Source organism: Magallana gigas, chromosome 2, assembly GCF_963853765.1.
Source record: "Magallana gigas chromosome 2, xbMagGiga1.1, whole genome shotgun sequence".
NCBI lineage: Eukaryota > Metazoa > Mollusca > Bivalvia > Ostreida > Ostreidae > Magallana > Magallana gigas.
Genome location: NC_088854.1, coordinates 44,209,234 through 44,496,059, shown reverse-complemented (window position 1 = coordinate 44,496,059; position 286,826 = coordinate 44,209,234). Strand labels below are relative to the sequence as shown.

Here is a 286,826-nt window from a genome sequence, read left to right as displayed (position 1 = left end):
ATGTTCTGATCGACAGTGACACTTTTATTAAAAACTGATGGATCCTGAATTTGTAGAATTGGTATTCAGTCAGTAGAAACACAGTGATGCATTCAATCGATGGTTTTTAATACAATGTGTGTTTAACATTGTGGTAACACTTAATGTATTTTCACAGTACCATTATGACAGTAATTTAACGATATGTTGTCTGTGGTTTGTGAGAAGATGAAGCTGATTTAGTTTGATTTCACCAGTACAGGACCCGATCCTTTACCTGGTATGTCATCAGTACAGTAAATCACGCTTATAACGAAGTGCCAGGGACGGACGATTTTACTTCGTTGTAAACGTAAAACAGTGAATAAAACAAAAGGGAATGAAAATCACTTCAATATAGGCGTCAATTCATTACAAGTGTGTTCGCTGTAAAGTCTTTTACTGTAATGTGTTTTTATACTAATAGTATAAATTTAGACCAAGGACTTCTGTTTTCGTTGTTTCTGAAGTTGTTCTAACACTATTTACGGAGCTTTACGTTGTAAGGCATTGATGTACTCAGTCGATGTACTTGACGTTGGTAAAACACTAGAGTACTAATCAAAATATGTCGATAATAAAGTAAAATATAATTTTCTGTTCGAGTACTCTCTGAACTTTGTTGATTTTTCCTTATTGGCTGCTAGCTTCTACGGGCTTAGTGGCTGCTTTTAGTGGCTGCTACATGTAGCTTCAGCCTGGTTATCAGTAAACCTAGTAAGACACTTATGTGTTATGTTTGTATAGTACCTGATACTGTAACACTAGTAATAACTAATGGGATTCTAATTGCACGTCATATGTACTAGCCACTACTAGGCAACGTGGTAACCTAAAAACTTCTGTATACTTACAAGTACGCACACTTACCGGTATGAGACATTGGTGTTTTTGTGTTTTTATTTTTTCTGATATTATAATGCATGATTACAGTGGAAAAACGTATTGACGTTAACTTATTTATTAACAATCTGCAGTGCTAATTTTGTAGTACCTGACATAGTGATAACACTAGTACACTAGTACTGAACATTGACGTAAACCTAGTAACACATCGGTTTACCCTGTTTACGGTTGTTGAGAATATGAAATCAAAGCGGGTGTCTGGTCACGTAAATATTCACAGGGGCCTCATTGTAACCCTCTGTCTGATTATGGAGTTTGATATCGGGCAATGTGACGCAATATTCTGTGTTAATGTCCCCAGCTTACACATGGACGCCGCGAACAAAATCTGGAATTTCCTACAAGTCAACGACAGACTGATAAAGGTTAGTATGTCGGCACGTCGTGGATATAAAAGGAAATGTACACTCATAATCCGTTATCTTAACCTAACTGTCCGAAAAACGCGCCCTGATACACTTAATATGTTGATATGTGGGGCTTCTTTTTTAGCATTTTTATTTTAGAATGAAAGTATGTTAAAACTTTCTGCCAACTAAAACACTGAATTCAACATTATGCTGGTATCATCAACACTAGTTAATGTGTTTTTGATCTCAATCCTTATTGCAGAAGTTTGAATTCTTTTATAGGTTAAAGTAATAGCTTATGGGGGAAAAAGGTGTAGGTTTCCTTGTACCTTTGGAAGAAAAATTCTAAAAATTCCGTTAAGCGAAATGAATGAATTTAGATTTAAAAATCAATCTACAAATTATTAGGGGAAAAAAGCAAAGAATATTCTTCAAATAAACCCATATAGAGGTTATGTGTGAGGGGAAAACAACTCCAGGTTACATGAACATTTGTTCGTATTTTTTTTTTATTTAGAAAAGTTAATTTGAAATTAGTTCATATTTGCCTTTGACACATCTCCATATCTAGTCATGTCTTGCAGTTGACCTAATACCAGTATTATGTTCCTGTTGTACATGTAATAGGATACATTTAAAGAAGGAATTTTTATACTCTATTGTAAAAATTATGAGAAATCTAGGAGAAAAATGTTCACATGTTTGACTTTACAGAGTGACGTTATAGTGGGTCTCGGGACTCATGACACTCGAGTCGCCATGGAAACAGCTATGCTGTGGTTTGAAGGATGGGCCGACGTCATCGTTTTCACGGGGCGATCAGGTAACCTTACGAAAGGTGAGTTACATACTTTAATGATTACCATGTCTGGGATTGTTTTTACTCATATAATTATTGTATAACAATTGCTTTTTTATTTCTACCAGGCCGATGGAACAGATCGGAGGCTGAAGTTTTTCGTGACATCGCAATATCGATGGGTGTGCCATCTTGTAAAATTTACATTGAAACCGAAAGTAGAAACACGGGTGAAAACATTCGCTTTACATACGACCTGCTGAAGAAAAGAAAAAGAGTCCCACATCGAATAATTCTGGTTCAAAAGCCCCACATGGGTAAGCGAACCGTGGCGACATTCTGGAAGCAGTGGCCTCAATCGAACACTCCCATCGTGTCTCTGGTTGTTAGAACTTTAAGGATAACTCTCGAACGTTACCCTAATAATGACGTAGGTGATTTGGGTGACGTAATATCTGTAATGATGGGATATCTACAGCGCCTACCTCTGTATTATAAACTCGGTTTCCAAACACATGTTCACATACCTTCTGATATTTGGGATTCATTTTTGTTTCTGCAAAAAACTGGATTGTACAAGTCTCATTTTATTTCATAACCAGGCATATAGTTTGAAGTATCTTCATATCATAAATGGTTTTCAATTCGGAAGATTTTTTCACACGTTCAGCTTTGCATCTTATACTTAATACAAACATATTTAACATATTCATGACATAGTCAGAGTAACATTTTTACTAAAATTCTTATACACTTATATTCAATTCTACAGTGAAAATAATGCAACAGTAAGTTAACGGTTCTACAATATTTAATACTATATAAATAGTGCCTGTTTGGGAGGGTAACAGTTGAAATTGACACCCCGAGAAAACCATTGTCAACCGACGCTTCGCGTCGGTTGACAATGGTTTTCTCGGGGTGTCATTTTCAACTGTTATCCTCCAAAACAGGCACTATTTATTTTGTTATACTGAATGTCTTTTTTAAAAATTTTAAGAAATTTTTACTGCTTTTATATAGGAATAACGTGAATTCTACAGCGAACCGTACGCGCATAATTTTCGCGCATGTAACATTTTTTAATGTTACCCGTTGCCAAGTGCGTTGCTAACGCTGAGGGTAATAGTAAATATTATTAACTGCGTCTTAACCAATCAGATTTCAGTATTTAACATGAAAGTATAACAAATGAACATAGTACACAATTGCCAATGAACAATTTCTCGTTACACGAGATTTTGCCTTCATGTAGTCGTTACTAGTATACTCGACATTTTAGATTTAAATTTTTATATTGATAGACAATATAAAAACTATATAAACACTTTAATAAATGTAAATATAATTATTTCAATCATAATTTATTCTTTGTATATATCGTGGGAAAAAGTGATCAAATTGTCCGTCCAGCCTACTGTACAAATTCATTTGTCATCTCTATATTTTGGGAACATATTATCACTCCCCTGGGTCCAGTTGATCTTGAAAGTCACTTATACTCTTGGGTAAAGGGTATGCAGTGACTCTGAGCACGTTTTCAGTTGTTGTTTTTTTTTGGATCAAAGAATAAGGTAAAAAAATATCTATATGTGTAATTTTCCCTTCCTTTGGTCTATTTCGGCGAGTAACTCCTTCCTTAGCGTGATAATAGCAAAACTCACTATTTTTTTTTTACCATATGTAAGTTACACCAACTCTAGTTTATTTGCGAATGTTCCATAAAATTGACGGTTCTTGTTAGGTGCCATCTCAAAATACAGGTATATACATTTATTATAGGATAGGAAATTGTCATTTCCTCAATTTGCTCTAGGTTTTAATAAATACGACAATAGCGATTTTCCTCAAATTGTAATATGTGATTAGTTATATCATTTTCTACCTTACATGTAAAAAATATTAAATTGTACCGTCAGATTTTTAGTGGGTGCCATCTCAAAATATTAATATACGCCAAATTCTGCTAAATATATTTGATTTTGGAGTATTATAAATGTTAGAACCATTTTAACAGGAGCTTGAACTTTGGGTAGTTGGTGTCAAACAGCAATGTGAAGTAGGCCTGTCTTTTACATTGAAGGCCACTCAGCCATTGCTCAACAAGATTTGTCTGGCTTTTGAGCTAAGACTACGCAATCGATGTTTATTTCGCTTGAAACCAGCGTCATTTTAACTTGTTTTTACGCAAGAAATAGGTAGTTATGTTCTACTGGAAGTCCAAGGTCTTGGTTCTAATTAGTATAATGGATTCATTCAAAACTTAAGAAAAATATCCCCGATGATTGCATTATTCTGTGTAAGGAATGTTCAAAGAAAGTTCGCGCACAAGATTGTAAGTTTGAAGGAATCATCGACTCGATTTGGGATTTAAATGTCTATAACCTCGAAAGGCTATGTACAGGTTTCAACAAAAATATATTATGTTGAGAGTCGAAGTACATGGCTATTCCGGTTATTAAAAAAACTCACAAGCTTTCAAAAAATGGCAATGAGAGATAAACCGATAACTAGTTATATTGGAAATGTTAAAGCAAGCATATTTTAATTAAGTTATATTGTGTATATTCTAAAAAAACTAGTAATAAGAAAAGAAAATAGCCTTCGTGTAGCATATCTAGAAATCAATAACGACAAATTAAAATATACCGGTATATTATAATTCAACATTATGTTATAGTAACAAACATTTAAAACAAAAAAGTTTCATTTAAAGAAAAAAAAAGACCACCAGTTGGATTTTAACCCAAAACACTGCATGTTTGTATTCACTAATCCAGGACGAAACCACTGAGCCATGCGAGACTTGTCAGTATGCTCTATAAAGTAGTGTTTGAAACAACAATGTCATATCAATGGACTATCTTTACACGTTTTAAATTTGTGGAGAGAAGACCCAGAGACAACAAAGCCATTTAAAAACAGTTGTAAATAAGTAGTATTTTGCATGAATTGCATCGTGTTGCTATATATATTTAGACCCATATTATGATAAAACAAAACCTTTTGCATTACAAATATTTTTCCACTCATTCCACATCCAACAGAAACCAAATAACGGTTATAATTCGAAAAATGTTCAAAATTTTCACTCTCCTTGTGCGCCCAGATTCCTGCCGAATGTACATCTTAAGCGCCCATTTCTTTGTAATATTTGACTAAAAATTGTGTTTTAAAAATTTTTGGAATGGTAAAAATTACAAAAGCCCCAACAAGATTCGAACTTGATCATGACTTACAGGTTCGTAGTTAACGCTCCAACCCATTGCGCTACGTCGGTAGACAGCAAGTTTGGGAAAATTTTGAGAAAAAAAAATATAAAATTATACTTGTTTTTTTTTTTTGGTTTATTCACATAGAAAGTACGTTGCAATATGGAGGTGTCTCATACCACCATAAACGTGACCACTGAAGTGTTCATTGGTCCGCTAGATACGTAGCATCGTTTTTGAAAGGGGCAGATATACAAAAATCTTGACCAAATAATGGAAAGATACCAAATCACTTTACAGAAAAAAGTTCTTATCGAGGAGGAGGAGGATGAGCCTCCTATTTCCCATACATGTGTGTTAGTATAAAGGTATATAAACTTTTCCAGGCCTAACTTCTGTTCGCCTTGTCCAAGAATTTTGGGGTGGCACGCTTAAGAAATGTAATGATAATCTAAAATGTCAACGATCTATTTGGTATATTGTAACTCTAATGTACAGGAAAATTAACTAAAGCAGGCACGTAGCATAGATTTTGAAAGGGGAGCAAACCCATAAAAAAAACCTTGTCAAGCAAAAAAAAAAACAAAGAAAAAACACCAACTTCTCAAAAATCATGAAAATCCTTAACCGGGGAGGGGGGTGGGTAGAGCATGCTGTACCTATAAGTTTACACGACAATTTCACTGCTAATTTCCTTCCTTTCAATTCAATTTTTCACATGCTCCTAAAAAAGTTGAGCGGGGCAACTCCATCTTAATTTCCTTTTTTATATGCAATTTAAAAAAAAAAGTTGTAGAAATGATTAAAACTTCTTTTAAAAGTCACACAAAATATATATTAGATCGGGATCGCGATGACAACAATTACACGAGGGAGTGAAAAAATTCCACAAAACAGCCAAAAACATCGCATGGTAAAACCGCAAGTGGACGTTGGTCACAGGTAATTAGATATATTGTAGATTGTAACTTTATTTATTTTATCAAAATCTACAGAACAATTAAAAATGTATTTTTTCATTTTTACCATGATTTTAAACCACTACGTTTTTAAGGCCATTCGTCACCAGTAAACAATAACCTGTGTTTACATACAAACAGTAATATCGCGCGATCGCGATTCCAAAATTAGGAATTGTGTCATTGGCCGATTGAAATTGAAACTGACACCCAATTTATCGAACATGTAAATTATAGTTTTATCCATAGATTCAGTTATTATGTCATTATGTTTTTGTACATGATTAAGGTTTTGTATTTTTTAAATCTACAATTTTATGCCATCAACTTACATCGATCTCGATAAAGGGTGTTTCCAGTCAGGCAGATCAAGTGTACACACATGTAGGGCCTACATAAAAACAATTTATTTGGTCTATAATTCTTTTGATAATCATATAAAAACCCATTTTCAGGAAAAAAAAATATGAACCCTTGAATATATTATGTCAAATTTTTACACAAAAACTGTTCTATCTCGAAATCAAATGGGGGCATGATGAGCCCAAGGTATAAGTTTATAACCCTTTTTCTTTCTCCAAGTGCAAAAATCATTGTATGACTGTAAGACCAGAAAATGTTTTGTGGCACGCCTCTATTCACAAGGTGTACACTAGCTAAGACTTTTAATTAGTAGCTTGATTGGAGTTTGATGTAACTTCAAGAGAATATGATTGGAAAATGTTAGTTAATTATAAATTTTTGAAGTTTATATTCCATCAGTTTTTGGAGTTTTAGAAATTATAATTATATGTAAAATTTTAAATAAAGGAACGTTTACACACTGAAGTAAATTATGGCAGCAAGTTGATTGAAAGTCCATTACAAATTACATAATGATACAATTTTCCATTCCGAAATCTGGAATCGAAGGGGCTAAAAGAAGAATATTTAGTGTAATTCTTTGTTTTGCTGATATGATTACAAAAGTCAATTTGATTCTATGTTGTATGGGTAAATTAACTGCTACATTTGCTGGTTATATACAGTCTTACAGATATATATTCATAGATGGTGACTGAATATATTGACATATTTTTTACTGGTCAGTGTAATAATTTTTTAAATCAAATCATACAGTATGAGCAATATTTTGATCATTTGAAAGTTATTAGATTTCTACATATATTAAATCCACTTCACTCTTATTCCCTTCAGAAACGAGCATTTTGAGTTCATTATTGTATGCTAGTCACCAAAGAAAATTTGATTCATAAATGCCACAAAACATGGTTATCTTCAAGTACACATTATCTTTCCTGAAATTCTGTAAAATAGAATTAGGGCATCATTATTACTACCGGGTAAATGTGTCTAATCTATTAAAAACTTCCTGGTACCCTCTTCTCCATTGAAGAAAACCTCCACATGTTTGTTTTCAAATGGTAAAATCCTGATATCTATCGACATATAGCGTAATTTTTTTTCAAGAAATTTTGATTATTAAAAAATAGAACAAAGATATCTGAATTTTATTTCTTTTTGCAAAGAATGAATATTAAAAAGATTTTTGGTTTTAATCGTTAATTCTAATACGGTATATTTTTATTTTATAAAATGGTATTTTTTTAATGCAGTCCATCGCATTACGATGTAGTGATGACATCATAATTTGAAACTTTATTTAAAAAATGACAGTGAAATGCACATGCAGGATGTATGGTCTACCTGTAAATTCTGTGATGAGTAATATACTACACAAAGGTTTAATTCAACCAGGTGACACAAATGACATACAGGTAGGCTGAGGTAGCTATAAAACATTTGTTTGCAAGGAGGAGAAGTTATATCCATTCATAAAACTTTTGTACATTCAGTGATGACACATTTGTGTTTGACTCTAAAAATGATTAAGAATTAGCTCCTTTATTCTTGCACACTAATTTAAATGTGCAATGTTAAAAAAACAGAGCACATTACTTACTTGCCAGTGCTTGTCTTTTATATACCGGTAGGGTCATTTTCACTTTAAGAGATCAAATATTTGTTCGATTTTTGGCCAACTACCGGTAAATGCAAGTTTGCAGCTTAAATCTTAATTTTATATTGCTTTAAAATATTTGTGTAAGTTAAAATATCACTAGAATTCATAATACATTTAGAATATGCACATGCATCATGATTTAAATGTACCATTACCTGAGTAAACCTTAAAAGTTGGAGGTTTGTCATTTTTCATCATATTTATGTAACTGTTTCAAAGTGTGCACATCTTTTAAGTAATATTTTCTTTTCATTTTCCTAATTATATACTATATTTTTAATATTTAAAGCTAAGAAATAAAGAGATTTTTGTCTGATAAACCAGGTAGTTAATGACTGTTGTAAGAGTTATCTCTCTTTCCCATATAGATTGCTCTTGCAACATGGTTTTTACATATTAATGTTCTTGCATTGTTCATGAAATGATCAAAGCACATTGATAATATGAATGCAGGAAAAAAAATGGCAAATTTAACTGCAGTAGTTACTTTATAAGTCACTATGCAAACTGCATGTATTCCTAGGGCAGTATTCTTGGAAAAAAACAGGGAAACCAAGTTATTGGTCCATCAAATTCTGTCTTTACAATATAAGGCAGGCAGCCATTGGGTCAGTGAGAGTCAGTCGGCACAAAGAGATGTGTGATGCATGTTAGATAATTTCACTGCAAAATAGCCCCAGGAGAATATTTTGGTATAGAGTTTCAATACTACCACTCTTATGTTGTCAACTTCTTCCTGAATTTCCATCCTTGATTATTGATCTCCCAGCTTTCTGCATTCACCCAGTTGGGTAGAGAGATAATTAGTATGCGCAATGTTCTTTGATGTTGCGGATTCTTTTGATTAGAAAAACATATTCATAGTTATAAATATTGTTGATTTATTATCCTTTGTTTATTCTTTTTGTAAAGCAGCATTTGCAATTTATTGATTTAGAAAGGGTTATATAGTTCCTATAATGAGCAAGAGGATTTTAAAAAAATACAATTATTTATGTCCTGGTACATCTGAAAATATTAGACAGGATTTGTTCTGAGGCTTGCAATATTAACCAGTATCTACAATTTATATAATTTTAGTATTGATTATTTGTGACAATCATTTTCATCAACATTATATGCAGAGCATTACACTTTATTGTGCCCATCAGTTCACGCTCTTTCAATCCAGTTTTCCACTGCAGGGCAATAGAGCTTGACCTTGGTAGTGACAAAAGTTAAGGAAGGTCCCATTCGTCTGAAGTTGCTGTTTGCTGTTCCTTTCAATAATAGATTGGATAAATTTCTGAAGAGCTGGCAGCAAAGCTATAGATAGATCTTTGATGTGAAACGAGGAAAATCAATCAAAATGTGGTTTATTCCTATCAGTCCTGTATTTATCCTTGTCTTCTTGTCAAAAAGAAGCTTTGGAAATGCTTTGAAAAAAAAACCTAATTATTTTGTGTGCATGAAGTGGTCGGTCATGTGACCAGGATAGCTGGAGGGGAGGAATACCCCCATTGTCAGTAGGCTATAATTAATACTGGTCTTATCCTTGTCTGGGTCCTATTGCCATGGTAATACTGCCAGACTGCGACTATCTGGGTGTGTTATTACTTGGTACGAATCTCTTCAGGGGGATATGATCTGATGATGTATGGCAGTTAATTTTCTCTGATTTTTTTCAAGCCTCAGATGGTCTGTACAATGTAGGAACATTACATGAGGGCAGTACAGATCACAAATATTGAGAGAGAGAGAGAGAGAGAGAGAGAGAGAGAGAGAGAGAGAGAGAGAGAGAGAGAGAGATATGGATGGATGGATGGAAATTGGATTCTAGGGTACAATGTATATTGGACTGACCATTGGGGTACAACCAGATGAACCGATTATAAACAAGATAGAATTATTAATTGGTTTTAAGATACACTCTACTGTGATGGCAGTTGAGTGCTATGTGTCAATGTAATATTAAACTATTATATGGTGTCCTTGAACACAAGTTATCTAGTTATTAAAGTAAATGTCCTTGGACATTTCAACATAATTGCTGCTATTCTTAATAAAAAAACTGTTAGTGACAATATGTGCAAAGACAAGTTGCTGAAAAGCAAGGTCAGTCCCCTTGAATATTATTATTCCTACATCCCAAGAACCAAACTCCTATTTTTCTACCAGTACACCCCCATGTCTGGCCTCAGCCAATGTAAAACTGGGTTACTATCATAGTATATTTGCTGGTGTTTCAGCAGAAGATATCACGATCTCTGCCAGGTATTGCTCATTCATAATGTCTTTATGATGGTTGGGTTCTTTTCTCACTCTATCTGTGAACTCCAGTGGTGCCCACTGCGTGTGCTTAACAAGTTTGGCCAATTACCTGCACACACAGATACTTGATTAGTCTCAGTAGTAGGTGTTTCACAATAAGTACCTGGTAGGTGTGTAAGAGTACCTGTGATTACCTGTACTATCACTGTGTAATACTGCCATGTGCTTAGCCAGGTAGCGCATTATTTACCTGAGAAAAATGTACATAACATATTAAATTGGTATTTGTATCTTAGATTGTTGGTCAAATGTCTGATTACATGCATACAATGGATTTTTGTAGAGGATGCTATAGACTCTGTGATGATCAGAGGACACTGTGACATGGACATAGAAGCAAGGAACTGACCATCAGAAAACCCTAATTCCTCCAACCAGCTAACAGTGTACAGGTATTTTCATCGCAAAGAAACTAGTTGTCAAATGATAGTTTAATGAAGAATCACTTCTTAAAAATTTCAATCAGTGAAAGTATTGCATTTTGATTATAATGAACTTCCCTGTTCTGTTGCACAACCTTATTATGTTGAGTGACTGGCCAAAAAAAAAATGAATGAACGCTTGTAATTTTATGTCTTTGTCCTGAATGTGCCTTAGACCTACCAGAAGGAAATGTTTTAAATGATTTTAGTGTACTAAATGTACGTATATAAAAATGGTACCTATATAATATCTGTTACTCTCTAAAAAGCTGGATGGTGTAAACAATTTTGATTTTTTAAAAACCCCAGAATAATTCTTCCCCCCCCCCCCCCCCCCCCCATTGATTTATATGTGATTCAAGAGCAGCTCTTCTTTTCTACCCCAAAATTTCCCTACGTCAAATGAACACCTTGTATAATTGTTTTAAGTGACTGCAAAGGAGAATTAAATGATCTTGAACCTTTGGTTTTATTAGCATTAGGGCACCATTAAAAGTACTGCAGGTTGCAATTCTCCACCGATATCTTGGTAGAAATATCGTTATGGATTTCATGGCATTATCAATAATAGTTGATGCACTTAATGCTTTTACTGTCTTTCGGCTTCATTTGCATAGAGTTAATCTCCTGTTTGCTTTAGATGGCAGTCTTATGTTTTACAATCAATACGACTGTAGAAAGGCTGTCTCAAAGCATTTCCAATAGTTTTGACCATAACAGGAGAAAGGGTAGAAAAAAGCAATCCTGGAAATATTTCATCATATAAAAACATCAATACAGTCTCTATATGTGCTGGAGAATTCAGCCAACTCAATTATCTTGGGATTTCTTTGCAGTCTCCGGAATATGTTTAGCCAAGGGTATCCATTCTACCTCTTGGTTCAGATCAATATGGCACCGAACTAATTTGTATCAATGAACACGATTGGATGACTATAATGTTTGAATTCAGATATTGATTGTCAGTAGCAGGATGGATCTGAAACTTCCACAGTAGGCTTTCTGGCCCTATATAGTATGATGGAATGGAGTGTGGCTTTTTTTTAAGCAGTCAATGAAGCAATCTGTTAATTTTACTTGTATTGTGTAAGGGTTAAAGAAATAGTTCAGACAACCAGAAACTGTACATTGAAACTCTATTAATTCCGAGAATAGTTTGGAAAATAGAGAATTATTTCAATGAATGAGGATAGATGTTTGACATTTTGATTGAGTCGGAAGTTATCGAAGGAATATTGGATTCACGGATTGCAGACCATCCACCTAGGATTCAGCTGATGGGAATATGTTATGTGCTTTAGTTGCGGATTTGTAATATTGCTTAACTTTGGTATTTGGATGTAGCTTTTACTGAGGTTAACTGAACCGAAGAAGTTTATATAAAATCAAGAATTCAGGTATATTGTCCCGTACCAGAAGATAAAACACTCATCAAATATGGCTGTCCGGTATTTTATGTGTAAGTATATGCATGGATTCTAGTTCTTTCCATTTTTTTTCACAAATATCCCTTTATTTATGGAAAAATTTTAAGATACCAGTTATGTACATATGTATTTGAATCATGAATATTTGTGGCAAATTTCTAGATAAACTAGAAATGGACTACAATATTTGTTCAAATTGATTTAAGATACCAAATCATCTCAGATCATTTAGTATCTTTCACAAAAAGTTGTTTTTTTTAAATATCTTTCGTTTAGATCTGATTTATTAAACATTCTATAAGTATATAGAGTCAACAGATGTGAAGTGGGCATGAAAAATATTCTGTAAAGAATTGCCCTAAATTGTGTACTAAACTAATATAGAAGATCTTAATTGATTCAGATCCCGGTCGGTTGTATTTGTGTTGTTTGTGATACCCTATCTTCTAACTGTAAGGCTGGAGGGAATATGGTCATGGGTTTATGTTTGTGTGGGTGGGAGTAACGGTTTGTCATTTCAGAAAGGGATTTTCCTTGTTTGAGATGTTGGAGGAGGCTGTTTTATAAACATAAGCATAAACAAAAAATTGTCTACCTGATATTTAATTAGTAGTACAGGTAACTCATATTATGAAACATCATTGATTTCTATTTACATCATCAAAGGAACGATGTGGTCTTATAGGTTATGCATAATGCATTTGTGATTAATTCTGTTCTTCTAATTAACTACAGTAGATGTTCATTGTCTTCAGTGCTCACTTAAAACCACAGTTTGACTTGGTATTGACTCAAGTGAATGAAAAGTAAGGATGATGGGTGGGTTTTCAATGCAGTACATACTTGCTTGTAAGTATTAAGAATAAGTACATGTACCTAATACAAATGTACTTGGAAGCAAGAATAAGTACATGTACCCATACCTCATATTGGCATGCAGTACTGCACATAGTGATCTCTGGTGTTTTCAGACATGAGAATGAAATTGTCAGTTGTTGGATTTTGAGGCTTTTTTTTTTCCTTTGGCTTTCAAGTTTTAAATAAAAAATCTCAATCAATGCTTCATTTTGACTTGAGTTCATATAGTAGTTTCATACAACACCATAGTCATCATTCTTTAATTAATGAAGTAGTTTCATTTCATTATGTAAAATTATTTTTTAAAAAAGGAGAGAAAAATAACGCATGTTGAACAAAGGGATTTACTGTACACTGAGTATTATAAAATGACTAGTGTAACTCTTCTGTATTTACTGCCTTTGGTTTTCTATTCTGCAACTACCTTTTGCATTGACGAAATTAGGTGAATGTAAAAGTGAGCAATATACCATAATCAAAGCTACTGAATATTCGTTCATACTTTCAGCTGTGAAAAACATACAAAATTGTTGATTGCACTTAAATTCAGGAGGGGGGGGGGGGTTCTGATGTCATGTGTAAACTTATGGTGGAAGGTATACAAAATACACAGCTACTGTCTTGAAATATAAATGATAATTGGGTAAGGTTAAAAAAAATTTGATAAAGATGGATGATTTTTGAGAAATGAGAACAATGAGAAATAAATGAAAAAATAATGTCATACATTATAACATCTATCATATCATTTTAACACTAGATTAGGTGAGCAATGAGACCTCTTTGTTTATAGCCCAAAAAGTTTGGTAAGAAAAAAGCATTTGAAAGACCAAAAACTATTACTTCAAGTGCAGAGAGTCTTTTTATGGTGATGCCGTGAACCCCTATCCCTTTGTACATGTTACTGCTATACATATATTCTGCCCTTAAAGACTGATGAAATGGTAGTAAGGTGGAGGTCCTAAATGCTGTTGGTACATGCACCAATAAGGCATCAAATGTTTTGAACAATCTTCATCATTCTGTGTTATTTCATTGATTTGATGCTTGTATGCATACAAACTCTATTTAAGAAAGAAGTCAAATTACAATATAATTAAGTTTGCTGATTGTATCGCCAAACTGGCTTTTGACACAAGCAATTATGATTTCCTTGATTTTGTATTCTGTGGGAAAAAATTGCGATAACGTTTGAAGGATTGGTGAAGTCTTAGTGAGACATTGCCGATTTTCTTTACATATGTTAATGTAATGCTGCCAATTCTAATTTGGTTTGCTGAAATGAGCTTTCTGGTCTATAATCTTTAGGACAATGGAGGGCCTCTATTACTCTCAGACGGGCTACTTACCAATTTCCCAATGGAATCACGTTTTGTTTTCTCTACAGCTTCACCTCTGAAACCTGCCTTATGATTTGTATGAAAGTTATTTAAATGTGAATTTAACTTTCAAAAACAGGTACTTAGACCCTGTGTTGCGTGTCATTAACCACTTTTGTGTTATAACATGTCTTGGAGATTGGCCGACATTGCTCTGCAATTTGCCCATTCAGATGCTGTATTTGAGGAAAACCATGGCTGTATTGATCCCCATTCAAGTGGAATAAATGATAAAATACAAGCCTGTTGCTGAAGATTTCTTCATTACAAATTCAGCATCCATCTTACTCTGCTGTGCTAAACTGAATTATTCTTCCTCTCCATAGGATTGATTTTTTTTGGCGGACACGCGATGTAGATGCTCGTCAGTAGTCTGATGCGAACACTAAAGGAACGTGTCTGAAAGATTGTGGCAATATAGTGAAATGTAACACATTAAAATTGCATGAGTCGATTGTAGGGGCATGCTTGAAATAAGCACCTTGTTCGGTTCTTGATGGTATCATTATCATGAATTCTCTATTGATAATCGGCTAAACAATTCACCTATTCTCCCGATTGTCATGCAATCAATACTCCATTTTGACCCAACATCTCACCCAAATGTTGATTGTCAGTGATAGAAAATTGTCACATAGAGCCTGATTGGTTCCCTGAACAATTATTTTGTCGATATTCGAAACAATCTTTGTCATAGAATTTTCACCTGACATCACCTTTCCTTGTAATGGGACTAGGTTGGGTGGCTTGGAGCGTGAACCATCCTTTTTTTGCACCTGAGTGTTAAGCTGCTCTGACGAGAGGGTGACAGGGGTAACAGGATACCAGAAAAGAAGCTGTCAATAGGAGATCTGTCTCTGATTGATGAGGGAATCATCTACTCTGTTACAGTCATGATTCCTTCTCTGTATGCATTATAGCCATTAGTTCTGGATGGTTACTTTTTTATCTTCTTTTTTTTGTTTCAAGAGTTTTTTTAAGAGTTTTTTTTAAAAGGGGGGGGGGGGTGTTGAAGTCTTTTCTAAAAGTTCAATGCAATAATTTTTAGAGGGTGATTGTATATTTCATAATCAACTCCTTTTTACAAATCTTTCATTTGCTGGATTATGGAATTATTAGCTTCTTTACAAATCCTTTGTTGATGGATGAAAAAAATTTTAATCAAGAATGTTGAAAAATCTGTACCGGTATACAATGTACTGTACATTATTTTCAATGCATGCAAAGCTATCTCCGATAAGATTGAAGTTACATTATATTTTCATTGTGTCAGCTACATAATAGTAGGACATTAATATCGGAACAGATAACAGAAGTTCCATTAATGTCCAGACAAGGGATGGAAATGGAGCTCATTTGAAAACTATTGATTTATTTAGCATTAATTAAATTTACTATCGGCACAGGATAAGTGATTTATAGTCACATTTGCCGGGACGTTGGATTTAAAAAAAGAGATTCTTTATTATGGAAAACCGATTTCATCTGTTGTTTTCTCAGACCAGCCTTGCTTTAGATGGTCTGGTCTGATATTCAGTGCTATTCTGATCAGGATTTTTAAACAGCTGTGTCAAAGAATGAATAATTTATGCTACTACTTTGTTGCTGTGATAGTTTCATCCATTGTTGCACGAAAGTCATCGCTATAATGGTTATCTTCACACTGTGTCAATCATCAGAGTTTTATATTCGAATGAGAATCACATCAAATGTTAAACACAAAATAAACTAAAAATTCAAGCTCTATTGAAAATAGTGAAGGAAAAAAAACCCAACATGAATGGCTTTGTAACAAAATCCAAAAATTCAAACAATGCCATATGTGAAACAGAATCTGATGGTTGTACTGTAAAATACACTTGATTAATCTTCCTTTTCATAGATTTATGCAAGGTTGAAAGTCTGAGTGTATCCACCATTTTCTTTATTAAAGTTTCATAAATCGGTCTAGTTTTAGAATTTGTAAAATCAAATATTTGGACTGAAAAAAAAAAGAGACAATGACTTTTAATTTTTTATTGATTGGTGTGTATCATTTTAGCTCTACTGAACCAGTATGCTTTTTCATCTACTTTGCAAAAAACAACTAAAACTAATGCCATATAGCTGAATGCACATTGAGAAATCAAAGAGAATTTTTGGTTTTGATCAACCAACATTCTATACATTACGATTGTATGTCTCCTTGACGTCAGTTCATTGATTGCATCATTAGAGCTTATTATTTGTGGCAATGCTTTCTGCTGATGTCTTGCTTTGGTGCACTGTCGACGGAGGTTAATATATCTCATCGAAAAACTAGAAGGCTTATTGATTTTGCTAAAGTTTACTCTATAACAATATTGTTGTCTCCCAAACCTAGTTGATTAGTTTAGAATTGACTGTAAAAACAAAATTGGCCTGCCATTGAGTAAATGCTGAATTTGAATATCAGATAATTACAAGGTCTATCCAATGCAATTATGGAAGAAAATTAAAATTTTGTCTGGGACGATAATTTCATTTTTCTCATACATTTCAATACCCAATCTGCAACTTTGTACAATAAAAGCTGAACCCAATATTTGCTAAAACTTTATTGATTAGTGGACATTTCTCCGTTAATAGGACTTCATAACATATTTTTGTCCTACTTTCTGAAAATGAGACATGGATAGATTGCACCCCTAATGGCTTTTTTAGCTCACCGAGACGAAGTCAAGGAGAGCTTATGCTATACCCTCGGCGTCGGCGTCGGCGGTGGCGTCGGCGTCGGCGTCGGCGTCCGGACCTGGTTAAAGTTTTTGTTGCAGGTCCTGTATCTAAGCTATTACTTGTCCTATCTTCACCAAACTTGCATGGATGATGCATCTGGACCTACTTATGGACTTGAAAGACTTGGATGCTGAATCTGGGTCCTAAATTTCAGATGCTGGAGGAGGTTAAGGTTGTTGGACCAGGTTAAAGTTTTTGTTGCAGGTGCCCTTTGATAGCAGTATCTTAGTTACTGCTGGTCTGTACTTCACCAAACTTGCATGGATGGTGTGCCTTATGATACTGATGCACCAGACAGGCTTGAGTGCTGAATCTGAGCTATAGGTTTCGGATGCTGGAGGAGGTTAAGGTTTTTGGAGCAGGTTAAAGTTTTTGTTGCGGGTGCCCATTGATAGCAATATCTAAGTTACTACTGGTCCTAACTTCACCAAACTTGTATGGATGATGCGTCTTATGATACTGATGCACCTGACAAGCTTGAATGCTGAATCTGAGCAATAGGTTTCGGATGCTGGAAGAGGTTAAGTTTTTTAGAGCTGGTTAAAGTTTTTGTTGCAGGTGCCCTCTGATGATGATATCTTAGTTACTACTGGTCCTAACTTCACCAAACTTGTATGGATGGTGCGTCTTATGATACTGATGCACCTGACAAGCTTGAATGCTGAATCTGAGCAATAGGTTTCGGATGCTGGAAGAGGTTAAGGTTTTTAGAGCTGGTTAAGTTTTTGTTGCAGGTGCCCTCTGATGATTATATCTTAGTTACTACTGGTCCTAACTTAACCAAACTTGTATGGATGTTGCGTTTTATGATACTGATGCACCTGACAAGCTTGAATGCTGAATCTGAGCAATAGGTTTCGGATGCTGGAGGAGGTTAAGGTTGTTGGACCAGGTTAGATAAAGTTTTTGAAACAGGTGCCCTCTGATGATGATATCTTAGTTATTACTTGTCCTTACTTCACCAGACTTCCATGGATGGTGTGTCTTATGATACTGATGCACCTGACAGGCTTGAATGCATAGTCTGGTTTCGGATGCTGGATAAAGTTAAGTTTTTAGGAACAGGTCACATGTTTAATAGACGATAGTACTATTTCAAACTTGCATAGTTGATTTAACTGTAATATGAATGAATCGCAGAGGTAGCTTCAGATGCAGAGCTTGATCTCCATTATCAAGGATGCTAAAAAATAAATCTTAGTTATTACTGGTCCTAACTTCACCAAACTTGAATGGATGGTGTGTCTTATGATACAGATGCACCTGACAGGCATGGATGCTGAATCTGAGCCATAGGTTGCAGATGCTGGAGGAAGTTAAGGTTTTAATTGCTAGTGCCCTCTGATGATGATATCTTAGTTATTACTGGTCCAAACTTCACCAAAATTGCATGGATGATGTGTCTTATGATACAAATGCACCTGATGGGCTTGAATGCTGAATCTGAGCCATAGGTTTCGGATGCTGGATGAGGTTTTGTTTTTTGGAACAGGTCACCTGTTTTATAGATGATAGCTTGCATAGTTGATTTAACTTTATTATAAATTAAATGCAGAGGTTGCTTTAGAAGCAGAGCCTGATCTCCATTATCAAGGATGCTAAAGAAATCTCCTACCTCACTCAAACCAGCTCGATAGATAGATGTGTTTGTTGATAAATGATATAACATGATTCCTATGATAAAGTATTGTATGATATGAAACAATATTGTTTGAAATGATACAATATGATATCATATGTTATATTATAAAAAAGTTACACGATACGATATGATATTGTATCAATTTTTTTGATATTTTATGATATGATTATGTATCATGATATTGTTATGTATAGTATTGTATATTATGATACAATATTGTATAATATTATATTGTATTTTTAGTTTATTATTTTATCACATGATACAATTACATAAGATATTGCAAAATATTATATTGTATCCTATGATACAATATTGTATATTCTATAATACTGTATCATACAATATTGTATAATATGATATTGGTTTCAGTAATATAGAATTTTATCACATGAAATTGTATTATATGATATTGTAATATTATATAATATTGTATCATACGATATTGTATGATATGATATTGGTTTATATGATATATTATCATATCACATGAAATTGTATTATATGATATTGTAATATATTTTATTGTGTCATATGATGCAATATGTATAATATAATAATGTATTTTATAATATTTTACCATATCACATAATATTGTATCATTTGATAAGATACAATGTTGGAATCAAATTATATTGTATTATATGATATAATATCATATAATGTATCAAATATGTTTCAGTGTCATTCAATACAATATCATTCTATATTATACAATATAATATCATGTTTCAGTGTTATGATGTATTATGTAATATGATATTGTAATATGATACTATATTGTATTATATTTTATGATATTGTATTATGTGATCAAATACAATAAGGTATAACACAATACAATGTCATATCATACGTTACAATATCAAATCTCATTATTGTTTATTACGGTATTTTATTTATTATATGATATATATTATATAAGAAATATGACATGATGCAATATTTAATTTTATATCATTGTATTGATTAACATATTAACATATGATTATCATAAAAAAATTTATCAGATGATATACGATATTTTGTCAAAACAGAATCCATGAATATCCAAGATCATAAAGTATGATTTTCATATAAATTGATAAAGGTGGTCTTATGAAGGTGATGTCTCATAAGGTTGATGCTCCGTCTCGGTGAGCTTAGTAATCTATGATTACCTATGTTTTTTTATACAAAAGATATGACAGATGTTATGGGGATACTTGCTCTCACATCATTATGACTTGGTGTCAGATGAAAGTTTAAGTTGAAGGGATTCTGTCAGATTTGGGACTTTGTGCTTTTTTATAATGAAACTGGGTGCAGATGTCATTCATGTACAATTCGAAATTTCTGTTTGTGATATTCATTTTAAAGGAGTATATTTTTAAAGCTAAAACTACAGTTTATCGATCTAGTTGAGCAAATTAATATTTAGGTAAAATAACTGATATTTAGGTAAAGTTGTACATGCATAATTCAAGTTCATAAATGTGTTTATTGGAGCCGAACTTTTGTTCCTAAAGGCAGAGGGAGAGAGCAATTAACTATAAAGTAGTATAATGTAGAACTTAATTGGGTCTAGATATAAGATCAATATCAAATAGGTTGATATATGTTGAATTTTTGTCCGTTTTTGACTGCCTTGTGAAGCACTTTAATGCTTTGATGATGCCATGTTGTCTGTATCCGTTTTAGCTTGCTGACATTGCATAATGTGAAACTGAGAAAGAGTTGGCTACAGTTCATATATTATTCTCTTATTTCAAATGAAACCAGCTGTATTTTTTTAGACAAAGGAAAGAAGTATGCAAATGTGCAATTTATCTAAAATTTAATTCAGTATTTTTTTTCCTTTCAGTCTTATTGATTACGAGATTTAATGAATTATGAGAAATGTTTTTCATTTATGTATTTAGATTACTGCTTGTTGTCAGATTATTGATTTTCCAGCATTTTGAAAGGTTTTCATTTTTACTGATCTAATAAGAATTGCAGATATTAATTGTCTTTTAACAGACACTACTTGTGTAGTACAAACTTGGTTGGTTGTAATTAACGGTAATGAGTTCAAACCTGAGAATATTGAGTATCGTCCATCATAAACAGTTAAAATGAAGCTATTGAAAAACTGCTTTACAACTACCGGTATTTGAATTCGGACAAATTGAGCAGAGTGAATAAGATAACCCCTAGAAAATGGATGTTTCCGATATCTTCATGAATTGAATGTTGGTCTCCATATTGAACAATCGCTGTCCCCAAAGAATTGTAAAGTTATGCTGTATCAGAAATTGTGTTAAAAGCATTGTACTTTAATCCAGTGCAATGGATGTTAGCTGTGTACGTGAGTTACAGAATTGAATTGTAAGGGTGTAATTGTATAGTACTGGTTGACAGTGTTTACTGAAATGTTCTCTTGATCCATGATTTGGCAGATCTAGCACCTGTTTTGATATTCACCCAATACACCAATAATAAAGAATTTCCACACATGTTCTATCTACTTGTAGATACAATACCATTATGAATCCCAAAAAGTTAAAACTTGTCTTAGAAATACCCAAAACTGGTTCTTTTTGATAAAGAAATTTCCAGAGAAATGTGTAAAATTACTGCTATCTGGGTGTTTTTACTACTTATATTTTTTTAATGGACTTTCAAGATTTGATAGATTTAATATTTTTTTTTAATTTATATTGTAGTTGGGCTAAATTGCCAAAATGACCCTGGAACGAAATCTACAGCCTGAGTACTCGGCAGTTATAATGAGTACAGCACCCCACAGATCATCCAACCTCGACGTACCCCAGCATCAGCCGCACCGCGATGAACCCATCAACAGCCGAAACAGTCCGAGCACGCTCAATGTCCTCACCACCAGCTCTGATTTTGAGTTCTCCAATAGGTAGGCGTCTGCTTGGACTATTGATATTTATTGTACTATTTACAAAACTGGAAAATGAGCGGTCGATTTCCTCCGATTTTATATTGTGTCTGTTCCCATGAGATCTTACCTCTCCCCCGCAATGAATGGTACATTACGCAATGAATGGTACATTACGCTGTAAAGTGCTGCATGACTTTCTTGCGTTGCTTGAACAACAAAATCCAAACTGTGATATATTTTGAATTAGTATTTTTTTTTTATCTGTGCTGATTTCACAATGCAACATATCCAAAATGTTCTTAGTAAGACTATTAAAGTTAGCTATGAGTGAAGATTGTGGAATAATTGAAGTTTATGTATTGAAGTATCATCCCAATGATTCATTTATTAAATTTGTTAGAAAGGATTTTCTACTTTACCCAGTGACATTTTTATAAGATTAGCTATCAAGAACTGTCCTCAATAATGAATTATTACAAGAAATATTCTACCTTGTAAATTGGGTGAGGGAGTTGTGCAGCATTGTTGGGGATGGCCTTAATATTTCATATGATGCTTGAGTAACAGATAATCATAATGGCATAACTTGAGGATTCTGTTGTTAAATAAATGATGTGCTTTCTCACCTTATGTGAGGGCCTGACACCGATACAAGATGCGGATTATGTAAGATCTCACCTAAGAAGTTTGGATGTAACAGCAATGATCTTGATGTGTCATTGATTCTGTGTGTGTTTTACAACCTGTCTATGATAAAGTTTACAGATCAAGACACAGCTGTAACTAATATGCATGTATTGATTTCATTTTCTGATTTATAGCATACCCTTACCCCCACTCTTTGAGTTTAAAATAGTGTCTTGTATTTGGTGTGATCAATTCAAACATTTATGATATTTTTTGTCTGAAATATCAACCCCAAAAAAGTTTAATACTCTGATGACATGTTGCATGACATCATGAAAATAAGTACCACATGAAAAACCATATATAAAAACAAAAAATAGTTGGAAAGAATCCTGCAATTTTTTTTATTGGGGGGAGGGGATTTGGATGCAGGCAAGGAATACAATTTCATCCCCTCACAAATCCTTCTTTTACCCATGGGTCAATTACAGAACATAATGTTTAGTGATGACACCTTTTGTGATACAAAATTTTATGACATCCTCTTTTATATGTTTAAAAAGTTCCAGTTTTATGTAGTGCATGAATTGAAGACAGATTGTGTTTTGTTTGCCGATCAATTGCTTCTTTTATGACTTTAATTGCAGTTTCTTTGTTCTGTTTTAAATCAAATAAGTGTTTAAATGAGTACCGTAACTAAAAACCCGAAGCATTGATAACTCATTATTTCTCATACAAAGGTAAAAACTCTGAAGTTTATTGATCATTTATTGACATCATTGATTTTTACAAAGTAAAAGGTATAGAATACAAATTAACAGTCTATAGACCTATCTATGATCTAGGTTGATATGAAAGTTTGAAGTGTTTACAAAACAGGGCCCAGATAACCTACAATAACACCCTGCTGCTGCTACCTGCTGTGTGTGGTGTTTGTGGGAGATAGCCAAGATAAACCCTGTCTGACTTCTCCCCTCAGTCTGTATGCTGTAACCGGTGGTGGCAGGGGATGGTCAGTACCAGGAGGAGGAAGTGGTTATCTCCGATAATCAAATCAGTGTCAGTGACCAGAAGTCGTCAGGCCTCTAATGTTTTGTGGAGGTGGCCTATGATTGACCAGTAATTTGTGGGTAGAACAAGATACTTCCCCTAATCTTGTTAAGCTTTTGCTGAGTTGTGTTATCGAGAGAGTTGTTTATTAGCTTTATATTGACAGACTGTGCATCTTGCAGAGTCGGTGGTTTTGTTTTTGTACAGAACTCAGCATTAAAGGGACTTGTATATTGCTAAATAGTAACTTTGTTCTTTTATAACATTTTTTTAAAGGGGGAGGGTGGTTGGTTAGTATCACAGTCTGGTACTAGTTATGTAAAGATAACTATTGGTAATTCAAGAAATCGTGCTTACTTCTTGATAGTTCAGCTGCCATATTACAGTATCAAAGTTTAGTGTTAGTGGACTGTGGTATGGGGGGTGTCAAAGATATTTAGAATTATTGATAATTGTATGATTTCCTGACGTTGACAATGAAAATAAAAGTATTGATTTGTACATGTCAAAGGTTCAAAGCAATGTATTGATGACTGTTGTTGTTTGTCTTTAGCACTAACCTACAGTATTGATGCCAGGTAATTATGTGTATTGGCCTCTGACTTCTGCTGACTGAGTTATCCCTAATGACATCATTGTATCGACCCAGGTGTTTGTCACTCTATGTATAGGTATTGGACAGTCATCAGGTGCAAATGCCAGGAGTCAATTCCACTGAAAATCAATTCATCAGCTAAAAACAAAAAAAATGATAAATAATTTAAATGAGTTCCATTACAAGGATTGGTAAAGCAAGCTGTGTTATGGATGTTCAGTTGATGACAATCACCTATTTTTTTGGTTGGTTAATAGATATATTTTACCATGTATAGAATAACAGGAAATGAGTTTGAGATAAGGTCTACTAGTTCTTTTACAATTTGAGAAATCAGGAAATAGATTTAGACATACATTTATCAACTTTAAATCTCCTGGCCTCCATTCATTCCTTTTAATTGGCATTTTAAAGAAAATTTCATTTTACTATTTTTATTGATTTCTTTTGTTTTTCATCATTTGGCGTGTACAATAATGAACATGCAAAGATTCAGAGATGAAAAGTTATAAATAATGGCACTGGCCGCACGGAAGCATGAAGTCATCAAAGACTTGCCGTAATTAATCAGATAATGCAGTGACAGTTTAAGACGATGGATAATAATCAGGTCGCTGGTGGCATCACTTAGTGTCACTGTGACTCACGGCCCTAATTCAGCAGAACATTTCACAATACCTGCCGATGTGTATTGGCCTCAGTGACTCAGTTGTTGTGATTGCTGAGGGAGAGAGTTTGACCTTGGTAGTAAATATGAACTCTGGTGCTTAGGGCAGGAGGCACCTGAAGGTGTCCCAAAGAAATGGGGAATCATGGAGATAACTTGATTTAGTTTGTTCGCTTGGACATGGAAAACAAATCCTGACTCATTTCTGTGAGCTTTTGTCAGAAATGAATCTTAAAATTTACATATAATTAAATAAACATAATGAATGAACAGAATAGTTTATGGGGAGATGGGAGTTTGGGTGGGTTTTATTTCATTGAAAAATCCATTATAAAATACTTGGAAGTGATATAAGTAAGACGGTTAAAACAATAAAGTAGAATACAACTTGATTTATTACAGTACTTATATAACTCGATTTATTACAATATGCTATGAAGCACAGTATAACCTTATCTATTACAGTATGCTACAAAATACAGAATCACCCTATTTATTAGTGTGCTATTAAGTACAGTATAACTTGATTTATTTCAGTATGCTCCAGTTGGACCATGACCTTGACCAGCTGAGTTTGACAGAGAAGTCAGATGACTCCTCCTCCTCTAACTCCCCCACAGAGCCCCACTCTGCACCTGTCACCCCCGCCCACCGCCAGGAGAGACCACCCATCACTGTAGGATACCGCCGTGCCACGCAGGGGGGATTCCTGGAAGGACTTCTGGGATGTCTGAGGCCAGTGTGGACCATTATAGGGAAGGCCACCACAGCAGAGCTCAAGCAACAAGGTGAAACTTTAACTAGTACTCTTATACTGATACCTATAATAGCCAAGCAATATTTGGTACATAATGGGGAAGGAAAATCTTAACTTGTATGAGAGTTATGGATATGGAAGTTTATAACAGTTTTCTTTACTTTTTGAAAAATGAATAATATTTTGTCTTTAATGAAAAATACCCGAAATCAAAAGTGCTAACTTGGTCTTGTTTGTCGCAAGATTATAGTCATTTTAGAATATAAGATATACAGAAATGTAACTGGGGGAAAATACATTTTCAGAATAAGATAATCCTTTTAAAAAATTAAAATTACGAAAACTAGAGAATGAACTGTCTGGTAAGGATAACAGAAAGACTAAAGCTTAGGAAAACAGTTATAATACAGGTGAATGTAGGCCACAGTTCATCAGTCTTCTTCCCTTAAAAAATAATAAGGAAATAAATATACCAAAGGAAGGACATTCAGAGTTCAACTAATCAACCTGATGACCTGTTTGCTTGTATATTGCTGTGCTCAGCAGATTGTGGAGAATTTCAATGAAGGTCTAGTTTCCTTGTATGGGAGTTACATAGACACAATGAAATACACTTGACCCACTAGTGTGGTTCCTCAATATTCAATGTGTTTTATGTATTGTGATAGTGTACTATTACATTATTAGTATAACAGCCAAATTTACAATTTATGGTCTGCAACAGATCTACTTTTATCTATTTTCTCTATCTTTTTTGGAAATACCAGTTGTACTGGAGAGCTGGATTGACGTCTTTGCCATTTTTTAGCTGGCCCAAAGGAGGATTAGATATTCATATATGCATGCAAATGTGGCCCAGTTTATCTATCTGTGACAATAGAAACACTAATGGTCACCCTTGGGTATAACCTATTGCGTATATGAAGCAGCCCTACACTCTGACCTCAGTGTGCTCTCCAGTTATAACTACCGCCTAATGATTCTATACCCGAGTATTGAATACATCAGTAATATACTAGTATCCTTGTCTCGGGTTGTGTATGGCCTGAGGGCTACACTGTCTTTGTTCTCATTTCTTCCCAGTATTATATATGTTTATGTGTTGATATTTTCAAGGTGCTTGAAGCTTAGAACCTATTGTGATATTATATTGAACGATTGCAAGATTCAGATTAAACTCAAACAATGAGTGGGCCGATCATTCAATTCAGATTGTTCAGTTTATAAACAGAGCTAGCATTTACTCTTTCCTGGTAAACGCGGATCAATTTGATATAAAAAGCTTCGATTGCCTGTGTAAGGCAGGGATATGTAAATACACCTAAATAGGTAGATGGGCTGTAGATTGTAGCAGCTGGCTGGATATTGACGTCACGGCTGATGTTAGGTTAATCCTCCCAATTCTTTGCCATCATGTTCCCTCAGTAGCCAGGACATAGTTTATTCATGGGGAGAAAGTTACTGAAAGCTATTTGTTGCTACCTGTGTGGAGACAAGCTCAGAGGTACTTACAATGTCGGATTTTTAAATTTTCTCATTATTTTTCTGTTTGACGACATTTCACTTTTTGCCTACGTGGGAGTGATAGGATGATGGCTGCCATATGTTGGGCTAAAGACTCCTGAATTATCTACTTGTATTGAAAAAAATCCTTACCAATCGGTAACTAGGAAGTTTAAATGAATATTGTAATTTTGGTCTCTTAATATCATTGGGTTTTTTTTACACTTTAAAATTAAAGGAAAGCTGAACAAGGTTTATTGGTTTTTGTTATTTGATCACATCAGTATATACAATCATAACAAGTTGTTTTGATTACCGGTATTTTGAATCACCTTGATATTTATTATTTTTTGCAATTTCATGTTTATCACAATTTGTTATGCTTTTAAACCTAATGTCATGAGACTCCTAATTAGGTCACATGGCGATATATCGCAGCTGCTGTAGGCTACACAAAGGGCATAGAGGCATAGCTTATCAGGGAGCTATAAATGAGATCAATATATTGAGTCCTTCTTTATTTGAATTTGATGAAGGGCTATAATTTGCAGTGATAGCTTTAGCAGACCAGGTGTGCATTACAAGTCAACGACCTTAAAATCAGGCAGACCTATTGAAAATATCTCTTTATAAACAATAAAAATGCATAAGGTCTTCCTCTTTCTTGCAGCCAGAGGAAAAGAAAAAAAATACCAGTACCCATAAATAATACATGTATTGGTATGACAGCAATTAAAGTGCATAGATAATTGACTGTTTGAATCAAATTTAATGTAATGTTTCAGATGACTGGGAGATCCCCTTTGAAAATATCACAGACTTGCAATGGTTGGGCAGCGGGGCCCAGGGGGCTGTTTTCCTCGGCAAACTGAATGGGGAGGAAGTGGCCGTCAAAAAGGTCAGGGATGTCAACGAAACGGATATCAAGAACCTGAGGCGACTCAACCATCCAAATGTCATCACGTTCAAGTAAGTGAAATCTTGTTCAGTTGAAAGGGAAGGGGATAAGTGGTATTGACTGTGTAATGTGGTGGGAGGAATGCTCTGTCTCTGAAAGTTCTCATGTAGTCCCTGTAGACTTATCTGATGCCACTGTCAAAGGTTACGTAACCTGCAAGATCAGCAATTCTGCTTTCCTTACAAATCTGCATTAGAATGTAAAAAAGTATATTAAAATCTTGGAACCTATTAACTTTAACATGCCATTGTCTGATCGTGTATATTGATTATGCATATTCTTTGGTGTTTTTAATGCTGCTTTTAGCTGCATCATTCATTGCTTGTCAGTCTAATATGGAAAGTATAAAAATTTGGTAATCCAACCATGGACCTAAAGGGCCTATACATTTTTCATGCACGGAATATGCCAATGAATTCAGTGTCTGCAAATTTTAGAGTCTGAAAATTATCTTTAAGCTCTCCACATAATTATAGACTGGTAATACATACTCATTTTGGAATAAATTGGAGTTGATGTAATGCAGCATTCAACAATTTACTGAAACGGGGAGGTAGACCTACATGTTACGTTATGCTGAAGTCTTTGGGGAGTTTAAAAGAAAAATGCATTTAAAGTCTAATGAAAATGCTTCAATGTCGGTGTTTTTTGATATGGAATTTTTTTGTCTCGTAGGGGTGTGTGTACGCAAGCTCCGTGTTATTGCATCATCATGGAGTACTGTCCCTACGGTCAGTTGTATGAAGTCTTGAGGGACGGGAAGGAGATCCCACCTGCTCTGATCCTGGACTGGGCCAAGCAGATAGCCAGTGGCATGCACTACCTTCACAGTCACAAGATCATTCACAGGGACCTCAAGTCACCTAAGTAAGGCGGCCATTCATATTCAAATGCAGCTACACAAGTTCAGACAACATATTATTCTGTCATAGATATGCATATAAAAAAAAAATCAATAAAAGTGAAAAACAATTACCAGTACAGATGTGCATGAAGATTAAAACTTTTGTCAAGCAAAATTTGTTTTATTTTTCCTAGTGTTCTTGTTGCCAAAAATGATGTTGTGAAAATATCCGACTTTGGCACAAGTCGAACCTGGAATGAAAAGTCTACAAAAATGTCCTTTGCGGGAACTGTAGCATGGATGGCACCAGAGGTGATCAGAAACGAGCCATGTTCTGAGAAAGTGGATATATGGTAATACATTTCTTCAGGAGTCCTTGCTCCATCACATAATTTGATTCATCCCTTGTAGAAAGTTAATCGAGTAGAAATTTCATTAGCTGTCTCTTCACTTCATTAACATTGGTTTTAAGGAAATTGTCTTACATATTTCTGTTTCATGATCAATTTAGGTCCTTTGGGGTGGTTGTGTGGGAACTTTTGTCGTCAGAAATTCCGTACAAGGATGTGGATTCCTCTGCTATTATCTGGGGAGTAGGAAGCAACAGCTTACATCTTCCTGTTCCCTCTACATGTCCAGAAGGATTCAAATTGCTGATGAGACAATGCTGGTAATGGAATTATCTGTATTTTTTCTTCCATAGTTTTCTGCTGTGGGAATATGGAGATGATTTGGTACTGGGGTTAGAATTGTAAAAAAAAAAAAAAAAATGTTATGAATAAAACTTTGAGTTTCCAGTAACTGGTTCAGAAAAATTAGTTAGTGCTCAATTCTTGCAATTTACAGTTTGCAATTTTTATCTTACAGGGAAGCTAAAACCAGGAACAGACCCTCCTTCAAGCAAGTGCTAATGCACTTAGAAATAGCTACACCTGAGCTTCTTAAATACTCGTACCAAGACTTTATTACTGCACAGGTAGATGTGATTCTTATTTTACCTAAATGAATAAAGTCAATCTTAGAAATTTTAATTGAGATATGGACTATAAATGCAAAGGTTGTGAATTTTATCTTACTTAAATTTACAGGCTATATGGAAGGATGAAATCAAGGAACAGTTACAACTGATTAGATGTGAGGGAACACATATGCCTCATCTTGAGGAGGAACTCATTAAACGTAGAAGAGAGGAGCTCAGGTGGGCATAAACTTCTGATGAAATTAATTAATTATACCAATGTCATCAGCTCTGAACTATATTGTGGCCTTAGTGTTCTATCATTAAGTTCTTATTATGATGACCATGTACATGCAATTTAAAATTTTTGTAGACATGCTCAAGATGTACGCGAGCACTACGAGAGGAAGCTCGAGCGAGCCAACAACCTGTACATGGAGCTCACTGCATGTATGCTACAGTTGGAGAAGAGGGAAAGAGAATTGTTAAAGTGAGTGGGAGGGAATTGTAGAATATTCCTACTCCAGATGCTTCCTTCTTGCATTCAAAACTGGTTTCAACCTGTTTTGATTTAAGACTTAATGCCTAACCTGTAATTAAAATGTGTTAAAATTAATTTTTAAGACACTCTTTGAGATGCAAACATAAAATTTTTAGGATTTAACAGGATATTAGAAAAGTCAATGTTATATGTACCAAAAAAAAAATCAGTTCCTGGATTTTGGTAATTAAACAGAAAAAAATCTGAATTTTACTGGATAAAACCAGGAATGTTGTATAACGAATTGCGTTGCAAATTCTAGATCAGGGATGCTGTCAATTTTCATACAAATTGTGATTAATTGTGACTCATTTTTATGTTTGAGGTTTTTAATTTGTTCCCAAATGAAAAATGCGTCTTGAAAAAGTAAAATAATTAACTGCATAATTTGTGGGTATCCGCTTTTTTATGAATCATGAGAAGAGTTTTCAATTTCTGATTTTTGGTGATAATATTCCTCATTTATGTATTCATTAACATTGTGTTGTATTACATATATTTACACATATATTAAGTCATATTTTCTAGGAATTAATACAATATATGTAATGATGTCTTTCTCTTTACAGGCGTGAACAGCAACTGGCCATGTATTCCAAGACAAGGAAGAGCATAGTTAGACCTGTGATAAGAGCACAGGAGCGGATTGATCGACTCAGCAAGAAGAGAGCGTACAAGTCCGGCTCAGAACTCACAAGGTGGGGCAGCTGCATAGAATCTGTGGAATGTTCTAGAATCTGTTACACAAGAACAATAACTCATTCTTGTTCTGACATCAATATCAATATTTTTGTCATTCGTATGAGAAAAGCACTCGGTGAGAAGAGATGATTTTTTTAGTATCTTCACTGATATGCATAAATGACAATGTTATACTCTTTGATCTTTTCAGCCCAGATAATCCTGAGGGAATAATGGACAGCAGCATGACTACAAGTTCAGAACAGGTTTTACCATCTCCCACAAAACTACGCATGCGTAAAAGCCGTCATCGTCGAAGCAACAGTAAAGGCAGCCTCGGTAGCATCTTTTCAAGTCCGGCAAAGGCAGTGGTGGAAGCAGAGGAGGATTTGAGCGAGTACCATCTCAGACACTGTGATGAAATGGATGTCACTCCACGCGTTTTCAAATTCATGGGGCCTGGAACAGCCCTCAGGGAGTACAAGTCGACAGAGGATTTACATCTACCCATGAGTGATAGTGACCACACTCACCGGCCGTCTGAACTCAAACAAGTGGACGAAGTTGCCGAGAAAAGTGTAAATGATGTTTGTTTTGGGTGTGACGGAGTTTGTAGTGATCACACATGTAGCAGTAAGCGGTCCAGTCGAATAAGTGCTGACATTGAGAGCAACGCAGGAGATTCCCCTTGCTCACCCTGCCCAATGAGTCCATCTCAAACAATGTGCGATATAGAGGAAAACTGTGTAAATGAAAACCAATCAAAAGAGCAGACAGATCTTGCAGTGGAAAATGAGACAAGTTTTTCACGGGATAAGGACTCCAATGAAAACATTAGCAACTTCCCAGTCAGGAGTGGACTAACGCATATAGGTGGAGATTCCCTGTGCACTAGTGACTTACACAATGAAGAAGATAACACTGTCATATATAATTGTGTTAAACGAACTTCTAGTGATTCAGAAATTCGAAGGTCGCCAAAATTAATGCAGCACAGACTTTCCAGTATTGACTCTTTAGATTCTGCTCCTGCTGTGGGAAGGGAGAGAAGAAGAGCTAGGGCACACAAGGTAAAAACTTGCAAAAAAAATCTTTTTAAAAAATCAAAATGAAATTAACCTAAAGAATTTCTTACCTCTTTCCATAACACAAAGATCGATGTGCATGACATAAACTTGATACTGTATTATGTTTTCAGTTTTCTTTTGTGTACTTCTTTCACCTCTTTACTTCATTATGATTATATTTGATATATAACAGAATTCGGAGGATTCTTGGTCTGAAGAGGAGGGGGAAGTGAGTGAATATGAGCATGCGAATAGGAAGCGAAGGTCGTATTGTTCCACGCTGAGCTCCGAGGGCTGTCTGTCGGAGGATGAGAACAACACCAGCGATCATTCCACGTCCTTCAATGGTGACGGACTGCTCTCTACAAACAGCTCGGAGAACCTGCAGATGGAGCTAGCTAATTGTGCTGTGACTTCTGACGGGCTGTCGGACAAAGAGCTGACTGTTAGGAAGATGGCACAGCAAGTATCCAACTCACCAGAGAGGGTCTTCAAGGTAATTATTAACACCAATTCAGATGCTCATCTGAGCTGTGTTAGCAGCAAATAGAAAAACAAACTAATCCTAAAAAAAAAAGACCTGTAAAACTCAATCATGTCTTTGAAATTTATTACGGAGCAATTTCAGGTTCTCTAATTTTCAACTCTTTACCATCTACAGCTTTATAAAAAGGTGGCTGTAGATTCAACTTTTGCAAATTTTGAAATCTCATAATATTTTTTTACAGACATCGGATAGCAGTTCAGACTCGGACGAGTGCTCAGACATTACAGTATCAACCACGGTACACCGCGCACAGCCCTACGAATCCCACGCCTGGTGACAGTGTACGGAAGATTAACTGTCAAATTACAATGGCATATATCTTAGACTGTGTATAAACATAGATTCCATGTTGAAATGGACCCAGTGACAAGGAAATTTTTTTATTTCGTTGCTATTTATAAGGTTGTTGATAATTGAAATATCAGTTATAGTCCTGTTGTTGATATCACTGTGCATCATACTCAGTACATTGTCTGCATATCATTACACATCTGTGCTTCATAATCACTGTGTTAAAGGTAGCTATATCACTTTAAAAAGTTCATTCTGTGCATTGATGTGTCATATGGTGACATAATGCTTTGGAATCCAAAATATATAATATATACTGCAGTGTTGCCATGCAATGCAGAGCCCTGTTTTAAATATTTGTTTGAATTATAGGGATTAGTATTTTGGCCTGATTTTAAATTACAGGTGTCCCAATGTTAAATTTTCTTTTTTCAATTAAAACATGATAATTTACATATTCTACAGTTCAAAGTACTTAATGTATTTCTGCAAGTCTGATAGAAATGAAGAAATCCAATATTTTGTATGAATGGACCATTGTCTCTTGTTATTGCGTGTATTCCCCCAAAGACCCCTAGTCTGAAACTAGTCCTATAAGATTCTTAAATTAATTGATATAGAGCATAGATTTTCCTATCAATTTTTATCTGAATGTCTTTATTAGTAATTTTTAAAAATTACCTAAATGAGTCAGAATTTTAAAAATTGTTAAAACTTAAAAAGTTCTTACGTATGAAGAGAGCCATTTTAACAAGACCATTTTCTGTCTTGTAGAAAGATACGAGTTTGAATTTATCACAAACTAAAACACACAAGTTCATGACTCATTTTCACGGAACAGTATTTTGAATTGTTATTTTGGGTACAATTATTTTAATGTGTAATATTATAGTTTTTGTTACCCCAACCAGCAAGTTCTAGCATGGCTGTTACCCCCCAGGGACCTGTTCTTTTCATTCATATTTTGCAGTGCTTCCAATTTACTGGATTTATTTTGCCTTCCATTCAATGTATCCAGAAACAAGTATAACCAACCAAGTCATATTTTGATGATGATTTCCATTTTACATTATGATGTTTGGGAAACACGATTCTACCATAGTTTACTTTTTTCGGATTTTGTTGTACATATCATATTCAGGATTGCAGCCTGGTTTACCTCTTGGTACAATTTTTTTTTGTATAGAATTTTTTAATTTACCTTTGTTTGCCAAGTGCTCATTTTTATTTGACTTTTTTTTATTCTGTTGAAACATTCCAATATTTTATTGAAATATTGTTGACTGTTGTATGTTTTTATCTTATTGTTGATACAATTTTTCAGAACTTCTACATACATATGACAAGCAAGTTTTGTTTTCAGAATGTGCTTCTTTGAGTTTTGCACAAGTAAAATTTGGCCACATTTAGACGAGCAATAATTGTGCTGGAGAGCAGATGTAAACTATGTGGTATATTAATTGATTTTATTGATAGCAAATGTGTATATAGAATGCATTTTAACAAGGCCAATACTGCTTTATGTCATCTCTTATCTGTTTATTGCAGATGATCATGATTCAATGGTGTTTTTTAAACACTGTCCTCTGACTATAAAAAAAAAGTCTTTATTGTGTTGGAATTGTAAATAAAAAGTCTGTGACAAATATGTTGTGTTTTGCCTTTTTGATACATCAGAATTATAAAAGCCATTACTCCATCAATGATACAAAATTTCCACAGAAATACTGTATACATGTAGTATGTATCAAAGCAGAAAGTATTTCCGTGTTATGATAAACATTCCCAGTTGGAATCCTAAGAAGAGTCATTTTCTCTGTGACAGAAACTATTATTTAAGATTTAAAACGGGGGAGAAACAAAGTCTGAACATGGAAATCAATCTTTTTTAAAATACATGTGCGTCCACAAAAAAACACCCCCAATTTTCACGAGGACAAGACAGATGCACATTGTAATTAATCAGAAATCCCCAGTCTGTCTTGCCTCTCTTCTCTCCCAATTTCATTTGGCCTAGAAACTCATGAGAAATTGTGTAAGAGAAGCAAGACAGACTGTTTTTGTTTTTGAGGTTTTTTTTTTTAACAAAAGAACTGCACAGAAGCCAAGGCACTGCACATACGTACATGTACATCATTTTTACATGCACATAATAATAACGAAATACATGTTAAGTTGCTTAGGTTCTCTTAATTTACTGTAAAACAATAATGAAGTACATGTATACAACTGTGTGATAAGTTTTAATTAACATGAAAGTATGATAAATATATTAAATTACTGTCCATGTGAAATCTTTGCTCATGGATATACTTTCAGCCATATACCATATTACACTGGCATTATTGCACATAAATGTCTAACCAATCAGGAAAACTACATCCTACATTGAAAGTGAGCATATAGCTGAAGGTTGGAATGTACAACATGTGACAGATCTTAAACTAAAGCAGATCAGTTAGGCAAGAACTTTCAGGGCAACGTGTCTCAGAAAAAACTCAACATCCAAGAGATCCCCAAGATGAAGTCAAATGTATACACATGTATGCTTTTCAATGACACTTTCTCCAGCTTCAATGTTCTGACTGATTTAAAAAAAAAACCGACACATTGTGTTGCTATAACCCTAATGATTGCTTGACAGTTCTATGAGCTATCTCCATAAACTTCTCTCTGTTATCTCTCCATGTTTTTGCTGCATCTACATTTGCTGCACTTTCGTCATTGGGTTCTGTAATTATAGTTTTAAAATGGAGAGATATATACATATTCAATACTTTTGTACAGTAAATGAATTGATGAAACATTGGTTAAAACTGGAATACAATTCAAGCCATATACAGTTCATGCTTGTCTGTAGTTTATTTGATGCTCCGACAGTGGGAGCCAATTACCTCCCCTTAACAAGAACTCTTCACCATTATGAGTAAAAACAAGGAGAAGCCAAAATTGAACCAATATCAAAATCAAAAGATTACAAAACTAGACACAACTTGAATTCTTACTACTAGTATTTATAAGTTTTTTAGCTGGAGAAATTCTAACTTAAGAGAAAACAATTAATCCATAAGCACAACTTGAAACAAATCAATTCAGTTGCACTGTTAACATGTATTATGCATGTATGATTATAATTACCTGCCAGCATACTGACAACAGAAAGCAGGATTTTTTCTACACTTTGCACTGGGCTCCAGCGTTCAGCACTAGTTTCATATCCCATAGGATCATCCCCGGGGGCATGTAGGATAGAGATGCACACTCTTCCATCCGGGTATACTACAAAACAGGGTTTAAAACTAAGGCTTCATAGATATATAACTGCAACATTCTAGTCTACATGTATTTACTCCACTTTACATGCACCCTTGTACATCACATTATATTCTACATGCATAGATTACATGGAATAAATAGAGCATGGTAAATGTTGCTGCATGAAAAACTCATTTTAATAGTGACATTTACTCAACAGTGTGTATATCAAGAAATTAAGAAAAAATAGTGGAAGTGTGTGGTTACAATATCTTTAAAAATTAACTTTAATTTCTTAATTAATACTTAGACTATCAAGGTACAGCATTTGTCTGACATGAACTATACATGTTACCTTTTGAAGAGCAAATCAAACAATCAAATGACATTCCGACAATTTGATAAAAAACTTTGTGTGATTTAAAAATTATACCTACTGTTTGGGTGAAACAAATCACAGGTAAATTTCATTTTAGGTGGACTCAATGGGTAATCTGGAGGAAAAGTTAAACGAGAAGGAAAGACTCCTCCTTCAAAACATGTTCCTTCTGGGCCCCTAGAAAATATCATTTATTACATCAAGGGTTTTTTTTTCTTAAACTAAAAGAATATAGATAGTTTTTATGTTTTAATCATTATAATAGTATGGTAGATTACTTTATTTCAAGAATAAATGTATATAAGAAGTATCTCTTCTTTACTTGATTGATAAAACTTAAAGACTCTTGTGGTCATGCACAGGTCTAGAGGGGGAAAGAGAGGGGGGTGGGGGTGTCTGCTCCCCCATTAGAAAATTCAAGCTTATTTAAGGGGGAGGTAAATATACATAAGGTAGTACAATAATCAATTTATTAACATTTACTGTATTTACTTTTCAATAAAAACTACAAATATACCAGAAATATTGATTGCTATATTGTTTGACCAATTCTTGATCTGATCACGATTCACGAGTGGCATATTTTCACTAAAAATTAAATAAAATGCATATATATATACATACATAATATATGCTTCCCATTCAAAAAAGTTTTCTTCATCCAGTGGTCCAGCTATAATTCCTTCTGGTGGATTTAAAGTTAATTCTATAGAAAAAAAACCCCATAAAATATTGTGTAAGTGTCAAAATCATACATTCTACATTATCCACCGGGGCTACTTACACTGGCGTCGGAAGCAAATTGAAAGTGGGGGGGGGGGGCTAGAAAAATCCTCAGAAATATTTCCCAAAACCATGAAAATCTTAATGGTTTTCACAGACATTCTTAAATGAAACAAAATAAAATATACCATGAACATTTGTATCATTTGTTGCTATTGTTCTTAAATGCATACAATAATTTGTAACATACACATACACGAACATGGCCTGAGCATTTTAATTAGTCAACAATTAATCCACCATGAACGGAACCGTTAAATAATTAGTTTTTATTGCAATCTCATTTGGAGAACTAAATGATGAGTATCTGAAGAAGTCGATATCGCGTTTTTTAAAACATTTTTTTTTAAATTATCTATAAAACAAAGTTGCTTAAATAAAACCAAGTCCAAGTCTTTTAAATATTTGTTTGATTCATATATATGGAAAGTACTACGAGATGTAACATTGAACAGTCAATTTGCTTTGAATATATTTCTATATTCTCCTGGAGAAAACGTACCCGTTAAATTGGGTACGTTTTCTCCTGGGTACGTTTTCTCTTGGGTACGTTTTCTCCTGATACCCCTAGCCCCCCCCCCCGGTTCCGACGCCTATGACTTATACCATACATCATTTATATACATGATTTACTTAACAGTTATAGAATCTGACATAAACATAAAAGATAAAAAAAAAAACACATAATGCCCGGGCCCATTAATAATGATATATTCTCTTTTACCTGTTTACTGGTCTACTTTGGGTTAACTGGTTAAGGTAGATAAAACTTGTAAAACAAGTCCTATCAAAGGAAACTAAGACTGATAAGGAAGAAAACATTCGTTAAACAACTTACGTTTATATTCTGCCATCAGCCTTTTTAGGGCTGACCCGGCCATTTCAAAAATGAAAGATAAAAATTATATTATGGTCCTGGTAGTGACAAACTCATTTGCTCTCTAATCAAAGAAGTTACGAATAATCAATTGATCACGTGACTTATTTGAGTGATCTTATTGGACACAAGAAGCGGTTGGTTTGAAAAAAATATCAGAATGTCTTCAGACGGTCCCTTAAAGGTTTGTGTGTGTACACATATTGAGTGAAAATGTTAATACCATTTTGAAATGAGATCAAGATGTCTCTTGACATATTTTGAGAAAATTGTTTTGAATGACCGATGCAGTCGGCGGTTTTTCTCAGATTTGCCATCGAAACTTGTATGTAATCTAACTTATACTAACTGAAAAACATAATAGATAAGGATACATAAGGCAATTTGTTATATATAATTGTTCCTGTTATTTCCATAGTTTTTTAAGCATATCTGTGTGATTGGGTTTTTTTACTTGTTTTGAATAAATATTGCAAAAATCTTAGTGTAGAATCGTTTTAAAAATATCGGGCTCGAAGTACAGCTTTACACATAAATGGAGGGAATGATGATTAGAAAGTAGTGATTATTGTCAGAATATAATAGAACTTGGTTAAACCTGAGTCAGCCACAGAGAAAATAGATTCAAAATGAATTAGCTCCCATCAGTAATTACCCGATTTGTGTTTTCAGACCCTGTTTAATAACATAAGTAAAAAGAATTCGGAAAAGACAACAAAGGATAAAGCCATGTCGGGGGATAATACAGACATCATGCATCTGCCTGCTGCAGCTGAAGGTGGTAAAGGTGAAAAGAAAAGACTGTCAATTGAAAGGATTTACCAGAAGAAGTCACAATTGGAACATATTCTTCTCCGTCCAGATACATACATTGGTTCTGTGGAATCAGTCACTCAGGTACAATAGTTGTCAGGTCCAGTACAATCTTCAGATTTAGCTATATAGCTTGAAGAAGCTAAATAGCTTTATTAAGCTATTCAGAGTAGCTTCATTTAGCTATTTTGTCATACATTTTTCTTAAATGTGTAATTTTTTCAGAATGTATAAAAAATCGCACTTTAATGCAGTGATAATTTTCAACTTTGAACTATTCTGTAAACAATGCATGTAAAGATTACTCATAAGTTTGCGTCTTCTTAAGAGACTTTGCAATTAAAAGTTTTGGGGCAACTGATTCATGACCACACAGATACTTCTTGAATGAAATATAAAGGAGGTCAGTTATGGTGAACAAGATAATTGATTGGTAATATTAATTTATCACAATGAGAAGAAATCATAGTTATCCACGCCTCATTGCACACAAAGTGGTGAACAGTTACCCAAACAATGGAAATATATTTTTTTGCTTAAAAGTGTTTAAAAGCTGCAGTGTTAAAGCTATCTTTAATTTGGGTCAAGTTTATAATGGTCAATGGTGCAAATATGTCAGAGTAGCAAGTTAATTGCGATTTTTTGTCCATTTCTTACAATAAATATTTTCTTCAAAAGCTGCATATAAATAGCTTTATTAAGCTATTTTGAATAGCTTTTCAAGCTATATAGCTAAATCAAGAGATTGTACTGGACCTGGTTGTATTAAAGAACTGTAATTTCTTCTTATATCTTCACATGAATTTCAAATTTGGCAATTTTATTCATTTTAAAAATGTAAATATGTGATTATATTATCATTAACTTGAACTGGTACATCAAATTGCAAAAATAAAAGGGAGAAAAAAGAATATCAATAAATGTATTAAGGTAGCAGGGGACAGCTTTTTTTTCAATACAAATCACTGTAGCCAGCGATGTGTCATTGGAACTCTATAACTAGAATTTCCCCAGTTCCTATTCAGCACAAATACCTTTAGTTCACTCCTTATAAGGCCAATCACCAATTTCAGAGGAAAAGTACTAGTTGGAATGTGTATAAATTTCTACAAAGTGGTTTTATTGAGATTTCAACCCTTTCATGTTTCGCCCCTTTTTACATGATTTTTTAACTTTTTAGACCTCCCCCAGCTAATTCCCTGCAAAGGGTTGCTATTCCATACTGTGTGCATGTTGCATCATCACGTGTCTGAAACTTACCTGTGTATAGTTTAGTATGTCCCATCCACCTACTTTTTGTGTCAATTTACCTCCTGTCTGTAACTTTAGTCTTGCAATTTTACTGTGTAAAGTCAACACAACAGTCATAGCCATAGGTTTCGCATTTTACTTCTGATTCTCATGTACTTAACAGTAGGGACCTACATGTTGCATACCAATTTCAACAAGAAACAGCCCCCAACTAATGATAACCATTAACAATCATTTCATGATTTTAGCAACACTCAAAAGCTTTCAAGTACAGCAACTCTCAATTTTACAAAAATATTGACGGGTACTTTATCCAAAACTGTTTCGTGCTACTTAAAGGAAATTATTTTATTGAATTCATTTCTACTCTTTGAAATTAACTTTATGATATCCTTTTAGGCTATGTGGGTGTATGACTCAGACTTGGAACAAATGGTTCAACGAGACATCACTTTTGTGCCTGGATTGTACAAAATTTTTGATGAGATTATTGGTAAGAATTTTAGCATAATGTCAACTTCTATGAAATTAAGATAAATGCCCCTTTTTGGGGTATGGTTAAGAATATCAATTTGAAATGCACCATAAAACCTTTTGCAGTATGAGAAAAATTAATCAAGTAAGGTTACTTGTGTTTGTAGTCAATGCAGCTGACAACAAACAGAGGGATCCTGGTATGACCACAATGAAGATTGACATTGATCCGTAAGTTGTGCCGATCTATAACTGAATTACAGATCATTAAAACTATGGTGTTTTTTTTTAGCTATTTATCATTGTTTCATTGTAAGTGATCATTCACTCAATTTTGCTTCATTCAAAATTTGAAAACATTTATTTATTTATTTATTTATTTTTTTGCATAATATGATTGTATTATTTCTAGAGAGAACAACAAAATCAAAGTTTGGAACAATGGAAGGGGGATTCCTGTTATTGAACATAAAACGGAGAAGATGTATGTCCCAACAATGATATTTGGACACCTCCTGACATCTAGCAACTATGATGACAGCCAGAAGAAAGTTACAGGTACAGAGCTTATTTCATATATACAGGATTATTTTTTTTACAGTTTAGTAGTGTTTTATTTGTTCATCAAAATTGATGCTGTCCAACAATAATTTTTTGTGAATTATGTATTTGAACAGGTGGTAGAAATGGGTATGGAGCAAAGTTGTGCAACATTTTCAGTACAAAGTTCATCGTGGAAACATCTTGTAAGGAGTACCACAAAGCCTTCAAACAGGTAAGATTCTCTCTCATAGATTAAAAAAATGCCTCATTTGAGGGTGTTAAAGATGATTTATTAAAATTATTTTTTCAATTGGATTTTTGATAGACATGGATCGACAACATGGGGAAAACTAAAGAACCCACCATCACAGATGCCAAAAATGAGGACTTCACATCCATCACTTTCTTCCCTGACTTACAGAAGTTCAAAATGGAAAGTCTGACCAAGGACATGGTTGATCTGTTCACTCGCAGGGCGTATGACATTGCAGCTTCATCTAGAGGCGTCAAAGTTTTCCTGAATGGGAAAAGACTTCCAGTAATATATTAATATGAATGAAATAACACATTTACTAAATTCTTTAATTCAAAAAGTAGATATATGTCTAGATCTTGAAGATTGTTTATGATTTGTATATATATTGAGTAGGGCTGGGACAATACTGTACTTAGCCGATTCGGTACATATCACGATACATGAGATGCGATACGATACATATCACGATACATTGCAACTAAATGAAAACATGAATAAGGGTTAAAAATTTATTAAATCTGTCGATGTACTACCGCATGTCCAAAGTTATTTTGATATATTTAAAATGAGCGTTGCACAATTTACAAATTACTTTAGTCTCATATACACTACTTTTTCATAAACAAGTAATCCAAAAGTTGTCCACACTCCAGATTTAGCTTCCTAACAGTTTTGACAATTTTGCGAGGTTTTCCGCCATCTTTATACTTTTATATTAGGCGCGCGGACTAAAAATAGCCGATATATGAAGCTCGGATATTTTTGGAAAATAAAAAAAAGTTCGCTTAGGTATCGTTGTATTAATGGTAAATGTATCGATCCAAATATCATCAAAATAAATACCGTGATGCATCAGTGGATCGTCCCATCCCTAATATTGAATGGTTTTTACTTGACAGGTGAAAAATTTCAAAGATTACATCAACTTGTATGTGAAAGACAAAACAGATGATAATGGACAACCATTGCCTGTGATTCATGAGGCGGCCAATGAGCGCTGGGAGGTGGCGGTAACCTTGAGTGAAAAAGGCTTCCAGCAAGTCAGCTTTGTCAACAGCATTGCTACCACCAAGGTAAATTGACGCAGTATCACAGAGAAAACCCCCAAAATTTGATTTCTTAACATTATGAATATTCATGTATTTAGACATTGTTACTTATTTATCAAATTTTTGACAGGGGGGAAGGCACGTAGACAATGTTACAGATCAGGTTGTGACTAAGCTAATCGAAGTTGTGAAGAAAAAGAACAAAGGTGGAATTGCAATCAAACCTTTCCAAGTGAGTTTTGGAAGTAAAAGTGAATTTATGTTGAAAAATTGACTTTTAAAAGATGTACCTATATGCTTGCACACCACACATCCATGTTTTCTATTATAGGTAAAGAACCACCTCTGGATATTTGTCAATTGCCTGATAGAAAATCCAACATTTGACTCTCAGACCAAAGAGTCAATGACATTGCAAGCCAAACAGTTTGGATCAAAGTGCACTCTCTCTGAAAAATTCATTAATCAGGTAATTCTGCAAGTTGATCAACCAAAACTATTTACAGTAAAATGTTTTAGGTATGGGTTTTTTTTCATTGTGAGTATTTGTTATTGACTCTATAAAATTTCCTTCATTATTAAAGGTCAGTAAATGTGGAATTGTGGACAACATTTTGAGCTGGATGAAGTTCAAAGCACAAACTCAGTTGAACAAGAAGCTGACTTCAAGTAAAACTTCGAAGATGAAAGGAATTCCGAAATTGGACGATGCCAATGATGCAGGAACGAGGAATTCCCGCGACTGTACCCTGATCCTCACCGAAGGAGATTCAGCCAAGTCCCTGGCTGTCGCTGGTTTGGGTGTTGTAGGAAGGGACAAATACGGAGTGTTCCCCCTGAAGGGAAAAGTTCTCAATGTACGAGAAGCTACGCACAAACAGGTGGGTGTTAAATTCATTTATCATAAATACTTAATCATCATGAAATAACAATGTGTACTTACATGCAAATGTAGATTGCTGATGACATGTTTAGTTTAGTTCAGTTTAGAAATGAAATTCTTCTAATTTAGATCATGGACAATGCTGAAATCAACAACATCATCAAAATCATGGGTCTGCAGTTCAAGGAGAAGTACAACGACCCAGACACCCTGAAGAACCTGAGATACGGCAAACTGATGATCATGACAGATCAGGACCAGGACGGCTCTCACATCAAGGGCCTTCTCATCAACTTCATGCACCACTTCTGGCCCAACCTCCTGAAGTACAATGTCATTGAGGAGTTCATCACACCCATTGTCAAGGTATAGGATACATGTACTGTCACTGTAATGTGTATGTAATAGAAAGATGAAAGTGAATGCTGTCCTTTGAGGTTGAAAAATACTTGAAGTATAAAATATATTGCAGGTCACAAAAGGAAAAACAGAGCTATCTTTCTACAGCTTACCAGAGTTTGAGGAATGGAAGAGAGAAACAGAAAACTGGCACACCTACCGAGTAAAGTACTACAAAGGTCTTTATCAATTTTCACCCAAAATTACATGTATTACTTATTTCCATGTGTGTTATGAATAAAAATAAAAATATAATAAAAAGTGTAAAAGTACGTATATGAAATAATCAAATAATTTGTATTTATAACAGTATGTTTCTTTACAGTCAGTCTGTATTTCTCATTTTCTTCATCTCTAGGTTTGGGTACCAGCACATCAAAAGAGGCCAAGGAATACTTCAGTGATATGGAGCGTCACAAAATCCCATTCAAGTACACAGGAGCAGAGGATGACGCTGCCATCAATCTGGTCAGTTCTGCAGATTTTTTATTCCAAGGTGCACAAATGTACACAGTGAATTAGAATTGAACATACATGTATTTTTCAGAACTAGCTTTTTATCTTATGCTGTATTTTATGTAGGCTTTCAGTAAAAAGAAGATTGAAGAAAGAAAAGAATGGCTCACAAGTTGGATGGAAGACAGAAAAAGGAGATCTGAAATGGGATTGCCTGAGGTACAGTCTAACAAAGCATGTAGAAAAATATTCTTACTTAATTAAAGACTTTTTTTTTTATTATGCAACTACATGTAATTTGATTACTGTCCAACTCTCATGAGGGGTCCTATGGGTTTTCAGAACTTCTTGTATGGAAAAGGCACCAAGGCCATTACGTACAATGACTTTATCAATCGGGAGTTGATCCTATACTCCAACATGGACAACACTCGCTCCATTCCCTCCATGGTGGACGGACTTAAACCCGGTCAGCGAAAAGTCCTGTTCACCTGCCTGAAAAGGAATCTCACCAAGGAGCTAAAGGTGGCTCAGCTCGCCGGTTCTGTGGCCGAAATGTCAGCTTATCACCACGGTGAGGTAAGTATAGAAAATACGATGGTTTATACTTGTATTTTGTTTGTCAAGTTCTTTTTTGACAATCTGGAGCTGTGATTGATTCATGTTGGATAGGTGTGCTGATTTAAATTCATAAATATAATTTAAGAAATACATGTTCAACATTTATCTATTAGATATACAAACTAAAATTCAAGCACATATTATACAATGTTGAAAATCTATGCAATTGATTTCTTTTCTGAAGTTTCATTCTTTTAAAAAGCTTTACTCAACAGGGCTCTACATTAACTTTTTTTCCTACTTGTCCATTTGGACAAGTGACCAAGACATTTACTTGTCCGAACTTTAACTTCACTTGTCCGAAAAATTTTCAATATTACAGATCAAATAATGTCAACTTGAAAACTACAGTTCTGTATTACTTAAATAAAGTCATTTATTGATTATTAGGGCCCCGCAAGGATTTGCGGGTGCCCTATAGTAATCACTCTGTCCGTCCGTCCTTCTGTCCGTCCGTCTGTCACTCTTCCGTCCACAAATTTCGTGTTTTTTTCTAATAACTTTTTTTATGGTTGCCCAATCAAGTTCAAATTTGGTATGGTAGTTCAGTAGGCAGAAATACATATTTTGATGCTAAGTTTGGTTCTCTATGTCTTCTGGTTTGGAGCTGGGGTGGTGGGGTAGATTCCTAACTATGCATAAGAATGAATGAGCAAAGAGTGATAACTGCTGAGAATGAATGGGCAAAGAGAGATAACTGCTGAGAATGTTACCATTGTATACATTGAAGGCTGTGCAATATTTGTCCTTTGGGATTAATTAACCTTCCACACTATTTTATTTTTTGATTATTTATTTTATTTTTTTCTGCCTTAATGCTGTTAATTTTAACAGGTAATCAGATAATAACCCCATTCTGTCATTTCTGAAGAAAAAAATCTTAATTGTAAATTCAGAAGAAAAGGATGAGAGAGCAGAACAATTAATCCCCTGGGATTAATTATCTTGCCTGCTGCAGAAAATTTAGAGGCTTATCTCTATCTGTCATATGGAGATTAATGAACACCTTTGTCTGCACTGATGTTTGTTTTGAAGCAAATAAAACTCTCATTCCATGAGCTGCACCCTAATATTTTTACCCCTCAGTTTAAAGGATGGTATTTGATAAAGAATATATTTCATTCTAGTCCAAATACTTATATTCTGTAAAATAAAAAAAATATATGAATTACAATAAAGAACTATATATGATAAGAGTTAAATTTGGCCCCCATAATTCGCCATTTTTTAAAGTGTTTCGGTACAATAAAATGTTAACTAATTTTTTTAGAAGAGTTGATGTAAAGTATATTTTTCATCTATTTATTTGATTTATTTGCACTCACTGGCAGTATATGACGTCAGAAGTGCGCCATTTCTATAATTCAATCAAAATGAGCCAAAAATTGACATTTTTCTTATCTATTTACGAATGGGAAAAATAGAGCGCATGCTTGAACAAGGAAAATTTTTTTGTCACATATTCGTCTTGGCTAGAAACATCTCTGATTAAAATATTTTATTTGTTCAAGAATGCGCTCTTTGTTTTCGGAAGGAAAAGTTGCTTGAAAACAAGCTGTTTTACGCTAAAAATGCAAAAATGGCGGGAAAAGGTTGTCTTTACAATGTCAAATTTCTAAATTGTGGGCACTTGAACCAAAATGAATATTATGTAAGCACATCACATACATATCTGTACTAAGAAAACAAAGAATGATAGTAAAATGATGATGTTCATTTTAGGGGGCCATTTTATGCCCTTATCATATATAGTCCTTTAAAAAAATTTTTTTTATTAGATATCAGTTTTTTTATTCTTTTTTTTTTTCTTTTTAATGGATGTTTTGGTGTTGTTGTTTTTGGTTGCTATGTTTATATTAAAGGAAACTTAAGAATAGTACCTGAAAATGTTCCTTCTGTAAGCCCTCATTAAATTCAATAAATGGATGAGAGCAGGATAATTAATCCCCTGAGATTAATTATCTTGCCTGTTTCAGAAAATCTAAGGTCTGTCTTTATCTGTTATATGTATTACCGTACACTTGTGTATGCAAGTGGTTTGTTTGAAGTTGAGGCAAAGTCTAGGTATCATTGCATTGGTATCAATTCTTTGTTTTTCTAACAAATTTTATTTCATCCCATGTTAACCTCCTTTATCCCATGGATATGACTCATTGGATATTTTTAGCTCACCGAGACGAAGTCAAGGAGAGCTTATGCTATACCCTCGGCGTCGGCGTCGGCGTCCGGACCTGGTTAAAGTTTTTGTTGCAGGTCCTGTATCTAAGCTATTATTTGTCCTATCTTCACCAAACTTGCATGGATGATGCATCTGGACCTACTTATGGACTTGAAAGACTTGGATGCTGAGTCTGGGTCCTAAATTTCAGATGCTGAAGGAGGTTAAGGTTGTTGGACCAGGTTAAAGTTTTTGTTGCAGGTGCCCTTTGATAGCAATATCTTAGTTACTGCTGGTCCGTACTTCACCAAACTTGCATGGATGGTTTGCCTTATGATACTGATGCACCAGACAGGCTTGAGTGCTGAATCTGAGCTATAGGTTTCGGATGCTGGAGGAGGTTAAGGTTTTTAGAGCTGGTTAAAGTTTTTGTTGCAGGTGCCCTCTGATGATTATATCTTAGTTACTACTGGTCCTAACTTCACCAAACTTGTATGGATGGTGCGTCTTATGATACTGATGCACCTGACAAGCTTGAATGCTGAATCTGAGCAATAGGTTTCGGATGCTGGAGGAGGTTAAGGTTTTAAGAGCTGGTTAAATAAAGTTTTTGAAACAGGTGCCCTCTGATGATGATATCTTAGTTATTACTTGTCCTTACTTCACCAGACTTCCATGGATGGTGTGTCTTATGATACTGATGCACCTGACAGGCTTGAATGCTGAGTCTGGTTTCGGATGCTGGATAAAGTTAAGTTTTTAGGAACAGGTCACATGTTTAATAGATGATAGTACTATTTCAAACTTGCATAGTTGATTTAACTGTAATATGAATGAATCGCAGAGGTAGCTTCAGATGCAGAGCTTGATCTCCATTATCAAGGATGCTAAAAAATAAATCTTAGTTATTACAGGTCCTAACTTCACCAAACTTTAATGGATGGTGTCTTATGATACAGATGCACCTGACAGGCATGGATGCTGAATCTGAGCCATAGGTTGCGGATGCTGGAGGAAGTTAAGGTTTTAATTGCTAGTGCCCTCTGATGATGATATCTTAGTTATTACTGGTCCAAACTTCACCAAACTTGCATGGATGATGCGTCTTATGATACCAATGCACCTGATGGGCTTGAATGATGAATCTGAGCCATAGGTTTCGGATGCTGGATGAGGTTTAGTTTTTTGGAACAGGTCACATGTTTTATAGATGATAGCTTGCATAGTTGATTTAACTTTATTATAAATTAAATGCAGAGGTTGCTTCAGATGCAGAGCCTGATCTCCATTATCAAGGATGCTAAAGAAATCTCCTACCTCACTCAAACCAGCTCGATAGATAGATGTGTTTGTTGATAAATGATATAACATGATTCCTATGATATAGTATTGTATGATATGAAACAATATTGTTTGATATGATACAATATGATATCTTATGTTATATTATAAAAAGTTATACGATAAGATATGATATTGTATCAATTTTTTTTTATATTTTATATGATATTGTTTCATGATATTGTTATGTATAGTATTGTATATTATGATACAATATTGTAATATTGTATTTTTAATTTATTATTTTATCACATGATACAATTACATAAGATATTGCAAAATATTATATTGTATCCTATGATACAATATTGTATATTCTATAATATTGTATCATACAATATTGTATAATATGATATTGGTTTCAGTAATATAGAATTATATCACATGAATTGTATAATATGATATTGTAATATTATATAATATTGTATCATACGATATTGTATGATATGATATTGGTTTATATGATATATTATAATATCACATGAAATTGTATTATATGATATTATAATACATATTATTGTGTCATATGATACAATATGTATAATATAATAATGTATTTTATAATATTTTACTTTATCACATAATATTGTATCATTTGATAAGATACAATGTTGGAATCAAATTATATTGTATTATATGATATAATATCATATAATGTATCAAATATGTTTCAGTGTCATTTAATACAATATCATACTATATTATACAATATAATATCATGTTTCAATGTTATGTTGTATTATGTAATATGATATTGTAATATAATACTATATTGATTTATATTTTATGATATTGTATTATGTGATCAAATACAATAAGGTATAACACAATACAATGTCATATCATACGTTACAATATCATATCTCATTATTGTTTATTACGGTATTTCATTGTATTATATGATATATATTATAAATATGACATGATGCAATATTTCATTTTATATCATTGTATTGATTAACATATGAACATATGATTATCATAAAAAAATTTATCAGATGATATACGATATTTTGTCAAAACAGAATCCATGAATATCCAAGATCATAAAGTATGATTTTCATATAAAATGATAAAGGTGGTCTTATAAAGGTGATGTCTCATAAGGGTGATGCTCCGTCTTGGTGAGCTTAGTAATCTATGATTACCTATGTTTTGGATATCCCACAGTTGTGACTTTACAACGGGATTTGCGTAGGCATAATGAAGTAAAATAATGTGGAGTTTAATAAACAGTGTAAACATTGATTGTGGTGTATAAAACATGGGATAAATAGAATCTCATATGATTTGTAGTATAATATGATTTTTATCCAACTTGTGTGTTTTATCCCCTCACTAAGGCTCAAGAAAAAAACACTTTAATTGTTGGATGAAAATCATATCCAACTACAAATCACGAGATCCTATATATTGCAGTTCTTTACATCTTATGCTGGGCATTTATTTCTCATCATTGTTAATATAAAGAGGATGGAATTCAAAGTTTTTTTCACTTCTCTATATTAATTGTCATAGCGGGGCCCTTCCTGACTGGTCAGTTTTCTAGTTCTTGCTATAATTAAGAACCTGACTTATCAAATGGAAACTTCAAATGTCTTTCATAAATTTATTTGTTCCACATAACATTAAACATGATTTGTCAGCTGTAGCTTTGTCATGGCAAATTACAAGACATTTTAAATTTAGCATCAGGTTTAAAAATACATGTAACTGTTATATTAATTTCTCAGCTGTTTTTTAAACTAAACATGGAAAGCCATCATAGTCTATCAATAATGAATGAAACCTAAAATAAATTACATTTCTTTCCATAATCCTTTATCTTTACTACCATTTCTTCCTTTCTTTTTCTTAACATGTGTGTTTGGTACTTTGTAAGAACTAAGATCCCCACCTTTACAGTTCAATGTTGAAAGTTGTTTAAAATTATTGAACTTCAATCCCGATCAAGAGTAACTCAACTGCATTGCAACTTGATGTCGGGATCGAAATTCAAAATAACTAATCGATAAACTTATAACGAGACTACGGATAAACTTATCACACAATTTTCTTTCCTTTTTTAAATGTTGGAGACTTCTTTACATAAAAATGCACTTGTCCAGTCGGACAAGTGGTCAGCAATATTCACTTGTCCGTATATTGTTTTAACTGGTACCGGGCAAGCGGACAAGCGTTAATGTCGAGCCCTGCTCAAAGTATACAAGCTGTAACACACTGATCCTTGTATTCTGTTTATAGGCATCTTTGATGAACACAATCATCAACTTGGCTCAAAACTTTGTTGGCTCCAACAACCTGAACATCCTGCAGCCCATTGGTCAGTTTGGTACCAGGTTACACGGGGGGAAAGACGCCGCCAGCCCTCGTTACATCTTTACAGCTCTCAGGTCGGTTAGGATACTTGTGCATTACTGTCATAATAAATTCTCAGTGTAATATTATGGTGAAAATGGTAACATAGAGTAGCTTGGCATATAGAATATGAATTAAGACAGAAGCAAGAATTGCAATTCATCATTTTCTTTACAGCCCTTTAGCACGTATGCTATTCAACGTAAACGATGATCCTTTGCTGAAGAGCAATTTTGATGACAACTTGAAGATTGAGCCTGAGTGGTACTGTCCCATCATTCCTATGGTGCTGGTAAATGGAGCGGAAGGAATCGGAACAGGATGGAGCACCAAGCTCCCGAACTACGACGTCAGGGAGATCATTGCCAACATCAAGAGAATGCTGGATGGGGAAGACCCTCTTCCAATGGTAATGCTCTAAAAAAAAAAAATATTGCTTCATTGACATGGTAATTCATTTGGAAAAATTAATTTACAGAGAGATGATTATCATAAAAGATTTATATATTTTATTTTTAGGTCACCTGAGTCACTCAGGTGACCTATTGCAATTGGTCTTCGTGCGTCGTGCGTTAACAATTTTACATTTTTAACTTCTTCTTGGAAACTACCAAGCCAATCGTTACCATTTTTGGTGTGAAGCATCTCTATGGTAAGAAGAATCTAAATTGTGAAATTTATGGCTCTACCACCCCTGGGGTGCCACGGGTGGGGCCAAATATGCAAAAAAAGCCAAATTTTCAAAAATCTTCTTCATGTGAGGAAAAAACTGAATGCATGGTTATGATGTCCATGAAGCCCTCTACCAAAATTGTGAAATTTATGGCCCCTGGGTCAGGGGTTCTGGCTCTAGGGTGGGGCCAATATGGCCATATAGTAAAAATGTATTAAAATCTTAGAAAATCTTCTTCTCTACTCCCATATATATTTGTTAAAAACTAAATGCATGGTTATGATGTCCATGAAGCCCTCTACCTTAATTGTGAAATTCATGACCCCTGGGTCAGGGGTTCAGGCTCTAGGGTGGGGCCAATATGGCCAAATAGTAAAAATGTATTAAATCTTAGAAAATCTTCTTCTCTACTATCATATATATTTGTTAAAAACTAAATGCATGATAATGATGTCCATGAAGCCCTCAACCTAAATTGTGAAATTCATGACCCCTTTGTTAGGTGTTCATGCTCTAGGGTGGGGCCAATATGGCCATATAGTAAAAATGTATTAAATCTTAGAAAATCTTCTTCTCTACTCCCATATGTATTTGTTAAAAACTAAATGCATGTTTATGATGTCCATGAAGCCCTCTACCTTAATTGTGAAATTCACGACCCCTCGGTCAGGGGTTCAGGCTCTAGGGTGGGGCCGATATGGCCAAATAGTAAAAATGTATTAAATCTTAGAAAATCTTCTTCTCTACTCCTATATATATTTGTTAAAAACTAAATGCATGATTATGATGTCCATGAGGCTCTCTACTAAAATTGTGAAATTCATGACCCCTTTGTTAGGTGTTCATGCTCTAGGGTGGGGCCAATATGGCCAAATAGTAAAAATGTATTAAATCTAAGAAAATCTTCTTCTCTACTCCCACACATGTGGGCAAAAAACTGAATACATGGTTATGATATCCACAATCTCCTTTACCTAAATTGTGAAATTCATGGCCCCTGGGTCAGGGGTTCAGGACATGAGGGGGGGGGGGGGGCAATATGGCAATAAAGTGTTAATGCATATAATGTTTAAAAATCTTCTTCTCTATTCTCACACATCTGTATAAAAAAAACCGACTAATAATTATGTTTACCAGGAAGTCCTCTACTGAAATTTAAATTTTCATGTCCCCTGGGGTATGGGTTTTGACTCTAGGGCAGGGCCAAAATGGATGTATAGATGTTAATGCATATAACGTTAAAAAATTATCTTCTTTACTCCCACACACCTGAAAGGAAAACTAAATTCATTATTTTGTAGACCAGATCTTTAAGTTTTTCACCAAAATTATAGGTTTCACAGTTCTTTTTTAATTAAATGTGGTTGTCATTACAAATTTATAATTTTTCTACTCCAGTATGAAACCTAATTAATTAGATGCATATATGAGACTCCATGACAAGTTTGTGTATTGGATATATGCTACTCAGGTGACCGTTAAGGCCAATTGGCCTCTTGTTTTATCCCCATTAGATTGATGATTCAACATTATTTTTAGGTCACCTGAGTCACTCAGGTGACCTATTGCAATTGGTCTTCGTCCGTCGTCGTGCGTTGTGCGTCGTGCGTCGTGCGTTAACAATTTTACATTTTTAACTTCTTCTTGAAAACTACCAGGCCAATCGTTACCATTTTTGGTGTGAAGCATCTCTATGGTAAGAAGAATCTAAATTGTGAAATTTATGGCTCTACCACCCCTGGGGTGCCATGGGCGGGGCCAAATATGCAAAAAAAGCCAAATTTTCAAAAATCTTCTTCTCTACTTCCACACATGTGAGGAAAAAACTGAATGCATTGTTATGATGTCCATGAGGCCCTCTACCAAAATTGTGAAATTTATGGCCCCTGGGTCAGGGGTTCTGGCTCTAGGGTGGGGCCAATATGGCCATATAGTAAAAATGTATTAAATCTTAGAAAATCTTCTTCTCTACTATCATATATATTTGTTAAAAACTAAATGCATGATTATGATGTCTATGAAGCCCTCTACCTAAATTGTGAAATTCATAGCCCCTGGGTCAGGGGTTCAGGCTCTAGGGTGGGGCCGATATGGCCAAATAGTAAAAATGTATTAAATCTTAGAAAATCTTCTTCTCTACTCCCATATATATTTGTTAAAAACTAAATGCATGGTTATGATGTCCATGAAGCCCTCTACCTTAATTGTGAAATTCATGACCCCTCAGTCAGGGGTTCAGGCTCTAGGGTGGGGCCGATATGGCCATATAGTAAAAATGTATTATATCTTAGAAAATCTTCTTCTCTACTCCCATTTATATTTGTTAAAAACTAAATGCATGATTATGATGTCCATGAGGCTCTCTACTAAAATTGTGAAATACATGACCCGTTGGTCAGGTGTTCATGCTCTAGGGTGGGGCCAATATGGCCATATAGTAAAAATGATTTAAATCTTTAAAAATCTTCTTCTCTACTCCTACACATGTGGGCAAAAAACTGAATACATGGTTATGATATCCACAATCTCCTTTACCTAAATTGTGAAATTCATGGCCCCTGGGTCAGGGGTTCAGGACATGAGGGGGGGGGGGGCAATATGGCAATAAAGTGTTAATGCATATAATGTTTAAAAATCTTCTTCTCTATTCTCACACATCTGTATAAAAAAAACCGACTAATAATTATGTTTACCAGGAAGTCCTCTACTGAAATTTTCATGTCCCCTGGGGTATGGGTTTTGACTCTAGGGCAGGGCCAAAATGGATGTATAGATGTTAATGCATATAACGTTAAAAAATTATCTTCTTTACTCCCACACACCTAAAAGGAAAACTGAATTCATTATTTTGTAGACCAGATCTTTTAGTTTTTCACCAAAATTATAGGTTTCACAGTTCTTTTTGAATTAAATGTGGTTGTCATTACAAATTTATAATTTTTCTACTCCAGTAAGAAACCTAATTAATTAGATGCATATATGAGACTCCATGACAAGTTTGTGTATTGGATATATGCTACTCAGGTGACCGTTAAGGCCAATTGGCCTCTTGTTTGATAATGTATGTGTTTTTATTGTTAGGTGCCTAGCTACAAGAACTTCAAGGGCACGATAGAGGAGCTGAGTGAGAGCCGGTTCATTGCGAGTGGAGAGGTGGCCATTATTGACGACCAGACCGTTGAGATCACGGAGCTGCCCATCAGGACCTGGACCCAGAACTACAAAGAGGATGTGCTGGAGATCATGTTACACGGGACAGAGAAAACGCCCTCAATGATTACGTATGTACTCTCTGCACACAGTCAAATACCACTCAGAAGTTAGTACATGTACTATTTTTGAAGATTCTCATGATTTCTTGAATGAAAGAAGAATTCTTATGTATTTTTTTGTTTGAAATTTTGAAGGGATTTCAAAGAGTATCACACAGATTCTACAGTGAAGTTTGTTGTAAAGATGACGCCAGAGAAGCTGGCAGCTGCAGAGGAACAGGGACTTCACAAAGTCTTCAAACTGCAGTCCAACATTTCCACAAACACAATGGTAAGGCTTACAAACACTGTAAATTAATTCTGAGTAACTTTAAGTAAGGGATGGTTACTCTAAGAAATATGAATATGTGAACGAGATGATTCGTTTTTTAGGTGTTGTTTGACCACAATGGTTGTATCAGGCGATATGAAGACATCACAGATGTCCTGAGAGAGTACTTTGATGTCCGTTTGAGTCTCTACCAGAAACGCAAGGACTACATGGAGGGGCTGTTGACAGCGGAGGCCAATCGTCTGGAGAACATTGCCAGGTTTATCATGGAGAAAATAGATGGCCTTATTACAATTGGTTAGTATTTCTTGACTCTAAGAAGTTAATACAGTGAAATCAATCGTGTGTAAGTGAGTGATTAAACTACAAAAATTTGCATTCCACAGAGAACAAGCCAAAGAAAGAACTGATTCAGATGTTGGTCAGAAGAGGCTATGACTCGGATCCATTAAAGAGATGGAAAGAATTACAGGCCAAGGACAAAGTAAAAATTTTGATTTGATACTAGTTAAGTAACGAGCTTATACGTGTATGCACTCAATTTTAAATGACCTCATCAAAACTGTATTGTATACAATATTTTTTGTTTAGTTTGTTAGAAATAAAAAAAAAATATCAAAGGTTTTTGAATGCAGTGATCTTGATCTTAAAATGAACATTTCATATTTGATAAGGAGGATGCTGATGACAATGAAGAGGAAGATGATGATGAGAGCACCGCCTCTGGTTCATCGGGTGGCCCCGACTTCAACTACATCCTCAACAACCCACTGTGGTGCCTTACCAAGGAAAAGAAAGATGCCCTTCTGAAACAGAGGGATGAGAAGGTGAGTGAATCAGGGCTTCTAAGTGGGGGGATTTGTTTTAATTTTAGCCAAGTTGTACCCTGTAAGAAAGAAAAATGCTTCCAATGTACAGGTGACACTCGATGGCTCGAACTTCGATCTCTCGAAGTTCTTGATCTCTCTAAGTGAACTCACGGTCCCAATTTTTTTCTCTATATAACTAAGCAAATTTACGCTTGATCTCTCGAACTCCGATCTCTCGAAGTTCTTGATCTCTCGAAGTAACACCTGGGTCCCGTTACACATATTTCATTGTTTTTCACTCTTGATGACTCGAAGTGGTTGCTGTGTACACACGCGGCCGATCAAGCGTATAATTATAGCTACGCGTGGACCTTACCTGGATGGTTGAGTGAACTCATGGGGGCTAGCGTGGTAGTGTTAATTGGTTGATTACGTAAGTGACACTACCCCTTGCTTTCTTCAAAGGGTGGATAGGTAATTTGTAAGTGATCTATTAACTTTAACAACTTGTGAAAGTTACGGTAAATGCTCTTTATTTAAAATATTCTAACGTAATGATTAAGAGAACATAAGATGCTTAAAAGATTTTTAACATGAAAAAATACACTTAATAACCACACAAGTAGGTTCTATATTGTTTAAATTGAAGTAATGTACATATGTAGCAGAAAATACGATTGAAATCATGTCAAACTATCCTTCCATGTTATAAATATAAATTTCCGGCTACTATAATTTTAGAACCAAAATGACCGGAACAAAAATTTCCGGATTTTTTTAAACTTTCGATCTCTCGAACTCTTGATCTCTCGAAGTTTAATCATGGTCCCCTGAAGTTCGAGTTATCGAGATTCACCTGTATGTAATTACAATTTAATTCAAATAAAATTTGCCTTCAGTAGGTATAGATACATGGGAATGTTCTACTGAGTGAATGCTCTATGTCAAAATGATTTAAGATTTTGTACGAAGTTTTATGAATCTTTTTCTCTGTGTGTACAGAAATCTGAACTAGAAGCTCTGAAGAAAAAGAGTAAAGAAGACCTGTGGATGGATGATTTGGAGGAATTTATGCAAAATCTGGAAGTATGTTTATTTTTATTTTTAGTTGTTAGAAATTATTTCCCTTGCAATTAATATTGTAAAGGCAAAGCAGTGATGAGTGTTTCAATTCATTCTTATGTTATAGTATTTTGATAAATTTGTTTTCAAAAACTGAACCTAACTTGTTAAATTATTGCTTATACTAGCAGAAACAAAGTCTTTTTAGAAAAAAGAAGGAAAAAAACTCTGTGCATATTCATGTTTAATAACCATAACTGATGAACTCTAGGTGCCTGAGTGTTTTGAAACTGCATGTACAGAAAGAAAAATTTTGTGATTTGTTATTTGATAAACATTGATAATAGGAATTGGAGCAGAAGGAGAGAGAGGATGAGAAGCAGTCATTGAGCAAACCTGTCAAGATCAAGGGGAAAGGAGTGAAGGCCCGTAAAGTAGTAGAGGAGATGAACAAACCATCGCCCATGGGTCGACGAGTGGTGCCAAGAATCGACACTGCCATGAAAAACAAAGCAGACGCAGCAGCAAACAAGATTCAGAAAGCCAAAGTATGAACCAGATATGAAGGAATCGCTTTGCAAATAAAATTTACATTTTACTTCATTTTATATTTGGACATTCAATGATTTTGTATTATTTGAAGTTGAAAAAAGAGGCAAAGAACCTTATGGATTGCTTTGACAAAGAAGAGGAGGAGGAGGAGGATGTTATGGAGCACACAAGTCTAGCGGAACGTCTGGAAAAAAAGACAGGCATCAAGTCTCCAACGTCTAAAGTAAATGGACAGCCCAAGACAGAAGCAGTTGCTGAGAAACCTGCTAAAAAGAAACAGGGTCAGTGTTAATGAAATGTAACGTATACTGTCTCAGATAATCATATATACAATGTACAGATACATAGGAAAGATGTTGAAATATTTCTGCTTTCTTATATACAGTACGCAAGCCAAGAGACACCTCTGCAAGTCCCAAGAAGAAAGGAAAGAAAGGCAAAAAGAAGAATCCTTGGTCAGATTCGGAGGAGGAATCGGAAGGTGGCATGTCAGACTCTGACATGGATGGCAGCTTCATGGAGAATCTGAAGCCCAAAATTGACAGGCCAAAACGGGAAACAAGTGAGTAAATAAGTTATGATGGGTATCTAGAACTGAAGGGGTATCAAAAACCATCAAAAGAAAAGTTGTTTGCATCAAGTATTGATGGCTTGAATGATTCCTGGATTTTGTTCTATGATAATTTCGTTAATTATGAATACAGGTAACTCTTGATGGCTTGAAGTTCTTGATAGCTCAAAGTGAGTCTTCAGTCCTATTTTTTTCCCTATATAATTAACAGATTTAGTCTTGATTTCTTTAAAGCTTTGATCCTTTGAAGTCAAAAGCAGTCCCAGAAATTCATAATCTTATGTTTTTTACCCTCGATACTTTGAAGAGGGTCTGTATATGCAAGCGTTACCTAATTCACACCTATACTTGGGCATTTGATTGGTTCCAGGCGTTACACGGGTGACCCGTGTAATGTGATGTTTCTTCAGGTGACACTTGCCTTGAAAGGTGATAATTGATCAGTGATATTTAATCTATAATTACCGGTAACACTGACCGTCTTACGATAATTTGGAGACACAGTGAAAATGAGAAATTAATTACTGCTGAGACGATAATTTTGAGCCAAAGTCAAAGCGACTCCAGAATTATGCATATCAGCATTATTGTCATTTTAATGATCTTTGCTAAACAGCAGGTGAAGGACCAGTACACATTGACACAGTAGTGTGGTTTCATTAATATTCAAGGGTATCAAATTTCGTGGATATAGTGAAAATAACAGTTTCAAGGATACGTAAATTCGTGGTTAATGACCCTATCAATACAAATTATTAGCATAAATTGCACTTCAATGAACATTTAATTTCATGGATAAACTTAACAATGAAATCCACGAAAATTAGTATTCAACGAATTTTGATGAAACCACAGTACTGAGCAATCTAGTCATAATATAATGCATGAAATAATTATATCCCCACTACAAAGGAAAAGGGAGTATACTGTTTTACCCTTGTGTCTGTCTGTCTGTCCATAACAAAAATTTCTGTCACATTTTTCTCAGCAACTATATATTGCAGATGCTTGAAATTTTAACACACTATTTGTTAAAGCATGCCTTATCCTGGGATGTATTTTTGTTTTAGTCGGATGTCAACTTCCTGTTAAATCGACTTTGTTTATTTTTAGCCTAAATCATCAAACAAATTTTTGTCAAAGATTTTTCAGCAACTATTTATTGCAGATGCTTGAAATTTTACAATGCTATTTATTTAGGTATGCCATATCACAGGATCTATTTTTTTAACTTTATACTGGATTCCAATTTTTAATTGTCGAATGACGACTTTGCCTGTTTGCAAATTCACATGTATTTTTGTACTAGTCGGATGTCAACTTCCTGTTAAATCGACTTTGTTTATTTTTAGCCTAAATTATCAAACAAACTTTTGTCAAAGATTTTTCAGCAACTATTTATTGCAGATGCTTGAAATTTTACAATGCTATTTATTTAGGTATGCCATATCGTGGGATCTATTTTTTTAAAATTTATATTGGATTCCAATTGTTAATTGTTAAATGACGACTTTGCCTGTTTTGCAAATTCACATCAGAGCGGGGGTATTACTAGTGAGCATTGGCTCACAGACAACTTGTTATCTTGACATTATTCAATCTTTGTTTCTACATTTATTTATTTTTTAAAAAATCCAGTTCTGCTTAAAAAATGTTGTCTGAGCACATATGTAAGCACTAATTAAATGGCTTTAGTTAATCATCATCCAGTAAGACTAAAATTAAAACCTGTTGGGCAACCAAGGAAATTCCATACTCTTAAAACATAAAACTCTTGATCCCTTGAAGTTTTACCTCGGTCCCATGAATTTCAAGCTATCAAGAGTCACCTGTTTAAAAATTTTGTTCTGATTTTGTCGTTTAATCAATATAACTGAGGTCAGTACACATTTCTAATTATTAAAGTATTTTATAGAAATTATTTATACAACTTGTAACTCTGTAACCAATACAATGTATCTTCGGAGAATGAAATAGCATGGGACACAGTGTACCTATAGTTGCAAATTGATATTAAGTTTATCATTCTGGGCTGCATTTTACTAAGAACTTACGACAAAGTCGTCAATATTTACTGTCACGTAAAATGATCTCTAGAGAACAAAATTGACACAAAACCATTTGTTTACAAATATTTCAATTCCCATTATTATATTTTCCAGCCATAAAAATAATTCATTGATTCATTGGTGACTTATTAGCATTCATTAATTTGGTCGTAAGTTCTTTTGTAAAACGCAGCCCTGTCTTTTTCCATCTTCAGTAGTAAAACTGAAATATAAGTCTATTCCAACCACTCATCTCTTAATTGTCACTTTTATTAAATTTTTTTCTTCAGAAACTAAGCAAACCAAGTACAGTTTTGATTCTGATGAGGGTTCCATCAAGTCGGACAGTGATGAAGAGTTTGTGGCTGTCAACAACGAGGTCCATGAACCCAGAGTAGTGTCTTCTGAGGATGACATGCCTGTATCTAAAAAGTGAGTCAAACTGTATGGTTTAGGCCTCATAAAATTAAAAATTATGAAGGTTTTTAGTGGTTAAGGTCAAGATGTAGTAAATGATTCCAGAGTACTTGGTGCTAGAACCATTATGACATCATAACTGATGTGAAGAATCTTTTTCCTGTACTTTACGGCTGTAAAGGAATAATGTAGAAAATAAAACATTTTCTTCACTTTCTATTACAAATCATGGGAAATGTAATCGTGATACCTATATTCAGTTAAACATTATTTAATAGAGGAGGTCAAGAGCTTGTTTAATGCCGTTTTTGGAGAGACTAGGCATTCTAGATATGTTTCATTAGTCAAAAATGGACAAAACTCGAAGATTTGTTACTATTATCCTTAATATTTCATTGAAAATGACAGTTTAAAACATGATTTTTCATTGTGTTTACCAAATAATTTTAGCCCTGGTACACCCTATCAAACAAAGCTATTGTTATGAAGCATCATTAGGAGAATTTATATCTTAAATGTACATGTATTGACTATTGAAATTATTGCTTGCCAGAGGAGGATGATCTAGTTTCGCTTGTCATGCAAAAAAAGGTCTCCCGATGATATAACGAATTACAGATATGATGAAGTCATTCCATTGGTCCCTAGGACCTTGCTATAACCAAGTTTTACTGTAATATTTTGTGTGAAAAATCTTATATCCGTTTAACGAATTCGTAATAATAACTATAGTCAATTCAGTATATACATGTTTTCTCTCATCAGACTATAATTTTTGCTAATTGAGGCTTTAAATAAAAAAACATTACTTTGATACCTTTCATAATCGAATTTTAAATGAAAATGAATACATTCAAACTATTATGTTAAATGGTAGTACAAACTTTTTTAAACTGTAAAGGAATTCGTTATAAAGGTGTTAAATTTCGTTATTCACCTTTACGTCACTCAAAATCAGGCCTGGGGGCCATAAAACTTAGACAAACTCGCTTTTGATCTCAGTCTCACTTTTACAAAAGGAATGTATAGTGGAAAAGTGAGACTGAGCTCGTCTAAGTTTTATGGCCCCGGGGCCAGTTCGCTAGTCCGTAAACTTGTTATATCCGAATTCGTTATAACCATAATATTTTGCAGATGTTGTAAGAATTTTACCGAGGACTACAAAAACCTTCGCTATATCCGAAAATTCGCTATATCTGTGTTCGTACTAAACATGTTTTACTGTACTACTGTATACAGGGAAATATTTGGCCACGTTTTATTTTCGCCCCTTTCACCCTCATTTTCAGCGGGCAAATTAAAGACTTAGTGAATTCCAAGTTCTTAAATTATCTTTCTTTAAACAAACCTATATCTGGGCCAATTCAAGATGGGGCAAAAGCCTTTGCAAGTTAAGAAGGGCAAAAATAACACGGAGCAAAAATAATCCTGTATACAGTATTGTAGGACATCTTTGTGTAGCGTGATGTGACTGTATGCTGTACTGTAGTAATTGCCTTTGAAAACTGCCACAAATCAGTCTTGCACTAGATTTTTGTGTTTTAAAAAATGGCATGTAAAAAACTTGCTTTACAAGACTATGATCATATCATAAAAACTTTGATACAATAAAGTTATAATCCTGTTTAGTTTTGGGGAGATTTTTTATGCAAAAAGCATATTTTTATAAGGCTTCATTTTGCATATTTCTTTGGTCACAAAATTTCATTTGCAGTCAGTTTCATGTTTATGTTCCATTTACGGTATAAATGTCTCCATAGGTCCAAGGCTGTGGTGGAAGATGACGACTCGCCCATTAAAAAGACAAAGAAGACAAAAACAAAAAAGTAGGTGCTTTTGAAAAACATGTTGTTCCTGTTAACGAGTTGCATAAGACCACATGTTTCTGTTATTAAGATGAGTCATTCCTGTACATCTAATTATCACTGTCGTTATGACTTTAGCTGATATTGTCTAGGTGATTTACACATTATGATATGGTTTGCTACAGGCCTGCTATGGAGTTTTTGGATTCCTCAGATGAGGAGGATGGTAGCTCTCCAAAGTCGGATGCCCTCACATGGAAGTCTGCTTCCACAAAAGGTCAGGCGATGCAGCTCTAGATAATTAGCATTTAAATTTCTGTCTTTTTTTTTGCAAAAAAAAAAAGCGTTTGTTTTCAACTGTTTAAGGAACTGGTATTTACCGTAAACCAAGTATATATTAATGTAAGACATATACTTGCAATATTTATAATACCTGCAATATTTATAGGTAACCTCTTTTCACAGACATTTAAAGTCAAATACAGTTTGAAAGAAATAAAATAAGTACTTATTTAGTGGAAAATTTATGGTTGTTGATCAGCTTCCAATCAGCCATACAGGAATAAAACAATTCATACTTAATTTACAGTTCATCACACATATGCATGCTAGAATTTTTCATTCATTATGGTGTGGTAAGAAATTGGTCTCTGTCTAATGAAGTCAACGCTCAACATCTTGATTTTGATGTGTTGAGGGAAAAACTTGCAGATATCTGCGAATCTGAGATAAATGTACAAAGGGTTAAATACATAAAGAGGCAGTGAAAGGGACATTAAACTTACGGTACTTTTATATAAGAGTGACATTTAAGATATTCATGTTTGAGATACAAAAGTTAATTAAGCATTCATTCCTCTTAATATATTAATAAAGGAAACTTAAGTAGTGAAATCATTTAATTCATTCATTTTATAGAGCCAGCCCCAACAGTTATAAGTGATGATGATGATGACGACAAAGTCAACAAGGATATCTTAAAGTCAATATCTGAGCCCAAGGCAGCAGCCAAAAAACCGGCGGCAAAAAAGAAGACAGCAGCTAAAAAAGGTTAGGGGTTTTTTGGGGTTTTATTTTTAGCAATATTATCTCATTTGTTTGATAATTACCCTTATAAAATGGTTGTGGCCATTGCAGAAATGAAACATAATCCACTAACTTGTGACTACTGTAGATTCCTAATTTAACGCGAGGAATTAATATCCGCGTAAAATTGCGAGAAGCCCATCTCGCAGATTTTAAAACCTTGCTTTTATTTTTCAAAGACGTGAACTAAATGTAACTATGATAAAAATTCTGCGTTCGCGATGTTATATTCTCGGTAATTTATGCAAAACGGTTCAATCGCGAAATTTAATACTCGCGTAAAATAAGGAATCTACAGTATGTTTAAAGGAAAAAATCCTGCTAAAGTCACAACCAATACACATAGTTTTTCTTAAACATGTAGGAGTAAATACTTGGTTCATAAAATTATGTCTTGCTAAGGTTGTGTTTGGAAGTTTTTCACCTCAGTGGCAATCTGCATCATGTGTGTTGGCCTGATCATGGATTTTAAACAATGAGATTTTGATTTCTGACTGCCCTCCTGTTCTGCTTTAGCGGACCCCAAACAACCATCCATAGCTCAGGCCTTTAAGCCTAACACTGAGAATAATAAACCCAAGCAGCGCAAGCTGTTAACCACCAAGAAGCCGGTGCTGACCATATCTGACGACGAGGAAGGGGACGACGATGATGTCCTGATATCAGGTCTGACAGAGATCTGTTTATAGCATGCTGGGGTTATAGGTTCCTACAGCTGTGTCCAGAGACTGGGTCCACTGTGTGGGGCACTGATCCCCCCATATCACTCGCTCCCACACAGAAACCGCTGGATAGCCACTAACCCCTAACAAATGATGGATGTTTATGTTGATACTAAATTATTTGTCTAAGGATGATGTGACTGGGCTTTTCTTATTTTTCTTCTGTTTTTCAAATGTCGTTAAACTAAAGTCATTGTCTATTTTGCTGATTACAACTTAGGATGTTGTCGGTATTAACTGGTATTACAGGAACATGAATAATAATTTGAAGGCCTGTTTTCACAAAATATGAAGCCTAGTACACAATGAGGCAAATTGTGCTTGTTCAGTACATTTGTGTTGTTAAGGAGGCTCAGTGGTCAACAAATGAACAATCAGACCTGAGACCTACCTAAGATTTTAGCTATGATTTGTATAATTTTAAATTATTATTTCGTAAACATGGAAAAGAAACAATCCATATATTTCATCATTTAAATTTGCGCATTTTCCTTTATTTTTATAAAGAGCTCTTCTTCTAAAGAAGGTCAATGCAGTCAAAAAATGGCCAAGATTATTGAGCCTTCTTAAATAATGGAGAAAAAATTGATCCATAATTTTAAAAAAAAAATTATTATAGACTGTGGAACCATTTGAATTCGTGGGTGCCAATTTTCGTGGATTGTGACTTTCTTGCTCTTTTGCAGGGATGTAATTTCGTGGATGCAGTGGTTACTGTTTCAGAAAAATTGTTTACGTTGAGGATTTAAATTTGTGGGGGAGGGCTACCCACGAGTACCACGAAAATTGAACCACCACAAATTCTAATGATTCCACAGCACTGTTAAATGTATTACCGGGTAATGCAAGTATAAGTTGTTAAAAATTCTTACCTTTTACAGAGAAACCACCAAAAGAGACCAAGCCCAAGAAGGCAGCTAAACCGAAGAAAAAGTCAACAGATGATTCTGAGGACGATAAGCCGAAAAAAGCCACCAAGAAAAGGCCTGCAAAGAACTTCTCAGACAGCGACTTTTCAGAGGACGATTTCCTTCCTAAGAAAGCAGCTGGAGTGAAAAAGGTAGGAGAAAACAGAACATTTTCTGATTTTTCCGCCCCTGTCAGGGATGAACGTAACAATTCACCTCAATTATTTGGGTTTTCCCCCATCAGAGTTGTCTTTCTACATGTGAATATTTGATGTAAAATATTGACTATTATTTAACAGAAGAAAAAGTCGGAAAGCGATGATGAATTTGAAATGGAGGAGGATGTTGATGTACCAGTAGCTCCCCGAGCCAGAGCTGGAGGGAGAGCCAAGGGTGCAATAAAGTACAATTTCGGGGAATCATCAGAAGAAAGTGACTTTTAGAGAAAACAGGAAAAATGCATTGTCATCAGGAACTTTTTAACCTTCATGGAACAAATTTTTAGTTTCATCATATTGTTTTATTTTATTATCGTAAGCCTTAAAACTTTGTCGTTGTTAGTGAGATAGATTGAGTGAATTTATTTCGGGATATATTGAACATGTATTTGTAATTGGTTTTACTGTACATTAAATTATTTAAATGAAGGAAAAGTGAAGTTGAGTGAGCCAGCAATATAAAAAAGATTTTTGTATATTCATTAAAATTTATTTAACATTCTTCTCATCAGCTGTCATCATCCTATAAATGTACATGTATGTTGTGTCAACTTTTTAATTGCTCTGAATCTAAAATCTTCTGGTCTATCTTTCTGTCAGTTTTTACTGAATACACTGAAGTTTGAGAGTTGTTTAGATCTCAAATTAACTACTGGTTAAAAACCACAACAACTCTCTTCAAGCTTTCATCTTTTATTTGACTAGATGTTAACATAGAGTATAAAACAGCAGGATATTGAACAGTCATAAATATTTTAGCTTTAACATCAAACCATAGAATGCTATGGAACAGCTTACATGTAGCTTATAAATCAAGCTTTGCAGTATAATGTACAATATACATATAACCTCAAAATTAGCTCATATTAAGATAATTTTTGGGCTTTCCAAATGCATAAAGATTTGAGCATTCATTAAACACCTGTAGAGAATTTCAAAAAATCCAAGCTATCTTTTTTCTAGGGCCTACATTTAATTACTTGAATCGATTTACCAGTATCTGGCCATATACAAGTGAATGTATATCTCATGCATACAGAGTGTTGGAGATATTTAATTTGGAGTACCCCGTATATTGGTAGTCATCACATCCAAGGAAACTTTTGCTGTTCAAATTAACTTGTCTATTCAACAATACACAGTATCGTACTGAGTTCTCACACATGAACTGGTACAAAATGTACACTTACAAAAACTAGATCTTCAAAAATATTTTGTTTGATTAGAATAAACATGTGCAAGTATACATAAACTTGTCCAAGATTAGGTACAAAAATATAAAATAAATTTTGTTCTTATTTCATAAAAAGTATGCATCAGTATAATTTAAAAAGACAAAATCTAACACAAATGCCATGGTTACACAGTTTTGCACAACCTCAATAAATATAGTATACATGTATATATATATAAGGTGCAAAAGAGCACCCAACAGTAGGGATAAATTACAAACTCGACAAAAAGGACTTACTTTGAGACATTTTTCTTAAAACTCTTTTGTGTATGTTTAATGGTATCGGTATATTACATTGTAATTGCTATATTCTTAGGATGAGGTATATTTATTGGTCATCATTATATTTTCGATGTTTTACAGTGTACATGTACAGAAGATGTTCATAATTATCAGTCCATCCAATTCATCCATATCTCTCAAAATCAGAGAGTTCATACATATCAGTAAATAGATTTTTCCCTTGGTTTTAATAAATATATGGAAAAAATTTAACCTCATTCCTAAGATTTCGAGTACCAATTAAGGAGAAGAATCCTTCTTGTACATTAGATTTTTTCCACACAAAAAAAAATTCTGGACCAAATCTAAAGAAGTTGTGCCAGACAAAAAGGTTTTTCCTTAATACATGTAAAAATATAATGATAAAGCTATCTATTATCTAGAAGGCACTATGGTAATTATCAACTATTAAAGCTATTTTATTAAATAATAGAGAGATCAAAAATAAAATGTCTTCATTTTTATACAAGATTTTATCCCCCTAGCTGATTCAGCCTTTACTAATTTTTACACTGATAAAATTCTCAGTGCAGAGTATGTTGCTTTGAATGAAGACTTGAAGTGATATTGAAAAGAAGTCTCATAGTGATTAGGGCTCACATACAGGACTCCACCAGCCAAAGGAGAACCAGAAAACACTCCAGCGGCCGGTGATTATACTTTGGTCATGTCGGTAGTGTGGAGCAGTCGAAGCCAAAGCGTTCCCGGTTTTTGGACCGATGCCTCTTTATCCTTGCCGAACAGCTCGTATCTGAAGACGTGGTGGCCATCAAACTTAGATCTCTCTGACATCTTGATTGTACACATTGCCATAAAGCGATCCCTCATCATGTTCAAATTCCAGATCTGGAGAAAACAAAACAAAAGTCTACAGTTATAGGCAAGTGGTTGCAAACAAGATACAAATGAATTTCTCTTTATCTGATAAACAGATACGTACACTTGATAATAGGGAAACTCAAGCTCATGTTATACATGTACCAAATTTTCATTTTATTTTATTAAATAAATATACCAGTACATGTACAAAGCACACTAATTGGATAAATGAAATTATGTTCTGATCTACTTGAATCGGTATGAAAATCCTGACAAGAAACATATGAATTATCAAAGTACATGTAAACAACTAATATGTTTCAAATTTACTGTGTACTGGTACTTGAAAAACAATACCAGACTGACCTCAACAGTGATGTCCTCATCGGGCTTCCTGTGGTAGACCGTAATGCGCTCATTGAACTCGGGGTTGATATTGTTCCTTATTACTGGGGTTGTGACTTTTTTCTTCTCACAGAAGACAACGCAATAGGGATCGGAAACTAGAGAAATGAGAAGGTCATCTTAAATTTTTTTAATTCATACTGCTTTCAAAATATATCCTTTTCAGCCATAGCATTTTGGATGGTGATGCAGGTACATATAAATATACATCAGTGTATTGACTTAACACTTACACCCATCTTTATCCTGGACTTCTAAACCCTCGGCTTTGAGAATCATTATTTGTGTTGCTGCCACTTTTGGTTTCTTTGATCCAATTCCCAAAAACCCAGAACTAGGTGGTGGAGGTTCATCCAAATAAAGCTCTCTGAAGAAATCAATAATGTATATCAAACAACTGTAAAATTATTTGGTTTAAGTTTTATCTAAACATTTATGAGAGCCACATTTTGAATACTGTATACACTATACAGGGAAATATTCACTCCCGTTTTATTTTCGGCCCTTTCGCCTTCATTGTCAGCGGGTGAATTGAAGACTGGGCGAATTCCAACGTTTCAAAGAATCTCTCTTTAAACACAACTTTGTTTGGGCGAACTCAAGACTAGACAAAACCGTTTGCAGGTGAGGAAAGGCAAAAAAAAAACATGGTATGAAAATAACCCTGTTTACAGTAATAACATTCTTAGAAATCCCCGTTTTGTTAAATTCTTTCAATGAAGCTTACTTTAGATCAGGATTTTTGTCAGCATACACTCTTAACAGGAATCTTCCTGGACAGCTGGGTTCAAATGTAGAGGGTATTATGCAGTATCTTCCTTGTTTTAAGGTTAGGCGGGAGAACTGGTTTCTGGCATTGCTGTAGGTTCCTGAATGGACCTTCTCTAATTTATCGTGCATACGATACTTCCTGTTGATATCAGCCTGTCATATAATATAGTATAATAAACAATCACTTTTTTGGACACTGAAGAATAAGGAATAATGTTTAGAGTAAAGTAGTATGTGTACTTGCCTTCATAATGAAGAAGCCTATAGTATCATTTTCTTTTCCGAGTTCACGATCTATTCGTTTGTCCCATTGTTCCAATGATACCATCAATTCATCTTCTTCCAATTCAACATCAAAAACATACTGGAAAATAAATTTTTAATTTCTCATTTTTTTCACACTTGAAAGCTACTGTGTACATGTGCATGTAGGAATTTTATTGTATACATGTATTTCTAGCATCATGGCACATGTTGATAGAATAATCTCAAAGTTTGACAAAAAGATGAAATTCCACGGTACCAAAGAAAATGTGTTACATTGTACATTTGATATAACATGAATTAACAGTACCGGGTACTCTTTTATGAGTAAATTGACAATGTACCGGTAAACTAAATACTGTAAACATCTTTAATTCCACATGTCTGAAATTTACACAGTTTAATGCATTGATATTTCCAAAATGTTTTTAATTTCACAAAGAATAGATTTTCCTATAATAAAATACTCATGATTTTAAAGAAACAGTTCATGATAGCAAACAGTTTTTTTAGTAAGAGAGTATAGTAAATAATAGTCTATAACTCGATCTTTTAACTGCTAAGAGGAAAACAAATCTGATATTTCTGCACAATATTCACAAAGGTTTAATGATCACGGAAAAATGTCAATTGCAAGTGAAATTAAAAACACTACGAGATATTTCAAGTCTACAGTACTGTTAGTGTCCATATTTACTTACCTGCGGGTTTTTGAGAAATGTGTTATAATTGGGGCATCCTCCACACTTATCCTTCTTCCACTCTCCAAATGCCTTGCCTTCCTTCCAGGATTTGTGGAAAGTAATTAAGGATGTGTTCACAATGTGGCAAATGTCCATTGATGTATAGTAGGTCAGGAAGTCATCAAAGGTCATCCTACATCAAAATATTTAACGATATACATGTGTATAAGTAAATATCTGACAGATTAATGTAATAGTTCTGGATGACATGTAAATGAAGCTAAGCCCTGTTGAGTCTCCATTTCACTAAGAATAGCTGAATACCTACCAAAAGTCTCCATCTTCATCAAATGTAAGACCCATGTCTTTCTTCTCACTGGAACTGATTTTCTCCCATTCAGGTGATCTATGAATATAAAAACGGCTTTAAATATAAAGCTTGAAATAATGGCTCTATGTTTTGATGTAAATTACAATTTTCAACACAAATGATGTAGTTTAAAAATGTGTTCCTTTGATATTTGGCAATTAGAATTTAATTTCTCTTTGGCATTGGTGCCCATGATGCACAAAGGGAGATAATCCAGCATTGAGTTAAGTACCCATCACTCCAAGCTCCTTTCCACTCAGTCCCGCCCCACGGATTACGACAGCGGATCATCAGGATTTTCTCCTTATTGAAGTGCGACATAAGGCCCTTCCCCAGCCTGACCTTCTTCACTGCATTAACACTGTAGGCGTGGCCTTTGACCAACCCACAAGATAACTGAGCCTCCATATCATTGGCACTGGTCACCTACAGGATATAGGTTACAGGATAATGTTATTTTGACATGCTTAATAGCATAAGCCATACTGTACAAATTCTGGTACGTGTACATATGTACTAACCCTTTACAATAACTGCTGGTTTGCTCTTTTGCAGAGCATGTTGATATAGTTTGGCAAAGATTTAGCTATTTGATCATTAAATAACATCAGTTAAACAATTGCCGATATGTCATATTTCACCATATTATTTCTATTTGCCAATAAAAGTACAGTGCATCTCTAATCATGAAAGGGAATAATACTGGTATTTACTTTAGACAGATTAAACATCAGATGTCAGAAAAAAAATTCAATGTCTAATAGCAATGAAGGAGAAGTCTCCACCATTTTCAAAGGACAACAATTTTTAGAGATTTACCGGTATTGCAGCACTGATGAGGGAGTGATGCTCCTTGCACTTGCGGAGAATCTTGAACAACTTGAGCTTGTCCTCCTCTGTCTTTGTGTAGTCCCTCAGCTCAAGTGCCTCCCCTACTCCCCCCGTCATGTCCACCATAGCATCCTTGGCTTGTCCCCCTTTCAATGACTCATAATCTCCAAAAATTCTGCAACAGATCAACAAGACAATATACAGCATGTCATCTTATGTACAGATACATTAAATATTAATATTTATTGCTTTTAGATCGTCAAATTATGTCCATTGATATTTTTCAACTGCAAGATTCTAAATGATATGTATGTTGTGTGACTTTAGAGCTAGTAGAGGTACTAAGTACTATGTAATTAAGTAGTCATCCTTGTTAAAGGTAGCTTATTGTTTGTATATTTGAAAGCGTACCCAAATATTTATCTTACTACATACTTGATATATGAACATGTACCAGGAAGTTTATTTTCCTCATTTGGACATTTGACTTTACAAATAGAAAATGACCAATCTCAAATTTAAAAGTGGCATATTAACATAGACCTACTTTGCATATGCTTTCTCTAGAAGGGCAGACCAGAACTCGTTTTTGCTGCGTGACTGAACGTAAACTAGTTCTCCATGTCTGGTCGGGAGACGGTCGTCAATGACAACATCAATCCATTCCCCCATCTGCCAGAATCGGAAGTGGAATATCCCAGCATACTTGTTATCCTTGCTCCACTCTTGTTCTTCATAGTCAGGCACAATCTTAAATCATTATTTTTACCATAAAACAAATGAAATAACCACATTACCAAAAAAATCCACATGAGCAATGATGTCAATTATCCTCTCATTATTTTTTGATACTGTAAATTCCTTATATTACGCGAGTACTTATTTCCACGATTCTGCTGTTTTGTATCAAATCGCGAGAATATAAAATCCAAAACAAGGAATGTTTATCCAAATTTAATTCTTATTGTTCCCAACTCTCAGAAAATAACGGCAATATTTGAAAATTGGCGAGGTCTTCTCGCAATTTTACGCGGATATAAATTCCTTGCATTTAATTAGGAATTTACAGTACCTCCAGATGTATATGTGAATTTTCATTCCGGAAGACTATTATTTCATAGCAACATGTCTTCACTTCATGCTTCATTCTCTGCGTACCTTTTTCAACAACGACTTATCCTCGGCAATACAAGCGCAGGCGGCCACAAACCAACAGTTTCCCAGGGATCCTTGGGCAAAGTCATCAGCGCTCGCACCCTCATCGAAAAACTTTGGATCACTGGCTATTTCCTATTTAAAGAAATATTGAACATAGCAGGATTTTTAAAAAAATGTATGTACTGACACAAGAATGATGTTAGGTTGATATTTTAAGCTTTGTGTTACTGTAATTTTATCCACAAACAAAGAGCAAAAAATCCCAACAAAGTAAATCAATTCTGTTTTTGGATTTTGCATGGATTCAAAATTTTGTTTAAAAAAAGACAAAAAGATAACTATTGCACAATAAGGGAATAAAAAAAGAGAATATAAAAAGATAACTAATGCATAATAAGGGAATTACTTGTGTGTTTAAATCATCTTTCATTGCAATTTTTTCCCTATGAAATTAAAATCAAAGCGCAAGGGGAGACATTCCAAAAAATTGCATCCCATGCATTCTAATCACTTTACCACATATTCTGGTATTCAAACTTCTATGCATATAGTTAATTAAAGGTTGTAGTGTTCACTGAAATACATATAATCAAATAAACAGGGATACATAAAATAGTTCTATTTAGATAAAAGAATGCATTGTCATAATTTTTGGGAGATAAAAAGTTGAAAATTTTTCCTTTTTCCTTCTATTTATGAGTCGTTATTAAACCTACTCTATTGTTTTGTTTCATAACTATAAAAGAATGGGAAGTATTATATCTTTTGAAAACCATCACCGTACAAGAACAATACATGTAACTGTAAAATGTTAACACTTGGATGATTAACATTTAAAGACAGAATCAACTACCGGTAATTCAAGTAGCATAGTCTGATATAGAATTACAATTTATCAACTGAAATATCTGGAATTTCCATTTAACCAACAGCTTGAAAAAAATAAAGTATGTTAGACAACATGTTTTTATACAGATCACTTGGTTATTAATTGCAGTAGCAAGTAAAACTGAACAAAGTGACAACAATTTTTTAATCATCATAAATATGAAATAAAAATACCGTAATTGATCTTCAAATATTTTTAATTATTTATTTCATTTTTATTAAGAGAAAGAAATTAATTGAAAGTCATATTCACATTAAAAGGATTTAGAAATAAGACAAAAATCTGTATTGGAAGAGCTATTTTCCACAATTTCATGTATCCTTAAAAAGCATGTATTTCAAATCCCACAAAAATTGACGCCTATGATTCTTAATGAAACAACAGTAACTTAAGGGCTATTTAAGGCAGATATTTGCTTCTTGTTTTGGTGCTGCCCGGCCCTAAGCTCTAATGATTTCTAATAGGATAGAGAATATTTCTAGAGACCTACCCCTGGTCTTTTCCAGACAATGTCTCGGGGTGCATATCCAGTGTAGGACAGAGAACTGGCCACTGTTGGAAAAACTGGATCCTCAAAAAGTTTCCCGGCACTGATGCATTCCTTCTTCAGGTGGCTGTACTTCTGGTTCTTGTATGGAGTGGCCGACTCGAAGAGCCCCGATATCACACTGAAGGGAGGGGAAAAAATGCGTTAGCGAATACCATGTATTACCGTAGAAAAAAGTGCCTCTTTCAAGGTTTTATAATAATTACCGTGGAGAAAAGTGCCCTTTTTACCATTATTTAACATGCCCTTTTTAAATCCTAGATTTAACACTACCATAGAAGCAGAAATAACCACTGGGGAGTTGTTTATTTTATTGATTTCTATCAATGAAACTTTTATATGGTTCAATGTTTAGTATAGATATCAAAGTTTTGAAACAACATTTAAATTCCACAAACCCTTTTTAAATTACAAATTAAATCAATAAAATTTTATAACATGATTGAAAAATAACTGCCTCTAAAATATAAATATTTCTTTTCTGATTAACATCCCATTCCTAAAATGTCTATGCTGAAAAGAAGATTTTAAGACTGTGTGTTCATCTTTATTATCATATATACTGCCTAACCAGCTCTGTCAGTATCCTAACTCCAGCTGTCACTTTTGTGAAGCTCTGTGATTTATGTAAATAAATGCAATTGTGATTTTCTCCTGCTGGAAACTTTAAAATTTGAAATCAAACTTCAACAATTAATTATGGCCAAATACAAGAATGCATGCAGAGGTAGATTTTGTAATAAAAACTTTTAAAAATTCACTGCTCAACAACCTCAGATTTATTTCAAGAAAATAAATTCCAGTGAAACATTCAATTGACTACAATTCTGAGAATCCAACTCCTCATACCATTACCTGGGTATCAGATTCTTAGGCCTCTGTGGAAAGATGTCATTCACACTTGAAAGATGTTAAAACCAAGAAACAGTGCTACGTTAGAAGATTGGTTGATACATATTCATATTGCAATTTGCAACTTAACTATTGGTACTGTACCAGTTATCGACTAAACTAAGAGTTCAGGTTTATAGCATAGTATATAGATTTTTTCATATTGCAATTTGCAGCTTAACTATTGGTACTGTACCAGTTATCGGCTAAACTGAGAGTTCGGGTTTATAGCATAGTATATAGATTTTTTAATTCAGTCATCTGTTTTGAATAAAGAAAAGTAAGTTTGCTTGAAAACTTTCTTGAATATGAATTATCAATAACCATGTGCTTAAACAATCATTGTTTACCGCTGATTTACATCTTTGCCATTTCAGCAGTGGGGGAAGTGACGTCCTTTTGTGATACATTCTTATATACCTTCTTTGATTTGACACATAACATCAATGCATATAACATGTAGAAACAAAAGGAATTCATAAACTCCGAGACATTCATAGCGCAGTTGAACGCCTGATTGCACAATATTATGTGTTGAATAGTCTATGATTTTGTGCATTACTGTATGATAACAAACGAATAATTTTATGAGTTTTGTTTATGTATCATAACCCCTACTACTTTTAGTCTGACACAAAAAGAGGCATAATTCAAATTACATTATGCAGAGTATCAAATCAAAATGCACAGGGATTTTACCATGTGATTATTGCAAAGCCGATAACTGGTACAGTAAATCGTAAAACATGGCAAATTCGAGGCTTGCTAAAAAGCACAAAAACAAGATGTTTTGAGTTCTTAATAATGATATAATATATCAGATGGATAAACAAGGAAATCACCATTTAAAGTATGTCAAGTTTTATCCAAAATATCAAGAAATAAGGAAATATGAAAAGAAAACTTAAAAGAACTCGGTCCACAATATGCCTCATTTGGCCTAGTAAATATGAAAAAATTACACAAAGATTTAGAAAACATTTCTAAGGGAATATTTTCCATCTATATCAGAGTCCAGATCAAAATATGCACTCTAAGTTTCCTTTCACTGGACGTTTGCAAATGAATACTAATTGCCCAAACCCTACCCGGTTCACCATTTTCTGGGAAAATCTTGAAGGTTACTCAATTCAGTCATAAAATTCACCAAGAGCACGATCATTACGGCTCAATTTTATTACAGAAAATCAATCATTTGCTGAATAATGCATTTACACAGCACTGTGCATCGTGATCATTTTCATGCAAATAAGCTGACTTGACAATTTTTTAACACCATATTTAACGACGTTATACAAGAAAACTATGAGAGATATAAAAAAAAGAAAAACATTTCCAGGAAGCACATATTCTAGAGAGTATATAATGGTAAAATTTTCAATATTTGAAACTAGGCCATTTTTCATGGTTTGTGGGTCGAGTTCTTTTAGCTGATAACTGGTACAGTGCTAGTATATAGATATTATTCTTTGTTTCAAATCTTATAAAATTCAACTGCTTGGCATAATGGCATAGATATCGGGTGCGTCTTTTAACCCCAAGGAACCCCAAGGAAACCCCAAGGAACCCCAAGGAAACCCCAAGGAACCTCAAGGATACCCCAAGGAACCCCAATAACAAAAATTAATGAATTTTAATACTGTAAATTCCTTATATTACGCGAGTACTTAATTCCGCGATCTCGCTGGTTTGTATCAAATCGCGAGAATATAAAATCGCGAATGCGGAACTTTTTCCTTATTTCTTATCGTTCTCAGCTCTCAAAAAATAATGGCGAGATTTTAAAATTCGCGAAGGGTGTTTCTCACGATTTTACGCGGATATTAATTCCTCGTGTTTAATTAGGAATCTATAGTACCCAAGGGGTCTTATTGGACTTCAAGGGTCACCTCTTAGTACCCCAAGGGTACCCCAAGGAACCCCAAGGAACCCCGTAAGAACCCCATGGAACCCAAATGATAAAGTTATTAACAGTGATACCCCAGGGGTCTCATTCGAATCAAAGGCTCACCCCAAGGTACCCCAGTGATAGAAATTAATAACTATTTATACCCAAGGGGTCTCATTTGAATCCAAGGGTCACCTCGTAGTACCCCAAGGAACCCCAAGTATACTCATTAGAACCCCAAGTAACCCCAATAATAGAAATTAGTAGCTAGTGATACCCCAGGAGTCTCATATTACCCCTATACCCCAACAAATGAATTTGAAGGGGGTATATTGGTTTCACCCTGTCCGTCCGTCTGTCCGTCTCTCTGTAGATGCAACTTTGTCCCCCCTATAGAATTTTTTACTACTGCATGGAACAGTCTGAAAATTTGTACATATGTTGATCACCATCTGAAGATGTGCACCTGTAATTTTTTTAGGATCAGACAAGATTTAATGATTTTATGGCAGTTTTCATTTTCCTCATTCTATATATTGTTCACTGATGTTACGTTGAAAAGTAAGGGAGGTAATCCTTACAGACTTTATTAATTAATTTATAGCATTAAAATACCCTAAAATATATTTATATAAATACATTCAAATGGAGGTTTTTTGTCTTTATGCGTTAACTAAATTTATCTTTTATAAGTATTCTATCAACTGACAATGCAGAATTTTTGTTTTTCAATGATGAATTCTTAGGAGCTGGCTGAATTCATTTGTCCCAAGGGGGCCATTATCTGAGCCATGGTTTAGATGGAGCATGTGTGTATGGAAAATTGATAATCTGTAAAATGGGCAGTGGCTTTGGGGCTAATTTAAAAGGAAATAAATAATAACATTATTAAAATAAAGAAGTGAACTATTTTTAGAAGTTGTTTAAATTTATTAGTCATGCAAGTAAATTGATGAAGTGACCCTATAGGGAATTTAATATAAATTATAGATTTAAAATTACTGATATGATTGTAGTGTTTCCGCAATTTTAAAATTGTTTGTAATATTAAATTTTCTTTCTTACATATTTTTACATAGTATGGTAATTATGGTAATGTTTTGGGAGTTTATTAAATTTAACAAGCCTGTCAAAGAAAATCATATATAAAGTCCTATGGGATCAATTTTCTGATATGGAGTTCCACTGTACCATAGCAGAAAGTGAGGAAAATTTGAAACAACTAACTGCATCTGTTAAGACTCTTATTAGAAAGATATTCAAAGTTTTATCAACAGAAGAGCATTGCTTGGCTACCGGTATTTCCATTTACTGCAAAGGGTGGGATTATTGTCATTTTGTTGGTTTTTCATGAAAATAATTAAATAAAAAAAAATATCATCAGATACATTAATTTGTAAATATATTACTGTTATACATATGTATTTAAAGTGATAAGTACCCCAAAGAACCCAAATGAATCCCAAGTATACCAATGAGAACCCAAAGGATACCCTTGAGAACCCCATAGATACTTCAATGGTGGAAAGTAAATTTGTTGACCAAGGCCGGTCTCATTAGAAATCAAAGGGTCACTCCTGATACCCCAAGGATACCCCAATTATAAAAATTAATAACTATTGATACCCCAGGATACTCATTGGAGTCCAAAGGTCAACTATTGGTACCCCAAGGATACCTGTAGGAACCCCAATTGCAAGGTACCCAATTGATAGAATTTAATAACCACCCCAATGGTTGTACTGTAAAACATATTACTAATTAATACCCAATTACTCAATGGAATATCATAAAAACATCTGGGCAACCCAAGGAACACTTGTGATACCCCAATACATACTGGTATGATAAAAATGTTTCTCCTGACTTGAAATATCTGTTCACTTTGGATGAATTTAACAATAAGTGTTGTCAAATCAGTTGAAAATCATAATCAAGTACCGTTAATCAGCAGAATTTGTTGTCTCTTACCAACTGATGACCAGCCAATATTGAATCAGTAACAAATTATATCAAATTCATGAAAATAGGGCACTAAATTTTATGTCACCACAAGGAAGTCTGCAATTCTTCTGGTGAACCATTCATATGACCACTTAATATGACAATGTTTCTTCGGTGAAATTTTCAAATGAAGTGGAGAAAGATATTGTTCAGTTACAAAGACCCAAACTTGATTTACTATTGACATAGGGGGTGTTACCCTTATTGGAGTACTTTTGAGAAAAGACAAGAAATGATCATGGAAGTGTGGAGTGGGGCTATCTCCCCTTCGTGGGTACAACACAATGGATTGACCCATTATGCGTGCAGAATGTTCACCTGAGAGGCACCAAAATACCTGTTAATTGCAGGTAGACACCCATTGTATATTGGTGGTAGCTCTTGGACAGGGATTAAAGGGCCAACATAACCCTTTACATGTATACACAATGGCTTCACCATCACTGTTGCAATATATTTACCTACACCTACATCTCCTTGTTTATTGGTAGACAACCCTTGTGAGTTTTGGGTGTCTTCCCACTTTGCTATAATTCTGAAATTTTTATGGGTGACTGATTTTAGCTAAGTGGGAATGGTGCTCAGGTAAGGGTTTCAAAGAACAAAGGAAATTAATTACAGGTAAATTATACACTGTTCAATTATTGACTTTAAGCAAATTTTTAATAAAAAAAAAATAACAGGCAGTTTTTTGAGATTATGTTTAAAATAAAGTTAAAAAAATTAATTAGATACTTGTAATAGAAGTAAATTTTGATAATTAAAAAGGGTTTGTTCTATCATGATTGATTGTACAAGCTAATTTTTATTTCATATGTAAAATTACTCAATATTCATTCTTTTGAGGAGAAGGAAAACTATGACATTACTACCCCTTCTATGTCCCTTATCAAGAACCTTGAAAAAATAAACATTATATGGTTCAAGTTTTGGGCTGTTGATTTTAATAATGAAAAAAAATATAAATATTAATTTTATAAGAAATGCAGAGGAATTATCACGTACATCATACAATTTGGCTATAGTGGTTATGATATAAAAGAATTAAATGCTCAACAACATGCATGTACATTTAGGACTACATTTTCAGACTGATGGAACTATTTCAATATTTTACCCCTGAAATTCAGAAAAATTCTTGTAAAAGGACTATATATATGATATGGGCCTAAAATGGCCCCCTAAAATGAACATCATCATTTTTCTTTGTACAGATATATATGTGATGTTTTTACATTATGTTCATTTTGATTCAACTGCCTAGAATTTAGAAATATGACATCGTAAAGACAACCTTTTCCTGCCATTTTTGCATTTTTAGCATAAAACAGCCTTCAAGCAGTTTTTCTTTCAGAAAAAATAGAGAACATGCTTGAACAAACAAAATATTTTAATCAGAGATGTATCTAGCCAAGGCTAATAAGTGACAAAAAAAATTTCCCTGTTCAAGCATGCCCTCTATATTTCCCATTCATAAAAAGATAAGAAAAATGTAAATTTTTGACTGATTTTGATTGAAATATAGAAAAAGCGTCACTTCTGACTTCATTTTCTGCCAGTGAGTGCAAAAAAATAAAAAATATAGGTGAAAAATAAATTTTACATCAACTCTTCTAAAATATAACATAACATATTATTGTACCTGAAACACTTTAAAAAAATGCGAATAATGGGGGCCAAATTTAACTCATATCATATATATAGTTCTTTCGTACTTCAAATCACCATCTACCAGTTGAAGTGGGAAGATGGGAAGGTATCCCATTAAATGAAAGATTTTGTCCTCTCTGTTGTTATAAAATGCTATAAAATGTATAGCCGATGAATTTCATTATATTTTAGAATGTGATGCAATATCACAAGTCCGAAACAAATTTATAGACAAAAATTTTTCGGCTAGACCAAATGTGTTTTAAAGTATTACATATTAGAGTATCCTTGGGGTTGTATGGTGTATCAAGAGTTATAAATCTGTATGATTAGGGTATCTTTTGGAGTTCCTTGGGATTTCTGTGGGGTTCCCTAGGGTTTATAGAGGTTTTTAGAGGCGTGTCTGGGATACCAATGAGTCCCCCGTGGTATCAAGAATTTTTAATTTGAATTATTAGGCTATATCCTTGGGGTTCCATTGGGTTCTATGGGGTATCAAGTTTTATGAATCTGTATTATAAGGGTATCCTTTAAGTTCCTTGGGGTATCCATGGGGTTCCGTGGGATACCTAATGGTGTCTGGGATATCAAAAAGCCCCGAGGGTGTATCCAGAGATATAAAATTGTGTTATTAGGGTATCCTTGGGGTTCATTTGGGTATCAAAAGTTATATTACTTGGTATCCTTGGAGTTCCTTGAGGTATCCATAGGGTGTGTCAGGGATAACAATGGGGTATCTGTATTATTACTATTAGAGTACTATTAGGGTATCCTTTAGGTTTCATGGGGTTCCCTGGGATACCTTGTGATTTGTCTAGGATATCAAAGAGACCCAAAAAGTATCAAGAGATATAGTGTATCCTTGGAGTCCCATAGGATATCAAGAGTTATAAAATTTATACAACCAATACATGTATAAGAGTATCCCTAGAGTTCCTTGGGGTATCCGTGGGTTTTGTCTGAGATACCAATGAGTCCCTATGGGTATCAAGAATTTAAATTTGTATTATTAAGTTATCCTTTAAGTTCCTTGAGGTATCCTTGGGGTTCTGTGGTGTATCAAGAGTTATGAATCTGTATTATTAGGTTATTCTTGGAGTTCCTTGGGATATCCCTGGGGTTCCCTGTGATTCTTAGAGGTGTATCTGGAATACCAATGAGTCCCCAGGCTATCAAGAGTTTTACATTTGTATTACAATGTATTAGGGTATTCTTGGGGTTCTATGGAGTATTAAGAGTTATGATTCTGTATTATTAGGGTATTCTTGGAGTTCCTTGGGATATCAATGGGGTTCCATGGGATTCCTAGAGGTGTATCTGGAATACCAATGAGTCCTCAGGGTTAATAAGAGTTTTAAATTTGTATTATTAGGGTATCCTTGGGGTTCTATGGAGTATCAAGAGATATGTTTCTGTATTATTTGGGTATTCTTGGAGTTCCTTGGGATATCCCTGGGGTTCCCTGTGGTTCTTCGAGGTGTGTTTGGAATACCAGTGAGTCCCCAGGGGTACCAAGAGTTTAAAATTTGTATTATTAGGGTATCCTTGAGGTTCCTTGGGGTTCTATGGTGTATCAGGAGTTATAAATCTGTATTATTAGCCTTAGGTTATCTTTGGGGTTCCTTGGGGTATAATTGGGGTACCAAGGGTAAGGGGTGACCCTTGCACTCTAATGAGACCCCCTTGGGTATCAATAGTTATTCATTTCTGTTATTGGGGTATCCTTGGGGTTCCTTGGGGTTTCTTGGGGTTAAAAGACGTGCCGTAGATGGGTGATCTATCTACTTTTTTCAAAGATCAAAACGACAATGCTTTTCTTGTTTGACAATACATACAAATATAGAATGCTGGAGAAAACGTACCCAGGAGAAAACGTACCCAATTTATAGGGTACGTTTTCTCCAGGAGAAAACGTACCCGGGTACGTTTTCTCAAAGAGAAAACGTATTCTACGAAAATAATAAATAATGGTTTTCATGGATATTCTTAAATGAAACAAAATAAAATATACAATGAACATTTGTAGCATTTGTTGCTGTTGTTTTTAAATGCATAGTCACGTACTTAAATTATTAAGACAATAATTTGTAACATACACATACACGAAGATGGCCTGAGCAGTTTAATTAGTCGACAATTAATACACCATAAACGAGACCGTTAAATAATTAGTTTTTAATGCAATCTCATTTGGAGAACTAAATGATGAGTATCTCAAGAAGTCGATATCATGTTATTTTTTTTTTTTTTTGCATTTTTTGAAATTTATCTATAAAACAAAGTTTCCAAGTTCACATGGAAACTACTACGAAATGTAACATTGAACAGTCAATTTGCTTCTGACGCCACTGACATGCTGCTCAGGTATTTAATTGATTATCACTATAATTAAAATCAGGGGATCTCGCATGGAGAAACTCAAATCGGTAAGGCTAATGGATAATTAGAAGAAGTAGTCAGATAACACTTTATGACAGGTCATTATTAAATTCGTACTAAAATAAAAGATGCTACAATTATTATAAAGATATTATTCATATAATGAATATATTTCTATACATCTATGCATTGAAATATGCATTTAAGTAGCATTTGAAAATTATCTAATATGTCCAACCCCTATAAAATTATAAAGTATTAAATTCATATATCTATAAAACTCTTACATTTCTGTATATTTATTATGCAAAATAGTATTTAAAACAATTAAGTAGTATAATTATGATTTTCATAGGGTACGTTTTCTCTTGGAGAAAACGTACCCGGGTACGTTTTCTCCTGGAGAAAACGTACCCTAGAGATTGGGTACGTTTTCTCCTGGGTACGTTTTCTCTTGGGTACGTTTTCTCCTGATACCCAAATATATACCACTGCATGATATGCATAAGTTAACAAGCACATGTCAAATCACTTTTTTATTGCTATCATAATATCAGTGATAAACAAGATTAGCTCATAAAAGTGTAAAACCCCTAAAACCTGTGAACTTCGCATCCTGGGTCCTGACCAGGGCTCTTCCCTGGACCCATTCATTTAATTCTTACATGCATCCGTGTCTGTAGACTACTGTAAAACTAGGCTACTGCAGTGCAGTCACACATATTCTCTTTTGAGAAGTGGACAGGCATAGCCTACATCCACTTCTCTTCGCAAGCCCTCATGTTTTGTGGAAGTAGGCTATGCCTGTCCACTTCTCAAAAGAGAATACAGTCACACAGTGTACTGTGTAGGGAAACAATTTGAAATATGTCAAACTATTTAACATCATTATGACAGCTTTATAAATCGAATAGCATCAATGCTCCCCAAAAAATTTACCCTGATATGTTGTCCATTCTAATTTTTCCTTCTGTTTCTTGATCGTATCACTCATTCATGTTTGGTACCAAAATAGGAAAACTTCCAAACGTGATATAAACAACTAAACCTTGTCTGGTCGAAACCGCATTTTCCGGAAAACAACTGCGGTATTTTCATGCGCTTTCCATAGCATTTCTTCTAAAATGTTATTAGAAAACATATGAAGCTGTTGAACAATGGTGTTATCAAATAATTTTATGAATGCATGTTCATGTATCAAATCATTTACTTGCAATTCAATAAAAAAAATCATTCATTCATGGAACAAAGGACTGCGAACGATAGCATTGTCTAGCCGCCTAATTAAAAATAATTTTTTTGATAATTATCTAATTTAATTTATTTTTTCATAATAATGTAATATTAATGTATATTTTCATTAAATATAATTGATTTGTTCAAACAAAGAGAGATAACTATGTATTTTGGGTTAAAATAGCTCATTTCATAACAGAAACTAACGGAAAACGGTAATTTTTTTTTATAAAACATCTCCCCTCCCACCCCCCCCCCCCCCCCGTGAAACAAAAATACCATTTGTTAGGTTTTATATATTGTTTTTTTTAGCATATTTATACCTAAGGGTTTGTTGTTTCACGGGGGGGGGGGGGGGGGCATATGTCTACAGATCAAAATACAATAGAAAAAAAGCATTTTGCTTTGTAACGTTTCAAAACATAATAAAAAAATATGAATTAAAGTGAAAATTTACTTCAATATCCAACGTAAACATGTGATTATTAAGTTTTTATGCACATATCGGCCGCTGAATAATATTTTCCTCACTTATAGAGACCGATTTCAATGAAAAAAATTTTAGACCCCGCGTTAGCAAAACTTTTGTTTAAAAATAAATAATATCATTACAAATTTTATTTTGATATAAATTGATTAGGATTTGATTATACTTTTTTTTAGTAGAAAACTAGGTTTTTGAATATCTGACCGAAATTCCGAAATATTTGGATGTAAAATGTTGGCGGGAAACGGGCGTCAGCGTTCGCAGTTCTTAAAGAGGTTCGGACTTGTCGCGACTTTGCTGCTGGTACCCGCAGGCCCAGCGAAACGTAAAATTCTCATTCTTCAATGTAGAATAGGTATGTGTATATGCACTCCCTATCTATAGTTTCTGGTCTGTAATTGAATTACGCACTTTTTAATTATATCAATGTTAGACTTTTTCGACAAGAATTTCGAGAAACCCCATGCATATGAATCATGTTGTGTAATATTTAAAGATAGATTTCAAACTATGTATAAATAATCGAAGCAATTCTAAAAATTGTATTGATCCAAGCACTTTTGATATCGAACTCTAGTCTCGTTCAACCAGACGCTCGGGTGTCTCCGTTTATCTCCGACATGCAAGAGAGCCTTTCTGCTTGTCGGAGATTTACGGAGACAGCCGAGCGTTTGGTTGAACGAGGCTATATTAACCTCTGGCGTAGGAATACATGAGACTATATAAATATCTTACTTGTTCGTATTATATAAAATCTGACTATTTTCAAAGTGTTTATTGATAAGTTTCCTTGAAAAACAATGCTTCAGCATACATTACTTTGAATTTTTCTATTATTTTCAAGAACTAAGTCTTGTCAGCGGTGTTGATTTGTGCTTAGGTCCAAACACTGTTTCACTTTCGGTTTGCCAGAGTAACTGCATAGGAGAGTTGATTAAAATCAACTCCCAATTAGTAAAAAACAAATGTCTGCGATTAATTAAATTAAAATAGAACTGGTTTGACATAAAGGGGGCTATAGCCTAAACTGAATTGATTTGGAAACTGTTAAGGCGCTCTCTCTCTCTCTCTCTCTCTCTCTCTCTCTCTCTCTCTCTCTCTCTCTCTCTCTCTCTCTCTCTCTCTCTCTCTCTCTCTCTCTCTCTCTCTCTCATAATGGCTCTGTCCCGCCTTTCTGTCACTCACTGTTTCTTATAAACTTTTATAGTTTCGCATCTTTTAAAAAAATTAATTATTCATTACTTTCTTGATCATTTTCATGCCTTAAAAATTTAGAAATCATAAGGGTGAGAGTAATCACTAACATACGGGTACACTGTATTTACTCCTTGTATTATTTTGTTTTTTAACAAATGTTTCATTTTCGGTTCTTCAACTGCATATTATTCATCAGAACTATGCTATTTTTTTTATTAATAAGGGGTTCCAAGAGGTTGGTTTTCTTGTTGCACTCGTTCAAATACTGCTAAAATAAAAATTTGCACAAAACGGGAATTTGCCGAGATAAGATAATTACTTTAATGCTAAAATCTGTATCAAAGTTATTCATAGATTGTATGATAAATACCTTTTAAAGGAAAACACATTTTTTTCGGTGTCTTTGTTTATTTGATTTAATATGAGTTTCCAAAGGGGTTTTTTAATTTTGATATTTATTTTATTTTTTTTTACAATTTCTATAAATGTTATACATGCTCCCATAAAAGTGGGACCAACTACATCAAAATTTATTAGGAAATATGTTGGTTGCGAGAAAAAGTGTGAGTGTAAAGGGGAGGATGCAGGCCCTCCTTGCCTCCTCCCCCCCCCCCCCCCCCCCCTCACCCCGATGCCACGTGCCTGGTATTACACAACCGTTACGATTTTTCAAGTACTAGTCATGATGACCACACGGTGCAAAGCAACTACGTTATGCCGTTGAACACGCTGGCTAATTTTAGGCAATGTGCCAATGTACGATGCATTTACCAAAAAATAAAAACGAAGTTGATTTGTATTTTTATCACAGACAAAGACAGTAGATGTAAATAAATAACTGCAATGACAAATTAATTATGTCGCTACTTCCAAGCTTCTGTACAGTAAGGCACTAGAACAGTATTCTACATGCAGTTGAATAAAACTCCTTTCACACGAAATTCAGAAAACGTGAAAAAAATTCTCTTGGACAGTCACATATTGCATTAACCAGAAACGGAACCATTATTGGAATTAAAGTCATGAGCGGATCTAGAGGGAGGTGGACCGGACCCCCCCCCCCCCAAATTTTTTTTATCAAATTATCTAAAATATGCAAACACAATCATCCCTCAGACCCCCCCCCCCCCCCCCCGCGCATGAAAGCCCTGCTAATGTTTCAGTTTCTTCAGAGTTCTCCGTCTCTATAGAGAACTCCAAGATACTCGCTGCGGGAAAGTCGGCCATCTTGGTCCTTGTCGTTATTCGTAAACATCAGTTCGACAAGTTTTTCGTTTGCGTCTTCTTCGCCAAACCCCATGTCTGTTGCTGCAGCCTCGCCCTCCAGAATGGCGAGTTGATATCGGATCTACAGTAAAATGGAACAAAATAACAACGGTATCAAAAGCAACAAAATCTTCACCACCATCATCATCATCATCATCATCATAATTATCATTACCATCATGATCATACTAAGTAACCGTTGTGATCGTCAAATACAACAACATCATCTCAATAAAAACGAAACACATTTCCACATTCCCAAAGTATAAACAACTTCAATAAAGCATCACCATTATCACGATCAAAAATGAAGATCAACATATCATCGATCATTATCGTCGTCATCATCAACATCAACAGCGACAACATCCTAGCTTTCGATAAGAACGACAAGCATTCACGATTGCAAATCATAAACCAATCTGAACAACATTACAATCATTATTTATATCATATCAAACATATTCAGCATCAACATCAATTATAATCAACCTATCAAATTTATCATCAAGCCAAATGAAGTGTTTTGTTCGAACACGTTTAGAGACATCTGACTGAAGTTGGGTGATGTCATGGATAAAATAAAATCAAAGTACTGAAAGTACTGAAATAAGATTAGGATAACGTTATTGCATAAGCTTTGAAATGCGAAATTTTACTAAACTATTTCTTGATTAGATTATTTCAAGGAAACAGTTGATTTTGATTGATACCTCTTAATTAGCACCTCTTTGTTTTAATTACCTCTTGACGATCAAGATAACCGTCCCTATTGTTATCAATGGCGTCGAAAGCGTCTCCTAGCTGGTCAGCGTCATTTGTAAACAGGAGCCTTACTTGGTACACCAATTCCGAGTTTGCAGGAATCTTGATCCCTAAACAATGAAAAGAGTCGCTATATTAAACAATAAAACGACTCCAAATTCAAAAGTTAAACTTAAATCAAAATTATTGTATTTCGTCACTGACCTTTCTTTGTGACGTGTTCTTGGTCACCGTATCCCAGGTACGCGGGGACGGTTATAGATCTTACCTCTCCCACACACATACCCACAATGCCTTTCCTTAACCCTTTTATTTCTGTCTGTGTATTTTCTGGAAGCAAAACAACTGGATGCGGCAAATCGTAGCTAAAAGGAATTAAGCAATGATAAAGTGTTTTTAAATGTTGTACACATGTCCGTAATAGGTGATGCTTTTAAAAGTCAACGACAGTGCCATTTTTAAATACATATAATAATCTAGCCATCACAATAGAAATGCATTAAATGAGAAATGCATTAAATGAGTATCTTATTTATACAGAAGTGGTGTACAATTACTCCAAAATTTGGTATTGCATGATAAATTTTAAATCAATATATTAAATACACGTACCTAGAAAAGAACTCTGTTCCGTCTGGCAGGAATCCCCGGAAATGGACCAGGAAAATCTCGTTCTCCTTGGCTACCGTGTCACATTGCTCGGCATAATCTTCTACATCAACAAACACCTCATCTTGAAAAAACTGTCCCAAAGTCCCAACACACCAGACAATGGACAACAGCAGGACACACTTGGAAGAGACCATCTTTATTTGATACTGCTAGAGACGGTATGAGACTATATGTGCATATGTTTATACTGGTTAATTAATATACATGTTCTGAGTGTAAACAAGGTAGCTGAAGCCAATGACATTTGTACAAAATACTCATACGAAGAATCCCACAGAGGATACAAATGCTTACCACAAAATAATGTTAATTTATGTGCATTCAATCATACATCACTGCTCAATGATAGGGTGTGTTGACTAGGGCCAATAATCTGTGTTCTCTTCTATCTACCAGACTCGTACGTATAGCCTAGTATGGGTATAGCTACGGCTTGTTTTTGTCTATTTTCAACTAAAACTGTATTTTTGATACAGTTCACTTATATATTCTTTTTAAAGATGATAAAAATACTTGTTGGGTTGATTGAAAATTGGTTTGTTTTTTTTTTAGTTTAAGGAGGCTGGGTGGTCAGCTATCTGCCTTAAACTTTGACATATGATATTTTTGGCCATAAACTAACATTTAGAACAGAAAAAAAACACATTTCAATTTTAAAATTTGAGCATTTCCTATATCTTGATACCGAGCTCTTCTTTATAAGAAGTTAAATATAGCCTAACAATGATCACGACCATCCGGTCCCCTAAAATTCAAAGATCATTTTTCCATCATACAATCAGAGTAAATTTATATTTTTGTTTTGCAAAATTTTCATCTTTTTATCTTAAGCACAAAAAGGTAAGAAAAAGCAAAAACAGAGTGTTTGTGGATTGCCTGATAAATATGTTTTAAACTTCATAAAGACAGTATTAACTTTTTTTCAAATTTCGATCATAGGAATTCGTAGAGTGTTCTCGTAGACTGTCTCCCTACATCATAAAAATTCCATCTATGATAGGGAGAGATACATTGGGTCATCATCAAATTACTGAGGCAAACCAAAATTTGAGCGACATTTTCTATGTTACCCTTGCTTGCCAAGTTGGTGCTAAGCTCGTAATACCAGTTTTTATTGTATCACTCTAAATATTTTTAATTTAAGATTACATAAGCAAAAGCGAAAATCTATGTTACAAATGAAGCAGTATGGTAAACAGAGCATTTCCGCTGATCATGTAACGTATTTGAATCCATACTTTGACTTTTTACTGTCTTTAAAACAACACACCACCCCCACCCCACCCCCACCCACCCCAAAGAAATGTGATAATTATATATGCCGATATTTCTTATCGAAATACATGAACATGAACTGTTCTTCTCTAATTTTTGATTTTGTCCTGTTCTTGCTGACGTGTTAAATCAAGGATGGCTTCCCGGTCTGTGGTCAAAGTAGATATCCATGTACGTATATAGATCCCAACAAGATAAATTATACTTGTACTAATGTGCTAGTAGATCCCAACACCTTGACCCGAGGTGACCGATGTCATCCTGTCAGACCGTCCAATGGGCGTTCACAGTAACGGGGGACGTGGCACAAGGAAAAAGAAACACGGCTATTTGATATCATCAAGCTTTATTGCTGATGATTACATCATAGATATATTTACACGTAATGCTTACTCCGGAGGCTAGTATACATCATCTAGCCGTGAAATTGACAGCTCTAGCAATGGATACAAGGATTAGTTTTACAAGTGTTCTAATAGTATAATATTGCAGAATGGAACAACAAACAAACAAACAAACAAACAAACAAGCAAGCAAACAAATATCAGCTACTATTCATAACTTTTTTTCAAATGAAAACTGGCGATTATTTTTTTTAAATTCAAGCAATTGTCCTAAAATAATCTGACAAAAGACATCGATATTATACATTTCATTCACGAGATATACGACACATATGTAGGATTGACGCAAGATATACTAGTAATATACAGGTTAAAAGAACGTTATAATTCGTCTCTAAAATCGTGGGGGAGGATGTCTCTGTATTCGTCTATTGATATCTTTCCATCCTTGTTCACATCGGCGGCTGTTAACAGGTTTTGGTACAGATCTTCCAGAACCTCATGCTTGAGGCCGATTCCCGACGCCTGAATCGTTTTGATTTGTTCCATAATCTGCAAAATAGAATAAACAATACTAGTAATTGAATGATTGGCTTAATTTAATGTTTTTGTTTGGTACAATTGGGGTGGGTGGGTACTTAAATATTTTTTTTTAAACTTTTTTTCTTTTTCAACGATTATTTTTCTTTCTTTGAAGAAGCATGATTCAAATGTAATTCAATAGCTATTTTTAAAGGGTTATATTTTGTTTGTTTTTTTTTTAGGGGAGGGGGCGTTTTTATTGCTTACCTCTTCTAGCGTGATGTGGTTATCCCCGTCGAGGTCAATGGACTCAAAGCCCTGTTTAACATCTATCTTATCCTCAATTTCTATCAATTCCACCTCGTACAAAAGGGGGGTGTTCGCTGGAATCACACCGCCTAGTCAAAGACATGGTTTCTATTAGATATTATGCCCCCTGCAGATGCACTCACAGAATTTTTCGTCATTAATAACGACTTTAAAACGCTCTTTTGAAAACTTTTATTATTTGTAACCCTCATTTATAGTGGAGAAAAGTCGTATAATACCTGCACCAAATTTTCAAAATTCTTTAAAAAACTCATTATTCCCCCCCCCCCCCCCCCCAATGCACTGCTAATAAATAAGATAGATGATTTAGATGATTTTTATTTTATAGATATACTGATGATGACCATTTTGTAGCGGTAGGTCCCTGTCCCCCTGGCCGTGGTGCGGGACCGTCAGGAGCCTCTTTTCCCCAACACACATCTCCCTGAAACCGGTCTCCACATCACTTGACGGGTGTTCAAGACCCAGGGGAACGTGCATCACCTGGTCCTTTTCATAGCTGTAAAAGAATTACAAACGATGGGTTAACACCTCTCTCTCTCTCTCTCTCTCTCTCTCTCTCTCTCTCTCTCTCTCTCTCTCTCTCTCTCTCTCTCTCTCTCTCCAATTTCAGATAGTACCTTGAGTGAAATAGAGTCCCGTTTTCAAAAAACACTTTGTATTGAACTTTTAACATATTGTTGGTCTGTGATTTTTTCATGCAGATCCTCGGTTTGTATAAAACTTCCACTTTCAGTTCATCATCAGACGCCTGACTATGGGACAAAAAGAGGAGAAACAACCCCCAAATTGAAATAATACTCATCAGACTCATCTTCGTCTAATTAGGAGAATCCCGTTTTGTGCATGCTTGCTTGCTTATATAGAAATACAGGGTTACGTGGCAGTTGTTGGATGAAAACAAGTATATTCACCCAGTCTTTCAGGTGATGCTCCTGGGTATATTATTCGCATTAATTAATTAATACGCATATAGTAATTGGTATAATAAGCTTTCAGGCCTCAGCACGAGTATGGATCAGTTATGATCAAGGCATTCAACGTACTGATTTTTGTTAATCATGGGTCACCTTTACTGTTCTTTTCATTGAGTTTTCATTTCATATTTTTTTATGATCATGAATTACCAAAAAAAAAAAAAAGAAATGATTTAAATAAATCTTTAATAATTGCTGTTCTTCATTGTTTGTCCCTGTGTATATGTTGTTTTTTTTTTATTTCTCCAGGCAAATTTCATAAAATGCAGTATAATTGTAATATTAAATCATTAAAATAGTTGTTATCTATTACAAATCCTTCATGTGTGGAAAAAAAGCACATACGCTGGGTATAAAAGGTAGGTACAACTATTACGTCACGTTGCGTCCAGAAAACATCCGGGTCACTCGGACTGTGGATATATAATGCGGGGTCTTCAATGATGTTGGCCAGTGATACAAGAAAATGGAAAATATGGCTTTGCTAAACATTAAGAGATTTGCATTATTTTTCGTGTTCATTTGTTGTGTTGCGTGTAACATTGTAACGGAAGAAGGGGTTGAAATTGAGATTATAACTCCCCCTGCAAATGACTGTGTTCAAATCAAGACTGGAGACTGGGTTTCGGTGTTATATAATATGACAAAATCTTGTGGAAAAACCCTTGAATCAACATACAATATTGGGTAAATATTTTTAAAAAATGGTTTTATTTCATGAAGCGTGTAAACTTCAAAATTTATATAATGCATATATGAAAAAATATTTCTTGATCGACAATATTGCTGAGAACTGCTAAATGAAACGAGTTTGGATTTTGCAGCTCAAAGAACAAGACTGTGCCACAGGAATATTATTTTGGCGTCGATTCAAGAAACGGTGTAGTAATTGGGTTAGCGGGTGCCTGCAAAGGAGAGAGAAGGAAGTTGTTGATTCCATCACCTCTTATGTCAAGAGATCCTGAGAGTATGTATATTGAATTATTAATATAAAGTCTTTAAATTTTGAAAATAACACTTTGATTGATAGGAAAAGTTTTTGTAGAAAAGGTGTTTTTAATTTAAAACGTAACGTCCTTCTCAAGCTGCAGGCGACACTCTTATCTATGACGCAATCGTAGCAGACCACGTGTTAGCGGAGGACAAACACAGATTGAGAGAATTTTGGTCCATGGATTGGAATACTGACAAATATATAGATCTTGAAGAGGTAGGGCCTTTTCTATGTACCCTTTTAAATAAAATTACTACTCAATTGCATAGTTTGAACCAGTGAGTATTTAGATGCATGTTGTAATATATATCTGGCAATGTGTAAATTGAATTTCCTTTAGCAAGCATTGGCGCATTTTTTTTCCTTATAGTCTAAACATGCATATGTATTGTCCTTTTTTATCACGTAGCTCGACATGGCTCTTTCACGGGAGGGATTTTTGGAAAACATACTCCAGGATAACTCTGGAATAGAGAATATGTCTGACATGATCATTGGTGTGTTCGATAAAGATGGCGACGAAGCATTGGACCGTGACGAGTTTTTCGAAATGCACAGAAATATTAACATATCAAAACCAGAGGAGGAACCACCAACCACCGTGGAGGAGCCTGAATCAAAGCGCAGGCGAAGGAAAAGGGATGAACTTTAGTGAGTGAGAGAAGAACAGAAAAGACTGATAGTTACCCTTCGTCTCCTGATGCTGTATAAAGATCACGTGACTTTGTCATGATGGCAAAGAACTCATTTGAGACTTTCATATGCTAATTGTAAAACAATGCATTCAGTTTTAATTATGGGATATGTGCTATTTTTGTAGAATAAAGAATTTATTTATAAAATATGTTTTCTATATATTCAAAAAGGTGTTTGTTAGCACTAATTTTGTACATGTATACGGCAAAGTTAAAATGTAAGGTACCTTTCCAAAACATATCATATATGATAATGTAATTCTCATTTTTTCCGATACTTAAGACAATCGATTAGTATAAGATTAAATCACTTTTTCGTAGCCCCTCCCCAAATCTAGATTTTGTACGATGCCGATTGAGTATTTATCTTAATATGTAATATTCACTAGTATATTTACACTTTATAATCTAACGATTTAAAAAGATGACTGTGTCGTGGCGAAATAGGGGGCTCACAGATTTTGTGAGATATATTGAAAAGAATCCACTGAGTGCTCGAGGCTTGTAAAATGATGCCGAAATCAATGCATAACTCAACCTTGGTCAATATTTGTGTACGCTGTTATTACATGCACCGGCAAACAATTAAAATCTGTGAAATTTTCTTTTCATAGAATGGAATTCGTATAAAACTTGAAGACTTAACCAAATTTGGTCAAACAGTTTTCGAAGACAATAGGATTCCTCCGATCTTCAAGAAATTATTTACAATGATATTTATTGTTTTTTCAACGAGGAAGGAAATTGTCATGTTTTTTTCTCGTATCTGCTTCCGCGTTTTAATAGGTGTAAACAAACATTTTACGGAATGTGTTTGACAAAGAAGGAAGTAGACATGTGCTTTGTAATTTGATGCCCATCGGTAATATTTAATCATTTTAAAGACTTCCTTATGTTCAAAACCCAAGCACACGTGCACCTATACCAAAGACCCGAAGCAATCCGTTTTTTTTCTAACAGCCAGAAACAGCAAATATGGCTGCATCAAATTACACATCGTATTTTGCATTTGTAATGATGCTGTCTACAATCATTAGCTCGATGAGTCAAACAGAACAAAAAGAAGGTGTCCGGATAGAGACCGTTTATGCCCCGTCCCCGGGATGTTACGGCGTTAACTACGGGGACTTCTACATAGGCGTGGAAAATATGACCCTGGCGGACGGTACCGTTTTGACTACTTCATACATGTAAGTATTCATGAAACATAATTCACTGTCACAAGGCATCTTATATACCCTGTTGTCACGGTAAATAATTGAAAAAAAAACAACTTTTGCGACTTAACAGTTCAGAAAATAACATTCATCTTTATGAATTTTTCACTATTCATTACCCATTGTCATGGTAAACATTTTTGTTGTTGTAATTTTAGCGTTTCAAAATATCTGAATGCGATTTAAAATATTCAAATTCTTTTTCGAATATAAAACCGTTTGTTCATTTTACTATATACAAGGCCAAGAACAGACGTCGTAAAGAAGGGCTGGTACCTTGGAAAAAGGGCGAAAGGCATTGACATCGGATTACAGGGGGCATGTAAAGGGGAGATAAGGAATATAACAATCCCTCCGCACCTCATGTTTGGCATCGAAAAAGATAGTGAGTTCATTGCTTTTAACAGTCATTTATGTAGCACATGCACGATACATGCTTCAAATGATAAGTTAACCGGGGTTTTCAATTTTTGTTTACACCCTGTAATTGTACAATTTTAAACATTACATAATACATAAAATAAGAGGACATACCGAAAAATTTCTTAATTGTTTAATGGCTTTATTTTTTCAGCTTTTAACTTTAAAGTTCCTGCTAATTCCACAATATTTTACCAAGCAGAAATATTGGATATTGTTCCTGAGAGCGAGAAATCGTATCTTGAGGATTTCCTCTATGCCGACTTGAATGGCGATTTCCTCGTGGACGTAAAAGAGGTTAGGCGGCGACTTTCATCAGACCTCAAATGAGCCTAAAACCATTTTTTTTCTTCCTTAATCGAGTTATAATTATACTTATACCTAAAATGTTGAAAACTTTTTTTTCTTTGAGAACTTGTTTTTGAAAGTGTTTGTGAACAAATACCAGTAGTCGCTTTTGAATACTACACGAAGTACTGTATACAGGGCTATTTTCGGCCCTCGTAATTTTTGCCCTTCTACACTTGCATATAGTTTCACCCCGTCTTAATTCGCCCAGACACAGTTGTGTTTTAAGAGAGATAATTTGAGACATTGAACTCCGCCCAGTTTATAATTCGCCCGCTCGTAACGAGTGCGACAGGGCCGAAAATAAAACGGGAGCAAATGTTTCCTTGTATACAACACTTGTATTGGAATAAACATAAAAAAGCTCCTTTAATCGTTATATAAAGAACATATCAGAAGTTTTGGAGATTCTTTTTTTTCAGATTGAATATGTATTAACAAATGAAAGGGGTCTTCGGCAAATGCTGAGTTCAGCTCTTGGAATGGACAATATAGCAGAACTAGCCGTGCAGTGGTTTGACAGTCTTGGGGACGGTGCTCTAGATAGAGAGGAATATTTTACAATGTCCAAAACCATCAATTTGGAGCAGTTGAGAAAAGATGCAAATTCAGACTCAAATTTAGAATCAATAAACCAGAACTCAAAAGAAGAACTCTGAAGTATTGAATAGTTCCATCGGGAACTTGTGCATATATGTATTTGTTTGTTTGTTTTCTTGGCTGCTGAATAAAATATCAAATTTTGAAGAGTCGTTTTTTTATTGATCATAATACAGATGCATTGTTTGAAAGTTTAACTTGAATGAATACCGAAACTTATTGGTCAAGCTATTCAAAACTTTTCTTTTGGAAGGAACATCAGCAAAATATCATCATTAATGTTATTTTCACAGTGAAAGTTGCGGAAAGTAATCCTTATGTACTCTGCTAGTGTATCATTTTGGTGAACACGGAAAAAACTGTCTGGATAAAAATGATATTTTTAAAATTAAATATGCGAAAAAGTTTAACGCATTATCTAAACAATAAAAGTAACTAAATTATACTCTTTCCCGAGTTTTTGCTTCCACCACTTTTCGCTTTATATTTCGATAATACTAAATACCTTTGTGCTTAAACTACGTTCATCCACTAATATGAAAAATGTCCAGATTATCTGTTTTGAAACTTCCCCAAAAAGTGATTGAAGCAATAACTTGGGACAGACTATAGTATGTTAGATAGACAAAATAACCGAGTTTGACAGCCTCATGGTTATTCGTGCAGTCCGATAATTTTTCTATAGAAACTGACAGGACTGAAATCTACAAGATCCAGTTCCAACTAGTTGATCGATCGGTTGAAACCTTCACTAACCTAAGAAAAATCACGGATTGCATGACGAAATAATCAAGATAATGTCACTCAAGACGACTGGGTTGTTTCTTTTATATAACGTATTGATGTGCATTAACTTATACAAAAAACGTTTTCTTTTGTCATTAATGCGGGATATGAGGGTGGCGACATTGCAGAAAAAATACATAACCATACGTTAGCGTTTTCTGCAATGATTGCTATATTTATAACCCGCGTGAATCATCAAAGCATTTTATTGTTTATATTTACATCTATCATTTAACAAATTAATAAATGGGTTGTAAAATGTAAGTAAAATTCACTAAATTACTCTTATTGTACATGTATGTACATCAGTACGTTAGCTAAAAGAAACAGTCAAATCGTTTCCTATAGGAATTTGAACCTCTTCATCTTGATTATTTCGTGCAGTCCGTGATTTTTTTTTTTTAGGTTCGCTGTAGGTTTTGACCAATCGATAAACGGGGCGTGTAGATTTCAGTCTTGCTGTTCGTATAGAGCTATGATAAATTAAGTTTCCGTAAGAAAGGGAATCATGCTCGGTAGATGTAAATAGGACAATTTATAGTTACTTATACTTACTCGTTGCAGTATATTTATTAATTTGTCTAGGAAGGATGTAAATAGGAATGCTTTCTTTGATGATTCATACGGGTTGTGAAGGGAGCGATCATTGCAGAACAAATCTTTACAACGTTGTATCTTTTGAAATGGATGATATAATCACAATTTTTTTTTCGACAGACAATATTGTGTTTAATTTTCAAAAACGAGTTTCGGATTTATGCAATTCTTCAATGCAGGTATATCAGCGATTTAAGGACAAACACTAATTTATTTTATTTTCCAGTTTAACTTAAAAACAGCATATAATAAGATCTACCTATAGTGTCGATACAATGAAAATCAAGCACATATTCAGTATTACATCGTGAAATGATATATATACATTGTATACATTTACAATCTCTCTCTCTCTCTCTCTCTCTCTCTCTCTCTCTCTCTCTCTCTCTCTCTCTCTCTCTCTCTGTTAGTCAAGCACTTTCATTATTTGCCATTTCATCGAAATTCAAAGTTACTTATTATTTTAAATCCTTAGTTTAATATTATCAATGCACTTCCCTTTCTTTAACGGGTAATTGATATCTTTGATCAATACCTTCAGGTGTTATATGTTGTATCTGCTAATCTGCTGCTATACCGGACACGGAAGTGTCGATTGCCCGAGGCCAGTGTCCGAAGTCAGGTTACACCCGGGACACAGATATATCTTGGTTATACAAAAAATATCTTTATAACTATACGGAATAGTTTTTTTGTTTTTAAAAATGACAAAATCTCAAGGCATGTTGCATCTTGTCCTCGTTTTACTTTTGCAAAGTTCAGCAGTATTTTGCAATGACCAAGAAGACATAAGCTACAAAATCATTAATCCTCCTCATTCCGGGTGTGAACAAGAAGTCAAAGATGGAGACAACATTCAAGTGAATTTCATAGGAACTCTAAAAGACGGAACCGAATTCGTTAACACGTAAGCTTTATAATAATCATTACTTAAATTAATCATCAACAGTATTTCTTTCTGAGTCTCCAAATAACACTTAATATTATAATGATGTAATTTTTTATTTATTTTACCCGACAGATACGCGGATGATTTGCCATATTATTTCGTGGTTGGGTCCAAAAAGGTTCCGAAGGGTTTGTCCCAGGGAACGCTGGGAATGTGTCCCGGAGAAATCCGTGAAGTTAACATTCCTTCCCATCTCGGATTTGGTGACGAGGAAAAAGGTAAAAAAAGAAATTTTGAAGAGCTAAACAGGGCTCACTGACTTTTGGACGATTGTATCGGTTATATACATGTAATATTATGTGCAATGGATGCGAAAAGGGATAGAATTGGTTGTTTCATTACGGATTTAACATTAACAAGTCTAGAGAACAATAATTTTCAACAATAAAAAATGAATTAAAAATTAAACTGTCATTGTGACATATATGAATACATATTTGAGTAGCATCGATGATTTTTAAAATGAACCGGTCATTTGACATATATAGAATGCGCACGCATGGTTTAGTAGCTTGTCAGATTCCAAATACATGTACCAACAAACCGTATTCTGACTCTTACCCAAATTGTATCTTTCAGAGAACATTCCACGTGGGTCGTGGCTTGTGTATGAGATAGAGCTGATAGATTTTTTAGAAGTTAAAATCGACTTCTTTGATACTTTGGATGTTGACAAAAATGAACAACTTAATCTAGAAGAGGTAATATAATTGATTCAATTCTAAATTCTCACCAACAGTTATTTTGGGCATCACTTCCAATTTGCTATTCTTTAAATACGATTTGAGCATATTTGGTAATTTATTGATATTTTTTTTATAGGTAGAACAATATTTTTCCCTACCTGAGGTGAGCGATGTTTTCGGCGATGTTGCGTCGAGCGAGAGTAGCTTAAGCTTCCTTACACAAACACTCATGAACCTAGGAGATGAAAATGGCGATGATCTTATCAGCCGTGAAGAGTTCTACATCCTTCAAGATTTCAAAAACCAACAGCAGAAGGAAAAAGAATCTATGATGGAATTTAGAGAGGACCTATGATGCTTTACTTTAGCTTTCATGTTTATTTATATGTACTGTAATATGTAATATGAAATATGGTTATTAAAAAATAAATCATAAATCAAACTTTTGTTATGTCTTGAGCACTGCTTTAAAGCTATAAAGATCATTCAGGTTTAGAAAAATAATTCTGGCTGAAATTTTATGTTTGTAATAGTTTTAAATTATTTGGTATTTTCTTTAAATCAACATAATATTCATTAAGAAACTTTCGGTAATTTATAATTTTTCATATGACCAGTGTTTAGTTTCTATGGAAAAACATTTTTTTTATACATGTATTTCATACAAAAACAAGCGTTGCCTCTATTGAAGAAATAATCGGTAAATGATAGAGAAAAGAAGACTTACGGGGATACCATTTGCCAAATATCATAACCACCTTAACTTTTGTTTCACAATTATGGAAAAATTGCATAATATTCAAGAGCCTTGCATTTTTCGTTCAAAGCGTTAAACGAAAATAGAACTAATCAATCTACCGAGATTATAAAAACTGTACAAATTTCCTTTTACTGTGCACAATAAACATGTATATAAAGATTTGCAAGTATCATCTTGATATTATTATAATAAGAAAACCGATGTTGATATACCTCTTTTATGATTAAAAAAAATTCAATATGAGTGTAAATATACTGTGGAATCATAAGAACGCGTGGTGGTTCAATTTTCGTGGTATTCGTAGGTAACCCTTTCCCACGTATATACATCCTCGAAAACAAATTTTGGAAGAGTTAGTTTTCTTACTGAAAACCGACGCATCCACGAAATTAACCTCCCACAAATAAGCAGTGAATCCATAAATCGACGAAAATTGGTCCCTAATCATTTTGCAAAATTTCCGATGAGATGCTGCGCATTAGTGGTAAATATGTCAGCAGAACATTGCAGCCTATAGAACAGTTTGTCTTATTATTACTTGCATTAGTTATCGCTATTGTAATTTATTTTATTACATGTACATATATTACACAGAGGAACAGCCATGCCTTCCGTAGATACCGAGGTTACCATGGTTACTATAGCTACTTGACAGTTTTTTTTGTACTGTTGATGCTGAATTTGAAAGGATTAGAACCATTTTAACAAGAGCTTGGACTTTGGGTAGTTGTGTCAAACAGAAATGTGACGTAGGCATGTTTATTTCATTGCTGACCACTCAGCCATGGCTCTTTGAAATCAACAAGATTTGTATGGCTTTTGAGCCAAGACTGCGCAATTGGTGCATATTTTGCTCGAAATCGCGTCATTTTCAACTTTTTTGACGCAAGAAATATTTAACTACGCCCTACTGAAAGTCCAAGGTCTTATTAAAATGGATCTATTTCATTATCAATTCAAACTTAAGCCTCGTTGAGAGCACAAACTCTACGGACTTGCACAAGCTTACCTCAGGTTACTAAGTAAATGAAATAACCATGATAATCTTCATATTTAGAAGAAAATGCTGTTCCTTCTATGTAACTTGCTGGTGGATAGATGAAGAAAAATTCATAGACAGTAGAATATAGACGTGAAAATGTTTCATACGAGCTATTTCTTGAAAAACAGTGGAGAAAATACAATGAGTGTTCATACATTACTTTGATCACTGAAAACAATTGTTTTATGTTGGTTTGCTTGCATTTAAAAAATGTTACGAGCAATTGGGTTTATGGAGTTATGAATACAATGTAATGTTACAATTTATATAGAGCTTTTTTTGCATACAATGTATACAATTCATTACAGAAGGATGCTTGCTTAGTAATATCAAAAATTAATTCTTTTAAGGCTGTTTGATTATCTTCCTTATTATTTCTATGTTGAACTTTGCACCTCTTCTGACTGATTCTCAAAAGTAAAACGATGTATTAAAAGTGTACTTCGTCAAAGATTTTTCGCTATATTGTTCTATGTCTGTGATTATAAGTCCGGAGTCACGATTTCTTGAATTAAATTCAAGCCTAACAAAGCAGATACATGAAGCAACATCCCTACTGATAGAAGAATTTCGATATTTGGAAAGTGTATAAGCAATGGAACAGGTTTGGGATGCCTATAATATAATTGGCATTACTAATTAAAGTAGTGCTAGTTAGAAAATTGTATGCAAGATCTTCTAGCACACGATATACTAATTTTTTTTGGGGGGGGGGGGGGGAGACGGGAGGGCATTATGAATAGGATAGTTTCTTTTAGATTATCAAAATAACTATCAATTTTTATTTGATACATAAATATTTGAATTCGCCTAATTAATCTGCGCATATCGTATATTCCTTAGATAATTATGTGCACCCTACATATGCCTTAAACCCGTAGCTTGTTTGGTTGAAGAAAAAAAATACTATAAATTGCAAATGTAATGCTCTGTTTTGGTTTAATTGTCGTCACTAGCTTTCTATTGAAAGGACCAGTTCCAATTTAGGACGAATGGAAACTGTCTTTGAGATTAAGGCGAAAGTTGATTTGACTGTCTCAGCAAATTCCATGGGCGCGATGTGCACCTATATATATTCGGTATATCTAATCATAATAAAAGAAAATGTATACAACGGCTGTGGTTAAAATACATGTATTTGAATTTTCATCGCTTCTTGTTACATATACTAATATATTTTGAATGTAAACGTATTTGCATAGGCAAAACAACACCGTAAAATTCGAAAATAATCACTGGGTCAACCAGGGCATAGCTTAAGTTCACCAAATATCGGGATCCTTTGACTTTTCGTTTATCATGCCTCATCTAAACGGTCCTAAAAGGAACAAAGTATTGTAAGCCATAAGGAAGTACATAATATAACTTGTCCAGGTAGGTTGTGGGGTTATGGAAATTAGAACGTTGTTATACCCTCGTAACTTTAGGTAACATCTTGCCCTGCAGGCATCTAGATAAAGTATACGTGTCTTGCTTAGGGCTCTTGCTCGAATGCTAAAGGACAATCCATCAATTCCAAAGTCTTCCTATTTCACTGAATACCCTAGACATATAAAGTTTAGTTCTCTCGACAGACAAATTATTATCTATTATGTCTCTAACCAAATATACCACCCTTTTTGTCGGCCTCTGCTTTGCGGTGGTTCTCGTCTTCTGTGAGGAGGGTGCCTCGCCAAAGAAGGTGGACATCTACACGATAGTTCCTCCACCAGGGGATTGCGAGAAGAAAGCCAAAGAAGGGAATGTCGTTCAAGTTCATTTTAAAGGAACATTAGAAAATGGCACCGAATTTTTTAACAGGTGAGTCAAACTCGTTTGTTGATTTCATAGTCTTACTATTTGGAGAAAAGTTGCTAAGTAAGCGTTACACCGATTGCACGAAAACTATGAACCCTGGTCGGCACTAAACAACTTTCAATTTTTACAGCTATGAGGGTGAACCAATTTTTTTCACGTTGGGAACAAAACAAGTTATCAAGGGCCTGGAACAGGGTGTAGAGGAAATGTGTGCGGGTGAGAAAAGACGGCTTACGGTTCCATCAGCCCTGGCCTACGGATCCAAAGGCATCGGTATGTTTTCTCTCTCTCTCTCTCTCTCTCTCTCTCTCTCTCTCTCTCTCTCTCTCTCTGAGCGACATTTTTTCTTCTTTTTTCAAAAAATAATATTGTATGCTGGATACATTTTAACTTTACATGTATGTTATAGTATTGGAATGAAACTTTCATTTAATATTCGTATTTCAAGATGCTGTACCAGGAGGAGCGACCGTAATTCTTGAAGTAGAAATGCTCGCTGTAAAAGACCAGTTTGATATCCTTGACCAGTTCCATAGAATGGACACCAACAAAGACGGGGCTCTTGACGCCATGGAGGTAAAAAAAAATAACATTCTTATGTTTATAAGATACCATTGGGATATTTAAAATGATAATATACTTGTATAAAAATGATTTTGAACCGCTTTGTCTTTGGTTTATGACAGATTGTGGAAGTTGTTAATGGAGAACAGTTCAAGAAACTGATGCCAATGGCAATGGATGACAATATGAAGGAAATGATGATCCAAACTATGTTCACCATGGCGGACAAGAACCGAGACGGTCACCTTGACCCCTCAGAATTCACAAAGCTGTCCAAGATGGGGGAGAAGGCTATGAAGAAGAATAAGCCGAAGTCTGATGAACTTTAAGAGTTATATTGTATTTTTATATTATTGTTATGTGTATAATAAATTATTTAACTAGTTTTAATTGTTTTGTTGTAAACGGGTTTTTTTCTTGATCCTATTGGAAAACGACTTATAAAAATCCGGAATAAGAAACAGAATATATGTAATTTTGCAGCCTTTTTATCGTTTTAAATGAGAGGAGTTGATTTGCATTTCATACAATTTTTCACTAATTTGAAGCTATTATCGTTCCGTTGGAACTCCGTTTTTTGGAAATAAGATTGAATTATAACCACTGTCACATTACAATTTTATTCTTTTTTGTCGGAGAACATTAGTACATAGGCGGTGGAACAAATAGCATGTTGCTTGTTGTATTATCTCTTGCGTTTGCAACAATGCATTTATATTTACATCTACCAAGTATTATTCCCTCTATTTCTTACGGAAACATATAGTTAATTCATAGCTCTATAGAAACAGCCATATTGAAATCTACACGCCCCGTTTATTGATTGGTCGAAATCTACAGCGGCTGAAACTGACAAGAAAGTGACAGGGCCAAACTTGTCACGCCCAGTTTATCAATTGGTCGAGACCTACAACTACCTAGGAAATTGCACGAACTGCACGAAATAATCATGACGACGTCAGACTCAAAGTCTCACAGGAGACGATTTGGCTGTTTCTTTTAGTTAACGTACTTATGCACATTAACAGTAATTTAGTGAATTTTACTTACTTTTCATAATCAATTTATCAATTGGCTAAAAGAAAGATGTTAATATAAACAATAAAATACTTTCTTTGATGATTCATTTGGGTAATGAAAGTAGCGATCATCGCAGAAAAAATTTACATAACCCGCTAACGCGGGTTATGTATTTTTTCTGCAATGTCGCTACTTTCATATCCCGAATGAATCACCAAAGAAAGCATTTTATTGTTTAAATAAAGCCGTCTTTACTGCTGGTGATCATTTTTTTTTAAATTCCCCGACTGTCGTATCTGTTCTGGTTAGGTTTTAAAAATACAGTCATAAATAATTTGTCACGAAATATAATTGTGCCTGAAATCAAAATTATAACATTTATATTCTGTGGAGCACGATTTGTGTATATTTTTTAAAACATCAGTGTGCGTCGCAGGCAAAATGTGCATTAAAATATATTAATTAAAGTAAATTCTGGTTAAAATGAGACTGTAATCATATTAATTTGTGAAATGCAAAATGTCACATGTTCTTCATTAAAAGTAGAACCAAGCCGATCATACGAGGAATCAATATAATGCCAAATTAATGCAATTGCAGGGAGAGAACTCGCATTACTAGAAAAAATGATTTTTCTTCAATGAATTATAGAGATTAATAGAATCATTCATTATTACGAGTGTGGGATAGTGAAATTCCACCGAGGAGACAAGATTCACGGTCTAGGACGAGGCTGTGCCGAGTCCTAGACTGTGAATCTTGGCCCCGAGGTGGAATTTTACTATCCCACACGAGTATATAATGAATGATTATTTTTCTCGCATTATATTACCTTAAAAAATGATGTTTGACAACTTTCTGTTATGACGTTCTAAAGATTACTTTTGGTTTATCCCTCCGCGTGCTGCAAATAGTGCAAGTCAAAATGAGAGCATACGATAGTTTTTTAATTAAAAATATGATAAATTGTAATTAATTAAGCAACACAATTACTTAAAGGATAATCTCAATGCACCATTTTGCATTCCCCTACAGCAGACAACGTTTGTTTACGTTTTAAAACGGCGTAGTAATACACAGTGTAAGACAGAAAAATCTCACACTGCTGTCTCACACCGGACAAACCGATCTCACACCGGTGATAATGCGAGAATGATGAAGTTCTATAGTCTATCCTCAAGATAAGGTTTCAGCAGGCAAGTGCCAGCTGGTAACAAGGTGAAAATTAAAACTAGTGGGGTGCACTCAAAATTCTCCTTACAAGCCAAAATCAACAAAACCACCACTCCACCGCCCAGATTAAAGAAAATGAAGGACTCTACCTCCCAACACCCCCAAAACAAGATACCCAGGTCCTTAACGGTCACATGAGTATTTCGCAACCCTGTTAAGGATCTTCAGAATGGCAAAGGTAAGATGTATAGAAAACAAATTGGGAAGGGAGGGGGTATAATAAAATGACACAATTTTTTTAAAATCAAAAGCACAAATTAAATTCTCTTGTATATACAGTGTAAATTACAAATTTGCCATATGAGTACTGTAGCCCCCCCCCCCCCCCCCAAAAAAAAAAATAAAAAATAAATTCCACTATGTTTTAACAATTTCAGCAATGTCCTTTTACTCATTTTTATGATATGCACTCAGTTTGTGCTAGATGCCTATTAATAGTAGCTGACAGGATTATCTTTTTTTTTTACTGAAAGAATAAAGCTTAATGATCATTCACACCCCCCTCCTTCTTTGCAGAAAAACCAAAATCAGTACCCCTGACCAAGTTCATTAATGTTACAAAACTAGAAGAGACCTCTTTGTTCACCACAACCAGACACTTAATATGCCATGCCTGTAGTAGAGAAGATAATTTTTGATTAAAGAATTAATGCATGTTCACTTTATTACCAGTACAGCCCAGCATTAATACAATAACCCCTTAACCATGGATTTCACAATTGTTGGCACAGGCCGCATTCTGATATGTTTACCCATGTACACTGCAGTATGATTGCTAGATGGCTATATAGTTGCAGAGGACATTTTGAAAGAAATTATGCATTTTCATCGCATGTATGACCAGCAGAGTCCAACCCTTACACCAGAGCCCCTGACCCTGGGGCCATAAATTCCACAATTTTGGTAGAGGCTCCCTTGCTTTTCACAACGATGTGCTTAGTTTATATGTTGATTGTTCAGTTGAAAAGAAGATTTTTGAAATTGCACCAATTTTTACCAAACTTTAATCTGCAGTAGCATCCAGATAATTGAGATCATATTCTCTAAATTAAAGGGGCATGGTCACGATTTTAGTCAAAACTTATTTTTCCGATTTTAATTTTTACAATGTTTTAGAAAGGTATTTTTAATTCTTTGCACTGTAAAGATTTTGTTTACATTTTAAATGTTAAAGCTGCTTGGTCCGATTTTTTTGTTATTACAGTATCAATTTTTTTTTCATACAAATCATTTATCTTAGAAAGTTATGGACTTTCTCCTATTTACACCAGCAGAATCAGTCTCCTTTCAAAGTTAGAAATATTCAAAGTAAATAAAAATAATTTCTCTTTGGGCAAACGAAAAAACAAACCAAAATGCATCACGGGAATGTTTAGAAAAGGAAACCACATGGTTTCGTCCCACGAATGATTGGGGTTATTCAACCCGCATGCAATGCATCGATTGTAAAGAAAGCAGACTTTAGAAATATTGGCCAACAAAACATACATATGTTTATTTGTAATTCGTCTGATCATTTCGACCTTTATTTAAAGCGATGTCAAATTCGTAATACAACCATACCCGTCTCGTCGTCAGGGGTGAAATTTAACATGAGGCGAAATAACGCGGTACCTTTTAATGTCGTTTTGTTTTGTTAGAAAATTTTGTACGTATTTTTCTTCATTGAAATTTGGCATAATTGACGGGTAAAACTACTGCAATGTCTATTATTATACATATACTAAGCATAGCCATCGTTTAAAAGCGTGCATAAAATTTGATATAAAATCGGACCAAGCAGCTTTAAACGTTAGGAACAGCTTATTTATGCTTAAAATGAATAAAAAAATTTGACAAATCTGCTTGAAAAAAGATTTTTTTACTGGTATATTGAACCTATGTAAACAAAACCTGGGCAGAGCCTTGTTTACATGACAAAGAAATGTGAGCCATGTATCTTGCTTATATCTCTACGACTGTCTCTCAAATTTCATTTTATCTTTAGAAATGCATTCCTAAAGCATTGTAAATTATAAAGACAGAAAAATAGAATTTCACCAAAATTATGACTATGGCCCTTTAAGCTAACCGTGTACTAAACTTACAAAGATACATAAACCATGCAAGTACTGTACATATACAGATATAGGTTGGGCCAGTAGATGCTTATGTCTGTGTCACAAAAACTTTAACCTGCTTCAATTTTTTTTAACCTTTTTCAGCATCCCACTACTATGGCTCAGATCAAGCATTCAAGCCTGTCTAGTGTATCAATATCACAAAACACATCATACATCCATGTTTGGTAAAGACTGGACCAGTAATACTTGACAGTTATGGTCATCACAGGGCACCTGCTCTTAAAACATTAACCTGCTCTGAAGACTAAATTACTCCATCATCTTCAACCTAAGATTCAGTTTTAGTATCCAAGTCTGTCAAGCATATTAATATTACAAAATGAGTTATCCATCCTTGTTAAGTGAAGATAGGAACAGTAAAAATTTAGTTATAGTCATCATAGGACACCTAGCTACTCCGATAACTTTTGCCTTCTTCAGCATTCGAGTTTTAACACTAAAATAATCTTAAGTTTGTGGTCTTTTAGTTCATATATTTCTGTTTTCTGTTAGAAAGTAACTTCTTACAAGAGTCAGCATTCCACTACTTCATGTATATATAATTATATATTGTGAAAATACTGGTATATATCTTGTTTACTACAGTAGTACCTTTTAGGAGTAGGTCCCATATCAAGGTTATTTATGTTAGCTAAACTTGCTTGGATTGTGCATCTGGGGATACTCAATAACTTAATAGACATGGATGTCAAATCTGAGCCATAAAATCGAAACCAAAGATCCAAATTTGAGACAACACTCAAATAAATGACACTAAAAAAAAAATTGAAATTTCTCTTTTATTGTAATTCTTATCATCGTGCAAGAGTACTTTTAATAATAAAAAGTACATTGCTATCAAAATACATTTGTTATACATTTGCCAGTTTATCATTCTAATCTTACAACTTACATACCACTAAATGCCTTCATAAATAGAATAAATAATATCCTCCAAATTAATGTATATATTTTTATGATTCATGTATATGCGATATGTTTCATTATACTATGTAATTCGACCAAATGGAATGCATGATTCTTATCAAATATTGATAAAACATGTACTTTGAATAAAAAAATTAAGCAATAAAATATGCAAAATTTTAAAAAATCAATTCTCTAAACTTAAAAAAAAAAAAAAAGTTAGGATGAATTTGGTATGGAAATGGATGGGTTAGGGGATTATGACTTAAAGATAGAATTTAAGAATATCAAAGTTCATCATGTTTTGGTCCAGTGAATTCGTCATGGGTTATAATCCCGTCTTTGTCAGAATCCTCCCAGTAAAAAATCCCATCCACTACTTTTTGGTGTTCTTCGCTTTTGTTATCGACGGGGAATCCGTAGGTTTGTCGTGACAAATCAACGAGGTGGGCGGAGATCTGTGGTAATAGGTCAAACAAATCTCTATCAAATAAATCTTATAAACTATCTTATAAACTATTTCCACAGCATATTATTTCTAACCACTAGCTAAAGTATTTAAAAATGTGTTCTGTAAATAAAAGAAAACTACTGAATAACTGAAGCCTCCCTGCACCAATACATAGCAATATTTGGCATTAACGATAACTTCACAACCTGAAAAAATTATAAAATAAAGTGGTCCACATTTACTTAATCTTATTAATCTCAAATCAAGCTAAAACAACTTTTAAACTTCATGTTTCACATTAAAGCACACACTATCACAATTGATTAACAAAATTATTGAAATTCTAATTTTCAGAGTTCTTCATGTTTTGGGCCACTGAATTCCTCTCTTGAGATGAACCCATCATTATCTTGATCTTCTTTTTCAAAAACATTTTGGAGAAGGTCTTTGTGCTGTCCATTGTTTTTATCGACGTCATCACTTTTAAAAGCACTTTTCAATTCTTGTAAAATAAACTCAGAAACCTACAAGTGCAAAATATAAAAAAAAAACATTTAGCAAAAAAAAATTATTCAGGTGAGGTAGTTAATCAAAAATTTTTACTTTTTTTTTTCGAACTTTACGTAAAGTTCTATTTCAAAATATTTATTTCAGAAGTTATTTTTGCAATTTTATTTTTAAAATGACTTTCAATATAGCATACATGTACATTTATTTTTAATGATTGGCCAAATAAAATATCCAATAATAAATTCTCGGTATTTTAAGCATGCATATTGTTTCAGTTCTGTACATGCTCTAAAACTAGTGACATATAATGGTGTAATTCTTTGTTAGTATTGCATGCTTCCTTACCTCTACACAAGTTTATAGCTACTGTAAAGAGTCTGATGGTCATGCATGCATGGTTAAAGCTTTCGAGTTAGTGCTAGTTAGTATGAAAATGATGAAAATGTATTGTACTTATTTTGATTTTGAAATTTGCATTTAAAGATCCCTCCGGTAATGAAGGTTTATTAGTTTTTGTGTACACAAAAAATTATCCATTACAGTGATTTAAAAAGGTAGAAAAAAAAACCCACCAAAGTTAAACAATAAGAAAATAATATGAAAGAAATGAAAACAAAATAAGTTGCATGCAGGCAGGATTGAGAGAATGTCTTGCAGCATGATTCTGTGTAAAGCATGAAAAGTTAGTGGGCTGTATTAGCAATCAAAACACTAAACACAACCTGTAAATAAAGCTTAAAAAGTCAAGCAAATCAGAAAGCATTGAAACTTGAAAGCAAAATCATTTCAAAGTCAAAATCAAACTATAAATGAAACAATCAAATTTATGGATAAATTTGATGTTTCCCAACTTTTATTTTATAATTATACATTTGCTTGACTTGTTAAGCGAAGGCAAAATCTCAGTAGAATGTCAGTGCAGTGCTAGAAAAACTTCAAACTGTGTCCCTACAATTCATAAAATTAGAGTTCTTCATGTTTAGGCCCGCTAAACTCATCATGAGAAATGTGTCCGTCTTTATCTTTGTCTTCATGCACGAAGATATTCTCGACTACGTCGGTATGTTCCTTGGCTGAGGGGTCGATCTTTTGGCCGGACTGTTCGGTCTGTTTAACTATAAAATCTGAGATCTGCAAGACAAAGTCACATTACTGTCAAATAAGATTGATGCAATACTGGATAAAAAAAAAATTTGCCTGAATTGCACATTCAAATTCTTAAAATGCACAACGTGTGATCAATAAATCATTCAAATGTCAAGTTCCACTACTTCTGTATTAATGTGATAATTTTTTTTTAGATCTGTTTCTTTTAATTGATGAGAATGGACATAAAAAACAGATGGCAATTCAATTTAACAAGTTACAAGTAAATGCACACAGAAAAAAAACCTATTAAGTTAAAAAAAAAATCATTCCACACCCCAGCTCCTATACATGTATTCACCGTACTAGAATATTTTTCATAATCTAAATGCATTGTAAACCAAACCATTTTTATGCACACATGTAGTGCTAACAAGGGAAGGTCAATTCTCTGCAGAAAAAAATGCAAGTCATCCTTTTGTTACTCGATCGTCTATAATGTCAGATTAATTCATTAAACAAAATTAGTATGGATATATGTACCAGTCATGATAAGGGAAAGTTAATGGACAGAGTTAATCACTTGTTATTCATCTGATTAATTTGTGAATCATTCCACCATATCCCCGCTGACCTGTGAACCATTGCTGTCAGAACTACCTGGTATTAGTAATAATAGACGTACCTCTTCTCTTGACAGTTTGTTGTCCTCATCCGTATCAATCTTTTTGAAAATGTTCTCTGGTTTTGGTCCATCTTGAACATCTAAAAGTTCTACTTCGAAAATAAGGGGTAGACTTAGGTGGAATCTTCTCTCCTGTAAATAAATAAAATATATATCCAATTAATATATAAAATAAATTATAATAAGAAGCTAGAGTATGTGTAGTGTCTTGTCAAATTAATTCAATGCTTGATTGAATTCAGAAATTAACCCCTATTTAATTATTCAGTTTTTCTTCGGAGTTATTTTTAACTTATTAGTATGCACATCACACAATCTATATAGACAAGAGAGGCAACCAAAAAAATAAGCTGCCAAAGTCTGCTGAAAAATCCATTATTGTTATTCCCACTTAATAATATAAATTACCTGAATAAAATGAATTTAAACTTATAATCATTTTATTGAAAATCTTAATGGGTTGATAGGATTGGGCAACAGGCCCAGCTAGCTATTCAAGCCCTTTCAGTAATAGTACAAAAGTCAGACAGTGAAAATCTTATAAATTGCCATAAATACAGCATCATTCAGATATTTGACAGAATTATGAATAATTGATTCATACATATGTCAGTAAGTTCCTTCACATAATATCAATGACTAATGTACTCATTAGTAAAACCACAACATATGCATTGATAAAAGAATCAACAAACCTAAAGCTGGTTAATTTCAACAAGTCAGCTTTGTTGTAAATGTGTTTAAATAGAACCATTTTAACAAGAGCTTGGACTATGGGCAGTTGTTTCAAACAGCAATGTGGCATAGGCCTGTCTATTTCATTGTAGGCTATTCAGCCATAGCTTATTAAAATTAACAAGATTTGTCTGGCTTTTGAGCTAGCAATCTGTGCACATTTCGCTTGAGACCAGTGTCATTTTTACTTGTTTTGACGCAAGAAATAGGTAGTCACGTCCTACCAAAAGTCCAAGGTCTTGTTAAAATGGTTCTAATCATAAATCAAAGATAGAAGACCCACCTGCTCCTTGGTCACCATACCCCAAGTGGGATGGGATGGTCAGCTTTCTCTTTTTCTCCGATACACATGTCCAGAAGCCCCTGGTCCCAACCTTTGATAACCTGACCAATACCCAGTTGGAAGGAAAAAGGCTGACCATGATCGGCGCTGTAATAAAATCATAAATATTGATCCTCTTTCACACAAAATCCTTGTATATCAGACCGTATGTACAAGGCTACAAGCCGCATTGAATAATTAATAAACTGGATATATGTACTATGCTACTGTTGAAGTTTCAGTACCGGTATCTATTTCATTCATCATGAACACTGATTTTAAAATGAACCAGCTGGTATGCAAAGCAACATATGTTGCATTCAAGCATCTCCAATTTGGACATGATAGCTGACAAACTTTCGAAACCATCAACAAACAGTTGAAAAATTAGCTGCTAACTTCCGTTTTATTGAAGAATTCAATGATTCTACCTTGACCAACCAATCCTAGTCAAAGCTTGCCTACCTCTGGCCTAAAAGTCCCAGGCCCAGTTGGAACACAAACAGTCTACCATGATCTTCACTAATAAAATTAATATATGCACAGGTTGTAGACTTTGGTGTGCTTTAGAAATATACCTTACTGTTGTGGGTGAAATGTTATCTTTATGTGAATACATGTATGTTTAAAAATGATAAAATAAACATTAAATTTGTACTCTATCCCGATAAGACCATATCATTGATGTAAGTGTAAGCTAGAACCTGTATAGAAGATTAGGATTATACAGATTAAGGTTGACCTCAAACAAATCTCCCTTTACACTCTGACATGTGCATATGGTACTCTTTTCTTTTCTCAACTGGTCAAGCAGAAAATCTTTTGACAATAATTAAAGGTAAAGCTACTTAACTAGAGTTGACTGATGACTTAAATCAACCAAAGTATTTATCTTTTAATATTCAATGTATATAGCATATAAGTAATGTGTGGTCAATATCAAAAGAGTAAAATTTGTCTTTTCAACTTTTTAAATTTACTTTAAAAACAAATTAACAGTTATAAATCATAACCACCATATGTGTATGGAACTCTTAACTTATTTACCATTGGGCCTAATTATAGACGTGTCTACATGCATGGACAACATTACTTTCAAAATAAGACTGCAATATGGTAGTTATCAACACAAGCTTATGCATATGTATGATTCAAGTCGAGTTTAGCTAATGATGCCAGCATGAAACATTACACGACCTGTAACAAAGTTTCCACCTGTCCACGTGCTCACCTGGAGTCAAATTTGGTTCCATCTTCTAGTGTTCCTACATAATGCATGCTAAGCATGTCGAGTCGTTTACTTTTTCTTGTACATTTATCATCTTCTACAGTCTTTAGAACATCAATCTTCAGTTCTCCCTCCTCACTTGCAACAAGGGCAACGAAAAAGCAAGCGATGCACAGATACGTTAATTTCGCCATCTTGTGAATATCATAAAGGATGTGTCAGGTGTATAAACAGATATATAAAGCCAATTGTTCAACGTGGCAATTCCTAGTAGATAAGACAGTTTGACATATTCGTAGCTCGAGGGGAAATACACGTGTCGCCCTTGGGATCTGGAATCTGATTGGACTGTTATTTTAAGACAAGGGGAAATCCGGAAATGCATACCGTGAAGCTTTACCTCGAACCCGATCATTAAAAAAAGTCTAAAGCTTTGTAGATAGATAATTTTTTCTTTATAACAGCATGGAGCCGAGGAGATGAGGAACGGTGATTATGAGTCCAAAAAGTTTATATCATTCACGATTATTTCAAAACATGCTTATTTTAAATATGGAACATAACATTCTTAAAATTGGAAACTAATTAAAACGCCTCTTTATAAAAAAAAAAAAAAAAAAAGAAATATATTGGCTATTTATAGTGAAATATTTTCACCCACCTAGTACGATTCTTTCTTCCTTTTACGGAAATTTATTGTAATTCATAGCTTTATAGAAACTGAGCTGGCACGTAGCATCGGGGGGGGGGGGGGGGGGACAGGGGGCCTGCCCCCTTAACTTTTTCTCGCAGCAAAGATTTTTCTTAAATTTAAAAAAAGTGAACTAACATAGAGTTGCCCCCCTCCCTTCACTGTTTGGTGACCAAGTAACAATTGAAGTGAAAAATTAATAGTAAAATTGAAGTTAGATATATTCAGGTTCAGTGTGCTCTGCCCCCCTCCCCCCATGGATATCATGATTTTCACGATTTTTTTTCTCCCCCTCCCCCCTTTTTGTTTTGCTTGTCTAAGAATTTCTTGATTAGACTGCCCCCTTTCAAAAACGATGCTCCGTGCCTTCTGAGAGGACTGAAATCTGCAAACCCCGATAGTGTTTATCAATTGATAGAAACTTTTAGCATCTTGAGAATAATCACAGACTGCACGAAATACTCAGGATGATGTCAGACTCAAATTCCCGTTTTAGACGACTTGGTTAATTTTTTTTAAGTTAACGTACTAATGTAGATTAACAATAATTTAGTTTATTTTACTTCCTATTTACGATCAATTCATTGATTTAGTTTTATTAAAAGAAAGATGTAAATCTAAACAATAAAATGCTTTCTTTGATTATTCATGCGGGTTATAAAGGTGGCTACCATTGCAGAGAATGGTAAAAACAATGTGAATTTATTTTTTTTATCAGACAGTGAACTTTTAATTTCGCCACAAAGTAAGATCTCTTGCTTGAAAGTCCTCCTAGTGAATAAAAGAAATGTTATACTAAAAACAGGGACATTCAGAAGGAAACACCATACTAGTTTATGATACAAAAAGTACAAAAAAGTACCAGTTCTCTAACAGCAAGCTTGAATACTCTACCAATACTGATCATTTCCAGCGGTACATTCGTGCAAGAGGTTGCTACATCGATAACAATTTCCTAAAAGAAAAATTGATACACGCAAAATAATCGATTTAATAAGAAAAAATATTGCCTTCAATAAAGGTTCTGTCTGTAGGAGTTATCTCTCTTGTCAAAGGGGCGTTGTAATCTACTATGGAATAAATAAGATCTAATTGATCAACATATTCAGGCCTACTTCGAATAAGTTTTTGTATAAATATATTTCTTGAATTTCTGGTGATTCCCTACATGAATTTTAATAACGATTTGGAAAACTTGATGGCAAAGCCTTCGTCGCATGAGTCCCTCTTAATTCATGCAGCGTTAATTTAGAACTCCTTGGGGTTTTTTTTTTTAGCATAGACACATAACGATATATGTCTATGCTTTGAGCCAACAAAATTCGTCTATTGTTTCCATTGAAGCTCTACTGAAGAAAAAAAAAACATTTTCATTCCAAGTTATTCTTTTTTTCTTTTTTTAATAAATGCGTAACGCACCTTTAAAATAATACGTAAATTTATTCTTGTAAAAAAGATAATCACTTTAATTAATTTATTAATTAGATTTACTTTCTTTATGAATACTTTCTTTATGAATAGTTATATAAATAAAGACTTTTTAGTAAGCCCTTTGTCTCCCATTAAAATGGTTTAGTTTGACCACTATGTGGCAAAAACACCAGCTATCATTGCACGTGGTACACCATTTATGTGAAGATTTACTAGCTGTTAGTGCAAATACTGACATTTATTATGAAAAAATGATAGTAAATATACTTAGTTGTGGGATATAAAATGTTGGTTGAAATACCTGTGTACAACATAGACGAAATGAACTTTACATACAAGATTAGAGACAAAATGCCTTGAATATGTAATTTTGGATGTTATGCAATGGTTCTTTCTTTTAAAATGCAAAGTATGGATCTAATTTATCATATGAACTGATCAATTAAAAAAAGACAGAATTGACAAAATTCTTACTGCTTCTAGGAAAGATGAAATCAAATGTTTTTCCACTGTATATTATCATAGAACACATCATACTAATTATAATTCCGATTTATTCATCGATGGTCCTATACTTGAAACTGTACATAATCACAAACTCTTAGGTTAGACGTGCATAGAGAGTATTTTTAGTCACTATTGAATACTTGTCAAACCTGTCAAAATTTTCAGTAAACAAAATCTTGAAAGCATACGTGAGGACAACTTTGGGGACACTATTGCAAACGCGTAGATATTGGGATTGTGTTGTGTAGTGCTTTTTGCCTTGTTGTATAAAGCCAATATCCGAACACTAAATACAAGCTAGTATTCTATTTCTAAGAATAAGTTTATAGTGCCTGCATTTCAGTTAATCTCTTTGAGAGAGAGAGAGAGAGAGAGAGAGAGAGAGAGAGAGCGAGAGAGAGAGAGAGAGAGAGAGAGAGAGAGAGAGAGAGAGAGAGAGAGAGCAATGCGCTGTTTCATCGTCATTAAGTTTTTTTTTTTAATTTATAAAACCAAAGCAATATATTTTGTTGTGCGTTTGTTAATCTTCCATGTGTCTAAGACAACAATTTACAAAATATACAATTTTTGCGCAGAATTTCAACCGACTTGAGCACTATAAAGTGAATGGGTTTGTGCTGCGTTGAAATATGTGTCTCGTTGATGTTAATTTCATACGCACGTCACAGCTGACGGAAAGTGACCCTTTCACGGTTATAGTTCAGTTTGACAAATCGCTCTCACTCTACTGTCTCCTGCTCCACAGAAATATGGTCCTTCTGTTGTCGAAACACAAAATCGGAGTTTCATAACTTGGAATTTTTGCGACTAACGATGGAGGAGTCTAACTAATACGGATTATATGATAGTCGTTTAACTTTTCATGACTTCTTTTAGAAGTTGTTCAATTCCTGACTTAAAATGTCGCACCTGTATGTTATGTTATGCGTTTTACTACAAGGAATTTTTGTATTTTCCAAAGGTAAGTGTGCAGGTTAATAATTAACTTTATACATTATAAGAAAATGTTAATAAATGTATTTTCGATCGCTTATTCATGTAGTATAAGAGAAACTTTTAGTTTGCAAAATGTGATGATTTTTTTCAAAGGAGTTTTTTTATTGACCAAAAAAAAAATCGATCATTTCGTAATTTTTGCAACAAAAGTATGTATTTACCACATGGTTCAATGCATTACAAAAGTTGATCGAACAACTTGATCGATGTAAATTTAATGCTTTCTTGTAAAGACAGACACATATACATAAATTCCAATTAATTATGTACAGTATTTCTATTATGAAAACCCCCTTCAATTTAATCTCTTTCTCTTGTTTCCAAATTTCGTCGCAATTTTCCATTGTGCTAGACATACGAGTAATTTGTATGTAAATTGGGTGCTGCATGTGTTTTATGTCTGTGAGAAACTACAGGTTGGAATGCATGTCACTTGCTAAGGTGTCATATATCGTTCATGCATGAAAAAATGTGCTATTCAAAGTTAAACACAGAACAATTGAAAAGGGCGAATAGTGTAATGTGGTGTGGTGCGGTGGGGGGGGGGGGGGGGTGTTAATAAATTCTTGAAACTTTCCACAAAAACTAGAAGATGGGAACCTATTCATTTATAACTTAGAAACTGGCGTTTTTATGATCAAAACACCTGGTTTTTGTACTAAAAAAAGGTAGATTGATTTGTCCTTCTCTTTTGACCACGCGAACACGTGAATGGAGTCCTTCCTGAAGAGATAATGGTTCCCACCCCCCCCCCCCCCCCCCTCCCCCAATAAAAACCCCTTTACTCTCCTTATCATATATACGTGTAATCCAAAATCTTACAAATGTCAATGTGTAATATTGATAAGACATCAATGAGTTCTATATCTCACGCCCACCGCTGTAAAGCAATGAATGATCTGATGTTACGTGTAAATAATGTGAAGGAGAAGTGATTGCTGGCAATTAAGACTACGTAAATTTTGTACCTCTTTTACTTTAATACAGATATAATCTGTGTACATCTTTTTTACTATACACAATGTACAGTTCTTATTATAATCTACAACATTTATTATACAACGTGGGAACGATAATATTAATTTTTGCATAATACCGATAAATTATCCAGGTATATATATATACCGTGCACCTGGCCTCTGACCCTCGATCCCACACGTGATGGGAAAGATTTGCATTAATTTCCATTCTATCTCATTATCTTGCAAGTACAAATGACAGACGTAATTAATGAAACGTAGAATGATGCAGTTTTAATTGTTGTCAACAGTTCTAACATATCTATATATACAGATCTAAATCTAACTGGTAGAATCAGAACATTTTTCTTGCCATTACTTTGTAAATATACTAAATTGGTTAACAATATATATCTTAAGTATTCTTAAAATTGATATTCATGCTAAAAATCCTCTAATAAATAGTCATAATTGATTCATGAAAAAGAAATAATAGTTTAACTTTTAATACTGTCAAAGACGATCTTATGCACAACCAAAATCAGTCTGGTGTTGCAGGTCGTAATTTTATCACTAATATTTTACAGACAGTTGTGGTAAGTTTTTTAATTATAGAAAGAGAATACGAAAAAAATGGCTCTCCTTTGTACAGAAGGTGTTATTTGTAATGCTACAGAAAGAACTGTCGGTTTTATTGGTCATCTGATACAATTATCCCGACAGTATGGCATTTATAGAGTCGTAAACACGTGACAGAATGGACACAACCCAAGGATTGCTAATTGGGAGGCATTCAGCCGAGTTCATCAGTAGCTGGCGCAATAATACACTGGTTATTATTCCTATTTAATGAAGGCCTGTAGGGAGCCAAAACGTCCAGACAACACGTGTGCAGTGGTCTTTGTGAAAAATGAATTTGCATAAATTGTTTTACTTGAAAAGCCACATCATTTTCTAAAACTCGCGTATTTTATGTTATATGTCAAGAACAGTGATTTTGTTTCTTTTATGCCTATGATATTAATAAATTATTTCTGAATTAAAATCTGAACTGAGAATGACAAATCATACGTGCATATGCTGGTAAACTGACATAATTGTATTACGAAGATAAAACACTCCTCACCCTTACAATCACAAGCATATTACACAACAAATCTAAAAATAAACACTTATCACTATTTTGATACAAGTAACCTTGTTTATATCGACGTCCACACCTGTCCTCTCTGTCTATAACGGTCACCCCCCCCCCCCCCTCCCCTCCCTTTCTAACTAACCGGAAATGTCATCCTTATCCGGCTTCAAAATTAGGTGATCAAAATGGCGGCAAAATCGACTGCTGAAACTGAAAATATGGACGGAAAACCATTTTATAATTGCTGTAAATAGTCTTGTAGGTAAACTTGTAAAAAACCTGGTAATTTCAATACCAACTTTCTTGACATGCATGAATAAAAAAGCTTTCAATTCATAATGCACGTGTGCTCACTAAATTTAATTTCAAACCATTTTAACGTGTTAACATCGATTAGCCCAGTTTACCATAGTACACATGGTACATGCTGATTATGAATCTTCTCTAAAAATATTTATATATTTAATTAGATTTATGACCTACCGGTATGTTACCATGTAACTCGTCAAAAAATTGATGATTGGACAATGGGGTGAAAATGAAAATTTGTTTGAATATATTAAACAGAAATTGACGGACAGTTAATGAGTGATTAATATTATTAACTTACAATGTATATATGTCGTATTTGGACTGATTTATTTTATGACTTTGGTTGCAGATATACAGGTGTTATCCCAGTCACTGTTGACTGATAAACACTTACATGTACCATGCTTACTGCCATATATATATACATGTAGGCCTAGTAACTTACATGTACCTACATGTACATATACCTCTGTATTTCATTTTATAGACCCTTTATAGACTTCTCTCTTGAAGGGCTGATATACTTTGCCGAAATTTTAAGAGATAGATAATTAAGCAACTTAAATGAAACGTATAATTGATGTTACGTTGATCATACTTCACAAAACGATGTCATTTTGCCCTGCAAAGGAGCAGTACCACAGTTACCATGAATGGGTGAATGGGTTAATTAGAACAAGATGTGACTTTTTGAACACCACTATACATAAATGCAGGAAGAAACAGCAAATATATGCTTGTGTTAACAATTTAAAATCTGGTATTTTTCTTTATATACTGTACATTTCAAAATCTAATCTTGCAAATTTTCTGTCTTACTTGCTCTTGCATCATTTTTGATCTGATTTACTGTAATTATTACTGGTGTAATTTATTGTGAAATCTTGTTCGTTTGTGTTCATTGTCAAGAAATTTGCAAATGACTTCAAATGTGTAATTTAATTGCTCTGTGATCTTTTCACAAAAGTAAAATGAAGTATAATACATTGTATTTGCCAAATACGTCTTATTTCTTTTAAGTTTACTAGTAGTAGGTCACATATTTTCAATACCGAAATTCATAAGACATTTACGGAGAATGGACTTATTCAGAGGTTTTTGCTCTGTAAAGATTTTTCTCTTTTTATCAACATTCATATAATTTGCCCTGTTTGTTTTTGTTCTTTTGATGAATTTTATTCGTCTTGTCAATACATCAGGAGCTAATTAATGAGACCCATCATAGGTAATTATGACTACTAGTACTTTAAAATTAGTTTATGAAATATATACTATGTAAAGAGTGGGTTAAGTTGTCCTCTTGTAACTCTCTGTGAGGAGGTTTCATCACTATATTATGCTATCTGAAATTTTATGTTCTGTAGCATTGTATTGCTGATTCAAATGAAGGTACTGGTAAGTCATTAATTTTGTTGTAATGTGTATTTTTTTCTTCCAATAGGTTGTGAACTACCTTGCAACAGTAATCAATTCCAATGTAAAAACTGTCGATGTATTCTAGAGTCAGATAAATGTAACCACATCAATGACTGTGGTGATAATTCAGATGAAATGGATAAATGCAGTAAGTATACACATGTATTCCTGAAATGTAAATTAGTTTTTAGCGTGTGTATATTCAATTTACCATAATTTATTCATTAATTATTGGCCTTCATAGGGCAACAAGATGATTGTATAATTATGAATCAAAAAAACATTGTACACAAAATACACATACAGTAAAACACGGTTATAGCGAACACGCTTACAATGAATTGACGCTTAGAGTAAAGTGATTTTAATTCCTAGTGACTTTATTACATGTTGTAAACTTGACGAATATAACAAATTACGATAATAACAAAGTAAAATAGCCCATCCTTGGTACTTTGTTATAAGCGTGTTTTACAAGAGGGAAAAAGTTTTATGATTGAAAGGCATACATATGTACATGTATTGTAATTATCATATTATGTATAAACTGAAGCTCAAGAGTAAGTATTTAAAGGAGTCTGTATGTATCGACAGCTTACAAGCCCTGTTTGGGGGACCAGATGACCTGTGATAACTACAAGTGTGTGAACCAGACCAGTGTTTGTGATGGCAAGGACGACTGCGGTGACGCTTCAGATGAGAAAGGCTGTGGTGAGTACCTGATGAAGTTTTGCGGAGAAACAGAAATCTGACATTTGTTGTTACAGAAATGGAATTCTGATATAAAGAATAATGCATTTATTATGGAGATTAGCTTTGTCATTCATTGTGGATATTTACCTTCCACTGCACTGTGCAGTAAATCTGTCATATGAATTTTGTCAAACTCTGGTTTATAAAGTAGTTGATTTCCGTGATTAGAAAATCTTAGAAGAGTCCATATATATAATTACAATGATATTTGTGTCATGAAATCAATTAATGTTTATCTGGATGCTGGCATAATAAAGTACATATTCCTTGTGCATAATGTATGTAAAACTGGTTTTTAAATTCTTGCAAAAGGACGTTTCCCTGTCCATTGATTTATGAAGACATAAATTTCTAGGTAAAATACTTCTGTCTGCATATTTGGGTTGAAATACATTTTGCATAAAAAAGGAATAAGAATGAAATCTTTGACTGTTCATTTACAGTGGTTCAGATGATCTTGAATGCTTGTTTGTTTGAATGCCTACACATTACACAAATTAAATATTTTTAATCTATATAACCATGATAACTGGACTGGCATTTTTATGACAATGAATTCTTTGAAAAGCTTTACATCCATTGGTTAGTCTGTTGGTAGACCAAGTGCTGTCCTATTCTTTCAAAATCTTAAAAGCCCTTTGCTGGACAGACATCAAACTTGGTACTCTTGGTACCCGAGTAACCCGACATCGAGTAGATGACTCCTATCAGTTTTGAGGTCACAGGGTCAACTGTCAAACTTGTCTGGATATCAGTCAGTAGATTAAGTGTTATCCACAATAACTTAATGAGAGCCCTATGACACACATACAATTTTGTACAAGTTTAGGTACACCACAAAAGATCAAGTTTGAATAACTACCATGGTATGTAAAACTACTCTGAAATTAACTGGTATACAAAGTGTGGTCCACTTTGATTTAAGACCCCTATTGGTTTTGTGGTCAAATGAGTCCGAAAATGATACTGTAGGAACTGGCTCTTAGAGTAGGAGTTTTATTGAGTCACAAGGTCAAAGGTCAAGGATAAAACATTCTGGACATAGCTGACACAAAGATTCTGTCTGCTCAATATCTTGAGATCTCTTTGCATGCTCAGTAATTACTGGTAGTTAAAAACTGACCCTTTCAATCTTGTCACATATGCAGTTGTTTTCAAAACTTCTTTTTTTATTGACATTTTGCTGAAGTAGATTTGCCAGACTGCAGTAATAACTCTATCATTCATGACCATTCATGAATGTAACAGTTGTGGAGAGTTTATAGAGTTTTATGATTGAACAGGAAACAGGAGGTTAAAATGTATCTGCCAGTCAGGTTGACAGGCTAGGCCTATAACAGGTCACCGATTGCCAGGTTACATGTCCAGATTGTGTGATGATTCCCATAAAATTGACCTCTTTGAAGCCGCCCATTCCAACAGAAATTTCAGCCTTGTGACAGACTGCATCATGCCCCTTATTTTTGTATATAATACCAAAACATTACTCTTGTCGGTTTATCGGATTTCATTTCTTGATGTGTTATATCCTGTTTCTTACCCTTTACCTATCAATGATATTTTTTTGGTTCGTTCTAAGAAATGTCACATACTTTCAGTGACGCTAATATTTAACAGCAAGTGAATGAAGTGATATGTTTAAACTAATGTTACAGATATATGAAATGGTATTATGTGGACAAGCAATAAAAAGATAAAAATACGCCCATATTTATTTTGGGCTATGTGAAAAGAAAACCTCAAAATTCTAGTAGTTGAATTATCAAAGAAACAAGTGTCAATTAAGGCAGAAAATCTGTTGTCCTTCAATAGCTCCAAGACTATATATAATGTCTAATAGTTCAGAATCAATTTATTTACATATTCTATCCCTTGTAGTCTTTCATGATTATTCCTTACCATGATTTATTTCTGTTGATTATACATGTATTTCATTTTCCTATCATAAACATTTCATGACTAAAAATAAACCTGCCTTTTCTGTTGTGTATTTAATTCTATGATGAAGTATTTTGAATTTTTCAGTGTATCCTCTTTCATAATAACCTCACCATGAATTTAAGGACTTGAAACATGCTTATGAAACATGTTGGGTTCTCATGATTGTTTGAACTATTTTCACACTCTACCAATCTGATTAATTAAAACAAAATCCTTGATGCTCTTCTTAATCATATGTTACTAGTCTATGAGGTAACATATCATTAATCGAGAGCATCAAGGATCTAATTTTTAATCAGACAGTACATTCTACAAAACTAAATAATACATCTTTTTCATTGTATTTCACTATTTTGAATATTATGTGAGTGAGTATGATTCCTAGTTCATTTTAAAATGAACAAGACAGTAAAACAAAACGAAATATAATCAGGTATTTCATGGTTTTGAAATCTGTGCTTCATTCCTGATTTCAGACAGGGAGAAGTGTAGTCCTCAGGAATGGCAGTGTCCAGAGTCCAAGCAGTGTATCCCCATTGGCAAATTGTGTACTGAGACCTCAGACTGTCCTCAGGGGGAGGATGAGGGCCCCACCTGTAGTAAGTGTCACCACACTTGACCATCCTACACACACTAACGATGGTATCTGTGTACTGTAAACATTATCTATTTAACCAACATATCTACAAACACTAATATCAGTATCTCTGTACTGCAAACCATATCTAGTAAGTCACCACACCAACATATCTACACTCACAAACAATAGTATCTGTCAACTGTAGTAAGTTAACCACCCCACCAACATCTCTACACACACTAACAATAGTATCTGTGTACTGAAAACTATCTGTAGTAAGTGCCACTACACCAACATCCTACGTATATCCTAGCAATATCTCCTGTACAGTGTACACTGTAAACTACCTGTAGTAGAAAGTGGTTGTTGGGTGTGGTTGAGAACGAGGGAGGGGGATGCCAAACCAATAACTAGAATGTATACAAGTTAAATGTTAAATTAAGTTCAATTTTGTTGGTTTTGGGGGAATGGGAAGGGGGTTGAAGAATTCGGGGATAGGGTTGTGAGTATTGTACATAGAGTTTTTATTCCAACTTTTGACTGGTAGGATAAAAGAGGTTAGCAGGTGTTTGGGGACGGGGTATTTTGCTATACTTGAGATATATAATAAAGGAATAAAAATTGATTGTTAATACGTGTAATCACGAAAATGAAAATCAAGCCAAGTGCTTTATTCAAAATTAAATTCTGTAAATACAAGATGTGTGAGTGCTAGTATAACTAGATTTGAGAAGGTACATACGCAAAACTACCGGTAGTTATCATTTACCGTAAGATAAATCAATCTCCTCTTCTTAGGAGTTTCAAGTCCTTCTCTTTAATGAAATACCTCATTTACATTAATTTGCATGCACAAATGTACTTGTCTTCACTTTAAAATATGATATAAGCCCCAACATATACATGTATATAATAATTCAAAAACCAGAAACATTTGATTTATATACTGTTGTGAATAATGTTCTCATTGACTTTATAAAGTCCCTGTGGTAATGATGTTTTGTGACAGAACACAGTCCTTGCATTCCTGTTTGTTCTACCTGTATTTGGACGTACAGTCAATCTTCGTTATCTCGAACTAGATGGGAGTCTGTTTAAAAACTTTGAGATATCTGAGTATTCAAGATATCGAGAGTAAAATGCTTTAAACAATAAGTAGTTGGGACCTATAAAGCACTTCGACATATCCATTGTATTCGAGATATCAATGTTCGAGATATCGGAGTTCAACTGTAATTAGAAAAAGAGTTAATAGAAGGAGAAAAAAAACCCCACTTTTTTCCCCAGATCAATTATTAGAAAAGCTTTTTTTATTTCCAAATCATATTTACATTGTTTTAAAGTTTGTTTTAAATAAGTTTATAGCAGATAAATAATCAGTCTTTAACAAAAAATTAATCTTGATGACCTTGGTGCATACTGGTAATTGTAGGTTATTCAGAAGATTGTATACATGTGACCTTTGTCCTACAAAGACACTGACATTTCTTCCTGTTACAAGAAATTGACAAGATCTCGCAAAAAAAAAAAGAAAAATTGTCATTATTCAAGGTTAATTCTAGTGATGGCAAGCTGACTATTCATCATTGATTCAAGGCAGTTAGTAGGTTTGAGAACATGATGTGTGTAGATAGTGGAGTGTTTCCCCCATCATGTTGAATATTTTTCCTGGATTTAATGAAATTAGTAGCAAATTAATGGAAAATGATCCTACTGATGAATTTTTTGATCATGTCTCTTCCTTCTGTGGGCATAAAATTTATTTCGTAACTTAACAATGACAAATGATGATGAAACCTGGTATATAAACACAATACAGTGCTGGAAATTTTGTCTATTTCCATTCCCTAGAGAGAGGCAAAAGGAGTCAAAATCACACATGTAAATCACTGGAAACGTGTATTTCATAACAGTGGAAATGCATAACTGTCAACATTATACAGGGTTTTATTCTCCAAGCCAAAACAAAATGAGAAAGAAAATGTTATATCTCTATACTCTGGATCAAAGAGTTTGTCACTCGGTAGATATGATGAATGGGATATGGTGGGGATAAGGGTTGTATCAAACGAAGTTTGCCACCAATAAAGTTATTCAGAAATACACATGTACTGTGCTCAAATGGATAAGTGAGTGGGCATGCATTCAAACTACAGTCTTGGAAATCAACAATCAACATTCAATAAAAACAGAACAATTAGTTATGAAGGTTTTCTCTTAGCAAAGTAAAATTTGGACTTAGTACATGTAAATGAAATGATGCATTGCTGTAAATGTTATTTTATTAAGAACAGAACAGGTAAGCAGGGATGGTCTCTTTGATGCGTATATGGTGTACATTTATTGCCTGTATATAATTCCGACATGTGTATAGGTATTAAAAGTAAACATCCAAGTCAAGATGAAATTAAAGAGGTAGAGGGATTTTTATTTGCAAAGCAGGTTGCTTCTGCTTGTGGTTATAATTTATTCTGTGGTTCAGTCAGCTCCGAATAAAACCCAGTAATTATGCAGTAAACATCGGACTCTGTAACTTTGCATTTTAATTGTAACGTTGTTGAGATGTGGTCATTAAAAGACACATCGTAGAAGCACAAACAAATTAAGCTGAAAAGCTTTGTGTAACAGATGATGATACATTTGTTTCATTTAGAATTAGTGGAGCAAAATAAATTTCAAGGAAATGTAGACATGTGGTTGATTGTTTCTTCAGGTAGAACCTACTGTCAGCAGCTGTCATGTGACTTCAGGTGTCAGGCCACGCCCACTGGAGGGATGTGTTTCTGTAACACTGGCTATCAGATAGACCCCAGGGACAACAGGACCTGCATAGGTACATGTATCCCCCTATCAAAAGTTGTTGGTATCAAATTACATGGCAGAATAGTGTGGCAGATCTCTGGAGCACCAAATTGACAAAAACTCAAATAATTGATGGTCTCCTCAATTTGAAGATACATATATCAACATTTCAATTAATGCATATGCAACATTTTATTTTTTGTCCACATGATATGCAACAATTCAATGAATAAAGTCTCAAATAATTGATGGTATCTTCAACTTTGATTTATTGCTTACATCAATCCAAATGTTGAAGAACAATAATTTGTTTTATGATTTAATGCTCTCCTAAATTAATGTACGTTAATAATAATGGATTAATGTGAGCAATAATGAAATTGATACACACATATATTTAATGGAATAATTCTGTTAGCCCTATTATTTTTAATTTCAATTTATCATTTTGATTTCCAGATTATAATGAGTGCAAAACATGGGGATCATGTGACCAGAAATGCAAAAACTTTGATGGTTACTACACATGTGGCTGTTACCCAGGGTACATACTGAACGGCAAGAAATCCTGCAGATCAACGGCTCCCCGTAAGATTTATATGTATTGCTCTCAATTTATTTTTGATGCAGCGTAAAGAATGGACTCAGTATTTGTTTGGTGCATTCTTGCTTGTTATGTATATATAAACCTGATGGTGAGAAGATGCACAACAATTGTGATAGATTTTATTGGTTTTTATCTACATGTACTTACATTAACAAATGTGATATGGAATGAATATGGGTCTTCTTTTACAACTTCACTTATGTCTCAAAGGAATGTGACCATTGATTAATGATTGAAAGTATCTGGGAAATATCAAATAATGTTAAGGAAACAGCATATATTGTTGATATATTTTGCATATAATGGTACTGTCAAAAGAACACAGTAGTGAAAGCCAACTTAAGCATCTGGACACAGTGTCATCACAATAAGGACACATGTATTGTTTATGTATGTTGCATATTGGAATAATTGAAAAAAAGATCAGAGGAGAGAATAACAAAAGCATCTGGACACTACATCAAAATAAAGTGTCATTATCAAAGCCTAAGGTCACGGTCAAATACAAGTAGTACTATTTCATGTATATACAGGTAAAAGATGAATGCATTTTGCAGATGTCATCTTTTTGACTAGAGATCCCCAAGTTTATGGTCATATATTAACTTAAATGCATTTGAAATGTACAATTCAAGAGGAAAATGCAGTTAGATATGAATCATGCATGTAGATGAGTATACATATGAATTATGGTCTGAGGCAGAATGAGTCACAAATTCTAGAGGATGGCAAGAAATTGAAAAAATATGGTGATACATGTAATTAATCTTCAACATGTACATGTATACTTTACATTATAAATTTAATTCAGTTCCAGTTTTTTTTAATGGTAATGATGATTTAGTGTAAGAAGTGAATTTAATTAGCTAGCTGATAAAGTAAAGTAAATGACATAATAAGTTAAAGTGATGTATGTCATTTGCATTTAGATTTGAATTCAAGTTCACCAGACTAATATAGTAGATGTCTGATCAGGTTTTCATTAATTCACTTTGTGGATATTTTGACATCATATTGTATGGTGACCTAAATTTGGTTTGGAAATATGGAAGCCCCATAAGGATTAAGGAACATATTACATTTTTTAGTGTCGGCCATTTATGATAACTGCATGAAAGTGTTCATGTATGACAATTAAGTGCATGTAATAGAATGACATAAATAAACCAGCTCCTATAATTGAGGTTTTACTGATGCTGCAATATTTATCATATTTTTGAAACCATGGTTAACTGTGAGTTTTTCCAATTGTCCTCATCTTCAAATTTCAGTACACATGTATCCTGATTAATGAACCATAAAGAATGGAGGTCTCTTACTTTTTGCACCGCTTTTTCAAAGTCGGAAGAGAATTCCAACCCAACAACTAACACATTATGTGAAATTGTTCTCCTGGATCTTGTAAATTGTTTTGGAAAGATTGTCACAGTCAGCTGCAATTGGTTGGAAACAGAAACAGTATTGTACCTGTTTGAATTTTATATAACTTTTATATACCCCCCCCCCCCCCCCCCCCCAATAGTAGTCTTACTTGGTTCACTGAGAGTTTGTCAACAACAGAGAGAGGAGAGTTACTGCTCCACTGACTTGTCATCTAGTTGTCAACAGTGTCTGGTCAATAAGGAATACATTATGCTGCCCTAAATGACACTGCCACATATTTTTTATGTACAGTCAAACAACTCTCAGCCAAATGCTTTTGGAAAAAAAGCTTTGTGTCATATAAGGTTATACTTTGAGAATTAATGATAATAATGTACATTTTTATGCCCCCCTTCGAAGAAGGAAGTGCATATTGCTTTGCTGCTGTCCGTCTGCTTGTCAGTCAGTCTGTATGGAGAAGATTTATTATAATAATATCTAAGTTCGATATCGGGTATGATTGAGCAATTTTCGACAGAGTTATGCCCCTTGGACTTAGTAAAATAACAATTATTTACAGTTTCCTTTCATTTTCTTTCAGAGGTTGCACATACTGAAATGAGATTTGGTATACAGATGTATCATGATAATGTCTTGGTCAAGTTTGATTTTGGTGAGAATTGAGCAATTTTCGACAGAGTTATGCCCCTTTGACTTAAAAAATTCCAATTATTTGCAGTTTCCGTTAATTTTCTTTGTGGATGTTTCCAAGGGAAGGGGGTATAATTGTTTCACTAACATTTCTTGTTACAGTTGAAACTGCTTAGATTGGACAGTTGGATCAATTATTTAGATGTTATGTTTTATTTGTAGGGAGTCTGGAAGATTTCTTGACTGAATTTGTATTTTTTTCTTGATGTGAACAGTTTATCCAGAGTTCACATGCTCCAAATTACATACCAGTACAATATTGTATTTTAGTGTATTGTTATATATAGGGAGAGTTGAAGGATTGACTTATGATATGTAAAAAGATCCCTGAAACTAACTGTTCATATGAAATTCTTAAAATCAATGGTAATACTCATATGTACAAGATAAATAAAACCAAGCTCTTTTTTTTAGGAGACAGGTGTTTGGTCTGTAATAGACCGTAGATTTAATTAAATTTTTTGTGTGATCTGTAGGAGCTTCAATGAGAGTGTTTGTCGCCATGGAGGATCACATTTTCAGTATGGATGCTGACGGAAACGATCACAAAGTGGTCATCAATGGATCGGTGGAAGATATGGACTTTGATGTCTACAACAACAAAATGTTTTGGATTGATGAAGCCTCCAAAAAGGTGATTGAAAGACATTATGATCAAGTTCAATAAGTTAATAATCATTCTGATTTTCTTTGTTATAATTATGTAAGAATAATTCAAGGGTATGTTAATTATTAGATTGATGGATGAGAAAAATAGGTGATAGAATAGGTAGAGGACTGGAAGATACTGTGGAATAATTTAAATTCGTGGGGGCCAATTTTCGTGGATTTGGGTTATTTAGCTTATTCCTTGGGATGTAATTTCATGGATGCGTTGGTTTTCAGTTTCAGTAACAAAGATAACTAGTTCTAAATTTGTTTTCGTTGCTAATGTTAATTTGTGGGGGAGGACTACCCATGAATACCACGAAAATTGAGCAACCACGAATTCTAATGATTCCACAGTAAGACCATCTTTAAAAAAATGTTTGTTTGGAATTGCCGCCTAAGGTTTCTAGACCCAGGTGGGAGGAAGGAAAATTTTTTATTTTTCAAAATTGAAGTTCGACTAATTAAAAATTGGTTAAAAAAATTGAAAATCTCATAATAAAAGTTAAATTCTTTATTTTTTGCTAAAATTTCATTACCTGGGGTATTTCAATGAGGTGGGAAGCAATTCCAAACAAACAATAATTTTTTTTTTTGCCCTATTTTAAGTGTGAGGGTTGTTGTTTTTTTTTATAGATCTTCACAATAGACCTTCGAAAAAGTACAGAGAGGAAAGAAATACTAGTGAATGATCTGTACAAGCCACAAAGCATAGCTTATGACTGGATCAGCCAGAACTTGTATCTGGTCGACCAGAGGGCCAAAGTTATAGATGTCATAGATCTGAATTCTCAGCATCAAACCAATATCATCAGTGATAATATCCAAGATCCCAGGGCTCTGGCTATTGATCCACTCACAGGGTAAGGGAGGGTTTGTTGTGATAGTCATTATAAGTTAAGTTCTAATGATAATTTTCTTTGCATGTTTTGAATGTACAGTTATGAAGATTTAGGAATTTACGGAGAAGACTTACTGTGTGTAGACATGATGGAGATATAAATGGAGATATAGGAATTTTTGTAGAGGCTTATAAAGATGAAGAGGCTGCGTAATCCAATTATGTTTAGTGCATGATAAAATATGTTTGAATAAGAAATGTATAGTGATATTGGCAATAATTTTGATGGGAACTCCCAAACTTTTCAGGTATCTGTTTTTCTCAGACTATGGTAGAAAGCCGAGACACAAGACTCGCATTGAGCGTGCTTACATGGACGGCAGTAAGAGGTTTTTACTGGTGAACAAGGACATCATCGCCCCCACCAGTATCACTGTGGACGCGGTCAACAAGAGAATTTTCTGGACAGATAGCAGACTAGATCATATTCAGACGGTGGACTTCAGTGGAAGATTCAGGTACATGTAACAACAATAGAAATCTTTTAAGAGTTGAAAAGTCAAGTTAATCACTGTGGATTTGTATAAGGTACCTCACTACACCTAGACTTATACTTTTTAAGACACTATGCCACCAGATGGCAATTTAAATGTTTTGTTGAACTGTTTATATTGTTCGATTGGGTTGTAAATCGTTGTAGCTCAGGGTTTCAAGTATTGGGCTTCTGAACTGCAGATCATGAGTTCGAATCTGCCTGGAGCTTTTGTTTACTTTACTGAATCAAATTTTCGAAAATGTAATTTTTCATCCAAAATTGCACATTTTTTTGCTTTTTTACTAAAATACTTCTTATCTATTATGATATCTATCATAATCAAGTAATTTTCTGCTGATTTGAGAAAATATTTCAAGGTGTAGTGAGCCAATAGCATTTATAACTAACTTGTTGTGCAGTTTTTCCAAAGGTCTGTTGGGAAATAATTTCATGAGATGTATCTTCATTGTTGAGGAGTACACTAAAAATCAACAAAAAGCCATCAAAGATTTCAATGTCCTCACAGAAGAAGAGTTTTTTTGCAACCATTAACATAACTTCTCAATTGCAGGTTTACAGTTCTATCGAGTGGTATTAAGATTCCCAATGCTATTGGTCTGGCTCGCTTTGAGGATAAGCTTTTCTGGGCTGATGACACAAAGATGGGAGTGTTGAAGGTAAATAAGTACGGGGACGAAGATCCACAGCAGATATTCCAAGATCAGAAAAACAAACGACTCCGCAGCGTCAAAATCTTCCATCAGTCCATTCAGCACCAGAAAGACAGAACAAGTAAGGATGTCGGATATTAGGCTCAATGACTGTCATCAAATGGATGTAGTTTGCATTCATTAATAAGACATAAGACTAAGTTTAAATGATCACAGGGTAGCGAAAAAGTTGCATCGTTTTGTTGCTTTAATATAATACAGTGGTCTTTTCTGTAGAAAATTAATGAAAAGGATGAGATTCTAATTTTGTTTATTTGGGATTAAGTCCAAGAAGATGCTATTTCAGAACTTTTAAACATGTACATGTAATTGAATTATTGAAATTTCGAATTTTATGAACTCTATATACTACAGAACTTGTGAATAATTTTCAATGGTATAATTTTTCTATGAATAATTGATTTCTTTCATTACAAAATATGATGGTCATTCAACTTAATGTGTATTGTACATTGTACATAACCTCTATGAGTGGTGATGTACATGTAACATCTGTTCAGTTAATACAGTAAAATCTTTTATTGTAGATCCTTGTTCTGGTAACACTTGTGAGCACATTTGTGTTTTGACACACGTGAGGGAAAACCATGGTCTAGGATATAAGTGTATATGTGCAATAGGATATGAACTCTCTGACAATGGGGTGAATTGCACAAGTAAGAACAAAAAGTGTAGTAAAACTGACACTTTAACAGAGAAAAGACAAACCTTTAAGGATAAGAAATGTTTATCTAGATTCATAAATCCATTTTTATAACTCAAGTAAAGAATTTTTTATGGTTGATATGCTGCGTAATGCATAGTTCAGCTTAGTTGATTGATATATTCTCGTGTTTTTTGTTGTTGTAAATGTTTGGTTACTGATAAAAAAAAAGTATCCAAATTAATTCACATTCTGACATTATACTTTAAAAATGTTATACATTCATGTATTGTAATTACATTTTAACATATGTTTTGTCACAGAAATTAACAACTTCCTCCTGTTTGCTGCCAAGTATTCAGCCAGGGGGATTTCCCTGACCCCTCCCTCTGATACTGCGTATGCTGTGGATGCCATTCCTCAACTCTTTGCCAAAGACACCGGTCACTTGGGTGTTAACTATGTGGCTGTGGACTATGATGCCGAGGATGAGATGGTCTACTTCTCAGACATCAGGAACTTTGCCATCATGAAAGCCAAAGTGGATGGATCTCTCCGTAAAGCATTTAGATACAAATTGTGAAAGCTCATATTAAAACTCTTTAAAGATATACATGCATATGTATTAGCTCTCTTGTCCCTTTCTTGTACCAGTAATCTTGACATATACGTAGGAAATGAGATTCTTTTCAAACTATTTTGATCTGTTGGATTATAAAATTGTATTCAAAGAAATTCACATTGTATATGATATTGACCTGATCAACGAATCCTAAAAATGGTGAATTGTAATGTTGCAGGACCCACAGCGCTGACAGTGAAGAAGGTACGCTCTGTGGAAGGGTTAAGTGTGGATTGGGTCTCCAAGAACCTCTACTTCACCGACTTCTTCCAGGGCACTCTGTCTGTACTACGACTCAAGTCCCCAAATGAGACTTTGGTCTTAATGTCAGGGACTGGTAAACCAAGATCAGTTGTTGTTCATCCACTGAAAGGGTAACTCTTCTTCCTCATATCAATTTGTTTAGTATAAATGTAACCATTAACCACATTGAATGATTTACTTTCCTATTTTTAGCTGGTTATTTTTCTCGGACTGGATGAAGAATACCATGCAGAGTCCTTATATTGCCAGAACGTTTGGTGACGGCACTAATATGACCAAAATCAGGAAGTACGAGCTGGGCTGGCCCAATGGTCTCAGCATAGACTTCCACACTGACCGACTCTTCTGGGTAGATGCTTACTTTGACAGGTAGGGCTTTTTATTTTCTAGGTTTTCTGAATAGATTTTTGAATTTTCATTTACTGTTATATCTTAAGTGATGATAATTTTTTTTTATTGTTTTGAATAGGATACAGCATTCAAACTTTGATGGGGAGGATGTGAAGACAATAACTGGAGTTTCTATTGCTCATCCTTTTGGAATAGTTGCATATAGAGGTTTGGACTCTTCAAAGTGTGCCTTTATATGATGGTTTACACTTTTTAGATATTTCATTCTAAGTACCTGTAAATAATACTTAGCTTTTGAGAAGATTTTATATCACCCAAAAACTGAATAGAAATTGAGTACATGTATATAATGGTCCAAGTATGTTCCTGTGTGTTTAATAGAATATTTCTCAATTTTCTAAATCGCCTATTAGTTTGGTATTGCTGTTTTGTAAAAACCTAGATTTGTTTATTTTCGAAGGACATGTATATTTCTCTGACTGGAAACTGGAGGCTATCATCAGAATCAACAAACAAGGGAACCAACAGGTCACACTGAGGAAAGGAATTGAGTTCTTAAGAGACATAACAATTTATGATAAGGATATTCAACAGAAACCAGGTATGATCTATATTATCTTTATACAACAGACTAAAACCTTTAAAAAATATGTAGAAAACAAGTCAGAAATTAACTATTGTGTTTGGAAAACAAATGCTGAAATGCAATATTAACATTTTGCAGCTGATCATGCATGTGTAAAGAGGAATGGGGACTGCTCCCACTTCTGTTTCCCTGTGCCTTACTCGGGGGGTGTTCAAAGGCTGGGCAGGAAGTGTGCATGTCCGTTCGGGATGAAGCTGAATGAGGACATGAGGACCTGCCAGCAGGACGAGGAGGTGTTCAAGGAGGAGAAATGCAGGGCAGGGTTCTTCACCTGTGACAACAAGCGCTGTGTTCCCAACACCTTTACTTGTGACCAGGAGAACGACTGTTTAGATAAATCAGACGAAAAGAACTGCACAGAAGGTATGTTATGAGATATATGAGATGAGAGAGAGAGAGAGAGAGAGAGAGAGAGAGAGAGAGAGAGAGAGAGAGAGAGAGAGAGAGATTTGAATTACTGTACATGAATCAATGCATTTTATTGCTCATTTAGGAAAGACCTGTGGACCTCAACATTTCCAGTGTAATAACAACCGCTGCATTGACCTGAAGTGGAAGTGTGATGGTGACAATGATTGTGGGGATAGCTCAGATGAAATCGGTTGTTGTAAGTATTACTCAGTCAGTGTGTGATATGTACCAAATCGATTCTAGAGATATGTGTCTGAGTTAAGTTGTTGATAGAATCCCTACCTGTTTGAACTTTGTGTCCTTCAAACCTTTCTCTTTAATTTCAGCCAATAAAACTTGTGGTCCTACACAGTTCAGGTGTAATAACACCCTGTGTATTAATATGAGGTACAAATATGCTTTATCCTGGAGTGGAATGTACATGATATGTTAGGGGAGAGTTTTAATAAAACTAACTTTAAGTCAGAGAGAACTAACAAAGGTGTCAGGAATTAGCATATTGAGTACTTGAATGTATATGTTGAAATATTCAGAGCCTTGGAATTGGTTGCATGCTTTATGTCACAAAAAAATAGGTGAATGAAAATGAAATATGGGTTATATTTTTATCTATTGATTTTCTGAAATTACTCAGTATGTACTGGTACTTATTTTTACCTTATGTATTATCATGCAAATTCAATTGCAGGTTTAAGTGTGATACAGACAATGATTGTGGTGATGGTTCTGATGAAGGAGAATTCTGTGGTGAGTATATTGGAAATATGATATACCGGTACATCTTTTATTATCGGTACATCTTTTATTATGGATGTTTTCCACATTTATTTTAGTTCAAAATGATAATGTTTAATTTTGTACGAATATGAATGTATCAGGTAGATAGGGATATATACAAAGGATAAGAAAATGCTGTCAAAAATGTTAACAATCTTTGAAAGATGTAGATTAAAGAATGAGATATTCACATACTCTTAAATATGCAATATTTTTCGATAGTATACAATAATAACCAATTCAGTTATAAACATCAGATTATTAAGTAATCAGTAAGTATTTTGTTAACTAGTAAAAATAACTGTACAGATAAAAAATGTGTATGAAGAATCCGAAATCAAATTAAAAGGTAGCATTAATGCTATGCATGCATATAGAGATTACAGTTCACTGACATCATCGCTAAATTCCTTTACATTTTTACTATTTTTTTTGCTAGGTACTCACACCTGTGATGTGGACCACTTCCAGTGTGGGGACAAGCGATGTATATACACCAGGAAGCTCTGTGACGGTCAGGAGGACTGTTACGATGGATCCGACGAGAAGGACTGTCCCCCTCTGAAGTGTGCGGACGGTAAATGGACCTGTAAGAAGAGGCGACAGTGTATACCTGAGAGGTACCATTGTGACGGGGCTCCAGACTGTGAGGATGAAACTGACGAGCTGGACTGTCGTAAGCTTAACTTATCATCTAGTCGAAATTAAAAAATCACAACTTTAACAAAATTTAGAGTAATACATGTGCATGTTATATTTATTAGGTCACCTGAATAAACTTAGGTGACCTATTGCTATCCGTTTTCGTCCGTCGTCATGCGACGTGCGTCGTGTGTTAACAATTTACATTTTTAACTTCTTCTTAAAAACTACAAGGCTGATTGTTACCATTTTTGGTGTGAGGCATCTCTATGGTAAGAGGAATCTTAATTGTGAAATTCATGGCTCTACCACCCCTGGGGCGCCACATGTGGGGCCAAATATGCCAAAAAAGCCAAATTTCAAAACTCCTCTTCTCTACTCCCACACATGTGATGATAAAACTGGTTGCATAGTTATGATTTCCATGAAGCCCTCTACCAAAATTGTGAAATTCATGGCCCCTGGGTCAGGGGTTCTGGCTCTAGGGTGGGGCCAATATGGCCATATAGTAAAAATAATTTAAATCTTAAAAAATCTTCTTCTCTACTACCATATATATTTGTTAAAAACTTAATGCATGATTATGATGTCCATGAAGCCCTCTACCTAAATTGTGAAATTCATGACCACTAGGTCAGGGGTTCAGGCTCTAGGGTGGGGCCAATATGGCCATATAGTAAAAATAATTTGAATCTTAAAAAATCTTCTTCCCTGCTCCCACACATGTGGGCAAAAAACTGAATACATGGTTATGATGTCTAATAACTCCTCAACCTAAATTGTAAAATTCATGGCCCCTGGGTCGGGGTTCAGGACATGGGGGGTGGGGGGGGGGGGGCAATATGGCAATATAGTGTTAATGCATATAATGTTAAAAAATTTTCTTCTCTATTCTCGCACATCTCTATAAAAAACTGACTTATAATTATGTTTACCAGGAAGTCCTCTACTGAAATTTTAATTTTCATGTCCCCTTGAGTATGGGTTTTGACTCTAGGGCAGGGCCAAAATGGATGTATAGGTGTTAATGCATATAATGTTAAGAAATTATCTTCTTTACTCCCACACACCTGAAAGGAAAACTGAATTCATGATTTTGTAGACCAGATCTCTAAGTTTTTTTGCCAAAATTATAGGTTTCACAGTTCTTTTTTAAATATTTCAGGCAAGGAGGTGGTCGTCATTACAAATTTATAATTTTTCTACTCCAGAATGAAACCTAACTAATTAAATGCATATATGAGACTACTCGACAAGTTTGTGTTTGGGTTATATGCTACTCAGGTGAACATTAAAGCCAATTGGCCTCTTGTTGATTATACTATGGAATGTATGATTATTTTAGCAACAAGAGGAGAGAAAACATGTTTGGTGGATGAGTTTAACTGCACACAGGGTGGGTGTATTCCAAAGAGCTGGAAATGTGACGGACAGCCCGATTGTGAGGATGGATCAGATGAACCTGACACTTGTCGTGAGTGCTCGGTTTCATTCATTTTATTTTGTATCTGTTCTTTGTGTTTGATATAACGTACATGTATGATTTAAAGTAAATTTTTATTAACCTTAAAAAATGCTTAAAGTAAATCCTGTTATTTGGTCTTTGTAATTTTTATTCCTTTTGGGTATATATTGTTATTTTGATCTGACTCTCTGTATTTTTCTGTCATATTTCCTAATTTATATATCTGTACTGTGTAAATAAACATTTCATACTTGGAAACCTTGAACTTCAAAGTCAGATGGCTAAGTTCAATGTCATTGATCAAGTTCAAGGCCAATTTGTTGACACAAATATACATGTATAATTTAATGTTGTCATACCGGTAGGAATTGTGTTCAACGGTTTCATTCTGATTTTGACAGCTGAGCCCACCTGCTGGTCGGATAGATTCAGGTGTGCTAATGGTCGTTGTATCTCCCAGTCCTGGATCTGTGATGGAGACGATGATTGTGGGGATAATTCTGATGAAGATCAGAGTCTCACATGCCGTAAGTCAACGTAAAGATCTGATGGGATTTACCTGTTCAAAGGAACAAGAACAATAGATTTATATTGTATCATCTTTTACAGCACCTCCTACCTTTAAATGCCCCCATTATCAGTGGGAATGTCCAGGGAATTCCAGAGTGTGTATAAATAGAACAAAAGTTTGTGATGGGAATGCTGACTGTCCAAATGGGGATGATGAAAGTCCTATCTGTAGTATGTTATTTATGAAACATGTATATATTATACATATATATATATATCATATAAATGGTTCAACAGAACTTTTCCTTTTATTCACACAATAGTACTGTTATAAGAATATGTAAATTTTTTGGCTTCTTAATTTACATTTAGATACTGATGAATGTGGGGTAGAGAATGGTCACTGTAACTTCCTATGTATCCAGACACCCAGAGGGGCCGAGTGTGTTTGTCCTGTGGGTCAGGTCTTAAATGGAACCAAGGAGTGTGTGGGTAAGATGGAAAGCCCATAATGTCCACAATGTCCACATATGTATTATGAAAACTGACCCGTGCATCATCTCTTGGAAACTGTATATTTCAGATGACAATGAGTGTGATCCCCCAGGAAAGTGTAGTCAGCACTGCATCAACACCAAAGGATCGTTTAAATGTACCTGTGATCCAGGATATGAACTTGTCAATCAAACCACTTGTCTTGCAAATAGAAGTAAGTAGATAACAGAATTTACCAGGTAGATAAATCTCTTAATAGCAAAGAAAGTTTAAGGGAAATATAGCAAAAGTATTGCTCATCCATGTCTGTGCACTTTATATCTAGTTCATTGCTTTGTTTTAAACAACTATCAAATGCTTCTTCTTGACCTTTGTATAAGGTCATCTGAGGTAGATCAAGGTCACTTTAAAATTAAATCAATTAGAATTCATTTTATGTGATAAACATCAGGGGCTTTATGATACTTGACACAAATAATTCCTGTGTTTGATTGATTCTGACTTTTCTGTAGATGATTGATTCTGGCTATTCTGACTTTTCTGTAGATGATTGATTCTGGCTATTCTGACTTTTCTGTAAACGATTGATTCTGACTTTTCTGTAGACGATTAATTCTGACTTTTCAGAAGACGATCGATTCTGAATTTTCTGTAGACAATTGACTCTGACTTTTCAGAAGACGATCGATTCTGAATTTTCTGTAGACAATTGACTCTGACTTTTCAGAAGACAATCGATTCTGAATTTTCTGTAGACAATTGACTCTGACTTTTCAGAAGACGATCGATTCTGAATTTTCTGTAGACGATTGACTCTGACTTTTCTGTAGATGATTGACTCTGACTTTTCAGAAGACGATCGATTCTGAATTTTCTGTAGACGATTGATTCTGAATTTTCTGTAGACGATCGATTCTGAATTTTCTGTAGACGATTGATTCTGACTTTTCTGTAGACGATTGATTCTGACTTTTCTGCAGACAATTGATTCTGACTTTTCTGTAGATGAGACTAAGCCTTACCTACTTGTGACCAGTCAGGAGGACCTGATGAAGGCCGGCCTGGATGTGATGGAGCTGAGCAATATACAGCTCCCCGGGATCAAGGCTCTGGCAGGACTGGACGTTCATGTAGAGAAACAGCATGTGTATTTCTCAGACTCTTCTCTAAAGAAGATATTTAGGGTCAATGCTGATGGCAGCAATCTGACAGAGGTATGTTATAGTGTAGTATGGGTACATGTACATTGTACATGCATTATAAAATGTAAGAGCATAGAAGGGAAAAATAATTTTCTTACTTTTGTAAATTCTTTTTTTTTTTTAAAGATTTTTAAGCCTGCTTTTAAAGCCATTTTAGATAGAATTCCATAATTCTTGTATTCAAGGTTATTTTCACCCCATGTAATTTTCACCCTTTTACATTTGCAAACAGTTTCGTCACATCTTGAACTAGCACAGTTATGTTAAAAGAGAGATAATTTGGGACATTTGAATTCGCCCAGTCTTAAATTAGTTTACAAGACTCATTTATTTTAAAATCTCAATATAATATAGATGTTAATGCAATATAATGTAAACGTAGTTTTCAGTTAGAATATTCTGCTTTTCATGAGATTTAAAAATTGAATAATGCGAAAATAGTACATGCACTTTAGGTCAAGATATAGTAAATGATTCCAGACTGTCTTTTTGGTGCTAGAACCATTTTGATGTCATAATTGATTTGATGAATCTTTTCCCATATTTTACGGCTTTAAAAGAATTATGTAGAAAATAAAACAATATTTTGATATTCTATATTTAACCAATGGAAAAGTAATCCCAGTACCTATATCCAATTTGACATCATTTTAAAGAGGAGGTCAAGAGCTTGTTTCATGCTGTTTTTGGAGAGACTGTAGGCATTCTAGATATATTTTATTAGTCAAAAATGGACAAAACTCCGAGATTTGTTAATTTTATCCTTCATATTTCATAGAAAATTGTTGTTTAAAACATGATTTTTCATTTTGTCTAACAAAAATTAAAGCCCCAGTACACCCTGTGAAACAAAGATATTGTTAATGAAGCATCATTAAAATAGTTTATATCTTTAATTTCATAAACCTGTTAGCACCTTTCATTTACTAGATCTTGACCTTAAAGTTAACATTTTATATTAAAGGTATTTCAAGTAGGAGTGAATGTGGTAGAGGACCTTGCAGTCGACTGGATTGGTGGAAACTTGTACTGGAACGATTACGTTGTAGAGACCATTGAAGTCGCCAAACTAGATGGCAGCATGAAGACAATTCTGTTCAGCGAGAACATAACTAACCCCCGCGGCATTGAAGTGGATCCCCGCAGTGGGTACAGTACAGCATTTAACAAAACTTTATGCAATTTTGCTTCTCAGTTACACTGCAGACCAACTATTGTGAGAAAACCTTGCAAGGTTTACTAGAAGCTTGAATATTAATTGTTGTAAACAAACCATTAATGTCTCTGTTTATGATGGTAACTGTAGGTTAGGTCCCCAAAAAAGGGGGAGTATTAAATCAGTTTACCACTGGAGAATCCCAGAATAAAGTTGCTGCAAATAAAAATTTGGTCTACAGTATACAATCATGTTAAAGTTTTTTGATGTACATTTATTTTGGTTTTTTATGTTTTTGAAATTTGTTTTCGTTTCCAGAGCTCGATATCTATTCTGGACTGACTGGGGACAGAACCCAAAGATTGAGCGGTCAGGAATGGATGGGATAGGAAGAAAGGTGATCATTTCCGAGAACTTGTACTGGCCAAATGGGCTGACACTGGACTACCCCAATAGGAGATTGTACTTTACAGATGCCAGGCTGGATTTCATCGAGTTCTGTAATTATGATGGATCTGGGAGAAGGAAGGTGTTTGCAAATGATCATGTAAGTGTAAAGCAATTTATGAACTGTGTCGCAAGGTTTTTTTTTCATGACAATCAAAATTTATATATTTTTGGGCTCTTTGCAGTTGTTATGGAAAAATGATAAAAATTAAAAAAAAATATATATAGTCACCAATAATTGTTACTGTATGTTCATCTCTTTGCATTAAGATGATATAAATGTTGATGTAATAAAAATAACTGCAAATAAACCAATCACTATAACTGTGCCTTTTTTTTAAAATAGTGATAATTTTTTTCATTTTCAAAAAATAAATAAATCAAAACATAGTTGTATGAAGGACCTTATTAGAGTTGCAGTTGAGTAAAGTGATAATGTAGATCAATCAACTAATCAAGTTTATTATAATTCCACCTAGTCTTTAATGATAAGAGCATTGTGCTTATAGTTTCTGAGACATCCCCATGACCTGGTTGTGTTTGAGGATTACATGTACTGGACGGACAGGATGGCAGGGCGTGTCTCCAAATGCAATAAGTTTGACTGTGCAGGTCGCAATGTGGTGGTCAGCTTTATCTTGCGCCCCCTGGGAATTGCCATCATGCACCCCGCCCGACAGGTCATTCTCCCTCAGGGTCAGTCGATTGAAGATGAAATACTAACTCAGCATAACCATTAGAATTAAAAAAAGAAGCTTAATTACAAAATATTTCTTGCAGTAATATTGTGTACTACATGAGAATTTATTGGTTCAGTGAAATGTGGAATCATTCAAACTTGGGTGGTCAGTTTTTCATGGGTTGTCAAATTTGTTTTGAGGTTTATGGGGATGCAATGTTAGTGATTACCTGTATGTGTGGAGAATAAAGACTATGGAGAATAAAGACTGCATGCATGTGTTTGGGATGTTAAATATGGATAAGGGATACCCAGAAAATCCATGAATATTGAGCCACTTCAATTTCCAACGATTCCATAGGGAAAAAAAACCAAACTTAAATATGGATAAGGGATACCCAGAAAATCCATTAAAATTGATCCACTTCAATTTCAAAGGATTCCATAGAAGAAAAAAAGCAAACTTTAAAATATTTGCTTGGAATGCATAAAATTTTGCAAGATTCGCAAGAGCCTTAACATCATGAATTTTTCTCTCCTACAACCAGTCTTTAAATGTTTGTGGTACATCACAAACCAGTTTATCTTTGGTAAATTGCAAAGTCTTTATGAATAAAAGTTATTGGTTTACAATATCATAATAAAGATTTCTATTCTGTACAGACACCAATCCCTGTGCCTCGGCCAGCTGTAGTCATCTCTGTCTGCTGTCCGCTGACAAACGCTCCGGATACTCCTGTGCTTGTCCTGTGGGTATGAATCTCAACTCGGACAGCAGCACCTGTAGAGAAGGTACAATGAAATATGAACTGTTAATTAAAAATCAGATTTTTAGCCGCTTTTCATTAAATCTGTTGATTAAACTCTTTTTTGATTTGGTCTTTAATATTTCATCTTATTTTTTTGTTTAACAATATTTGTTATACATTTAATGGCATCATTCTGTTGGTTTCCTTTTTTCTGTTTTCATTTGAAGTGAATGAAATCAATTTGTAATACATTTAAGGATTGACAATTATTTTGTGTTTTTATGTGGTTTCAGTGACTCAGGAGTACTTGGTGTACATTACAAAGACAGGCCTGGTAGGGCTAAGCCTCAACAATAACACCATCCATGATGTGCTGCCCATCTCTAGTAAACAAAATGTCCTGGACGTGGACTTTGATACACTCAACAAGACAATGTATATAGTGCAGAGCCCAGAGGTTGGAAATGTAAGTCAGAGGCAGATGAGGTTTAACTGCACTAAATCAAATCTAATTTTTACATATGGTCTGCTAGGATTCATATTCAAGTTCCTTCATGATACCAACATGACTTCTATTTTACAGTCGTCTGTGAAGGCCATCTCAATAGAAACTGGAAAAATAAAGGAAATGAATCCTACTCTGTTTTCTGGGAGCCCCCGAGCCATTGCAGTGGACTGGATAGCAAGGAACCTGTATTGGACAGATGATGAGTCGGGGACGATTGAGGTTATGAGGATGGATGGGGAAAATCACTTCAGGAAAGTTCTTCTCAGTAACACAGGCAAAAACTATGACTGTGCACGGCCTGTGTCTTTGGTGCTAGATCCAGATCATGGGTAGGTCCATTTTTCATGAAATGTATTGAACTTTACACTGACTAAAGAAGTCTTTTGATTCATAAAACAGTATTTTTACCACAATGGCATGACACTGGATTTTTTCTAAAATCATTGTCACAGTTGTGAAATTACAAATCATTGGGTACTTACGAAATCAGAACATTCTCTGTATGAAATAAATACTATGTATTGTGTTGGTTATAGAAAGTTGTACTACGCTGACCAAGGAGGAAATGGGCTGCCTTCCAAGATTGGAGGAATGAGTTTGAGTGGGAGTAACCCGTTTGTTGTCCTTCAAAGACGCGTGGAAAAACCTGAGTACATTACAATGGACAGAAACACAGAAACTTTGTACTGGACAGACTCCGGCAGACAGTGGGTTAGAATTCCCATTGACACTTGTTCCGCTTTCATTTGTTTAAACAATAAGATTTTTTATGGATATTTTCTCATTGTTGAATATGAAAAAAAATGCCAAAGTTTTAAATTGTTCTTCTCATCCTGTTCACAATTCTGTGCTTTCATTAAAATTTGTGAGTATCAATTTTTGGGGATTTTTGAAAAACACACAGTTAATTCATGGACAGAAGTAACTCTACCTATAAAAAGTGTTGTTGTGTTTCCTTCTTAGATGAAAAAAATGTGATTTTAGTGGATAAGTTCAACAAGAAAATCCACTAAATTTAGTGCTCAACAAATTATGATAATTCTTTAGAAATTTAACATATAAAAATGGCATTTCTCTTGTTCTCAGATTATGAGATGTGGAATACGGCCCCGCAGTGTGACCGTGTTTTTGAACCACCTGAGTCACCCTCGGGGGATCGCTGTGTTCAGAGACAAACTGTACTATGTGGATGCTGACTTTGAATCCATCTTCTCTCTACCACTTAATTCCCCTAATGCTAAGAAGCAAGTTGTCAAGACAAATATCGTCATGCTTCATGGACTGAAAATCTACAGACAACTCCATCAAAAAAGTACTTGTACATTTATTAAATTAATGATTTAATATTTGTCACAACCTCGAAGCTGGTTGTTTTAGATGTTATAGAGTGGTAGCATATTAGAATAGCTGATTTTAATCAGATTGTATTTGGCAAGAATTGGCTTTGGCATACCTTAAAGGGGCATGCATGGTCACGATTTTGGTCAAAAATTATTTTTCCGATTTTAATGTTTACAATGCTTCAGTGAGGCATTCTTAATATGCAACCAAAATTTGAGTGTCATTTGTTGAGTTTTAAGCGAGTTACAGAGCTTACAATTCTTTGCCATGTAAACAAAGCTTTTGTTTACATTTTGAATGTTGAAGTGAAAATTTCAATTCTAGACCTAAAATGAATGTGTTAAATGTTAGGAACTGTTTATTTATGATTAAAATGAATAAGAAGATAGAAAACTTAGCTTGAAAAAGGTTTTTTATTGGTATATTGAATCTATGTAAACAAAAACAGGGCACGAGCCTTGTTTACATGACACAGATTTGTGAGCTCTGTATCTTGCTTAAAACTTAAAAAGACTGACTCTCAAATTTCATTTGATCATTAGAATATGATTTCTAAAGCATTGCAATTAATAAAAACAGAAAAATAGAATTTGACCAAAATCGTGACCATGCCCCTTTAAATGTGGGATGCTATTAACAACTAACCCACTCCAGTAAAATTTACCATAAAATTCATGAATGATGGTTGAAGAGTGAAACTTCAAAAAAACCTTTCATGAAACTTTGTGTGCCTGCAGTTTTAAAATTGTTATGGTCCCATTGTGAGATTTTAGGGTTTCCTGCTATCACAGAGGTCAGGGTTGTTCTTAAACACCTAGCAAAATTGATAGAAAATGAATATAAAGAAATAAAAGGGATAACTTCCCATTGTACAACAGATTTTTGTAGAGATATAAACATTTATTTGGATTGATACCAGTGAGTCAATTCACTCACTCTAATCTACATGTGGTTTTAACAGATGTACAGCCGCATGGCTGTGTGGTGAAGTTTGGGGAGGTGTCCGCTGTCAGGAAGATGAGCTACGGGAACTGTGAACAGCTCTGTCTCCCGGGGCCCGGACAGTTCCGCTGGAAGAACCTCTGTCAGTGTTCCACAGGATTCCAGATGAACTCCACCACTGGGAAATGCCAGAGTATGTAAAGATCATCCATTGCGGCTTATAAGTGTACCGGTACATATACTCACGTTTGTGTGCTGATACAGTGTGTACATGTGTATATTTCAGTGGAGGACACTTTTGCAGTGGTGTCGATGCTGGAGGTGATTCGAGGATTTTCTCTGATTCCGGGTCACAACGATGCCATGGTTCCTATCAGAGGGCCAGGTAACTTTTGATGAAAGTACTGAAAAATTAGTTGATTTCTCACGTCCTCCTCAAACCCACACAATTTATCTCCTCATAAATTTTACTGTAAACGAGCATAAATTTAAGAATTAAAAAATGTTAATTTCACATACCAGTCAAAAAGGAGCACATCTGGAGCCAAACTTTATGTTGTTGTTTAATCCCTTTCATTATGGACTGAATCTATTTCTTAAAATTTATGATTCAAATTACAATTACGGTAGTCCTTTAACAAAAGTTTAGTACTGAGTAACATGTTGTTAAAATGTTTTGCAGACCGTGTAGCTTTACATGTGGATGTCCATGTGGCTGGCCAGCACATATACTGGTGTGACTACGACCCCACAGGTCTGAAGCTGGGCAACAACAATGGAATCCGACGGATTCGTGTGGATGGTTCCGGATACGAGGAAATTGTGGTGGATGGCATCGGAATAAAGTCAGGAGAGGGCATCAAAGGAATTGCTGTCGACTGGATTGCAGGCATGTAGATCTTAACATAGTAGAAGTTTTTATAAATTGGTATATAATAAAACACAGCTAACAAGACAGGATATTCCTAGCAAATATATTGGATAATGGTTACATGTAAATATGCTTTCAATGCAGATTTTGTCTGTGACTGTTCAATTTGAAGTTCTTAATGAATTTTTGTTTTCTTCACAGGAAATTTATATTTCACCAACTCCAAGAATTATGTGACCTACATGGAAGTGAGCAGGATGAATGGAACCCACCGTATGATATTGTTCCAGGAGAAAGAGGCTACTCCAAGAGCTCTGGCTGTCAACCCCATCAAAAGGTCCGGCCACCATTTATATCTAACAGCCTAATATCTTAATATTGTCTTTGTAAAGCATGGGACGCAATAGCCTGTAATGATGTTTCACTTTAGAGTTGATAATTACTTCATTATTTTGACCAAATGTTTTTAAGTTAGGGATATCTGTTTTTGACAAAATTAAATTTTGAACACATGCATAATTTTGTTTCTCTGTAGATATTTGTATTGGTTGGACCAGGGTCAGTTCCCTAAGATAGAGAGATCCCATCTGGATGGCAGTAACAGGACTGTTCTTGTGAAGCACGGGATCATATATCCGCGGGGAATCACCATTGACATCACAACCCACGAAGTCTACTGGGTCGACTCCAGAGTGGACGCCATTCAGGTCTGAGTCTTATACTTGTATTTACTTATAGAGTGTATGTCGAGCTGAAATACTTATATACATGTATTTACATATTTGACTTCTAACTATATGTGAGTTAGTGTATCTGAGTTTTGTTTTAATTTGTTTGGTTTTTGTCTGCAGAAAATGTCCTTCAGTGGAGGAAACAGAAAGTATGTCAAGAGTAACCTCCCTTCACCATTTGGAATAGCCATCAAAGATGATTACATGTACTGGGTAGATCGCAATCTGAAGAAAGTAGGCATTTTGATGTATTTCCAAGTTATTGCAAATTATTTCTGGCATGGTTCGAGTTCCAATGCTATTTATGAAAATATTGATCAATTTAATAACTAAATAATGGTATATTCACCATGGAAAAACACTGCCTGTTCTTAAAAAAAAATTCATAAGAGTTATACAGGTTGTCTTTCATTAAAATTAATGATGTATTCATAACATGATTGTATATGATATAAATTTTTCAGGTATTTAAAGCCAGAAAAAACATGGAAAACTCTAGAGCGATTGTAGTAAAGAATAATTTGGAAATGTTACGAGATATTGCAATCTTCCATGTTTCTGTTCAGCCAAATGGTAAGGAAACATCACAAAAATAAAGTGTTTGAATAACCCCACGATTCATTGTACTGCGTTATCATTATTTTACTCATCGGTACGTTTGTTACTTAATATTATAGTGTCCAGCCCATGTAGTGAAAACAATGGAGGCTGCGAACAGCTCTGCTTCTCCTTCCCAAACAAGACGGAGCCTAAATGTCAGTGTGCCACGGGTGTCTTGGATAAAAACGGGAAATCCTGCAATGGTATCAACATATTTTTTCTCATATTTACTTTATTTGACCAAAAAATTTTTGGAATCACTAATATAATAAAAACTCAAAATAAAAAATAGTTTTGATGGATCAACCATTCAATCAGTCACTTCATCAGCTATTGCAATAGATATTCCAGTATATACTTCTGTTTTCCAGCTCCTACCGAGTACCTTGTGGTGGCAGCAGAAACTGAAATAATCAGTGTGTCTCTGGATCCCAGGATTAAGTCTGCCCCTATACCCCCGGTCAAGGGACTATTTGGAGTGGTCGCTGTGGACTTCGACTATGATGAGAGTTACATCTATTTCTCACAGGTTTTGAGACGGTCCATTGGTAGGGTCAAAATGGGTACCAATGACATTGAAGATATGGCAAAGACTGGAAATGACTCTGGTATGCTGCAAATAAAAAGGATATCATAATGAAGCTATATTTCTTCATTTTCAAATAATACACAAGTTTTTCCTTGTCTTTTTATGTGTTAATTAAACAACTGTTTTAGAATACAGATATATTAACATGTGGACAAACAAGATTTACATGTATACTTCCAGGAAGTCCCAGAGCTAACTCAGCTACAGCTGAGGGGCTGGCTGTAGATTGGGTAGGGAAGAAGGTCTACTGGTCCGATGTGTTTACTGGTCAGATTATGAGTATGACCCTCAACAAGACACATAAGACCCCCCTCAGCCATGTGGCCACCCCTAGAGCCGTGGCTGTCCATCCTTGCCAGGGGTCAGTACTGTGAAGAAATATCAAACATGACATATGTATCTTATGCTCTGTTTAAATGGAATAGTCTCATGCCAAATTTAATTTTTTTTACATGCTTATACAGCATACCAATCAACCTAAGTGCTCAATGCACAGACATACAATATAATGTTTTTTTTTGACATGTACATGTACACTTTGTGACCTACTTGCAGAAAAAATGAATTAGTTATTGTAGATGATTGTTATGATGAATCAAAATTTTTTGTAGTTTGCTGTTCTGGACAGACTGGACTCATCCCAAGATAGAGAGGAGCACCATGGCTGGCAATCTACGTAAAACCATTGTGAAGACTGACTTAGGCTGGCCCAACGGGCTTTCTATTGATTACGACGAGGACATGATTTACTGGGCAGATGCCCTGAGGTTTGTACAAGACCATTTTCTATACTACAAACAAGTGCTATCCAATAGATTTTTGGCATTCAGATTTGGTAGTTTTAAATCATTATGTGTAGTAAAAAATGTTTCCCAATAAATGGAGAGTGCTTTGAATTGTGATTAACATGTAGAGACAGAATAGAGAGAGCGAACTTCAATGGACAGTACCGAGAGATCATCGTACAGTCCACTGTCCACCCCTACTCCATGACTGTGTTTGGTCATTATGTGTACTGGACAGACTGGACTCTCCGTGAGTAGCACTAGATTACTTACTACTGGTCCAATACTTTATTATTGTGCAGCACCAGAAATTGAAAGTAGATTTTATTTCTGATAACATTCGTTGAAATATTTTTCCATGAAATTGATGTTGTAGATGGTGTATATAGAGCTGAAAAACACACAGGGGCTAATATGGTGGTCATGGTGGAAGGAATTTTGAATCGTCCAATGGGAATTACCGTCTTCTCTCCCCGCAGGCAAAAATGTAAGTCTTTCAGTAATGGATAATTTATTGTAGATATGGGCTGTCAAAATGTTTAGGTCCATGAAATACGAAGGGAAATATATTTGTGAATCTCTTACATATTGCATAAAAAATTGGGGGTATTTACTGTCTGAATGATCATTACTGTTAATATATGATGTTTAGTATAACAAAAACAAATTCTATCATGTGTGGAGATAAAACAGAATTTCTTAATGCATAAAACAAGCAGCACTGTTCATGTAGAGCATTTGAATTGAAGTTACATGACTTTAGTATGAATTACCCTAATGAAAATGTAGAACTGGTAATAACAGGGGATATACTATAATGAATTTCAGGTGACAATGACCCCTGTACTCCGTTTAATGGCGGCTGTAGTCACAGCTGTCACCCCGCTCCAGACGGTCAGGCTGAGTGTAAGTGTCCTGAGACAGATGGCGTGACCTACATACTGGGCAACGGAGGCAAGATGTGTGTACCCAGCAACCACACCTGTAAATCCAACCGCTTTGTGTGCAGCAACGGACAGTGCCTCAGCTACAAGTGGGTGTGTGACTCGGACCCAGACTGTAGTGATGGATTTGATGAAAATCAGAATATGTGTGGTGAGTAGAAAAATCAGAAACTGCACTAGGTGCAATGTGCAGAAAACAGCAATCTAAAGTTATAATGACTTCAGTGATTAAATACAGTTATTGAAGTAATGATATTTTTAGTTGGATTGATAGATTATTGTACAAAATATTAATGTAGTAAGATTTCATTATTTTATTGCCATGACAGCAACCCATGTTTGTGACCCGACCTTTTTCCGGTGTAACAATGGGCGGTGTATTCAGCCCCAGTACCGCTGTGATTATGATGACGACTGCAAAGATGGCTCGGATGAAATGGACTGTGGTACGTCAAAGACTAAGAAATTGTTAATACAAGACTACATATTTCTGCATTTGAAAGGCATACTTGCAACGTTTCATATTTGTGTTGAAAAGGATATTTTAGCAGTTTTTTAGTAGTTTTACAACATGAAGGTGTTAAAAGCTTCAGAAAAACTATAAGATTAGTTCATATATTTGTCATAAATCATGCTTTATTTTGGTAGATTATCCAAAGTGCACAGACAAGCAATTTGAGTGCAAGAACTTCCGATGCATTAGCAAAAACTTGGTCTGCAATGGAGAAGACAATTGTCGAGATGGCAACAAAACAGATGAAATCCAATGCCGTAAGTCTTATTCTTGCCCTACAATTAATGTAAGAGTTGAGTTTCCTTTGTGTTTAATGAACACAATTGTATGTGTTCTCTTCTGTAGCGGATCGTCCCTGTGAGAAAGGAAAGACAAAGTGCCCCAACAGCAACAAGTGTCTGGCTCGCCGCTATCTCTGTGATGGGGATGACGACTGTGGAGATAACTCGGATGAGAACCCTCTGTTCTGTAAATCCGTGGCTTGTACTGATGGTAAGATACTAGAGACAGTAGGTGGTACTTGATGAAATAAGAAACTGAAAGTCTTAATCAAAATAGGATTACACATTGAACATGTACAATTGAGAAATGTAATTTTTGGGCAGCTTTGATGGTAAAATATGCTGTGAAACTTCTGAGAACAGCACTGAAAATTAAGATATTATAAATAAATGTACATCTCTATATGGTTAAAAAAAACTGATGAAGGAAGGCAAATGCTTACTGGATGTTTGATATTAGCGACCTCCTTAGGCAGTCAAATTCTAAGCAAAACTTTAATTTTGATCTGTCTGAGAGAGGAATGCTTCTTGTTTATAAATGCTTGTACCAGAAATGTCATATGTTTAAAAACAATGTATTTGATTAAGAAACTTTTATTTATGATAGGTTACTATGAATGTAAGATTACACACAAATGTATCCCCATGAACTGGTACTGTGATGGAGACGATGACTGTGGAATGGGAGAGGATGAAATGCCAAACTGTAGTGAGTTTGTACGACCTAACAGTTGATATCAACTGTCAGCTTTAGTTTGGTACAAAATAAATAAATATATGGCAAACTATATGCAGGTTATTTATTTCTGTCCCATTTGCCAGCTCTTTAAATGCTGATTTTTTGGCAAATTTATTAGATCATTTATCTGTGTTTGAAATCACATGGCGAAATTAAACTTGAGTAATATTTTTTGTGGTACATAAGTATAAATGTGTATTATTATATTCATGAAATTGATTTACTTTAGAGAAGACAAACAACACCTGTTCCAGTAACCAGTTTACCTGTGCCAATGGTCGCTGTATATCCAAGAGATGGGTGTGTGATGGAGATGATGATTGCATGGATAACTCGGATGAAGCCCCAGAACTCAAGTGTGGTCAGTGTTGTAAAGATATAAAATGGAGTCTAATTAAAGTTAGCGAATTCATACTACATGTAAAAGAAACTACTTAGTACTTATTTTAAAACAAATTTCCAAGTTCTAAAAAGTTAATGAATAGGTAATGAAAAAGAGAAAAATTTATATAAAATGCTCATGTAATATGTAAAACCAATCCTCCAGAATTAGGATATAACAACTTTTGATTTTGATTACAGTGGAAAGAGCTTGCCCTGCTGACACGTTTACCTGTGAGTCCAACAAACTGTCCGGCCGCTATTCCTGCATTGACAAACGCCTAGTGTGTGATGGCGTCAAGAACTGTGTGAAGGGTGAGGACGAGATGATGAATTGTACAAGCCGCACCTGTCAGCCTGGCGAGTTCCAGTGCACCAACGGTATCTGTATCGCCCAGCACTTCCACTGCGACCATGAACAAGACTGTGGGGATGGATCGGACGAGACGGAGGCCTGCAGTAAGTGACTACAGCCAAAACTCTTGTAATAATGAGATACATGTTCTCATGTATCTGTAATATCATCAGTGGTATGATATTGGTAGTGTACATGTAATGATAAAATACCTGTAGTGTACATGCAATGATATGATATTTAATATATTGTACATACATTGATGAGATATCTAGTGTATAGGCTATGATGATATATCTATAGTGTACATGCAATGATATGATATATGTAGTCTACATGCAATGATATATCTGTAGTGTACATGCAGTAATAATATCTGTAGTGTATCGATACATGCATTCATTTGAATAATGTGAAATAAAATTTGTAGTGAATATTTTAAATGATGATATTATATGATTTTGTTTGTAGAATATCCCCTCTGTAATGAGGGGAAGTTTGAGTGTGACAACAAGCGCTGCATAGCAGGAAGATACGTGTGTGATGGTGACAATGACTGCACAGATAACTCGGATGAGAAGAACTGCAGTAAGTCATTGTAACACAAGATCAAACAACTATTGAGATTTACTACAATCTAATTAAATGTCTATTAAGGCTTATTTTGTTGATGAACAGCTCACACAGAGAACAAGTGTCCCAATGGAGAGTTCCAGTGTAAGAATGGAAAATGTATTGACTATAAGTTGGTGTGCAACAAAGAATATGACTGTGAAGACGAGTCGGATGAAAACAAATGCAGTGAGTACTGGTAGCACCTCCAGCAAAATACTAAGTGTTAGGAAACATTGAATATACATGTATATGTGCAAGTTTATACAGGAGATTAATAGAATAAGGTGTAAATTTGCATTCGTATTAAACAGTTTTCATATAAAAAACTTATGTTGATCTTAATCCATGTGTACGCTGTGTTGTGTAGATGTCAATGAGTGTGAGTCCATTCTGACCAACAATTGTGAGCACAAGTGTAGAGACACCATCACCAGCTTTGTCTGTGAATGTGACCCAGGCTACAAACTCCAGACCGACAAAAAGAGCTGTGAGGGTAGGTCAACAATACTCACCTTTTGTGTATCTGTCCTTTGAAATATTATTTCTTATTGCATCCACAAATATCTGTTTGTGTGTGTATTTGGCAGACATTAATGAGTGTACAGAGGTGCCTGGGTCCTGCAGTCAGACCTGCATTAACTCCCCTGGCAACTACACCTGTAAATGTGAGAATGGCTTCAAGAAAGAAATCAATGGCCGATCCTGCAAAAAAACTGACAGTGAGTACTGAAGATATACCAAAGTCTGGTTTCATGAATTGTTGTTTAAATTTCTGCCTGCGATAATGGTGGTATTTCCATTTTTAGATGTCACCCCCTGGTTGATATTCACCAACAAGTACTACATCCGGGAACTGTCCACGGACGGCAAGAACTACCGGCGTGTGTCCCAGGGCTTTGACAATGTGGTAGGCTTTGACTTTGACTACAGGGAGGACAGGATGTACTTTACAGACGTCAGGGCCAAGAAGATGTACAGGATGCACCTGAACGGGACCAATAAGGAGGTGATTGTCCGACACAGTATGCTTGGAGCTGAGGGACTCGCTGTGGACTGGATTGGACGGTAATACCATACAAAAATAGTGAACGTCATTGGGGTTAAAACTTTGTTTCTTAAAAACCATTAAAATTAAGCTACAATATTATCCTGTCATACTTAAATGTAAATAAGTCAAAGCCCCATAATTTGGGCAAAATACTTTTGAACTTTATTATAATTTGTAAGTTTATCTTGGATTTTTTTTCAATGATTGATTTGGCTACCACAGAAAAGTGTACTGGGTGGACAGCAGAAAACAGTCCATATACGTGACGGAGATGAATGGGACCAGTAGGCTGACTCTATTCAAGGGAGGATTCATGAAGAACCCCAGGGCTTTCGTAGTGGATCCAATCAGGGGGTGGGTGTGGCTTATAATGTAATAAATCAACCATAAAGTGTGGCTTATAATGTAATAAATCAACCATAAAGTACAGAATGATTATCTTATATGTTGAATGACATCATATCCCTATTCTGATACCAGATAAGGTTATTAGAACTGTTTTGGGTGTTTTTAGTTATGCCTACTGGACAGATTGGGCTGTTACGCCGTATATTGGATGCATAGGGATGAATGGAATCAATGCTTCCAAAGTGATCACCAATAAGCTTGGCTGGCCCAACGCTCTGGCTGTAGACATCGTCAATGGCAGACTGTGGTGGGGAGATGCTCATCTAGATTACATTGAGTGAGTCTTTTAGAAATATTACAACAGTTTAAGAAAAAAAAATTTGGATGTTTGTACATTCAATGTATTTAGTAAATACAAAAAGAATGATTTGATGTGTATGCATGGCATATTCAATAAATACATGTATTAAGATAATTATGTTTAGCGTTTAGCTGTATCTCTTGGAAACGAAGTCATGGTTAGTATCATTGTCGGAAGCCTATGATGGAGAAAGGAACAAACCTTTGGTTTCCGACGATGGGTTTATATAGAAAAGCTCTTACTTATGTATATTCATATGCTTTTCCTTCTCAGATATGCTAACACAGATGGAACAAACAGACACATTGTGATGCAGGGTAAAGTGCCCCACCCCTTTGCCATCACGCTGTTTGAAGACTTCATGTACTGGACCGACTGGAACCACAAGTCTGTGGAGAAAGCCAATAGATTCACGGGGGCCAATCACACAGTGCTTCAACACGTCACCCACCGACCCATGGACATCCACATCTACCACCCCTTACAGCAACCCAAAGGTCTCACCTCTCTTCATATCAAAATCGAAAATTTTATCTATTAAGCAAAGTAATGTATCATGATGTTAAATAAGAACAGAACACTGTAGACTTAAATGGTTAAATGAGATTTCTTACAAGTACATGTATATGTCATGTAAATAAAATTGAGCCATATATTGGGGTGTGATACTAGTTGAAAAACATGTTATTTCCGGTAGACTGCTTCTTTGAATCAAAATAAGAAAATTAAATTTTCCGAATAAATTTTATGCTAAATTCAGATTTAGGAATCTCTATACCCTTTGTTTGTATTCATTAATTTAAACCTCAAAACTATTTCTGTATGTAGATGTGTTAGAAGAAGATAATAAATTTATACAATATAAACAATTCTAGGTATTAATCCATGTGGGAACAACAATGGGGGATGCTCTCACCTGTGTTTGATTGGACCTGGGGGTAAGAACTACACCTGTAACTGCCCAAATGACTTTTTGCTGAGTGTGGATCTGAAAACTTGTGTAGCTAACTGCAGCAGAAGCCAGTTCCGGTGTGGAATCACAGACGATAGGTGCATCCCTAAAATCTGGAAATGTGACGGAGAAAAGGACTGTCTGGATAACTCGGATGAGCCTGAAGACTGTCGTATGTAACTTTTTACAGCTTAGATTTGTTCAACCCAATTTTAGTGATACAGTTAATATGATGTGCGATTGGTATTTTCTTCAAATGCGAATTTTGCATTTTGTTTCCACAGTAGGTATTGGGCAATCATATTTTTTGTAATTTTTGAATTGATGAAAATAAGAAAACGATTAATTTGCAGCTGAATGTTTTTCATTTGAGTTTATACTCACAAAATCAGCATTTGGATAAAAATCCAGTGATGTGGTAGGCACGTACACTTGTAGTTTGAATTTTACATAGATTATTCAATGACATGTTCATTTTATTTAAATGATAAATGGCCATTTTTTCAAACAAAAAGAATATTATAGAAAATATTATCTACCTTAATGTTGTCTTTCTATATTCAGCTGCCAATCACTGTGCTCCAGGCCAGTTCCAGTGCAAGAACAAGAACTGTACGTACGCCTTCAGTGTGTGTGACCTCCACGACGACTGTGGAGATAACTCGGACGAGGAGAACTGTGAGAACAGACAATGTGAGCACTTCCAGTTCAAGTGTGGCAACAACAAGTGTATCCCCCAGGGCTGGGTGTGTGATGGGGACGATGACTGCGGGGACAATAGTGAGGAACACTCCTCCATCTGTGGTAAGAAAACCATTTTTTTTTTCTGTAGAAATTAAAAAAATCTGAATTGTTTCCTTCTTGATGCATTGTGTATCTTGCTACTGTATACAGGGAAATGTTCACTCCTGTTTTATCTCTTTTGGCCTCGTTGTCAGCGGGCGAATTTAAAACTGGGCAAATTCCAATCTCTTAAAACACAGCTGCATCTGGGCGAATTCAGGATGGGGTGAAACTGTTTGCAGGTGTAGAAGAGCGAAATTTAAAAGGGGCGAAAAATAACCCTTTATACATTTGCCCTATCTTCCTTCTGTTGTAAAGTTAAGGATTTTTTTACTAGTTGAAACAGAAGTAGTTATGATTTGTTTCTTCCTTTTATGATGTGTTTTAGCTCACCTGAGCCTTAGGTTCAAGAGAGCATCTTAGAAGTTAGGATACATGTATGATGTTTCAAAAGTAGGTTTCAGTGATCTTCGTTTTTCATATTGTTTTATATATTGGAACATATTAGAATTCTTGCAAGTTTTACAATAATTTAGAAGAGTTTCATATTTAAAATTTTCGAAAGAGAAACAAGAAGTGTTATTTAGGTGAGTGATGTTCCCCTTGGGCCTCATTTTGTTGTATGCTGTTGATGGTGTTTGTGATGTTTTAATTCCTTAAATATGATTTTGTGTATGTTGCTATCTCTGGTGTTAACAGGTAACAGAACATGCGACTCCCACCAGTTTACCTGTGACAATGGAAAATGTATCCCCTCCTCCTGGCATTGTGACTACGACGATGACTGTGGGGACGGCTCCGATGAAAAGAAAGAGTGGAACTGTGGTAAGTTATTTCTCCTGCCCAGATCAGGTTTATAATGTTTTACATGAAGGTCTATCTATATCTTTGTCTACTGTAACTTTGGACATACTTTTTTAAAATTAACAAAATTTTATTAGCTACATGTAAAAGGTGAACATTAGTTTAGGATTAGTTTAGCTGTTGGTAAAGTGTTTCTTAAGCACAATTTGTTTATTTTTCCCATAAAGTTTTTTTTTAATCATATTGGCTATAGCAATACAGTTGTACATGTACCTTAAAAAGAAGTATTACTTACGATAAAAATGCACCAGTGTTGTATGATGTTGACAGAGGCCAGAAAATGTGTAGAGGGATGGTGGAAGTGTAAAACCAACTACCGGTGTATACCTAATTGGCAGCGGTGTGATGGGAGAGACGATTGCCGTGACAACAGTGATGAAAACGAGGCAGATTGTCCTACTTGTCATCCCACAGGAGATTGGCAGTGTGCCAACAAACGCTGTATTCCCAAACGCTGGCTTTGTGACTTTGATAGTGATTGTGATGATAAGAGTGATGAAGACCCAAAACTCTGCGGTAATTATTGAGATTTAGCATGTAACCTTTGTAAAAAACATACTTGGGTTTTTATTCTGATTACTTACCAGAAATTTTATTTCTGCTTACAGCCAATCTGTATAGGAACTGCTCAGAATCGGAGTTCCGATGTGACAATCAGAAGTGTATTCGTGGGAAGTGGCGCTGTGACCATGACAACGACTGTGGGGACAATTCAGATGAGGATCCAGTCTACTGCAAAAGTAAGTCGTTTTTATGAATACATCAATTCACTTTGTGTGTTTAATGTTTCAGAGAGAGTGTCACAGTTTTCTTTTCCTTTTATCATTAATTTTCATTTTATATTTTCTCTTTGTCTTTTCCCTTAGAATACCACCAGTGTGAGGGTGATCAGTTTCAGTGTGCAAGCGGTCACTGCATCAGCAACAAGACTTTGTGTGATGGACGACGAAACTGTCAGGACATGTCGGACGAGAAGAGCTGTAACCCTCGCTTCCCTGGTGGAAGATTCTGTCCAGCGTCCAAGTTTGAGTGCACTAACACAGTAAGATTCGGAGAAGTGAAGCATGATTAACCAGACATGTTATACAATTTGCTGTCATTTTATTTCTACCATATAAGTTCTATAGTTTGGATTTCATTAATGGAGAGCTGTCTGTTCTAATATAAAGCTACTGTCCTAAAACTGGTCGGAAAGTATTGTGAATGAAATGATCATCAAAATTATTTGATATAAGAAAGGAATTGAGTAAAAAAATTACCATTCAATAATTAAAACATGAATGGTATACTTTTTATTGATTTCCTATTTGAAGGAATTTGGTATTATACAAGTTTTTGTCTGACAGATTGTTTTAAATCTTTTTAGATCTGCATCCCCAAAGAATGGCGCTGTGACGGTAACGATGACTGCGGGGACAAGTCGGATGAGGAGGACGCAGTCTGCAGCAACATTCCGTGCGACCCCAAAACCCGGTTCCGCTGCCAGAACAACAGGTGTATCCCCAGGTGGCGCCTGTGTGACAAGGTGGACAACTGTGGAGATGGATCAGATGAAAACAATCTGGATTTATGTAAGAAATGGCGCTCTGTTCAATCATATATTAGCCTTGTTATTAAATGTACCAAAATTTGTTGCCATGAGCCATTTTATCACTAGTCAGTTACAAAATGAAGTTATCATAAATAAAGTTTATGTTTTTTTTTTTTACAATATTTAGTTATAGATGCTTATATGGTCAATCAATTTCAGGTGGTGAAAAATTCGGCCATTGTAATGCTTCACAGTTTAAGTGTGCTAATAAACGGTGCATCAATGCGACCGGTGTATGTGACAGTGTGGACGATTGTGGAGACCACTCAGATGAACTCGGCTGTCGTAAGTGAACAGTATTTTTTATTGTTGTAGAGACAAATTCATAATTATCATGCTCTCTCAATTTAACCTTATCCTGTGAACCAATTTAATTATTTTGTGTGAGAATAATTCAGGAGGTTCACAAGAATCTTGCAGTTAAATGTATCCTGAATATTACTAACTGTAAATCAGGCTTTTTTTAAATATCTCAATATTTGCTGAGAAGGCCTATGTTGCTTAAATAGCTCACCAAGAGCAAATTTATCTTAATAGGTAAATCTTGAATTAGGTAAATTCATTTAGGAGTAAAACATGGTTCCCAGTATTCTCTGGAGAGTCTAACTAATAATATTATTATATGAATATTTGATAGATTCTTTGCTCACAAGGATTTATACAAAAAGGAAAGTATGAAATATTATAAATATTCATTTTATTTTATTGGATGCTTGTACGTTGAATGCACAATTGTTTTGCAGATAAGACTTCTGGTCACGTAAATTGCAGTGTAGACAATGGCGGCTGCGACCACAACTGTACAGACCTGAAGGGGTCCGGCTACCTCTGTTCCTGTAAACCTGGCTACCAGATCTCCAGCAACAAGAAAACATGTGAAGGTCTGATTCATTCATTAATTCAGCTCTCCTCAGAATATGTGTTTAGGAAGAGGAAGGGGGACTAGTAACTTTGACAGATTATCTATGATGATGTATGTCAGATAAAAGATCCTTGTTGTTTAAGAATATAACTTTGAGAAAGTTATTTTTGATCGGAGATTGAAATTATAAGAATATGTTATGTGTATAAACATACCTTGAAAAAATTTGCAAATTCAGTTTTTTTTTCACCCTCAAATTACAGACATTTTAATGCATTAAAATTATTTGATATACAACTTGTTTTATAGTTGTGACTTGCCAATGAAACAAGACTTTTTAGATGACAACCAGTTGATGTTTGGGATCAACTGACAATTTTGCAGTACATGTATTAGTTTCCATTTATTGGTATTTAAGTAAAGGAAAATTAATTTAGTTCCCAATTTTTTTTTCTACAGATGTGGATGAATGTGTAACCTGGGGAAATCAGTGCCCACACATGTGTCACAATGTGAAGGGATCTTTCAAGTGCATGTGTTATGCTGGATTCTCTGATGTCAAAGGCAAAGGAACAGTGTGCAAAGCAGAGGGTATGTTGCTGCATCATTTACAACATAACTATCACACATTTATTAATAAAGTTTTTCTGGCATGGACTCCATGATTTTAAAGCTTTCTCTAATGTTTTATTCTGTCTTAAAAGCTGAACACCGCTCGTAAATAGGCACTGTCCGCCATATTTCTCTTTTATCACTGCTGTCCCTACAACCCTTATATAAGGCACGGACGTCTAAACAGTTCAAAGTACTTCGCTGTAGAGTTCTCACTTGTGTGGATGTACATCTTGACTCGCCGTATTACTCGGTTGCGATGAAATTATCAAATTTTACGCATTTTTTCAAGCCAGGAGAATACTAACATCAAATAAGTTGGTCAATGCATTATTTACAAACAGAATATACACATAGAATAAGAAGTAAATGCATAAAATCGAAAGACCAGGAAAGGAATACTACACGTCGGCCACGAGGTTTCAGGTGTGCAATCGGGTGTAACGGAATCGAATGGTTTATGTACAGGAATCTGTGTGACGCCGCCTATTTACGAGCGGTGTTCAGCTTTAAGTAAAAGATTTAAAATCTTCTTTTCGCCAGGTATGACCACTGTTTTCTTTACCACCGGACATGAAATTCGTCAGATTATCCTGGACAGAAAGGAGTACTCCGGAACGGTCAACAGTGGACAGTACCTGGGTGGAATTGACGTAGATATGAGTCGGAAACTGATCTACTGGACAGATACTTCCATGAAAAAGATCCGACGGGCTGGCATCCCGCGGAACATGAAGGCTGATTCCGAGACTGTGCCTCAAGATCTCAACATCATGACTTACCAACCAGAAGATGTGGCCATTGACTGGGTAGCAAGGTAAAGTTTTTGCTGGAAAATGTTTGCAAAATATGTTGAGTATTTCTCCTGTGCTTCTTCTCTGCTTCAAGCTTAATTTGAATTAAGCATCATTCATAGCATAATGCTCCCAAAACAATGAGTTTTGTTTTTAACGTAGGAATATCTATTGGACGGATTCAGCCCACAATACGATATCTGTTGCAAAAAGTGATGGCAGATATGCAAAGATTTTGATCAGGAATGATCTTCAATTTCCCCTCGCCATAGCTGTCAATTCAAAATTAGGGTATGTGTGAGTTTTTTTCTCAAGATCATGACTGTAGTAACTTTACATGCAGGCTGGCTTCATTGTTAAAAATATTTTGTTTGATGTTTTGATAGTTGGATGTACTGGACAGATGCGAGTGGTTCTTTACCAAAGATAGAGAGGGCCTGGATGAATGGTGAGCATCGAGAGGAGCTGGTATCTACCCGCCTGGGGCGCCCCACAGGGCTCGCCATCGACGACCACATGAATGACCGAGTGTTCTGGTGTGATTCTAAAGAAAACCTCATCGAGTCAATGAATGCTGATGGCTCAGATAGAGTCATAGTTATTGGGAAAGGTATGCCATATGTACACATACTGATCTGTATAATATAATCAAGTGCAATGGATAATTTTTGACAACTAAATACATGTAAATGTTAAAATGAACTTGAAAATCCTCCATTTTTTGTATGCCTTGGGGACTTGTCTCACAAGAAAAGAAGAGAATATCTAAAGCAATGCACATGTACACATAGTTAGAAATATTTTCCTCCTAATTGGTATTTTTGTATACATTTCACATCTTAACCACAAATCTTTACTTTAAATTTACTACATGTATTAAGAATTTTAGGGGTAGTTTTTATACCCTTTGGATTGAAGATTGGGGCAAATTGTTTTAGTCCTGTCTGTCATTCTTGTCACATGTTACTTCCTTATAATTTTTTAAGGAAAAAACACATCTTTAAGTTATTATTTTTTTAATCTTTACCCAAAGTAAATGATTTTAACATGTACGGATTATTTGTACCAAGAAATATACTGGCATTTTTTGAATAGGTATAATCAACCCTATAAGTGTGGACGTGTTTGAGAGTACCCTGTACTGGGCCTCCCAGCAGACAGGGAAGCTGATGACAATGGACAAGTTTGGGAGGGGTGTCAATGTCACCCTCCAGGCGGGACTCCTGCTGCCATCCTCCCTCAAGATCTTCCACCCACAAAGACACAATATGACAGGTAACGTGACGGTTAATTTTTTTTTTTATGATGGACTTTCAGTCACCATGATAACTAAATGTAGTTTAAATGAATTATTAAATGATTAAAGAATTAGGTATTTTTGATAAATGAAGACATCAACATCATCATATTGCAGTTAAAAACCGCTGCCTGACTTCCACGGAGAAATGCAGTCATCTGTGTTTGTTAACACCTGACGGTTTCAGCTGTGCTTGTCCAGAAAGGGCCCAGTTCAGGGACCCGTTTACCTGTGATGCAGGTAAGAATACCTTTCCAAATTCTAAGGTCCCTGAAATTTTTTTTCATCATATTTGACTATAAGTAACTTTGAAAGTTGATGAAAAAACCTAAGAAAAAATGTTAAATTATTAGTACATGTATATGCACTGATGGCCATACTCTATTGGTTGTATTCACTGTGTTAACATCTTATCTTTACTGTTGTAAGCTTGGGAGGAGGAGATCCCCGACCCTGAGGTGTGTGAATGCTACAACGGAGGAACTTGTGTGATGATTAATGGCACCGAGTCCTGTCTGTGTAGAAGTGGTCAGTATACATCTATCCATCAGTTTATTGGTGTATGATCAAATTTACTATTTTTGTACCCAAATTAATGCAATGGAAATTAAGATTGAATACTTGAATTGTGGTTTTTCCTTTGTAGGATATGGCGGTTATGATTGTCTGTTAAAACTGCCTGAAAAACTGAAGAATCAAGAGGAATCAGCCACAGGTTTTACTTTTGTCTCATACATTTAGCTCTAACTACTAAAGAACTATATATGATAAGAGTTAAATTTGGCCCCCATAATTCGCCATTTTTTAAGTGTTTCGGGTACAATAAAATGTTAAATAATTTTTTAGAAGAGTTGATATAAAATATATTTTTCATCTATTTATTTGATTTATTTGCACTCATTGGCAGTATATGACGTCAGAAGTGTCGCCATTTCTATAATTTAATCAAAATCAGCCAAAAATTTATATTTTTCTTATCTATTTACGAATGGGAAATATAGAGCGCATGCTTGAACAAGGAAAATTTTTTTGTCACTAATTAGTTTTGGCTAGATACATCTCTGATTAAAATATTTTATTTGTTCAAGAATGCGCTCTATGTTTTCGGAAGGAAAAACTGCTTGAAAACAAGCTGTTTTATGCTAAAAATGCAAAATTGGCGGGAAAAGGTTGTATTTAAAATGTCATATTTCTAAATTGTGGGCATTTGAACCAAAATGAATATTATGTAAACACATCACATACATATCTGTACTAAGAAAACAAAGAATGATAGTAAAATGATGATGTTCATTTTAGGGGGCCATTTTAGGCCCTTATCATATATAGTCCTTTGTTGTATTTCTTGTTTAATTTTTGACGCATAAAGAAATGTTTTGTTTTAAACTGTTAGTATTTCTGTTTTTACAGATGTCATCGGTATCATTGTGCCTGTTGTGGTGGTGACATTTGTAATGATGGCTTTTATCTTACTCCTGTTCATTCTAAAGAAAAAAGGGTAAGGACTTTTATAAGATGTCGATGTCATTCAAAAAATGTACAGGTTGTTGTAAGTTATTATTTTACAAAGAGTAATAAGTTTTTCAAAGAACAATGCCATATTGAAAACAAATATTAAAGAGTGAATATGGTGACGATATTTCAAAGAAATAACTAATTAATAAGAGTTATCTGAAGAAACTGAGAAGGTAAATTTAAATTCATAATAAAATTTTGTATATACTTAAATGTTGCTTTTGAGATTTAATTTTCTAATAAATAGCACTTTTTTTTTTACAGAAAACTTTTGCTGAAGGCGCGAGATTTGAAGGTTGGATCTAGCAGTGTATCCTACCGAGATGGAGGCAATGTCCAGATAGCTCCCCCATTTAATTTTGAGGAGGTAAACAGATCAAACCACGACAGATTTATGCAGACAAAATTATAGAAGAAAGTATTGTTTTTTGGGGGTTAAAAAATTCAAAGGTTTTAAACATTTTTGACTTTTTATTTTCAGCCCAGTGTGAACAGAACCGCAGAGGATGGAAGTGAAATAGACTCCACTAACTTTAGTAATCCAATGTTTTTCAAAGCAGAGGGTATTGACACTACCCTCCGCAGTGCTCCGGATATTCAGGCTCCATCAGACTCCATAACATTGTCACAAAGTGATACTGCTCACACAAATGGACATCTAGACTCATCCATTTAACCTAATGTGTATAGCAAATCACCAATCTACAAACGTTCTGTATACAGAGAGATGAGGAAAGAATGTCTGATGTGAATGTTGTATGTGTGCTAGTGAATACAGCCATACTTTTGTATTTCATGTTTATTTTGTATATAATCAAATTCATATCCAATGTTTTTTTTAATATGTCACATGTTTTGATATTGCTTTTGCAAAAAAAAAAAAAGAAGACACAAATGCATGGTTGCAGGAATTGGTTAATTTGATGATTATTAAAAGTGCAGCATAATGTACAGATGATTATCCAATAAACCTTTTATTTTACAGATGTTTTCTTCTTTTATTGCAAATTAACAATGTTATACCTGTTCTGTGTTAAAAGCTAACTCTATGTTGTCATTTATTCTTGTCAAAATATTTTCTGCAAAATTATTAGTGGATAGTGGATAAGTGAATCTGTGTAAACAAGAAATACGCATACACTAACATTCATAGAACAAAGCAAGATAATCTCATGTTAATGGTAGGGTAGTTGTTTGGTGTTTTGCGAATGTCTTTAACCCTTACCCCACCCCCTATTCTACTTTTTGTGTTCTAGAAACAAAAAAGTCTGCAACACAAGCAACAACATTAAGCTTGATAAAGGACTGAACTACTCAATTGGACAAAGAATGTGGGCGCTTTAGATGTAGATTCGGCAGGAATCTGGGGGCACAAGGAGAGTGAAAATTTCATCAATTGATTTTGAATATTTTTCGAATTATAACCGTTATTTGGTTTCTGTTGGATGTGGAATGAGTGGAAAAATATTTGAAATGCAAAAGGTTTTATTATAATATGGGTCTAAATATAGCAACACGATGCAATTCATGCAAAATCCTACTTATTTACAACTGTTTTTAAATGACTTTGTTGTCTCTGGGTCTTCTCTCCACAAATTTGAAACGTGTTAAAATAACATACTTCAACATTAAAAATGTCGCTTTTTAAAAAAAGATGGAGAGATGACCCAGAGATGACTAATTATGTACTTTTTCAAATTATTTTTTGAAGGATAAAAAACTAAGTCCATTGATATGACAGTGTTGTTTCAAACTGTACTTTATAGAGCATATATTGACAAGTCTCGCATGGTTCAGTGGTTTCGTCCTGGATTTGTGAATACATACATTCAGTGTTTTGGGTTCAAATCCAACTGGTGGCCTTTTTTTTTTAAAATAAACTTTTTTGTTTTAAATGTTTGTTATTATAACATGATGTTGAATTATAATATACCGGTATATTTTAATTTGTTGTTATTGATTTCTAGATCTGCTGTATGAACACTATAAAAAATGTCTTTTCTTATTACTAGTTTTTTTTAGGATATACACAATATAACTTCATTAAAATATGTTTGCATTAACATTTCCAACTAGTTATCGGTTTACCTCTAATTGCCATTTTTTGAAAGCTTTGTGAGTTTTTTAATAACCGGAATAGCCATGTACTTCGACTCTCAACACAATATATTTTTGTTGAAACCTGTACATAGCCTTTCGAGGTTATAGACATTTAAATCCCAATTGATTCGTGTCGAGGATTCCTGCAAACTTACAATCTTGTGCGCTCACTTTCTTTGGGATTAAGATATTTTTTGCCACAAGCCTTTGCGCTTTCCAAGATAGTCTTCTATTGCAAAAGATGGAGTAGACTAACCGTTGAGGAATATTTGGTCAAAACTCGGCCATGCCCTTAAATCTCATTTATAATTTAATTCTTTCTTTTTTGTGGGAATTGGGAGGAGGAGATACGGAGCCTGGGGTTTTCTTAAGCCAAATAGTTAAAACATAACCATAGCCTACTTTATAACAGAAATATTCTTAAGTAGCATGACAAAAGTTACTCTTTGCAAACTTTAAAGATTGCATCAGATCCTTTAAAGTAACGAAAATGAGAATGATTCATCCTCTGAAAACCAGGAAAAATGATAGATGGCTATCAGCTGGTGAGTAACTGTTGCACTTGTCATTTCATTTCTATTGAATGTTCACTCCTCCAGGTTTGCTGTCAGAACTGGCGATAGTTCAGAGTGCTTCAAACGAACACCCCAACAGAAGTAATTTTACTTGTACCTACAACTGTGGTACAAGAAATAACATTGGTTTAATTAATGTCTCAAGTGGTAACTGGATTTTACTAAATTTATGGCATCCTTTTAAATAATCTTTAATCTATCATGTTCAATTGTCTTTATGCCTGGTATCTCTACTACAATGTTAACAATCATTCCGGCTTTTAATATAAAAAGAGCCACTGATTATGAAACTAGGCTTAAAAAAAAAAAACCCACTAGATTTTACCTAGCTGTGCATCCACATGTTGATAAGTTAGATGGACAGAAATTGAACAGAAATAGGAGATAAGTATCGTCACAACCATGCCATATCTACGAGTCTTTCTCACCAAAAGATTTTTAGCTCACCGAGACGAAGTCAGGGGGAGCTTATGCTATACCCTCGGCGTCGGCGTCGGTGTCGGCGTTGGCATCGGCGTCCGGACCTGGTTAAAGTTTTTGTTGCAGGTCCTGTATCTAAGCTATTACTTGTCCTATCTCCACCAAACTTGCATGGATGATGCATCTGGACCTACTTATGGACTTGAAAGACTTGGATGCAGGTGCCCTTTTATTGCAATAACTAAGTTACTGCAGGTCCGTACTTCACCAAACTTGCATGGATGGTGTGTCTTATGATACTGATGCACCAGACAGGCTTGGGTGCTGAATCTGAGCTATAGGTTTGGGATGCTGGAGGAGGTTAAGGTTTTTGGAGCAGGTTAAAGTATTTGTTGCAGGTGCCCTCTGATGATTATATCTTAGTTACTACTTGTCCTAACTTCACCAGACTTCCATGGATGGTGCGTCTTATGATACTGATGCACAAGACAGGCTTGAATGCTGAATCTGAGCCATAGGTTTTACATGCTGGATATGGTTAAGTTTTTTGGAACAGGTCACATGTTTAATAGATAATAGTACTATTTCAAACTTGTATAGTTGATTAAACTGTAGTATGAATGAATCACAGAGGAAGCTTCAGATGCAGAGCTTGATCTCCATTATCAAGGATGCTAAAAAATATATTTTAGTTATTACAGGTCCTAACTTCACCAAACTTGAATGGATGGTGTGCCTTATGATACAGATACACCTGACAGGCATGGATGTTGAATCTGAGCCATAGGTTGCGGATGCTGGAGCAGGTTAAGGTTTTAATTGCTAGTGCCCTCTGATGATGATATCTTAGTTATTACTGGTCTGAACTTCACCAAACTTGCATGGAGATGTGTCTTATGTATACTGATGCACCTGACAGGCTTGAATGCTGAATCTGAGCCATAGGTTTCTGATGCTGGATGAGGTTTAGTTTTTTTGGAACAGGTCACATGTTTTATAGATGATAGTTTGCATAGTTGATTTAACTATATTTTAAATGAAACGCAGAGGTTGCTTCAGATGCAGAGCGTGATCTCCATTATCAAGGATGCTAAAGAAATCTCCTACCTCACTCAAACCTGCTCGATAGATAGATGTGTTTGTTGATAAATGATATAACATGATTCCTATGATATAGTATTGTATGGAATGAAACAATATTGTTTAATATGATACAATATAATATCATATGTAATATTATAAAAAGTTATATGATACGATATGAAATTGTATTAATTTTTTTGATATTTTATGTTATGATATTGTATCATGATATCGTAATGTATAGTATTGTATATTATGATACAATATTGTATAATATTATATTGTATTATTAATTTATTATTTTATCACATGATGTATAACATAAGATATTGCAAAATATAATATTGTATCCTATAATACAATATTGTATATTCTATAATATTGTATCATACTTTATTATATAATATCATATAAGTTTCTGTAAATAGAATTATATCACATGAAATTGTATAATATGATACTGTAACATTTTATAATATTGTATCATACGATATTGTGTAATATGATATTGGTTTATAATATGATATATTATCACATCACATGAAATTGTATTGTATGAAATTGTAAAATATATTTTTGTATCATATGATACAATATGTATAATATAATATTGTATTATATAATATTTTACTTTATCACATAATATTGTATCATTTGATATGATACAATGTTGTATCAAATTATATTGAAAACAGTTACAGTATCATATGATACTATATCATATTATGTATCAAAAATGATACAGTATCATACAATATCATACTATATTATACAATATAATATCATATGTTTCAATGTTATAATGTATTATGTAATATGATATTTTAATATAATACTATTGTTTTATATATTATGATATTGTATTATTTGATCAAATACAATAACGTATAACACAATACAATGTCATATCATACGTTACAATATCAGATCTCATCATTGTTTATTATGGTATTTTATTGTATTATATGATATATGTTGTAAATATGATAGGATGCAATATTTAATTTTATATTATTGTATTGATTTACATATGAACTGTAAACATATGATTATCATTCAATTTTTTAACAGATGATATACGATATTGTTTCAAAACAGAATCCATGAATATCCAAGATCATAAAGTATGATTTTCATTTAATATGATAAAGGTGGTCTCATAAAGATGAAGTCTCATAAGGGTGATGTCTCGTCTCGGTGAGCTTTGTAATCTGTGATTACCTATGTTTCCATTAGACTTCATCGGCAGAGATCAGGGAAGAGAATTCCCGATCCCTAGAAGAGTGTTTCTTTCTCTGAGTTGGATGGTCTTCACCCCCACCCCACCCCCTGATAATCTTTTCATTGAGTTTAAAATCGCAATTTTTGTTTAAAACCGCAATTTTTGAACGTATTTGGGATACTCTCTCCTTATTCGCCACAGTATGTAATACACAATTTTTCAAACTAAAATGTGATCCAAACATTTTTAGCTCACCTGAGCTGAAAGCTCAAGTGAGCTTTTCTGATCACATTTTGTCTGTCGTCCGTCTGTCCGTCCGTCTGTCCGTCCGTCTGTCCGTAAACTTTTCACATTTTCAACATCTTCTCAAGAACTACTGGGCCAATTTCAACCAAACTTGGCACAAATCATCCTTAGGCAAAGGGGATTCAAAGTTGTGAAAATTAAGGGCCACACCCGTTTTCAAGGGGAGATAATTAGAAATTAAAGAAATATTTCGAGAAATTCTTCTTCTCAAGAACCAGAAAGCCAGGAAAGCTGAAACAATGGGGGGGGGGGGGGGGTCGAAGTTTTACATAGGAATATATAGAGTAAATCTTTAAAAAATCTTCTTCTCAGAAACTAATCAGCCAGGAAAGCTGAAACTTGTGTGGAAGCATCCTCAGGTAGTGAAGATTCAAAGTTGTGAAATTCATGACCCCCGGTGGTAGGGTGGGTCCACAATGGGGGGTCAAAGTTTTACATAGGAATATATAGAGTAAATCTTTAAAAATCTTCTTCTCAGAAACTAATCAGCCAGCAAAGCTGAAACTTGTGTGGAAGCATCCTCAGGTAGTGTAGATTCAAAATTGTGAAATTCATGACTCCCGGGGGTAGGGTGGGGCCACAATGGGGGGTCGAAGTTTTACAAAGGAATATATAGAGTAAATCTTTAAAAATCTTCTTCTTAGAAACTATTCAGCCAGGAAAGCTGAAACTTGTATGGAAGTATCCTCAGGTAGTGTAGATTCAAAGTTGTGAAATTCATGACCCCTGGGGGTAGGATGGGGCCACAATGGGGGGGGGGGTCGAAGTTTTACATAGGAATATATAGAGTAAATCTTTAAAAAATCTTCTTCTCAGAAACTAATCAGCCAGGAAAGCTGAAACTTGTGTGGAAGCATCCTCAAGAAGTGTAGATTTAAAGTTGTGAAAATCGTGACCCCTGGGGTAGGGTGGGGCAACAATAGGGGGTCGAAGATTTACATAGGAATATATAGAGGAAATCTTTAAAAATCTTCTTCTCAGAAACTAATCAGCCAGATGATTCTTTATAATTGTTAAGACTTTGGCTCCAGGACAATTCTTCGGCCTCACAAGAAGGTTCAATGTTTGATGTAGCTTTATATCCCATATATAAACAATTGTTAAGGATCTTTTTGAGAACTGCAATACTCAACATGTGATATGACTATAAAATCATCCTGTTAGAAAAGGGACTAATGATTATAAACATAAGAATATCCAGGGGGAAAAGTGGATTTTATTTATACAGGATCTACATGTATTATTGTACATTGTCCAGATTGTTTGTATTATGACTCCATTAAGCTGATTTTATCATACCTATTGTTCCTCAGGTGAGCGATGTGGCCCATGGGCCTCTTGTTTATGTTTGTGATCACGCCACTCAAAGTAGTATTTTAGGAAACAGGCGAAAATGGTTTCATGTTTTGAATGTTTGTTTCACTATTTGTTTTAAATTAAAGTTTCAAGAAATTCGAAAATCAAAATTACCCTTTCCACCTGCTCCCCTGTTTCTGTCATCCTTTTTACGATACCGTAAATAGAGGCTGGACAAGTCAGACTGACTTTTATAGGTTCCAAAAAGAATATACGAAAAGGAACACAATAAAACAAAGTCAAACTTTCTGTATAGAAATTTTTAAGAAAAAAATTCCTTTGCATACAATTTTAGTTCATTTGTGAACGTTATATTACAGTTGTATAAATTCTGTGATAGAAACATCATTTTCTGATAGACTGATATGTAGATAGAATTTCAAAGTTTTTAATAAAAAAAAATGACACCATGATGCAAAGGATTTATTTGCTTTTCATAATATACTAGTATTTGTAAAACGGATAATGAAAAAGTAAATGCTATCTACTAATAATTATTCAGTTCCAAGTCGAGTTACTGTTTTCCCAACAAACGTACGTTCTGTAACTTTACAGATAGCTGTTTTCTTTAAAAGCACTGCCATACTACAAACTTAAAATGTAATTATGAAAAGAAGTTTTTAGACATTATTATTAAAGAAAAGAAAAACAATATAGTCAACATATATCTAATTGATTAGATTTTTGAGATAGGGTCATATTTGATGGTTGGAAGTCCTATCTTCTTGGAGGACAAGGATCGTTGCAAGGCAATCCTAGCAAGCATCCCACGCCTTCCACATAGTGGGTCCCGGGAGCGCAGCACGATCCAACACTGTAACTGTTTATGCAGGTCCAAAACGCGCGGCAACCGGACCCGTCCATTCTGTAGGTGAATTCATTGTGAGCGCTCAAGCACGGATCTGAATCAAATGGGATTGTTTTTAAAACATGTAAGATTTCTCGAACACCTTTTTTTACCTTTCGAACAGCATATAACTTACCCATTTCACAACGAATATTTGTGGATTTTGCACACGTTAGTTCATCCTGTTTCCAAAATAGTCCAAAAGGGCATTGTCTCACGGTTCCTTGGATGTTTCCATTATTATCCCAGCATTGCACGTATTTGCTACAGTCTCCTGGGAAAATGGCGTACCACGTTCCACTGCCATTAGGGACTGCAGCACACAAACCTTTGTCAATAACAACGAATAAGGAAGTCAAGACAAACGCTTTTGGATGCCTTTATTTGCTATGTAACGTTTTTACTCCATTTTTTATTTTTTCCTTTCGAAAACGTTTCGTCAAGTACAGTTATCTCAGAAGATTGATGATCTGTCATTCATGGTTACGAAACCGGTTTTTTCTTTTCTTTACTTTGATATTTTATCTTAAACGTACTTTTAAATTAAATGCATTTAATGTACCTCAATTTTAAATTTTCTTTTATTAAACATTTTAGAACAATTGTTTTATTTTAGATAATATGATTCATTTTTATCCGAATGGCCGGTCTCATTACAAGACCGATGTCGAAATAGTTTTGGCACTTATACTGTTTATAATAGAGCATTTATGCAAAATAAGTATCACAGTCTAAAGCGGTTATAAGACCGCGGAACATGTGGCAAGATTGGAAATATACAGCTTATGTCAATTTCACCCGTTACGGTCAAACCATTTGAAATGGAAACAAATGGACGTTTGAGAGAACATTGGATTGAAACAACAGTTGTATTTTCAACGTGCAGCGAAGATTTTTCTTAAATTTACATTAAAAAAATTGAATTAACATAAAGCACTTTTCTGTGACCACGTAAAGATTGAATTGAAAACAGGGAAATAAAAAGTGAATTGAAAATTAGGATTTTCAGGATTTAAGAAAGTAACCTTTTCATTTTTTTTTTTTATTTTTTTTTTTTTTGCTTGTCAAGATCTGCCCCCCTTTCAAAAACGATGCTACGTGCCAGTTATTTAGTATCAGCAAAGCGATTGATAAATATTCTATATCATCAATAAGTATATAACCAGCAAGTACATAATATGTATGAGAAGACCCCAATTCGGGAGAGATTCAATGCAAGGCAAAGTATTGTCCGATGACATCAGAATATATATATATATATATATATATATATATATATATATATATATATATATATATATATATATATATATATATATATATATATATATATATATAAAAGTCGGCACAAGTTAGTGTATTGTTAGATAAACAATTAACGCGCATATCTTGTCGTTAATATATACTTAGCAAAAAAGAAAATTTTTATCTGGGTATAATTTTCATTTATTTAATGGGAATTTGAATTATTCTCCTCTGGGAATAAACTCCGTTTCAACAATGGCCCCACTTGATTTCATACTTGTTACGAATAATTCTCTGAAGTCATCGGACTCAGCTTTGCTTTGCGTATAATATCTCCGAATTGGGATCTTTCCATATTTTTTGATTATATACTTATTGATGATATAAAATCTTTATTAATCGCTTTGCTGATTCTAAATAAAAGTTTTTGTTTCGATCGAGGTGGATCGAAAATACACTTCCTAAAAATACAGTTTCAATCCATTGTTTTCTCAGACGTCCGCATGAATTTATTCCCGCCCATTTCAAATGTTTTAACTGATTTGTTGAAATTGACCTAAGCTGTATATTTCCAATCTTGCCAGTTCATGTTCCGCGTTCTCATCTATTTTGCTCGATGACATTTCATTGGAATATATTAATTTTTTTTGTGTGCAAGCCATTAGACCTGCGGTTAACCACGAGCACAATTTTAATTGTATATTCATACAAGTATGTTTTTTCTATATTTTGACTGAAAAGATTTAATTTATTACTGATGAAACAATAGGATTTGAAATTTAAATTTAAAATAATTGGGATATTTTTTAGCAAACATGCCAAAGGTCAAAAGAGGTCATGCTGAGGGAACAAAGGGGCCTGAGGAAACCAAGGGGTCGAAGAGAAAGAGAAATGAAAAAAAACCGCCACGTGGGAACATGCAGAGAGCCTCTCCGATGTAGAATGCAGCCCCAGGAAGCCCTGGCGACATGAATGATGCACCCACCCCAGGCAATGCACTTGCAACAGATGCGTGTATTGAAGGTAGCATTCCGCCAAAATTAAACTCCGTACATTTTTCGCTGGGTCGCAATGTTAATTCAATAAAAACAGCTTTTTCATTTCTTTACTTTAAAATCTTATCTTTAAACGTACTTTTAAACGCATTTAATGAACCACAATTTTAAAATGTTTATCAATAATATTTTAGAATAACTGCTCTACTAGTATTTTACATAAAATGATATGTTTTCACCCGAATGGCCAGTCTCATTAATTCAAATACAAGACCGAAGTCACAAAAAGTTAACAACATTAAACCCCACTGTTGTTGTTTAAGGAATTGCAAAGTTATTGTGAATCTTTCACCTAACACAATTGTGTTTTTTCTTCTTTCATCTACTAAGTCCTACCTTCCGCTACATCTCTTGATCTGAGAAAATTCAAGTTATTCGTGTTTGACTGTAGACCCACGTGATTACTAATGGCGCTGCCATAGACGAAGGTTCCGTAATGGTGAGCTGCGGGACTGGCGTACATGTTGTTAACCCTGTTACCGAGGAAACGTTTGTATGCCAAACTTACGGAAGCCACAGTCTGCGAGCCTGGAAACAAAACTTTGATTTTAAAAGAAAATCTGAACATATGAACATAATACATCTAGTATAATCTTATTTTTTTGTCATTTACACTTTACTTATAGAAGAAGAATTGGAAATAGTACACCGTGTTTGTAAAGAAACTTGTAAAATAATGTTATATATCTTATATTATCAAACAATACAGTCTGTTATTTTCACATTTCACTATTTATTAGATAATACACAGCTAGATACATGTAGTTTGTTGCAACCGATGCGTCTTTTTGATTTGTTTCCGTTTTGCACACATTTGAAAATCTAGTATAGGAAACGTGTGCAAAACGGCACACCTAATGTAATGTGCGATATTATAAATAATGTTTTTTATTACCTAATCAACGGGATTTTGTTGTTTTATTACAAATTAAATATTTGCGTCTATTTTGAACTGCCGGTCAATAGACTGCGATCTATTAGACCGCCGGTCAATAGACTTCGATCTATTGGACCGCCGGTCAATAGACTGCGATCTATTGGACCGGCAACGTATTTCAGAACGCGGGTATGTTAATGTTACATCCTTTCGATAGTTCTCAAGGAATGTATATTCCTTTACATATATGTTGTTTTTAGTACTTGGTGAAACCAAATTCAATGTTATCAAAATGGAGTATCAAATAATCAACAGCTTTAAAGCCTCAAATAAGGTAAAAGACTATTTACCATCTTAAAAAGTGTTACATGCTCTGTTTCTTTTTCAGAAACTTTTAAAGCTGCAGTGAGTGAGAACCATTCACAAAAGAATAACAAACTTGTCTATATGATATTTGCAACAATAAAAATGACATGTATTTTTATCTCTGTTTTTTTTTCATCAGATAGCTGGAGCTGCAAAATTAATGCAATTTTTAAAAGACTCGGTGTTGTAAAAACAGGATAATCAGTTGAAGAGGGTAATTCAGAAAGAGAATTTGTACCAACAATGAATTAAAAAATAAAAAAAATATTTAAAGGCATATTTTCAAATATGCATAAGACATATGTGATAGATGTTGTGTAAACAATCCCAAAGGATAAAGAAAATGAGTAAACACAAACATGGAATTAACATATGTTCAACATAATAATGTCTAACATATATTTATAAACATATGGTAATCATATGGTTATCAAAAACATATGTTTAATATATGTTAAACATATGGTGAACATATGTTTATGAACATATGTTTAGCATATGGTGCTCGTTTTTTATGGCGAACATATGTTTCAGAACATATGTTCAACATATGTTAAACATATGTTGAACATATGTTGCAATTTTACCTGTGTAGACGCTGTTTTTAGTACTTGGTGAAACTAAATTCAATGTTATCAAAATGCATGGAGTATCAAATAATCAAAAGTTTTAAAGCTTTATATAGGGTAAAAGACTATTTAAAATCTAATGGGTTGAAGACTCCCCCTTTTTTGTGTAATCTAATATTAAATTGATATGTTGTAATGCATGCAACATGTTTTGTGCATGTAAAAGATGAAAATAAAATCTGAGTATATTGCATAATCGCACGAAAACCATCTGCAATTTGCAAATTGTAAACCCCGAAAACTAAAAAAGGAATTAGGTAATAAAACAATTATTTGATGCTTGAACAGTCAATAGACCAGAATTTTTTCCCTTGGTGCAGGGAACAGCACAGTATGATCTATTGCCCTCGGCCGTTGGCCTCGGGCAATAGATCATACTGAGCTGTTCCCTGCACCTCGGGAAAAATATTCTGGTCTATTGACTGTTCAAGCATTAAATAATTGTATATTATATAATGCAGGTAAATCTCGGGTAAAAAGCAGACAAAACCCAATTCCTACCCATTGTTTTGTACCTAATTATTAAATATGCGCAAAACAAATCAACACCAAATATCTGAAAAAAATCTAACATATAAATTAAGTTAATAAATTAGATATATGATTATTAAGATTGCATTGATTGTCCTGGGCTGCGTTTTACAAAAGAACTTACGACAAAGTCGTAAATACCTTTAGTCTCATGGATTGATCTTTAATAAACAAAGTTTATAAAACACCGTTAATTCACAATTATTTTGATTTCTATAATTATACTTTAACGGAACTAAATTGAAACACTGATTAGTTTGTTATCAAATAGCATCCGTTAATTAGGTCGTAAGTCGTAAGCCCTTTTGCAAACCGCAGCTGTTCTTTTTAAAAAAAATTTAATAATTTATCCATTACATTGTATGACATTACTTTGATTAACCCTGAAATGATATGTATCATTGATCAGTAAAATTATTCAAAATCTTAATTGCCAGGACTGTGAATTGTTTCCTCATCTGAGTTACACCAAAGAAAAATACTTCAGTGTGAAGGAAAAGAAGTCTTTTATTACTTGCACGAAAAAGGGATTATTAAATGTAGATGTAACAAAATATTTGGGTTAAAACACAACCCATTAATCTGTTATAATTCAAATGTATGGAGATTTAATTAGTTGATATGATTACCGGTAAATTCAGATATCAGTTTATGTACGAAATAAAAAAAAATTGTTTTTACCAATTTTTAACAATTAACCTCTTACTGTGTGAATTTTTTTTTTATCACTGATTCTAGAAATGGTATAATTCTTAGAAATAAGTTCCCTGATTGAATAAATTTATTTCGTAGTTTGAATACTGTTTTAAGCATATTTATTTTGATTTAAACTTTTTTTTTAAATGGTCAAACAATAAAACGTATCGCATTTTATGCAGAACACAATAATGATTTAACAGGTAGCAAGCCGTACTAAATACCAATAAGTCAAAATGCACATTTACCTTGAAAAAACACAAAAATTCCTTGACATAAGATGCATATTGCAGCTTTAAAAAGCGACATTTTAGTCGAAATTTGAGCCACGTCTACCGTCTAATGAAAGCGTATGTCACTTGATCGATTGTAGCAAGATCCACAGCGCTGAAGTCGGTATTACTTCATGATTGGCCGTTCACTTTTAATGAATTTTGAGTCTTACTAATGGAAACAAGAAAACATATTGACACTTTAAGCGTTTAATGGGCCGCAAAAAATATGATTGTTGTATGAAACGTCATTGGTTGTTTACATAAAAAACACACCACAAAGAAGAAAATAACGAGTTGGTTGTACTAATATTGATGATTTATTTTAATATATTTTCATCAACACGTTTTGAAGTTTAACATTTTACTATTATTATTAAGAATCGAGTTCGTTACTGTAAGCATGTCTAACGGTAATTGTATGACCATTGCCATATTATGAAGTAAAGGAGAACACATTGATTTGTACATTATTCAAATACAAATTCAAATCATCATTATTCTCTTGGATATAATGTATTTCAAACTATTTTTTATTTCTTGTTGCACTGTATCGAATTAAAACATAATGCATTAGACAATTTGGTGATTAATTATGGTCTAACAATTAGTATGAAAAACGTCAGTCAGCATGCGACTTAGTGGAAGATTGTATTTGCTGACAAGGTCGTTGTATCGACCATAGAACTTACGAAAAGGTGACTTCACACGAGACTGTTCATAGCCCTGTTTAATCAACTTTTTTTGCAAGTAGCTTGCCTAGCCTTAGAAACTGTTCATACGAAGAGCATGTCCTGGCGTATTAATTAACTGAGAGACATAAGCACCATATGCAGGTGGAGAAGGTAAATTGCTACATAAGTAAGGAAAGGTGACTATAGAAATCAAAGTACTCAAAGTACTGGAAAGCGCTAAGCCGAGAGAAAGGGTTAAAATATACCGTATGTTATGTAAATACATGTAAAGAATCATATTTGAATCGGGATTTGTTCGTTATTGTAAAAGTTCACGTACTCAGAATTCTGAAATAATATAGAATTTGGAAATACCTTGGTTATAGAATGCATAATTTTTTTCAATGATTAATGCATGCTGTCGTGTTACAGTGAAAACAGAATGCTGATGACTTAAAATAAAATCATAACCACAACATTCAATGTAATGCAATTAATGCAAGTGTTTCTTTATTTTTGAAGCATAAATTTTATCAAATTGACTGTAAATCAAAGTTTCCAATTTACAAATCTGTAGTAATTCTATAATGATATTGCTAGTTAGTTTTAAAGGGACTTGGATACGATTTAAGATCAAAAAATTTATTTTTATTTTTTAGGTATAAAATGGTTTACTGGTGCATTTTAAATGATTGACCAAGATATTGAATGTTTAAAGTCAAGTTACAAGCGAGATACAGAGGTAAGAATTGATTGTTATGTAAACAAAGCTCGAGTCTTATAGTTGTTTACAAAAAATGAAATGAGGAGAATAACCATTTTTTAGACAAAATGACTTGTAAAAAACAATTTAAACTAAATCAATATCTCCATAAATACTATTATCAACAAAGGAAAGTTACATTTGATTGAAACTTACACCAATACAACACATATGTAAAAAATGACAGTATTTGAGCTTTATTTACAAAACAAAAAATTATGCATATGAACTCTGTATCTTGCATATAACTTGATATTTGACCATACAATTTTGAGAGAACATTATAAACTTCTATATTTATCATTATAAACAATGAAAATGGAAAAATGATATTTGAAAATTTTCAGACAAATCGTGTCCAAGTCCCTTTAAACAGATTTTGCTAATGTTCAGCAGAGCTACACAGCATATGCTTCTTGTGAAGAAAATAAAGTAAAATAAGATTGTCGTAAGTAACAAAAATCAGACTATGAATAATATTTATTTATGTTTATTTGCTAATTTTCATCATCTCTGTTCTTACATATGACAACTTGCAAACCAAAAACATGACAAACACTAAAAAATACAGTGGCAAATTACGATACCAATTGCAAAAATAAAAAGCAATAAAGTTTTGACAAAAGTAACTAAAGATATTAATACTGATCGCATTAGAAATCTGCCTTGCAGGAAATGCCACTTATTCTTCTAAATTTTAGCTTCGGTATTCGAACAATATTTCCAGCCTTCTGCTTCATAACCCCATGTAAAGACCATTAATGTATTTATATTACCAGATGTTAGAATATTTTATATTATACAAAATGGAGTCGCTTCTATTCAGTTTAAGTATTAACTAGACAGTCTCTTCTGCGGTATATTTTAGGGTATATCATTGAATTTAATGAAGTCTCTAGCTCACATCTCACCGTACGTAAAAAAAAGCGTGTTTTAACAAGTTTAATATAAAGGGTGTTGTCATGGACGCCGATTCAGATGTCACAACATTATTTCAGCAGGTTCACGTCAAAACAGGGCTGAGGAAAAATAATTTCCGAATTTTCCTTCGAATTTGGGTCGTTTCCGCCTGCAGCAAGGGCTGACCTTTTATGTAATGAAAAAACGTGTGTAAGGTGTCTGACTATCCAAGTTTTGTAATAACGCAAGATCATTTGAATTTTTTATGCGTGTTGTTTTTGAGAGGAACATGAATGAAAAGTTCTTGACTAGCGGTCTTGTGCTTTTCAAGCACACGTTTAACTTCGATGTAACAAACTTTCACGCCTTGATGGATTCTCATGTGCTTTTGTTTTTTGTTTCAAAGATATCAAGAGGATTTTCTTAGAAGTTTGTTTTGAATTTATAACTTGTACCTAGATATGCGCATTTATGGTAAGGATATATAGTAAACTTCATGCGCAGATCTAGAGGGGGGTTAAGGGGGGTCCCTTGTAAAATTCAAATTTCTTTAAATTACATTATAAAATTACCAAAAATATGCCTCGGACCCCCCCCCCCCCCCCCCCCCGGCAAACTCAAATAACCATCGGACCCCCCCCCCCCCCGGATTTTTGTTTCTGGATCCGCGCATGAAATTTTTAAATACTGTAGTGACACCTGCAATACATACGAGCTCTGTCGATTGGATGGAAAACTGTTAAATCATAACTAAAATCATAGTTTCTTACGATGAAGCGTCGTATACGCAATTTAAATGAGGTATCACTTTATAACGATTATTACATATATTTATGTAGCTCAACAGTTACACTTTTTATGAATTAAATTCAAATTATTTGTGTTGGATTATCAAAAAATTGCATATCAATGCAAATTGATAGAAAATAATTTCTGAAATATTGCATACAGAAAACGAAGCCTAAAATAAAATTGATAAAAAAAAACACAGCACAAATTATCGTGTGAAATATTTTGTATAAAATTTCTGCATTTTTATATAAAACATGGTGTTTATAACTATAACATATTACATGTAGCTCGACATATTATGCGTAAACGAGGGTCTATTGCTCCATGTTGATAATGAATTTTAATCAAATCACCGGTAGCAAATAACACTCAGGTGATTGCATCGGAAAGGGATAAGGCTAGATGTTTTTACAATTATAAACACTTTTAATGAGATATGGAAAGCAATTTAGTGTCTTCTGACACTTAAATTGTTCCGTCCGGATAGAAGTAGCAATAATAATATATAGTTTATATAAAGAAACGTTTGGTCCGGCGGTTTCAACTTTGAGACTTTACCGATTAAAAACACTCAAAACCTATTCATATCACAAAGTTATTCCAATTATTACTTAGCACCTAATACACAACTCAATGCATATAAAACCCATTTTTTTCAAAATTCTAATTGGAAAAAAATCATCATCATGAATGTGATATCTTTTGAAGCACCCATATCCGATATATAATAATAATATTCATAAAATGAAATTTATTGCCAATTTAATAATGATAGTGATTGAACAAATGTATCTGCATGCAGGATAACTTGAAGATATTAAGTTTTCCCTACTGCATAGTTATGAGTTCTCCCTGGTACGACTTCTCCAGGGTACGATTTCTCTAGCATACGCCAGTAGGTGGCGGTATTTCGGAAATGCGAAAACGAAAGTGGAGGTAGGATTAGAAATCTGGCGACAAAAAAGCGCTGCAGCTATGCTTATGAAGTCAATGTTTATCATTAAGTTTTGTTGTTGGATTACCATCAATGTTCTTCTCCAGTAATATATCTAAATATGAAACAGATGACGCAGACTCTGTGGTATCTTTTATTTCAAGTTCACTGGAATATATTGGCAAGTTTGCTTCAAAAGAATACAAAAAATAGTTCTGCTAACAATGGGGCACAATTGGTACCCATGGAAATTCCAACAGATTGTTGAAGGACTTGATTTCCAAAAACTACACTCAATCATCTTTTAATGTCAACTTCAGAGTACTTGTTTGTGCAATCAGAATGGTTTTTAAAAAAATAATTTTTTAGATTTCCAATGACAAGGTAAAAATGGAATTTTCAAATTTTCAAGATTTTATTGTTTTTGTAGATACCAAAAAATATAAGAATGAACGCTATAAAATAAAGTCGAAACTTTATGCATAGAAATTTATAGGAGACATTCTCTGCATATAATATTTTGGTTCAAATATTAACGTTGAAATATTACAGTTGCATAAATTTTGCGATAGGAGCATGATTTTCTGAAAAACACCGACATTACTTGAATAGAACAGTATAATTTGTAGAATTTTTCAAGTTTTTTATTATTATTTTTAAATGATCCCATGATACTCTGTATTAATTTGCTTTTCATGATATATTTGTAAAACTGATCATGAAATGGGTAAATATTATATACTAATACATTTAATAATTCAGTTCCAAGTCGAGTTAGTTTATTTCAACAAAACGTATCTTTCCAGATAGCTGTTTTCTTTTAAAGCACTGCAATACTAAAAATTTTACATGTATATATGAAAAGAATTATTTCAGATATCATTAAATAAATAAAACGGAAAAGGAAGGGTATAAGTCAACATATATCTAATTGAGATGGGGCCATATTTGACGGTCGGTAGTCCTATCTTCTTGGAGGACAAGGATCGTTGCAAGGCAATCCTTGCAAGCATCCCATGCCTTCCACATAGCGGGTCCCGGGAGCGCAGCACGATCCAACACTGTAACTGTTCATGCAGATCCAATACGCGCGGCAACCGGACCCGTCCATTCCGTAGGTGAATTCATTGTGAGCGCTCAAGCACGGATCTGAATCAAAGTGATACTTTTAAAACATGTAAGACTTCTCTAACACTTGTTTTTACCTTTCAAGCAACATATAACTTACCTATATCACAACGAATATTTGAGGATGTTGCACACGTTTGTTCATCCTGTTTCCAGAATTGCCCAAACGGGCATTGCCTCACGGTTCCTTGGATGTTTCCATTATTACCCCAGCATTGCACGTATTTGCTACAGTCTCCTGGGAAAATGGCGTACCACATTTCCCTGCCATTAAGAACTGCTGCACACAAATCTATGTCAATTACAAAGAAATTGGAAGTCAAGACAAAGGTTTTTAGTTAAAAACATGTCTAGATCCGCTGTGAAACGTTTATTTCTTTATTTTTTGACCCTACACAGACGTTTCGACTTAAAGTAAGCTCAGATGATTAATGATCTGTCAGTCATGGTTTCGAAATCAACATTTTTCATTTTTGAATTTAGATATTTTATCTTAAAACGTACTTTAAAATGTATTTAATGACTAACAACTATAAAAGTTAAATAGCAAAAAACGATTGTTCTATTTTAGATAAGATGATATATTTTCATCCAAATGGCCGGTCTCAATACAAGACTGATGTCACAAAAAGTTAACAACAATAATCTCCCGTTGTTATTATTTCAAATTTGAAAAAAAAATTAACGAAAACAATTTTTTTCCAGCACCTTCCGCTACGTCATCCGATCCGAGAAAGTTCAAGTTATTCGTGTGAGGGTGTAGACCTACGTGATCCCCAATTGCGCTGCCGTAAACGTAGACGAAGGCTCCGTAATGTTGAGCGCGGGGACTGGCGTACATGTTGTTAACCCTGGTACTGGGGAAACGGTTATTGTCGGCCCAACTCTGGTCATCCATAGACTGCGAGCCTTGAATTATAACTAAGATTTAGAAAAAAATGAGCAGATGTGCAAATTAACCCAGTATAATCTATTTTTTTGTCATTTACAATTTTTGTATAAAAGAAGAATTAGAAATAGTATTGAGATAGAAACTTGTTGTAATGTAACATAAGCAATTTAGTATGTTTTTCACATTTTACTATTTCTTGCGACCGGTGCATCGTTTTAACACAATGAACCCAACTTTTAACAATTTGGTATCTGCAACATTTGAGAAAGCTTGCGAAGTATTTTCATGAATTGTAGTATTTTAGTTTTCACAATTAGAAATAGAGGAAAAAAGTTTAAATATCTTTTTCTCAAGAACTACCATGCTACAATTTATGAGATTACTATGCAAGCATGAAGTATTGGTTCGGGTTTCAATGATTTAGAATCTTCATAATTTTATGCTGCTTGAAGAGTAATCTCACACATTTCATTTAAGTAGTTTCTAAGGAGAAGATTTTAAATTATTTTGCAATGATGCAATACCGGAGATGTGTACAGTTATTCTATAAAAAAGGATCCATTGAACAGATCAAAATTACTTGCACGAAAAAGGGAAAACAATTATAGCTAAATGTAACGAAACTATTTTGGTTAACACACAACACGTGAATTTTATAGAAATAGATAGTGAATTTACTCCAAATAAATATCAGTTAATTTACAAAATCCATTATTTTTACATAAATATATCAATACAAAATTTAAACAAGGTGGCGGTATTTCGGAAATGCGAAAACGAAAGTGGAGGAAGGATTAGAAATCTGGCGACAAAAAGGCGCTGCAGCTATGCTTAGCGCTTTAAAGTTCTCCCTGGTACGACTTCTCCAGGGTACGATTTCTCTAGCATACGCCAGTAGGTGGCGGTATTTCGGAAATGCGAAAACGAAAGTGGAGGAAGGATTAGAAACACCCCTGCGAATGTTATTGTCATTCAAATTTTAGACCACGTGGTTTTATTTGACCCTTTCAGTTTCGCAGTTAAAATCGTACCTCGTGTTTAAAGTCTATTTCATAGTATCTAGGTTCTTATAGTCAAATATAAAATCTAGAGGTTTATTGATTTTAAACTTTATCTTCATTAATTGGTGAATAAAATGTGTTCTAGAAATAAATGTGACTATGCAAAAATTAGTTTTTGTCTGCTGTTGCAACAACTAACATGCATAAAAGAGATCCCTCCTGAGGATTAATTTTTGATCCGCGCCTGACCTAGTAATAACATCAATAGTAAAACAGACTATACCATTTTATGCAGAATGTTCCTTGAAAATGGCTCGATATACTAAGTTTTAATGCAAAACAGACACCCATTATTTTTTTTAAAACATGGTATTGCGCACCACAAGCATCAAACATGGCTATGATTTTATTAAGCAACCCAATGTTTATATTTTCAACCACTCTACACGTGTTTGAACACGAACGATAACTCTGTTCTGAATATTATCGTTTAATATAAATAACTGCTAGATGATAAAATAAGACATACATCTTGAAAGCTTTTCCCGTTTTAACATAAATCAAAGTAGGATATGATATGAAAAACGACCAGTACTTACGTATTTTGAGAATATTATCCGAACACTTATACTTCCGCTCGAAATTTCACAGGAACTGAACAAATATCGGTGAAGTCTCGTGAACTTTCATTCGAGCACCTCAGGATTTATTACTTACTTAGCAACGATAAAGGAAACATTCCGAACACATTCGCAGGGGTGAGAAACCTGGCGACAAAAAAGCGCTGCAGCTATGCTTAGCGCTTTAAAAATGAAGTCAATGGGTTTATCATTAAGTTTTGTTGTTGGGTTACCATCAATGTTCTTCTCCAGTAATATAATTATCTAAATATGAAACAGATGACGCAGACTCTGTGGTATCTTTTATTTCAAGTTCACTGGCATATATCGAGTCGACGTAAAAGTGGAAATAACAATTGTTAATTGGTAACACGTCGTCGATATACCTGAATGTCGAGTTGAAGGCCACAGCGAGTAATTTATTTTTTTCACGTTCAAGTTTGCTTCAAAAGAATACAAAAAATAGTTCTGCTAACAATGGGGCACAATTGATACCCATGGAAATTCCAACAGATTGTTGAAGGACTTGATTTCCAAAAACTACACTCAATCATCTTTTAATGTCAACTTCAGAGTACTTGTTTGTGCAATCAGAATGGCTTTAAAAAAATTAATTTTTCAGATTTCCAATGACAAGGTAAAAATGGAATTTTCAAATTTTCAAGATTTTATTGTTTTTGTAGATACCAAAAAATATAAGAATGAACGCTATAAAATAAAGTCGAAACTTTATGCATAGCAATTTATAGGAGAAATTCTCTGCATATAATATTTTGGTTCAAATATTAACGTTGAAATATTACAGTTGCATAAATTTTGCGATAGGAGCATGATTTTCTGAAAAACACCGACATTACTTGAATAGAACATTATAATTTGTAGAATTTTTCAAGTTTTTTATTATTATTTTTAAATGATCCCATGATACTCTGTATTAATTTGCTTTTCATGATATATTTGTAAAACTGATCATGAAATGGGTAAATATTATATACTAATACATTTAATAATTCAGTTCCAAGTCGAGTTAGTTTATTTCAACAAAACGTATCTTTCCAGATAGCTGTTTTCTTTTAAAGCACTGCAATACTAAAAATTTTACATGTATATATGAAAAGAATTATTTTAGATATCATTAAATAAATAAAACGGAAAAGGAAGGGTATAAGTCAACATATATCTAATTGAGATGGGGCCATATTTGACGGTCGGTAGTCCTATCTTCTTGGAGGACAAGGATCGTTGCAAGGCAATCCTTGCAAGCATCCCATGCCTTCCACATAGCGGGTCCCGGGAGCGCAGCACGATCCAACACTGTAACTGTTCATGCAGATCCAATACGCGCGGCAACCGGACCCGTCCATTCCGTAGGTGAATTCATTGTGAGCGCTCAAGCACGGATCTGAATCAAAGTGATACTTTTAAAACATGTAAGACTTCTCTAACACTTGTTTTTACCTTTCAAGCAACATATAACTTACCTATATCACAACGAATATTTGAGGATGTTGCACACGTTTGTTCATCCTGTTTCCAGAATTGCCCAAACGGGCATTGCCTCACGGTTCCTTGGATGTTTCCATTATTACCCCAGCATTGCACGTATTTGCTACAGTCTCCTGGGAAAATGGCGTACCACATTTCCCTGCCATTAAGAACTGCTGCACACAAATCTATGTCAATTACAAAGAAATTGGAAGTCAAGACAAAGGTTTTTAGTTAAAAACATGTCTAGATCCGCTGTGAAACGTTTATTTCTTTATTTTTTGACCCTACACAAACGTTTCGACTTAAAGTAAGCTCAGATGATTAATGATCTGTCAGTCATGGTTTCGAAATCAACATTTTTCATTTTTGAATTTAGATATTTTATCTTAAAACGTACTTTAAAATGTATTTAATGACTAACAACTATAAAAGTTAAATAGCAAAAAACGATTGTTCTATTTTAGATAAGATGATATATTTTCATCCAAATGGCCGGTCTCAATACAAGACTGATGTCACAAAAAGTTAACAACAATAATCTCCCGTTGTTTTTATTTCAAATTTGAACAAAAAATTAAAGAAAACAATTTTTTTCCCAGCACCTTCCGCTACGTCATCCGATCCGAGAGAGTTCAAGTTATTCGTGTAAGGGTGTAGACCCACGTGATCCCCAATTGCGCTGCCGTAAACGTAGACGAAGGCTCCGTAATGTTGAGCGCGGGGACTGGCGTACATGTTGTTAACCCTGGTACCGGGGAAACGGTTATTGTCGGCCCAACTCTGGTCATCCATAGACTGCGAGCCTTGAATCATAACTAAGATTTAGAAAAAAATGAGCAGATGTGCAAATTAACCCAGTATAATCTTATTTTTTGTCATTTACAGTTTTTGTATAAAAGAAGAATTAGAAATAGTATTGAGATAGAAACTTGTTGTAATGTAACATAAGCAATTTAGTATGTTTTTCACATTTTACTATTTCTTGCGACCGGTGCGTCGTTTTAACACAATGAACCCAACTTTTAACAATTTGGTATCTGCAACATTTGAGAAAGCTTGCGAAGTATTTTCATGAATTGTAGTATTTTAGTTTTCACAATTAGAAATAGAGGAAAAAAGTTTAAATATCTTTTTCTCAAGAACTACCATGCTACAATTTATGAGATTACACGAAGCATGAAGTATTGGTTCGGGTTTCAATGATTTAGAATCTTCATAATTTTATGATGCTTGAATAGTAATCTCACACATTGCATCTAAGTAGTTTCTAAGGAGAAGATTTTAAATTATTTTGCAATGATGCAATACCGGAGTTGTGTGCAGTTATTCTATAAAAAAGGATCCATTGAACAGATCAAAATTACTTGCACGAAAAAGGGAAAACAATTATAGCTAAATGTAACGAAACTATTTTGGTTAACACACAACACGTGAATTTTATAGAAATAGATAGTGGAATTAACTCCAAATAAATATCAGTTAATTTACAAAATCCATTATTTTTACATAAATATATCAATACAAAATTTAAACAACCTCACTCTAACAGTTGGTAGTTTTTTAATACGTATTCTAAAAATGGAATACTAGTATTTCAAAGAAATTTAGTGGGTATATTCACATTTACCTTGGAAAATCACAAATATTCCTTGTAATAAAATGCATATCGCAGCGTTAAAAAACGACATTTTAGTCGGGATTTGAGCAATGTTCATCGGTTAATGATAGGTTGTTACTTGATCAAGTTTTGCAAGATCTACAACCAATCATTCAACGCTGTGCGTCAAAAATTTTGTTTCCAGTAAGATCCTTTGTCATTCAGAGGACAGTAACTCCCTTTTTTCTCACACATAAAACGTCATTATTTTAAATACACAATATATTGTCACCAAGCATAATTTTGCACTTAATCTCGAAATTTTTTTCCAAAAAGAGAAGAGATAATTAATCTATCTCTTTTTTAAAATTTAGCTTTGATTAAAATTCAAACGCCTAGCTCTAAATATATTTAGCTTTTTATGGATTTTATGATAGGAATTGGTATATCAAATAAAAAAATTTATTTCTGAAAATAGCGCTTGCTGGCACTCGTTTAAAATGCACTTTCTGCATGAAATATTATCATAGTTTTTTTTAATTATGAACATACAAAGAAATTATTCATTTTATGAAACTAATACTCGCCACGTCCCTTAATCCCTCCTTATTTCTAATCTATTTTTTTTCACAGAAAGAATGATGATTATTGCAATATGCGTTGTTAAGAAAAATACTTATCAACCAACTTCCTGATATAAATATAGTTTTGAAATATTTATAAATCAGCTTAAATGTTGAAACGTATACAATTGGTATTATACCAAGAAATTGGTATTTTGTGTATCGAGAAAATCTGATTAAAGACATTATTTTGAACTTTACCAAGAAAACTGTACATAAGTTTATGACAAACAATATACAAACTCACTAGAAGAAAAGTGAAAGTATATTGAGGTTGTCAAGAAGATGTTTAACATTAAGCAATAATCGTGCATTTAAGACTTTAGTAAATTACATAACGCTGCTGTAAAAATATTCCTTTTCATTAATTATATAATGTTATAAAAATATAAATTAATACGCAGTTCATAAAAAAACAATAACATTGCAAAATATAATCCTGATTCATATGGTTTCATTGATAATTAAATTTTACTCGACAAAAACACAATTTTTGCTGTTATCCTAATTAAATATGTACCAAAAAGAGGCCGGCTTTCATTTCTCTTATTTTAATTGATCAAAACCGTATTTGCCGTAACATAAATGATCTACACCGTATAGAAAATTCTTTTAATTAACTGACATAATAAATAATGTTACTTGCAGGAAGAAAGGATACTAGCATAATTATCCAAGAGAGCTAACTCTTGATACATTGTACTTCATTTGCTCAACTATACACAACCATTCATATTTTAATCCATAGACATTATTTTTTATTTCTCCTTATACTCCTTTTATATTTTATTGCTATCCGTTTTCGTCCGTCGTCGTGCGTTAACAATTTGAAATTTTTAACTTCTTCTTAAAAACTACAAGGCTGATTGTTACCATTTTTGGTGTGAGGCACCTCTATGGTAAGAGGAATCTAAATTGTGAAATTCATGGCTCTACCACCCCCGGGGCGCCACACATGTGGGGCCAAATATGCCAAAAAAAAGAAGCAAAATTTTCAAAAATCTTCTCTACTCCCACACATATAAGGAAAAAACTGGTTGCATAGTTATGATGTCCATGAAGCCCTCTACCAAAATTGTGAGATTCATGTTTTAAATTTTTGAAAATCTACTTCTCTACTACCATATATATATGTTAAAAACTAAATGCATGATTATGATGTCCATGAGGCCCTCAACCAAAATTGTGAAATTCATGACCCCTGTGTCAGGGGTTCAGGCTCTAGGGTGGGGCCAATATCGCCATATAGTAAAAATGTATTAAATCTTACAAAATCTTCTTCCCTGCTCCCATATATATTTGTTAAAAACTAAACGCATGATTATGGTGTCCATGAGGTGTCCTGTGAAATTCATGAACCCTGGGTCAGGGGTTCAGGCTCTAGGGTTGGGCCAATATGGCCATATAGTAAAAATGTATTTATTTAAATCTTAGAAAATCTACTTCTCTACTCCCATATACATTTGTTAAAAAATAAATGCCTTGTTATAATGTCCATGAAGCCCTCTACCAAAATTGTGAAATTCATGACCCCTTTGTTAGGGGTTCATGCTCTAGGATGGGGCCAATATGGCCATAGCCTATAGTTAAAATGTTTTAAATCTTAAAAAATCTTCTTCTCTACTTCCACACATGTGGGCAAAAAACTGAATACATGGTTATGATGTCCACTAGCTCCTCTACCTAAATTGTGAAATTCATGGCCCCTGGGTCAGGGGTTCAGGACATGGAGGGGGGGGGGTGGCAATATGGCAATATACTGTTAATGCATATAATGTTTAAAAATTTTCTTCTGTATTCTCACACATCTGTATAAAAAAACTGACTTATAATTACATTTACCAGGAAGTCCTCTACTGTTTAATTTTCATGTCCCCTGGAGAATGGATTTGACCCGAGGGCAGGGCCAAAATGGATGTATAGGTGTTAATGCCTATAATGTTAAAAAAGTATCTTCTTTACTCCCACACATCTGAAAGGAAAACTGAATTCATGATTTTGTAGACCAGATCTTTAAGTTTTTCGCCAAAATGATAGGTTTCATAGTTCTCTTTGAAAGATTTAAGGCAGGTGGGTGGTCGTCATTACAAATTTATAATTTTTCTACTCCAGAATGAAACCTAATTAATTAAATGCATACATGTATATGAGACTCCTCGACATATGTTTGTGAATGGGTTAGATGCTACTCAGGTGACCGTTAAGGCCAATTGGCCTCTTGTTACTTTTATCTTCAATGTCTGTATAATTCACATTTTAATCTGTGAAACTTAGGTTTTTCTCTGTTAATGTTCATGTTTTTTTTCTGTAAATTTTACAGATTAAAGCGTAAAATTTACAGATTTAAGTAAGAAGTGTACAAATTAAAGCAAGCCATTTACATGGGGCAAATTCAAATACGAATTTTCAAATGGATAACATTAACTGTACATAAATAATATACATTAAAATCTAACCCGACCGGTTTAATATTTAAAAAGTATTGAATACCGTAACCCAATGAGCTGCAATTTCCATGTTGATTTTTTTTTTACGAAAATGTTATTTTCTACTGAAATTAAAAAAAAATATCTTGGTTTTTAAATTTGTGTTGGCCATATTTTGTAGAAAAGGCCGTTAAGAGGCCTTAATTGAAGCAAAGTTGAATTGTTGTTGTCCTGTACAAAAATTGATTTGCTATATATTCTTTTGAAGAAAAATCTTTCCTCTGACAAAAGTTAATGATTTTTTTCAGATCTTATTAATCATGAAAGTTTAAGTTAGTTGCAGACTTATCATACTTGCAGGTTTTTGCAGCAAAATAAAAATCGAAAAAATACAGCTCATATTGCTTTAAAAGGAGGGTAAAGGCACTATCCTCCGCAATGCCCGGATATACAGGCTCCATCAGACTCCATAACAGTGTCACCAAGTGATACTGCTCACACAAATGGACAACCTTAAATTCTGTGTATAGCAAATCATAAATCTACAAACTTCTGTTGTGAATGTATCAATGCACGTAAAAATAGCCAAGAAATAAATTACACACAAATTTTGTATATATTTAACCCATATCCGATGTTTTAATTTGGTAGTGCTTCCGAAAAGAAAGAAAATATATGGTTGCAGGAATTGGTTAGTTAATATAGTGCGGCATAATGTGCCAGCAATTATTGCATTAAATCTTTTCGAAACTGATTTATATTTATATGCTTTCCCAGTGAAAAATTGCTTTTTCAGCCAAAATTTCATGTCCGACGGGCACTGTCAATTCTACTTTCTAAATACTTCCAAGAATATTTTAAGTGAAATAAATCTCTTTGCCTCTCAATAATATGAATTAAATTTCTTTCTAGGTAAATTAGACCATTTGTTCACTGAATATATTACTGTCGAATTATATATCATGATACAACTTTTGCACGTCTTAAACAAGTTATCTGTCATATGAATAAATTTTAAGCACAAATGAAGTATTTAAAATTGTATATATGATTTATTTTACGAAATCAATCCAAACATCCGGTGTCTAGAGTACCATGCTTCAAAGAAAATGATCGTTGTTCGGTATAAGTAGATATCTTTTAATGAGACAAACATTTTGTCATAGTTGTTGTAGAGAGCCAGCAGAGAATAACAAAAAGCTCAGAGTATGGTAAAGTCACATCATACGGGTAGAATGCGCCACTCAACGTAAACGAATCTGTGCATCCAAGGGAGATGAAAAATGAACATTTGAGTTTACAAGCTCCTCTTCTTGACAAAGGGAGGGAGAGGAAAGCGAAGGAACGTTGTCTCTAGTATGCTAGGAACGTCCTATCTTGTTTTGTATGGCCAGTGGTATGCACTCATAGAAGGCGAACTGTAACAAAAGGCATGTTATATAGTACATAAACACCAAATCCAAATGTATACATCCATATAGATACCATTTCAAACAACCTTTTTTTCGAAATTTAAAGACTGTAATGAATGATTAGTAACTTTTGCAGCAAAATTTCATACACTTACATCGTCGATTTTTCCTTGGAGACCATCGTATTTTGGACAATATCCAAGAGAAATCCCCTCTGGACGTGACTGAATATTACCTACGAGATCAAAAGGAAAATAACAAACGGTCAGTCACAAATTTTGAGATATTATTATATTGTAGTTGAAGATCATATTGGCGTTATAACTGAGTCTTTATTATAAGTTACCTCTCATTGGTATTGATGTTTTCTTTTCCCCTTGCCAATTATTCACCATTCCATGCATATCTCTGCCGTTGTATACTAATGTAACTTCATTCCAGCCTTGAACCTATCATTGGGAAAATAAAACGGCACAAACTTTTTAAACGAACAACAATTCTCCTCTCATGCATGAAAACTTCTATTAATTCTTTAATTAAAGAATATAAAATGTTTAAACCAACTTACAATTGGAAGAATAAGTTCACCAGGTTGGTTGCTTCCATCCGTCACTAAAATCATTTTCACATTCCTTTCATTGGCTGCAATATCTATTGACGGATTGTTGCCATGACAATTACCAACCAATGATTGGTAGTGGAAAGGCGCATGCGCCTGACGCTTATGTCGAACAACATTATCTGTAGATCGTTTTTTCCTCAGGAATTCTTCGGCAGCAAGTAATCCAAACATGTCACCCATTCCAAATCCTCCTGAATAATACTCCTGGCTATCCTGTATAGAACTGGTTCCAGAACCACCTGCGAAACCATTAGAGAGACTTTTCAAAATTGAGTCTAATGACTCGGTGGACGAACCACCGGACGAACTCTCGCCAGAATGAGAATCAGACGGGCCGCCGAAGAGCATGTTAGACCAGCCCTCCCCAAACGCCGAGTTCACTCTCTGACTGCTGAAGCCCCCCGACGAAGACGATCCCCCTATCCAAGAAGAACCTGTTTCAAGGAGGTAAGAAAGCAAAGCCAAAGTTATACAACAAGCCTACATACATGTATAGTGTATGATTCCGAATACAGATTTACAACATTTCTAATTCGAAAATATGGTAATATAAACCATGCAAACTACTGAATTTTACAGCTGTTTAGCGTTTATTTATTAGATCTATTTACTAGTATATGTTCTACATTAATATATAGTGTATTTATTAGTAACCTAAATTGTTTTTTTAAAAATATTACATGTAAATTTGAATTGACCAGGCAGAACAGTTAGTTTAGAGATATTTTTGTGGTTAAATAGAAAGTTTTAAAACATATGCTGTTACATTTCCGAGTACTTTCAATTCATTTTAAGGACATTTCTTGAAAAAAGAACAGAAAATTTAATGTCCCTCCATTCCGGCTCAAGCAATAACTTTCGCATGATGGATATAATTATATAAAAGACCATTTAGAAATTTACTTCATCGTTAAAAAATTCGATATATGTTCTTAAATACTATATCAAAACTTAAAGTTTTGTATTTTATACAGGAAGTGGGAAAATATGTTCTCCGTGTGAATAACAAAATTAAAGGCTGAGGCTTTAAACTTGTCGTTTATTAATGCATTATTTGAATGCTTCATAAAAATATTTTAAGCATCAGATAATTAAACTAAAGAAATCATGTTTCTGTGTTCATAAACAATTTTTAATAAAAATATTTTCCCCCTCGCTTTCTTGAGGTAACCCCTGTGGTTATCGTGTCCGGTTCATTTTTAAAACAGCGTGATAAATTTCCGGTTATAATTTTACGCACATCAATGATCATTACCATCGCAACTTGTCGTGCTTTTCCGACAGAGCTCGGAAAAACACCTCGAATGTATAATATAGGCGTCCATGACAACCCCTTTTTAATAAAGAAAAAACTTGATATAGATACATACTATTTTATTATCTGCTGAAGTTTTAGCTTGACCTCGTTAAATTCCATGATATACACTAAAATATACCACAGAAAAATAATACAAGGCTGTCCAGTCGATAACTAGTTGAAGGGAAGCGACTCTATTTTTTCCTAAATATTTAACGTCCGTTAATTGAATGCTTATACATATTAAGTGATTTTCTGAGCTCTGCCGGAAGGGCCAAATAAGTTGCGATTGTAATCATTTAAAGTGACATTTATTTGATTTAAATAATGTTTAAGCATGGTTCGCTTGCTTCAGAAAAATATAAAGCTTATATCAAAAGGAGAGGAAAACCATAAGCGTGTCAAAAAGTTAGAAAATTACTTTACGGAAAAGGGGAAGGTGATACTACACTTGTCTCTACGGTTTCGCCAGCTAGGACCGAAATGTTAATATGTATGATGCAGTTTGATTAAATATATAATTTTAGTGACTGTTAAATGATGTCTTTTTGGTACATTTCCTTTGTTAAGTTGTTTGCGAAAAACAACTTATTAAACTATATCCAAAACTATGAGGGTATCTTCAAGACACTATAAAGCAAAAACTATCTGATCAGTCTTAATAAACTGTGCGGAGTTTTTTTTGTTAAGAAAATATTAAACTCTTTAAAATACGTTTAATAGAAATAGATGTAAACATTATAATTTTTCAGAAATTTCCGAAAATTTTGTGAATTTTTTAGGTCGTGTGAAAAATAACTATAATAATTTTTATGTTTTCTAAAAAGTAAGCCTTTGTTAATTCAATGATTAAAATTATATTTTCTTAATTTATAACTGATCATGATGCATTTTTTGCATAATATAATAAATATTGTGATTATGCTTCATTGTATGAAAAAATTAGCTGTTGAATTTTTGGACCATCTTAGCCGAAGATTACTGAACTAAATGAAACGTGCCAAGGTATAAATATCATGGCTTTTTTAGTAGGTTTATAAGTTGTTTTAACTGTTACACAGTTGTTTGAAATACATTTATGAAAGGCCGTGTCTACCTTAAAATAGAAAAAAAAAATATGTTTGAGGCTTTAGTACGTCAGTAAAATCAATTTTCATAAGAAAAAGGTTTTTATATCTTATCGAGAATTATTCTTTTGCAATGAAATTTAGAAAGTTAAATAATTATTGTTAAATTCATTACTAAAAAGTTAGATTATCAATTTTGAATGAACGGTTTTTAACAAATCCTCAAAATCAACGCACAAAAATGATACATATTTTAAATAAATAAAATTTGAAAGTATGGACTCAAAATGTACAGCTGTTCAACAAATTACTTGCATTAAAATGTTCCGGCGGAAATGTACTTAAAATTTGTAAGCTGCTCACTTTGTAACTATTTAGGATTTTATAAAAAAAATTGTTACATGTGTAGTTCAAGAGGTTTAAAGGAAAAAGGTTAAATAAACGAAACCATTTGAAGAAATTTTAAAGTTGAAATACCATGCATCTGAAAGAAAATGAAACACATATAGGACGTTAAAGTTTCTTTTAGTGAAAAAAACCGACTCATTCATGCATAGAATATTCGGCATGCCATATTCTCTAACTACATCCGCTCCCCTATGATGCTGCGATTTTACCTGAGTCAGCGAAGGGAAACTGAAGCAACCAGCTGACCCACTCACTGTTGTCGAAGTCATGGTCGTCATCACTGACGTCCCATCCGTTCTCCGTTACCGACAGGCGGATTCTGCGCTCTTTCAAATACTTTAGCCAATCATCTTTGCAGGATGTATTGGTAAGGAGAATTTGCATTTCAGTGATAAAATCTACATATTCGGACAATGATTCTGAAAAGTCTTGACGGTCAGACCAAATAAGATTGTTTTGCCACGACAAAATATGTTGCTTGAAGCGAGCAATAAACTCCTTCCATAATTTCATTATGTAATTTTGCCCCAATTTACTAAAACCGTATTTAAGACCGAACCAGCCTGACGGGTAACCGGTGAACAGACGTTTGTGCCAGCCCTCCTCATCATACTCCCAGAAAAACTTCCTCACCACCGAACCAATAGGGCGATTCCAGTGACCTCCAGTGGGCTTGCGTACTATATGCAAATGAGTATACCGTGAACATAAAAAGCAGTACAAGAAAGCATTATCAAAAGCCCAGTGAAACGAAAATTGCAATTCTGTATCATGCATAAATAAATATTTTTTGTGCAAACCAATCTAAATAATATAATGGATAATACTGATAATCGTGTACTACGACTTATGCAACAGCATGCGTATTGTAGAAACAATATCTGACGTTAGTCGTTAGATCATTTCTATGTTTCTAAAGCGCAAGCGGATTGCATTATTCAGCGTAAAGCGGTTTTTTAAAAATCTTCTACTGTGCTAATGTGCAGCGCATGTTAATACTCAGCTAGAGCAAGGCGTAAAGCTTCGGGGGGATGGCTCCAGCAGTCAATGCATACCTCTCATTAAGCGGGCGTAAATATGAACTCTGTCTTACCGACCCTCCAGTTTGAATAGTTCCCTTTACCCGCGAACCACCAGTCATACTGAGCTCGATTGGATGTGGACATCAGCTCATCATATGCAGTAAAGAGCCAATAGACCCACAATTTATTGTCATTGGCGTACCCCTGGCTTAATACATCCCATCCTTCATTTGTGAGTACGATATGACGATTTTTACTTTTCATGCAGCGTAGCCACGATAGGCGCGCACTGGATAATCCCAATATATTGCGCATCTCTTTGATAAGAGATATATAGTTCTTATTTTTGCTTTTACTCCAACATATATATTTTTTCCATCCCCTTTTGCGCACGTTATTTTTCGAAATAAAAAAGCGCCAGAAACGCGCTATTGCCTTGATCCCACTAGGCGCAAAAGGAATACGACTATTTAGCTTCAAACGCGTTGAGTGATGCCACTCTTTTACGCCAAATGATTTGAAAAGCCAATATAGAAACGAGTCTGTGTCGTCCTTTGAAACATTTCTACCACAAAAGCAGTCCCATCCATTGCTTGTAGACGCTATTTTGCACTTATGCGCTTTCAGTAAATTTTTCCATTTATTCTTAACCTCACCAATGATAAGAATATTACGCATTTCTTGCAGAAGTAAAACATAGTTTACTTTGTTTGCGCCCTTGACGTTTCTTAAAGTCCATAATAACTTTTTACCCCATTTCTTTGGAATTTCTTGATTGCGCGCAAGGAATATATCCCAAAGCTTTGAAAGTGACCGTATACCATTCAATGTAAACTTGTTTTCTGATGACGTACCGGTATATGACGAAACATCCGTAATGAACAGCCAATCAATTACTGTTTCTGGTGTTAAGGACATGATGGTGTCGACTGTTGTTACGAGCCAGTAGATGAATCCAGCGATGTCGTTTCGTGTTCCACCTAGCTCTATTTCCCATCCCACAGTGGTCAGCACAAAGTTATATCCGCTGTTTGCCATGAAATCGATGAATTGATTCCTGATCAAATCGTTATCCAACAAATGTCTCATTTCTTGGAAAAGAAGATAATAGTCTTGATGAGTAACTTCTCCGGTGTGTGTCTTTCGGTGTGTCCAGTACAGCACATTGCTCCATGCAGAAACGTCTAGATTAACGTGCGCTAAAAATTGCTCCCAGAGTATTACCAACTGATGTAAACCCGTTGTAGTAAATCCTCTTCTAATATATCGCTCCCAGCTCTGTTTCCCGGGAGTAAAGATCCAATCAATATCGGTGATTGATCGGTTTTCAATACTCTCCACTATGTTGAATAACCAAAATATAAATGCCGAAGCGTCATTGGTCGAACCACCTTTCACAATATCCCATCCCTCCGAGACTAAGACGATATTATAATTGTGTTTTGCAAGGAACTGAAGCCATAAGTTTCTGATATTAGTGTCAGATAATAAATGCTTCATTTCTTTCAAAAGGAGAACGTAATGCTGATTCTGCATGGTATCTGACGGAGAACGTAAAGTCCAGAACATATATTGTCCCCAAGTGTTTTTGTCCAAGTTGGTTTCTACCATGAAAAGGTCCCAAAGGTTCATTAAACTTTGAAGACCGTTCTGCGTTATACTGATCCTGAGATTGTTCAAGCCTTTCCCACTTATTAGCCAGCTGAAATCGGCATCAGGTCCGGATGATTCAATTTCATCAACCGTAGCAAAGAGCCAGAAGATGAACTCGCCGATATTGTTTTGCGACCCACCCTTGACTACATCCCACCCGTTATTTGTGAGAATAATGTTATGGTTGTGTCTTTGTAGGAACTCTATCCAAAGCTGTCGCATGTAGTCATCAGCAAGAACGTGACGCATTTCTCGGAACAATGAAATATAGTCCTGTAGTCCTGGTTTACCGGTGTTGGATCGAAGAGTCCAGAAAAGCACTCGTCCCCATACATTGACGTCAACGTTCGACTCCTGAATAAATCTGGTCCAAAGTTCAGCAAGAGTCTGTACCCCAGTGCTTGTTATTCCTGTTCTCCAGTCTTTTCCAAATATCCAGTCAAAGTCGGCGCCAGCAGTTGAGCTTTCCATTTCATCGACCACTACGAAAAGCCAGGTTATAAACGCTGCGAGGTCATTGCGCGACCCGCCCTTAACTATATCCCAACCGTTATTATTTAGTACTATATTGTAGTTATGTTTTTGTAAGAACTCTTGCCACCTCCTAATCATGCCTTCGTTAGATAAAACATGTCGTAATTCTCTAAGTAATAGGAAGTAATCTTTGTAGCCATTGTTACCACTACGTAATGTCCAGACAAGTTTTTTACCCCACACATTTCTATCTAAAGGATTCTCGGCCATAAATAGTTGCCATAGGTCTGCTAATGTTGTAAAGCCGTTAGTTGTTATTCCTACACGTCCACCATTGTTCCACCCACCTGGACCAAATATCCACTCAAACCCTAGACCGATATCCCAACCGTCTAGTCCTTCTCCCCCTGGGAACCAAGGCCAAGTGATGGATGTACTTGTTCCGGATCCACCGTGGTTGTTGCCAGTCTGAGTAAAAAGCCAGTATAACCATGCACCAACATCATTCTGGTTGCCTCCACGGACGAGTTTCCACCCATTACCAGTTCCGACAAGGTTGATGTCATATTTCTTTAAAAAGTCTAGGAAGTGGTTTCGAACTGTATCGTTTGCTAGTACGTTCCTTAATTCATCGATGAAAATTTCAGTTCTCTGTCCACCTGTTCCTCCGCCAGTGAGAGTCCAAGTAAGATGTGGATGTAAGGAGGACTGCTGGTCTAGTCTGGCGTCTGTTACGTACTCTCTCCAGATGTCTGCAATGTTGTTAACACCTTCGTGCGTGAATCCTCCGTGGTCTGTATGTATTTTTCCTCCTCCCAGTACGTAGTTCAGCCATTCGCCACCTTTGCCACTTTTTACCAGATCTTCTATGTAGCGGAGAAAGTGTGGATGTTTCTTATGAGCCTCACCACCGTGTGTGTAATTTCCAAAGATGGAAACACTCACGTTTCTTCCTTTCAAAAAGTCAAACCACAGATCTTTAATGGTTTTATTACGTCCAAGTACTCCTTCAATTTCACCTAAAAATTCTATTCCGAAGTGTCTATTCTTATCACCATTAAAGGTAATCTTCAAAATGTCTTTCCAATCTCTCGTATTCATTCCATGTTCATTGACAAATATCCTCCAAAGATCAGCTATAAGTTTTCCCATGTTGTGATCAACATTTAATCCAGGGATCCCGCCTTTGTTCCAGTCTTTTTCGTTCAGGTTGAGTGAATTTAGGAATCTCTGCCAGTTGACAAATGCATGCTTATGGTTTCCCCCTGTATGGTCTTTAATCCATTTATTCATGCCCTCAATTCGAAGAAGATTGTATAGAAGTTTTCTAACTTCTTCTGACCCATGAACGTTTCCAATTTTCTGCAATATCTGGTTGATCAAATTAGATCCCTGTCCAGAGAATATAATGCGCAGGATTTGAAGAGCATTTGTTGCATCTGGCATAAATCCTAGATGGTAGAGTAAAGCCTTGAAATCAGGAGAGTTGGCGATCTCAATCATGTGCAGATTCATTTGCTGTGCATTTGTTGAACCCATCAGCTTCCGGAACATTCTTGTAAGTCTGCCTGCATTCCATCCTCCGCCGATTGTAATGTTACGAGTCCATGTCTTGCTTTGTATGTCAAATCTCCAATGTGTCTCGCCCTTCTCATAATGTACAACTCTACCTAAAATATATAATTAAAAGCTCATGGACTTTATGATGATGAAACAATTAATCGTATAAGTAATCGAATATAGAATATTAGTGTACGACGATAGACCAATTACATCTTATAGTAATGGAAGAGAATATAACAAACGGATCATAAAAAGATATATTGTTTTACCTGCGTGGTCTAAACTGTCGGGCCAACGGTCAAACTTGAACTTAAAGCTGATGAGAAGTTTGTTTCCGAGGCTCATATCTGCATACTTGTACAGGGTCAGCGCGCTGTTGCCCGTGAAATGGGCGCTTCCGTAGGGTGTCATGGTAACGTTCCTCACCATCACTGCAGTGTTGGATCCAGACTTGTCCTCCAAATCGACGTCAAAAGGAAGGTAGGCGGACGCTTTACATTGATCTGTTGCAAGAAAAAAAAAGACTAATTGATATATTGTACATTTATGGAAAAATAATACAAAAAATTCATTATATTGTAAGACTTATTTGATTACAAAAATAGTTAAGCACGTTTTGATTTATACAGGGAAAAGAACGTCTTCATATATATACCTCCAGAAAGTACAGGAATTAGTCCCTCCATATCAGGAATACAGGTACAGTATTCTTTGCTGAATATTGTTCCAGGAGAACAATGGCGGACAAGTTTCTGTTGCGGGACATCGTCCATGTAGAATCTCCTATCCCAATGGGCCTGTTTCTTGCACGCTTTAAAATGAAATGAAAAGCAACTTTTTCAAAACATTCTGACATCTTCGTTCATAAAGTCAAACTAATGTAAAATGATTAATTAAACACTTTTTACTTAGTTCTAACTAAATGATTTGGTTAAATTTCTTTAACATAGTATTAATACTCACGTGTATAGATTTTCCCGCCATTCGGAGGACAAGCATCGTTGCATGCCAATCCCCGCATGCATCCCATGCCCTCGACATAGTGGGTCCCAGGAGCGCAGCATGACCCAAGACTGTGACTATCAACACAGATCCAGTACGAACGACAGCGGGATTCCTCCATTCCGTACGTGAATCCATTGGGAGCGCGTAAGCAGGGGTCTGAATATAAAGGAATTGGTTTCATCTTGAGAAATATTTCAAACATATTTGTTTTACCTCCATAACAATGTATTGGTATGTGGTTTATGTCACTTACCCATTGTACAGTGAACATGTATAGATGGGACACACTTTAATTCCTCCTGTTTCCAGAACTCTCCAAATGGACATTGCTTCACGACGCCATGTACATAGCCATTATTTTCCCAGCACTGCACGAACTTGCTGCAGTCTCCGGGGAAGAAGTTGTACCCTGTTCCTCTGTCATAGAGACATCCTGCACACAGACCTACAAGATACGTACAAGAAATTGGCAGTTAAAAACATTGATTTCCACAGACTTGATTACACGTGTTCAAAAGGTCAACAGAAAATGAACACCTACATTGTATTCTAATACTTACTTGTGAAGTTATGCGACGGACGTGGAGGTCTTGTTGTGATCGGGGTCATGATATCTAGGGAAGAAAAATAGAAGGATATGAGAAAATGCATTATTAAAAATCTTCAATAAAAAATCTAGTAATAAATAGAATAAATTTGAATTACTCGTGAATAAGCTTATTTAGCATATCTTGGAAATGTCTTACCATCACATATCAAATGTCGAAGGTTTGGTAAAATAGATTCCAGGCTTCTAGCGTTCGGGGTAAGCATGACGTGTTTTTCACTGGTGGCTGTATTCAGCAGTTCGCCTCTATCCACCAAGTTTCCAACGCCTATAGTATAAAGCTTCACGCCCTCCGTTTTAGCCAGGTCGGTTTCCGCCATTGTAAGACGCCGTGTTGATGTCGGCTCGTTGGTGATCATGACTCCGATCTTTGGAGCTGATGGTCTTCCTTGTTCTCGGAACACCTCTCGCATCATCTTCAAAGCTGTTGTTAGAATAACAAAATTATTAAGAACGTGACACATGTATATACACACTGTTTTTATATTAAAGTATTTTAAACTTTGTTCAACCGACCTGCCGCTACATCTGAACCAGATGATGTCGGTTTCATCATAGAGTTGAAGTAATTCTGCAATTCGAATTTGTCTTTGAATGGCTGTAGACCCACGTGGTCCCCGATGGCGCTGCCGTAGACGAAGGCTCCGTAATGGTGAGCGCTGGGACTGGCGTACATGTTGTTGACCACGGTACTAAGGAATCGCTTACTGTCTGCCCAGCTCTGGTCATCCGTAGACTGGGAACCTTGCAGCATAAACATGATCTCGGCCGGCACGTCGCAATTTGGAACTGAAATATCATATGAAAAAGCAAGGTTTGAATTTTATGATTTATTCATCTACCCTGGAATACTAATATTTGAACGGGGTGATGTTACTGCGTTTGTATTTTACTTTCATCTTTTAATTAACAAATAATGCCGAAAAACAAGTATTTTTAAAAATACATGTACTATTTGTCAATTTTCTTAAATACATTTTTCGTGAATGATTTTTATTTCCGATTTTGAAAAATTGTTTTTGCTGTCAAGTACAAGATTATAAGCACTATTTTAGAATTTCTTTTCTTCAAAAGTTCTATAATTAGCGCACACGATGATTCCTGTGTGATCTTATGGCGGATATTCCGTGACATTTATTTCCTCACGAGACAACATACAAGGAATATTCCTAAAATTGGTCAGGATTCTCCATTAAGCCTGTTTTATATTTCTTTGACACGTGTAATTCTGAATTTGACATTGTTCGATTCAAGAACCTACATTGTTCAGTGGCCATTAAAAATTGGCCTCCCCCATTCAAATCTTTTCTGATAATGTAAAACGCCAGTCTGTCAAGGTAACATTTGTAACGGTGTGTAAATTGCATTTTGTACAGCATACTGCAGTGATAATGGGACGATTTCTTTGATTTGAATAATTTTATATAAAAAACAAGAACATAAGTTACTTTTAAAAAGTGCAAGACATTTCATTATACATGTAGTTGGATGAAGAAAAATTTAATGCAAATTTGATAAAAAAAAAAATGATTCAATAGCATTTCTGTTGATCTGGTAGGCGATATCAAAACAAATGTTATCTGTTTGTTGAAAAGTATAACATCCACAAGAAGTGAAGAAACCGTTCTCATTAAATAGCTTTATAAAGTGAAGATGGTTTTTATTACATGTACACATATATTTTGTTGATTGAGAACACCTCTGCAACACATCACGGGGACTAGTAATTAATTCTTATGAAAGATGAATGTATAAATTAAACATCACAATGAAGCTTGCTTTCCCCTTGTTTGTTGTTTATAAAGATCAAACACTGTCAGCTTAAGAAGAGATCGTGACATTTTGTTTGTAAGGAAGCGGAGGTTGTCTTTGGTGTTAATGCTTAACCTATTTTGACAGATTTAACTCGTAATCTCTTATTTATTGTTACTTGCTTAAACAGTTTATCACAAAAAATGTTGTGTGTTTTTTTTTAATAAACAACCATGAACGAAAAAAATGTGAAATGTTGTACAAATAATTTTGATTTTCCAGATGGTGACACATTTTAAAAATAGTTCATTTATCATTAACTATTACATCAACTTAGTAAAATGAAGAAAAGAAATAAAAACATAAATTACAATTTTTGTCGATAATTTAATAAGCATAAGCTTTTGATAAGTTGATACCTTTAATGAAGATAAAATCAGAACAAGTGTTGTGATAATAGAACTTACTTGGTGTCAGTGTTGTGGTGGCCGGTAGCGGGGTTGTCGTCTGTATAGCTGGTGTGGTGGTGATAACTGCAAAATAGAAAAAAACAATGTGATGTTAGAATCTAGTCTGAAAATAAAGTATATCTGTAGGCAGGAAAAATTAAGTTCACAAAAGTTTTGAAATTACAAAATATCAAAGTTTCGATTTATAAAAAAATAATGGAAAGAGATCTGTCACTATTAAAAAGAAGCTAATAAAATGAAGAAATAAAAAAAAATGTAAATAATTAAATATATTCAAATATGGAGTAATTCTTTGATCCCGAAACGGAATAAGAATGATGGATGTTTTTTAGGGAATCATTAAACTGTGATGATTTTTTAAAATTTTTTTATTTATTAGATTTCTTCCTTTCAAATAAAATTATTATTTAGATTACATAAAAGATGACTGAATTTCTAGTTTATCGCCCACAAACGAAATTAAGAAAATGTCATAACTTGGTATTTGGGATACAATATAAGTATGTGTATAATATTGTTATTTTGATTTCTAACAATCGCGGCGCCTGTGGACATTTTGCACGTGATAACAACAAAAGACCTATGAACACCGGAGCATCAATCTCGACAAATGCTGGGCCAGCCCTGCGTAACCGCTGACCGATCTGACCTTTGGCGCCTAAGTGACAATGAAAAATATCCACCATGTTTAATTGTGACGTTGTCATCCCTCTCCACTGGGCGTAGCTGGATTCTTGCCCACTGTTGCTACTTCCTTCGCATAGTCATACGGGCATTTTCTTTACTTACCCGCAAATTTATCAGTCATACAAGCTAATGGTGTTATTCCCGGGGGCTAACTCTTAAATTTTCACTTTGATAATCTAAATTAAGCACTGCTTATGCAACATCATAGGGAGGTGAAGAAAAAAGTCATCGTCATCATCATTTATTCGTTTTATTTAATGAATAAGTATCAGTTACACGGAAGTGCTCGAAGAAATCTGGTGATGAAGAAATGCAACTAATGCGCAGCGGAAACAAGCAAGATTGATGACAAACTCAACCCTCCTAAACCCTATGACTATGTTGTATGCACTAATTTACACAAGGTCATAATTAGAGAAATGACATTTATTATGATAGACACAGATGACCGAAATTACCTGTTCAACTTAACTAAGTTTATGATGGACAACCTCTATCTATACTTTTACGCTTACACTTGACTGACTTTTAATTAAGTCAAAACCGTTAATATATCACAGAACATTGCCGAGGCACTAAGCGACATTTTTTTCCAAAACGAACTTTTTTCCAAATTTACTTTGAGAAAATTGAATTTTTTGGGCAGTTCTAACAATTATTTTTAAAAAAATGGTCCTAATGCTCTTGAATAAAATCGTAAAAAACAAGCTATCTTATCAAAAATGTTATAGTATTAACTTTTTAAACTGTACATTCGTGCAGTTGATTAACTTACCTTGGCAAATCAAATCTCTAATTGCGATGATGATCCTTTGCAAAGCAGCAAAGTCGGATACCTCAAACAGCTTCCTTTCATTGGTGGCAATCTGTCTCAGTTCGTCTCTGAAGATCTCTGTTCCAACACCGACAGCAATAACCACAATTCCCTCTCGTTTTGCTAGTTCCGCTTCCGCTATTGTCTCCCTTGGCCTGGTGGACCGGCCATCAGTGACGATAACCATGACCTTGGGTGCGTTAGATCGACCTTGTGTTCGGAAGTACTCCCTCATTTTGTTTATTCCCTTAGCAGTATTGGTACCAACCTTCGGCTGCTTCAAGTTTCTGGTAAGAATTGTTAGCAAGGTCTTTGGTTTGAACGGGGTGAAGGGAATGGTTTGACCAATCAGTGTGCTGTATACAATGACACTAGCGTGGATTGTGTCCGGACCGATATCAAGGTTGTTTATCAGGTTGGCAGCAAAGTTCTTCTCTTTGATGAACCCGCGGTCATTGATGCTGTCAGAGCCGTCCAGTAAGATACCAATGTCGGCGGGGACGTTACAGATCAGACCTACAGATTCATTATGTTAAAGCAATTTGACACTAAAAACGTTAGAAGTATTGGTTTTCTTTAAGACAAGTTTCCCTCTTAACTAATGCTTATTTCCTTAATTTACATCTTTTTACCATCAAAGTGAAATAAAGATAAACAAATAAATTTGCTCGAATAGCCTTTCGAAAAGATATTTATAAAGGAAACGTTTTTAACATGTAATAACCAATTTATCATATTTGAAGAGAATTACATAACTAACAGTAGGGGTTTTCAATATATTAGACTTTGTGATCTGTTTTACCGTCTGGTGGTGGCACCCTGGAGGGTGGTGGGGTAGGCATCTCTGTAGTGGTGGTTGTTGAAGTGGTGGTCTTTATCTCTATGATAACAACCGAATAATCAACCAATGTAACACAGTACGTCAAACAAAAAATAACCGTAAAAACTTAGTTACTATCAAACAGCAAAGAACTTTCTTTCAAACTCTCCACAAGACAAGTACCTTGACAGATGAGATCCCTCATGGTGTTGATAATTTCTCCTAGCTTACTGAAATCCCGGACCTCGAAAGCTTGCGTGGGTGAAGACGCCAACTGTCGAAGTTCGTCTTGGAAGATTTCGGTTCCTACTCCAATAGCTATCATTGTAATTCCTTCGGCCTTGGCAAGACTTGCTTCTCGAATGGTCTCTTGCGGCCTAGTTGACCGACCATCAGTAATAACCACCGCCAATTTTGGCGCGAACTGTCGACCTTCCTCCGCCATCATTTTTCTGACCCTCTGTATACCCTTCGCAGTGTTAGTTCCTATTTTTGGTTGTTTCAGACTCTTGGCCAGAATTTTGAGTAGCGGTTTGCCCTTTGCTGGTTGTAGGCCTATAACATCTCCAATCATTGTGGAGAACACTACCATGCCTACATGTATTGCCTCTGGACTGATTTCAAAGTTGTCCACCATGTTGGCGACGAAGGCTTTCTGGCGCATGAAGTCAACGTCACTGATACTGTCGCTACCATCCATGAGGAAAACGATATCGCCAGGAACATTGCAGATCATATCTAAATATATTGATAAAAATTGTTCTAAAAAAAGTATTGTATCATCCGAAATGAAAAATAAGTCGTTCGGTTTGCAGTGTACTTATTAAGCAATTAATAATTGGATATACTCTTTCAATAAAAGCTTGCATTTTGTTGGTGTATGTGTGTGCTTTAATTCTTAAAAAACTCATGTAATGCTTCTAAATGGTAAAATGATACCATGATGTGAGTGGTTATTTTAAGGTGATAATTTACCCTTTGGTGGTGGCACATAGATAGGCGGCTGTGTTGGAATCTTAGGAGTGGTTGTGGTAGTGGTTGTAGTTGTAATGACTGAAGAAAAAACAGAAAACACGGTAGTAAATTCAATTGGATTTCCATTTTATAACAAAGATAAAAAGTTTGACCATAAAAAAACAACCATAACATTGAAACAAACCTTGACAGACCATGTTTCGTATCTCAGAAACCAGCGTGATTAGAGTTCCGAAGGTTGGAGAGGTGAAAACTTTGCTGGGATTAGAGGCAATGCTCCGAAGTTCGTCCTTAAACATATGACCCCCGACTCCTACAGCTAGGACTTTAATGCCCTCGTTTTTAGCCGCATTCGCCTGTAGTTTTGTGTTCCTTGGATTGTCCGAACTTCCGTCCGTGATCACGATAGCGATTTTCGGAACACCTGGTCGACCATCACTTCGGAACTTCTCTCTTACATATTCAATTCCTTTAGCCGTGTTTGTGCTGTCTTTCGGGTGATTAAGAGCACCTGCTAACAGCTTCAGCATGTTTTTGTCTTTGAATGAGTTGAGGCCAATATGATCCCCAATCCGAGAACTGTAGACCACCATTCCAAGATGGATGGCGTCCCGGGCTATGTCGAAATTGTCAATGAGAAGTTGAACAAACTCCTTCATCTTGTACCAGTCACGGTCCTGAATGGAGTCGGAACCGTCAAGCAGGATCATGATGTCAGCGGGGACATAGCAATTTAGTGCTGGAATATCAAGTAAATTAATCATTTGATCAAATTGATTAAATTATAATACGACTTTATTGTTAAGACAAAATTTTAATGATCAGGTTGCTTTATATTCTTGGACTATGTTCGTTTTTAAACATTAATACCTAGTATATCATCATGTAAATATTCAAATCAGAGAGTACATGCTTTGCCATTCATTTTTTTAGTAAAAAAGTTTGCGATAAGTAAAAGACAATGTTTGAAAGTCTTCATTAAAACTGTTTTATGTGTTCGTTAAATACATACACACGAAAACAATTTCATAAGTCTTTTAAAAAGATATTATATATCCAAATTTTTGTAAGTTCTTACACTGTAGGTAGGCATTGTGGACGAACAGGCCCAACAGTGCCAGCAAGATCGGCAGGCGCATGCTTCAGGAACCACTGTAAAATAAGAACCGTGCATCGTGTATATGTCAGATCAGCTGTATATAAATAATAACCATTAAAAATGAACTCAGTTAATTATCAACTTATAACACAATTTTTGCACTTTTTTTCATTAAAACTTCAGGAACACGATGATTTTTGCTTGATTCTCAATTAAATTTTCATGCTGAATTGTGATTTGCCGTGCGTCATCCAAATTGGCTGTTTGGCAGCTATTGACAACGAAAAGTTAGTTTTTGTGCGATTAAAATCGCACGATTGAGATAATTAGAAATGACAACCGTAAATTTCACAAAATTAAGCAATTTTGTCAACAAGCCGCAAGAAAAAAGTCCACTTCACGGCTTGAATCGAGATTAATCAAACTTCTTAAGATGGGCAATAATTACATCATGTTTGATAAGACATCGTGGCCCAATATTACGTGGTTTTGTCACCGTAATACATCCATATAATTAGTATTGTCTTTATCAAAGGCTATTTTAAAAATTCACAAGAATTTACTTAAACATAAATCCAGATATTTGTTGTGTCAATAAAAAAAGAAATTGAAATGACCATTTTAAACATACAAAAAAATACATATATAATATAATTGAAAAAATTTGTAAGATAAAATTTTTAAAGAAAAATTGTTCCTTTCTCCTTGTCTTTGTTACTAGTATATTTGAGAATTAATTTTATTTGGCACTTGTTTTGCTATTTTGTGACTTACCTTCTCAATATTCAAGATGTTTTCGCGACAAAATACCATCCGAATTAGTTTTACTATTGTTTGTTTTGCGGTGCAATATATATGTTAAGTTCGGACGTATACATTGCGTATATGTGATGAGGAATGGGGCCCCCACCTATATATATTAAATGTGTAATTAATATTAACCTTTAAACGTCACCTGGGGTGTTGTTTTCCTAAGCTGAATGATCCCATTAACGCAAACACACGAAATAAACAGCGAAAGATAAAGTGCGCTGAAAAAAGTTTCAAATTTTTTCTCGGCACAATTCTTCAGAGTCGGAATTTTTTTTTTAAATTTATGTAATATTATGATACCTTGATATCGATTTTTTTAAATACTAATATAAAAAAAGAATTTTGAAATAATATCTTACATGTAATAATTTTCATGCATACATACGTGTAAGGCAAATTGAAAAATATGCCGAATTAAATGAATGGAATAACATGTTCAAAAATCATAGTTACGATATATATAGCAGAGATTGAGACTTTTTCCAAAGAACCTAGAAAATACCTGCAACATTGCCGAAATCCGTATAACAAAACACACAAATAAGCCCACATCTTAGAAAAGATAACGGGAAATCAAACTGAGACAAAATAAAAGTCCTACCTGTGTGTAAAAGAAAATGTTCAACACGACATGAAACCTGTTGGTCTGCAAAGAACTTCCGCTGAATTGCCCAGCAAACTACAGTCTGAGCTTTACAAAGCTGAAACACAGAGAGAGATTTTTTTTTCTTCTTTCTTGACTTTACTTTGATGAGAAGATTTTGGTTTGGGGGCAGTGAATTATTTATACTGACATATTCAGCATCGCCGGGAGGAGTCAAGAAATGTCCTGCATGTAGGTGTTTATTCTGTGTCTCACATGAGGGGAGTTTTATAAATGATCGAGTGGCGGGATTCGGCCTCTGGTCTATACACTTTTGTATATGGAGACAAATGAGACTGAAGAGGTACACGTGAGGTAAGGCAGAATCAATGGAAAAAAGAAGAACTCTCCGGACAGTGGAGGTAATTTATGACCCCAGTCACTTTTATTGTTGTCAAGTGACGGATTCCGTGTTATTAATTGATTACATATGTTATGATGTATGGGGGTAATAAATTAAAACCATCATTGTCCATCGCGCTCCATATTGCAGTTATCTTGTCAGACTTGACGTGAACATTCCCTGAAAAAATTCCAGTAAGAAAGATGCTGACTCGAAGTATAATGAATATAGAGAAATGCTCAAACTAGAATATTGAAGAGAAAAAAGATATTCCTAAACCAATCGGCATTTGCTGCAAAGAAATTATAAATGCCTATCTTGCACACTGACAGATTTGCTTTAAATTCTGATTTGGTAATGTTAACTTGAAAGCAACATTTAGGTGCATGTATAAAACACGTAACTAAAACAATTTATCGTTTAGAGCAGAATTTAAAAAAAATTGAAAAAAAACCCCCAATAAAATAGAAACCAAGAGTTAGATTAGATTAAGAAAAATTGCAGAATATTTTCTTCCAGTGTATTTGTATTACTATATTCCATTGTAATTGAGAAACTAACAAAGCTGTATTCTAGAAATTGTAATGGAAATCATTTTATCCACATTTCATATAAAATTTTAAGAAATACATAATTTTTCACTTTTTGGATTAATAATATGCATTAAGTACAGCTTAAATTTATCTGTCTCTGTCAGAAACCTTTCGCTTCTATCAGTTTTGAATTGACACCGAAATCTTAGTCATACCCATCGACAATTAATTAAAAGTTAATTTGGGAAAAAATACGTGAATTTTATTTTTTGATAAAAGCACAACGCCTCTCTCGAGCTTTGATGACAGTGCCTGTGGGCAATCTTTTTACATATTTTCAAAAAGATGAAGTATTCTAAATCAATGGGACATTTGATGTATACACAGTTGCCTGGCCTTTAACTTACTTTGTTTCTCTTGTTACAAGAGAATAAAAGATAAAACGTTTTATTTTTGTAAAAAAGCTATTATCTTTAAAAGCAGTTGAGATATTAACTTGACCCCCTCCCCCCAAAACAACTAATTAATGAAACTATCTAAGTTCATTATATCTTTTGCAACCAAATACCTTATACGAACAATTCTGTTTTATTTTAATTGATATTTTATAAATTGATAAGACAATCGACCAAAATTAATTTGCATTATCTTATAAATAAAATGTAGAAAGGGCGCGACACAAAAAACCCAAAAGTGGGTAGTTTAGAAAGGTGCAGCAAATAAGTATGACTAACTGTAGGCAACAATGATAAAAAAAGAAACAAAATATGACATGGGAAAAACAATGAACAAATATGGATGAGCTTTTATAGTAAGGTTGCATTTATATCCATGCGCCTACATCGCACGATATGATGTCATGGCGTACAGTCACAGGGTCCGGGCCTCTTTGCACCCATTACATTGTATCTGGACTCCCCACCCGCAGTGATGAATGGGTTATGTCGGTCGTCTAAGAAATCGCCCTATAAAGGTAATAAACGGGTCTACGCGAACACCCGGACGCCCACGCGCTGCTTGTCTCCGACCAAATCTCTCGCTAAAAATAGATTTTTTTTCTTTCTATTTACCTCGCCACGGTGTTTCGAAAGATTACTCGTGTCAATTTTTGTTGTTGTCGATTTTATTGAGTATAGATTATTTACTTAAATGTACATTACACGACCATTTGATCCAGATTCATTTGTGTTCGCGGGGTCCTATTTTTCCTGGATTGTCCATACAAGGGGACATGATGTAAGAATTGTGAAAAGTGCATGCAATGATCAATTATTAAAATGCTAAAAAAAAATATGGTTGCATTTCAAGAAAATCGTCAAAATACTTCGTCTTAATAAGTATAAATTACTATTTGTATTACTATTTATTATGGCCCTCTTTGCGTCCTTGTACTGTGGAAACTAAAAATGGATGTCTGGTCGTTTTTTTATAATAAAAAAAATTGCGAAATAAATTTTCTTTCAGGTAGATACTCTTCTCTCATGATATGAATTGTTTTATTTTCTCAACGGTTCATAAAATTAGTAAATCTAAGAGATTTTGGTATTTATTACTTATTCTTCTTTTCTATTTTTTTTGTCATTACATGGCAACTGTTATGGCTAATATCGGGAGAAGGTTTTTCATTTATAGAACTTCTTTAAAAATCTCCTATATATTGATTACACGATAATATGTGCCCTAACCATATGATACGCACAATTAAACAATTTTTACAAGTAAAAAAAGGTTTCTAAACTACTTTATACAGATCCTTTTCCATGAAAAATAATTGACTGCTTCACAAGAAATAAAATTAACAAACAACGGATTATACTTTGAAACACTTTTAAAAAGAAATTTCACTAAACTCTAAAATTCGACATTCGTATGCTAGAGCGAATTAGTTGATGTAATCATTGCTAACTAGTGACGAACGGGACTCGGGGGGATTTTTGTGTCGATCATTCCCTCCACATTCATGTTTTGTTGTAAGTATCGGTCATTGTCCTTGCTTATAGCACAGAGGAGACAGATCCAATTCTTTTCTTCTTCCTAATGCAAAGTAAATTCTCGTTTAATTAGTTAAACATGTTTTTTGTTTTTACTGTTTAGATTTGTCCATGTCCAGAGGAGGTTATATGTTGAAACATTGAACCGGAGTTAGTTTTAAATCATGAAATAAAGAGATCATCTTGACGGTAGAATTAATTAAAGTCTTTAGGCCTAATTAAGTTTTATTTTGAGCGGAAGAAATGAACTGTGTAAACCCAGATTTTTTGTTGATGATAATGCGGAGATTTATCATGAAGCAAGTAGCCATTGGCTTAAGGAAGTACTAGAAATTTTATTTCATTTTTTAAAAATTCAAGAAACCTTGATTGTATTTCTATGACTTATCATTCATTTTTCCCAAACGTCCTGAGATGGTGTTTATTTTAATGCATAAGCAAGTTTTAAAATAAAAGAAGATCTGCGAATTGGATCTGCATTGGCCTATAAAACAGACGGAAGTTTTCATACCATTCTCTACTAATTATAAGTACACAATCCGGGGATTGCATATAAATTCAGCTCTGTATACCTTCTTTAAAGATGGTTATATCAAATATTATTACATATATTCATAAAATGTAATCAAATATTTGCAAGTATGGATCAATTTCATATTTTTATATGTCATTTCCCGATTGAAAATTTTACTCGTAAAAACTACAGAAATGCTGTATTTTTTCTTCAAACATACACCTTCGTACTTGTATTATTGACTGATTTGTAACAATCGCAACCTCTCGGGCCTTTCGGAAAAAAACTACGAAATCATTTACTGTGAGTATTTACTTGACCGAATATATAAATTGTAATACAAGATGGTGTCACTTCCAATCAGTTTTCTTCGTGTTTGTATCTATGCAGGATTTCGGCATCCTCAAAAAGGCTTTTTTGAATAAATTGTTAGTATCACATTCTAAAGAAGCATTTGAAAATGAATTTCAGATGCTTTTATTTAGTAATGTTGAGGTAAAACAGGTAAAATATTCATCCACGATGATTTCTTTAAGTATTAACTAATTTGAAATCACTGCATTTTCATAGATCTCAGAGGCGGATCCAGCAATTTGGAAAAGGGGGGGGGGGTTCCAATTGATAATCAATACGTGCAAAATTCATTTTTTTTTCAACAAACAAGGCCTTTTGAACGTTTTTCATGCGTAAATTTAATTAACAGTTATCTCGTCAATATCTACTTGTATTTTATAATTATTTTAAAATCAGAGTGCACTGCATTTATTAAGCGTTTTGGGTTAGGTAAGGAAGATTTGCACAATTTCTAGCCTTAGAAAAAAAAACAAGTCTCAGCAATGAGAACGCGCGTCTATGCTTAATAGAAAGAAACACCACTAAAAACAAAAAACAAAAATGATTCAGACTTATTACGACAAGCTATTATAAATATGAATTTTTTGGTAATTTTTTTTATGTCTTTGATGTTTAAATTCTGAACTATTTATCGATTTTGATTTCTATTGACTGCCTTCTTAAATAAAGGCCTAAATGATAGGAAATGACAAAAAATGGGGATACTTTATCTGCTGAATAGATTGTACATGTGTAATACAATGGTACAAGCAATAGTCGTCCCAGGGAACTTGATGTGACCTCTGTAATGGGTGCGCAACATCACCCGGCACTAGTACAGATGCGATCATATTCAAGAAAGTTGTGAAAAATGTGCATAAATTTACATAATAGTTTACATATAAACCCCTTACATGGTATTTTTGTAACGTAATTTCTGATTCTTGGGGGGAAAAAAGGCTTCGTTTGTGATTCAGGTATGAAGGTAGCTAGCATTCCAGAAAAATAGCATAACCCGCTTAAGAAATTCTTTAAATGAGCAATTTTAAAAGCATTTATTTGAGATAATTAAAGTATTTATGGTATAAATGGGAAAAATTGCCTTTAAATAGGCATTACAAGTTTTCCAAAAAATTCATATGTCCCCCGGACCCCCCCCCCCCCCCCCCCCCCTCTTGATCCGCCAATGGATCGGGCTAGTAATCAAATACCAGTATTGTGCAATTTCAAATAATTTCACTGAAATTATGTTAGTTAAGGTGGTATGTTTATCGAATTAAACAATAAAATAAAGTGGTTTCTTTCCGGGTTTTGTCACCTAACAGCACAGAAGTGGGATAGAGGGTTTACTACGAACCTGAAAGTCATGAGTTCAAATCCCGCTTGTTTGTTTGTTTGTTTGTTTATAATATACATTCTTTGCCTCTCCAAATATTTTCAAAAACTATTTTTTGGGTTAAATATTAAATATTGTAAAATTCTAAACCCATGAAAGTATTCAAATTATAATATACTTTGATCCACTTTAAAATCAACAGTCCCGACCTAAAAAACGTTAATGCCCTCATTGATAAAATGACACAATTATTGCCTCAAAATAGCTAACTGTTATACTTAAGAAACCCTTCAAAAAAGGAGGGTGATAAACCTTTATAAAACCCTTTCACCCAAATATCATAAAAGAGAATGAGGATAAAACAGAAATCTGAGGAAGCAGTCACGATTCCCCTTGGGACCCAGGGACCGTTACAAGTGAACCACTCTATGATGACCGTCCGACGTCTTTGGTGTAGAGAGGTCTGTGTGATTTCGTGTCCCCCGGATACAGGTGACACACGGCTGTTCTGGTGCCCCATTGACCTCTCCACACGCCGTTTGTTTACTTCCATCATTAGGAATTGTTCATAAATGACAAGGTGTCCAATTGATGTCGTTAGCAAGAATCTGTAGCATTTCTGCTATGCTTACATTTCATTCAACATGCTCAAGATTACACTTGTATATTAAGGCACGTGGATACATTTAAAATATTCGGGTTTATATTTATTCACTATAATTACAAATTTTTCCAAGTTAATGTAAATTTGAATACAATAGGCTGTTTTTATTTCTGGATTTACAAAAAAATTGTCGGGAAAATAAAAATCAAAACGAGAAAATTCAAACGCTTTATTAAGTGAGTATTAAGCATACAAAAAATATAAACAACAATTGTATATCAAATCGTAATACCTAGGAGTTGAAAATAAATAAATGTCATCCACATTGCGATTTCAAGCCTGAAAACCATGTTTTTTGTTGAAAACATTAATTGAATCAAATATCATTTCTTTAACAAATGGATTGTAATTAAGCAAGATAATTATTTTCAAACACAATTCTGAATTCTGCTCATTATGTTTCCCTTGATTCATTTCCATATTAATTTACATTTACCATTCACATTTAAAGCGAACCATTCTTGTGCATAGAATAAATAATTTGTACCATTTTTAATGAACATAGGTATAATTGCATAGTGGTGTTTTAAAGAGTGCTATGGTCAAGATGGCGTAAAGACCGCCTTCAAGACCTGTGAAGTTTTGCCTTTGGCGTTGGAGTAGACAAAATACACGTCTCGTTTGTCCGTGAATACCTCCCAGTCAGTATTCGGCAGAACGTCCATCTGATGAACTCGTACAAACTTCTCCACACCCCGCCATTTGTAGATACTTGTCAGGTGATCACCTTCCAAAGCACGGTTCTGCGCATTAGAGACAATGAGGAAGTGCTCGTCTCCAATGGTTACGAACTCCCAGTCCACTGCGCTGTAACAAGAGACTTTGATCAGTCACGCGTTCTGATGCAAAACAAGACCCAGCTGTTTAAGGGTTAAGCAGGATAAGCTTCAAAGTGGAAACCAAATATTTCATCCCCTTGAAAAATGCTTGCGTAGAAACGAGACATGAGAATGCGTGTTACTGTATACTACACACATAACCAAGGGTGAAGGATTTTTATTGGGGGGGGGGGGGGGCTAAAAGAAAAGAAAGTTATGTTAACTTTGTTCAAAATCAAAATCAGAAAGATTTGCTGTATTATGTGTAACAAATTGATACATTGATTCTCATGTGCAGATTCTATGTACATTAAATAAAGTATAATTATTATTTAATGTGTCAATGCTTTTTAGACTAGTGGGATAGCCGCTTCCATTCTTTTTACCCTGTTAAGGTTGCTCACTTTACCTTAAAACAGTATAGCATACTGCACAAGAAGCATAAAAGTCAAATATAAGAAAAATACTCAACTGCAGGGGGGGGGGTATGCTTTTTTAAAGTTCAAATTCTGAATCAGTAAAGCTTAAGCTTTTGCGTGTCTGTGGTTTACAAGCACAATGATTTAACAACTGAGCTTCGATTAATATATTCAATTAAGTCTATCTAACAGTAAACTCGCCATCTTGTGACTTTGCGTCCTACAAAATATAGGCCCTTGGCGGTGAGCTACCTTAGGCAAGTTGTCTCTCTTTGTCCCCTTGAGTTGTTTTACCTGAAGGTTTCGATGGTTTGGAAGGTTTTAAAAACTCTTCTCCCTTTATCTAGTTTGTAAATGGTTGAGTTGGTGAGGTATTCCTGTTTTTTATTGATGTTCTGGGGTCCGTAGTTATAAGCGTTGGCCACTGCAAGAAAGACCGAGTCTCCAATCTGGAAATACTCCAAGTCCGTAGCTCCATTGGTCTGCAAAATTTAAAGTAGGAAAAAATCTGAGATAAAGCACAAAATAAAAGACAAAAACGTATAATAATTTGAAGACACCACTCTCTTCCAAAAAAAAATTTTAAAACAGCAGTGTTCTAATAATTTTAATAATTAGAATATGCATACGTTTTATTATTACGCCCTTTTGTCAAATATTAAAAAAATCAATTTTTAAACAAATTGGGATTTTAAATAAACAATTATTTTTAAATTCATTCTTTAATCATATAATATTACTTTGCTGACTTTTTCCAAGAAGGAGTATAGAGAAATAATAAAGTTAGTAACCTCCATCGTTTGAAACAAAACAAATTGCTTGTCCTGCAAGACATATATTCTAGAGTCAGTTAGCGTGCTAAAGCCATCAAACGCTTGCGCAGTCGCCAGGAAGTGGTATCCATTGACCGAAAAGTAGGTCCAGTCATATGCTCCAGTTGTCATGATGTTTTGGAATAATTTAAACCGCCGAAGTTTCGTACTCCAAATGTATATCCCTGAGTCAACCATTTGGCTAGAACCTTTCAAAAAGGGGAATAAAATATATATATAATTCATTCATTCTCAATTATTTGGTATTCTCTTGGGAATAAATGTACATGTATGCATTATTTCTGTAAATATACACACTTTTTACTACAAGAGTAATTTATAGGTACCATTGCCTTAAACAATGCAAGGAAAAAATATGTATATACTGAATTTGTCGATTCTCTATGAACAACACTTTCAATCATATATAGGATAATTAAGAAAAATGATAATATAATGTGTAGAGGATACCTTTTGCGTGGTTAGCAACAGCCAAATAATGTTTATCATTCATCACAAAATGCTCAAAGTCACGTGCCGTCCAAGTCGGTATGATTTGGAATTCTTTGAATCTTTTTCGTCGCTTGTGCCATTTGAATATGGTGGAATTTCCTTGGACTCTCGAATCCTTTCCGTAATTGGCAACTGCAAGGAAAAACTGAAATTGAAAGGACGTAGTTTGGTATAGGATGTACTTATCTACGAATCTGGAAAATTCAAAACCATAAAATGATGACGAGGATCGCTCACGTGTTCAGTGAAACATAAAAAATAATCTAAAAAAACTCACATTGTTATCAATAGCAAAGAACTTCCAGCATTGTGCTGCGTCCGTGTTCAGTCTCTGGTAAAAAACAAACTTCTTTTTCCTCCATTTGTATACAATGGATATATCCTTTTTAGATTTCCTGGGTCGGCTTGACGCAAACACGGCGAACGTCCCCTCGCCGTCAATAGTGAACAGTTCTACGTCAATGGAGGGCCCGGGAGTCCGGATGTCCTGGTAGTAATCTATGTAATCCAGTCTCCGGGGCAGTTCCGGGGCTTTGGTTGGGGCTTATAAGCAAGTATATATCAAATGGTAATTTTTAAAAAAAAATTATTTGTCATGTAAAATATGTTTATCAGTTTTAAGAACTGTTGTCAGAGTAAGGCAAGTATGTAGTAAATGAATGACAGCAGTTTTTAACTTAATTCTTTTATCTTTCAAGAGCCTTGAATCTGAAGTTCAATGGACTGTGCACGAATAAAGCATGTTCTGAAGAAGAATTGCACATTTTTGATGTTTTATTTAGGATTTTCAGGTTAGACCAATAGTCACAATTCAGTAAGTTTCAGATGATATCGTATACCGTAGGGATGTGGTATACCTTCTATGTTGACTGTGACGTGCTGCCAGATGCCGTTGACACAGACCTTGAGGGACTTGGCGTGAAGGTCATACGCGATGTCCCCCACGTCCGTCCAAGTACAGTCGTCCCAGCGCGGCCCCGGCGATCCGATGCGATACACGTCTACAAGGGTACATAACTCTATAAACTAGACTGTAAAAACTCAACCTCACAGGTCAATAGAATTTACCAGAAAAAGAAGCATAAAAAGACACCTCCTAAAAATATATAAAAAAACAACAAACACACACAACAATAACTGCATAGAAACAAGAACAAAAAAGTTTTTTAAAAACCCCATGGTACCCAACCTTTTACATGTACAATATCGATCTATGACTCTTAAAAAGATCGAGTAATTTAATTTGTTTTTATATGTTGTATTTGATATAAAGTCTTATTAATGAATACGTTTTCACGATATAATTATTATAAATAAGCACTTTTTCATATAGATTTGCACATGATGCTATATAGAAACAGCAGAAGCAGCCGTGCACAATATCATGCAAAATGTCTGTAGGCTATACGTACCAATCAATCGTCCTGTAATGATTGCAGATCGATGATTTGCAATATTGAGTTGTATTCCTTATAATATCTTACTCATTATTTACATCTTATGGAATATTATTAAACGAAACATGTACATGTGTATGACATGATTCACGTGAATGATTTATACATACCCGGTACAGCCGGTAAACGGTTGTCAAGGTGACGATGTTGTGGCGTCTTTGGGGGACATGCCCTGACAGCTGCATCAGCCCCGGGGATAAATATAAGATCTTTTATATGTCCCTACATAAATACAATCAAAATGGATATAAATTCTTGTATCCACGACCAATACTGTAAATTCCTTATTAAACGCGAGGAATTAATATCCGTGTAAAATCGCGAGAAGCCCGTCTCGCGAATTTTAAAATCTCGCTTTTAATTTTCAAACATATGTAACACTGGCATCGGAGGCAAATTGATAGGGGGGGGGGGGGCTAGACTAATCCTCAGAAATATTAAGAAACCCCCCCCCCCCCCAAAACATAGAAATCCTAAAAATTCTTACCTACCAAAATTTTTCCCCCCCATATCATGGAATTCCTAATTCGTGGGGGGGGGGGGGGGCTAGCATGCATATGACTCCAACTTCTCACTCTTTCAAGGTAAATTTAGGGACAATTATCTTTGCTTGGAGGCTGAACCCTCTATGATGCTATTTGCCTAATGGTTAGGTCTAACTTTGCAAAAAAAAGTGGGAGGGGCTAAGCCCCCACCCCCTAGCCCCCCGGTTCCGACGCCTATGTGTAAACTACATGAAACTATGATACAATTTTGACATTCGCGATTTAATGTTCTCGCGATTTGATGGAAAACCTATGAATCGCGGAATTAAGTACTCGCGTAAAATAAGGAATCTACAGTATGTATATACATGTATAATATATTTTGCTTAATGATCAATATATGTACTGTATATATAAATACGTACAATATCAATGTAACATACATTTTAATTAATATTATTATTTAATCATGTGTTTCCATTTGATTTTCTTTATGTGTAATTATCTTTTAACTTGACACCATTTTGAAACGGAAGTGAATACTTGGCATGCGGTAAACCCTTGTGCTTCATTAGAACTCATTTTGAGCCATAAATTGTGTGAAAGCCATTCATTCCACCCCATATACCCCGTTTTATGAATGGAAAACGTATTGGGTGCAAGATAATAACAGACTTTAGAAGTTGGTTTGTTATAACATGCTCAAGATATTTGAAATTGCGGTAAATTTATCTAATGTCTCCTTTTCCCAAATATTTCAGCAAGACAGATAAACCTGTCATGCAGTTGAGGACATCTATTAGGTTGAGGTTTTTGGTGGCTGATTTTGGGTTAACCCCGGTCAAACGCGCTACCGAAACTATCAGTTTCACGACCAAAGGTATCATTAGGCGGGGCCGCATATATCATTATCTTCTGGGCCCCATATATCAACAACTGAACTTTCTACATATCAATTATGATGTGAATATGTGTTTATCCAAAGTTAATAGATTTCTTTAAAGAAGCTGTTTAGATGGGGATGGTTCTTGAAAGTTTTCGGGTGGCCGTATCAAACTACATTGGCAAACACCCGTTAGAAGGTACAGTCTGAAATCAATTAGGCACAAATTACACCACGTGTTTACTAATACCTAGCAATTAACAGATTGTAAAAAAATACATTTGAATAAACTTGCACTGAGATCAAGTGGAGGATATCAATCGGGACATAAGATTTCTGTAACGCCATTGTGGACTGCCGTTTATTCGCCTGTCAGCGAACTATTTATTTGCGGTGTCTCTTATTGTGTAATTTAACCGACGATAAAAGTGATACCCGCTAAAGCTATAGGTAATAAATTAACACGCGTCCATTAAGACGCAAACTGACTGGTGCTGACAAAGAAATGAGAATTCATTTGAATTCCTGGTTTTTGTCAGTTTGTGGCGATATTGCTTTAACACGTGGCGAGGTATTCGATAAAAATCTGTAAAAGGATTATTTAGCCTTAAATGGCAATCTGAGAGAATCGTCTCTTTATCAAGGAACATGTGTATCTGTTTCATTTAGTTGAAATATGTATAAAAAATCGGTGTCAGTCTTAAAAGATTTAAATTCTCTAACGAATTTCTTCAATTTTGTCAAGATAAATCAATTAGGCATCTTCCCTAGTCAAGAGATTCAGATCCGCTCGGATCAGAGGCCCTTGACTGGGGAATTCGAAGATGTCACTTATAAATGTAGACTTTCAATTTTTCCTTTTAAGCTAGCTTAAAATGGCTAAAATCAAAACCAATCTAAATGACAGACAAAAAAAAAAATATCCAAAATATTTTTGTTAGTCAAAAAACTAAACAATTTTCCGTCAGTTAGGAAACAAATATAAAATAGGAATACATATACTTAAACTTATTTTTGGGTATTGATGATTAACTGCATGTAAACCAGCACATTATAATAATGTGTATCGATGAACATGAATTACCATAATATATAATATTTATATCATTTCTACTTCGTAATAATGATAAATTTAAGGCCGACTCGAAGTTAAATATACAATATGGCTGTCAAAATGGAAGAATGTATTTTTCTTTACTAAAATTTAGGTTATTGAGAACCAAAATATGTGCATAACAAATGATAATTTCCAATAATATAAGTTTTTGTAAAGAACAGTACTAACATACAAAAATGTCACATAATAAAAGAATCATATAAGTCTTTCTAATATAAAATCAGCGAAGAATAGTATGGAAAGTTTATCAGCACTAGCAAAATTTATTTCAATTCTTCATTTTTTTTTTTAAATTTGCTTTTTTCAAAATCATTAGAAATTCAAATAAATGGGCGACAGTTTGCAACATAGCCAAGTACTGTCGCGGTTTCCTCAGTAGCCGATGGCGAAGCTATCGTTTTGAAGGTATTCAATTTGTTAACATCGCGTCAAAATGAGAATTTTATGTTCTAAATTTGTAAATCTTGTAAGGAGACTTTGCGGTGGATACATTATGTAATTATTTACTAAGATAAGCCGGACAAACAAACTTATCGCCTGTGAAATGTATACTCCGACACAAAGTCGTTATGCGACGCAACGCATATACAAGCTTTGAGACGCGTTGTGAGTTTTAGTTGTACCTAATCGGTTGCTTATATTGAGAATTAAAAAAAATAAATCGTGGTTTTTTAATAAAAGCCTCGTGTGTTTTATTAATAGTATTAACACGTACTTCGAATTCTTCAGAATCATTTTTGAATATGATTTGGTGTTAAAAAAAGATTGATTACTGGAGGAAAAAGGCCCAAATAATGAAATTCCTACATTTTCGAGTATTAAGGGAAATGTACGCAATTCAAAACTAAGAAAAAAAAGAATGATAACTTGAGAAAAAAGGTTTTCAGATAACAGTATGACTATTGGGAAAAATATATTTAATTCATAACAGGGACTTCATCAAGTTGACATGCCAGACATCTGCGTTCATGTACAACTGAACGACCCGCTGGACTGAGGTTGATTCGGTCCTTTCGCATGCTGGTATTTACAAATGGATCCTACGCAAATATGCTAATTCTTAACATTCATTATATATATGTCTTGCAGGACGACGTCCTCCTTAAAAAAATCTTATTAACCTAAAATACAAATACTAGCTAACAAAACTGCATGCATGTTGGCAAAAATTATTATCTAAATATTCAAGTTTTCTTAATTTGGCTTTAAATAGAACGTTATTCATACAGAAGATACAAATGAAATATATATACATGTAAAAATGTACTTATATTCTCAGTTAATCGCACTTTAATCATGTTCCAACGTCTGTTATCCTGTTATGCATCAATATATTTTGTAAAAGTTTTGCAAGAGAGAAAATGTACATTTTTTCAATAGGTGATTGCTTGTAAAAATTTTAGGAGGAGGAAAGCACTATTTGTATGGAAGGGGAGGGGGGGGGGGGTATTTTGAACAGCAGAATGGTTGCCGAAATATTCTAGCTTACATTTTCGTCTTTAAATAAAACACATAAAAACACATATAAACAATTGAAATAGTCATATCAAATGAATAAATGAATAATTGAAAAATTTAGAGAAAGACATGCCAATTTGCCGATATTGAAATTAAAAATAGTCATCTCAATTTCGTTTTAAAAACTAATTCTGTTTTCTAAGCCATAGCAAGATAAAAAATATAGCTAAATGTGCTATACAGATGAAATACATAACTGGTTAAATCGATTACTAGTATTTACTTTTATTTGTTTCTATACACACGAAATGGACCTTTGTTAAATATATAAGTATATTATCACTGGAATGCTAATTACATTACTGTACATTAAAACATTTGCCTTGTCATTTAAATAATGTGCTAATTAATTTTTCAACATGTACAGAGTTTATCAAAAACATACACGTATTTTCACACGCGTGGTTTTATTTGATTCTTTGTTAACATTTAAACGAAAATTTCACATTTCACAAAATATTGAATATTGGAAGACGAAACAGCAGCGCTGGAAAAAATCTTATTAAAAATTTGGTACCCTCAGTCGCTTCTATATGGAGAAACTTAAAAAAAAGTGATCTCATCCAAAAGAGTGTGCCTGACTAGTGAACATTACTCAATTTTCGAGTTTAAAAGCTCGCAGCTGCTGATCCCTGGAATGGTTGACATTCATTTAATGCATATTAGAATTTTAAGAATATTTATAATAATTGTATTCCTCTTGACATGAAGCAACACCAACGAAACATAGTTAGAATTTCGTAACCCAGTTTATGATTCTTTTTATATATAGGAACAAGACAACATTTTAGTCATATCTTACCAGCGTTACTCCCCGCGCAGGCGCACAGCTTGCAATTTGAAAGGTGGCGTTCTTCAGTGGTAGATTTGACGGCCATTTTCTCTTTAATCTCTTTCTTCTTTTATTCACGCAGTCTGTTGTCATAGTAATATCACTAGCAGACACACTGAATCCGACAGAATGCCATTTCTTGTCCTTCAAAGCGAAATTTCTATATTGCACTTTTCTGTTATTGTAAGTCAATACTATATATTTCCTAGAGAGTTGTATTGACGCTAAAGTAGTATTGTCTTGTCCTATATGTAATATACATTCCTTTTTATCATACAAAGGTTCATGTTTTATCACAAAGAATATCGAAAACTCGTCAGGAAAATACAAACAGTTTTTAAAGACTTTGGAGACAGGAAACTGTAAGTCTATATTGTTTCTTGAGAATTTATACGCATGCGCGTGACTGTTAGTATCGTACAGCACGCTGACTCCATTTGGTAGAAACCCGTATTTTGGTATACTCTCTTCCAGAAGGTCTGCCGGTAAAATTCCTAAAACAAAGATTATAAACTGTATTGTATTATTTATATTTTTCACAAAATCACATGGAATTTTAAAAGCTTGAGCATATACAACACATAGGCGTCGGAACCGGGGGGGCTAGGGGGGGCTTAGCCCCCCCACTTTTTTTGCAAAGTTATACCTAACCATTAGAAACATAGCATGATAGAGGGTTCAGCCCCCCCACTTTTTCTCGCAGGAAAGATTATTGTTCCTAAGATTGAAAAGTTAGATTCAGAAGCATACTAGCCCCCCCCCCCCCCCCACGGATTAGGAATTTCCTAATTTTGGGAAAAAAAATTTGGGTAAATAATTTTTTTTTTTTGGAAGTATAGGTATACTCTCTCTCTCCCCCCCCCCCCCCCCCCCCCCCACGGATTAGGATTTCCATGATTTTGGGAATTACTTTTTTCTCAATATTTCTGAGGATTAGTCTAGCCCCCCCACTCTCAATTTGCTTCCGACGCCTATGCAACAAAAGCAATGAAGAATAAAATAGTTTACGTAACAATAATCATTTTCATAAATATGAACTGAGCACTCCAAGCAATCAATGTTTCTGTACACATGCGCACAAGTTGGTGTTTTATTTCTTATAAATACATTAAACACATGTAAGAGAGTTGTCCATCATTTAAAAATAACAATTGGCACAGCTTGCCACGTTTTAGAAGGCCATAATGACAGAGATCGGTCTATATACAACAATCAATTTATAACACTTATTATTTCTATTTTCATTAATAATTATCTCCGCTTTCCGAGAAGACTCTTGTAACAGTGGTGGATCTTAATGAGGTGTGGTGGATTTTACTGTGGCGCAGAGAAACTTACTGTGGCGCTTGATATTTCACTGTGACTCGATAATGTTTGAATATACATTGTAGTAAAAATGATCGAGGAGATCCTAATTTGAACAAAGGGTAGTACTTCAAAATATGGAACCTAACCAATAAACTTACATGTGATTGAATATTGCAAAAACCATTTATTTCTTCAACTATACATAGAAAGAGTTATAGAAGGTTGAGCACAGTTATATCTAAAAAGAACAGTAAGACCTAAGTAGCGAAAACTTTATTAATTGCTGTATGATGGTTAAAAAACCGTTATGATTCAACATTTCTTGTTGAACTGTCAGTGCTTTAAGATTGGTCGCCTGACCATTAACCTTGGCTATCGGAGATGCCTGAGTCTGTTGTATCGAATGATCTTTTCTTGTTTACACCTGATTAGGGTACGCTCGGAGGAGTTTTCGGGGGGTGGTAAAGGGGTGGCGAATCTCCAGGAGCGTTCTGTTTGCTTTGGTTTCATAAAAAACGTAATGCAATAGGGGTATCTCCGTCCAAATGCTAAAATAATGAGATGAATAAAAGTGTTGAATTCAAACATAAGTTGTCTTATTCAATTAAATCAATTTAAACACGTGTTTTTCTCGGGTCGACACACACTGACGACACGCCCCTTTGGACAAGCAAACCGTCAACTGCCAAACGACATTTAAAAGTCATCTCTGTTCGTAAAGGACAGGGCAAACACGGCATTTAACTCAGACTGGTCTGGAAACCTTATTCTTTTTCTTTTGATCGCTTATTCATAATTCATCAAGTTTTAGCCCAAAAAACTTGCTTCAAGCTCATTTTAGACCCGACTTGTGTTAAGGTACCAGCTGATTTTCTTCCTTAAAGTTCTTCACTTTCCTAAAGTAACCTAATTGGATTTTTGAACGATCTCTTTGTAAATGATCTTGCCTTTTGATTCCAAAATGTCAAATTAAACTAAAAGTCACTGTTTCTTTAAAGGAAGGAATTCAAGGAACGCTGATTGTGTCACTTCATTTAATTTCATCACATTTAATTGACTGCTCGTTACTTGGACGAAAGAACAGTCATTTGAACTTTTTGAAAACGACATAAAATTTCAAAAGATATGAGGCATGAATATCTTGATACAAAACGAAACATCATAAATAATGACTTCTATATTGCGACTTAATGGTTTGAAATATTTTCGAATCTTAGATGTAATTTTTTGATTATTTATGAATTAAGTCGCAGTTTCTCTTAATAGAGACGGCTTAAACGTGAGTGAACTACCCTTCGCCTGGCATGACTTCATTATGAAATGGCCCACAATAAACACCTGTGCTCTTAAAAGCACAATTGAGACACCAAATGGTGCGTCACTATCGATTTGAAAACATTTAAAACCGCGGAAATGGCGAGTAATTGAGAATTTACATGTTAAGGAAATAAAGAAAATCTTGATGTCTTACTTAAAATGCGCTAGATCAAAGTTTTACATGCAAAATTATTTTGAAGTGAACATTATTAAGTTTTTAAAAATGACAAAACTTGGGTATTTGATGTTTTATGGTTGGTAAAAAGGTTAAATGATGGATAACCTATAAGACGGTTTTTGATTGGATACGGGTACGAATCGGTACAGCTGAATTTCGACAAAGTCAATAACTTTACTTTTGCAACAAATCAGATTTTTGTGATAAATATCAATCTAGCAACAGATTTTTTTTTAAAAGAGGCAAGATCCAATTATTAAGTTAAATTGTGCCAATGACAGATGCAACTTCATTCGCTAAATGCACTATTCAAGAAAAAGATTTTTTTAAAGATTAGTTTTTGAAGACTTTATTTGAATCTTGTTGGCATATCTGATATTTGTTTTCAGATTGCAAAGGAAAAAAATTACATGTACGTATATTTCGAATAGAAGAAGTCGGTTAAATAAATCTTTACCATTATGTCAACGATATTTAAGAAATGGAAAGTTCAAATCACGATAAATTTGCTTCTGAAAGGATTTTCCTCTTTTTTAAATGTATCTATGCATTTAGTACTCGCATCATTTTTTTTTCAAAATGTTATTTTAAAGCAAATTCTGACCTTCTTGTTTTTTTACAAAGGTTTTACAGTGTATATAGAAACATTTTTAATTCATTTTCCTAAACCTCAAAAAAAGGTAATTATCGATTTAAAGAAAGGGAATTATACAGTTTCTGGCCATCCCACGCTTGTTGTAATTTCTGCCCTTGGTGATCGGTCTGGGGTTCATTACAGCTTGTATGTGGACTTGAATAATTTAATGAATCGACATGTAGATGTGATTTGCATGTAAACAAACTTTAATGTAGCGAAGGAAATTGCCGCTCGCCTGTGAAAGTAAATAATCTTATTTTATGTGAATAGTATTCCATCGACCCTCCGGTGAATAAATATTTATGATATTGTTCCGGAAAATCCTTGTAAATTTCACCTGACTATGTGCAAATTAAGAGCAGTTCAATGGACGTGTCTGTAACCAATTGGTTTAGCAACATTTAAAACATGAGAAGAGAAATGAGGTTTGCCCCACGAAGTCTCGACAAAAAGAACCAGTTAAATATTCTAATTTGTAGGATTATAGAGCCACCTTTATTAAATCGAATGAAAGATGCTTCTATTTTTTTTTTTTTTTTTTTTTGACTGGCATCAAAAGAGACATGTAGTTTTTTTTTTAATTGTCAAAATAGGAGAAAATTCTAGAATATCGGTCAGGATAAATCATACAAACAAATAAAATTTTTATAAAACAATATCACTATATCAATTATCAAAATGATACCAAGCAATTAATTACTAATAGTAATTGATTATTTGTTTAATTTATGTGTCAGAAAAAATCGCCTCAGAAATTAAAGAGAGAAAAGATATCAAAGCGATCTAAATGAAAATTTCGTTGTTTGATGTAGGCAAATATTCCATCTATTAGATTTAGATTTGCATTTTTCGCCAGGTATTATGTTTGGAGATCTCTTTATCATTTACAATCTCACACACATAGAAGTCGGCAAAAGTAAAAGGCAAAAGTAAAAGCTTACCTGCACACGATGTCTGGCTTGAAATATTCCCGTGGACTCTTTTGCAAATTAAATTTAAATTCACTAAAAATAATATCTTTTTTAGCACCAGAATTAGATCCATTGCTTCTTTCTATGAAAATTAAGTTAATTTTTCCATTCTTTCTTATCAATTCTCCGATCAATCCGTTAAAAAAGAACAAGCCAATGAATACAAGCTATATCATCACATGATTGCTGACGCGATAAGGAGATTTTTCTACAATATGGCGCTGATTGCCATAATTAAAACCTTTGAAACTTTTTTAAACTCCTTTCGCCAATATCATGCCCGTAGTCAGCAAAGGCGGAGCGACAATCACTTTCTGCGTGAATTATTGGATTAAGTTACCGAGAGTTTCTTCTCCGGGTAGCTAAGTGTTTCAAATGGACACAGATAGAAGACTAATCAAAGATCTGCTCCTATCCCCGTGAACGATGTGGCTGACTTAAGTATCTCTTAAATTATTTCCCCTTTTCACTGCTTTCGCAAAGAACTGAAAGAAAATTGCAACATTTACTTTCTGCTTTTTTGGAGACAATACTCCATTTATGAAAGAAGGTTATACCCGTAAAAGACCCCACAAGATGTAAAAAGATTTTTGACTTGAAATGACAGAGTTACTTGGATTTTAACCTGTGAAGTGGAATAGATAGCGCATATCATCAAATCAAATCTGGTCATTTTGAAGAAGGTCCTTTCTGTTCTCATATGAAACTCTGTATTGGTAAACTCTTTCCCAAAAGGAACAAGATCAAGGCATATCGTATGTACCAAACCCGCTTGGAATGCTAATCTGTATCAATAACATGTAATATATCACCTCCAAGCATGGAGGCACTACCAACACGTCTATATAAGTAAAACGCCGGCATTTCGACTTGATGTAATTTGGTCGTGACGATAACACGTGTATCTTGTCGAAATATCAAAGCAACGCAAACAACACAGTCACTTCAAGTTGTCAACACCCAATATAATAATGCGATGCGACCAATAATTCTGATGTTATGATAAAGAAGTCTATTTATGCCCAACCATCGCCATGGGTTGCCGTACAAGGTCTCTGAAGTCTTTTTATCTCTCTCAGATTTGCTGACATCCCGGATTTTTCGTCGATTAGATGGTCCCTCCATTGCTGATCAGTCTGGGACCCTCCAAAATATGCGTCCCCCAGATAGTAAGAGTTGTTTACAATCAGAATAAGGAATATGGCTTACTGAAAATACTGCTCTTAATTTTCACACATTTTATCAGTTAAGAGCATTTTTTAAATTTAATTAAGACATGATCATAATGTACTTCTGTACGTGTATATATTTTTACACTATTGATATACGTAAGAAGAACTAAAACACATTCCATCCGATGATGTAACAATATTCTAGGTGATAAGACGCTGTTGCGTATTTTGTTTAAAATGGAAAGTTGATCTAGTTTAACAGTTTTTTATTCCATAAATTGCCTGTAAAAAAAGCGTGTGACACTTAAGTGACTTTGCAGTAAATTGCAATATATATTGCTGCTTGTAGCTATTGCGAATAGAATCATACAGTACTGGGTACCGGAAATGAATTGCAGTATTGTAAATTATTCGACGAAATAAAAGGAAATAACCCCGATCTACATTAATTTTGTTTTATGTCCCATTTTGGATATTATACATTCAGTTATTATAATCTACATTTCTTTTCTGTGATTAATCTTGAATAGTTTTACAAGATCCTTTTCCCTAAATATTTTTTTCCTTAAATAATCACAAGTTGGATAAAAATTGTATTTAATTATCATATTTATAACAAATCATGGAGTTTGAACCCATGTACAGTTCATTAAAAAGAAAAAAAAATGAAAAATATAAACTCATTCATTCATTCATTCAACTCGATTTTGTTTTCATTAACATGTAGAATATCTAGAGAATAAAATGTCGAGTATATCATTTGTTGCGTATTTCAATTAAAAAGGAATGCATGATATGTTTTAAAACCTGTTCATGGTTCTTATCAGGATGACAACATGATGAAGCCACCTCGTTCAGTAATTTTTAAGTCATTTCTAAGTTGACTGAAAGACAAAGTTCATCATCTCAAGTAAATGTTGTTTGTTTGTTTCACTAGTGCTTAATAACACATTCATTTAGACTTTAAAATACAACAGAAGCACATGGTCCTTGATATAAATAAGGTTGCTTTAAAATTCCTTTTAAGCAAAATTTTGAAATTAGTCAAGGATTTGTATTTTAATTATAACACACAGAGAGAGAGAGAGAGAGAGAGAGAGAGAGATTGAGAGATTGAGCTTATATTTTGTTATGTTCTTCCTTTATAAATTGTGTAAACAGTATTCTACCCCGTGTCATGAAAAATGCATTGAAGTGCTGTCCTTTTTCTGCAAGAAAAATAACTTATAAGCGTGTAAATTGTAATTTTCTTGGGAAGGATTCCTATCACCGCTATATCTTGACTTCTGATAAACTGGTGGGGAGAAGATACTCTGAATTATAACAAAACAACCGAGATCCTTTAAAGCCACTTTAATTGAAAGCACCCGGGCATTTCACATAACCAGCTATTATGGCTTCTCGGTTAATTTACCAAAGTTTAGAGACATTCTTTCACGTAGTGTGTGAAAGTTACCCACGCCAAAATATAAGCCGTACCTCATCTTCCAAAAATAAATATAGAATCCATCGTATTCTTGCAATTTAATTTTGTCTACAAGATAATTAAACAGATTTTGCTCTTTTTGAGTTCGAGGTATTTTCATTTCAGATTCTTTTTTTCTTCGTGTAGACAACTTTTTCCCCATTTAACTTCTTAAAACTCTTCACGGATGACAATTTAACAGATTATTCCACTCGGTTTTTAAATATTTAATTCGATTTTTTGAGTTTTAATATGATTACATGCTAGTTGAAAACGACTGAACAAGCACTCGTGAGGTCCTGAAGTGCTCAAATCCTAAATACAGATACTCCATACTCTGTCAAGGTTTTGCAGCTAAGGGTCGCATTATTTGCTTTGGGTCCTTTGAACATCCCTGGCTGGTTTACCTTAGTCGGGTAGTGACACCTTTGCTAGTCACTTCGTTTTAATCTTTCATCTCGCCGTTTTATCAGGGAGTCGAGAGCAGGGCTAAATATTTACCATGCCGATTTGTCCGCAATTTGGCAGACTCGAAGAAGAGGCGCTTTAATTAATTTGGTATACTTTCACCTGCTACCTACTCTCCTGTTGTTAAGAAATTCTCTACAGAATGAAATTTATAACATTCTATATGGTCCAAGACTATCAGATTTATAACGCACTATTGGTAGATAGGAATATGGAACTCTTGGCAAACTGACATTTTTCATCAGGTTAAATTAAAATCTTCTTTAATGACTGTTCAGTCTGGCAGTCTCTAAATAGAAAATAAACAGATGCTGTTTATTCTTACAATAAACAGGTCATTAAAGGGATTGACGAAACCGTCTAGGGTTTAAAAATGGAGGTTTTATTTTTAATCAAAGATTCAAAATACTAGCTTTCTTTTTAATTTGTAGACCTTAATTATTTAATATTCTTTCTTTATTCAAACTGGTACATGGAAATATACACATGTACAAAGAACAAAAGAAACAAATTTAACTAAATAGAATAAACTAAAATAACCCATTTCCCCCCGAAAAATCCCAATAAATAACAGGTAAGTGTAATTATTAGCAGTGACAAGTACATATGTACATGTATATGTAGAAGAATATGTTAACGTACAATCAGTTGTAAACGGTTAAGAGAGAACAAATTTTTTTTTAGTGTTTTTGGTTTTCTACATTCTCAAGTGAACGTCACAGAAATTGAATCTAATAAAACTTACAGAAAAAAAAAGTGATGAACTTGAAAATTATAATCTCTTTTATTTGTAATTCAAAACTATATTTACATACCAGAAAAAATTCTTTTACTAAATATATAAATCTGTTGCTAAAAGAAAATTTTGAGCAGATCCAATTAATAAATGTATAATTTGGCTTTAGTGACGTCAATAACTAGTGCAATCCCTCATTTTCTACTCAAATGGCAAAAAATTGAAATTTCTCGGTTTTTATGATACAGAGACCGACATAAGTGTATGTCATATTGTAATTTTTGTATTTACACCCACCCATTAAATTAATTAACAACATGACATGTAGTTGTGGTCGACACATGGCGTCATCTTTTTCCTCGTCAACTTTTACCCTGAACTTTGACGTTTTTTGTTTTTGTTTGTTTGTATGTCTGTTTTTTTTTGTTTTTGTTTTTTCTTTTTTACAAAAATAAACATAAAAGTTTGTCACATTGTGACGTCATGCATTTTACCAAAAGAAAATTAAAATGTGGAGTTTTGATTCTTCGTTCTTGTTTCTGAGGAATTGAATGCTAACTTCATTTTAAATTTTAAAGGAATCAAAAAATGTTTAAGTTTAGAGGAAAAAAGGGAATATGAGAGTTGATATCTGTAGTTGGTAGTAGACATAACGCTCTCTCACTAAAGAGCATCATGCATGTATATGCAGGGGTGTGATTATGATATGGAAAAAAGATAAAAATTCAAGAGTTTTATTTTCGGTCTGTCATGTGACTCCAGGAACTTTGTTTCCCTTAGGTCCAACCAAGAATATGGTATGTTCTCTATAACAGAGTAAGATTTTATATTTATAAGGCAATTCTCATTTTTATTTTGACAACATGTACAAATGTCATTTGTTAAGTATTATGTGCATCTTTTGATATACATTGAATTAATTATTTCGCTTGGAACTAAGGTATTCCCACACATTAAATAGTTTTTTAAAGAGTTTAAAAAGCATACAACCATAAACTCTACTATTTGTTTAGATCATACAACAAACTGGAAACTCAAACCGCACATTAATTACAAAATCTACTACGCTCAGTACCTTTGCCCCCCCCCCCCCCCCAAATACTCTAAACAGTGATAATACAGTTATGCATTTCTCATATATTGACAGGCTTAAGATTACTGATAATATTAAAATAAAATATCAAATTTGATGAAATAACACAGTCATTTCCGCTTTGGCGAACTATGCTCCGCCCTAGGTTTGAGTTTCCATATTACTTTTTGTTTCTACATTGATTTGCATCTATTTTCAGCCTTGGAAAGGGTCAAGAACGAAATAAGATTTTTATTTCCCAGATGTATATTGGAAAATGTGACTTTTATCTATTCGAAAGTTCTACCCAACACACCGTATAAAATGATATCATTAATTATCACCCTTGTACTTTCATGCCGTTTGCAATTCAGGACCAAATGGAGGTATTTAATTGCATAAAATACCCCTGGCCTGTATTAAAAACTACCATGCCAGAATAGTACAGTAAAATTGATACTAATATTATAACTTTTTATAAACTTAACTGGCATAATTTATTCGGGCTTGTAGAATTCAAATTCATCAGTAGAATCGGTTAATGTATGGCACCTAACTTTCAGACTAGAAATCCACACAAACTCTATCCTAAAGCTACAGAATGTACCAAGGTAAGCTATAATTACTTGACATTGATAAACTAAACTGACTAATATATATATGTGTCTCATCGATAATAGATTGAAATGGGCATCCATACAAATGTCACTCTAGATTCTAAACCCAGTTACACCTCTTTATCGGCGGGTAAGCCCCTCGTTGTTGATTTTCTTGGAGCATTTTCAATGTTTCGTTCATTATTTTGATTTAAATTTGAGGTATACAAAGTTCCGCCAAGTAAAGTAACATTTTTAACAATATTTTTATTGCTCACTTTCAATTTTAACGCATCGTTGTTACGTTAATTTTATGATTAATAAGTTTCGATGCCTTGAGAAAAGCGAGATAACTTGAATTTCCAGTCTTGCTCATTAAGACGTTATTTCATTATCATATTTTATGCGTATACAATAACGGTTGCTTTACTCATCGATTCATGATTTGATGGATCTATAAAGTATATCTTTCGATAGGCGATTCTGCAATTACATTCAATTATTTATTCACTATGTTCACTGGTATATGATATTCATGTTAAACTTAAATATAAACAAATGCACACAAACGATCTTGAGAAAATGCATACATAATTAAGGTAAAAAAAAATAGAGATTGTTGTATAGATTTTTTTTGAGAGAGCAGACCTAGAAAGACTTTTTAAAATAATGTTGACTATGTTTTTAGTTTTTCAGCAATAGCGAGGTTAAAGGGACTTGGACACGATTTGATTCAAAATTTAATTTTCCATTTTTAATGTTTATACTGATAAATATTGACGTTTATAATGCTTTGTCAAAATTTGAAAGTGAAATATCAAATTATAATCAAGATACAGAGTTCATAATTCTTTGTTTTGTAAACAAAGCTTAATATTGTCATTTTACCGAATATGTTGTATTGGTGTAAGTTTAAATCAAATGTATCTTTCTTTTGTTGTTAATAGTATTTATGAAGATATTGAATTAGTTTAAAACGTTTTTTACATGTGATTTTGTCTAAGAAATAGTAATTTTCTACATTACATTATTTGTAAACAACTATAAGACTCGAGCTTTGTTTACATAACAACCAATTCTTACCTCTGTATCTCGCTTGTAGCTTGACTTTAACATTCAATATTTTGGTCAATCATTTAAAAAGTATCAGTTAACCATTTTATACATAAAAAATAAAAATAAAATTTTTGATCTTAAATGGTGTCCAAGTCCCTTTAATGTACATGTAATTATTTTATATCGTTTTTGGAAGCATGTTTCCAAATTGGTTGGTTCCAGATAAGAAATTTTACAGCTAATTATTCCACGATATGATTTTTTTTAGTAAGTTTCATGATAATTTTTTTGAAAACTTCCATACAATAGAGACGATTACAATATGTTATCCTTTCCAGCAAATTACATGACTAAAACTTCAAAGATAATTTATGTGCCGATACACGTAATTATGTGTTTAAACTATCAAAGATAACGGATACCACATATAATACTAGTCTTTTAACTTTTTTAAATCTTTATTCAACATTATCCATAATCCGAGCACCTTTCTACCTTTGATACAAAGTCTTAAACAACATTAATATTTGTGTTTTATTTAAAGCTTTTTGTTGATCTCAAATTCTCAAAAAAATATGTCTAGATATAGTAGACAGGTTGAAATCAACAAAACCAGAAAATTTGGCCATTTTGATGTTTTTAACTTTAACTAGTTGTCAAAGTGTTTGATTTATGTATATTTTTGGCATTTTAAAAGGGTAGAATGAGACAACAAGAATTTCGCTCCCTAATATTGTGGGTCCCAATATCAGCTGGGTAAGAAAACAATTCGCGCTTTTAGATAGCAGCGTCAACTTATTCTAAAATAATAAGTACTAAAACTTTCAGAGGTCTATTATTTTTATTAATTCATCGATATTGACTTTCAGCAAAGCGGGAGTAAACAATTTAAAAAAAAATCAGCGTTTTTCCGAGTTTTGTCGGAAAAGTACGAGAGGATTTGATTGACATTCTAGGTGTTTTTTTTTGGGCACGTTTGAAGCCATTTGATTGTTTTTACATAACAAAATACGTATTGAATATTTTAGGATTCCTTCAACATGCAGTTTATCACGTTTAAGAACTTGACAGACAAAGGCGGCGATATGTGCTGTCACGGAATTCCCTACGCTGAGTTTGATCGAACAGGTATGTTGTCCGAAATCCCGTGAGAGACAAGTCGTACGCAGTCATACAAAATGTATATCAATATTTTTAATAATATATTCTAGGTCACTGGGGTATCTGGAACTTCATGCGCATATTTGAAGCCAGCAGACATGCAATAACAATGAAAAATGATATTTTTCGACTAACATTTGAAAGCAAAGATTACACATTGATGACCCGAAGACAAAAGTTCAAATTCGGCCAAAGGTTTCACGACAATATAAGTTTGTTTTCCCGTTTTCTTCCTAAAGTGACTTATAAACTGGTCGAAATCGGCAATTCTACCTTCACGATACACCAACAACTTTTCGACAACCTTTCTGGATCCAGTGAAATATTTGCCGAGTGTTTAACTCGAGTAGTACACGTTAATTTAAAAACAAAACAGCATGAGGCTTTAAACCCGGAAGTAATCGATCGGTACTCGGACCTTTATCGTAAAACCTCGGCCATATGGCATGTCAAAAACATCTTTCCAGATGACGTGAAGAAGATGCCGTCCTATACAATGTCCGTTCGCGTTCCATACAGTGACATAGACTTCAAGCAACACATGTCTCATGCCTCATACTGCAAATACTACACAGACTGCGCCACTAACGCCATTAATGCTGGCGTTTACCGTCATTTCGAACAGGACATTTGCTGGTACCCGATACTGGAGGTAGACATTGAGTACAGAGATGGTTTGGCGGCAGGAGAAATGTTTGAGGTCCAGACATGGCAGGACGATGAAAACCTCCAACACCTATTCTTTGAGACGCGATCAAAAGGAGATGTTATCAATAGGGCATCGTTCGTCATGGGACTGGAAAAGTCAAAGAAAAACAGACATTCTAAAATCTGATCTCAGATTTATACTAATTACAGTCATTAGCATTTAACATTTTTCAACCTTCAAAATTAAGTTAATGAATGCAATATTTAAAACTACATGTAATTTTGCCTATTTACTTACAGTTTATCATCGATTCTACAGATAGAGTACTTGTTGTTTAATTAAATATATTGTTGTTAAAATTTATATCAAGAGTAATAACGAAAACTTTCAAAACAAGTGCATCACTTGTTTCACCTACCTGGGTATACAACTTTAATTCTCTTCATTGTAAAAGACAGGTTTTGCAAAATAATTTCCCGAAATTTCATGGTAGCCAAGTCATGAATAGAAATATGAATAGTCTGCCTTATTAAGAGTACATGGTTATACAATAATCTGTAAATACATGTACATGTACTTCGAAAATGCTTCCAAATTTTTGGAATCAATTTATCTACTAAATCTATGTATTAATCATAAAAGTTGGTCTTTTAAACATCAATAAGTTTCATAGGTGAATTATTTTTTCCAGAAACTAATATATATTATTTTGAAAAATATGAAGCATTCATTGATGTCAGCTCCAACTGTTATCATGTCTGTTTCTGGACGTGAAACGTTATGTATACATATTGTTGGATTTCACATTACTCACATTTTGGAAACTTCATGATAGAAACAAGACCAAACTGCCCTAGACCGGGTTTTGGTTCTCTGTTCGGAAAAACGTGATTGGCAAAAGATAAGACTGTGCCAAATTTGCGAACATAAAAGGAACCTCTTTTCTCATTGCCGATACAATTGGTACCTCAGTATATTCCAACGAGTGCTTGTCCACAATGGTCTTTTCAGTGGTTTTCGTTGCTTGTCTTGTTTCTGTGGTAAGACTTTTCAAAAATCAAACATCCGTCTTGTTTATCAGATCTCGTAATATCTAAGGATTTGTTTACATTACAGAACGTCTTGCATAACATTTAGAATTTTAACAAATGTTCTATGAAATATGTTATCATGTATTACTCTGCCATTTTTTGAGTGTTGCTTAGAGTTACACGTTTCTTATTGTTTAATTACATAATGCATTCGCTAGTTCTGTTTAAAAAAAAACCCGAAAAATTAATATTTGAATACGACATAATTTTGAGGCTATTGGCAGAATATCAACCAAAAGACTACATACATCCAGCTACATGTATTCAAGCCCTGGTTGAACATTTCGAGTTTGAAGACTTCATACAATATGTAATGGGAAAAATCCAAACATTTGTTATCTTAACACTTGTAATACGGTGCATTATATACTTTGAAGACAAACGAAGTGTACCCAATATGGACTCTATTGTGTACCTTCAATATTTAGAGGGAATCACTGTGTTTTGACACAAAAAAGTATCAGCAAATAAATTTTCCTTAGTTCAATCTATTCTGTTACCTATTTTTGTTGGAATGGAAGAACACTTTGCTACAATAATTCTATTTAAGCTTAGAACGACTGGAGTTTTCACACAAGATCATTTTTAACCTAAGTTGTGTTGAGCATTCATACTGAATTCGTATGCAAACATGACACAGAATTGCTAAAAAGGAACTGAAGAACTGTCGATGTGTCTTCTTGGAAGGGTTACAAACTTTCACACTGTGATATGCATTTGCTGACATTTCTATTTTAATAGGCAGTGGGTATGACAACACCCCCACACCATCACCATTCCCATGTGTCACACCCGCACCATCATCACTCCACGCACGAGGCAAATATCAACGAAGCTTTCTCCTTCCATTACGATGCTCATTCGGTAAGAATGTACACGTAGTAAATTTAAAACACGTCTTTGCTTCTTAGGAAGAGTTCTTTAACAGCCCAGAGTACCTGACCAACTAACATCATGTGATATTGCAAAGACAGCACTTTTTCCCAACCTTTTTACCATTATTAATTATAATTTTTATCTTCTCTCTAATTATATGAATAATAAAATTGTCGGTACTTGATGAATTACAGACGTCCCTTGCAGTGAAAACGCACAAACACTGCTACTTGTACATGCTCACAGCCGATGAACAAACCACAGTACACACATCAACTGGCCTTCACTCCATCGAGGTAACAAACAAGCCTAGGTTGTTTGTGTGTGTGTCCCATGGTCCCCTCTCTCTCCCTCTCTCTCTCTCTCTATTCATTTTAAAATGTAACTGTATTCTTCCTTATTGGTATCGAATTCTAAATGCATGTAAGCTGTAGTCTGAGTCCCGTACATCTGACTTGCAGAAGACCGTTATCGATCTGATTGACGCCAACAGCGCCACCACCGCCGTCTCGGCACAAGACCTCACCACCATGAGCCACGGACTGTCACATTTCTGTGGAAAACTCACGGCCATGAGATTGAACTGAATAAAGACGTCGTTATTTCATTTCAGCATTCTGTTTGTAATTTGTCATCATCAATGAATATTCATTTTCAACTGTCTTTGTCTGTGATAACATTAAGAATCAATTTTGAAGCCAATCAACCAATAATTTCATAAAAGATGAGCGACACAAAGTAGGCGTGCCTTACAGCAAAATAACCGAAAATGGTATTGGCTGAGTCGCGTAGTAATTACGTGGCATGTGCTACCTGAAAAAATAGTGGTTTTGAAATGTTGTTTTCAAAAGTGTAGAAATTGAAAATAATATAAATATAAGTACATGTAATAAAGAATCATTCTTTGAATATCATGGGGTGATAATTTGAATCGAGCAAATATTGAACGCCTATACGAACCGCGGTTCTTTAGTTACACAAAGTCACCGGTAAACTTAAGGACGTTGGATCCTGCGATCAAAGTCTGAAAGTTTTTTCCTAAAGTGTTTTTTTTTTAATCTACACACATGGCTTAACCAAAATTCAAAACAAAATTTTGGGGTCTATATGCCTCATTTTGGCGCTAAGGTCTATTTAATATGAATTTTCTGCACTGAAAGTGCAGATTGCACATAAATCGCTTTTCCCTCTATATTTTATTATCGAAATGAACCATGGCACCAAATACAAATTTATACTATTTAAAATAAATAAAAATCAAATTATCATAAAGAAAAATGTTACAATTTCTTCACCTATTTGATATTTTGACCTTTTTGCACTGATAAAGCGCTATTTTTATCCATTAGCAATTCAACATGTAATGAAACTATTTAACAGTCTCAAACCTTTTCTCACATTATGATAAACTTGTCAGAAAAATCTTAAAATTTCAGAAAAATAAACAAAACGTATGGGCCTATTATGTAAAATTTGAGATATGGCATGAAATAAGCTGATTTTAGGCAAACATTGGGATTCATTTTTCCTTGACTTTTATGAAATATAAGTTAAATTTGCCAATAAGTGTCGATATAAATATTGAAAAATGGTAAAATCATGTTTTTTGTAACAAATTGAAGATATCCTAATGCACAAACTATCTGGAAATTTTGTTTGGACTGAAAATAAGGAAGCTAAAGTGACGGTACTCTTAAACAACTGAGTTATGAAAAATGTTCATTTTCTTCTTAAAAACCTTCCGCCACAAAATATAGTCCCATACTAAACTCTGTAAATATGTACTTTTTTCATTACTATTTTATTTAAGATAGTTTAATTGGCATTATAAAATTTGAATTTATAGGTAGAATCAATATATGATGATTTCTAGAATAGAGGTGACTCAAAATGGCTACCCAAAACAGAGGAACAAACCTCTTTAAAGGGTTATATCAAGAGAAGCGAGCTCTAAGAACCAATGTACGCGGGAAAAAGAACGAGCTAAACCTATAGATTCATGAAACAATATTTTGTCTACGTCCCATAATGCTCTCTAATGTTTTCACCCGTGGTGCGAAGCCAAAAATAGCCGCCATTTAAATCGTAATTTACGGTGTCTTGAGGTCTGAAGACACGTTCTGAGTACTGCCCCAGCTTTGGCGAGACCAAAGAGATTTGTTACATACTTCCATATCTTCGTATTGAGTCGAGATACGTAAACAAAAACAAAAAAGGTCATGGATGACATCACAGTGCTCTCGCGATATATTTCCCGTGATAATGTGTGTACTAGCAATTTTAAGTATAGACTGTGATACCTGCCTCAGATGATGTTTTTAATTTTTCTTTTTTGGTTTTGATAGAGAGATTAAATATATACTAGCAAAAGCCATACTTTACTGTCATATCGATGCAATTTGAAGCTTATTTTGCATGCATGTTCAGTATATGATCAAAACCGATTTGGTTTGACTTTTCCTATAGCGTCACGATCATTTCTGTCAGCTACGTCATGCATAAATTATACACGCCACCGTTGTGAAAACTTTATGAGTGGTTGAGTTAGGCGGAGTTATCAGTAAATGCTTATGCAATGCCAGAGCTGAAGGATTTCTCAGAACAGTTCATTTCCCCCAATATTATTCATTCAAAATCGACTATCCCCATTGTTTAATTTTTGTGCAAAACTCTCTCTCTCTCTCTCTCTCTCTCTCTCTCTCTCTCTCTCTCTCTCTCTCTCTCTCTCTCTCTCTCTCTCTCTCTCTGTAAACGGGCGTTAAACCATAGCCTCAACTCAAGCTACGGTCCAGAGTACGGCGTTATAAAAAATATAATATTTAGAAGTTGCATGTGCTAAGCGTTCAATTAATGTAAATACCGTAAATGTGTAATATGCACATGTATTACCTACTAACTTGCCAGTCAAAGTGAAAGATATGAATTCCTCGATTTCTACACCTTTCGATCGGCAATCGACAGTCAATAAAAGAATTGAACGATGGTGTGAAAGAACGAGACGGAAGTGGAGAGTGCAAGGGGGTTTGTAAATGTGTGTCTTCATTAGACAAGTGTCCGATTCGTTTCTCTTCTGTTGCCCTATCACTTTCGGTGTAATATATATATACTAAAATATCCACAAACAATTTACTGCAGATTTCTTTATTTTACCTGTCTCTGAACCGCCGATCACCAGCTCCATACATGAACAATGGTTTGTTTTCATACATAAAAAATACAGTTCTTGATCCGCCTTCCGAGTACGGAAGAAGGTTGTTTAATAGGAGAAGGTTTGGGTAAACTAAATGAAGAATTATTATTTTTTTCAAAAATAGCGTTATTTTTATATGCGGCAAATTGCCTTAAAGTTTTTTTGTACATGTAAGTATTGTATGCACTGTAGCTATATATTTTCTAACCCAAAATTTATACATAGAGCTACAGCTATATATGTTATGTACCGCATAGGCGTCGGAACCGGGGGGGGGGGGGGGCTAGGGGGGGCTTAGCCCCCCCCACTTTTTTTTCAAAGTTATACCAAACCATTAGAAACATAGTATGATAGAGGGTCCAGCCCCCCCACTTTTTCTCGCAGTCCCCCCCCCCCCCCCCCCCCCCACGGAATAGGAATTTGGTAATGTTGGAAAAGAAAATTTGGGAAAGTAAATTTTTTTTCTTTTGGAAGTATAGGTATACTCTCCCCCCCCCCCCCCCCCCCCCCCCACGGATTAGGATTTTCATGAATTTGGGAATTACTTTTTTCTCAATACTTCTGAGGATTAGTCTAGCCCCCCCCCCCACTTTCAATTTGCTTCCGACGCCAGTGTACCGTACATGTATGTATTGTTTTATCACAAGTGTACACTTTCGAAAAATAGCCCAATTTCGACAGTCACGAGTACCCATGTGAATTTTTCATTCTCAGATATGTTGTTGCTCTGTCCGTGCATAATTTAGTCTTAGTTAACCAGCAGCCAATCAGCGGTAAGCTGAATCCACCAATAAAAAAATTGTGGTTAAGGTGCGGGTATTGTTTATGTATGACGTAGCTGAAAGAGTTGAACGCGACGCGATCGGTAAAGTCAAACCAAATCGGTTTTAGTAATATATAAGTAGGGATGATAAAAAAATGTCATTTTGAATTAAATAAAAAAGAACAAAGAGAAAAAAGAAACAGTTGATATTGCATATTGTCAAACCATTAAATTGGAAAAGGCGAAATTACAGACCTACAAACAGGGACCCGGGGGCACAGATACAACGTATGCAAAAATAAACAAATAAAAAGAATTATGAACCAGAAAGAAAAAAAAATAAAATTCAGACAACAACAAGGTACCAAAAAAAAAATACTGTACTTATCATAGCGGTTTTGACCAAATCAAACACAAATTACGTTTTGACAGACTGATCAATTCTCCCAAAAAGTAAAGTAAAGAACGGTTTAAGGGTGGAAGCAAATTTATGTATTTTGTAAGAATTTTTTAAAACTTATAAATCTTCTCTCTCTCTCTCTCTCTCTCTCTCTCTCTCTCTCTCTCTCTCTCTCTCTCTCTCTCTCCTTTGAATTACAGGGGCCATTAAAAAGTTATCTGACATCATCTGTAAGTTAGAAACAGCCTTTAAAAGAAAGAGAATAGTTTGTTTACTACTACTTATCATACCTGATAAATATGAAATCATATTTAAATTAATTTGAAGACCATTTGTAAAGTTTCCTCGTCATTTAAATTTTAAATGAAACATATGTTCCAAATTTCACATTAAATTTTAAGAAAACATGTACATTTTAACCCCGTCTATCAAGATAACCAAACCAACCTATATATTAGAGTACATCTTACATCGTGACTGCAACGATTAAAAGGGGTTATGATAACATTCCTAGCGGTCTAAGTACAAACCTGTAGTGGATAAAAACTGAAAAAGTCGTATCTTATTATACTTATTTAAGATAAATAACCCACAGAACACATTACAAATGAAAAGAAGAAAGTATTCAATCAAAATAAAAAATAAAAATTGAAAATACAGACGGTTTTACGTTATGAATAAAATGTGTATTCAATACAAATAGAAAAATAGTTGTTTGAAAAACTGATTTACCGATTATTCGGTGGGAACGATGCTAACCAACAGAAACTTAAACAGGTTATATTCGGACTAAAATATGTTGACTGTGCATATATTTTAAAGCAGTATGCGATGCCCATTTTCAAATCACTTTTTGTCTAACTTGAGATCGTGGTGGTGAGGTGTTTCATATTGTTTTGCTAATTTATGGGGTGTCAATTTTATTCGGTTGGCTTAGTCGATTAATTGGAGCCTTTAGTCGAGCGATAGTCGAGTACTCGTTGATTTATTTGAAACTGTGCGTCCTTTTCAAATCAAATAATTCTATACTCGTCGTCTGTCACATACATCGTATCTTATATCATAAACTTGTAAAAACTTGTGATGATGTCTTAGCTTTCCCCTTTTCTTGTGATGCTTATATACACAAAATTGAGCTGCATATCATCTTAGGCAAATCAAATGTCACCTGTTTCATGGTATGAAGTCATTGTCCCGTGCCCTGGCAAATCAACAATTAAAGTTAATGATTAAACAAACGCCATGAGATGAAATGATTAAATTTTTGATTAATACAAACATCTAATCCTGGACCAATAAATAACTGATTTAATGATCTACAAATTGATTTCTTCAAGTACATGTTTGCATAAGTACTTCTATTTAAAACAATAATTTGATTTACAAATTCAAAAGCGATCAATTTTTATCCGCTTAAAAATATACCGGGGACACCCGTTTGGTGGAACAAAGTGTAACATGATCTAAAATGCAGAGAAAAGAAAACTCTTATTTTCCATCGAAATCCAAAATTGCTGCGTTAAGAAAAAAATTGTTTTTGATTCATCTTCTTCATTTAATAACGATTAATCGACTAAGAATATTTTAGTCGATGATCGGCGTGACCGAGCGATAGTCGAGTACTCGAGTACTCGTTGACATCCCTACTAATTTACCGTGTGGCACTTCCCAAAATGTCCAATGTTTCAGACGAAACCAAAAAAAAAAAGTTAAGGAATTAGGCAATAGTACAACATAGTCAATATGGCTTCACGTTTTTCTTTGATAAAAAAGCGTAGTTTTGAAGAAGAAAACTCGTTCATCATTTTTCACTTTAGACTGTATAGTTCATTAGATATTGTCTACAATGTAAATAACAAAGTAAAAAGGAAAGGGTCCGAATAATATACAAACTATGTATGTTGAATTATAGGTTTATTCTATTGTATTAAACTTTCGAAGATTTATGATATCTTTAAACATTTTCTGAGCTTAAAATGTGCACGTTCAACTTGTCAAGTTTTAGCTTCAAAAAAGTTACATTTCAGTAAATAAATGAGCAAAGCTTACTTGATGGAATAACAGTTGGGCTGTAATTGATTTCCCTCACAAAAATTGATTTTCAAAATGTGTACAATCGAAATTTAAATGAAAAAGAATTTAAGAATGAAACCAACATTTTTATTACAAATAAAGGATTATTAAATAAATACAACAATTATAAATGATAAAATACTCAAAAGAAATAGAATTTACACAAAACAATGGTAAATTAAACATTAAATATTAAAAAATTTTAAATGCATAAAAAAATTTATACAATACAAATGAAATGAAATAATATTACAACGCCTAACATGTCAACACAAAATATAGCTCCTTATTCTACATTGTATTTGTTGAACTTTTTTTAAAGAAAAGTTTTATCCTAATCGATCATTTGTAGTTTTGTTTTTTTTTTTGGAGTTTTTAAAAATAATTATGGCCATTAACTATTTCATTTTTTTTTCATTTAAGAAAGTTACAGATTTGATATAACAGCATAGTTTGAGACATATTTCAAACGTGACCATATGAACCCATTTAGATAAACATGTCCTAATTGTAGTATATAGCACTCGACAACCTTCATACTGATCAAGACATTGAACGGACAGAAAGTACAAGGACTCACAATGAGAACAATCAAAAGACCAAATCAGAACAACCTCTATGGATAACTGACTACTGATATGATGACGCTCCGTTTGGCCCGCCACCTACATAAAACACTAACACAACAGATTTGTAGGGAATTCGAATGGTCATTTTTTGAAGATAGATGACAGAGATAAGTTTTTCATATACATACACATATAAAAACAACAATAAAAAACAACAATAACGTGGCCTTTAAATTGATGCAAAAGTTGAAAACAAAAACTGTACAACATTATTACAATTTTGGACAATTATAAGAAATTAAACCTGAGGTAAACCCGTGAAATCAGCGAAGTCTGTGCTTTAAATGTACATGTATATATATGTAACTTTAATAAGAAATAATCCACGCAAAGTAAACACCAAAAGTGAAAAAGATATAAGTGAATGATGTTAAAATAATCTTTTATAGCTAATTAAATTAAAATTGATATTCAATTAAGTAAAGCCATGAATTGAAAAGGTTTAAAAAGTTTAAAAAGTTTTAAGAATCTTATTATTTTAACCAGTATACGAAGAAAAGTCAGTTCATTTCAGCCTGGTCAGATCAATTTTGGAATGGATTACAATCGCCTTTCTAGACAAAGACACGATTTGGGCTCAGTTTTAAAATTTTAGTTTCTCATTTTTAATGTTTAGAATGATTTATATAGATACCTATAATGTTTTACCATGATTTGAATGTTAAATATCGAGTTACACACGAGTTTAGAACTCTTTAAATTTGTATTGTTAACGTAATTCGATCGAGTCTTGTTATTGTTCACATGTGTTTGTATCGGTATTAGTTTCTGTCAAATCTTGCTTTCGTTTGTAGATAATTATAAAATGGATATGATATTATAGTATAAATTGTTTGCAACAAGTCAGTTGCTAAAATATAATGGCAATTTCTTCACAGTACAATATTTATACCCAAAATAAAGACTCGGACTAAAAAGCAGTGAATTTGGACCTCTGTATTTCGCTTTTTACTTAACTTCTAACATTCTGACCAATCATGTAAATACCCCGTATGGGCATTAGTTGTTACTTAATTATTTAAGGTTTTTTATCTTAATTTTTTTTATCCCCAAACTGCAAATTTTCCGCTTATTTGACATATGTTCAGTTTATTTATCATAATATCGGTAAAATAAAAATAATTTACTATTATTTTGAGTGACTTTTTTTCGTGTGTGTTATTCCACCTTAATCTGAAAGTTTAACAACTTAATGACTTATTTTACTTCAACCGTGTATAGAAATAGTATACTTAATAATACTTAATAGTGAATGCTTTTTCTCTCTCAAATACATCACATCCGATATTTATAGAAAGTCCATTTTGTGTATAAAATCAACGTATATTTACGACGAAACGTGAAGCTAAAGGTAGACCTATTTACCTAGTTATATAAGTTCACGTTTCGTTAATTTCAGATCATGTACTCACCATATTAACCAGCAGAAATAAATACGATATACTCTAAATACAGGTTCTTGGCAGAAGAGAGATAAGGCAGGATACTTACCTAAGCTATAAAAGCAGAGAGATGTTGCCAGAAGTACAGAACCTTCAATTCGACTTATCTATCGAAAAATGTTGTTCTCGGCTGTTTTCCTGATTAGCACGGTGTCTCTGGTAAGTGAAGATATTAATAAAATGTCCTCTATCTTTTTTGGTTCTTTACAAAATACAAAAACCTTAAAGGATTCACAATGTGTCTTATCGCTATCAATAAAATTTTCACCTCACATGGTTATGCATGTACTATACAATTTTGTTTTTGCTATAGGCAGTTGGTATGACCACAACTGCTCAACATGGTCACCACCATTCACATCACACGCACCTGCATGGACACCATTCAAAACCTACTCATGAACCAAGCATCAATGAATATTTTGTGTTCCACTATGATGCCATGACGGTATTTATTAATAAGACTTAGTATATATCCATTGAATTTGAATTTAAAGATCTGGGGCTCGTAACATAAAGCATGCTAAGATTTTGACTTAAGTAGGCTCATAAGTAGGACTTAGGCGGAATCTTAGGACCTACATACTAGTAAGTCCTACTTAAGTATGTCTTATTCCGTAACATAAAACAAACTTAGCAAAGTCTTAGCTAAGTCATGCTTATGCTAAAATTTAGGAATGAATTTTTCATATTATCTTTTGATGAATTTGAATGCATTGATAATAAAATCATTGTCTTAGATTAATATCTTGTTTATTCTTAATATCTTTGATATAAGATTGGGTAGATGTAAATATACAGAAACAAAATTCAAGGTTGCATGGTATGCATACATGTACATACGTACTTAAAATTTTTAAAAAGCTCAAAGCGATGGATCTTAGGCAATGTTTTTCAGTCTGTTGTTCTTACTTCTTTGTTTTGATAGAATAATTTAGTGGATTTATTTATTTATCTTTTGTCTTACCCCACCAATAAGGCAATTTACATACTCTGAGTATGATTTTTCATTAAGTGGATAAACATTGTTACAGTAATGAAATGAGGCAATCGTCTTTAAAATCACTGATGGTTTTTCTGTCTTCGAACGTCCTTTTTTCAATTTCGCAAGATTTGCGAGTTTACATAATTATAGTTACTTCTTTTGAACTGACCATTACGTGTTTACAACCTATTCAGCAGCCCAGATACATATTATATTGAAATCAATACAGCTCCTTAGGACCACTATTAAAATTTATATCAATTTAATCAAAACTTTTATATTGGTGAACATTTATATATTGGTTTTGTGTGAATATGTGATTAATAATCTGTTTCAAAGGCTGAATTGAAATAATTAACAATGAAACTTCTAAATGTTTGAAAACAATACTTAAGACATACTTAAGTCACCTCTACCGGCTGCCTAAGTTTTAGGTAAATTGTCCTTGCTAAGCACTCTTCTAGTTACGGACTTAAGTCTAAGAATGTACATAAGTCCTACTTAAGCACTGTCTTAGACTTAAGTACCCTTTATGTTACGAGCCCCTGTTTCTTAAGTGATTGAACCTTTCAGAAAATCCTAACCGTCAGTTCTATCTTCAAAATTTCTTTAAGTTTATGATGCGAATTAAGTTGAAATTAAAACTAAATGAGCACTCGGTTTATATGCACTTTATTAGATGATGCATTTCTTAAATTTTTTAGCACACATTGGCCGTGAAAAACAATCGTCATTGTTACCTATACATGCTCACAGCTGATCAACAAACAAGTGTACATACCTCAACAGGACTCCATGCCATCGAGGTATCATCTTAAATCAATTTCATCCATATGATATTGGTATTTCCGACACGCGTCATTCTTTTCATGGTTAAGATCTAAATCCTATGAATGCATTAAAAACATGAACATTTCTGTAACGCTATATGCAAATCTTCACGACCGGTTACAAATGAATATTTAGTGATTTTCATCATGCTCAGACAGCGTCCTCCCAAAAACAATTATTATTCATTTATTTGTTGATTGCTCTGTTCTTGTAGAAGTCTATCATTGATATGATCGACACTAACAGTCCTACAGTCGCTGTAACAGCTCAGGATCTCACCACCATGAGTGCAGGACTTTCACATTTCTGTAGACAACTCCCTGCTTTGAAATTGAATTAAAATTGTGTATATCAAATACCTTTGCTGATAAAATTGTGTATATCAAATACCTTTGCTGATTTGTTGGTTTTGTTAAAGATGTGACCCTTCACCATATTTTCACAGTGGTAGTGGTATATCATTAGTAGATGACGCTGAAAATTTCAGGCCCAAAATTTGATAAATAAATTTTGAATTGCGAATTGTGTTATAGAATGCAGTTCACTTTTGAATTGTAAAGAGCAAATCGTAAACTGTGTTCAAAAATGATTGTCGGTCGGTTAGCGTGTTTGAAAGTCAGCGGCAAATTAAACATCAACATCAGTAGTATATATTGTTTGGTGAATTTTGAGGTGAAGAAAAGTTCCTACAGATATAGTGAATTACGGAATAGTACCAAAAATTGCCAAGCGTGCCATTGATCGATTGTAGTTCAAAATGAAATAAAATTTCTGTACTATATACAGTTAGTATCAGTTATTAATCTGTTGTGTATTCTTTAGAATAAACTGCAACAAAATAAGCATTGCCTCAAATAAAATTGATGCGTTACATGTATATCAATGAAGAACTTTGCTGAAAAATAAAATGAGGCACTTGGTATTTTTTCTTTACACTATTAAACAACTGATTGTTGGTCAACCATTGCGGTGATTTAGTTTTTGAAGTCCTGATGCAGGGAACAGGTATTAAGCTTGCCACTTTCTGAAAAAATATATCAAAGAAATACTGCGTAAGAGTAGGCGGTTACCAAATCAGCCAATTAGAACACTTCTTTTATAAACTGCATCCCCTGATTGAAGCTGTTAAACTGTTACATCAAATATAGTCGTCACTCAACACATCGTCATATCGGCCTTATTGTATACTTTCAAGCGAAATTTTCGATAACATAAGTCATAATGAAACACAATGTCTACAGTTCCTTATAAGCTTCACCACAAATTATCTATGATGCATTAATTTTGAGTAACAAACGTTTTAAGATATTTATATATACGTTCAGTGTATATTTCCCCTTATGTTTGCATTGGAAATTTTCTATGAATACACTTTGATGATTCATGCGCCATGTGCACAAATTACCACCTTCTCGTGTTTTGACTATATTTAGTTTTGTAAGATTAAATGAAACGTTCAATCTAACATAACCAGTTTGATAGTACTTTTGAAAAATAATCATTAAATTATATCATTATATCTACTCCATAATAAAAAAGAATTTTCTCTACAAAGTTTCTGGCACTATATTTTTAGTCGCGGAAGCAAACTAAATAGCATGATAGTATAGCTGTTTCATGTATCTGTTTCATATCCCTGACTGATAGCGTATATAATGGCTTTACAGTTACAATACACATATATTTCATATAAATAGACATAAGTATGAATATAAATATAAGCACTGAATTCTTAGTTTTGGATGTCGTCAGTCCTGTAACACCAAGCGGTGCAGAGGACTTGAATAACGCGCGTTAGCATTCAAAAATAAGCATTCAATGCTTAAATAAAAGACTTATTTTTATCTGTTATGACGATCCAAAGTTACAAAAAAGTTCCAAGTTAGGTTTTTCGTTGTTGATCAGAATCAAATATCATTAAAAAATAAGATATATACTATTTTGATGATATGAAAAGTGCTCAACTTCACTAGCAAGCGTAATATTTTTGTCTGTAATTCTACCTTTTGCATTGTAACTTTGATCTTATTTATATACAGTACTGTATATAACAAATAAAAAAAGAAATATTTGTGTATTTTTTAACTTTGTAATGCAGGCGTAATACTTGTTTTTGGATTCGAGAATTGAAATTGTTATTATCACTCAGTGATTGGACTTTCCTAAACATCTCCTAAACATCTCAAGATTCTACTAGTTTTTATTTTCTTATATTTACATTTGCAAATATGTTTCCTTAAATGAACCTATAGAATAGCGAAAACGTTCAATTCTGTATGAACTTCTTCATGACATCACAATGATCATAGCACGCGCTTATCGTTTTTGTTTAGATTATTGTAAATAAAAATTCTCGGTAATTTTAACAGTTCTGGGCGATTTGTCTTTTTCAAACGTAAATATAAGTAATAAACAGCAATGTTAAAAAGTTCACCGGGATATGAAGTTGGTTGGTACGTGATCAAATCTACCGAGAAGCCCTTCGGGTTTCACAGGATTTGATCACGTGTCCAACCAACTTCATATCCCGGTGAACTTTTAAAATTGCTGTTTATTTCTTATTAAAGTGATAAGTACATCAGTACACGTTACGTGTACTCTAAAGCGTGAACGCACACTTTTAATGTAGCTACATGTAGTATAAGTATATAACTCATTATATACTTTTTTTAAAGATGCTAAAATGTTTCAACTTGAAGTTAAAGCCATCGTTTATACAATGTAGTGACCAAAGCAATATTAATGAATTTTTCCTTTCTTCTCAGCTTGATTTGAAAAATTACTTGCTGCATTAATATTTAAAAAAAATCGTAAAAATTAGTAATAATTATCAGCACCTAAAAAATACCCGTTATACGGTAATTCCAAATTTTATTCTTTATACAAATATCACGTCTCCTATTTAATTTACCTGAGTGTTTATTTTGACGTTTGCTGAAATAAAGCAATGGAAAATCAAAATACGTGCTAACAATATAAACTATCTGTATATGCCGACATATAGACATAGTCTAGATATAGACCAGACCATCAGAGACATATGTGTTATTTATGTCTCTGATACCATAGAACATACAATTCATTTTTACATTGCGTTTGCTAAAATGCATACATTATCAATATTGAGTGCAATTAAACTTTACTTGAAGATTCGAAACAAAAACTGTTACTGTGGTTTCATTAATATTCGAGGGTATCAATTTTCGTGGTTAAAGTAAAAATCACAGTTTCAAGGATACGTAAATTCGTGGCCAACCGGCCTATCAATAAAAAATATTAATAGAAATTGCATTTTAATGAACATTAAATTTCGTGGATCAACTTAACAACGAAATCCACGAAAATTGGTATTCAACGAATATTGATGAAACCACAGTATTAGTTAATTCTCTGGTACATGATTGATGATACAGAGTTGTATCAGTGAATGTTACAAAAATTTCGAGGTGGCAAGCACCCTCTGTAATATTTATAAAGTTCATAATCATACAAATCGAACAATGTAAGTACAAATGTCGCAAAAAGTAAAAATTATGAAAGAATAATATACCAAATTCGATAGGTAAATCAAACAATGATATACAAATGATAAACAAATGAATTAATTTAATACAGATTTTGAAGATTTTATTGCATGTTAACATTTATCTGATTTGCATTGAAGAATAGCGTATTTACATAAAGGTTACATAGATAATAGCAATAGAATATCGGTACTGAGCCTTTAAGCTTTCCATCTATCAGGGACACAGAAAAATTGAAATAATTACATTGAAGGATTTTTTTTCAAACTGCAACCTCAAGAAATGCAAGTTACTACATATGTCATGGATTTCAGAATCAAGCAAACAGCGTTCCAGTGTCACAATGATTCTGTCCTGAATAATCATTTGCCATAAAACATCATCAAAGAGTAATATTAAAATTATTCTGAAATACATACGCACTAGTAAATCGAAAATAAACAAAACCTTGGAATATAAGACACCAGTACTATAATACACTGAAACGTGAATCTGATGTTAGAATATGTGAACCTTGACATTAGATCTAATAGTTCGTTCACGTTTCATGTGCTTCAGTACGCACTACATGGCCCAAAGAAATATATATGGTATACTTTAAATACAGTATCGTGCCAAAATCGAGATAAGAAAGAGTACGTTTCCTTATATAAGAAAAGGGTTGCTCTTATTTCAACAATCGCAATTTGAACCGACACTTCATAGAATAATGTTCTCCGCTGTTTTCTTGATTAGTACTGTGTCTGTGGTAAGAAATTTGTTATTCTCTCTCTCTCTCTCTCTCTCTCTCTCTCTCTCTCTCTCTCTCTCTCTCTCTCTCTCTCTCTCTCTCTCTCTCTCTCTCTCTCTCTCTTACCTTTTGACTTTGTGTTCCGTACATTTTGATACAATAAATACAAGTTGATGTGTGAAGAAAAATAATTGCATAAAAAGAAAAATACCCCAGATAGATGCCAGTTACTTCAAATCATAATGATATTATAACTATGCCAATGATATCATGAAAAAATTATGTTGTTTCTGCAATAGGCTGTGGGTATGACCACAACTGCACACCATGGTCATCACCATTCACATAACACACATGTACATGGACATCATACTGGACCTACACATGAACCAAATGTGAACGAAAGTTTTCTGTTCCACTATGATGCTCATTCGGTAATTCTTGTGAAGTCTACTTATCTATTTGCTTTAATTCCTCTTTAAACTTTAAAATAATTATTTCTTTACGGTAAAAAAAGAAATATCATTTGTTTTAATGTCCCTACAATTTTGTTACATTCCATTATAGCACACGTTGGTCGTTAAGACACAGCGTCATTGTTACCTATACTTGCTCACAGCTGATCAACAAACAAGTGTACATACCTCAACAGGACTCCATGCCATCGAGGTATCATCTTCTATCCCTTACAGTTCTTTAACCTCAAACAAATCCATAGAAATGTTGAAGATTTCTTCAATTTTAATTGTTTAATCATTATTTAATGTGAGATTTCTCTGTTCTTGTAGAAAACCATCATTGATTTGATCGACACTAACAGTCCTACAGTCGCTGTCACCGCTCAGGATCTCACCACTATGAGTGCAGGACTCTCACATTTCTGTAGAAAACTCCCTGCTTTGAAATTGAATTAAAATTGTGTATATCAAATATTTGCTGATTTTTTTTTTAAAAAGATGTAGCCACTTCAATATATTTTTACAGTGGTAGTGGTATACCACTTGTATATGACGCTGAATATTTCAGACCCAAAATTTGAAAAATAAATTTTGAATTGCGAACTGCGTTGTGGAATGAATGCAGTTCACTTTTGAATTGCAAATAGCGAATTGCAAACTGCCTTCCAAAATTGATTGCCGGTCGGTTAGCGTGTTTAAAAGTCAGCAGCAAGTTAAACATCGACATCAGTAGTATATATTGTTTGGTGAATTTAGAGGCGAAAAAAATATTCCTACAGACATAGTGAGTTACGAAACAGTCCCAAATATTGATTGCCAAGTGAGCCTACCATTGATTAATTAAAGTTCAATAAAATAAAATTTCTGTACTTTTACAGTTAGTATCTATTGTGAATCTATTGTAAATTCTTTAGAATATACTGCAACAAAATAAATACTGCGTCAAATAAAATTGATGCATTTTATCAATGAAGAACTTTGTTGAAAAATGAAATTAGGGACTTGGTATTTTTCTTTACAATATTAAACAACTGCGGTAATTTAGTTTTTGAAGTCCTGATGCAGGGAACATGTATTTAGTTTGGCAGTTTCTGAATAAAAAATATCAATATCATATGAATACAGAGTAAGAGTGGGTATATACCAAATCAGCCAATTCAAACGCTTCTTTTTATAGACAGCATCCCCTGATTCAAGCTTTTAAACTGTTACATGTACATCAAATATAGTCGTCACTCAATGGATCGTCATATCGGCCTTAGTTTATATTTTCAAGCGAGATTTTTGATAACTTAAGTCATTATGGAGCACTACGTCTACAGTTTCTTTTTAAGCTACACCATATATAATCTAGTATGATGCACTAATATTTAGTAACGAACGTTTTAAAACATTATAAAAGACTTATTTTTATCTGTTATGACGATCCAAAGTTATAAGAACAAAAAGCTGAATCTTGTTGTGAAACAAGTTTTTAATTTGGTCAGAATCAAATATCATAAAGGAATATGATATATACTATTTTCCTGATATGTAAAGTCCTCAATTTCAATATTTTCGCCTGTAATTCTACCTTTTGAAATCCAGTTTCATACATGTAACAAGAATTGATTTGTAAAGACCATTTTTTTCGTTCTTAATTGCAACTTTGCTCTTATTTATATGCAGTACTTTATATAGCAACTAGAAAAACAAAGATGAATTTTTTTACTTTGTAATGCAGGTCATAATGCCTATTTTTGGATTCGAGAACTGAAATTGCTAATATCAGTCAATGATTGGTCTTGGGAAAACATTTCCAGGACACCCCGAGATTTTATTAGTTTTTATTTTCTTTAAAATATTAAGTACATCAATTCACATTACCTGTACTTTAGAGGGTGAACGCACACTTTTAATGTAACTACATGTAGATTAAGTAACTCAAAGATTGTTTACTTTTGTTAAGGATGCTAAAATGTTTCAACTAGAAGTTAAAGCCATCGTTTATACAATATAGTGATCTAAGCATTATTAATAAATTTTTTATCCGCTTAAAAATATACCGGGGACACCCGTTTGGTGGAACAAAGTGTAACATGATCTAAAATGCAGAGAAAAGAAAACTCTTATTTTCCATCGAAATCCAAAATTGCTGCGTTAAGAAAAAAATTGTTTTTGATTTATCTTCTTCATTTAATAACGATTAATCGACTAAGAATATTTTAGTCGATGATCGGCGTGATTGAGCGATAGTCGAGTACTCGAGTACTCGTTGACTAATTTACCGTGTGGCACTGCTTAAGCTGTCCAATGTTTCAGATGAAACAAAAAAAAGTTAAGGAATTAGACAATAGTACAACATAGTCAAAATGGCATCACGTTTTTCTTTGATAAAAAAGCGTAGTTTTGAAGAAGAAAACTCGTTCATTATTTTTCACTTTAGACTGTATAGTTCATTAGATATTGTCTACAATGCAAATGACAAAGTAAACAAGCATTCTGAGAGTATTGCATAAGCAATACACGTCCCCTACGGGTTTGTGGAAATTGTGAAAGCAATGCACTGTTATGCAGAATATGGAACCCGAACATTAAAAAAATTGGAATATAAAAAATTAGTTTTCTCGAAAATATGTCAACCAGACGCTACAAAAGTGTCAACTTGATCTGTAGTTTGACATTTTGAAGCTGTTCAGCAGATTTCATATTATTCCTCAATCGCATAAAGAAAAAAAGTATGGAAAACTGAAGTGGGACAGACGGACGGACGGACGGACAGACAGACGGACGGACGGACGGACAGACGGACGGACGGACAGACTGACGGACGTAGAGGACAGCTATAGGCCTCTCCGGTGAAACCGGTAGGGGACTAAAAAAGGTACATTTTAGCAAACAGTAAATAAATGAGCAAAGCTAACTTGATGGAATAACAGTTGGACTTTAATTGATTGCCATCACAAAAATTGATTTTAAAAAATGTGTACAATCAAAATTTAAATGAAAAAGAATTTAAGAATGAATCAAAAATTTTTATTACAAATAAAGGATTATTAAATAAATACAACAATTATAAATGATAAAATACTCAAAACAAATAGAATTTACACAAAACAATAGTAAATTAAACATTAAATATTAAAAAAATTAAATGCATAAAAAAATTTATACAATACAAATGAAATGAAATAATATTACAACGCCTAACATGTCAACACGAAATATAGCTCCTTATTCTACATTGTATTTGTTGAACTTTACTTAGAGAAAAGTTTTATCCAAATCGATCATTTGTTGTTGTTTTTTTTTTTTTTAGTTTTTAAAAATAATTATGACTATTTACTTTTTCATTTTTTTTTTCATTTAAGAAAGTTACAGATTTGATATAACAGCATAGTTTGAGACATATTTCAAACGTGACCGTATGAACCCATTTAGATAAACATGTCCTAATTGTAGTATAAAGCACTCGACAACCTTCATACTGATCTAGACATTGAACTGACAGAAAGTACAAGGACTCGCAATGAGAACAATCAAAAGACCAAATCAGAACAACCTCTATGGATAACTGACTACTGATATGATGATGCTCCGTTTGGACCCGCCACCTACATAACACACTAACACAACCGATTTGTAGGGAATTAGAATGGTCATTTTTTGAAGATAGATGATAGAGATAAGTTTTTCATATACATACACATATTAAAAACAACAATAAGAAGGCCTATATAAATTGATGCAAATGTTGAAAACAAAAACTGTACAGCATTATTACAATTTTGGACAATTATAAGAAGTTAAAACCTGAGATAAGCCCGTAAAGTCAGAGAAGTCTGTGCTTTAATTCAATTTTGGAATGGATTACAATCGCCTTTCTAGACAAAGACATGATTTGGACTCAGTTTTAAAATTTTAGTTTCTCATTTTTAATGTTTAGAATGATTCATATAGATGCCTATAATGCTTTACCATGATTTGAATGTCAAATATTGAGTTACACACGAGTTTAAAGCTCTTTAAATTTGTATTGTTAACATAATTCGAGTCTTGTTATTGTTTACATGTGTTTGTTTTGGTAATAGTTTCAGTCAAATCGTGCCTTAGTTTGTTGATGATTATAATATAGATATGATATTATAGTTTAAATGTTTGCAACAAGTCAGTTTGCTAAAATATAATGACAATTTCTTCACAATACATTATTTATACCAAAAACAAATGCTCGGACTAAATAGCAGTGAATTCGGACCTCTGTATTTCGTTTTTTACTTAACTTCTAACATTCTGACCAATCATTAAAATGCCCCGTATGGGCATTTGTTGTTACTTAATTATTGCAGTTTTTTTTATCTTATTTTTTTCATCCCCAAACTGCAAATTTTTCGCTTATTTGACATATGTTCAGTTTATTTATCATTATATCTGTAAAATAAAATAATTTACTATAACTTTGAGTGACTTTATTTCATGTGTGTTATTCCATCTTAATCTGAAAAAAGTAATGACTTATTTTACTTTACCCGTGAAATAGAAATAGTAAACTAAATAATGTAAGTTTTTATTTTCTCTCAAATACATCACAGTTGATATTTACAGAAAATTCATTTTGTGTATAAAAATCAACGTATACTTACGACGAAACGTGAAGCTAAAGGTTGACCCATTTACCTAGTTAAATAAGTTCATGTTTCGTAAATTTCAGATCATGTACTCACCATATTAACCAGCAGAAATAAATACGATATACTCTAAATACAGGTTCTTGGTAGAAGAGAGATAAGGCAGGATAACTTAGCTATAAAAGCAGAGAGATGTTGCCAGAAGTACAGAACCTTCAATTCGACTTATCTATCGAAAAATGTTGTTCTCGGCTGTTTTCCTGATTAGCACTGTGTCTCTGGTAAGTGAAGATATTAATAAAATGTTCTCTCTCTTTTTCTGGCTCTTTATAAAATACAAATACCTTAAATCTTGTCTTATCGCTATCAATAAAATTTTCACCTCGCATGGTTTAATATACATGTACTATGCAATTTTGTTTTTGCTATAGGCAGTTGGTATGACCACAACTGCTCAACATGGTCACCACCATTCACATCACACGCACCTGCATGGACACCATTCAAAACCTACTCATGAACCAAGCATCGGTGAATCTTTTGTGTTCCACTATGATGCCATGACGGTATTTGATAATAATACTTACTATATATCCATTGAATTTGAATTTAAAGATCTGTTTCTTAAGAGATTCAACCTTTCAGAAAATCCAAACTGTGTTGAAGATTTCCGTCAGTTCTATCTTCAAAATTTCTTTAAGTTTATGATGCGAATTAAGTTGAAATTAAAACTAAATGAGCACTCGGTTTATATGCACTTTGTTAGATAATGCATTTGTTAAATTTTTTAGCACACTTTGGCCGTGAGAACCAATCGCCATTGTTACCTATACATGCTCACAGCTGATCAACAAACAAGTGTACATACCTCAACAGGACTCCATGCCATCGAGGTATCATCTTAAATCAATTTCATCCATATGATATTGGTATTTCCGACACGCGTCATTCTTTTCATGGTTAAGATTTAAATCATATGAATGCATTAAAAACATGAACATTTCTGTAACGCAAATCTTCACGACCGGTTACAAATGAATATTTAGTGATTTTCATCATGCTCAGACAGCGTGCTCCCAAAAACAATTATTATTCATTTATTTGTTGATTGCTCTGTTCTTGTAGAAGTCTATCATTGATATGATCGACACTAACAGTCCTACAGTCGCTGTAACAGCTCAGGATCTCACCACCATGAGTGCAAAACTTTCACATTTCTGTAGACAACTCCCTGCTTTGAAATTGAATTAAAATTGTGTATATCAAATACCTTTGCTGATAAAATTGTGTATATCAAATACCTTTGCTGATTTGTTGGTTTTGTTAAAGATGTGGCCACTTCACCATATTTTCACAGTGGTAGTGGTATACCATTAGTAGATGACGCTGAAAATTTCAGGCCCAAAATTTGATAAATTAATTTTGAATTGCGAATTGTGTTATAGAATGCAGTTCACTTTTGAATTCTAAAAAGCAAATTGCAAACTGCGTTCCAAAAATTGATTGTCGGTCGGTTAGCATGTTTGAAAGTCTGCGGCAAATTAAACATCAACATCAGTAGTATATATTGTATGGTGAATTTTGAGGTGAAGAAATGTTCCTACAGATATAGTGAATTACGGAATAGTTCCCAAAATTGCCAAGCGTGCCATTGATCGATTGTAGTTCAAAATGAAATAAAATTTCTGTACTATATACAGTTAGTATCAGTTATTAATCTGTTGTGTATTCTTTAGAATAAACCGCAACAAAATAAGCACTGCCTCAAATAAAATTGATGCGTTACATGTATATCAATGAAGAACTTTGCTGAAAAATAAAATGAGGCACTTGGTATTTTTTCTTTACACTATTAAACAACTGATTGTTGGTCAACCATTGCGGTGATTTAGTTTTTGAAGTCCTAATGCAGGGAACAGGTATTAAGCTTGCCACTTTCTGAAAAAATATATCAAAGAAATACCGCGTAAGAGTAGGCGGTAAACAAATCAGCCAATTAAAACGCTTATTTTATAAACTGCATCCCCTGATTCAAGCTGTTAAACTGTTACATCAAATATAGTCGTCACTCAGCACATCGTCATATCGGCCTTATTGTATACTTTCAAGCGAAATTTTCGATAACATAAGTCATAATGAAACACAATGTCTACAGTTCCTTATAAGCTTCACCACAAATTATCTATGATGCATTAATTTTGAGTAACACACGTTTTAAGATATTTATATTTACGTTCAGTGTATATTTCCCCTAAGGCTTATGTTTGCATTGGAAATTTTCTATGAATACACTTTGATGATTCATGCGCCATGTGCACAAATTACCACCTTCTCGTGTTTTGACTATATTTAGTTTTGTAAGATTAAATGAAACGTTCAATCTAACATAACCAGTTTGATAGTACTTTTGAAAAATAATCATTAAATTATATCATTATATCTACTCCATAATAAAAAAGAATTTTCTCTACAAAGTTTCTGGCACTATATTTTTAGTCGCGGAAGCAAACTAAATAGCATGAAAGTATAGCTGTTCCATGTATCTGTTTTATATTACTGACTGATAGCGTATATAATGGCTTTACAGTTACAATACACATATATTTCATATAAATAGACATAAGTATGAATATAAATATAAGCACTGAATTCTTATTTTTGGATGTCGTCGGTCCTGTAACACCAAGCGGTGCAGAGGACTTGAATAACGCGCGTTAGCATTCAAAAATAAGCATTCAATGCTTAAATAAAAGACTTATTTTTATCTGTTATGACGATCCAAAGTTACAAAAAAGTTCCAAGTTAGGTTTTTCGTTTATTGATCAGAATCAAATATCATTAAAAAATAAGATATATACTATTTTGATGATATGAAAAGTGCTCAACTTCACTAGCAAGCGTAATATTTTTGTCTGTAATTCTACCTTTTGCATTGTAACTTTGATCTTATTTATATACAGTACTATATATAACAAATAAAAAAAGAAATATTTGTGTATTTTTTAACTTTGTAATGCAGGCGTAATACTTGTTTTTGGATTCGAGAATTGAAATTGTTATTATCACTCAGTGATTGGACTTTCCTAAACATCTCCTAAACATCTCAAGATTCTACTAGTTTTTATTTTCTTATATTTACATTTGCAAATATGTTTCCTTAAATGAACCTATAGAATAGCGAAAACGTTCAATTCTGTATGAACTTCTTCATGACATCACAATGATCATAGCACGCGCTTATCGTTTTTGTTTAGATTATTGTAAATAAAAATTCTCGGTAATTTTAACAGTTCTGGGCGATTTGTCTTTTTCAAACGTAAATATAAGTAATAAACAGCAATGTTAAAAAGTTCACCGGGATATGAAGTTGGTTGGTACGTGATCAAATCTACCGAGAAGCCCTTCGGGTTTCACAGGATTTGATCACGTGTCCAACCAACTTCATATCCCGGTGAACTTTTAAAATTGCTGTTTATTTCTTATTAAAGTGATAAGTACATCAGTACACGTTACGTGTACTCTAAAGCGTGAACGCACACTTTTAATGTAGCTACATGTAGTATAAGTATATAACTCATTATATACTTTTTTTAAAGATGCTAAAATGTTTCAACTTGAAGTTAAAGCCATCGTTTATACAATGTAGTGACCAAAGCAATATTAATGAATTTTTCCTTTCTTCTCAGCTTGATTTGATAAATTACTTGCTGCATTAATATTAAAAAAAAAATCGTAAAAATTAGTAATAATTATCAGCACGTAAAAAATACCCGTTATACGGTTATTCCAAATTTTATTCTTTATACAAATATCACGTCTCCCATTTAATTTAACTGAGTGTTTATTTTGACGTTTGCTGAAATAAAGCAATGGAAAATCAAAATACGTGCTAACAATATAAACTATCTGTATATGCCGACATATAGACATAGTCTAGACATAGACCAGATCATCAGAGACATATGTGTTATTTATGTCTCTGATACCATAGAACATACAATTCATTTTTACATTGCGTTTGCTAAAATGCATACATTATCAATATTGAGTGCCATTAAACTTTACTTGAAGATTCGAAACAAAAACTGTTATTAGTTAATTCTCTGGTACATGATTGATGATACAGAGTTGTATCAGTGAATGTTACAAAATTTTCGAGGTGGCGAGCACCCTCTGTAATATTTATAAAGTTCATAATCATACAAATCGAACAATGTAAGTACAAATGTCGCAAAAAGAAAAAATTATGAAAGAATAATATACCAAATTCGATAGGTAAATCAAACAATGATATACAAATGATAAACAAATGAATTAATTTAATACAGATTTTGAAGATTTTATTGCATGTTAACATTTATCTGATTTGCATTGAAGAATAGCGCATTTACATAAAGGTTACATAGATAATAGCAATAGAATATCGGTACTGAGCCTTTAAGCTTTCCATCTATCAGGGACACAGAAAAATTAAAATAATTACATTGAAGGATTTTTTTCAAACTGCAACCTCAAGAAATGCAAGTTACTACATATGTCATGGATTTCAGAATCAAGCAAACAGCGTTCCAGTGTCACAATGATTCTGTCCTGAATAATCATTTGCCATAAAACATAATCAAAGAGTAATATTAAAATTATTCTGAAATACATACGCACTAGTAAATCGAAAATAAACAAAACCTTGGAATATAAGACACCAGTACTATAATACACTGAAACGTGAATCTGATGTTAGAATATGTGAACCTTGACATTAGATCTAATAGTTCGTTCACGTTTCATGTGCTTCAGTACGCACTACATGGTCCAAAGAAATATATATGGTATACTTTAAATACAGTATCGTGCCAAAATCGAGATAAGAAAGAGTACGTTTCCTTATATAAGAAAAGGGTTGCTCTTATTTCAACAATCGCAATTTGAACCGACACTTCATAGAATAATGTTCTCCGCTGTTTTCTTGATTAGTACTGTGTCTGTGGTAAGAAATTTGTTATTTTCTCTCTCTCTCTCTCTCTCTCTCTCTCTTCTCTCTCTCTCTCTCTCTTTCTCTCTCTTACCTTTTGACTTTGTGCTCCGTACATTTTGATACAATAAATACAAGTTGATGTGTGAAGAAAAATAATTGCATAAAAAGAAAAATACACCAGATAGATGCCAGTTACTTCAAATCATAATGATATTATAACTATGCCAATGATATCATGACAAAATTATGTTGTTTCTGCAATAGGCTGTGGGTATGACCACAACTGCACATCATGGTCATCACCATTCACATAACACACATGTACATGGACATCATACTGGACCTACACATGAACCAAATGTGAACGAAAGTTTTCTGTTCCACTATGATGCTCATTCGGTAATTCTTGTGAAGTCTACTTATCTATTTGCTTTAATTCCTCTTTAAACTTTAAAATAATTATTTCTTTACGGTAAAAAAAGAAATATCATTTGTTTTAATGTCCCTACAATTTTGTTACATTCCATTATAGCACACGTTGGTCGTTAAGACACAGCGTCATTGTTACCTATACTTGCTCACAGCTGATCAACAAACAAGTGTACATACCTCAACAGGACTCCATGCCATCGAGGTATCATCTTCTATCCCTTACAGTTCTTTAACCTCAAACAAATCCATAGAAATGTTGAAGATTTCTTCAATTTTAATTGTTTAATCATTATTTAATGTGAGATTTCTCTGTTCTTGTAGAAAACCATCATTGATTTGATCGACACTAACAGTCCTACAGTCGCTGTCACCGCTCAGGATCTCACCACTATGAGTGCAGGACTCTCACATTTCTGTAGAAAACTCCCTGCTTTGAAATTGAATTAAAATTGTGTATATCAAATATTTGCTGATTTTTTTTTTAAAAAAGATGTAGCCACTTCAATATATTTTTACAGTGGTAGTGGTATACCACTTGTATATGACGCTGAATATTTCAGACCCAAAATTTGAAAAATAAATTTTGAATTGCGAACTGCGTTGTGGAATGCAGTTCACTTTTGAATTGCAAATAGCGAATTGCAAACTGCCTTCCAAAATTGATTGCCGGTCGGTTAGCGTGTTTAAAAGTCAGCAGCAAGTTAAACATCGACATCAGTAGTATATATTGTTTGGTGAATTTAGAGGCGAAAAAAATATTCCTACAGACATAGTGAGTTACGAAACAGTCCCAAATATTGATTGCCAATTGAGCCTGCCATTGATTACTTAAAGTTCAATAAAATAAAATTCCTGTACTTTTACAGTTAGTATCTATTGTGAATCTATTGTAAATTCTTTAGAATATACTGCAACAAAATAGATACTGCGTCAAATAAAATTGATGCATTTTATCAATGAAGAACTTTGTTGAAAAATGAAATTAGGGACTTGGTATTTTTCTTTACAATATTAAACAACTGCGGTAATTTAGTTTTTGAAGTCCTGATGCAGGGAACATGTATTTAGTTTGGCAGTTTCTGAATAAAAAATATCAATATCATATGAATACAGAGTAAGAGTGGGTATAAACCAAATCAGCCCATTCAAACGCTTCTTTTTATAGACAGCATCCCCTGATTCAAGCTTTTAAACTGTTACATGTACATCAAATATAGTCGTCACTCAATGCATCGTCATATCGGCCTTAGTTTATATTTTCAAGCGAGATTTTCGATAACTTAAGTCATTATGGAGCACTACGTCTACAGTTTCTTTTTAAGCTACACCATATATAATCTAGTATGATGCACTAATATTTAGTAACGAACGTTTTAAAACATTATAAAAGACTTATTTTTATCTGTTATGACGATCCAAAGTTATAAGAACAAAAAGCTGAATCTTGTTGTGAAACAAGTTTTTAATTTGGTCAGAATCAAATATCATAAAGGAATATGATATATACTATTTTCCTGATATGTAAAGTCCTCAATTTCAATATTTTCGCCTGTAATTCTACCTTTTGAAATCCAGTTTCATACATGTAAAAAGAATTGATTTGTAAAGACCATTTTTTTCGTTCTTAATTGAAACTTTGCTCTTATTTATATGCAGTACTTTATATAGCAACTAGAAAAACAAAGATGAATTTTTTTTACTTTGTAATGCAGGTCATAATGCCTATTTTTGGATTCGAGAACTGAAATTGTTAATATCAGTCAATGATTGGTCTTGGGAAAACATTTCCAGGACACCCCGAGATTTTATTAGTTTTTATTTTCTTTAAAATATTAAGTACATCAATTCACATTACCTGTACTTTAGAGGGTGAACGCACACTTTTAATGTAACTGCATGTAGATTAAGTAACTCAAAGATTGTTTACTTTTGTTAAGGATGCTAAAATGTTTCAACTAGAAGTTAAAGCCATCGTTTATACAATATAGTGATCTAAGCATTATTAATAAATTTTTTATCCGCTTAAAAATATACCGGGGACACCCGTTTGGTGGAACAAAGTGTAACATGATCTAAAATGCAGAAAAAAGAAAACTCTTATTTTCCATCGAAATCCAAAATTGCTGCGTGAAGAAAACAATTGTTTTTGATTTATCTTCTTCATTTAATAACGATTAATCGACTAAGAATATTTTAGTCGATGATCGGCGTGATTGAGCGATAGTCGAGTACTCGAGTACTCGTTGACTAATTTACCGTGTGGCACTGCTCAAGCTGTCCAATGTTTCAGATGAAACAAAAAAAAGTTAAGGAATTAGACAATAGTACAACATAGTCAAAATGGCATCACGTTTTTCTTTGATAAAAAAGCGTAGTTTTGAAAAAGAAAACTCGTTCATTATTTTTCACTTTAGACTGTATAGTTCATTAGATATTGTCTACAATGCAAATGACAAAGTAAACAAGCATTCTGAGAGTATTGCATAAGCAATACACGTCCCCTACGGGTTTGTGGAAATTGTGAAAGCAATGCACTGTTATGCAGAATATGGAACCCGAACATTAAAAAAATTGGAATATAAATAATTAGTTTTCTCGAAAATATGTCAACCAGACGCTACAAAAGTGTCAACTTGATCTGTAGTTTGACATTTTGAAGCTGTTCAGCAGATTTCATATTATTCCTCAATCGCATAAAGAAAAAAAGTATGGAAAACTGAAGTGGGACAGACGGACGGACGGACGGACAGACGGACGGACGGACGGACGGACAGACTGACGGACGCAGAGGACAGCTATAGGCCTCTCCGGTGAAACCGGTAGGAGACTAAAAAAGGTACATTTTAGCAAACAGTAACTAAATGAGCAAAGCTAACTTGATGGAATAACAGTTGGACTTTAATTGATTGCCATCACAAAAATTGATTTTAAAAAATGTGTACAATCAAAATTTAAATGAAAAAGAATTTAAGAATGAATCTAAAATTTTTATTACAAATAAAGGATTATTAAATAAATACAACAATTATAAATGATAAAATACTCAAAACAAATAGAATTTACACAAAACAATAGTAAATTAAACATTAAATATTAAAAAAATTAAATGCATAAAAAAATTTATACAATACAAATGAAATGAAATAATATTACAACGCCTAACATGTCAACACGAAATATAGCTCCTTATTCTACATTGTATTTGTTGAACTTTACTTAGAGAAAAGTTTTATCCAAATCGATCATTTGTTGTTGTTTTTTTTTGTTTTGAGTTTTTAAAAATAATTATGACCATTTACTTTTTCATTTTTTTTTTCATTTAAGAAAGTTACAGATTTGATATAACAGCATAGTTTGAGACATATTTCAAACGTGACCATATGAACCCATTTAGATAAACATGTCCTAATTGTAGTATAAAGCACTCGACAACCTTCGTACTGATCTAGACATTGAACTGACAGAAAGTACAAGGACTCGCAATGAGAACAATCAAAAGACCAAATCAGAACAACCTCTATGGATAACTGACTACTGATATGATGATGCTCCGTTTGGACCCGCCACCTACATAACACACTAACACAACAGATTTGTAGGGAATTCGAATGGTCATTTTTTGAAGATAGATGATAGAGATAAGTTTTTCATATACATACACATATTAAAAACAACAATAACAATGCCTATATAAATTGATGCAAATGTTGAAAACAAAAACTGTACAGCATTATTACAATTTTGGACAATTATAAGAAGTTAAAACCTGAGATAAGCCCGTAAAGTCAGAAAAGTCTGTGCTTTAATTCAATTTTGGAATGGATTACAATCGCCTTTCTAGACAAAGACATGATTTGGACTCAGTTTTAAAATTTTAGTTTCTCATTTTTAATGTTTAGAATGATTCATATAGATGCCTATAATGCTTTACCATGATTTGAATGTCAAATATTAAGTTACACACGAGTTTAAAGCTCTTTAAATTTGTATTGTTAACATAATTCGAGTCTTGTTATTGTTTGCATGTGTTTGTTTTGGTATTAGTTTCAGTCAAATCGTGCCTTAGTTTGTTGATGATTATAATATAGATATGATATTATAGTTTAAATGTTTGCAACAAGTCAGTTGCTAAAATATAATGACAATTTCTTCACAATACATTATTTATACCAAAAACAAATGCTCGGACTAAATAGCAGTGAATTCGGACCTCTGTATTTCGTTTTTTACTTAACTTCTAACATTCTGACCAATCATTAAACTGCCCCGTATGGGCATTTGTTGTTACTTAATTATTGCAGTTTTTTTTATCTTATTTTTTTTATCCCCAAACTGCAAATTTTTCGCTTATTTGACATATGTTCAGTTTATTTATCATTATATCTGTAAAATAAAATAATTTACTATAACTTTGAGTGAATTTATTTCATGTGTGTTATTCCATCTTAATCTGAAAAACGTAATGACTTATTTTACTTTACCCGTGAAATAGAAATAGTAAACTAAATAATGTAAGTTTTTATTTTCTCTCAAATACATCACATTTGATATTTACAGAAAATTCATTTTGTGTATAAAAATCAACGTATACTTACGACGAAACGTGAAGCTAAAGGTTGACCCATTTACCTAGTTAAATAAGTTCATGTTTCGTAAATTTCAGATCATGTACTCACCATATTAACCAGCAGAAATAAATACGATATATTCTAAATACAGGTTCTTGGTAGAAGAGAGATAAGGCAGGATAACTTAGCTATAAAAGCAGAGAGATGTTGCCAGAAGTACAGAACCTTCAATTCGACTTATATATCGAAAAATGTTGTTCTCGGCTGTTTTCCTGATTAGCACTGTGTCTCTGGTAAGTGAAGATATTAATAAAATGTTCTCTCTCTTTTTCTGGCTCTTTATAAAATACAAATACCTTAAATCTTGTCTTATCGCTATCAATAAAATTTTCACCTCGCATGGTTTAATATACATGTACTATGCAATTTTGTTTTTGCTATAGGCAGTTGGTATGACCACAACTGCTCAACATGGTCACCACCATTCACATCACACGCACCTGCATGGACACCATTCAAAACCTACTCATGAACCAAGCATCGGTGAATCTTTTGTGTTCCACTATGATGCCATGACGGTATTTGATAATAATACTTACTATATATCCATTGAATTTGAATTTAAAGATCTGTTTCTTAAGAGATTCAACCTTTCAGAAAATCCAAACTGTGTTGAAGATTTCCGTCAGTTCTATCTTCAAAATTTCTTTAAGTTTATGATGCGAATTAAGTTGAAATTAAAACTAAATGAGCACTCGGTTTATATGCACTTTGTTAGATAATGCATTTGTTAAATTTTTTAGCACACTTTGGCCGTGAGAACCAATCGCCATTGTTACCTATACATGCTCACAGCTGATCAACAAACAAGTGTACATACCTCAACAGGACTCCATGCCATCGAGGTATCATCTTAAATCAATTTCATCCATATGATATTGGTATTTCCGACACGCGTCATTCTTTTCATGGTTAAGATTCAAATCATATGAATGCATTAAAAACATGAACATTTCTGTAACGCTATATGCAAATCTTCGTGACCGGTTACAAATGAATATTTAGTGATTTTCATCATGCTCAGACAGCGTCCTCCCAAAAACAATTATTATTCATTTATTTGTTGATTGCTCTGTTCTTGTAGAAGTCTATCATTGATATGATCGACACTAACAGTCCTACAGTCGCTGTAACAGCTCAGGATCTCACCACCATGAGTCCAAAACTTTCACATTTCTGTAGACAACTCCCTGCTTTGAAATTGAATTAAAATTGTGTATATCAAATACCTTTGCTGATAAAATTGTGTATATCAAATACCTTTGCTGATTTGTTGGTTTTGTTAAAGATGTGACCCTTCACCATATTTTCACAGTGGTAGTGGTATACCATTAGTAGATGACGCTGAAAATTTCAGGCCTAAAATTTGATAAATTAATTTTGAATTGCGAATTGTGTTATAGAATGCAGTTCACTTTTGAATTCTAAAAAGCAAATTGCAAACTGCGTTCCAAAAATTGATTGTCGGTCGGTTAGCATGTTTGAAAGTCAGCGGCAAATTAAACATCAACATTAGTAGTATATATTGTTTGGTGAATTCAGAGCGAAAAAATGTTCCTACAGATATAGTGAATTAAGGAATAGTTCCAAAAATTGCCAAGTGTGCCATTGATCGATTGTAGTTCAAAATAAAATAAAATTTCTGTACTATATACAGTTAGTATCAGTTATTAATCTGTTGTGTATTCTTTAGAATAAACTGCAACAAAATAAGCACTGCCTCAAATAAAATTGATGCGTTACATGTATATCAATGAAGAACTTTGCTGAAAAATAAAATGAGGCACTTGGTATTTTTTCTTTACACTATTAAACAACTGATTGTTGGTCAACCATTGCGGTGATTTAGTTTTTGAAGTCCTGATGCAGGGAACAGGTATTAAGCTTGCCACTTTCTGAAAAAAATATATCAAATAAATACCGCGTAAGAGTAGGCGGATACCAAATCAGCCAATTAGAACACTTCTTTTATAAACTGCATCCCCTGATTCAAGCTGTTAAACTGTTGCATCAAATAAAGTCGTCACTCAGTACATCGTCATATCAGCCTTATTGTATACTTTCAAGCAAAATTTTCGATAACATAAGTCATAATGAAACACAATGTCTACAGTTCCTTATAAGCTTCACCACAAATAATCTATGATGCATTAATTTTGAGTAACACACGTTTTAAGATATTTATAATTACGTTCAGTGTATATTTCCCCTTATGTTTGCATTGGAAATTTTCTATGAATACACTTTGATAATTCATGCGCCATGTGCACAAATTAACGCCTTCTCGTGTTTTGACTATATTTATTTTTGTAAGATTAAATGAAACGTTCAATCTAACATAACCAGTTTGATAGTACTTTTGAAAAATAATCATTAAATTATATCATTATATCTACTCCATAATAAAACAGAATTTTCTCTACAAAGTTTTTGGCACTATATTTTTAGTCGCGGAAGCAAACTAAATAGCATGATAGTATAGCTGTTTCATGTATCTGTTTCATATCCCTGACTGATAGCGTATATGATGGCTTTACAGTTACAATACACATATATTTCATATAAATAGACATAAGTATGAATATAAATATAAGCACTGAATTCTTATTTTTGGATGTCGTCGGTCCTGTAACACCAAGCGGTGCAGAGGATTTGAATAACGCGTGTTATCATTCAAAAATAAGCATTCAATGTTAAATAAAAGACTTATTTTTATCTGTTATGACGATCCAAAGTTACAAAAAAGTTCCAAGTTAGGTTTTTTTTGTTGATCAGAATCAAATATCATTAAAAAATAAGATATATACTATTTTGATGATATGAAAAGTGCTCAACTTCATTAGCAAGCGTAATATTTTTGTCTGTAATTCTACCTTTTGCATTGTAACTTTGATCTTATTTATATACAGTACTATATATAACAAATAAAAAAAGAAATATTTGTGTTTTTTTTACTTTGTAATGCAGGCATAATACTTGTTTTTGGATTCGAGCATTGAAATTGTTATTATCACTCAGTGATTGGACTTTCCTAAACATCTCCTAAACATCTCAAGATTCTACTAGTTTTTATTTTCTTATATTTACATTTGCAAAAATGTTTCCTTAAATGAACCTATAGAATAGCGAAAACGTTCAATTCTGTATGAACTTTTTCATGACATCACAATGATCATAGCACGCACTTATCGTTTTTGCTTAGATTATTGTAAATAAAAATTCTCGGTAATTTTAACAGTTCTGGGCGATTTATCTTTTTCAAACGTAAATATAAGTAATAAACAGCAATGTTAAAAAGTTCACCGGGATATGAAGTTGGTTTGTACGTGATCAAATCTACCGAGAAGCCCTTCGGGCTTCACAGGATTTGATCACGTGACCAACCAACTCTCATATCCCGGTGAACTTTTAAAATTGCTGTTTATTTCTTACAAAGTGATAAGTACATCAGTACACGTTATGTGTACTCCAAAGCGTGAACGCACACTTTTAATGTAGCTACATGTAGTATAAGTAGTATAAGTATATAACTCATTATATACTTTTTTTAAAGATGCTAAAATGTTTCAACTTGAATTTAAAGCCATCGTTTATACAATGTAGTGACCAAAGCACGATTAATTAATTTTTCCTTTCTTCTCAGCTTGATCTGATAAATTACTTGCTGCATTAATATTTAAAAAAACTCGTAAAAATTAGTAATAATTATCAGCACGTAAAAAATACCCGTTATACGGTAATTCCAAGTTTTATTCTTTATACAAATATCACGTCTCCTATGTAATTTACCTGAGTGTTTATTTTGACGTTTGCTGAAATAAAGCAATGGAAAATCAAAATACGTGCTAACAATATAAACTATCTGTATATGCCGGCATATAGACATAGACCTACCATCAGAGACATATATGTTATTTATGTCTCTGATACCATAGAACAAACAATTCATTTTTACATTGCGTTTGCTAAAATGCATACATTATCAATATTGAGTGCCATTAAACTTTACTTGAAGATTCGAAACAAAAACTTTAATAAGTTAATTCTCTGGTACATGATTGATGATACAGAGTTGTATGGGTGAATGTTACGAAATTTTTGAGGCGGCGAGCACCCTCTGTAATATTTATAAAGTTCATAATCATACAAATCGAATAATGTAAGTACAAATGTCGCAAAAAGTAAAAATTATGAAAGAATAATATACCAAATTCGATAGGTAAATCAAACAATGATATACAATTGATAAACAAATGAATTAATTTAATACAGATTTTGAAGCTTTTTTTGTATGTTAACATTTATCTGATCTGCATTGAAGGATAGCGTATTTACATAATGGTAACATAGATAATAGCAATAGAATATCGGTACTGAGCCTTTAAGCTCTCCGTCTATCAGGGACACGGAAAAATTAAAATAATCACATTGATGGCTTTTTTTAAAACTGCAACCTCAAGAAATGCAAGTTACTACATATGTCACAATGATTATGTCCTGAATAATCATTTGCCATAAAACATCATCAAAGAGTAATATTAAAATTATTCTGAAATACATACGCACTAGTAAATCGAAAATAAACAAAACCTTGGAATATAAGACACCAGTACTATAATACACTGAAACGTGAATCTGATGTTAGAATATGTGAACCTTGACATTAGATCTAATAGTTCGTTCACGTTTCATGTGCTTCAGTACGCACTACATGGCCCAAAGAAATATATATGGTATACTTTAAATACAGTATCGTGCCAAAATCGAGATAAGAAAGGGTACGTTTCCTTATATAAGAAAAGGGTTGCTCTTATTTCAACAACCGCAATTTGAACCGACACTTCATAGAATAATGTTCTCCGCTGTTTTCTTGATTAGTACTGTGTCTGTGGTAAGAAATTTGTTATTCTCTCTCTCTCTCTCTCTCTCTCTCTCTCTCTCTCTCTCTCTCTCTCTCTCTCTCTCTCTCTTACCTTTTGATACAATAAATACAAGTTGATGTGTGAAGAAAAATAATTGTATCAAAAGAAAAATACACCAGATAGATGCCAGTTACTTCAAATCATAATGATATTATAACTATGCCAATGATATCATGACAAAATTATGTTGTTTCTGCAATAGGCTGTGGGTATGACCACAACTGCACATCATGGTCATCACCATTCACATAACACACATGTACATGGACATCATACTGGACCTACACATGAACCAAATGTGAACGAAAGTTTTCTGTTCCACTATGATGCTCATTCGGTAATTCTTGTGAAGTTTACTTATCTATTTGCTTTAATTCCTCTTTAAACTTTAAAATAATTATTTCTTTACGGTAAAAAAAGAAATATCATTTGTTTTAATGTCCCTACAATTTTGTTACATTCCATTATAGCACACGTTGGTCGTTAAGACACAGCGTCATTGTTACCTATACTTGCTCACAGCTGATCAACAAACAAGTGTACATACCTCAACAGGACTCCATGCCATCGAGGTATCATCTTCTATCCCTTACAGTTCTTTAAACTCAAACAAATCCATAGAAATGTTGAAGATTTCTTCAATTTTAATTGTTTAATCATTATTTAATGTGAGATTTCTCTGTTCTTGTAGAAAACCATCATTGATTTGATCGACACTAACAGTCCTACAGTCGCTGTCACCGCTCAGGATCTCACCACTATGAGTGCAGGACTCTCACATTTCTGTAGAAAACTCCCTGCTTTGAAATTGAATTAAAATTGTGTATATCAAATATTTGCTGATTTTTTTTTAAAAAGATGTAGCCACTTCAATATATTTTTACAGTGGTAGTGGTATACCACTTTTATATGACGCTGAATATTTCAGACCCAAAATTTGAAAAATAAATTTTGATTTGCGAACTGCGTTGTGGAATGCAGTTCACTTTTGAATTGCAAATAGCGAATTGCAAACTGCCTTCCAAAATTGATTGCCGGTCGGTTAGCGTGTTTAAAAGTCAGCAGCAAGTTAAACATCGACATCAGTAGTATATATTGTTTGGTGAATTTAGAGGCGAAAAAAATATTCCTACAGACAAAGTGAGTTACGAAACAGTCCCAAATATTGATTGCCAAGTGAGCCTGCCATTGATTAATTGAAGTTCAATAAAATAAAATTTCTGTACTTTTACAGTTCGTATCTATTGTGAATCTATTGTAAATTCTTTAGAATATACTGCAACAAAATAAATACTGCGTCAAATAAAATTGATGCATTTTATCAATGAAGAACTTTGTTGAAAAAATGAAATTAGGGACTTGGTATTTTTCTTTACAATATTAAACAACTGCGGTAATTTAGTTTTTGAAGTCCTGATGCAGGGAACATGTATTTAGTTTGGCAGTTTCTGAATAAAAAATATCAATATCATATGAATACAGAGTAAGAGTGGGTATATACCAAATCAGCCAATTCAAACGCTTCTTTTTATAGACAGCATCCCCTGATTCAAGCTTTTAAACTGTTACATGTACATCAAATATAGTCGTCACTCAATGCATCGTCATATCGGCCTTAGTTTACATTTTCAAGCGAGATTTTTGATAACTTAAGTCATTATGGAGCACTACGTCTACAGTTTCTTTTTAAGCTACACCATATATAATCTAGTATGATGCACTAATATTTAGTAACGGACGTTTTAAACATTATAAAAGACTTATTTTTATCTGTTATGACGATCCAAAGTTATAAGAACAAAAAGCTGAATCTTGTTGTGAAACAAGTTTTATCATCCACAAATGTGAGGATATCACTATTTTTAATTTGGTCAGAATCAAATATCATAAAGGAATATGATATATACTATTTTCCTGATATGTAAAGTCCTCAATTTCAATATTTTCGCCTGTAATTCTACCTTTTAAAATCCAGTTTCATACATGTAAAAAGAATTGATTTGTAAAGACCATTTTTTTCGTTCTTAATTGCAACTTCGCTCTTATATATATGCAGTACTATATATAGCAACTAGAAAAACAAAGATGAATTTTTTTTACTTTGTAATGCCGGTCATAATGTCTATTTTTGGATTCGAGAACTGAAATTGTTAATATCAGTCAATGATTGGTCTTGGGAAAACATTTCCAGGACACCCCGAGATTTTATTAGTTTTTATTTTCTTTAAAATATTAAGTACATCAATTCACATTACCTTTACTTTAGAGGGTGAACTCACACTTTTAATGTAACTACATGTAGATTAAGTAACTCAAAGATTGTTTACTTTTGTTAAGGATGCTAAAATGTTTCAACTAGAAGTTAAAGCCATCGTTTATACAATATAGTGATCTAAGCATTATTAATAAATTTTTTATCCGCTTAAAAATATACCGGGGACACCCGTTTGGTGGAACAAAGTGTAACATGATCTAAAATGCAGAGAAAAGAAAACTCTTATTTTCCATCGAAATCCAAAATTGCTGCGTTAAGAAAAAAATTGTTTTTGCTTTATCTTCTTCATTTAATAACGATTAATCGACTAAGAATATTTTAGTCGATGATCGGCGTGATTGAGCGATAGTCGAGTACTCGAGTACTCGTTGACTAATTTACCGTGTGGCACTGCTCAAGCTGTCCAATGTTTCAGATGAAACAAAAAAAAAGTTAAGGAATTAAATAATAGTACAACATAGTCAAAATGGCATCACGTTTTTCTTTGATAAAAGAGCGTAGTTTTGAAGAAGAAAACTCGTTCATTATTTTTCACTTTAGACTGTATAGTTCATTAGATATTGTCTACAATGCAAATGACAAAGTAAACAAGCATTCTGAGAGTATTGCATAAGCAATACACGTCCCCTACGGGTTTGTGGAAATTGTGAAAGCAATGCACTGTTATGCAGAATATGGAACCCGAACATTAAAAAAATTGGAATATAAAAAATTAGTTTTCTCGAAAATATGTCAACCAGACGCTACAAAAGTGTCAACTTGATCTGTAGTTTGACATTTTGAAGCTGTTCAGCAGATTTCATATTATTCCTCAATCGCATAAAGAAAAAAAGTATGGAAAACTGAAGTGGGACAGACGGACGGACGGACGGACGGACGGACAGACTGACGGACGCAGAGGACAGCTATAGGCCTCTCCGGTGAAACCGGTAGGGGACTAAAAAAGGTACATTTTAGCAAACAGTAAATAAATGAGCAAAGCTAACTTGATGGAATAACAGTTGGACTTTAATTGATTGCCATCACAAAAATTGATTTTAAAAAATGTGTACAATCAAAATTTAAATGAAAAAGAATTTAAGAATGAATCTAAAATTTTTATTACAAATAAAGCATTATTAAATAAATACAACAATTATAAATGATAAAATACTCAAAACAAATAGATTTTACACAAAACAATAGTAAATTAAACATTAAATATTAAAAAAATTAAATGCAAAAAAAAATTTATACAATACAAATGAAATGAAATAATATTACAACGCCTAACATGTCAACACGAAATATAGCTCCTTATTCTACATTGTATTTGTTGAACTTTACTTAGAGAAAAGTTTTATCCAAATCGATCATTTGTTGTTGTTTTTTTTTTTGAGTTTTTAAAAATAATTATGACCATTTACTTTTTCATTTTTTTTTTCATTTAAGAAAGTTACAGATTTGATATAACAGCATAGTTTGAGACATATTTCAAACGTGACCATATGAACCCATTTAGATAAACATGTCCTAATTGTAGTATAAAGCACTCGACAACCTTCATACTGATCTAGACATTGAACTGACAGAAAGTACAAGGACTCGCAATGAGAACAATCAAAAGACCAAATCAGAACAACCTCTATGGATAACTGACTACTGATATGATGATGCTGCGTTTGGACCCGCCACCTACATAACACACTAACACAACAGATTTGTAGGGAATTCGAATGGTCATTTTTTGAAGATAGATGATAGAGATAAGTTTTTCATATACATACACATATTAAAAACAACAATAACAAGGCCTATATAAATTGATGCAAATGTTGAAAACAAAAACTGTACAGCATTATTGCAATTTTGGACAATTATAAGAAGTTAAAACCTGAGATAAGCCCGTAAAGTCAGAGAAGTCTGTGCTTTAATTCAATTTTGGAATGGATTACAATCGCCTTTCTAGACAAAGACATGATTTGGACTCAGTTTTAAAATTTTAGTTTCTCATTTTTAATGTTTAGAATGATTCATATAGATGCCTATAATGCTTTACCATGATTTGAATGTCAAATATTGAGTTACACACGAGTTTAAAGCTCTTTAAAGAAAGTGGGCGCTTAAGATGTGGATTCGGCAGGAATCTGGGCGCACAAGAATAGTGAAAATTTCATTGATTAATTTTTGACATTTTCCGAATAATAACCGTTATTTGGTTTCTGTTGGACGTAGAATGGGCAGAAAAATGTTTGAAATGCAAAAGGTTTTGTCATAATATGGGCCTAAATATAGCAACACGGCGGAATTGATGCAAAATCGTACTTATTTACAGCTGTTTTTAAATGATTCTGATGTCTCTGGGTCTTCTCTCCACAAATTTTAAACTTGTAAAGATGACTTAATTCAACATTAAAAACGTCGCTTTTTAAAAAAAGATGGAGAGATGACCCAGAGATGACTAATTATATACCTTTTCAAAATATTTTTGGAAGATAATAAAACAAAGTCCAAAGATATGACAATATTGTCTCCAACACTACTTTATACCGCAATTTTCAAAGTCTCGCATGGCTCACTGGTTTCGGTCTGGATTTTGAAGACATTCACGCAGTGTTTTGGGTTCAAATCCTGCTCGAGACTCAAATTAACTTTTTTTTAAACTTTTTTTTAAAATGTATGTTGATATGACATTATGTTGAATTATACTAGGATACCGGTATATTTTGATTAGTCGTTATTGATTTCTACCGTATGAACACTATTTTCTGTTCTTATTACTAGTTTATTATGATATACAGTATAATTCAATTAAAATATATATGCATGTGTATTAAAATTTCCAATATAAAGTTTTATCGGTTTACCCCTCATTTCCCTTTTCAGAAAGCATAGACTTGCACTTAAACTCTCTCAACACAATATAGTTTGAGTAATCAATTTTTGTTCAAACCTGTACATAGCATTTCGAGGATATAGACATTTAAACCCCAATTGGTTCGTGTCGATGGTTCCTGCAAACTCACTATCTTGTGCGCCCAGTTTCTTTGTATTGTTAACATAATTCGAGTCTTGTTATTGTTTACATGTGTTTGTTTTGGTATTAGTTTCAGTCAAATCGTGCCTTAGTTTGTTGATGATTATAATATAGATATGATATTATAGTTTAAATGTTTGCAACAAGTCAGTTTGCTAAAATATAATGACAATTTCTTCACAATACATTATTTATACCAAAAACAAATGCTCGGACTAAATAGCAGTGAATTCGGACCTCTGTATTTCGTTTTTTACTTAACTTCTAACATTCTGACCAATCATTAAAATGCCCCGTATGGGCATTTGTTGTTACTTAATTATTGCAGTTTTTTTTATCTTATTTTTTTTATCCCCAAACTGCAAATTTTTCGCTTATTTGACATATGTTCAGTTTATTTATCATTATATCTGTAAAATAAAATAATTTACTATAACTTTGAGTGACTTTATTTCATGTGTGTTATTCCATCTTAATCTGAAAAACGTAATGACTTATTTTACTTTACCCGTGAAATAGAAATAGTAAACTAAATAATGTAAGTTTTTATTTTCTCTCAAATACATCACATTTGATATTTACAGAAAATTCATTTTGTGTATAAAAATCAACGTATACTTACGACGAAACGTGAAGCTAAAGGTTGACCCATTTACCTAGTTAAATAAGTTCATGTTTCGTAAATTTCAGATCATGTACTCACCATATTAACCAGCAGAAATAAATACGATATACTCTAAATACAGGTTCTTGGTAGAAGAGAGATAAGGCAGGATAACTTAGCTATAAAAGCAGAGAGATGTTGCCAGAAGTACAGAACCTTCAATTCGACTTATATATCGAAAAATGTTGTTCTCGGCTGTTTTCCTGATTAGCACTGTGTCTCTGGTAAGTGAAGATATTAATAAAATGTTCTCTCTCTTTTTCTGGCTCTTTATAAAATACAAATACCTTAAATCTTGTCTTATCGCTATCAATAAAATTTTCACCTCGCATGGTTTAATATACATGTACTATGCAATTTTGTTTTTGCTATAGGCAGTTGGTATGACCACAACTGCTCAACATGGTCACCACCATTCACATCACACGCACCTGCATGGACACCATTCAAAACCTACTCATGAACCAAGCATCGGTGAATCTTTTGTGTTCCACTATGATGCCATGACGGTATTTGATAATAATACTTACTATATATCCATTGAATTTGAATTTAAAGATCTGTTTCTTAAGAGATTCAACCTTTCAGAAAATCCAAACTGTTTTGAAGATTTCCGTCAGTTCTATCTTCAAAATTTCTTTAAGTTTATGATGCGAATTAAGTTGAAATTAAAACTAAATGAGCACTCGGTTTATATGCACTTTGTTAGATAATGCATTTGTTAAATTTTTTAGCACACTTTGGCCGTGAGAACCAATCGCCATTGTTACCTATACATGCTCACAGCTGATCAACAAACAAGTGTACATACCTCAACAGGACTCCATGCTATCGAGGTATCATCTTAAATCAATTTCATCCATATGATATTGGTATTTCCGACACGCGTCATTCTTTTCATGGTTATGATTTAAATCCTATGAATGCATTAAAAACATGAACATTTCTGTAACGCTATATGCAAATCTTCACGACCGGTTACAAATGAATATTTAGTGATTTTCATCATGCTCAGACAGCGTCCCCCCAAAAACAATTATTATTCATTTATTTGTTGATTGCTATGTTCTTGTAGAAGTCTATCATTGATATGATCGACACTAACAGTCCTACAGTCGCTGTAACAGCTCAGGATCTCACCACCATGAGTGCAAAACTTTCACATTTCTGTAGACAACTGCCTGCTTTGAAATTGAATTAAAATTGTGTATATCAAATAACTTTGCTGATAAAATTGTGTATATCAAATACCTTTGCTGATTTGTTGGTTTTGTTAAAAATGTGGCCACTTCACCATATTTTCACAGTGGTAGTGGTATACCATTAGTAGATGACGCTGAAAATTTCAGGCCCAAAATTTGATAAATTAATTTTGAATTGCGAATTGTGTTATAGAATGCAGTTCACTTTTAAATTGTAAAAAGCAAATCGCAAACTGCGTTCCAAAAATTGATTGTTGGTCGGTTAGCGTGTTTGAAAGTCAGCGGCAAATTAAACATCAACATCAGTAGTATATATTGTTTGGTGAATTTAGAGCGAAAAAATGTTCCTACAGATATAATGAATTACGGAATAGTTGCAAAAATTGCCAAGCGTGCCATTGATCGATTGTAGTTCAAAATAAAATAAAAATTTCTGTACTATATACAGTTAGTATCAGTTGTTAATCTGTTGTGTATTCTTAAGAATAAACTGCAACAAAATAAGCACTGCCTCAAATAAAATTGATGCGTTACATGTATATCAATGAAGAACTTTGCTGAAAAATAAAATGAGGCACTTGGTATTTTTTCTTTACACTATTAAACATCTGCGGTAGTAGGGAACAGGTATTTAGCTTGCCACTTTTTAAAAAAATTATATATCATATAAATACCGCGTAAGAGTAGGCGGATACCAAATCAGCCAACTAAAACGCTTCTTTTATAAACTGCATCCCCTGATTCAAGCTGTTAAACTGTTAACATTTTATTAAATATAGTCGTCACTCAGTATATCGTCATATCGGCCTTATTGTATACTTTCAAGCAAAATTTTCAATGACATAAGTCATAATAAAACACAATGTCTACAGTTCCTTATAAGCTTCACCACAAATTATCTATGATGCATTAATTTTGAGTAACACACGTTTTAAGATATTTATATTTACGTTCAGTGTATATTTCCCCTTATGTTTGCATTGGAAATTTTCTATGAATACACTTTGATAATTCATGCGCCATGTGCACAAATTAACGCCTTCTCGTGTTTTGACTATATTTATTTTTGTAAGATTGAATGAAACGTTCAATCTAACATAATCAGTTTGATAGTACTTTTGAAAAATAATCATTAAATTATATAATTATATCTACTCCATAATAAAGAAGAATTTTCTCTACAAAGTTTCTGGCACTATATTTTTAGTCGCGGAAGCAAACTAAATAGCATGATAGTATAGCTGTTCCATGTATCTGTTTTTTATTCCTGACTGATAGCGTATATGATGGCTTTACAGTTACAATACACATATATTTCATATAAATAGACATAAGTATGAATATAAATATAAGCACTGAATTCTTATTTTTGGATGTCGTCGTAAAACCAAGCGGTGTAGAGGACTTGAATACCGCGCGTTATCATTCAAAAATAAGCATTCAATGCTTTAATAAAAGACTTATTTTTATCTGTTATGACGATCCAAAGTTACAAAAAAGTTTAAAGTTACGTTTTTTTGTTGATCAGAATCAAATATCATTAAAAAATAAGATATATACTATTTTGATGATATGAAAATTTCATTAGCAAGCGTAATATTTTTGTCTGTAATTCTACCTTTTGCATTGTAACTTTGATCTTATTTATATACAGTACTTTATATAACAAATAAAAAAAGAAATATTTGTGTTTTTTTTACTTTGTAATGCAGGCGTAATACTTGTTTTTGGATTCGAGAATTGAAATTGTTATTATCACTCAGTGATTGGACTTTCCTAAACATCTCCTAAACATCTCAAGATTCTACTAGTTTTTATTTTCTTATATTTACATTTGCAAATGTGCTTCCTTAGATGAACCTATAGAATAGTGAAAACTTTCAATTCTGTATGAACTTTTTCATGACGTCACAATGATCATAGCACGCGCTTACCGTTTTCGCTTAGATTATTATAAACAAAAATTCTCGATAATTTTAACAGTTCTTGGCGATTTGTCTTTTTCAAACGTAAATATAAGTAATAAACAGCAATGTTAAAAAGTTCACCGGGATATGAAGTTGGTTGGTACGTGATCAAATCTACCGAGAAGCCCTTCGGGTTTCACAGGATTTGATCACGTGACCAACCAACTTCATATCCCGGTGAACTTTTTAAATTGCTGTTTATTTCTTAATAAAGTGATAAGTACATCAGTACAAGTTATGTGTACTCCAAAGCTTGAACGCACACTTTTAATGTACCTATATGTAGTATAAGTATATAATTCATAGATTATTTACTTTTATTAAAGATGCTAAAATTTTTCAACTTGAAGTTAAAGCCATCGTTTATACAATGTAGTGACCAAAGCACGATTAATGATTTTTTTCCTTTCTTCTCAGCTTGATTTGATAAATTAATTGCTGCATTAATATTTACAAAAACTCGTAAAAATTAGCAGCACGTAAAAAAATAGTTCCAAATTATATTCTTTATACAAATATCACGTCTCTTATGTAATTTACCTGAGTGTTTATTTTGACGTTTGCTGAAATAAAGCAATGGAAAATCAAAATACGTGCTAACAATTTAAGCTATCTGTATATGCCGGCATATAGACATAGACCATACCATCAGAGATTATATATGTTATTTATGTCTCTGATACCATAGAACATACAATTCATTTTACATTGCGTTTGCTAAAATGCATACATTATCAATATTGAGTGCATTTATACTGTACTTGAAGATTCGAGACAAAAACTGTAATTAGTTAATTCTCTGGTACATGATTGATGATACAGAGTTGTATCAGTGAATGTTACAAAATTTTCGAGGTGGCGAGCACCCTCTGTGATATTTATAAAGTTCATAATCATACATATCGAAAAATGTAAGTACAAATGTCGCAAAAAAGTAAAAATTATGAAAGAATAATATACCAAATTCGATAGGTAAAACAAACGATGATATACAAATGATAAACAAATGAATTAATTTAATACAGATTCTGAAGATTTTATTGCATGTTAACATTTATCTGATTTGCATTGAAGGATAGCGTATTTACATAAAGGTAACATAGATAATAGCAATAGAATATCGGTACTGAGCCTTTAAGCTTTCCATCTATCAGGGACACAGAAAAATTAAAATAATTACATTGATGGATTTTTTTAAAACTGCAAGCTCAAGAAATGCAAGTTACTACATATGTCATGGATTTCAGAATCAAGCAAACAGCGTTCCTATGTCACAATGATTCTGTCCTGAATAATCATTTGCCATAAAACATCATTCAAAGAGTAATATTAAAATTAATTATTCTGAAATACATACACAGTAGTAAATCGAAAATAAACAAAACATTGGAATATAAGACACCAGTACTATAATACACTGAAACGTGAATCTGATGTTAGACTATGTGAACCTTGACATTAGATCTAATAGTTCGTTCACGTTTCATGTGCTTCAGTACGCACTACGTAGCCCAAAGAAATGTATATGGTATACTTTTAATACAGTATCGTGCCAAAATCGAGATAACAGAGAGTACTTTTGCATATATAAGCAAATGACTGCTCTTTTTTCAACAATCGCAATTTGAACCGACACTTCATAGAATAATGTTCTCCGCTGTTTTCTTGATTAGTACTGTGTCTGTGGTAAGAAATTCTCTCTCTCTCTCTCTCTCTCTCTCTCTCTCTCTCTCTCTCTCTCTCTCTCTCTTACCTCTTACCTTTTAACTTTGTGTTTCGTACATTTTGATAAAATGAATGTAAGTTGATGTGTGAAGAACAATAACGGCATAAAAAGAAAAATACACCAGATAGATGCCAGTTACTTCAAATCATAATGAGATATTATAACCATGCCAATGATATCATGAAAAATATTATGTTGTTTTTGAAATAGGCTGTTGGTATGACCACAACTGCACATCATGGTCATCATCATCCACATAACACACATGTACATGGACATCATACTGGACCTACACATGAACCAAATGTGAACGAAAGTTTTCTGTTCCACTATGATGCTCATTCGGTAATTCTTGTGAAGTTTACTTATCTATTTGATTTGATTCCTCTTTAAACTTTAAAAAAAGTATTTCTTTACAGTAAAAAAAAAGAGATATCATTTGTTTTAATGTCCCTACAATGTACGTAGTAATGAATTAATTTTGTCTTTGAATTCCAATAGTTAATGTACTTTTGTTACATTCCATTATAGCACACGTTGGTCGTTAAGACACAGCGTCATTGCTACCTATACATGCTCACAGCTGATCAACAAACAAGTGTACATACCACAACAGGACTCCATGCCATCGAGGTATGATCTTCAATCCTTTACAGTACTATATCCTCAAACAAATCCATGGAACTGTTGAAGATTTCCTCAATTCTAATTATTTAATCATTATTTAATGTGATATTTGTCTGTTCTTGTAGAAGTCCATCATTGATTTGATCGACACTAACAGTCCTACAGTCGCTATCACCGCTCAGGATCTCACCACCATGAGTGCAGGACTCTCACATTTCTGTAAAAATATCCCTGCTTTGAAATTGAATTAAAATTGTGTATATCAAATATATTTGCTGATTTGTTTTTTTTTTTAAAAGATGTAGCCACTTCAATATATTTCTACAGTGGTAGTGGTACACCACTTGTATACGACGCTGAA

At 33.9% G+C, this 286,826-nt stretch overlaps 26 protein-coding genes and 2 long non-coding RNA genes across 40 annotated transcripts; 18 read left to right on the top strand and 10 right to left on the bottom strand.

The window, feature by feature from the left end:
• The first annotated feature begins 888 nt into the window (after positions 1-888).
• LOC105343570 (uncharacterized protein SCO4629) lies at positions 889-2,771 on the top strand. Its single transcript, XM_011450978.4, has 3 exons — positions 889-1,289; positions 1,989-2,112; positions 2,202-2,771. Exons 1-3 carry the CDS (start codon positions 1,104-1,106, stop codon positions 2,669-2,671), a joined length of 780 nt encoding a protein of 259 aa, XP_011449280.3. The 5' UTR covers positions 889-1,103; the 3' UTR covers positions 2,672-2,771.
• A 3,322-nt stretch (positions 2,772-6,093) lies between these two features.
• On the top strand, positions 6,094-34,661 carry LOC105343569 (mitogen-activated protein kinase kinase kinase 13). 3 transcript variants are annotated; one of them, XM_034445392.2, is made up of 15 exons: positions 6,094-6,227; positions 10,861-10,969; positions 21,747-21,949; positions 25,408-25,658; positions 27,916-28,099; positions 28,764-28,955; positions 29,127-29,285; positions 29,444-29,602; positions 29,800-29,908; positions 30,021-30,130; positions 30,264-30,380; positions 31,001-31,129; positions 31,324-32,182; positions 32,373-32,675; positions 32,908-34,661. In XM_034445392.2, exons 3-15 carry the CDS (start codon positions 21,765-21,767, stop codon positions 33,001-33,003), a joined length of 2,853 nt encoding a protein of 950 aa, XP_034301283.2. In that variant the 5' UTR covers positions 6,094-6,227; positions 10,861-10,969; positions 21,747-21,764; the 3' UTR covers positions 33,004-34,661. The 3 variants fall into 3 exon arrangements, with proteins under 3 accessions (XP_034301283.2, XP_011449278.3, XP_011449279.2); XM_011450976.4 differs by lacking the exons at positions 6,094-6,227; positions 10,861-10,969 and adding an exon at positions 11,977-12,458; XM_011450977.4 differs by lacking the exons at positions 6,094-6,227; positions 10,861-10,969; positions 21,747-21,949; positions 25,408-25,658 and adding an exon at positions 26,942-27,131.
• A 580-nt stretch (positions 34,662-35,241) lies between these two features.
• Positions 35,242-38,416, bottom strand: LOC105343566 (ubiquitin-conjugating enzyme E2 G2). Its single transcript, XM_011450974.4, has 5 exons — positions 38,273-38,416; positions 37,276-37,357; positions 36,710-36,828; positions 36,156-36,296; positions 35,242-35,748 (listed from the first exon to the last, which is right to left on the bottom strand). The coding sequence occupies exons 1-5, from the start codon at positions 38,313-38,315 to the stop codon at positions 35,636-35,638; spliced, it is 498 nt and encodes a 165-aa protein (XP_011449276.1). The 5' UTR covers positions 38,316-38,416; the 3' UTR covers positions 35,242-35,635.
• On the top strand, positions 38,343-65,615 carry LOC105343567 (DNA topoisomerase 2-alpha). Of its 2 annotated transcripts, none has more exons than XM_034445391.2 (34): positions 38,343-38,495; positions 38,984-39,208; positions 40,775-40,868; positions 41,017-41,080; positions 41,262-41,407; positions 41,527-41,624; positions 41,718-41,930; positions 42,548-42,721; positions 42,828-42,929; positions 43,029-43,166; positions 43,282-43,578; positions 43,710-43,946; positions 44,053-44,158; positions 44,338-44,447; positions 44,562-44,654; positions 44,778-45,014; positions 50,800-50,948; positions 51,091-51,322; positions 54,668-54,867; positions 54,994-55,129; positions 55,231-55,426; positions 55,516-55,613; positions 55,804-55,956; positions 56,941-57,024; positions 57,348-57,548; positions 57,644-57,833; positions 57,938-58,114; positions 60,462-60,603; positions 62,349-62,414; positions 62,579-62,670; positions 63,312-63,443; positions 63,996-64,145; positions 65,083-65,261; positions 65,409-65,615. In XM_034445391.2, the coding sequence occupies exons 1-34, from the start codon at positions 38,472-38,474 to the stop codon at positions 65,550-65,552; spliced, it is 5,079 nt and encodes a 1,692-aa protein (XP_034301282.2). In that variant the 5' UTR covers positions 38,343-38,471; the 3' UTR covers positions 65,553-65,615. The 2 variants fall into 2 exon arrangements, with proteins under 2 accessions (XP_034301282.2, XP_011449277.3); XM_011450975.4 differs by lacking the exon at positions 38,343-38,495 and adding an exon at positions 38,529-38,636.
• A 674-nt stretch (positions 65,616-66,289) lies between these two features.
• On the bottom strand, positions 66,290-83,456 carry LOC105343565 (calpain-5). The gene is made up of 13 exons (XM_034445390.2): positions 83,332-83,456; positions 73,524-73,701; positions 72,145-72,276; positions 71,534-71,736; positions 70,975-71,161; positions 70,388-70,581; positions 70,114-70,191; positions 69,804-69,978; positions 69,083-69,202; positions 68,795-68,991; positions 68,301-68,434; positions 68,029-68,165; positions 66,290-67,689 (listed from the first exon to the last, which is right to left on the bottom strand). The coding sequence occupies exons 1-13, from the start codon at positions 83,346-83,348 to the stop codon at positions 67,498-67,500; spliced, it is 1,944 nt and encodes a 647-aa protein (XP_034301281.2). The 5' UTR covers positions 83,349-83,456; the 3' UTR covers positions 66,290-67,497.
• A 2,995-nt stretch (positions 83,457-86,451) lies between these two features.
• Positions 86,452-88,292, bottom strand: LOC105343564 (FK506-binding protein 2). The gene is made up of 4 exons (XM_011450972.4): positions 87,956-88,292; positions 87,548-87,708; positions 87,323-87,453; positions 86,452-86,660 (listed from the first exon to the last, which is right to left on the bottom strand). The coding sequence occupies exons 1-4, from the start codon at positions 88,147-88,149 to the stop codon at positions 86,481-86,483; spliced, it is 666 nt and encodes a 221-aa protein (XP_011449274.3). The 5' UTR covers positions 88,150-88,292; the 3' UTR covers positions 86,452-86,480.
• A 1,336-nt stretch (positions 88,293-89,628) lies between these two features.
• Positions 89,629-91,335, bottom strand: LOC105343563 (uncharacterized). Its single transcript, XM_011450971.4, has 4 exons — positions 91,107-91,335; positions 90,831-90,985; positions 90,424-90,554; positions 89,629-90,186 (listed from the first exon to the last, which is right to left on the bottom strand). The coding sequence occupies exons 1-4, from the start codon at positions 91,298-91,300 to the stop codon at positions 90,016-90,018; spliced, it is 651 nt and encodes a 216-aa protein (XP_011449273.3). The 5' UTR covers positions 91,301-91,335; the 3' UTR covers positions 89,629-90,015.
• A 528-nt stretch (positions 91,336-91,863) lies between these two features.
• On the top strand, positions 91,864-93,290 carry LOC105345393 (peptidyl-prolyl cis-trans isomerase FKBP14). The gene is made up of 4 exons (XM_034445389.2): positions 91,864-92,150; positions 92,288-92,430; positions 92,549-92,673; positions 92,867-93,290. The coding sequence occupies exons 1-4, from the start codon at positions 91,930-91,932 to the stop codon at positions 93,107-93,109; spliced, it is 732 nt and encodes a 243-aa protein (XP_034301280.2). The 5' UTR covers positions 91,864-91,929; the 3' UTR covers positions 93,110-93,290.
• A 632-nt stretch (positions 93,291-93,922) lies between these two features.
• Positions 93,923-95,880, top strand: LOC105345382 (peptidyl-prolyl cis-trans isomerase FKBP9). 2 transcript variants are annotated; one of them, XM_066072823.1, is made up of 4 exons: positions 93,923-94,342; positions 94,612-94,754; positions 94,992-95,086; positions 95,560-95,880. In XM_066072823.1, exons 1-4 carry the CDS (start codon positions 94,128-94,130, stop codon positions 95,794-95,796), a joined length of 690 nt encoding a protein of 229 aa, XP_065928895.1. In that variant the 5' UTR covers positions 93,923-94,127; the 3' UTR covers positions 95,797-95,880. The 2 variants fall into 2 exon arrangements, with proteins under 2 accessions (XP_065928895.1, XP_011451817.3); XM_011453515.4 differs by having other exon boundaries at positions 93,939-94,342; positions 94,944-95,086.
• Positions 95,881-97,714: 1,834 nt separating this feature from the next.
• LOC136272057 (FK506-binding protein 2-like) lies at positions 97,715-99,189 on the top strand. The gene is made up of 4 exons (XM_066072838.1): positions 97,715-98,027; positions 98,142-98,287; positions 98,649-98,770; positions 98,892-99,189. The coding sequence occupies exons 1-4, from the start codon at positions 97,825-97,827 to the stop codon at positions 99,108-99,110; spliced, it is 690 nt and encodes a 229-aa protein (XP_065928910.1). The 5' UTR covers positions 97,715-97,824; the 3' UTR covers positions 99,111-99,189.
• Positions 99,190-102,009: 2,820 nt separating this feature from the next.
• LOC117681233 (uncharacterized) lies at positions 102,010-103,303 on the top strand. Its single transcript, XM_034444728.2, has 4 exons — positions 102,010-102,357; positions 102,485-102,627; positions 102,803-102,930; positions 103,041-103,303. The coding sequence occupies exons 1-4, from the start codon at positions 102,149-102,151 to the stop codon at positions 103,245-103,247; spliced, it is 687 nt and encodes a 228-aa protein (XP_034300619.2). The 5' UTR covers positions 102,010-102,148; the 3' UTR covers positions 103,248-103,303.
• Positions 103,304-108,059: 4,756 nt separating this feature from the next.
• On the bottom strand, positions 108,060-113,568 carry LOC105320897 (uncharacterized). Its single transcript, XM_011419033.4, is given in 7 exon segments — positions 108,060-108,658; positions 110,114-110,292; positions 110,933-111,037; positions 111,039-111,064; positions 111,951-112,002; positions 112,004-112,097; positions 113,221-113,568. Coding segments are annotated over 6 exon segments (636 nt in total). The 5' UTR covers positions 113,412-113,568; the 3' UTR covers positions 108,060-108,658; positions 110,114-110,124.
• A 2,956-nt stretch (positions 113,569-116,524) lies between these two features.
• Positions 116,525-121,532, top strand: LOC136272072 (low-density lipoprotein receptor-related protein 8-like). The gene is made up of 3 exons (XM_066072933.1): positions 116,525-116,807; positions 120,693-120,815; positions 121,262-121,532. Exons 1-3 carry the CDS (start codon positions 116,747-116,749, stop codon positions 121,417-121,419), a joined length of 342 nt encoding a protein of 113 aa, XP_065929005.1. The 5' UTR covers positions 116,525-116,746; the 3' UTR covers positions 121,420-121,532.
• A 2,310-nt stretch (positions 121,533-123,842) lies between these two features.
• On the top strand, positions 123,843-165,444 carry LOC105320898 (low-density lipoprotein receptor-related protein 2). Its single transcript, XM_066072364.1, has 80 exons — positions 123,843-123,960; positions 126,655-126,774; positions 127,203-127,331; positions 129,900-130,057; positions 130,708-130,934; positions 131,221-131,430; positions 132,019-132,239; positions 132,706-132,834; positions 133,145-133,378; positions 133,622-133,817; positions 133,900-134,076; positions 134,177-134,265; positions 134,519-134,659; positions 134,783-135,067; positions 135,198-135,311; positions 135,442-135,502; positions 135,804-135,862; positions 136,332-136,568; positions 137,880-138,008; positions 138,401-138,526; positions 138,609-138,740; positions 138,882-139,001; positions 139,093-139,218; positions 140,010-140,218; positions 141,171-141,355; positions 141,681-141,909; positions 142,319-142,505; positions 143,152-143,280; positions 143,531-143,703; positions 143,821-144,074; positions 144,282-144,456; positions 144,832-145,057; positions 146,048-146,221; positions 146,315-146,413; positions 146,711-146,917; positions 147,101-147,236; positions 147,435-147,606; positions 147,751-147,864; positions 148,095-148,203; positions 148,308-148,433; positions 148,602-148,838; positions 149,000-149,180; positions 149,431-149,586; positions 149,733-149,854; positions 149,981-150,091; positions 150,433-150,699; positions 150,878-150,994; positions 151,197-151,319; positions 151,408-151,554; positions 151,951-152,052; positions 152,312-152,443; positions 152,665-152,922; positions 153,290-153,406; positions 153,497-153,619; positions 153,801-153,926; positions 154,021-154,152; positions 154,240-154,498; positions 154,704-154,835; positions 154,996-155,166; positions 155,464-155,687; positions 156,066-156,314; positions 156,707-156,946; positions 157,625-157,750; positions 158,060-158,305; positions 158,398-158,529; positions 158,656-158,831; positions 159,156-159,360; positions 159,540-159,665; positions 160,124-160,261; positions 160,702-160,833; positions 161,398-161,671; positions 161,811-161,939; positions 162,035-162,258; positions 162,744-162,923; positions 163,063-163,185; positions 163,375-163,473; positions 163,592-163,660; positions 164,356-164,443; positions 164,725-164,827; positions 164,942-165,444. The coding sequence occupies exons 2-80, from the start codon at positions 126,717-126,719 to the stop codon at positions 165,134-165,136; spliced, it is 12,753 nt and encodes a 4,250-aa protein (XP_065928436.1). The 5' UTR covers positions 123,843-123,960; positions 126,655-126,716; the 3' UTR covers positions 165,137-165,444.
• A 6,488-nt stretch (positions 165,445-171,932) lies between these two features.
• Positions 171,933-178,175, bottom strand: LOC105319670 (protein PIF). The gene is made up of 4 exons (XM_011417290.4): positions 178,017-178,175; positions 175,006-175,197; positions 172,506-172,697; positions 171,933-172,424 (listed from the first exon to the last, which is right to left on the bottom strand). Exons 1-4 carry the CDS (start codon positions 178,075-178,077, stop codon positions 172,240-172,242), a joined length of 630 nt encoding a protein of 209 aa, XP_011415592.3. The 5' UTR covers positions 178,078-178,175; the 3' UTR covers positions 171,933-172,239.
• Positions 178,176-183,004: 4,829 nt separating this feature from the next.
• LOC136272406 (uncharacterized) lies at positions 183,005-184,093 on the bottom strand. Its single transcript, XR_010710405.1, has 3 exons — positions 183,940-184,093; positions 183,332-183,523; positions 183,005-183,252 (listed from the first exon to the last, which is right to left on the bottom strand). It is a non-coding gene; the product is annotated as an uncharacterized lncRNA (long non-coding RNA).
• A 2,643-nt stretch (positions 184,094-186,736) lies between these two features.
• On the bottom strand, positions 186,737-188,200 carry LOC117681346 (uncharacterized). Its single transcript, XR_010710412.1, has 3 exons — positions 187,835-188,200; positions 187,226-187,417; positions 186,737-187,146 (listed from the first exon to the last, which is right to left on the bottom strand). It is a non-coding gene; the product is annotated as an uncharacterized lncRNA (long non-coding RNA).
• A 4,710-nt stretch (positions 188,201-192,910) lies between these two features.
• On the bottom strand, positions 192,911-211,336 carry LOC105319624 (uncharacterized). 7 transcript variants are annotated; one of them, XM_066076800.1, is made up of 21 exons: positions 211,040-211,336; positions 209,605-209,678; positions 208,711-209,265; positions 208,527-208,604; positions 207,735-208,289; positions 207,534-207,611; positions 206,693-207,247; positions 205,228-205,293; positions 203,525-203,797; positions 203,148-203,432; positions 202,962-203,015; positions 202,655-202,846; positions 202,360-202,557; positions 202,052-202,207; positions 201,666-201,899; positions 198,561-201,503; positions 196,894-197,364; positions 193,859-194,346; positions 193,637-193,739; positions 193,446-193,525; positions 192,911-193,296 (listed from the first exon to the last, which is right to left on the bottom strand). In XM_066076800.1, exons 2-21 carry the CDS (start codon positions 209,663-209,665, stop codon positions 193,240-193,242), a joined length of 7,482 nt encoding a protein of 2,493 aa, XP_065932872.1. In that variant the 5' UTR covers positions 209,666-209,678; positions 211,040-211,336; the 3' UTR covers positions 192,911-193,239. The 7 variants fall into 7 exon arrangements, with proteins under 7 accessions (XP_065932872.1, XP_011415561.3, XP_065932873.1 ...); XM_011417259.4 differs by having other exon boundaries at positions 200,181-201,503; positions 211,040-211,329; XM_066076801.1 differs by lacking the exon at positions 211,040-211,336 and adding an exon at positions 210,400-210,529.
• Positions 211,337-216,967: 5,631 nt separating this feature from the next.
• Positions 216,968-230,275, bottom strand: LOC105319585 (thrombospondin-type laminin G domain and EAR repeat-containing protein). Its single transcript, XM_011417190.4, has 9 exons — positions 230,031-230,275; positions 225,620-226,143; positions 220,925-221,036; positions 220,215-220,358; positions 219,635-219,900; positions 219,316-219,502; positions 218,824-219,053; positions 218,327-218,514; positions 216,968-217,602 (listed from the first exon to the last, which is right to left on the bottom strand). Exons 1-9 carry the CDS (start codon positions 230,131-230,133, stop codon positions 217,338-217,340), a joined length of 2,019 nt encoding a protein of 672 aa, XP_011415492.3. The 5' UTR covers positions 230,134-230,275; the 3' UTR covers positions 216,968-217,337.
• Positions 230,276-230,427: 152 nt separating this feature from the next.
• On the top strand, positions 230,428-241,060 carry LOC105319600 (uncharacterized). Of its 3 annotated transcripts, XR_010711162.1 has the most exons (7): positions 230,428-230,815; positions 231,140-231,229; positions 237,654-237,753; positions 237,837-239,475; positions 240,268-240,390; positions 240,597-240,698; positions 240,864-241,060. XR_010711162.1 is itself a non-coding variant. In XM_066076799.1 (4 exons), exons 1-4 carry the CDS (start codon positions 239,434-239,436, stop codon positions 240,987-240,989), a joined length of 393 nt encoding a protein of 130 aa, XP_065932871.1. In that variant the 5' UTR covers positions 239,318-239,433; the 3' UTR covers positions 240,990-241,060. The 3 variants fall into 3 exon arrangements, 1 of the variants encoding a protein (XP_065932871.1); XR_010711163.1 differs by lacking the exons at positions 230,428-230,815; positions 231,140-231,229 and adding an exon at positions 235,623-235,720; XM_066076799.1 differs by lacking the exons at positions 230,428-230,815; positions 231,140-231,229; positions 237,654-237,753 and having other exon boundaries at positions 239,318-239,475.
• Positions 241,061-248,918: 7,858 nt separating this feature from the next.
• LOC105340808 (uncharacterized) lies at positions 248,919-251,420 on the top strand. The gene is made up of 4 exons (XM_011447025.4): positions 248,919-249,058; positions 249,213-249,347; positions 250,589-250,690; positions 250,930-251,420. The coding sequence occupies exons 1-4, from the start codon at positions 249,017-249,019 to the stop codon at positions 251,053-251,055; spliced, it is 405 nt and encodes a 134-aa protein (XP_011445327.3). The 5' UTR covers positions 248,919-249,016; the 3' UTR covers positions 251,056-251,420.
• Positions 251,421-254,872: 3,452 nt separating this feature from the next.
• LOC136272402 (uncharacterized) lies at positions 254,873-255,913 on the top strand. The gene is made up of 4 exons (XM_066073917.1): positions 254,873-254,987; positions 255,269-255,403; positions 255,537-255,638; positions 255,758-255,913. The coding sequence occupies exons 1-4, from the start codon at positions 254,949-254,951 to the stop codon at positions 255,881-255,883; spliced, it is 402 nt and encodes a 133-aa protein (XP_065929989.1). The 5' UTR covers positions 254,873-254,948; the 3' UTR covers positions 255,884-255,913.
• Positions 255,914-260,194: 4,281 nt separating this feature from the next.
• Positions 260,195-261,335, top strand: LOC136272396 (uncharacterized). The gene is made up of 4 exons (XM_066073910.1): positions 260,195-260,315; positions 260,466-260,600; positions 260,826-260,927; positions 261,160-261,335. The coding sequence occupies exons 1-4, from the start codon at positions 260,274-260,276 to the stop codon at positions 261,283-261,285; spliced, it is 405 nt and encodes a 134-aa protein (XP_065929982.1). The 5' UTR covers positions 260,195-260,273; the 3' UTR covers positions 261,286-261,335.
• Positions 261,336-264,866: 3,531 nt separating this feature from the next.
• On the top strand, positions 264,867-265,915 carry LOC105340809 (uncharacterized). The gene is made up of 4 exons (XM_011447026.4): positions 264,867-265,018; positions 265,271-265,405; positions 265,539-265,640; positions 265,760-265,915. Exons 1-4 carry the CDS (start codon positions 264,980-264,982, stop codon positions 265,883-265,885), a joined length of 402 nt encoding a protein of 133 aa, XP_011445328.1. The 5' UTR covers positions 264,867-264,979; the 3' UTR covers positions 265,886-265,915.
• Positions 265,916-270,173: 4,258 nt separating this feature from the next.
• LOC105319567 (uncharacterized) lies at positions 270,174-271,297 on the top strand. Its single transcript, XM_011417164.4, has 4 exons — positions 270,174-270,299; positions 270,450-270,584; positions 270,810-270,911; positions 271,151-271,297. The coding sequence occupies exons 1-4, from the start codon at positions 270,258-270,260 to the stop codon at positions 271,274-271,276; spliced, it is 405 nt and encodes a 134-aa protein (XP_011415466.3). The 5' UTR covers positions 270,174-270,257; the 3' UTR covers positions 271,277-271,297.
• A 3,571-nt stretch (positions 271,298-274,868) lies between these two features.
• On the top strand, positions 274,869-275,835 carry LOC136272392 (uncharacterized). Its single transcript, XM_066073886.1, has 4 exons — positions 274,869-274,957; positions 275,191-275,325; positions 275,459-275,560; positions 275,680-275,835. Exons 1-4 carry the CDS (start codon positions 274,919-274,921, stop codon positions 275,803-275,805), a joined length of 402 nt encoding a protein of 133 aa, XP_065929958.1. The 5' UTR covers positions 274,869-274,918; the 3' UTR covers positions 275,806-275,835.
• A 5,187-nt stretch (positions 275,836-281,022) lies between these two features.
• On the top strand, positions 281,023-282,159 carry LOC136272389 (uncharacterized). The gene is made up of 4 exons (XM_066073881.1): positions 281,023-281,167; positions 281,318-281,452; positions 281,678-281,779; positions 282,019-282,159. Exons 1-4 carry the CDS (start codon positions 281,126-281,128, stop codon positions 282,142-282,144), a joined length of 405 nt encoding a protein of 134 aa, XP_065929953.1. The 5' UTR covers positions 281,023-281,125; the 3' UTR covers positions 282,145-282,159.
• A 3,497-nt stretch (positions 282,160-285,656) lies between these two features.
• Positions 285,657-286,746, top strand: LOC136269522 (uncharacterized). The gene is made up of 4 exons (XM_034445376.2): positions 285,657-285,798; positions 286,049-286,183; positions 286,370-286,471; positions 286,591-286,746. The coding sequence occupies exons 1-4, from the start codon at positions 285,760-285,762 to the stop codon at positions 286,714-286,716; spliced, it is 402 nt and encodes a 133-aa protein (XP_034301267.2). The 5' UTR covers positions 285,657-285,759; the 3' UTR covers positions 286,717-286,746.
• Positions 286,747-286,826: the final 80 nt, after the last annotated feature.

Excerpts from the sequence above, each read along its gene's own strand:
- LOC136272396 (XM_066073910.1), top strand. The coding sequence starts at position 260,274 with ATGTTGTTCTCGGCTGTTTTCCTGATTAGCACTGTGTCTCTG. Across the intron at positions 260,316-260,465 it reads TGATTAGCACTGTGTCTCTG|GCAGTTGGTATGACCACAAC; the intron begins GTAAGTGAAGAT and ends TTTTTGCTATAG. Across the intron at positions 260,928-261,159 it reads CAGGACTCCATGCCATCGAG|AAGTCTATCATTGATATGAT; the intron begins GTATCATCTTAA and ends CTGTTCTTGTAG.
- LOC105340809 (XM_011447026.4), top strand. The coding sequence starts at position 264,980 with ATGTTCTCCGCTGTTTTCTTGATTAGTACTGTGTCTGTG. Across the intron at positions 265,019-265,270 it reads TGATTAGTACTGTGTCTGTG|GCTGTGGGTATGACCACAAC; the intron begins GTAAGAAATTTG and ends TTTCTGCAATAG. Across the intron at positions 265,406-265,538 it reads TCCACTATGATGCTCATTCG|CACACGTTGGTCGTTAAGAC; the intron begins GTAATTCTTGTG and ends ATTCCATTATAG.
- LOC105343569 (XM_034445392.2), top strand. The coding sequence starts at position 21,765 with ATGACCCTGGAACGAAATCTACAGCCTGAGTACTCGGCAGTTATAATG. Across the intron at positions 25,659-27,915 it reads AGCAGAGCTCAAGCAACAAG|ATGACTGGGAGATCCCCTTT; the intron begins GTGAAACTTTAA and ends GTAATGTTTCAG. Across the intron at positions 29,909-30,020 it reads AAGACTTTATTACTGCACAG|GCTATATGGAAGGATGAAAT; the intron begins GTAGATGTGATT and ends TTAAATTTACAG.
- LOC105343570 (XM_011450978.4), top strand. The coding sequence starts at position 1,104 with ATGAAATCAAAGCGGGTGTCTGGTCACGTAAATATTCACAGGGGCCTC. Across the intron at positions 1,290-1,988 it reads TCAACGACAGACTGATAAAG|AGTGACGTTATAGTGGGTCT; the intron begins GTTAGTATGTCG and ends TTGACTTTACAG. Across the intron at positions 2,113-2,201 it reads ATCAGGTAACCTTACGAAAG|GCCGATGGAACAGATCGGAG; the intron begins GTGAGTTACATA and ends TATTTCTACCAG.
- LOC105340808 (XM_011447025.4), top strand. The coding sequence starts at position 249,017 with ATGTTGTTCTCGGCTGTTTTCCTGATTAGCACGGTGTCTCTG. Across the intron at positions 249,348-250,588 it reads TCCACTATGATGCCATGACG|CACACATTGGCCGTGAAAAA; the intron begins GTATTTATTAAT and ends TAAATTTTTTAG. Across the intron at positions 250,691-250,929 it reads CAGGACTCCATGCCATCGAG|AAGTCTATCATTGATATGAT; the intron begins GTATCATCTTAA and ends CTGTTCTTGTAG.
- LOC136272057 (XM_066072838.1), top strand. The coding sequence starts at position 97,825 with ATGACAAAATCTCAAGGCATGTTGCATCTTGTCCTCGTTTTACTTTTG. Across the intron at positions 98,288-98,648 it reads ATTTGGTGACGAGGAAAAAG|AGAACATTCCACGTGGGTCG; the intron begins GTAAAAAAAGAA and ends TGTATCTTTCAG. Across the intron at positions 98,771-98,891 it reads AACAACTTAATCTAGAAGAG|GTAGAACAATATTTTTCCCT; the intron begins GTAATATAATTG and ends TTTTTTTTATAG.
- LOC105345382 (XM_011453515.4), top strand. The coding sequence starts at position 94,128 with ATGGCTGCATCAAATTACACATCGTATTTTGCATTTGTAATGATGCTG. Across the intron at positions 94,343-94,611 it reads GTTTTGACTACTTCATACAT|GCCAAGAACAGACGTCGTAA; the intron begins GTAAGTATTCAT and ends ACTATATACAAG. Across the intron at positions 95,087-95,559 it reads TCCTCGTGGACGTAAAAGAG|ATTGAATATGTATTAACAAA; the intron begins GTTAGGCGGCGA and ends CTTTTTTTTCAG.
- LOC105319670 (XM_011417290.4), bottom strand. The coding sequence starts at position 178,077 with ATGTCGCTTTTTAAAGCTGCAATATGCATCTTATGTCAAGGAATTTTT. Across the intron at positions 172,698-175,005 it reads ATCAAGAGATGTAGCGGAAG|GTTTGTGTGCTGCAGTCCCT; the intron begins GTAGGACTTAGT and ends TTATTGACAAAG. Across the intron at positions 172,425-172,505 it reads AAATATTCGTTGTGAAATGG|ATCCGTGCTTGAGCGCTCAC; the intron begins GTAAGTTATATG and ends CATTTGATTCAG.
- LOC105343566 (XM_011450974.4), bottom strand. The coding sequence starts at position 38,315 with ATGGCCGGGTCAGCCCTAAAAAGGCTGATGGCAGAATATAAAC. Across the intron at positions 36,829-37,275 it reads GAATGGGAAGCATATATTAT|GGGCCCAGAAGGAACATGTT; the intron begins GTATGTATATAT and ends GATATTTTCTAG. Across the intron at positions 35,749-36,155 it reads TGTTGTCAGTATGCTGGCAG|AACCCAATGACGAAAGTGCA; the intron begins GTAATTATAATC and ends CTATAATTACAG.
- LOC105343563 (XM_011450971.4), bottom strand. The coding sequence starts at position 91,300 with ATGAGTCTGATGAGTATTATTTCAATTTGGGGGTTGTTTCTCCTCTTT. Across the intron at positions 90,555-90,830 it reads GGACCTACCGCTACAAAATG|GCGGTGTGATTCCAGCGAAC; the intron begins GTCATCATCAGT and ends GTCTTTGACTAG. Across the intron at positions 90,187-90,423 it reads ACCACATCACGCTAGAAGAG|ATTATGGAACAAATCAAAAC; the intron begins GTAAGCAATAAA and ends TCTATTTTGCAG.
- LOC105343567 (XM_011450975.4), top strand. The coding sequence starts at position 38,544 with ATGAGATCAAGATGTCTCTTGACATATTTTGAGAAAATTGTTTTGAAT. Across the intron at positions 50,949-51,090 it reads TACATCTTTACAGCTCTCAG|CCCTTTAGCACGTATGCTAT; the intron begins GTCGGTTAGGAT and ends TTTTCTTTACAG. Across the intron at positions 51,323-54,667 it reads GGGAAGACCCTCTTCCAATG|GTGCCTAGCTACAAGAACTT; the intron begins GTAATGCTCTAA and ends TTTTATTGTTAG.
- LOC105319600 (XM_066076799.1), top strand. The coding sequence starts at position 239,434 with ATGGTCTTTTCAGTGGTTTTCGTTGCTTGTCTTGTTTCTGTG. Across the intron at positions 239,476-240,267 it reads TTGCTTGTCTTGTTTCTGTG|GCAGTGGGTATGACAACACC; the intron begins GTAAGACTTTTC and ends CTATTTTAATAG. Across the intron at positions 240,699-240,863 it reads CTGGCCTTCACTCCATCGAG|AAGACCGTTATCGATCTGAT; the intron begins GTAACAAACAAG and ends TCTGACTTGCAG.
- LOC136272072 (XM_066072933.1), top strand. The coding sequence starts at position 116,747 with ATGTCGCACCTGTATGTTATGTTATGCGTTTTACTACAAGGAATTTTT. Across the intron at positions 116,808-120,692 it reads AATTTTTGTATTTTCCAAAG|GTTGTGAACTACCTTGCAAC; the intron begins GTAAGTGTGCAG and ends TTCTTCCAATAG. Across the intron at positions 120,816-121,261 it reads AGATGAAATGGATAAATGCA|CTTACAAGCCCTGTTTGGGG; the intron begins GTAAGTATACAC and ends ATGTATCGACAG.
- LOC136272389 (XM_066073881.1), top strand. The coding sequence starts at position 281,126 with ATGTTGTTCTCGGCTGTTTTCCTGATTAGCACTGTGTCTCTG. Across the intron at positions 281,168-281,317 it reads TGATTAGCACTGTGTCTCTG|GCAGTTGGTATGACCACAAC; the intron begins GTAAGTGAAGAT and ends TTTTTGCTATAG. Across the intron at positions 281,453-281,677 it reads TCCACTATGATGCCATGACG|CACACTTTGGCCGTGAGAAC; the intron begins GTATTTGATAAT and ends TAAATTTTTTAG.
- LOC105319624 (XM_066076800.1), bottom strand. The coding sequence starts at position 209,665 with ATGCGCCTGCCGATCTTGCTGGCACTGTTGGGCCTGTTCGTCCACAAT. Across the intron at positions 201,900-202,051 it reads AATTCCTGTACTTTCTGGAG|ATCAATGTAAAGCGTCCGCC; the intron begins GTATATATATGA and ends TTCTTGCAACAG. Across the intron at positions 201,504-201,665 it reads CGACAGTTTAGACCACGCAG|GTAGAGTTGTACATTATGAG; the intron begins GTAAAACAATAT and ends TATATATTTTAG.
- LOC136269522 (XM_034445376.2), top strand. The coding sequence starts at position 285,760 with ATGTTCTCCGCTGTTTTCTTGATTAGTACTGTGTCTGTG. Across the intron at positions 285,799-286,048 it reads TGATTAGTACTGTGTCTGTG|GCTGTTGGTATGACCACAAC; the intron begins GTAAGAAATTCT and ends TTTTTGAAATAG. Across the intron at positions 286,184-286,369 it reads TCCACTATGATGCTCATTCG|CACACGTTGGTCGTTAAGAC; the intron begins GTAATTCTTGTG and ends ATTCCATTATAG.
- LOC105319585 (XM_011417190.4), bottom strand. The coding sequence starts at position 230,133 with ATGGATCTAATTCTGGTGCTAAAAAAGATATTATTTTTAGTGAATTTA. Across the intron at positions 220,359-220,924 it reads CCGTTTACCGGCTGTACCGG|ACGTGTATCGCATCGGATCG; the intron begins GTATGTATAAAT and ends GTACCCTTGTAG. Across the intron at positions 219,503-219,634 it reads TCTTTGCTATTGATAACAAT|TTTTTCCTTGCAGTTGCCAA; the intron begins GTGAGTTTTTTT and ends TTTCAATTTCAG.
- LOC105345393 (XM_034445389.2), top strand. The coding sequence starts at position 91,930 with ATGGAAAATATGGCTTTGCTAAACATTAAGAGATTTGCATTATTTTTC. Across the intron at positions 92,151-92,287 it reads GAATCAACATACAATATTGG|CTCAAAGAACAAGACTGTGC; the intron begins GTAAATATTTTT and ends TGGATTTTGCAG. Across the intron at positions 92,674-92,866 it reads AATATATAGATCTTGAAGAG|CTCGACATGGCTCTTTCACG; the intron begins GTAGGGCCTTTT and ends TTTATCACGTAG.
- LOC105320898 (XM_066072364.1), top strand. The coding sequence starts at position 126,717 with ATGTGTTTCTGTAACACTGGCTATCAGATAGACCCCAGGGACAACAGG. Across the intron at positions 134,077-134,176 it reads GTAGATGCTTACTTTGACAG|GATACAGCATTCAAACTTTG; the intron begins GTAGGGCTTTTT and ends TGTTTTGAATAG. Across the intron at positions 135,312-135,441 it reads CTCAGATGAAATCGGTTGTT|CCAATAAAACTTGTGGTCCT; the intron begins GTAAGTATTACT and ends CTTTAATTTCAG.
- LOC136272392 (XM_066073886.1), top strand. The coding sequence starts at position 274,919 with ATGTTCTCCGCTGTTTTCTTGATTAGTACTGTGTCTGTG. Across the intron at positions 274,958-275,190 it reads TGATTAGTACTGTGTCTGTG|GCTGTGGGTATGACCACAAC; the intron begins GTAAGAAATTTG and ends TTTCTGCAATAG. Across the intron at positions 275,326-275,458 it reads TCCACTATGATGCTCATTCG|CACACGTTGGTCGTTAAGAC; the intron begins GTAATTCTTGTG and ends ATTCCATTATAG.
- LOC105343564 (XM_011450972.4), bottom strand. The coding sequence starts at position 88,149 with ATGGTCTCTTCCAAGTGTGTCCTGCTGTTGTCCATTGTCTGGTGTGTT. Across the intron at positions 87,709-87,955 it reads GGAACAGAGTTCTTTTCTAG|CTACGATTTGCCGCATCCAG; the intron begins GTACGTGTATTT and ends AATTCCTTTTAG. Across the intron at positions 86,661-87,322 it reads GTTATCTTGATCGTCAAGAG|ATCCGATATCAACTCGCCAT; the intron begins GTAATTAAAACA and ends ATTTTACTGTAG.
- LOC105343565 (XM_034445390.2), bottom strand. Across the intron at positions 70,192-70,387 it reads AAAGGAGCTTGGAGTGATGG|ATCACCTGAATGGGAGAAAA; the intron begins GTACTTAACTCA and ends TTATATTCATAG. Across the intron at positions 68,992-69,082 it reads TAGGCTTCTTCATTATGAAG|GCTGATATCAACAGGAAGTA; the intron begins GCAAGTACACAT and ends ATTATATGACAG.
- LOC117681233 (XM_034444728.2), top strand. The coding sequence starts at position 102,149 with ATGTCTCTAACCAAATATACCACCCTTTTTGTCGGCCTCTGCTTTGCG. Across the intron at positions 102,358-102,484 it reads GGCACCGAATTTTTTAACAG|CTATGAGGGTGAACCAATTT; the intron begins GTGAGTCAAACT and ends CAATTTTTACAG. Across the intron at positions 102,931-103,040 it reads GGGCTCTTGACGCCATGGAG|ATTGTGGAAGTTGTTAATGG; the intron begins GTAAAAAAAAAT and ends GGTTTATGACAG.
- LOC105319567 (XM_011417164.4), top strand. The coding sequence starts at position 270,258 with ATGTTGTTCTCGGCTGTTTTCCTGATTAGCACTGTGTCTCTG. Across the intron at positions 270,585-270,809 it reads TCCACTATGATGCCATGACG|CACACTTTGGCCGTGAGAAC; the intron begins GTATTTGATAAT and ends TAAATTTTTTAG. Across the intron at positions 270,912-271,150 it reads CAGGACTCCATGCCATCGAG|AAGTCTATCATTGATATGAT; the intron begins GTATCATCTTAA and ends CTGTTCTTGTAG.
- LOC136272402 (XM_066073917.1), top strand. The coding sequence starts at position 254,949 with ATGTTCTCCGCTGTTTTCTTGATTAGTACTGTGTCTGTG. Across the intron at positions 254,988-255,268 it reads TGATTAGTACTGTGTCTGTG|GCTGTGGGTATGACCACAAC; the intron begins GTAAGAAATTTG and ends TTTCTGCAATAG. Across the intron at positions 255,639-255,757 it reads CAGGACTCCATGCCATCGAG|AAAACCATCATTGATTTGAT; the intron begins GTATCATCTTCT and ends CTGTTCTTGTAG.